At 40.6% G+C, this 288,358-nt stretch overlaps 1 protein-coding gene across 1 annotated transcript; it reads right to left on the bottom strand.

Annotated features, from left to right (window-relative positions):
• Nucleotides 1–64,003: 64,003 nt before the first annotated feature.
• FARS2 (phenylalanyl-tRNA synthetase 2, mitochondrial) lies at nucleotides 64,004–244,383 on the bottom strand (the record flags this gene model as incomplete). The annotated part of the gene is made up of 6 exons (XM_079534035.1): nucleotides 64,004–64,142; nucleotides 141,650–141,801; nucleotides 159,641–159,801; nucleotides 229,567–229,698; nucleotides 235,661–235,820; nucleotides 243,778–244,383. 6 exons carry the CDS (start codon nucleotides 244,381–244,383, stop codon nucleotides 64,004–64,006), a joined length of 1,350 nt encoding a protein of 449 aa, XP_079390161.1.
• Between the last annotated feature and the right edge of the window lie 43,975 nt (nucleotides 244,384–288,358).

The following is a 288,358-nucleotide window of genomic DNA, read 5'->3' as shown; positions in this document are numbered from 1 at the left end:
AGCATGAGAACGCTCTCACATTACCACTTTCAGCCAGCTGCAGGGGAGATCCACAGCAAGCCCCATGGATCACCTAGAAGTATGAACAATGCCCACAGCCACTTGAATTGTGGTGAGAGTAGGGTGTTTTTCCACTCTTCCTTACAAATTATAGACCAGAGACCTCATTTCCTCATGCTTTTCCTTAATAAGATAGTCATTATTTTTCAAAGGCTTTTGCCATAGGTTAAGAGAATGAAAAATGCAGAGGAAAATCAAATTCTGAGTTTCCCAGTTCTTTTTTTCTCCAGGGGTATCGTGCTCGAGGACATCCAGGGAGTGCCTGGTGCTCGACTGCACAAAGCGGGCAAGCACGAGTCCAAAGAAGTGAACTTCTGTGCCAATCAAGTGTGAGGTGATGAAATGATAGATCCTCCCAGATGGCTTGTCAAGCATTGCTACTGAGCAGCGACAATTGCAGAATAAGTGCATCATCACTCAATAAAATTTGCCAAAGTTGAAGACAGGAAGAGAACATTTGTAACCCACTAAATGTTCTTTGTAGCTTTGTTGCCTAACAACGTCTTGGTTGAGCAGCAATACTGTTGCCAGTCACAGTCTCCCATGGACAAGTCGTGTCTAGCTCTGGGCTTTCATTTGCAGCTGGAACATTTTGTCAAATGCCTTTTCATTTGCTTGACTGCTCACCAGGCAAAAACACCGGCCTTTATTCTCAGCCAGCCTTTGGCAAAGCAGGTGGTTCAGCTAATATTAATGGTCTAAGGTAATGGCTGCTTACCTATTGCAAATCATGGTACAGATTTCAACATGTACAGTATTGATTGAGATCATCCATAGGAGCTTGCCTGAAATGCTCTCCCACTGTTGGCAAAGGCAGCTGGAGAGGTTTCAGCTAGTAGGGCTGATTTACCTATGTCACATCTCCTTGCCAAGTTGTTTCCAATCATCTATTCCTGATTAACACCCCATGTGGATGGTGTTATTGCAAAATCAGAGTGCATTGTTCCTGCTTAACTCGACCCTTAAGCTGCTCCTAAGAAACAGCAATGGCACTTTATATTTGTGCCTTACCTTAATCAGTGAGAACTTTCAAGTGCAGGCAAGTCCTGGTGTACATGATTCATTATCCTAGAGCAGTGAGAGCAATGCAGTGAGCAAGCTGAGCAGTCCTAAGGGAGAATCAACTATCCAGTCATCTCATAGAGGGGATATGAAATGAATTGTACCTTGGAGCCTTTTGGGAAAGAGAAATGGTGGTGTTTTTTCTCTTTATCATTTTTAGAAAACAATGGAAGGAAACCAAAGAAAGTCAAACTAATGTTTTGATGGGATACACTGTTTGCTTGGGCCTGAAGAATGAGTTGGAAAAAACACCTTTGCATTTTCTTGAATAAATTGTCTCCTACAGATGTTGCTAACCACAGAGTGCTGCCTGTTTTGGTGGCATGTAAGTCTATGGCATTTTGCAGGGGTTATATTCCCTCTGTGCCTTGTTTTGTTTTCAAAAGGAGCTGTGAGCCCTCACAACCACCCAAAAGAACTGCTTGTTCCTCTTGCTTCTTGGAAACTTGTGAGTACCCATTTTTATGGCTGGACTTGTTTTTGGGAGCTGACTCACATGTAGACTGTTTTCCGATCCATGTGGGACTCTCCATGGCCGATGCCATGCTCCCAGATGGCTGTTGTCCTTGTGTCCTTCCTAGATGGCTCGTGTCCCTAAGTCCTCCCACTGATGTGGCAGTGGGCTCTTCCCACTACCAAACAGTCTCATAGTGTAGCACATTTCTCCTCTGGATGTCACTGTACTGCTTGTGTAGCCAATAAACTTGAATGGACAACTCTAGTCCTCATGCTCTGTGTCCTAACTTATTTGCCATAGCTCATTTGTCAGTCCATTAAAAATCAGCCAACCAGCCTGCAAGGTGAGTCTGGAAGGCACAGGAACAGAAAGGTCCTTGGTCTGTGCTCAGTCAGCACATCCCAAATGTTGGTCTGTGAGAGAAGTTCAGGAGAAAGCCATAGACTCAGTAGGTCAAGCTGTAGAAAACGAATTGACCTTGTCTCTTTTTCCTGTTTGCGAATTACCCAGGAAAGCACTTGCTGTTTCCAAAGTGTTGTTTAGCCAGTTCTAACTGAAGTTTGTGCTTCTTGGCTTTGCTGTTTTTCAAGCCTAGAGAGAAGAAAGTATGCAGCGAGAATAACAAAGCACCATGACCATGAACACCATAGTATGCTCTAGTGAAGAATCATGGCAAAAGACACAGCAAAGGTCAATCATGCTTTATTGTTCATGCTTTGTTTTGTCGTTTTAAATTATCTTTGTTTTTATAGTGGTCCTCTAGGAAAAAAGAAAGAAAAAAAAAAACGAAACAACAACAACAAAATACTGGTGGCACAGTGGGCTCAAAAACTCTGTCACTGGTCATTCTTATTTGCCAGAAAGTTAATGAAGGTTGTCACTGCAAAACAGATCACTGTGGACTGTGGGTTGGTCTAGGGCAGGCAGGGGTGGCAACACCAGCACAACACATTGCCAAATCTTGGCACCCATCTTGTGTGCAGGGTGGTTACACAGGGTCTTTGGGTTGATGGCATGCCAGCTTTGAAGGTGCAATGTCACTACTCTGATCTGTGGCACAGAACTGTCTACCAAAGTGTTTTTTCAGCACAAGCAACGAGCTGGACATGAGTACACAACGGTGGGAATGTGCCTGGTTTGGTACTATTTTGTGGGGCAACATGGCACCAAGTCACAGCTTTAGCCACAGGGATTTTTTCTCACAGATGAACCCACAACTCCATTTCATAGGTACTCCTCCATGAGATATGCAATCTTCTACCTCCACCAAAGGATTTTCCCTCATGCATATTCATACATATTACAGTAACATAGGATGGACTTCCTGGTCATCTACTGCCACCAGCTTTGGGTTGCCATGTTGTGATCAGCAGTTAACAGAAGACACTGCAAAGTGGAAATGTTCAACTAGCAGGAACAAGAAGATGATTTGTGATGTCAGAAACAAACACTGATCTTTTTAGTAAGATATCCTGAATCCAGATATGACATCTTTAATCTAACAGATGTCAGCTCTTTGACGTATGTTAAAATTTAGTTCAGCCATGCTAGCAAGTTGATGTGAAGTAAAATTAATTCTTGTTATTTAATAGTATGATGATGAAATATGGGTTACCCCACACTCAACTCTGTGTCCTAGATAGTAACACATGAATTTTTAATAGGGTACACTTTCCTTATATACAGAATCAGTCATGAGAGAGATAAATGAGGCTAATAATAAACAAACCTTGCGAAGACCTCTGGGATCTCATAGAAATGAGGTTCAGATGGCTGCACAGTGATGGAGATTCCCCATTGATCACATAGAGGAATGACTGCCAAGTGTTAGCAGTCGCATAGCGGCTTCTCCCAGAGGGCATTTCTCCACAATGGCAAAACAACATCAGCTGAGGGAAAGGTATGCCACATCCAGGTTAGGAAGTCCCAGAGCTTCTCATTGCTTCATATTAATATGTTCTTTTGTGAGAAAAATTACTCGACACATGCCTGATGTTTATATTTTCTCTCTCTGTGACACTGTAATAGGCAGTAGCAGAAAACAGGCTACAGCGTCTATTAGCCAGATCAGTCACTGCTGCAGCAGCTACCAGATGAAACAGGGGAGGCTGAATAGCAGTCTTTTCATTTTTAAAGTAATTAGCGATGGAGAAGTTTTATGGTCACCGTGTTTATGGTCTATTTGATTTCTTCAACAAACAAATGATGGAAACAAATATAGGGCTTCTTAAGATCTCTTAAAAATGGTTGAATGCAAAGAGATCTGCTTACCCAGCAGAGTCATGCAGGGAAGCATCTCTCCAGCTCAGGCCAGTGGCTCCAGTCCCTTTAGGCTCTGTCTTGACAAAGTATAATGTATAGAAACAGAGGGCAGAGGTCTCCTTCCATGGAATTTTACATGTCCCTTCTTACCAATCCCCAGGGCTAAGATGAGGGGAGCATCACAGGAAGCTCATTTGGCAGCTGGTGCATGCTTATGAGGAAGAAATGATGCTTTGGAGCCAGGCATTATGCAGTCTGGGATTTAAAAATGTAAGAGGGTTATTGCAGGAAGTTCAAAGCCACATGTCATATACAGTGTGGAGAAGCCATTGCAAGATTATTAATGAGGCTAGGTCATTAACCAAAGGTGACATGTATTTTGGTGAATGATTGCCATCTGAGATGGCCATCTGTGTCAAATCAAATTGAACTGGCTATCAGTACACTTGTCAACTGAAAAAAAAAAAAAGGAAGAAAGACTTTATTTTCTAAACTGCTTGTCCAGTTCTACAGCCTTCAAAATCATCAATGAAATGGTGAGCAAGCACTTAGTTCAGAGCACTCGGGCCCTCTCTATGAGGTTAGGAGTGCTAGTAGTGTGCTAAAATTTCAGAATAAAGTGAAGATGTCTTTGTTGGCAGTATGCTTGACACTTGGAGGGCACATACTGTTTATTTTTAATATCTAAGGCAAGTCTATGTATTAACACAGTGGTTTAACTTCACTGAAAATTGCTACTGCAAACAATAGAAATATTCTTCTCCTAATTTTCTAATGGAAAAATAGTACTGCTCTCAATGCCAAGTACTGTAATCCATTTAAAACATAACAAAACTGAACAAGCTAACTAGTCTTTCAGCAAAAGAAAAGTCTGATTGAAGGAGGACGGCTTTATTCTTCATGGAATATCATTCTTGGATTATTCTTCATGGAATAACACATCTCACAGCTTATTATTTGACTGAAGTTATTTCTGTCAACTGTATTTGAAAACATCTTTTTCTGTGAGGAATGAAACTGGAGCATGAGGTGTAATTTCCTATGCCAGCCCAGTCCCTTGAGTCTTACAGTGTTTATTGCTTTGGATAAACAGGGGTGCTATGGAGGGGAAAAACTGCACATTTTCCCATCTAAAAGGCAGGACACCCCCTACTGTCGCTTAGCCCAAGGAGCCATGTGTGGTGTTCTCTTTTGTCTCATGCAGCAAGGACTCCCCATCCTATTTCAGCTGACTGAAATCATCACTTTTTCCTACAGTTCTAGAATTAGCTTAATGAGTTTATATACATCAGCTAGACTTCCTTCACTGGCATTTAAACTAACGTAATTTATCTCACAGTTGCTGTGGACCATGCATATGACCAGCTCATGTTGCTCACCTTATGCGTAGTAATAGGCTTGAAGTTGCTGTCACAGGATGCTATGTCTGAGCCCTCAAGCCCTGGGGAGGCAGCAGGCTGGCTACTATGCTGAATCAGCTTTGTTGTCCACCTTGTCTGTAATTATCTTGCCAAGGATGGGATGATCAGGTTGGAAAAAAAACAAAAACAAACAAACAAAAACAATAATATTAAAAAAAAAAAGAAAAAGAACCCCAAACCTTAGGTATCCCCATGGATATCATTCTACCGAAGTTTAAATCCTGAAACTTGTGATTATCTTCTTTCCAGACTTCCTCTTCCATTTTCTAGCATTACATTTTCTCAGTCCAGATATCCTACTTCATCCTACCTAGCAATATCCACTCCTTTTTGACCTACTCCATTAATATCTTCAACCAAAGGAGAAGATACATTACACCCCTGAGAAATGCAAGCCATCTGTTATTGTCCACAAGCTAAGCCACTGTTTGACTTTCCACAGGATTCACAGGGGTTTACTCATGTCTCCAGTTGGAGCTTAGCCCAAAGTTTCAAAGAAGGGTGCACCAACAAGTATAAACAGAAACTCCGCTAAACAAGGTCACACAAATCCTGATGTCCTCACTCACTCCTATCCTATCCTGGGTGAGTATATTTATTGGCCTCCTTTGACTCTCCTAACTTTTCAGGTCTATTGTTTTGATGGCCTGTGTGAGGAGCTGATGTCCTAGTTACACAAACCCCATCACAGGAGATTTCAGTGGAGTTGCATCACCCTGCAGCAAGGGCAATCCTGGTCAACAACCAGCTTCCTTCACTCATAAATACATGCTTACATCAGAAGTGAAAAAATTCAGCCACATGCTGAAACATGTGCATAGTTTGGAATGCACACGTAAAATTCCCACAAATATCCAACTGCAATATTCAATTTGCACCAGTTCTGAGGATGAAAGCCTCCCTTCTGTAGAAATGTAGTATTCTATAACAGCAGTATGCCTCAACCCAGAAGGATTCAGGGAGCATGAGAAGGATGAGATTTATTCGCTATAAATACTCAGAAATACACTTTTGGGAAAGTACACCAAAACATATTTTCAGATAATACACACAAACATTTGCTGAAACTGAAGTTTGAGTTGACCATCATGAAAAACTGGACAACATACCTAGTTCTTAATGCAGATCCTATCATTGAACACAAATGTCACATTCAACTAGTGTTGGTCCATGCAGTTCAAAGTACAAAATACTTAAATTGTTGCAAAGCTGTTAGCAGAAAAATACTTCTGAGCTTGATGGGAGAAGATCATTTTCAATAAATCATATGCACAGTAAATAATTTGTTAAAAATTTGTCTGCACTGTCCAATCACAAGGTGTTTCTTTTTAGGCAGTTGAGAAAAAATAAGAAGGGGAATAATTCTTTCTACAGTTATAAAAAGAAAGAAAACTTGGAATGGTGATGCACTGAAAAACTTTACATGTTTCTTTATGGCAAAAATCAGTCTCACCTTTTCCTGCTGCTCTTACATAATTTAAAACTCACTTGCTTTTAAAAGCTCAAGCCTGTCGTGTAGCTAATCCTCACTGAGAGCTAGCATGGATGACATGTTTGAAAATAATTGGGCTTAGGAATACAAACATTATGAGTGCTGGAATTCCATGCCTTCTTTTTGTGGTATGCAACTAGATCAAGTGAAATACATCTCAAAATCATTGAGTTTGACTAAAAAAAAAAAAAAAAAAGAGCTCTTTTCTACTGTTGGCTGTTATTACCTACCACCATCCAAAAATTCAGTTGTCTTTGTAGCACAGCAATACTGACAAAAGCTTCCTTTGACTTCCAATTCTTCAACTCACCTCAGCATTACCAGTCAAACACCTTTCCATGCTAAGGGAACCATAAGACTGAAAAACACATGAACTCAAAGTTATGGAAAAGTTAGAAATGGAATATATCAAAATACAGACTTTAATTATGTGGTGATAAACTTTTTTTTTTTTTTTTAATGTGTTGTCTAAATACAACATTATTCAATATTTATTTGAAGGAAATTAAAATGCACATTAAAATATGACAAAAATCCCACGAAACAGAAGTTTGCTTAATTTTCTCCTGCATGCTTATAAGTTACTCTCACCTTAATACCTGAGAAGAGCTAAAACAATGACATTTATTTCCACAGGATTGCTGTAGAAAAGTGATAGAGGCAGTAAATCCTTGCTTGTGAATTAAGTCAACCTCAGCATTCAAATATTGTGTTCAAATTACTGTTTCCATCTTAGAAACACAGGCCTGTATGGGATACCTTATCATACAGTCCAGGGTCCTACACTTGCAGGCAGTGACCTTGTAGACTACCTTTCATTAGTCGCTCAAGCTTCCTCTTAAAGCCAATCAGGTTATTTTGGCCTCACGATACCTTATGGAAACCCATGTGAGGACCTCTTTTCTTTGATGGTAGGAAGTGCTTCTCTTTTCCAGTCCAGGTTGACTCACAGGCATTGTAAAGCCATTTGCTATTAAGCAAAACTGCATTGCTTTTTTAGGAAAAATCTTTTTTGTATTGTATGTATTCGTAGATTTTGTATTGTATTGTATTGTATTGTGTAGATATTGTATTGATGCATTTGCAGATAGTAATTCTAGATTGTGCCAGCATTTTTGTTGTTTTTTATTGCATTAGGCCAAAGAAGAGGAAAGGAATTCAGTCCTATCTCATCAGACAGCAGTCCACTCCTTCTGTTCTCCGTGGTGTCCCTGCCCTATTTCTGATCCAGTTCTCCTAAAATGGAGATATCATGTCCCGACCTGTGAGCCCATATTCCAAGAACTACAAAAGTTCAGGCTGCATTAAAAAGAGCTAGAAACAGGAATTCAGGGAGGCACACTATCAGTTCAAGACCAAGGACAGCCTGAGTCTCTGTTTGTGGTGAAACAGGGTTACTGATCAGAGATTCAGAGATAACCAGTAACTCAAGGAGCCAAATTCTGACCCCAGATGAAGGGAATGGATGAAATCTCCACTTACTCCTTCACGCTGTTGGCATTGTTGAGTAAAGTCAATGGGTCTGTGGGGTGAGGGAGCTGCTGAAGCTTGAGGGTTTTTTCTGTTGACTGCATAGATTTACTGACACAGAAGACAGACAGGATGAAATATTGTATGGCACAGGAGATGAAAAAAAAAACAGTTGGAGGGAAAAAAAGCATTTCTAGATGTTATAACTCTCTGGCCAGTCTGCCTTCTCTTTAGGGTCATGCACTCTTGAGTCAGTTCTCCAAGCAAGTAAATACTTTATTCTCCTCAAATGTGTTTCTTTCCCTTTCCACACTACTACCATAATTTTGTCAAAAAAAGCAATGAATCTTTGGGGATGTTGCGAAAGCAGGGTAACACAGACATAGATGCATCTGCTGCCTCTATCTCTGTGAGGCCCCAGAAGCTTTTACAGCTGAGACAATTATCACAAGTTTGGCTGTTGCCAAAGCTTCTCTTTACATCATTCTCAGTATTTCAAGTGAGAAATGTATCCAAGCAAACATAATAACCTCCAGGATATAGACAGGCAATAATCAGAAATCAGTGACTTATGGGCAGCCAGGACAGCAAACCTTTATAAAGATTCTTCTATGCAGAAGAACACATAAACTTAGTTCAAGTGTCTGATGTAAAAATTTCCAGGAAAAAGTCCCAGGCACCAATGCAATTGCTACGGCCAAATCCCTTCTGGGAACGCCTATTCATAAAAGTAGGTCCCAGCTGCATGAATCATTGCCCCAGGAAGTGAAAGATGCATTGCAGAGGTTTTGATCTAGAAAGGCTGTTTATCATACTCTCAGCATCATTCAGAGTGGTTAAAAACGCCCTACTCCATCCTGGAGGTAGTGGATGAAAGAAATCATGTGGCCATCAGTTACAGTTGGTGTTACAGGTGAAACGATTATCATGGTGAAAATGGGAAAAGAAACAAGCAGGGAAGGAAGGCTCACCTGTACCTGAAGATGTAAGTTTGCAGGAAAGACTCCATTGAGTCCATTGGGGTCTAGGAGAGGTGCAGCCAGGTTCCACCCCTTCCAGTCACACAGCTGAATTGCCTTCACCAGTGCTCCCATGGCTGATTCAGTTGTTCAGGCCGTGACTCAACAGTTCCCATACACCATAATTTCCACATTATCTGCTTATGGCTTGGAAACATACAGAGGCTCATTGTGTGTGCATGCTATAAAGTTACAGATGTCTATAGGTACTTGTATGTATTTATGGATGTATATACACATAGGATAGGTATGGATATGAGGAAAGGTTTTTCTAAAAGTTATACGCAACTACTAACAGAGGAACTACAGAAGTCTAAGTAATGCCAAAAAAAACACAAACCCATAGGCAATGCCAGTGTTGACAGGTTGGCAAAAGTAAAAGTTTCTCAGCCACTTAAATAAAATTCCAAGTATTTTTCCATCCATAGATCGATCGATCGATCTATCTATCTATCTATCTATCTATCCATCCATCCATTTATCTAGATATGCACAAACAAGTTATCTGTAAATATTAACAGGAATCATAGAATTATAGAATCATAGAATCATAGAATCACAGAATGGGTTGGGTTGGAAGGGACATCAAATCCCACCCAACCTCAGTTCAGGCTGCCCAAGGTCCCATCCAACCTGGCCCTGAGAACCTCCAAGAGTGGGGCACCCACAGCTTCTCTGGGTAGTTGTGCCACTGCCTCTGAATAAAGAATTTCCTCCTAACAGTGAATCTAATTTTCCCATCTTTTATCATATCATAAACATCTTCCTCACAGGAGTGTAGATCTCTCTTTCCAATCTGTGATTCTTCTTCATTTTGGTAGGCAGTCATGTAGCAAAGTGCCCCAACTGCGGGAGAATTGGATAAATAGTACAGATTTAGTTGCTTGTAAAAATCACAGTGCTATGACTCCGGTGCACATTTCAAACAAAGGCAGCTGTCCTTGGAGCGACCTGCTGTCTGTAGCTGTCGCAACATCTCATAGCCCTGTTTTGAGTATTGCCTGCTCCTGTCTTTACTGACGGACATTACAAGACCCAAACATTTTGGGGAGCAGGCCTGCCGGAGAAAATGCACTACTTTTTGACATTCTGCTCAGAATGTTTAGGAATACCTTTAAGCGCTATCATGAATAGAAGATATGCTCTAGACTTGGACCATAACCCCTTTCTATCAGAGCAGTCCCAGTATCCATAGTTGGTGAGAGACAGGGCACCTGCAGGTGGTTGCATGAGTTACGACGACACAGCAAACTATTCAGAGATATGCACAGCAGGTTTTATTTTCCCATCTGTGAGCTGCACATTGGGCTCCACGTTCCTGTAAAAGAAAGCATTATAGACATTTGCTATCTGTGGAAAAGTGCTGAACGGCAGCATGGGGAAAAGGGAGTTTCTTGTTCACAGGGCTGTCTTCTAAATGAGATCTAGCTCCAGTCAGTGTTACCTGTGCTAAACAAGAGTGGACTCATGACTATGTATGTGTTTGCACCCCCATGGTGTTGTGGGCCCTGGTGCAAGGGAAAAAAATGGGATTCCCCTGTCTGGCTGTTCACTGCTAGCTTCCACTTTCAGCCCAGCACCTGAGCCCATGTGTCCCTGGGACTTGTGCAGATGAGTATCTCACACCTGAAAGACACTCACCGTTGTGTATACACTATGGAAATCTGGCAAAATTAAGCATCATACCAAATAATGGGAATGCTTGAGCATTTCGCTTTCCAGCCATCTGCAAGTACCACCACGATATGTTAGGGCAGCTCCTCGAGGGCCTAGTTTTTTCAGAAAAAGGAAGGCAGAGAGTGCAAAGCCTTGTAGTGCCAAATTATATGAACTCATGTTATATGAATGAGTCCTCTGATAAAAACAGACCCTGATCCCTCAGACATTCAAATAAAATTGGTATTCTCATGGAACTCCTGATAGACTTAATTGTTTCAGGTGAGGCAGCATCTACATGCATAACAACATGTGTAGAGCAGCTATTTTGCACAGGCATACGTGTATACACACAGTGAGTGCATACATCCATGTGTTTGGATGCTGTTGATATGTGCATTAGCTGCATGCAGTCTGATAGCTACACAAGCAATTTTTAGTGCGTAGATGCAGGTATGGAGAGCATTTGAGCTCCTCTCCTACAGGCATTTGTAAGTGTGTCTCTCCTGGTAGGATGCACAGCATTCTGTATCTGCATAAAATAGCTAGGAGACAAAATCAGCAGTGCTTTGCTCCTCCTGAAGGAAGAGCTGATGTGTTTAATAGCTTCAACAGGAGCAGAAGCGGGCAGCTTGTCCCAGCAGTATACTGTGGTTTCCTAGGTAACTGAACTTGAAATAAGGTGATGTCTGGAACCAGGTTTTATCAAATCAATTTGCTGAAGGTGCATAAATGAGGAAAAAAAGCCAACGACATAGGACCCTACTCACGTTAAAAGCCAACAATATACCACTTATTTATTTTGGTAATTGAAGAGTTTGTTGCCTTTTAATGATCAGCAATGACATTTTCCCGTTGAAGCCATCTGTGCGGGCAAGGAAGTGTAGAAAATACGACTGTGCATGTTATGCATTATTTACACAAGGCCGCAGCTATGTGCTTTGCAGACAAATGAAGAAAAGACAGACCTCTGCCCTGAGGAGGCTGCAGGAGGAGCCCAGATCCCATCTCATTGTCCATGTGCACAACCCAGCTAATATGGCTGAAGTAACACAGACTAGACTTCTTCCTCTGCCACTGGCTTCCCATGCGATGGTGGGTCATACATTTGGGGCAGGATCTACAACAATACTTGTGTGCTTACTTACAGTGTTTGCTTGAGTCTGAGATAAGTGGGAAGGAAGTACTGCAGGAAAATGAGCCATAGCTTCTTCATCTACACCTCTATCCAAAATAACTCTTGCCTCTACTGTTAAATCGTGTCTGTCATGCTTTCGGTTTGTGCCTGGTAGCACTTAACCGAGCAGTTACTAAGAGCATGGCCCAGGTCAGGTAATGTAGGGAGCAACATAGAGCGCACCACTTCAGTATCCTGCATTGTTTTCCTGCACTGTTTTCCAGAAATATCCCAGCAGAATTTCTCCTTGTGCAGCTCTCTTGCTCAAATCAAATGCCAGTCCTCAAATCACCCCAAACTCAGCACCATCCCATTAAAACCCACTAGTACAAAGCTGCTTTGTGTACTTTGCCATTTTTTCACTAGACAGTTGTGCTTGGTCACAGCAGCATCATGGGAGGGATCAACATAGCTATTCCTACTGCAACCTAACAGGGACTGAGTCAAACACGAGTGGCGGAGCAATTGAAGCAAACCTAGGTGTGGTTTCCAGAGGCCATTAGCACAAATTAGTGACAAAATAACCTATCTAGATGTTGTGTACGTGCAAGTGTCAAGCCAGGACCACCTTTTCAACACTAATGACACCAAACTGTACCAGCTTTGTGAGAGAGGGACTGCTACCAACCCCAAGACCAAGATCATAAGATCATATGCATCCCGGTGTTGTAATCCTTGTGAGGAACTGGAGCCCTCTGGCCTCTGATATGGATACAGAAGATGCTGGAAATGTGCCAACATTTCCTCAGCTTACAGTCTTCCACAGCAGTTGCATTACACAAAACAGCATGTCTACCCACCAAACTACTGGCTCACCAAGATGGAAACCACCTCCCACTGATGTCCAAGATGTACATGGGATGTCTTTTCCTGGCTGGACACTGGGGACAGTTTTGTCATTCCCTCTCCGTGTCTCCTCTACCCTGGGAAGCTTGGTTGAACGGAGCCTTAGAAGGCAAACTTCTCCTCATTATATCTTGATTCTTTTCCTCTTTCACCCAACCTGTGTGCCCTCTTCTTCAATGGAAAATTTGCTTTGTCTCCTCCTCCACTGCGAGTATTCTTTTTTTTTTTTTTTTTTTCCCATGTAATGAAATCTCAAGACTATTAAATGGGAAGAGGAAGAAAACTGAGAGCCTCACTATGGGCCTGAGTCTGAGGCAACTGTGGCATGAGAAGGAGAGTTCCCATTCCATGCTCATTTCATAGCCCCTTATCAAAGGAGGAGGTTGTCTCTTTCCTCTTGGGGATATAGCAAAATCATCAAAGACATCATCTCTGATGGGCTGCAAAAGCAGATGCAGAAATCACTTAACCAGAATCTGAGCTTATTTACAGAGCCTGAGCATGCTGCTTCATGGATGGAACTGGGGGGAGGGGTCTGACAGAGGTGCAGAAGGGACTTTCAGCCCTGTGGGACACAGTCCACGCTGCAGTCTGCATGTGATAACATGCAGTCTTTGCAGGGGTGACCCTGGTAGCTGTCAGAGCCCGCATGGTGCTTGTGGCTTCAGGGGCACCAGCCAGCTCAGGCAATGTTTGTTGCTATTATTAACACAGACATGGTGTCTGTGCCAGTCTGCAGCACTTCCCTCCCCTCACCGGGTGCTGTGAGGACAAGTACCTTAGCAGACTGAGTCAAACGGGGCATTGGAGTAATGGAGAGGATAAGAGGACTGGTTAGACAGCAAAAAATAATGGCATACCAGCATCTACCCTACCATCACGTTTTGTTTAGCTTGATGTTTCTAATAACCATGATGGACTTGTGCTAAGGACAGAAGCCCCCCAGAAGGCTGGTGCAGCCACACCAGCATTGCTTCGTGCTGTTGTTGCTGCTGCATTCAAGGGGAAATGCACACAGCTTTTCCAAGGAAAGCAGTAATCTGAAGACATCACTTTGGTCTGGACACGCTGTGTGTTGAGCCTCTGCTTTTCCTGTAGCATGCCTGGCAGTGGTTTGGGTGCAGCACAGGTGCTGCAGCTTGGCCTTTGGCAGCTGCAGGTGCACTGCTCAGCAACAGCTCAGCAACAGAGCACCCTGCAGCACGACACAACCCACATCCCATGCATAGTGTGACCTATAACCCCCCAGTAGTGCAGTTCCACGTGTCAGCAGGCAAATGCTCTGGCTTGCTCTGCTATGGGGCTGCCAGGTGCTCTGGGGTCCTGCCCATCATGCCTGTGGTTTCAGTGCCTAGACAGCTTTTCAGTCTGGCATTAAGGACAGATGGCCTCAGGGCTTCCTTTAGCTTGCAGCATCCTCCAAAGCTTCTTGACAGCACAAGGCCTGAGAAGGCTCTGAAGGACAGGACACTATGTGAGTATATCCTGTGGTAGGGCAGACTGGAGCAGCTCAGCAATCTGCAGTGCCCATTAACAGAAAGACACTGTGATTTCCAAGGATGCCTCCCTGTTCCAACAGCTTCTTCCAAACTAAATTAGCTTTGGGATGTATGATTGCAAAACCACAGCAATTAGCAGATGGCTAAGGATGAAGTCTGGGACTTGATGTGGCTGCAATCAAATGGGGAGGACCACTTCAGCTTCCAGTTTGGTACAGTGTCATCTTAATGCAAGTGGGGTTTTTGTTTTGCTTTTAACCAGTACTTAAACCAAAAAAGGAGATATCTATTTTTATTTAGCAAGATATGCAGAAACGCTAGCAGCAAAAATACTGCCTGCAATGTAGAAATGTTACATTTCATTTCAAGCAAATGCTGCTAGGGCTGCCTGGGATGTGACAAACCATCTGACTGATTGTTCTCCAAGTACTTCTCTGTAGCCCTCAGAAAATCAACACATTAAGTTTTCACTATAGGCAAGCAATTAGGCACAGAACCATTCAAATTAAATCAAAATCAAATCTGGAGAGAAACTGCAGAACATTTGCTTGTTGTTTTACCTCAGGAAGTTACATTACCATGTTACTCAACACCAGCATGATTGGCCTTGGAACAGAGCATCTGCAGGTAGGGTCCACAGTTCAGGGCAGAAGTCCCAGAGAGGGTTCAGAGACGAGTCTGAAAAAATATTGGCAGGTTGCTGATTGTATGCTGGGGTTGTATATTCTCTGCATGCACCTTCCTTGGGCATGCCTTCTGCAGTATGTCATAGGACCTTCATCCCCTCTTCATTCTCCTCACAGAGGCAGGTGAAGAGGCTCTGACCAGTTCATCTGGACCTGGACCTCCTGGTGAAGCAGCAGAGCACAGAGAGGTGGCAGAGGGAGGCTGTGCATGCCTCAATAGGAAATCAGGTCATGGCCCAGGCACGTGCCCAAAATCAAGAGAGAGTGCTCATGGGTCTCCCAGTTAACCCATGGCTTCAGGGCTCAGTGAGATTAGTTATCTTACTAAATGAAAATGTATGTGGTGCCTTTAGTGACACTGAGTCCTAAGCCCAGGGATCAGAGTTAGGATGACTATGTGCCCTTCCAGATAGCATACCAACATGAAGTGAGACTGACTGTCAGGAGTCAAATCAAGACAAATAAGAAAAAGAAATAAGAAATGAATATTTAACAGAGAAGGAACAACTTCCTGAGGCTGTGGTGAAATCTCTGCTTACATTCTCCCTCTAATATCAAGTTGGGCAATTTCTCTTGAAATATGTGCCCTAGTCTGATCACAGCTCTTGCTCTGAAGTGAGAATTAGTTTATTGAAGTCCTGAGATTTGCACAGGGGAGAAGTCTGGATTGCCATAACAGTCCCTTCTTGACTAAAAAGTGGGTGGATCACTACTCTGTCCTTTCCATTTCATCCAGCCCTGTATTTCATTTTTGTTTCTTTTCAAGTCATTTTATAGCACTCACATGAAATATCTGAATATCTCAGAAACTATGAATCACTTCTGATTCACACTGCCATGATGGAGGGAAAATGCCACCGTACTTTCCTCTCATCTGCAGAACCAAAGTCCCAAAGAATGTCCAAGTCCCATCTTGCACCAAAACTCTGGGTCACAGTTGAGGAAAGAACCACAGCCTGTGCTGCCTACTCCTGGACTACCACCACTCCTGTGCGTCCTGATTATCTCTCCTTCTAAGAGGAAACTACATGACAAACTGAACAAAGTTTGTCTGTATTTTTTGATGGAGTGGTGTCTCTTCCTGCCTCTTTTCACAAGCTGTTGGCCCAAAGACTTCCCGCATGGCCACTGTGAGGGGAAAACATGTTGGCTTTGCATGAACAGGGTATATTGCTAAGTGGGCAGTTGTTGGTTTGGGCAGCCACACTGACAGTAGAAAGTTCCAAGTAACAAGGAAATGAATTGAGAAAAGCAATGGTTGTTCAAAACCACAAGATAAGGCATGTCTGGAAAAGGAGAAGGAGAGCTAGGGGAAAAAAAGATTTATAGATACTTAGAAAAATAACCTTTATAGATTCTTAGAAATAAGTGGATTGTGAACATGTAGTACTCAGCCAATGAGGAGCCAGAGAAGGGAACTAGCATTGGACAGTAGGGAATAAAAGATAAGATACTGATCTGCGAGTGCACTTCTGCTTGTAGGACGCCTACCATTGCAATCATGAATAAACTGACTTCACATGAGACCTTGCCTCAGAAAATTATTGAGATATTTCTTATAGCCATGTTACCTCAGACTGGAATCAAAGGGAAAAGGCAGTTCTGCATTCTGAGTATCTCATTCATGAACCTGGACGAAGGTTTACAGGAAAGAGAGGGTGAGCCCACTGTTGAGTTGTGAGATATATGCATGATTTCTCCTACTGGTTCAAGAGAACCAGTTGGACATCCATGTTTGCCTTCATTGCATTTAGCTTTGGGTTTGTTTGTACTCACCTTATCAGCTGCAATAGTACTCCTAGAGAGAGGGTTTTTCTTGGTTAGCCTTCAGCTAACCAAGTTCTACTTTAGCTCATTCTTAGGGATAAATACATACAGTTGGCGGTTTTGAGAATCCTATTAAGGATCAAAGAAAATAAGGCTGGGTAGGATCTTACTGGGTTATCTATTCCATTTGCTATGCCCTCACAAAATCTTCCCCATGCTTCACTGTAACTCTCGTTTTTTTGTTGTTGTTTTTATCTAAAATAAGCATTCCCTGCTGTAATTTATGCCTATGACTTCTTGTCCAATCCACTACAGAGGTAATAAATAAATTAAACGGCAAAGAACTGATGAAGTGCTACTTTGAGAGTGGACAGAGATGAACTGAAGAGTGGCTGAACTGCTGGGCTCAGAGGACTGTAGTTAGCTGTAGAAAGTACAGCTGGAGGCCACTCACTTATGGTGACTCCCAAGTGTGAATGCAAGAGAGTAGGTTGTTTAACATCTTCATTATTCATCTGGACACAGGGACAGAGTGTACCATCAGCAAGTGTGCAGATACAACACTGGAGAGTGGTGGATACACCACTGATTATGTTACCATCTGGAAGAACCTCAACAGGCTGGAGAAAAGGGTCACTAGAAACCTCATGGAGTTCAACTAAAGGGAAATACAAACCCTGCCATGGTAAGGAAAAGCTGCTGTAAAGCAGCTTTTCTGAAAATAACATGGGGATCCTGACAAGCAGACACTAAGCTGTGCTTGAACCAGAAATCTGCCTTTGTACCCAAAAGCCACAAAGCTTGTGATCCACAACAGGAAAAGTATTTTCAGCAGATTGAGGGAAGTGATCCTTCTCTGCTCAGCCTAGGTAAGATGCATTTGGAGTGCAGGGTCCAGATCTGGGCTTCTTAGTAAAAGGGAGATTTGGACATATTGGAGCAAGCACAGTGAAGGGCCTCAAAAGTAACTAAGGGATGGGGCCATAGAATCATAGAATCATAGAATCACCAAGGTTGGAAAAGACCTAAGAGATCATCCAGTCCAACCGTTCACCTATTCCCAATAGCTCCCACTAAACCATGTCCCTCAACACAACATCCAGCCTTTGCTTGAACACCCCCAGGCTCGGTGACTCCACCACCTCCCTGGGCAGTCCATTCCAGTGCCTGACCACCCTTTCTGAAAAGTAATACTTCCTAATGTCCAGCCTGAATCTCTGGCATACAGTGGCAGGCTGAGAGAGAGGGCTTTTCTCCACATGTGTAAATACCTGATAGGTGTCACTAAACAAGATGATGTTCAATGACAGGATGAGAAGAAACAGTCTCAAATTGAAATACAGGAAATTGCATTTATATTTAAGAAGAAAATCTTTCTAAGAGTGATTGAACATTGGCACAATTTGCACAAAAATGTTGTGATTTGTCCAACCCTGGAAATATTCAGTACCCAACAGTGTGCTGTCCTGAGCACTTGCTCTAGCTGACCTTGCTCATAACAGGAACTTAGACTATATAACCTTCAGAGGTCTTTTTCAATCTCAGTAATTTGAGTCTCTGTAATTGTATTTTCTTCCCCTCATAGTGGTATTTTACATTCTTCAATGTAATTATCATATGTCCCCCCCAGGTTCAATTAGCTCCATCTTTTTTCAGAAGACGTATCTCACTGTTGGCTCCTGGACTTTTTTAGTCAGTGTTGGCTTTTTTTGAAGGTTAGTGGCTCACACTGGACAGAGTGCTCTAGCAAGACCTGAATGGCAGCAGTAAGGTTCAGAGTTAACAGAAAGAATCAGGTAAGCAGGCAGATCTGAAAGAGATGGCAGAAAAAGCCAACAAGCAAACTACATCTGATATTTACTCACTGAATGCCAGTGTACAGTTTAAAAATATTCTGGTCCAAGTATAATAGCTGAGATATCTTCAGAAATTTTCCAGAAACATTCTATTATACTCATTTGAGAAAGAATTGTTTGGGTTTGTATTTTTTCCCCACTTTAAGTTCTTTAATTGCTTGTTTGTTGCTTAATAATAATAATAATAATAATAATAATTTGAATCAGCCTTCCATATACACTTTTTGCAATTTTCCACCTTGACACCAACACAGGGAGCTGGGAACCCTGCCACATCACCCAAGGCTCAGTTCCCCCCTGTGCCCAGCCGAGGAGTAGCTTTTTGGAAGGCAGAGGATGCTGGTAAGCTCTCCTGGTCTGCACCTCTTAGCTTGGCAGGGGTGACTCTTCCCTGTACTGCAGAAGTCAGGCTGGAATCCAACAACCAGGAGCAAGAGCAGCCAAAACAATCAACTTCAGTGTGCTGTACTCAAAAAAAATATGAGCATGTGTCAAAGCAGGTATGTTCAAGGCTATCTTGGGCTACTGGTTTATAGTTTCACTCTTCACCCCTGCCTCCTTCCTCCTTGTCCCTGTTGCCAAATGCAGGTACATGGTCCATTTTGGAATACAGTAGAAACTAAAGAAAGAGAAATCATACGTACAGATATGCATCTCTCCCTCACAAAAAAAAAGACCACCTTCTCAGTACTGTGTCAGCCTATTACGCACTGGCAGTTTTCATCCCTGCAGAGTACGCACCAGATGTGTAAAGGAGGAAAGAAGTGGTGTTTTTCCTTGGCTAATAGCTTAATCCTGGAAATGTAAAGAGGGTGTTTTGAGCTGCTTGATAGTATCTGACACTGTGTTACTAAAGGAAAGGAACAGCGAAAAGTGTGTGAGGCTACTGTCTTCAAAATGGAGTTGTAAAGTGGGAGAAAGCAAGAGACAGTGCTATTGGCAAAAGATAGCAGAACCAGTGACCCCCACGCACTCCAAGGAATTTACCTGCAAACACACCTCTGCCATTTCACTGTAGTCCAAAGTCCTTTTACTAGTCTCATAGTCTTACACAGTTGGCTTTAAATTAACTAAGAAGCAGTAACTCATAGGAACCCAGGTGAAAGGATACGTAACAGTAAACCTTGGGCAATGTCCCTTCAAATCAAAGGAGCCGTTCCCTGAGTGTAGCTGTGATCAAGCAACTACTTTTCCTCACAAAGAGATTTAAAAAACAAACAAACAAACAAAAAAAAAAACAACTTCAGTTCTTCAGTTGTTTAGAAACCATTTAGCTGTATCTTTGCAAACAGACTTGCTGAAGTCTTCTATATGTTTCATAGCTGGTTTTAGCTGCAATTTTTTTTGGTGTGGATTTATTCCAAATGTAAATATCTGGATGTACTACCAATGCGTATTTGTGCATTAGGAAAGTATAATATCTAAGCACAAGGTGAATGTAGGAATCAAGAAGAAATATCATTAGTTTGGGTGTAGCATAATAACAAAATCAGAATTTAACCCCTATGTTCTTGACCAAGAATGAAATCATTAAAGCTTTTCCACCCCCTTCCTGGCTTTGCATTAGTGAGCAAGAAGGCATCTGCTGGGCTTTCCTCTTAGCTTCTCGCCTGCTTGGCTGATGAGCACTTTATGGAAGGACAGGTTGGCAACACTCACTACTGTAGGGACCAAGAAGCCCCTACCATTTCCTCTGAGGTGTGTCCTGCAGAATAGCCAGTAATATAAACCCTATTTTTTGATGTGGTAACAGATATACGGACATTTACTTCTGGTTCAGGCTTTAGTGGAAATTTATGTATATTCACGGACATTCAGCTCCTAGTTCAAGCTTCCATCACACTCCACAAAGTAGAAGATTATACCAATCAACTCTGGTCTTTGGAGGGACTCAGGGTGTCATGCTGCAAGAGTATTCATCATGACTGGATCCCTTTACCTGCAGCATAGGACAGGAATACTTCATTGGCTTCTCCTCCACTGATCAAAATACACAGATAGGTGAGGACCTGAGCCTTCAATTTCCCCTGGAGCATAGCTGCAGCTATTTTTCTTCTACTAAACTTTTCCAGCTCTATTGAGACCCAGACTCTGAGAGATAGTGATAAACATAATTTATCATGTCCTCACTTTCTTTCCATTTTTGTAGATTGCATGCTAGGTACTCTTGAATTAAGATATCCATTTCCGGAATAGCAACAACAAGTATCAATCTCTGATGTGTTTAATGAGAAATTATAAATTAATAGTCCTTCTTCACAGAAGATCTATGCTAATTCCATGCGGGATCCTTAAGAATGACATAGTCAAAATAATTGGCTGGCTGTACAGCCTGTAATAAACAGAATTTAATCTAGGAATATCAAGATGGTCTAAATTTTTTTAAAAGCACTAAAACCACATGGCAAAAGAGCTTAACATGCCCTCAACAGACCTGGAAATGCCAAATTTAATTAAGGAGTTCTATTTGTGTCAATAAATTATCATCCAAGGTAAAATAAAAGTCAATTTGTTAAAATTCAATTTTATTTAGATGCACAATTAGTGGGTTTATCCTATCGCAGAATAATTCAGCCAAGAAATCAATTTTAGCACCAACCGAGTACAACAGAGTCTATAAACAGTCTTTAGATACTAACTGGATACGGCTAAAGACAGGATGTTTCATGTAAATGGCATATTTCTCTTTCACATATACACACATATACATAGATATCTCTGAAACCATTTCCTAAAAATCATTAGCTGAATGCTATTGTAATGCTAGCAAAACTAATAACACTATTTTCTTGCAGAAATTGCTGAAGGCAGCTTAAGGAATGAGACAAACTGAAAAAAAAAAAAAAGTTTATTATCTTGTCTATCTGCATCTCTGTTTTAATTTTTTTTGAAGCTCTGCATTAGACTTACATTTGTTCTACACTGTTTTCCATTAAAATATGAAGTTTGACCAAGAAAATGGTACCAAGAACAAGTCTAGAGGGCTCTTGCAAGAAAGCTTTCCACCATCATATTGCTGTAGTAAAGATAGAAAATATTTCCAATACTGTCAAGTATGACCCTATTGGTAAGAGAAGGCTGGTTGTGGAGGATGGGCAGGGTGTGCTCATGCATATTTTATCTGGAAGGCCATGATAAACTCACCAAAAAGTGAATTGCAGCCTGGAATGCTAATTGCCATCTCTGGAAAATTGTCACATCACCTAAACTGAGACACTCGGTAGATAATTCAGGTAGTAGCTGCCTAATGTACTGGCTTTGGCAAATTGGGTCACTCCTTGTTTCGTCCAACTCCACTGATTTCACGTAGTATATGCATGAGGCTCCTTTTGGGGCTGAACATCCAGGAGGAAGCTCCCTGAGAGGACAGTATCTCCCAGGGTCTGCAGTGAGGGCATTTGGAAAGCCAGAAACTTTATATCTTCTAGAGGAGACATCCCTTCAGTTCAGTGCCAGTAGCTTTCACAGTACAGGGATTGTTAGAGCTCTTCTTTGAAGGCTGGAAGCAAATATTTGTCATTAATATACGCATTTTGAACAGTGAAAACACTACACATATGTATGTGAGTATGCACATTTTAGTGTTTTGGCTGCTATGCAAGGAAGCCATGGTCAGTCCTTTCCAGAGCTTGCCAGTCCCAAGCAGTCAGGAATCAACCTCTCCACACCCATCTGCCTCAGGATCTCTGCCTGATGCCATCCAGAAGAACAGTACAACTAGCAATAGCTATAAAAGGCTGGTATTAGTAGAGAAAATTACTGCTTCTGGATGTGAATGATGTTAGGATTTTTGTTGGGATTATAGCTACAGCTTGGAGAATATAACATGTCAGAAGTATAACTACTTTTGGCAATACACAAGGTTTCCACACACAGAGGATTTGTGCTGAGAAGAAGAAATTCTTTGCAAGCTCTCTTACAACACAGATTGGTCCACTGAGTTATAAAGTCATCAGGGTTGGAAAAGTATGTAAACCATCACGAGCCCAACATACTGCTGAATGCTATAGCATTTGTACAAATACAGAGATGACAAAGGCTGGCAAGGGTCACTTTTCCTTTACATGCTCTTTTAACACAGGGATAGGTGTTCTGACATCAGAGTTAGGAGTGAGGATAGGGTTTGCAAAGGTAATCCACAAGTGTATTATATGCTAATACTCCCTGTATTAGCAGTGTCTACTGCACAGAAACAGAAAGCAGCTGGTTTCATCCATTCCCTTTTAGCACAGGAGAAAGTGTAAAATTGAAGTGTGAATGGACAGGCTTGTTCCCACATGTGGGAATGAGTTGAAAAAGAGAAATACGCTGGTATTGGCATGACCAGGCAGTGGCAGGGCCATTAGCTTACAGTCTCTTGCTCTGCTGGGACTGATCACTTGTGGCTGCAGTTGCATGAGAAACTGCATTTTTTAGGTGTCTTATGTGTATCTTGTACATGCAATCACAGTAAGAGTAGAGACCAACGCTTTCTTTTACTGTGGGGATAGCTGTCCGGGGTGTAATTAAGGTCAAGACTGGAGCTGGGATGATCTTTTTTCTCTCCCCAGCCTGTTTCTGCCACCTTCTGCAGTGCCTTTGTGGCAGTTCATTCTTTCTGGACTAAATCAATCACTCCTCTCCCAGAGGAAATCAGAGCACAAGTGATGGAGAAACAGGGCATACAGTCACTGTGGTTGCAGTTGCCACCAGCAATGTTCTAAGCAGGTCTTGCAGCCTCCTGCCTTGTCCCAGGGCGCAGATCACATGCCCTTTGGTGCAGGCACCAAGCCCTGCACTTGATGCTCAGTCAGGTGCTATAAATGTACCAATGCAATTCTTCCTACAACACTTCATTCCTTCACACAGTTCAAATTCTGTACTTTGGTCCACAGGTAGCTTTGCTGCATGGCAATGCAAACCTATAAGACAATCTATGTAATGGTAGAATAACCTGATTCAATAAAAAAGAGAGGTAAATATCAGCTCCCCCTTCGCCACGAAAGGAGAGGAAAAGGCCCAACATCATGGCCTTATACTTGTAATCATTTTCAAGATGAAACAAACAACACAAAAATTTCTGTGCACCAAAACAGTCTTTGTCTCTATTGTAATTTCTGCCCCAAATCTCCTGCACGTTTATCATACCTGAAATATATCAACTCTTCGTATCACTTCATCTGTAACACAAGGTGACCCAAAACTACTAATATTAAGTATTTGTATAATTTTCCCCAAATGAGCAATACCTTTTAACTCATCAGCAGCATGCACACATAAGCAAGATCATAAGATGCCTTGGGGTGAAATTCCAGCCATGGGTCAGTGTCTCTTAATGACTGTAATGGTCTCAGGATTTCACCTCATACCGCAGACACAAAGCCACAGTGCAGTAAACAATTCTGAATCCAGCAGACATGAAGGAGTTTGGGATCTGATAAGATCAAGAAATGAGGTTAACTACTAAAGCCCATGAATCATTGACTCATAGAATGATTTGGATTGGAAGGGATCTTTAAGATCATCTAGTTCCATTCATCTAGGGACACCTCCCTCTAGGCCAGGTGGCTCAAAGCTCCATCCAGTCTGGCTTTAAATGCCTCCAGCGATGGGGCATCCACAAGCCTTCTGAGCAGTCCTGTTCCAGCGTCTCACCATCCTGACAGTTAAGAATTTCTTCCTAATACCCAGTTTAATTCTATCCTCTTCCAGTTTAAAGCCATTTTCCACTGTCTTGTAGCTACATGCCTGTATAAGAAGTTGCTCTCCAAGGGAAGGAAGCTCATGGCAGATCCGAATATAAGTGATGTGCTTCTGAAGTTTCTTTTCTGTGGTTCCAGCTCCAGAGTCATCCTTCCTATCACTCATGGGGAGCTATTTTCAGCTGCACGTCAAATGATGGAGGAATTTGTGTTTATCCTGGTTGTAAAACGGTTCAGTCTTCCATGGCTTTAGTGACACTTGTGAAGAGAAATTGCCTTCGAACACTGAGGTAGCTTAGTGCATGCAAATATTCTCAGTTATTGTCACTGGGGAGGGTGAGAGAAGAGTGCAGCCTTGCAAGTTCATTCAAATTTTAATGAGATATCTTGCCACTCTACAATGTAACAAAATCAGGAAAAGACACAACATATACTAAGCTTTACACTCACCTAGCATCCAGTGAAATAGGCTGCTCTGGTCTTACAGACCTTGCACATCTCTCTTGAGTGGTGCTAGGCAAGAGAGATGACAGTAATAATCCAGCAATGGGTGCAGTTGAGGCAAGAGCTCTTTGTCTGTTGGTTGTCATAGACAAAAGTTTCTTACATATGCGGGGAAGTTGCATCAGTCTCATATTCAGTTGCATTCAAAATCCTTTAACAAAGAAACTGTCATCAAAGACCACGGTTGGTTGGTGACAGAGGGATATTTCTGGTCACATACACAGCACAGAAATATTTTTTATTTCTCTTTTAAACACCGATTACCAGGAAGCAGAAGTGTTTTCAAATACCCAGGTTCCAGTGTTCTGAGGTTTTTAATGGAGAGTGAAAACGATTAAGGTCACATATTAATATTTTATTGACTACAGTCAAAACAGGCTGGCTGGCAAATGTTTTATGCCTTCCACCTGTGCAGAATTACCATTGCCCTCCATTAAGGACCTGATTCCCATTAGCTCCATGCGACTGATGGGGTAAGGGGAGCACATGTGCAGTGCTGGAATAAGGAATGAGATGCTTCAACCTTCCATTTAAAAAAGAAATCCTCGGGGGTCTATGAATGGCAAGTTACACCAGTGATCTCCCAGAGCCATTCAGACCTAGTGCCACAATGACACCAATGCTAACCTTTCCTCACCAGCTTCCCCCTCTGTCACAGATTGACATTGTTGATTTCAGAAAGCAATGATTGCTTATCCCTTGGAGTACTCTGTTGTGGGAAAGGCCGGCCAGAAATCACTGTTTACTCTTTTGACTGAAGGGATCATGACTCTGGATATTTTTCTCTAAAGGCACTCTTTAGGATACTGCATATCTGGAGCTGACCATGGAAAATTCTCATCTGGGCAGACTGTTTGCTAGCAAAGACTGATGGTTTACTTCAGTATAGGAAATTAAATTAAGATAAGATATGAATCTAAACAGTCTGAGTTGAGATGTATTTGTGTTTCTAAAGGACTCCTGAAGAAACTGCTTGATAGTATTTGATCTAATTTGATCCTAACAAATAAACAAAACATACATACACACAAAATGCAGGATAAAACATTCTTTATGGACTTCTCTTCCAATTCGGAGAACAAATAACAGCCAAAAAATTATGCTGATTTTTGTCCTAGAAAGCAACACATGGTATTTTTATTTTTAAATAGATTAGTAATTTGGTGGAAGAATGAAGAAGGTGACTTCTTCTCCAACCTCTCTAGGGCTAGAAAATGAGGGAAATACCCAGGAATGAATTCACCTAACTGTCAGGGAAACAGAAGTAGTGAAAAATAATCTACAAAATCTTCATTTATATTGTTTTCATGACCTCATTTCCAGTAGTCTTCCCATTACCTGCTCTGTTCAAAGAATCATTCTGCCATTCCTTGAGACATTTTTTGCCATGTTAATTTGCATCATATATTTTTATTAAATCAGTTACCATGTAATTTACATCATATTGCTTAATTAAGGGGAAATTGTTTTGCTGAGGAACCTGTTGGAGGATAAATGGAATCAATCAACTCTAATATAAGACTAGCCTCTTCATAAAGGCATTCATTTCCAAGTGAAGTCCTTGGGAAACAATAAATGGAATGCTATTATACTGCCTGGAAAGTATGACACTAGGTTACATCTTAAATGCTTATGACAAGTCCACTGCACTAAGCTAAAGCATCTATAGATATTTATATATAAGTCAGGTAAAAAAATAAAATAAAAGGGTCTATTTTAACAAGCACTCAGGTGCTAATAGGTGGCAATTCATTGTCCACAGATGATTAAGGGAAAAATAAAGCAGAAGGAAAACTGTCCAGGCTAATACTTCTATCCAGAGCACCAAGATTTCAAACCCTAGTAGGAGTTAGAAGAATGTATCAGTGAAATAAAAAGATATTTTACTATTTTCCCTCCACTAAGATGTCAGCTCTACCATCCTCACTGCAGTACAGCAGTCACACTGTAAAACTAGTAATCGTATTTCTACCAGTCCTCAGTACTTTGCAAGTACAAAGTATAATTTGTTTCTGTGGCATCATGCAATGCTAGACACTTGCAGATAAATGTACAGAGTGCTGCAGTCCTAATGTGCTTGTTATCTGAACTCTGGGGAATCCCAGTGATGACTGCTACCAGAAGAGGCATCAGGAGAATTTATGCAGCTGGGGCTGGGACTCTGTCTCAGGAGCAGGCTTTGTCATCGTCCTTTACATCACAGTTTTGTCTTATTTTATAAAACTTCTTCCGTAGATTGCTCTTATTTTTTCTTTCCTTCTGTTTTTCCACTCTCTCACCTTCAAAGCAATTACTTGCTGGCGTAGAGTGCTCACTTAATGTGTATATATATACATATATATTAGCCTAATGACAAATAGTAATTGCTATGGTCAGCTTGGTCTTCATTTCAAAGGCAATATAGAAAAAAGAAAAGAAGAAAAAGGTGAGTGAAGCCTCAGTAGCCACTAATACCTCAGACATGTTTTCCTTTGATAAACGAGCTTCAATAGGCACTTGACTAAAACAGCCTGCAATCTTATTTTGCTGGTGCCTGGTGCCTTAACTAAGTGATGACAGTGGAACAAAGCACTGAAAACTGACTGAAAACAGATACTACAGAATTATGCTCAGATGAGTATTCATAGAAGCAGCACACCATAAGTAACGTGGGGTTTGGTTTTATTTCCTGTTCCTTCAATGGAGCAATCTCCCTGGGCCTTTATTGCTGAAGAGAAGACATTCCTGTTTTTGAATTGTTTGTGTACTACGCACTGTTCTTTTTTTTTCTTTTTTCTTTTTATTTTTTATTTTGCAGAGACAAAGTGGGAGTACTCAAGAAGTTTTCTTGCCTTAATTAAATATCTTGATTTCAGATCTTGAAACTGAATCTGGACACATTTTTTAATATTTATGAATCATACAGGAGTAGTTCTAGTTATCATGAACTCCTGTGTATAAAATCTATGCTCATTATGTCTGCTTGCAGGACAAGAAAAAAGAAAAGTATTTTCCTAGAGCATCTTGTCTCCTTTTTGCCCACAGTTCCATTTGTCAGCACATAGTAGCTGAAGAGAAACTCCAGGACAGACTGTAGTGTCACCCTATGTACTGTATTTTGAGGAGGTCTATGAGTGCTCTGCTTTACACTTTGTGCTTTGGTGGGGAAGAGAATAGCAATAATAGCTCATCTAATACCCAGCAAAGGGTTACTTTTTAAAAGCCTGCATTTTTCCCACCAGATTGCTTAGAGATGCTGGAGCCAACAATAATTTGATATGATTAGGTCATGACCCAAAATAGGAGGAATGGTGTTTCTTGCCACCAGAGAATTTAAGCACAGCCAATGAAGAGATTAGACTATGGGTTTTAGAAAACAAAGAGAAGAAAATGACTTTCCACGTAGGATAAGAATCACTCATGGATCTCATTGCCAGGGCAAACTGGGTTCAGATGGTGACTAGACAAGCTTGCAAGACCACAGGACTGAGTGGCTCCAGTGATAATGAGCGTGGAACAAGGCCATCATCTACTACTGGTCAACAGAATCAGCCTTGCATGCTCCTGGATGGCAGGCTGAGTATGCAGTATTTCACGATTGTGATTGCTCGCCTGACTGCTGTAAAAAGCATACACAGAATAGGGAGAGTCGCATGCACTGCAAAAACTACATTGCTCTGATTTTCTGAGTATTGCAGTTTGGGGAAGCTACCTTGAGCCTACCTGTGCCTATGTATGATGCTTCTTGAGCTATTGCTTGAGCTGAGAATAGCATTCATCTCCCCTGGCTGACCTGCCAGGTGTTGTTTGATCAGACAGATCAGGTAGTGAAGTGTTCTCTTTTAAGTTCTTGTAATCATCCTGCAACAAAGTGACTCCATGTTTTTGATGAGTATGATGGTGATGTATGAATTCACAAGGAAAACAAAGGCTCTGCCCTCTGTGGGAATTTTCAAGTGTGCTGTTGCAGCATACCATGAAGCACTGAACCTAGAGGTCATCTGTCCCAAGCCAACACTGCACTGAGTCAGGGCAGTTGCTTCAACTTGCTCCTGCAGCAAGTACGTATTTTTTAATGGCTCCTTTTCTGTACAACAGGTTCACAGGCAGGGAAGAGGAGGGAGAGAATAAGAGAGAAAAAAAGTGCTAGAGGACACTGGAGTCATTTGTGTGAAAGGAAAATGTTTCAATGAAGGCATCACATCATATGTGGGCAGTGAGACAGCATGAGGAAACAAAATCAAATGCTTCCAGTGGAAGTGGGCAATGTTCTTCGTATGCTTATAGGGGAGGGGTAGAGATTAGAAGGACTCTTTCACTACATGGGGAAGTGGGGAGGTGTAACTGGGTCATGGGCAACTGTCTAAACTTTCATCCCTGGGCATGAAATTCCTTCCCCTTACTTTTACCATGCTGGTGATATTCCAGGGGGATGGAGTCACCTTCCTTCACTTTGTTTAACCTGCGCAGGATAGGCAAGGCATAAATTTGAACACCTGTGATAGGTTTGAAAATCCGTATGAGGAAAATATTGAGGAGTCAGACTTCGGGTCAGCTACAGTCATCTTCTATCATCATAAAGTGCTGGAACATTGGGCTATTGTGTCAATGAGTATTTAGATATTGGTCCTGTGATACTGTGATTTAAAACAGAGCAGGCTTAGTGCAGGCTAAATCTGCTGCTGCAGACTGTTCTCATCCACATAATCTAATTAGGATGTGAATTTAGATAGGCTTATGTATAAAACAGTATAATCATACAGTGACTCAGAAAAGGATCTCTGGTTGTAATCTGTCCCTACTCCCCTGCTCAAAACGCAGCCTGTTTTATAGTTAGGTCACACAAACTATTTAGGGCTTCAGCAAGCTGAGCTTTGAATATCTCCAAGGATGAAGATCCTGCAGTGCCCCTGTGCATCTTTCTCAGTATTTGACCAACCTTGTTGTGAAGTTTTTTCCCTTAAGATCTGACTGGAATTACCCAAAGTCCCACCTTGTGTCTTGCAGTCTTCCTGTCCTGTCACTGTCCACCTCTGGGAAGAGCTTGGCTCCATCTTCTCTGTACTTTCCCATCAGGTAGCTGCAAACAGAATTGACATTGTTTGTCTTTTCTTCTTAACTATGAATAGATCCCTCAGATTCTTCTTGGACGTGACATGCTCCAGTCCTTGACAGTCTTTGTAGGCCTCAATGGAATTTATTCAGCATGCCAATGTGTTTCCTGTGGTAAAAGTCTGAAAGATGACTCTGCACTGCAGGCATGAACTTTGAAGTGCCAAACAGAGGTGAAGATTCATTTCCCTCAACCTGCTGGCCATGCTCCTGACATTATGGGATGTAGTTGGCCCTCTTTGTGAAACAACACATAAATGATTCACATTCAGTTTGATGTCCATTGTGATCTCCAGCTCTGTTTTTGCAAAGACTCTGAACAGTATTGGCCCCTGCGTGGAACTCTTGAGAATACTACTAATAGCCAGTCCCTTGTAGGTTAGTGAACCACAATATGAAGTAGCCTTGCAGTGGCATGATCCAGTTTATTCAGAACCCTCAAATGCATCCCACCTAGACTCACGGGCATGTGTATGGCACACTTGCTTAAATAGTTCAAACAGACATATCTGTAGAGGGCTCAGAAAATGTTTTCTAAAGTAAGATTGCAACCTCCTCAGAAGAATACTGAGACACCCAACCAAGTGGAGTCCTCCCTCTAAAGGCCAGCCTAGAGTTAAGGATAAGATAAAAGACAAAGCCCAGGTGATCCTTACCTTTTCCTTAGCACTTGTGAGTCCATACCTGGAGAACTGTGTCCATTCTGGGTTTCCCAGTATGAAACAGGCACAGACATACCGTGCCTGTGAGCCCAGCAAAGGGTCGCAGAGATGAATGAGGGACTAGAGTCTCTCTCATACAAGGAAGTACAGAAAGCTGGGTCTATTCAGGCTGCAGAAGAAAAGGCTCAGGAGGATCTTATCAATGTCTACAAGTACCTGGAGGGAGGGTGTGAAGAGGACAGAGCCTCTGTATGTGAGAGCAGAATCCACGTCTGAGGACTACTGAATATCTGGACAGCATGGCCCCGTCTTGTGGATTATTAGGGTTGAGAGAGAAGAGAAAGCTAAGAGCTATATTTGGTGCGGCACTGGGCTAAATGAACTACGAGCAGCAGAGATGGTCATCCCTGAGGAGATTCTATCTGTGAAGAGGATGGGGTGCCTACAGTGAGTCCCAGAGTGGGGTCAACATAAGAGCTGAGAGAAAAGAAAACTTCAGGTGGGACTGGAAAACTATTCTCAGAGTGAAACAGGAAGCTGATGTTAAATTTCTATTCTCATTGAATTTAAGTTGTGATTTACCACAGGCATCTTTGCTGTGCGTGTGAGCTCCTAGTCAATGTAATTTTGCTTAATTTTTCTTGCAGAAAATCTAGGATATTCCTGCCTCTAATGTCCAGCAAGACACAGTCTCTCAAGTCACCTACTGTTGCAGGGAGGGCTGTGTACAGGTGACACTGGGACCTTCCCATATTCCTTGTCTCTGCAGCAGGCTCCCGGCTGTACTGCTTAACACACAGAATGAAAAGAAAACAACAAGGAATCAAAACACTTTAAAACATCCCCTACAGGCAGTGGTGCAGCATTTATGTAATAATGTCTTAAGTCAGAACAAAATATTAAAATAAATTTTAGGGGTGGGAATGGGAAGCTGAAACCATATTTTCCTCCTGGTGCACGCAGCGGCTGCTGCTGTCACAGCCATGTGCCTGGGGCACAGCTCCCTGCCACAGTGAAACAGAGAGGCCTCAGTGACCAGGGAAGCATCAGCCCAGGAGGTGACAGACAATTTAAAGAGGTTTCATAAAGTTATTTCCTGACATTTTGTAGTGTGGATTGTTCCACTGAGCACCTGAGTCACACTGGATGCTTGATCCTGTGAGCACTTGCACACAAGAGCAGCTTTGTGCATGCGAGTAGGTTCACCAGACTCAGCAGGAATGCTCCCCAGGGTGTTCAGACCAGCTGGCCATTGCAGCAGGGCTGTGCTGACACCAGAGCTCAGTTGTTTGGTAGTGCTCTGGGGGCCCTCTTGTCTGAGAAGTGGCTGTGGCTGAGGAGGTTGAAGGCCTGAGCATTTTCTGGTAACCCAGATCATTTCAGTGACCTGGTTTCCAACCCAGATGGCTAGAAGTGATGGGGCAGCAAAGGCTGGGAGGAAATACCCTGCAGTGCTTTTTCCTTCCAGGGAAATCTACAATGCCACCACAAACTGAGCCTTGATCTCTTTCACCGTAGAATTTTTTCCTTACCTTACCCTCCCCTTCTTTTTCAAGCTTTTTGGTTGTTGACCTGTGACCAAGGGAATTATGGTGACTTACTCCATCATTTAACTCCAGTGACTCCCAGATATGAGTGAAGTCATGAGGATGGGGAAATTCACATGTAGTACTAATAACTAATACAGATTTCCTCAGTATTTGTGAGCTGTGACATACTGTCAGGTAGATACACCTCATTAATTAGTCTGCTGCCTTCGGGGTGAAAATAAGAGTGATGCCTCAGCAGGGAGCTACCCCATCCCATCAATTCCAGCATTTGTTCCCCAGAGGACCACTGTCATTCCTCCTTCAGGCTCAACACCCTCTGATCAATAAGGACTCAGGGCCAGATCAGCGCTCTGCCAGTCACAGTAACATACAAGATATGTATTTTCTCCCTGAAGTGCCATGAGAGTTCCCTTAGTTCTGTGTTCCCCCTGTCTGGCAGACTGGCTGCATTCTACTGTCCCTGATCCCAGCTACGACAGTGGCACACAGGTCCTACGTCAGCAGTGCAATTGCACTGGGATGACACCACTGGAACACAAATCTTGGCAGGGTCATGGTGAGTTTCTAGTCCCTTCATCCTGTTAGCAGTGGTGTGCAAGTTCAGTTAACGCAAAGGAGTTGGCAAAAGAGCAGCAGTGGCCACAGGGAGAAGGAAAACGTGGCTGTCCTTTCCACAGCACTGGTTGATATGGTTAAGTTAACTGTGCCAGCAAATGGGGCGCTGATTCACATAAAGGTTTCTGAAAATCCCCATCATTCCTTTTTTTTTTTTTAAATAATCAAGTTATTTTAACTGATCATTTGTTTATCAGCTCAAATTCCTCTTTACAACAGTCAAATCCAGTCTCAGAGGAAGAGAAGAAAAAGATTGCCTTGAAAACCCACAGCAGGTTTTTATGGATCTGGACTAGGAGGCTGTGCTTCAAGAAATGTGGGGGAAAGCCAAGTTGCCATTGATGCCAATTAATATTTTCAAGGTTCCATTTTATATCATTTTAATTAATATCTATTAATTGTGGATGTTCATTTTCCAAATGAAAATACTTTCAGTAGAACATTTATCAAGTACCCCTGCTGTACTGCCATTGAAGACTGCTAATGGGGGAGGATTCCAGCTTGGCTGCCTTTCTCAAACTCTTTTTGATTTCCTGCTCCTGGATTAATGCATGGCAATGCATCTCCTTGGAGTACCTTTTTCAGCTGGAGCCATAAACCCTTGGAGGTGGGGTAACAGTGGATTCATACCACACTGGGCAGAACAGGATGGTGAAGTCATGCCGTGCGGAAGATCCTATTAATATTCTTCAGAAATGGCTGCAGGAGAATGCAAGGCAAATTCAATTCCCATTGCACTGCGAGAGACTGTTGACCTCTAAGACTGCCAAGTTCATCTCCAGTAACAAAATAGGAAGTTTCTTGAGATCTAGATGTTCCTCAAAGCTCCAAAGATGGTACTAAAATGACTGACATTTTCTCATATTCTCTGTCATACATTTGACAAAGGCAGCATAATGCAATCACCTTTACCTGGTATCAGGAGACAAGGAATATCCTGTGCAATAAGACAATAAAGAAATATTGAAGGACTTTCAGAGGACATCAGTGAATTCTGAAGATAAGATAGGGTCCATTATCAGTATGTCAAGAAGCTCTTGAGACAAAGGGGACACAATACAAATGCTATTGGGAACTATTGAATCCAAATCTCTAACTCACCAGTGACTTAAAACACCTTATAAGAGTTGGAGAGGTTGTGTCTTTCTTTACATTTTGATTTGCAAGAGGAGATTGTGGGTTGCAGAGGTAGTGGATGCCCCAGTCCTGAAGCTTGGCTAGGGACCTGGGAAGCCTGAGCTGGTGGGGGGAAGTCCTAGAAAATTCACGTCCCCTCTGCTTGGCTGTGTGAATTCATCTGAAGGAACATGGCTTCAGACTGCAAAGATCCCATTCAGGCACGAACAACAAAAAAATGCTAAACTCTCCCTCTGTGCCTCTGCAGATAGGCTGTGGATCAGGTTATCTAAAGATACATCTTGCAGATTAATTTTACCATCCAGGCCTTGCTTTTTTCCACTGTATGATACTGCCTGAATGAAACTGAGACACTGACCCTTTGCCAATGTGCAAAGGGTCTATCTACCTGCTTACTTTCAGAGAAATTCCAGTATATCTCATTGCTAATTGCCTCATGCCATCCTAAATTAAATTAAATTAGATTATAATAATTCATCCAGGCTGCAAACTTGTAAAGACTAACTAAAAATATCAATTCTGGATATTTTACCTACAAAACAGTCATTTTTTGCTTTATGTCTGAGGAATTCCTATTGGACTCAGATCCCAAATCTGCCATGACTGAAGTCAGTGGGAGTTGTCACCTAGGGAGTTCTGTCATCTAGAGACCCTTTAATTACTCTTCCATTCCACGGAACTTCCCTGTAAGCATAAGGAGGTTAATTACTTCCTGAGTTGTATTGGCTTTATATTATTATTAATTATTTAGCAATTAATGATGAGGCATTGTCTCCCAGGGATGTGTGTGAGCTAAAGTAGGCACCAATAAAGATAGCCTCTGTCCCAAGGAATTTCCAAACTCCTCTTTTTATTTGTATGACCAACTAGATGTGGCTTCATTTATAAAGGAGCTTGCCCAAGACAAATGGAAAAAAGTCCATCCAAGATCGAGGGACCAGAGGTTTATAGGATGGGCAATGTAGCTATGTGACACATCAAGAGCAGGGAAAAAAGTGCAACTATTCAGTCCCAAATGGCTTCTCTTTGAGAAACACACATCTGGCATTTGCTCACCAAATCTGCCCCCAAGGTTGTGCCCGAGTGGGAATGTCCATTGGGCACAGGTGGAAATGAAGACAGGGATGGAAAAACAGAACTTTTCCTACACTGAGACTGAAACATGCTTGTGGAAAAGGATGCTGCCCATCCAACACCCCTGCTGCAGCCCAAGATGTGAGCTCTGGCTGCTGGAAGGCTGTTAAAAATACACGTCCTTCAGAGCAGACACAGCAGAAATAGCTTCTCATCATCCTCCAGCCCCTGCCAACCAGCTCTCCAGTCACAGGGTGAGCTGTCATGCTGGGGCTGTGCTCCATGGCCTGCACCCTGATGAAGGCAGAGGGTAAGCAGCCTTCTTGCAAGTAGACAACACCCTGAACTGCAGAGAAGAGCCATCCCAAGGGCTGTTCTGCCTCTGGAAGTGGCAGCGAGGAGAAAGGAGTTCAAATGTAGCAGAGCAAGGCAGCGTGCAGCAGACTGTCAGACTTGACACCAGCAAGGGATTTCTCTGTTTAAATCCTAACTTCACATTCAATCTGTGTGGCAACAGGCTGGAAATGAAGCAGCAGGCAGCTTCTTCCAGTACTTCCAGAGCCCAGGTACCCAGCTGTGACACCCACTTGCTGGTCTTCCCTATTTTTTTTTTCTTCTGTGCAGCAAACATTGAAAACGGTGTCACAGTTTAAAAGCCTCTGTGTATAAACAAATCTGCTCTTCCGAATTTGCTAAATCCAAGTCACACCACCATGAGCCTTTTGCCTTTTCAGAGGGTCTGGTGATGCCGCTCCTGGGTTCAGAGCCCCTGTGAAGCTGAGGCTTCTCCTTGGCATCACAGCATATGCAAAGCAGCAAGCAGCCTCCTGTGCAAGCACAAGGCTGCCCTACTTTCTGCAGACGACTGCCCTCAGCCATCTTCACCACACAGTCTGATTATATTTCTCGTATTGCAACACAGCTGTTCATAACTTGTCATCTGCACTGAGAACTCTGGCCAAGTACTCCAGCTGTAGAATAGTTTTTTATTGTTGACTGAAGAGTCTCAGTACAAATGACTCCCTTATATCCTTGGAAATCACACAAACATTGCAACAAAGCAGAGAGTGATGCATTTAGAACCACCTCTGCAAAGTGCCACAACAATGTTTAAATGAGGACTGTCTTCCTCCAAATGCTGAGCAGCTCCAGTTTGCCAGAACTCCTTTTGCTGAGAAGATACGTGAGAAATGCTGTCAATGCATCATTGCTAGGCACATGTCTGGATTTGGAAGACACAGCTTTCCTGATTGGGAACCCATGACAAAAAGCAAGCTATTTTGTGATGACTTGATGCTTTTACTTCCGGAATCAGCAATGCTAGATACAAGGAGATCGGTGGGAAAACAGAAAATAAAAAGGAAATTCATCAAGGAAAGGAAAGGATCAGTGAGAATCATCACTTCCAGGATAAGAAGTAGGGAACATTGGGCAGTGATGAGAGGTAGCAGGCAGTTCAAAATAAACAGGAGAGAACAGTTTTCACCCAGCATCTAACAAGGCTGTGGAATTCGTTGGCATGGGATGTTGTGGATGCTAAATATTTACATGGCTAAGAAAGGACTGGGTGGATAGTTGGAAGAAGAGTCTGCTGAAGATTGTTAAAGACAACATCATTGCACCTGACTTAAGAAATGTCTGACTTGCAGTTCTTTGGAGTATGCTCCAGGTTTGAACGCCTGCCCATTTTCTGTGCTCTGATGCCATTTGCTGACCTCCTGGCACCATCCCACTGCCAGTGCTGTGATTATGTCCGTCACCGGGGCTGATTTCCTCAGCTCTCAGAAGAGCCTGCTTTGCAATTCTGCTCTGTGAAAATCATAGCTATGGAAATACAAGTGCTCGCCCAGAAACATCTGCAATGCAATCGCCTGGTCTTTTCTCAGAAATCCCCTTAGGACTGCAACAGCCTCAGCAACATGCCAGAGGGCTGCTTGGGCACAGCAATTTCAGCCATCAAAGACATTCTTACAAAGATGCTTTATGTAGCTTACAAGGGCTCTGCAAAATGCATTGTTGCACTTTTTTCTTGTTGCTGGCATGCCAAGCTGGGATGGAAGGAACTAAGATCTGCTCCACTTCAGTCTTCTCCTCAAGCACCACTCACCACTGAAAGCTGAAAGCTTACTCCTCTTGTCAGGGTGGGATAAGAATATGCTTTTATCTGGCACACTAAGACACTGTGTGGCAAAAAACTAAGGTATTGTGTGTTCCACCATTTACACAGTCTGAGAAAGCCAAAAAGTACATTATTCCTAATGATGGAACAAGGTACCGTAATGAATCTCATATGTTTGTGCTCCTTCCATAGCCAGTCCCTCCACAGTCACTTCTGAAGCTGTGGTTGGGTTTTGATCACAACTGACACAGAGGGAAGTATTTCAAAAACCTGAAGTCTCTATGTAATTAACAAATAGAAGTCTTCGAATAGTGAAAACAATCATTAATCACTTCACTGAGGGAAAAACAGCACCGCCAATACAGCCTTTATTAGACAGCAGAGTTCAGCCTTTAGAGAGGTACTTAGAAAATGACATCTCATTGCTTCTGCTGCTGATGGACACACTTCTTATGAGTTGAAGATAGTGCATTTCATTGCCTGCAGTCCAAATTAAAAAGACCCCACCAGGTCCTGATTAATATTCCCTGCTGATTGTACGATGAAATGAGAAAGTATCAGTAAAGCTAGATCAGAGAATAAGGAGGGAGAAGGGTTCTCGCTGCTATAAAGAAGCACAAAATGACTTTGTCCTGTAAAGCATAATAATGCCTTCAGTGAAACACTGGAGGACATCTAATAAGGGAGAAATATGACAGGAGTGATTGGAAAAGTTAATTTAACCTGAGTGGGTAGGACAAGTGGGGTAAGAAAATTAATGATAATTCTACCAATTGTATTGTAGGCCTAAACAGAACTGCGCTGTTGGAAACTGGTCTCAACTGTGACCTCAGTTTGCATGACCTGGTCTGCTTTACAGGAGTTTATCTGGAACATGATGTGTCCTGTTGCTTTGGCTCTAATACAGATCATGACATGTAGCATCCTCTCCAGCTCTGCATCACTGCTTATCTACAAGCCCTGTGCTTTTGCTCCTTCAGCCTGCAGGCCCCTCTTTAGCTGACAGTCGCTGCACAGAGATACTTGAGCACTGGTGGGTGACAGAAGAAATGGAGCTTCCATCACCCACAGTGCTACTTCTTGCCACTCTGTCTGGGCACCTTTCTGGAATAGGTGTCTGACAACAAAAATAGGCCACCAGCCATGCAAAAGTTTTCAAACGACATAAAAGATAAACTTCCTCACGATGAAAGTAACCAGACTGTCAGCACTTGGCTAGTTTAACTCCTTGAATAGGAATGATCCCATTCCTGATTATAGTGGTGTAACATCTGAACACGGTTCAAAGATTTTCTCCCCATATAATTCAGTGCTACAAATTGAACACATTTCAGTCCCTCAATTGCACAGTATGGTGTAGTCTAGAGAATTCCTAGGCGACTGTCCTTTGGAGCCAGCCACAACCCCAAATTAATTATAACCCCAGTTAATAAGATTTGCCTCTCTGAAGAGTTAATTCAGTCCTGGCTGCCTTGACCACATTATTTTCAGTTCCTGAGGTACCTTGAGGAGCTTTGCCTTTCACTCTGCTGCCTCTGAGGGCTTTGCTGGCTATGCAAGTTTTCCCAAGCAATTCGAGGAAAGCTATGCATTTATGGATGGATGTTTCAAAGATTAAGTCATCCAGATATGAGAGGGGAAAAATGAAGCTAAAACTCAGAAGAATTCCTTGGCAGACGCAAATGATGGATGAGAGGAGAAAAGGGAATATCCAGGCCCATATCTGCTGGGGAGCAGAACTGACAAACAAGGCTGAAGTCATGAAAAAAAATATTTTGCAAGTCAGCCAACAGGATCTTTGGAAAAGGTGGCCCTGTCAGAGGAAAACAGAAGACTTCATGTGCAGGCAAACCTATTTGCAAAGAATACGTGAGTTCTAACACTCAGTCAAGCTTAGAAAAGGTGGCATAAAGCCAACAGAGAGCCTTCTCAAACCCAAATGTGTTTCTCTGCTTTCCCTAGACTCCTGTGTTTCTGCACATACATTTATTACCTTTATCTGGCAAATATTTCCTCCTAGCCCCCTGCCACGTTTGTATCTGCAGTCTTCTCCTGACTTCTTTTTCCCCTTTCTGCATCATGAAAAATTTCATTTTCATGGTCCCTGGCAACCTCGTTTATGATGAAATTGGACCCTTTGCACAGAAGATGGTGTTCAGCCCCCTCTGTGTTTTTAGTGCTAAGCTTTAAGTGTTTGGCATAATGTCATTTGTAAAAGGACAATAACAGGCATGATGAATTCTAATGTTCTCTGTGCTTAGATAGCTCATGGATAACTGCATCACCAGTATTTCACAAAGCAACAGTAACTGTCTTTAAAAAAAGATATCCTCACAAAAACAACACTATATCATAATATTCGTGGACAGATACAAAAAAATCAATGGCTGAGGATCTGCATCTATCACAACTTGCAGAAAATCCTCTGCTAATATCAGGTCAAGGGAAGCTGCTCTAATTGTCTGGATTCCTATGTCAGTTCATATTCACCTGACACTATTCAGTGGCATTAAAATGGATTTTCAGCCTTCTGCTTCATGCATCATAGGCAGCACAGAAAATAAATCAGCTTTTTTGGAGATAGCACTCAGAACAGTGAAGCCGATGCCATGGAGAGGTTCCCTCATTAGCACCATCCCTCTGGCACGAGCACCATTTCAAGCCTGGGATTGCAGTGATCCCAGAAGGACCATGACAACCTGGGATCAACTCTCTTCCCAGCAGTACTGACATCCCAGTATTCCTGCCAGGAAAAGGGTCGTGTCATAGAATCATATCATGGAGTCACAGAATGGCCTGGGTTGAAAAGAACCACAATGATCATCTGGTTTCAACTCCCTACTATGTTGCCAACCAGCAGACCAGGCTGCCCAGAGCCACATCCAGCCTGGCCTTGAATGCCTCCAGGGATGGGGCATCCACAACCTCCTTGGGCAACCTGTTCCAGTGCTTCACCACCCTCTGTGTGAAAAACCTCCTCCTAATATCTAACCTAAACCTCTCCTGTCTTAATTTAAAACCATTCCCCCTTGTTCTATCACTGTCCACCCTTGTAAACAGCCATTCCCCCTCCTGTTTATACACTCTCTTCAAGTACTGGAAGGCCACAATGAGGTCTCCCTGGAGCATTCTATTCTCTAAGCTAAATAGTCCCAGTTTCCTCAGCCTTGCAAGGTTTTGAGATACTGAACAGACCTGGAGGAGACTATTTGCCAGCAGGTGTGAGCCAACATCAGCACAGTGGAGTCACCAAGTATCACTTGAAAAACAAGCATAAATCAGGAAATTATGTATGAAATGCAAGCTTTATTATAATTAAATCACAGTAGCAAATATAAAGCAATAATGCATTAGTTATCACAATAATTTTATATAATAAAATAACAGTGTAACAAAGTAGAGGCCACTCTCTCTGCAGTGAGTGGCCTGCCAGGCATAGCAGCCAGTGAGAAGGAAAGGCCTCGCTTGTTCCAGAGTGCATCATACCTCAGGCACATGAAGAATCCAGTAATTAGTAGTGCTGGTAATAATTTCTGCCAGTAAAATGCAGATTGTAAGTCCAAATAAAAAGGGACAGACCTTGGAGGAAGAGCAGTTTTGCAGATAGTGGCAGCTGCTTTCCCTGCTGCAAAGACGTGTTTACTAGCCTGGGTTCCTACCTGCCATGGGGCAGTTTGCCTTTGGTTTATGTGCTCTAAGGGGACTGCGCTGTGACAATGACAGGGTGAACCCATGAGGAACCACTCTGTATTAGATCAGACATCCATCCACCCACGTCTCTCTGGTGATGACATCTACAGGATCTGAGGGAACAGCATGGGGTTGCATCAGGGGAGGGTAAAGTTGGAGGTTAGAAAGGGTTCTTCACCAGACAGTGGTCAGGCATGGAACAGGCTGCCCAGGGCAGTGGTCACAACCCCAAGTGCTGGAGTTCAAGGAGTGTTTTGGACAGCACACTGAGACATATGGTCTGATTTTCGGATGGCACTGTGTGGGGCCAGGAATTTGACTCAGTGATCCTTATGGGTCCCTTCCAAATCAAGATATTCTGTGATCGTTATAATTCTAAGTCTCTCTCTTCCAGTAACTCAAACCCAGTGCTTATCTTGTCCCTGCTGTGGTGGTCAGCTGTCAGGGTGTGGAGCCAGCACAATCCTTTAGGAAAGAAAATGGAGAGGGATTGGGGAAACACTCTAGTAATGGGCTGATGCACAGGCAGTCAGGGACCAGCTCCTGTTGAATGCAAAGAGCTGAACAAAGAGCACAGCAAACACAGCTGTCATCCTTCGAGAAGGACATGGCAGAAAAATCCCCATCTGAATTTGAAAGAAAGTGCAAGGAGGCTGATGAAGCAGAATTAAAAAGTGCATTAGGGCTCTTCAGCGTGTCTCCACAACTGCTCTGCTGACAAGTACTGTCACGCTCCACTCAAACAATGCTGTAGGGAAGCCGGGACACACTTCTGAGGAAGTTCATGAGAGCCCTACGAGACCCCTCCATGTAATAAACGACAAGGAATGGTAATGACCAGGCATTCACAGCAAATGGCAATATCCACTTCAGTGCAAGGCGTCCTGTGGAAACAGAGAGAACCCTTTGTCTCCCCAGCTGTGTCAGCTGGCTCCTGCTTTGTTCCTGCCCCCGTGACACCTCATATCGCAGAAGGTGCTGCTGGAAGACAGTGCTCGTTTCAGTAGTTGCAGAAAGGCAATTCCTCGCAAAATAGCTCATTTGCCTATTAAAAAGCAGTGAAGCTCTAACCTCGGGTGGTTTCATGCCTGCAATCTGACAGCTAATTTTAACCTACAAAGATTTTTTATTTTAATTCCCAGAAAATTTAGGCTCCTGTTTCTGTCTGAAGGATCTCTTTGCTTAGTAAATAGCTCTTTGCAGAAATGCTTAACATCTCAGCACACACTGTGGGGGAAGACTGTTTTAGCAGTGGAATGAGGCAATAATGTACCAGCAGCATCAAAACAGCTGCCCCCAAAATATAATTCATTTGCCTGATCTCCCCTAATAGATATTCTATTAAGCAGGAAGGACTTTATGGAGGACTTTATGGGGGAGAAAGGACAGAAATTCCAAAAATTCCGCCATAAGCCAGGGAGATGCCCACAAATGCACATGTGCAGAGTCAATGGTACACAAAGCGCTGCAATCCCAGCCACTTCTCAGCCTTCTTCAAGCTGTTACTGCAGCCCAGCCCACTTTCGTGCCAAATCTTCCAGGTTGTTAAGTCACCATCAGACCTGTCTATGTGCTGGTGTATTCTGGGGCTTGCAGTCTGCTGTTGGCCTGTAGCCGCAGCTTCCTTTATCCTCACAGCATCAAGAACTAATCATAAGCGTGACAAGCTGAGTGAAGACCCTGTTCAGTGGGGCCTGGTGTTGGAGCGTTGCCTGGAGTGGATCCTGAAGCTGCTGCAGTGAAACCTTGACGGATGGTACCAAAGGGCTCTGTGAGTGCTGCTGAGTGGTGTGGTGCTCCCTGCTCATGAATCAGAGGATCGTAGAGGACGTGGCTGCTGAGCCCTTGCCTGACGGCTGGCAGCCGCTCCTGCTTAGCGGGCTGAGATCCAGGAGCGGGGCTCCCATCACTCACCCGCAGCCATCTGCCTGGACACACATTGCTCAGCCTGGCTGCCGAAGCTTAAACGAAGCCCATAATCATTAAGAGAAGTCTGATATCTCTCATCTGCATCTTTGCTTGTCAGTCTGGAGTTCTCCCTATATCCTGAGCTCATCTCTGAATCATAGAATCATTCAGGTTGGAAAAGACCTCTAAGATCATCTACTCCAACCACCAACCCAACCCCAATATGCCCACCATGTCTCTTGGTGCCACATCTACACATTTCTTGGACACCTTCAGCAATGGTGGCTCCATCACTTCCCTGGGCAGCCTGTGCCACTGCCTCACCACTTATTCTGAAAAGAGATTTTTCCTAATATCCAACACAAACCTGCCCTGGTGCAACTTGAGGCCGTTCCCCTCTCATCCTATCACCAGTTAGCTGGGAGGAGAAGCCAACCACCACCGTGCATACAGACATGCTCTGCCTGGCAGCTGTAATAAGGTGTGGAGAGCCGCAGAAATGCAAAGAGGCTGATGGTGAGCTGAGGAAAGAGTATCTAGGGTACCAAAAGTACCAAGGCTATCCTTGGTAGTCAGAATGACCTTACGTACAGCAGCTTTCCAGCACATTTTGGCATGAATATACAGCCTCCTCCAATGTCTCACCTCTGGCTGTCACTGCAGAGCCAAACCCAAGCACATGTTGTAGCTCTGCATTCACCTTCTGTACCTTGGTAGAGGAGGATGTGCAGTGAACAGGCTGGTATAAAACCCTCTGTGGGCTGGCGAGCATAAATCCCTCCCTCTCAGCAACTCACAGCCAACAAGGAGCAGTATGAAGACTGCATGATCGAGGACTTCTAGAGCTCAGACCTTAAAGAGTATTATTTGCACTTCAGGACAAGTCAGCAAGAAGCATATGAAACATTGCAGGCAGAGAAAAATAGATGCTCTGGAAAATGCCTGCAGTTCTCAAGGATTCCTGTTACTATTGACTGAATCCATATATTTTTGCCCCTGAATACTGTACTCCCAGTTCCCTTGTGCCTCTTTGTGCTCTCTGTGGGGGCCAGGCAGGGCTGCACTGGGAAGTGCACATCAAACATCCAGATCTCAAACAGAGGATCCCCCAGCTACCAAAGGGGGTTTGTCTGCTGGCTTTTGGTGTACAGATTGGGCTCCTGCTGCAGCGCTGGTTGGCTGTATGCAACATGGACATGGGGATGGGGAGAAATGCCTCTCGTGCAGCCTATGTTCACATCAGAGAGGAAAGGCTTTTTTCCTCTCTTGCGAGGGAAGGAAGCCTCTGCTCAGCCTGATACTGCTATTCATCATTTATAAAGTGATGTGTGGATGTATTTTTCCCCCAGCAGCCCAGGGGCTGTCAGAAGCAGAAGCAGTCAGAAGTGCTCTCCCTTTCCAGTTCCTCCTCTAGCTGCTCCATCTCCACCTGCCCCTTCCTAGCACCCTTTTGAGGCCACCTGTGCCAAAGTGGTAACAAGGCTCTTGCTCCAGCAGCTAGAAATGTCTGCAAACTCTGGTCTGTGCTCTTTCTGCTCTTTCATTTCTTTCAAATGTTTGTTATACAGTTATCTGACATTTATTTTAGACTGAGCCCAGAGTTTGGTACAAATAATTGCAGTGCAATGGCTTTCAACTCTGTCCTCCCAGAGACGAAGAGCATGACTTCTGACATGAGTTGACTCGCAGGTTAATTCCTGAGTAGACAAGGTAATTTATACTATGGCCAGCAACACTGGCAACCCAAAGGGCCTGCAATGCTTTCCTCAGCTGCAGGATGCATTCTACGGACACAGCTTCTTTTCCACATGAAAGTCTACAAATTCATTAACAGCATCTTACACCTGAGAGGAGACAAACACACATGCATATTCTCAAGCTTTACTGCTCAGAGACTGCGAACTAAATGTAGAAGAGGAGGAAGGGACAGCCCCAGCTGTTCCCAGCAGAAGCCCACGGGCATCACCAAACACAGGGAGGTACAAGCCTCTGGGTAGTGAAGGGAATTATTAGTGACACTATTTCCTTGACACGAAGGTTTACTTGTGATTAACAGTTCTCTTGCAACATAGCTGTCCTCTGCCCAAGATGGCTCTGAATGCCTGGAGATAGGTTCCTCTGAGGCCAAACAGTACACCTCACTGAGAGAAATCCTGTTGCAACAAGAGGCAGTGACCAGAATGCTGTGGACATTGGGCAGAGCTGCAGTAGATGTTCAGCCGTCCCCATCTGACCTGCTTCCAGCAGACCCTTTGACACTGTTTTTGAGGAACACTACCATGTTTCCCCCATGCTCTCAACTACCTTGCTTCTCTGTCATGTTTCTGAAACTGTTAACCCAGTATGACACGTTCCTTGTTCCTACACCTGCCATGCCTTTCCTTCCTCCCTGTGTCAGTGACTTGTAGACTGAGCTATTTATTGGATGCCTCGGAGTCAACAAGAGGGAAGCTCACATTCCTATCGGTCCTTTGGGGCAGTTCTCATCATAGCGAAAACAGAGCCCTTGCTTCCCTGTTGGCTTAGCGCAGCCATTCATCAGGCAGTGGGATGATGGATTATGTTACTGCATTGTTTATTGCTTATAGATTCACATCATTCTCACTGTGCTGTTTGGTTTATTTGTTTACTACTATTATTATTATTACTATTTTAAAGTAAAAGAAAGAACAGGCTACTAAAGGCCACGGAGGACTCAAAGCCTGGTTCAGCCTGACCTCGAATGTCCCCATCCCTAAAGACACTCAAGGTCAGGCTGGATGGGGCTCTGAGCAACCTGATGTAGCTGTAGGTGTCCCTGTTAATTACAGGGGTGTTGGACTAGGTGATCTTAAGGGGTTCCTTCCAACACTGTGTCTTTTGGCTTTGGTCTTGACCCAAGTCAGGGTTGATGGTGTCTGCACTAGATAAGCAATAAGGTAGTTGAGCAAAAAGGAGCTGAGGGCTCTGAACTGAGAGCAGGGGAAGAAAGGGAAGGCTGTAGTAATTAAAAAATGAATAGAAGTGTTTCTCATCCAAATACATTCAGTAAGATTATCATTAATAAGAACAGGCAAAACCCTTTCTCCCTAAGCCAAAGCTCATCATAATGTGAATTATGTTGTATTCTGTGCATGTAAAACATACGTTTATAAGTGTGTGCATGTGCATATGCATGTACCTACACCCATGCATAAGGAATTACACCTTTCATGGCATCTCCTATAAAGTGGTGATAGAGAAATTCTGTATTACACATTTCATGTCTTCTTCCTACAGTCAGATTTTGCATTCCGACAGATGCAGAGGGCTGCAATGCCTACTACTGGCATGTTTCACCATGTAAGGAAATGTTTATCAGAAGAGATTGAATCTAACTCCTTGCAAGAAATCAGCCATACAGCAAATTCCCAACAATTTTTCTTTCCTACATTTGCAACACATTCTCTCCTAAAGGAACAGAGTACCAGGAACTCACTGCACACCACAAAGAAGGTCTTGAAGCTGGAAATAGGACATTACTGTTACTAATTTCTTGTGTCACCTGAAGCAAGTCATTTAACAGCTCTGCAGCCCACTTTTCCTACCTGGAAAGTAGCTACAGTAAAAAAGCGTACAGCTCTTTGATAATGATGAAATGCACCACTCAGCCTAAAAATAAGAAGATAAAAAATTTAAGAAATGTCTGGCCCTCAGCAATGGTCCATGCAGACCAGCCCTCTGCCTCTCACAGTGGCAGTAGGAGATGCTGTGTAGTGACAATAAGCTCCCCTGGGCCAGTCTCTTTAGCCCATTATCCCTACCCAGCATCTACAGACATCAGACTACAGGTTTTGCAGGGCACCTCCCTGCCCATTCCTTTTGATAGCTATTTATATCGCTGTTATCCACAAATTTGGGCCATGGGGAAAGCGGGGAGAGCTTCCCTGGCAGGATGCGCTGCCACAGACTGGAGTCATGCTCTGTGTAGCATCCTTCTTCCCCACCACACTCTGAGTCTTGATCACCCCAAGCAGAGGAGGGGACAGAAATCTGCAGCATAGCCCTAGGGCTTTGCGTGGAGAACTCACAGAGAGTCACGGGTTTAGGAAAGCAAACAAGTAGTAATTAAAAATAAGTGGGCAGAGGCTGTACATTCCCTTGCCCCATCTGGAAATGCAGAGGTGGATTTTGCGTGCCAATACTGACATTTTAATTAATCATTGTTTCTAAAATGCTTTGCAGTAGAAAGCATAACACAGTTGAAATGATTATTAATAGTACTTCTAGTAACATTTCGCTTTTTATTATTACATTATCATACATTAATATTATATAAGATTATTAACAATGAGAGTAGCATCTCCTTAGATATCAGAAGGGGTTTCTTAAGCTCTTTGCAGAATAAAAACACCACTACTACTTATGAAAGGCTTTCCCTATATTTTAACCAATAAACACTTTATAATTTTGTCTTCAAAATTAACCACGTAGTCACAAGCTGGGACGGTCACTATTACCAACAGAAAAGAAATACAATGTGCTCCAGTAAATAGAAGCAGCCCTCCCTCCCTCAAAATGGTGCAAAATGCATAGGGGACCCTGTTGTCATAGTAACTGGCATTACAGCTCGCTTTCGATAATTAATGGAGGGCTTTGCTATTACAGTATTCTTGAAATTTCACTTTCCCCTGTGCTGCACTGCAGAATGCAGTATCATTTCCCCATTCATAAATATTTCATTACCACAGTCTGCTGTGTTTCATCATCACTGATAACGCTCAGCCTAATCCACCCATCGCGGGATTCATGTAGCCCTGTCGGTACGGCAACTTTCATTTCCTCCTTCTACTCCTGCAGGCTTCGTTCTTCTTGCTTGGTGTCCTCTTGCTGCAAAACGGTCATTGTAGGCTAAGTGCTGAGATCTTTATTTTCCTTACTCTGAAAAATAAACATGAGCTTTGCCCAAGGAAATAATGTACAGACATGCATACGACTCGATGTGGCATCACAAATGTAAGTGGTGTGCATCACCACAGATGTTTAGATCAGCAATGGAGAGAAGAATTGCAGTATGGTATGCAGAAGGAAACCTGGAATCTGATTCAGCAAAATCCAGGGGTACATCTGGACACATGCACTCTGATAACAGCTGTAAGCAACAGGAATGATGTTCTCATCCACAGGTGGGTTGAAGCAGAATAAATTTTGTAAATAACTTACCAGTAGCAAATACCCAAAGGCAGTGGCAGCAATGCAAATGGCAAAGGGAGAAGAAATAGCTTTAATTATTTTCCTTAGTATCAAAATGCTCAATCATATCAACTCCAAGGTGATTACATACGTAGCTTCTAATCACACCCACACAAGGAGCATGTGTTTCCCTGTTGAGCCTCACTTGATGTATTCCTCTCCTTTTTTATGCTTTCCTCTTTTATTTTGCTACCCTTTTAAAACTAGCCACAAGCTAAAGGCTGAGAAAACTTACGGAGTTAGTGCTGGCGTCATCAGTGGCAATTGCAAGATCTCTCTCCTGCAACTTCATGATATATGTACCTCAGAATGCCTTTACAGTGGAGATGAGGGAGGCCAAATGAAAGGAAAATGCCACGTGTAACTTACTAAAATTGCACAGAAAATTGCACAGAATCTGGGCCGTCCCTTAATAAATATCATCGATGAGATGTACTCTACCTCTGAAGGGGGCTAAATTCTGGGTGAGAAACCTTGGTGCCAATGAGATCTAACGGAGATAACAGCATGTATTGCCTGATGGGCACTATACAAATGTACAAAGAAAATTTGTTCCATCTATTCTGCATGTAGCAGCAACATCTTCATAAGAAAACTGCACAGCCCATGCAATAAATAGCAGTTAGTGACTATGCCATGCAATCTGCAAGACTTGCTAGGCTGTCGTTTATGTTCACACATTTAAAAAGAGAAGCTCTGTGAATCCATTTTCTTCCAAGCACCATAAAAAAAAACTTACTTTATTTCCCCCAAATATTTTCAATTCAGACTCAGTAGTTTCATGAGGGAACCTTGAGCATTACTTTGCCTTTCGCATAAGAATAAAATAAAATAATTAAAATCAATAAAGTGAAAATCTTCTAACTCAAACTCCATTCCCTTCCAGGAGTTCTAATAATCTTTTCTTGTACACAATACACTCCTGACTTTCAGCCATTAATGAATGCACAGAAAAGAATCCTGTGATGTTACTCCTTTCTGCATGGGACATAGATGTGATAGAAAATCTTCACTTTTAGATGAACTGGTGTTATTTCCATCCAAGTGAGTAGGGAGCTGAGTAAATACCAGTCAAAGCCAGAGTCAAAGTCAGTGCCAGTACGCAGTGGGAATGTCTGCAGTATTGACTATAGACATAGCCCCAGTTTGCCTGTCTTCTGCCGAGTGACTCTTCAGGCCTATGTTGAGAGATCATCTCAAGGGATGGGGTGTCCAAGCATGCTTAGTGTGAGGCCAAGCTTTTGCTCACGTAATCTTGGAAAGATTTTGGAGGACAGCAGAGGTGCCTGAAGACTGGAGGACAGCCAATGTTACACCAGTTTTCAAAAAGGGCAAGAAGGAGAAGCCAGCCAGCCTTACTTCTGTCCCTGGGGTGCATTAAAAAAAACATGGCCAGAATGTTGAGGGAGGTGATCCTCCCCATCTACTCTGCTCTGGTGAAGGCACGTCTGGAGTACTGTGTCCAGCTTTGGGTTCTTCAGTTTAAGAAAGACAGGGGAATTCTAGAGACAGTTTAGTGGACTGTGACAAAGATGATAAGGAGCCTGGAGCATTTCCTGTATGAGAAGAGACTGAGAGACCAGGGGCTGTTCAGCCTGGAGAAGTCTGAGGAGGGATCTCATAGCTGTTTTTAATTGTTTGTAAATAATTAAATTGCAGGAGTCAAGTCAGTGGGGGCAGACTCTTTTCAGTGGCAAGCAGCAATAGAACTAGGGGCAATGGACACAAACTGAATGCAGGAAGTTCCATACTAACACAAGGAAGAACTTATTTACTGTGAGAGTGAAAGTGCTCTGGAACAAACTGCCCAGAGACGTTGTGGAGTCTCCTTCTCTGGAGATATTCAAGACCTATATGGATGCTTTCCAGTGTGACCTGCTGTAGGGAATCTGCTTTAGTAGGGGAGCTGGATTCAAAGATCTCTAGAGGCCCTTTCCAAGCCCTGCAACTCTATAATCCTGTGATTCTTTACAGAGCGTCTGGTAGCCCAATCTCCCCACATGCAGACGCCTCAAGTTCAGCCATTCTAAGCAGAGCGTTAACACTATTGCCAGCAGTGCAGAAAGATGGCACAAGTTTAAAACCAACTGTCAGCCACCACTCTTCACCCCACTGTGTAAAATTGCTGTGCAGCCTGTACAGCCAAAATACATCAGATCTGCATTGAATCTTACCTCCAAGCAAGAGCAGCCAGCAGGTTATTTTTAGCCATGATCCTTGCAGGCTAAACATAAGGGGCTGGAAACCTCCAGCTGATGAATGTGTAGCAGGGCCACAGGCAGGTTACCTGACATCCAGAGGAAAAAGGCCATCCTTGTGAGTAACGTGAGCCCTCGTTCCTCACACAATCATCCTGCTGTCTCACGTTGCATTACTAGCATACAAATTGTTGTGTTCAGCCTCCATCCATCCAAGAGCTGTCAGCATCTAGCTCTTCAACTCAGCAGTTCACAGGGGCTTTTTTTGCTTTGCTTTGTTCAGGTTTAGAAAATAAAAAAAAGCATGTGGATGAGCTTTGTGCAGTGTATCCATCTGCTCTGAAAATTTGCTGGTAGTGACACGTGAAGAGAAATTACTCATGACAATAAAGGCTCTAATGTATTTTCCCTTTTATTTTGGACCAAAAGATGTATGTTCTTGAGTGCGTGGGTGTTAGAGAGAAAGCAAGAGAGAGTGCATACATGGGCTTATATACAATTGCCATTTTATTCTGTTTCTCTTTTAAATTTCTCTATGCTTTCCCCAGTTTTTAAAGAGATTTCTTAGACCCCCATCTTCTTCTTCTCATCTCCAGAAGCTCAGCCTTACTGCCAGCACCAAGTGTGGCTACCAGCCACTTTCCACCAACTTCTCTGTAAAATCTATGGCCCCCATCCTGTAACCACTTTCATTAGCATGAGCATGGAAGAGCAGAAAGATCTCAGTTTTTCCTTCCAACTATAAAACGAAAACAGCAGAGAGCAAGGGCATTGATGCCACTTGAATTGATGTCTTCCTCAAACCTTTAACCTCTCCCTATCTCCAAAGGGTCTTTCTTTACGTCTTTTAGCTTTCCTCAAAGGAATTTTTAGCACCTGCTTCTTACCAGATCCGTTGGCACCAACTGGCCATTTAGTGCAAGTCCTTAGAGATCCCCACTGCACACCTGAGCCACTAAGGAGAAGAACACTTGATACAGCACTGAATGACCTTCTATTGAATGACCTGAAGTATTGCTGCTGTTGAGAACACACTCCTAGCAACAGTCTGCAGACAATCCACATACCAGCAGAAATTGCCCAAGAACAAGCTCATGTATAAGCTAATGACACACTATGGGTGAGGGATGGCACAGTGGAGACACACAGTCGACAGTGCTGTGGTGGCACAAAGGATTCCCTGTGGCTGCCCAATGGTGAATGGGCAGGTTGTGGATGACCCATTTTCCAATGAACGTAATGTTCATACTGCAGTGCCTCAGCCTGTGTACCAACTGTGTACTGAGCCCTGTGGAGAGGTGAAGTTGGTTTTGATATGGAGTCTCCTTGGTTGCTGCTGCATGTTTGAAAAGGCTGAGGTACCAATCTTCTCACTCTCCCTTGGCATGGAGGCATCTGGTTTCGGCTCTGTACTGCCCAAACTATCTGTGGGAGATTGGTTAAAGGTAATAAGATGCTGAACAAACACAGCAAATGGTGTTAATCATCTCTCAAGACCAACTCCTCGCAGAAGGGATGCAGAATCCCCTCCTGCCAACCATACCAACTAGAAAGCTGATAGAAATCTTCCCTGTTCTCTCACCATCATGAGTTTTCATTTTTTGTCCCATATTTGTTCATCACAGGTGATCTGGAGAAGAGAATTCAGGAAGAAGAAATCTTCAACAATGAGTTCAACAATGTGTCCTTCAAGGACAGATCCAGACAACAAGAGATAGTTCAACATGCAGCTATGATGCCATAAGCACTCCCTAGAACAATGTATTTCTTTTCTCTTTTCTTACAGTGCTAAGCTATTTGTTCTCCATGGCAAACAGCCAAAGTTCAGGGACCCGTTTCCTGAGTAGCCCTTCTCACCATCCTGCTCCAGACATGGTGCTGGTCCCTGCACGACTTGGACATGCCATGATGCAAATGCAAGCATTGTCTCATGAAAACTCCATGCTAACAAACCAGTTTTTATGCAGCAAGTTACTTCTGGAGGTCTCAAAATACGTGACACAGGTAAATGGGCATCATCATTGCCACGTTACAGACCGACAAACTGAGGGTAACTTCCTCATGATCTCACTGGCTGATATCACAGCACAAAGCACAAAGCAGAGCTCCCAGCTCCTGTTTCAGTAGGTCACATCATTAATTACGATACTTTGACCTTGACTAGTCAGGTTATGTCTTGTACCTGGATTTTGGAACTGCATCCCTTTTTACCTAATGTAATGTAATGTAATGTAATACTTTAACAGAAAACTATGATCTCTGACTGATATGTTCTGCTAGATTCCAGATGAGGCCCCTTTCTAATCCTTTCCAGTCTTCTCATTCCAGCAGTCAACAAACAAACAGAGGCAAGGGACCTACAGCCTCCTGCCAGAGGAGGCCTTTCTCCCAAAACAAGACAGTACAGCCAGACTAAATGTTATACTGTGTAACAGCAGATGATGAAAAACAGTCTGAGAGAGTTTTGATAATGTTGTTAAGAACTGTAAGGCTGCAAAGATGCATAACTGAAGAAGGAAAAGGAAAGGAAAGGAAAAAGGTGAAGTCCTATTTACAAAAAAAGAAGTCTAGGAACATGTGTCCAATTTCAAGTCAAAAACTAACCTACAGTCTAAGTCCTAGGACTAGCTGAAAGTTTTTGGACAGAGAATTTTTCCGTAAGATGGTCCAGAAAAAAAAAAAAAAGCCATTTGTGTTCAATATGAAGGTTCTCACTCAGCTCGTCTCCTTCCTTTTTCAGGTCAAATGATTTCTCAAGGCTGTCTTCCACGAAAGTCTTGATTTCATGCAGGATACACAAAGAAGGACTTTGGTAACATCTGTATTCTGGTCACTTTCTAACTCTAAAAGGACCATTAACTCTGATTTATGACTGCTTAGTTAAAAATAAAAGAGAAGAAAAAAGGAAAAACGTTGATCTTTGCAGGAATGACAAGGAACACATTTTGCAAATAATAGCTTTTCACTTTTTCAAATTGCCTTTTTTAGTTCTACATACAGATGTTCTTTATGTTTTCAGACTTTTCCAGCAGGGCTTCCTAGTTGCCTTTGCTACACTAAATGAGAATCCTCTTGTCCTTCAGCAGTTCAGAGGTGAAGTCAGGGCTCACAAGACCTGAGATAAAAACAACATGAAGATGCAGCCTTTGCTTACGGCAGCCTAATCCAGGCACAAGGCCCACAGAAAGATGTCAGGACATGAACTGAATACATAGAGCCAACAGCCTGAGATATACAGCTTCTGTAAGAAATGCTCTTTGCAAAGCCACCAAGAGCTGAGAGTGTGAGGGCACTGTGGGCCAAGAGAACCAGCAATTACACATTTGCCACTAAGACTGTTCTGGTCCAGTGGTCACTACATTTCAGTGTCAGCTGAAGCAATGTGAATGCACATGTGCAGACACCCAACCTGAAACACGCTTTTGGATCCTCCTGCATGACAGTACTACCAAAATAAATCATTACCATAATCGTTAGCCATGTAACAACTTTTCCTTCCCCATTTGCAATGCTATTTATGAATAGCACCACTGGCCTAAAGAAAGCTCAAGCTGTCACTTTTCATGACTATTAAAAAAACCTGTTTTTTTCTTAGTTCTTATCATTAATCTTTTCTTTCAGTTCTACCACCCATTTGTCCTCTGAGTTTAAAATAGTCAAAACTCACAACACCAAGGAGCTAGATGTGGAAGGAGCCTATTACATCACTGGTTCTTCCTGCCAATGGAAGACTGTTCTCTAGAGCACCTTTTCTAATGCTTTGTCCAGTCTGGTTTTAAAAAGGACCAAGCTCCCGCCCTTTCCCTTGGGAGACTGCTCCACAGCAAAATATATTTCACTGCCAGGATATTTTACCTAACATTCTGCCTGACTGTCACACCATTAGCCCTTGTTATATCCCTGTGTGTCAGGCCAAAAATTCCTCATAGCGCTTGGAAGAGTGGGAGGGTGTTCGTACTCACCAAAGAGCAGCGTGTCTCACAAACCACACATTTGTTAGTCATGCCTTATCTAAGCTGTGCATCATTTTTAATTTGAGCTCGTCTACCTGTACCTCCACCTCTTCCAATCAGTTCTGTCATTCTGCTCCAAAAATCTCCCAGATTTGTCATTTCTTCTCTGGTTATCAAGGGCCTAGGGTTGACTGTACAGGTTATTTTGGGATCTGGGACACCAGGCAAAGCTAGATGGCAGCTTCAAACCAATCCCAAGCATGCTTTCTTTTTAACACAACTTAGTTAAACTGAGCTTCTTCTTCCAGGATGTGAATGACAGAAGTTTACATGGGGAAATGATATAAGTTAATAGAAGGAAAATAATCAATTGAAAGTTCCTAAATACATGACCTTGCATTCAAGTGCCTAGACTGTCCAGATAAGATTATCATACCAACACAAGAACAAAATTAGATAACCTGATGAGTGCTTTTAAGCATGCTTGACAGCATGCTTAAAAAGAAGTGTGCTTCAGTCATCACGAGTCTTAGCTGTCACGGAACCTTCTAAAAATGAGTTTAAGTTGCTCTGATATAAGCATTGGCGGTGAGCACTCGCCTGGGTGCAGGGAAGGACATGAGTGAATAGAACAAGTTTGGTTCTCTGTGCTTTCATGTCTGCAGTGATGCCCTTACATCCTGGAGTGGGAACTATTACAGATCTGGTGACTTTCTTTGTCTTCCAGTTTCCCTCGTTCATCCTTAGCCACTCAATCACTGTTCAACTTCTGGTTTGATTTTGCAAATTCAGGTGAAGAAAACATCTAAAGTAATTTATGAGAAGCTGTTGCAATGCAGAGGAGCAGAGTAGTAAAGAGAGGTCTAAACCTTCCCAGTGCTGCAAGGATAAGACAAAGCACTAAGGTCCCTTCTTCTTGCATTGCTGAAGGCACACAGCACATGCAGAAAACAACTCTTGTTCTGGATCAAAGGTGATTCTGGGACACTTAGATTTAGGGCTTAATCTGTGGCAAGAAAAACAAACCCTCAGCCTCTCCCATCTTTATGTCTGATAAACATGTATGGCTTGATCCTCAGTTGAAAAATGATTCAAGATGTTGCAATAAAGCACAGAGTGATTCTCTCTATTTAGAAAAAAGTCTTATATTTATGCTCAGATTGGCCCTTCTTTCTTAGATCTATCACTAAGTGAGAGGGCTTCATAATAAGCCTACCCTACCTATTGGAAAGGCCATTGGGAGATCATCAGGGCCTAACGTAGACTTCACAGTCTATACAATAAGGTCACAGAACCCTTCTCTCTTGACTTTTCCCAAACCAGAAAGACTGCAAAGAAGCTCTTTATTGGCTCAACATCAGTCTGCCTGGAAGATGTGGTCTCCAGGTGGAGATGGCCATGCATGATGCCACCTAACTACATCGGACAAGTCGCCTCTTCCATAGTGGCATGCAACAGCTGCCATCTGAATGCAAGGCAGAGCTTCTTATGTGGACTAGCTCACATCTGTTCACCATAGGAAAACCAGTATTTTTCTTCCTGCTCTTCTTGTCTCCATTGAAATATCACTGTTAGGAGATACACCACTGTGCCTGGGTATCCTCTTATCCACCTGGCCTACCTTATATGACAGTGAAAGTGACAGCAATCAACAGGTCCTGCACGATAAAAGCCACTGTCCTATCTGTTGCTCTGTCCTCTGCAGAGCCTTTTCTGTTGGGTAGGTAAAAAGGTTCCTTTCAAAGATGTGACTGACACATTTTATAGCAGATCTCCTGAGGCTCACATGAACACAAGGTACAAATTTCTCCTCCCTGTCCCAACCACTTATTGTCATTCTTAGACGTGAAATGGTCAAGGTCCATGTGCAACCAACTCATTATCCAGGCAGAAATGCACTCACAGGCATACTTGTTCCTGCCCAGCTTGGCAAACTCATGCTTGTACACAGGAATCTTCCAGAAGTCCATACTGTTCCTGCAGAACAAGCCCCAAGCTGCAGAAGGCATGCCATCAGCTGATTCCCCTGATGCTATACTTCACAACTGCCCTAAGTATGCTTAACAACTCCAATATAATGAACAGTCGAGGAAGTCAATCTGTAACATAGAAGGTGTTACAGAGTAAGCTCAGAATGCACTGGCAAAGGCTCCAAGATCTGTGACCAACTAGAAAGGAAGCCAGAAAGCTACCAAGCAATTTTCCAGCATGAATGAAAGACCCTTCAGTGACAAAGTTGCCCTCTATTGGAGTCTCAGGTGCTGAACTGCTGCAGAAATGTTACCATTGCACAAGCCTGCCCTCTAGTAAAGATCAAATTCTAGGAGACTAGGATTTTATTTATTTATTTTTAATTAGGGCAGAGCACTAACATAGTTCAAATTTATTTTATATATCTGGCCTTTCTATCATGCCATCCTTCCTCCTGCAAGGCAGAAAAAAAGATCTGAATTGTCACCAGCAGCAGATGTTGCAAAGCAGTCTAAAACAGATGCCAGAAAATCTTTCAGCTGAAAGGAAAGCGTCTCAGATGGGAAAGAGAGTTCTCTGCCTAAAAATTCGATTGCTTTGAAGGGAGAGTGCTCAGAAGACTGTTGGCTCTCTGACAGCAGGAGGGATCAAAAAGTATTGAATTTTTCTTGGAAAAAGGTGATTTTCTGTGTATCGGAGCAAAGCAGCAGGAAACAAAACTCACTAATCAGACAGAGTATGGGGAACAACAACTCTGCTTTTGTATCTACAGCAAAGAAATAACGCTCACATCACTCCTTCCAACCTATTTCATATGTGCGTATGTGTATATGTGTATACGTATATATGTGTACATGCAGTGTTTGAATGAGGTAATTGTGAAGGTGCTAAGGACCTCAGAAATGATGGACTGCTCTCCTTGCTTAAAAATAATAGATAAAGCTGCAAGATCAGGAGAAATAAGAAATTATCTCATTCTTAACCATTTCTTATTTTCTAGCAAGTGGAAATGAATGGAAAGTGATGCTGACTATGCAGCACAGTAACACAGCAGCTTGTAAACACACAGAAGGCTGCTGAAATTACTTAACAAAAACAGTTTGTAATCATTTACTGGAAGTATGTGCATGAGACCACATTAGGAACCGGATTCTTATTAATATCCTGTCCTCCTGCCTGAACTTTCATTTGTGATACACTTACTTATGCTACCAACCTTAATTACAACCATGCTATTTTTCTCTCTCATCTTCCTGCAAAAGTGAGGGTCTGCCCAGTAGTGACGGGCGTCCAACCTTCCACTGTCAGTGAACACCGTGCAGTCTTCATAGAATCACAGAATCATAGAATGGCCTGGGTTGAAAACGAACACAATGATCATCAGGTTTCAACCCCCTGCTATGTGCAGGGTCACCAACCAGCAGACCAGGCTGCCCAGAGCCACATCCAGCCTGGCCTTGAATGCCTCCAGGGATGGGGCATCCACAACCTCCTTGGGCAACCTGTTCCAGTGCATCACCACCCTCTGTGTGAAAAACTTCCTCCCAGTATCTAACCTAAATCTCCCATCTCAGTTTAAGACCATTTCCCCTTGTCCTATCATTATCTACGGATAATGATCTCAGTCACATGGGACTTCAAGGTGAGGGTCTCCAAGGCCAAAGGATGTTCTGGTAACCTCAGTGATAAACAGCAGCTGTGCTGAGTACAGAGACCCAAATATGAAGTTTCCAGAGAAATGTTAGGCCACATGCAAAGATTTGCCCCATGACAGCAGAATGGAGAAGACCTGAGCAAGAGTCCAGTGAAGCACCTGACGCTGAGCAGAGCACCATGGTAGAAAGGGGGAAGAACTGAGCTTTCTGGTCATGGGAGGGAGCTTAAAAGGAATTTGCGAAGCTGTGGAAGCAAGGAAGCATTTCAGGGAAGGGCACAAGGAAGGAGATCTCACAGTACTGTGGGCAAAGGTCAGAAATTTGTAGACAATTGGCTCTGCCAAGTGTCCCTGTGCAATGCAGCGCTTGTGCCTGGCAGGCGAGGCAAGGGTTTTTGGACACAGGACACTGGGGAGATGGTTCTGGAGAGCTGTTTGGTGATGGTCCCTTTCCTCCTGAAAGCACCCACCAAACTGCTGGTCACCTGCCAACAATGGTCTCAGAGAGGTTATACAACGTTACACTTTTCTCCGAGTAAAACTTGAGTTTAAGGTACCTGCTTTAGCAGGGAGGTTGGACTTGATGATCACATGTGTTCCCTTTCAACCCCTGCAATTCTGTGATTCTGCAAACTTTGGTCAATTTAAATGTCTGCATGATCTGGAAGGCACAAACCAACCTACAGGTCACATGGAAACACATCCATTCCTGTGCTGACTTACTCAATTCTTACTCTGAAATCTGTCAATAAAGACCTTGTGAATGACTATTAGTTTCCCTAGCACCAATGAGTACGATTTGGTATGGGAATCAATAACCCCTTAAATTAATCATTGGTTACAATAACAGATGACCAAAGAGCTTGGCTATGCATGCTAATTATTTACTACGTGCTATGGGAAGGCAGGCAGCCAAACACACATCCTTGCTTCCTGGAAGCTCTGTGGGAGAGAGGGAGGATGATTTGGTGCCTTAAGCCCAGGACAGCTCTGTTGCTCAGCTACTGCGTGACCTCTTGCCTAAACCTGCTCCCCTCTCCCAAAATGACACTAATGTCACTATGATCACTGAGTGCCAGGTTTCAAAACATTTTGAGTGATTAAACATTTGGAAAGATGACCAGGGGGCTTTCAGATCTGGACAGACATCGACAAAATCCCACAGGCAGTTATCTGTATCTGTTGGGGTCTCAAAATCATTTAAGCCCGACCCTTCGTCTCAGTGGGTTTTGATACCTGTGGATGAATAACCTCTCACAAGCATGCGGCGATTCCACTGAAAAATGACTGCACAGGCAACAAGTCTTGTATTCGACAGTAAGATGAGATGCATCCAATTGATGTTTAGCCGCTGCAAATACCAGTACAGTGCTTCCGGCTGTGTCACACTGTGATACATGTGAAGCTGCAGCCACTAAAATAAAAAGAGAACAACCTACTGCCCATTTAAGTGGCAGCTGCTCTGGATGACTGCGGTGCTGCCCAGCAAATTACTGAGCAGGCAGAGGCACAATTCCCTGGGCCGTGTGTTAATCACCTGCAGCTAGAGGGTGAGCACAGAGAGACTCTGCAGTAATGCGATGTGGGAACACAGGCTCTAGGCTGTGGTATAATACATCTACTGCCTAACAGTCCTTCTCCACCAAAGTTAGACCAAACTTTCATAGGGAGGACTGTAAGAGAAGATAAGCAAAACCAAAGGGCCAAATGATTTTGAAACAGTTTTCCAGGTGTGAAAGGCAAACTCAGATTCTACTTAGTTAACAGTGAGCATAAAAAGAATAACAGAGGCCACCTGACAAAAACACTGAAGTGCAAAACTTGCCAACCATGTGACTGCATCAGATGTGAATGATGATCAAACCTTATACAACAGACTCTACAGAAGTCAGAGTTTTCCCTCAGGCATACGTGTTGAAGTACAATCTTATCTTCTGAGGTACTGAGCTTAAAATTCAGCTGTAATTGCAGCTGTGTTTAAAAGCAGATAATAAAGATCAGTGATTGGTTTCCTGCATGTCCTATAGATTTGTTCAATATTGCTTCAGTTCTGGTGGCCATTCAGAGGCAACACTCTGATGGGTTGATATATGAACTAGGTGATCGTAATGGTCTCTTCCAACCTTAATGATTCTATGATTCTGTGAACACTCACAACCTTAAAATTTGATCAGGATGTTTGTAATCAGTCAGTATGGCCTGGTCTGTACAGAAAGCAAATCCTTTTTACATAAAGAGCCTTCTCATAGCAGAGATGCACAGCAGACGACATCTCAATAGCGCTCTAAGCTTGTGAAATACAGCTACTGATTTCAGCGTTGAAGTACAAAGTCATTTACTCTCTCAGATTTTAACAATTCTGATGGTGATGGTTCAGCTGGCAGGCCTATCACTGACCAGCCAGCACAGCATTTCATATGCTCACGCTGAATTCAACAGAACTTCTGCATCTTTCTGCGTGCAGAGGGGAAATAGCACAGAGTGCTTTCTAACTGTGGCACTAAGGAGCACTGGCCAAGCTTCAGTTTACCCAACAGTGGAGACAGGGCTCTTCAGCTTTACTCAAACATGAACTGAACACATTTGACTAAATCTTGCTTTTTGGGGTGAGACTCCCTGCGTTTGCTTTGTTGGACCACCAAAGAGTCCTGGCTTGACCATGAGTGTTTACCTTAAAACAAAAAGCTTACGTGAACTTCCAATAGGGCTGAGTACAGTTTGTCAGTGCTTGCAATAATCAGCACATCTGCACTCAGTAAGAAGCTGATAAATTCAGTGCTAAAGTATGGCCACCAATGTCCAGAAGGGAAAGAAGTGACGTTCTAAATGGAGGGCAAAATATCACCATTATATTTTTACATATCTACTCTGGATCTTCAGGAAAAAAAAAAGCTGATTTCAAATTAGAGCAGCTGTTCGACCGTGTCTGGCAATACTAGTTTATTGATGGCAGAGGTCACTGAAGTCTCAAGGGTAAAAACACAGCAATTTACTGGCTATCTCACTCACAACACTTCTCCATTGCAGCACCTTTAACAAGAACATCAAAAACAAATAAGTGTCACTGCACTGTAAATCTGCAGCCTAGGAATATCCCAAACTGGGGACTAAAGCAAAATCCTAAGCCTTCTAGAAATCACAGGTAACTTGAAAACTCATGGTGACTATGAACAAAATCAGCACCCAGAACATTTTAACAGTACATACCGCTCAGTCAAAGAACTCCCCAGCCAGTTTTCTTGGGGACATGTCGCTGCTTTTGCTAGAATTGATTTTTTCTTTCCTCTTTTATTAAAGGCTGCTGAAATAAAACCCAGCAACACACAAAACCAAATGCAGAGAGTTGATAAAAACAAGCAGCAGGGCAATGTGCCTTCCAGTATGCTAGTCAGTCAGCACGTACGCTACTTGCTCAAATGCTGCTGGCATGGTATTGCTTTGACATTTAGGAACCTGTCCACCTTTACTAGACGTGTAGCTCACCCAGTTACAACAGTTGTTTGCAATGCTAATCTGTGAAAGATTAAGAGATTTTCATGAGGTAGACTGTAGGGAAGCAGAGACAAGCAGGAAAACTACCCTGGCACCTACGTTGTTCCTGGCCTTCATACTAGTTTACATGCCTTCATGCTTCATGTCTTAAGAAAAGTCAGAGACAGGTCAGGGTAGCCCTTTCTTTTAAAGAGCTGGTCAGGGACTGTGCCAAAGGTCTTCCTCAGTCAGGCTTCTATAATCCCACCAGAGGTCTGACCAGTCACTGACATACTGGCAGCATCATCTGTCTCTGACCAGCAGTAAAATAAATCACGGTCATTACATGCTCAGATTCCCATGGGCTCTCTGTTGGTGTCCACAAGGGGCCATTTGGTTTCAAATTATTCACTTTAGAGTCCACTAGTGCCCACAGCAAATTTCCCCAATAAAATTAAGGCCAGGAAATGAAGGAAAAGTCATATTTTCCAAAGGACAGCAGCAGAAAAATGCAACACTCACGCCTTCTAATCTGAAGTCTGCTTTGCTAGTAGTGATGAATATCTGCTGAAAAAAACAGGCTTTTAGATTAGATTAATCCTAGAATATATATGACAAAAGCTTACCTAATCCAAACATACTCAAATATTCCTATTATGCTCACAGCCAGCCCATCTGATTTTATAGACCTTAGAATCCTCCATATAATTAAATTGAGCTTGCTCCTGAAAAAGCTGTTTGTTGTTGCTGTTTTTTTAATCTTAATGGTTTGCATTTTTGTCTGAAAGTTCCTGCTATTTAAACACTACTTGCAGAAGATGATCCCATGGTTTCAGGTCAACCTCACAGAAAGCTCTGCTGCAGTGATGTCCATGGCTGCGACAGTGAGGAAGGTTCACTGTCCATTTTTCTCCTCCTTGCTTTCCCCACATTTCTATGCCCCCAAAATTATCCAATCAGAACAAGGGAACTGAAGGATACGGGGAGCAGAAAATGGACTTCATCAATCAGTACATACAAAGGAGAATCTTGCAACCTACTCTACCATAGACAGTCTCTTGTTTTCCCAAGAGATTATTATCCTTGCTATAGCAGGCAGATTCTAGTACACTTGCCATGTGCAATACCATCAATTAATATCCACATAATTGGTGCCCAATGTGGTAGTGTGGATTGGGCCTTATCTTGGATCAACGACTGCACAGTGCAACATTCCTCTTCAGTGATTCTCACTGAGAATCCAAAAAGGTGAAGGATGAAGGAGACAGAGCAAGATCAAATGTGCTAGACTGTATTTAGTGATCTTAGTAGATCTTACTTTAAAAATAACCAAGTAGGTTCATATGTTGCATAAATGGCACCCATTCTGTTGTCTTGCAGAAAGCCTAGCATATTGTTTTCATAATCAAGTTATTTGGATGACACAACAGCAATTTAGATTAGGATTTGTTTACACAGCTAAATATGTTGAGTAATGAAATTAAAATAAGCTTTCTGCTTCTGTCACATCTGCAATAGTAACTGGCTTCTTATGGTTGAATACAAGCCCGCTGCACAGATGTTTCTTGATAAGGTATAAATCAGTGTTAGATGCTGTTTATTGCAGAGCTTTTACTGCTTTCTTCCCTGAAGGAGGGAATGTTCCCGACACAGCAACCAGATGTGACCTGCAAGACTGCATGAAATACCATTACAAGGAAAAACAGATCCCTTATTCAATATCAGCATGTGCAACGGCTCATCAAGTAATTATCAGACCATTTGAACATCTCTGTAGGACCTAACATCATTACTGCCAGGACTTAGTTATTGTAACCTGAAAAAGCTGAGCATCTCATAAATTGACTGGTGTCTGAAGTAGGAAATCCCATTTTAGTCAGGTTTCAATCCCGAACAGTCAAATTTCTGAGCAGACACTGCTCCTAGAAAGTGAGATAGTGTGAGAGATCAAGGCAGGTGCACTTCAGGGCACTGTAAGGAAGAGCTCTCTTCTGCCATCCTGCCCCATGTGACATCACTGCTGACGATGACAGGGAACACACTTATATTGCAGTGGTCACTGTGTCAGGAAAACTGAGATAAGAAATCTTCTCACTTGGAGAAAGTGCACATCTCTGAAAACCTCAGTATGTGGTTCCCTTAACTTCTGTGATAGCAGGGACATCCAACAGGAAAGACTCACCAATAGCCTAGCATTTGAAGGCATCCAAAGTCCAGTCCTAGAGCATGTCTGGCTCCTTCTATGTAGCAAATGAAAGCGATGCCCAAGGACTCTGATTGCAAAAGAGCCAAACTTCACAAGGTTTGCCTCTTGGAAGGTTTCATGAAGGAAAACCCGCCATTTCTTACTAAAAGAGAGGGAGAGGTAGAAGAACAAAATAGTCTCTGTTCTGCTTCACTCGTTACATGGACAGAAGATCCTGTCAACGTAGAAACAATACCAAGTATTTACTGGAATTTAATGGAACCCAGGGACCAATTAACACAGAAAACCACCAGACAGTGTATTTCTTGTTGTAACAAGAGGGAAATCTCACATCACTGCTGCTCCCCACTTTCTTAAAATAAAGCGCCTATGTTTTGTCAATTATTTCTTAATAGAAATGTTTATTATTTGGTAATTTCACCATTGCCCACTTGTCATTTGTTTCATATGCTACGTTCAGTCACAGAATTCCTCTTCGCTTGTATCCCACATTCCAAAAAAAAGAAAAAAAAAGAAAAACAGAAAAAAGGGGAAAAAAATGAGAAGACAACTTTCATTAGGGCATCAGACCAGCAATGTTAGAACCTGCCCTCAACCCCAAGTTCTCGAACTGCTGATTCTTCAATAGCTTGATGGATACGATGCACCTCATTCTGTGTTAAAGTCCTCTCCGGGTGACGGTAAATGATACGGTAGCAATGGCTGACCTTCTTTGTCCTACAAAACACAAACCAAAAGAAGACTCATAAATACACGTGCCTACAAATGCAAATACTTGAGGCCAAACACTTACCCTCTGGACCATTTTTTATTTGCTGCCTAATTTTGTTCCTGTTGCTTGAAAATCATCTTAATGCTAAAGTACACAGTCTGGAGAGGCAGGACTGAGCTGAATTTTAATTTTGCGGCAGAAGACTTTGCTGAAGTCCACCTTATACATCTACTCAGTTTTCCTGCAGGTCTCTCATTTTGGTGCTGTCTCCAGGGAGCACTGTGCACACACAGCCCCCTCAAACTGGTGGGGCTGGTGACAGATATATGGAAAACACCACTCAAACTCCACATGCTGGGAAACAGCACTGTTAGATAATGTAACGCATCTCAGGCCTCACCATTCTCCAGCATGGAGGAAGAGTCTCAACACAGCCACAAAAGCAACATTCATTTTTCAAATGAGGTGATACAGGATGTTGTCCTCCATCTTCACGGTCAAATTGACATACGTACTCTTCCCATGTACCATGATGGGAAGAAACTGGTCTCCCAGCAGTTGCTGTGTGGTGAGGCAGAGGCCTCCAGTCCTCACAGAGCTGCTTGGGATGACTTGCTTGTGAAAGTGGCCACAAAGGGAACTGCCATCCTCACCCACCAACCCTGTGGCAAAGCAGGGACAGCCCAGCAAACTCAGAAGAACACAGCATGACCTGATAGCAGGAGCAAATGTCAAAATTTCTTACCCTTTGCTGTGGAAAGAAAAGACAAAAGCGACCAAGGGAAAGAGACATGGTTAGTGAGCATAATGGATTAACAGTTGGACAAGATGATCTTAGTGGTCTTTTCCAACCTTAATGATTCTATGATTTTTTAAAATTTTAATGAAAATTAAAAAAAAAAAGAATAAAAAGAACATTTAACAGTTGCTGAGTTAAGCAAAGGCAAGTGAATGCAAAACTAGAAGCAAAACAATAGGCTGAGTAAGAGAGCAAAAAAAATCTTTACGAGAAAGAATGCAATCCATGTTTCACTCTCCATCAAAACCAGGATAGAGTGCAGAGCTCTTGCAAGAAAGGGGAATCTCTACAACTGCAGTGCATGTATTACTGAATTTACATGGCAAATCAAGCTTCAGGTCATCTTTCTTCTGAAAACTGTTGAATGTCAGATACCATGTTTATTATGACTTTGTGATTGAAACTATAAGGCTATACGTGCACATACACAAGGATAACTCTTAAGATACTCATTTCAACATCAGATCCTTCTAGAAATAGGCACAGGCAGTTTTCGACCTCAGAACAGCTATACCAACTTTGTCCCACCCAACTGTGGTGGGAAGCTTGCCCTGCTCCCACTGGCAGTTTAAAAACAAAAACAAAGATTAAAGCATTCCTCCATTTTTCTTTGAAGACGAAGCAAGTGAAATCTGACTCGTATAAGAAATGGCACACTATGTTTCATAAGGTGCTAGCTGACTGCAGTAACTGCTAAAAAACAGCCAAGAGCATCCCCAGGGTGCAGGATAAATGTAGAAAAGTGATTTTCAAGAGAAAAGAGGGAAATGTAACTGCAGAGAAGGTGTTGCTCTGCTCTGCTCCACCACTGCAAAGCAGATGGGAAGAGAGAACTAGGAGAAACAAGGAAATGGAATAAGAAGGGTTCGGACATGCTACACACAGAAACTTGATTAAGAGGGAGGGATAATTAATCGGGGCTCAACAGAAACAATTTTCAAAAAAGACTACCAAGTACCATTACAGCTTGTAACACTTTGACTTTTAACAGCATAACAATCCACCTGGACAAAAACATTTCCCAATTGCTCTGGCTGAAAATCTCTTCAGCAGCTGTACAGACATATGCCTGATCCTGAAACTCTACTATATACTGGGAATATATTGCAGAAAGGAAAGCTATTGCTACCATCTGATGTGAAGTAAGCACATGTTTGCTTAACATAGTTAAGCTGTGGTAGGGGTAGCTACAGCATAATTCCTTCACTGGTCATGGTTAAGTGAAGGTAACAATTTCTCTTGTCCGGTGTGTTCATATATTTCCCTCCCTCCACCCTAGTGAGCAGTTCATTAATGGGCAAATTAAATAGGTCACAATATGATGCTTTAGTTTCCTGTGGGAGTTCAGGAGAACAGCATCTTCAGGAGGCATCTAAATTAGGAAAGGCCAGATGTCTCAGAGAGTAGCATTGGACTGCAGTTCAGACAGCTGCAACTGCAGTTAGGCATTGGTATGGGAGATAAAACAGGGATTGCATTAAATGCAATTAATGTAAATGTAATTATACTTGAACAATGACATAAATACTGACACACATGGCTGGCTATGCATCACTCATGTGGTTGGAATGTTACATTCTTCTTTTAGCTAGGATTATTTGCATATTTATTACTAATTAGAAAGAAGTATAATTGTTATTTTATAATAATTATTATTATCTCAAAAAAAGACAAACTCTTACGTTTCAGAAAACTGAAGCATTGCTATCAAGGCACTACCAGCTAACTTTTCAAGGCAGATGAGGAAGAGTACTTCTTGGTCTTTTCCCCTTAATACCTATCCTATCCCCAAATAAAATACTAACACTACGTGATTAATCACTATCATCAGCTGCAACTGGAAACAATTATTGTCAGCAAATAATGCATTTGCTGATTTTCTTTCCTGCTTTGTACGTTTGCATGTTCTGTGAGGACGCACAGTCACAGCCTATCGTAAAGACAGTTCTGCTGCTGCATAATGAACTCTCTCCTGCATGTCATGCTGCAGAATACAGATAGAGAAACAGCAGCTCTCTACCCTGACCAACAGAAAAACTGAGGCTAAAACCAAGAACAGCAGCTTCACCAGGTAAAAAATATACAAAAATAATAGTAATATAAAAAAAAGAAAATAAAAATAGGAGCTTGAGTGCATGAGGCTTTATTTACCTAAGCTGCAGGTTGCAGTCACGTGGACGCCTTCCCTCCCATTAGGCTTTAGCTGATCTCAATGTCACAAGTCTCCTCTGCGCCAGCCTGCGGCTCTCAGGTAATGAAACGCAGTGAATACAGTGAAGCACTGCTCAAAGTGAAAAGGAAGACAGGGATGTATTCTGAGGCCACAGGAAGAAACAAGAACACAGTCAGTGAAAAAACACTGAAGTGAAACAATGTCTCATGTCCTTTCACGCATTTTTTGGAGGAAACAGTTTTGCCTTGTGATTTTAAGGAACTGGCATGCAGCCACATCCACGTGCTAGAGAAATGCTCACTGCCAGGTCAGATTCCCTGCATGAGGCCATCCTGAAGGTCAGTGTCTATGTTTCGCTATTTCAGCCTGTATCTTTGCACAGCTAGAAATTAAGGAACCTCAGTCTCCCAGCTGTCTAGTAAAATGATCATGAAAGTGAGCTGACACTGGAACTATGGCTAGAATGAAAGGCAATAAAAAACAATACCTATGTGTTAGCTTCCCCAGCATAGAAATCCACTGACGGATGCTTTCAATACAAATTGTCTATACAGCTGATCCTAGAAGCTACCAACAGCCACACAACTGGATCTGCAGCCACTGGGGAAGCTGCCTCTGTGGTTAGTTAAAAGGAAGACACCAGGTCTTTCGGTAACCAAAACATTACTTAAGGAATAAATGTCAGGTGTTGGCTTTGTCTTATTGACATGCAGTACTGTAACAAGAATTCCCCACCATGCTTTTGTAGAAGGAGCTTTAAAGGGCAGCACTGAGCTGGAGGAAAAAAAATCCCAAGCACTTTTAACTGTGTTCTACTTTCTGTCTTAAGACAGAGACTTCTGTATGGAGGTTAGCCCTGCTCTTAGGTGGGTGAGGACAAAGGAGAATCGGGCATTTTTCTAGAAAGCAGGATTTGCTTTGAGGAATACAAGACCAGAGATGACAATCTCCCACAGCATCTAGGGGTGAAACTAGGAGTCTCTTCTGTATGCCAAGCAATGCACTAAGCAGTACTACTCACCACCACTTCTGTATTGGACCTCTTCCTATACACATGACAACACCACTATTTAAGATTCTTTTCTCTATATTAACTGAGTTGTGTGAATGAGGTTCTTGGAGGCTCTCCTGATTCTGCAACAGCAATTTGCATCCTATATTCCAAAGAAAGTCTTGTTTGTGAAGGACTGTCCTATGAGGGATGACGTGGAAGTATTTTCTCTTGCTAACATCATAGTTGCTGGAGCCATGCAGAGAGCACAGCTTTGACTTTGCCTTCTGGCTCAAACAATTCTAGAATGGCCCATGTGGAAATTATTTAACTGCAGAAATGCCAAACATGTAGACAGGTATTCTCAACTTATACTTCTCCAGATATGCAGTCTGACTTCCTTTGGAACCAGAAAAACACCTTAAGTTTACAGCAGGTAAAACTCCCCTATACTGAACGCTCCAGCCTACAAATACGATGTTAAACCCTTAGTGCTGGTGACACCACAAAAATCCCTACCAACATCCCAGAAAACTACTTTAAGGAAAGCCAATAGAAGCTGTATCTGTCTATGGTCCCATTTAGTTTGCAACGAGGCTAATGAGTGAGATACACTTGGATACACAATTCAGATACAGCCACCTACATTTGTTGTCTGAAATCTATGGGAAGGAAGGCCTCCACAACTGGTAGATTTTGGCCACAGTTCCTGCAGAAAACACATTTAAGAGCTATAACCTCTCTTTGAGAGAGGTTATATCCAGCCAAAGCTTTTTGGTTATCCAGCCAAAGCTTTTCTCTCCAATTTAACTGAAGCCTACTTCTCCACTTTCCTGTGTTAAAAAGACACCAAAAACTTCAGCATCCAACAGCACACAGAAGACGCAATTACCTTTTCCTTTTTGTTTCATGCTTCCAGACCACATCCACCACTATTATAGTAAGCGCAACTGCTAAATGTCATACTATAAATTTTAAATTGACAAATTGCACTCTTTGCTAGGAACCACATCATGGAAAATGGCAAAAGGCTTGTGCTATATACCTTACTGTCAAGGCCAAACAATTCAATTACCATGGTGATATGCATGTAGAATATAGCTGTAATTCTCTGAACAAAGGCCTTTCCCAGAGATGCATTCTTATCTGTCCTTTCAAATGCTAATACTCCATTTCTCTGGAAGAGTGTATTGTATATAAGAGCATATTTTTTTAAATGGACACGTTTTTGTTTAAACTGATTTTCATGCTAGGGAAAGGCACTAGATCACCTCCAGAAGAAAGAATTGTTTTAAACCCACAGAAAGCAGGGAATGGCCATTTCTGTTGAACAGCTGATACCTGGCAGAAGCATGTTCAGTTTCAAAGACAGTTCAGCTCAACATAATCATTCTGAGATCCTCAACATTACTTGACCACTGCGTTGGTTGTTATTTTCTTTGTGGTTTTGATTGTAAAAGAGATGTGTGCTCATTGAGAGAGAATGGGAGATAGCTATTCTATTTCAAAAACTTGAGACCATAATGGACTTTTTGCTATCTTTTATTTGGACATGGTGAAATCTGCACCTGAATACAGAACCTTGAACCTGCTTGTCTTTTTCACTCTTCTTTTCTTTAATATTAATTCATTTTTAAGCTCATCTCTTACTCTTGAAAAAAAAAAAAAAGGTAAAAATTCTGTTAATAAGGTTACTGAGAGAAAAAAGAACTGAATGGGATGTAGTGGCAAAGCACATAAACAACATCTGCTAGTGAAGTTAATGAAAGCTAGACAAAAAATGCAAGCACTGAAACTTGTTCACCTTCTAAGTCCCTGAGATGCTCTTAAGTATCAATAAATAGGATTTAAACAGTTTTCAAGTATCTGAATACTTGGTATATATAACGATTCTCCTCTCCTACCTAAATCTGTCACCTAATTTCTTACATGTCAGAAGAAACAGAGATCATAGAATCATTAAGGTTGGAAAAGACAACTAAGATATCTAGTCCAATTGTCAGCCCATCACCACCATGCCCGTTAACCATGTTGCCCAGTGCCATATCCACATGGCTCTCGAACACCTCCAGGGATGGTGACACCACCACCTCCATGGGCAGCCTGTGCCAGTGCTTCACCTCTCTTTCTGTGAAGAAATTTTTCCTAATATCCAACCTAAACCTTGCGTGGCGCAACTTGAGGCCATTATCTCTTGCCCTATAACAAGTTATCTTGAAGAAGAGGCTGACTCTCAGCTCACCACAACTTCCTTTTAGGTAGTCATAGAGGGCAGTAAGGTCTATTCTGAGCTTCCTCTTCTCCAGACTAAACAATCTCAGTTCCCTCAGCCAATCCTCATCAGATTCGTGATCCCACATCAGCTTCGTTGCCCTTCTCGGGACATGCACCAGGGCCTTGATGTCTTTCCTATAGTGAGGGGCCCAATACTGAATGCAGTACTTGTGGTGTGGCCTCAGCAGAGCTAAGCACAGGGAAACAATCACCTTCCTGCTTCTGCTGGCTACGTTATTTCTGACACAAGACAGGCTGCCATTGGGCTTCTTGACCACCTGGGCACACTGTTGGCTTGAGTTCAGTCAGATATCAACTAACACTCCCAAATACTTTTCTTCTGCACTGCTTTCCAGCCACTCTGCCCCAAGTTTGTAGAGATGGGCTTGTTGTGGCCAAAGTGCAGGACTCAGCACTTGCTTTTGTTAAAGCTTGTACAATTGGCCTCAGCCCAGTGATCCAGCCTATCCAAACCCCTCTGCAGGAACCTCCTACCCTCATGCAGATCAACACTATTCCCAAATCAGTGCAATCTGCAAAGTTACTGAGGGTGCATTCAGTCCCCTCATCCAGATCATCAATAAAAATATCAGAGTTTGTCCCTATATTTACCCCTGGAAAGCACCTCTGGTGACTGTTTGCCAGCTGGATTTAACTCAATTCATCACCACTATGAGGTGAATGGCCCTCCAGCCAGTCTTTTACCCAGAGAAGAGTACACATGTCCAAGCCATGGGCTGCCAGCTTCTACAGGAAGGGACAAAAAAAAAGTGGGAATTACAGTCAAAGACTTTACTAAAGTCTAGGTAGATTACATTCACAGTCTTTCCCTCATCCACAAGGCAAGCCACACGGTCATAAAAGATCAAATAGGTCAAGCATGACCTGCCTTTCATGAACCTAAACCCAGTTATATAATGAAAGAATGTTTCACAAGTATCATCCAAAATAGGAAGCCTCTTGAGTATTAGATGCATTCACTAAAAGCTCAGTGAAACTATTCAGTTATTTATCGTTTGGCCCAGCATTTTGGTCCCTATCTACTTTTTTTCATTTCAACACACCATCTTAGTTTGCTGATGAATGCCAGCAAAAGAAGAACCAACATGAGGGTGGTGTGAGGCTCTTCCCTCTCACAGCTCCCAGCACAAGGGAATCTTGCAAATAGAACAAGTTACACAATAAAACCTGAAAAGATATTTCCCTGGTGCACTGTTACAGGTGTCTCAGTAATAGAATATTGTCAACCCACCTCAGATCCAAGCACTTCCCGTTAAAGAGTTTTAAGGCCTCAAAGCGCCAAAAGAAATGGAATCTCATTCAAGGAACAATGAAACATCATAGTTGTGACGTATAGGAAGAAAAATGTCATTCTCCATTATACCAAAAGAATATCCAAAGTCTCCATAGGATAACAAGATAACTGGTGACACAAAATTTTGCTGCCATGGAAAGCCAGAAAAATATTGTAAAGCCATAGGCTTCAAGATTGTGGTTAGGCTTTTTATTAGTTTTGTTTTTAAAGCAGTTCATTGATTCTTTGAAGAAAGTAATGCTCAGTGGTTGTACATCAGGTATGAACAAGTTTGGTATGAAACCAGGATAGACTCCAGGTATACACCAGGATAGCACCGGTGCAAACTGCTTGTCCTTCTCCAATCCCTCTCTCTTTGGGAAAACCATGTATCAAGCACAGGTATTAAGGAGTTGATTCCACAGGGATTTAAATATGGAACTGTCAGAGATGTCCCTTTTCAAAAGACAAACTTTGCTCTCTCCAATCACATGGGGCCTCTTCAGTTTCTAAGGGTTCACCACTCCATCCAGTGAGTTCAAAAGCCTGCTCTAAATCCAGGGAGATAGGCTAAAGTCTGAGTATCTTCAAGAGTTGCTGACAGCACAGCAACCTTGGAGCGCTCACCATGCCAGAGAGAAGCAACTTCATGCACTTTTAATGGAATGATTTTCTCAACTTACCAAGGCTGAGGCTCTCAGGAATAAAAGGAAGCCCTGCAGTGGGCATCCACATAAAGATCAGAATGTCTGCAAGCTGATGTGGCTCAGAATATGGTTAAAAAACAAACTTCTTCATGGTTACCACTATACACGGACTACACAAGTGGAATAATGATAGGAAAAAGCAAATATTCTGATACAAATACAAACAAAACGATCCAGTGAAACAATTGCTACTCACTGCAGTGGAAAACAAGAGAAGGTAAAATATTTGGGACATTTAATTATGTGCTAAACATAGAAAAATAATTGGATACTGAAAGCATGAGAGAAAAAGTGATAGTCTCAGCATCGCACAAGACACAACACCTGTTGTGTGTACAGCACAGAGTTTAATTTATCTTTGCTTTACCTGGATTTAATTGTAAAGGTTCAGTGACAAATGCTTTTCAGTGTCTGATCGGGTTTTCACCAAAACAAAATGCAAAGGGCAATACTTTTTGTTGGTTTTGTTTAAAATTTGATTAATAGAGACTAAAACATTTGCCAACCCAGCAACCAAAAGAACAAAGTAACTTCATTTGGATACTGTGCCTCATAGGAATTGCTGCCTTGCCTTTTCTCCCTGGGTAGTTCAGAAGCCACAGCAAAACTACATTTCCCGTGAGAGGCCAAGGCCAAAAATTCCCATCATGAATTACACCCTTTTCTACAAAAGAAATTTGGTTAACATAGTTGATAAAGAATGAGAGCATACTGAGGAGAACAGAAGCATACATTCTGCATACAACACTGAAAGTCCTTGCAGCACTGGCAGTTAAAGTGTTCTGACTGCTAGCCAGCAAATAATACCAAATTCTCACAGAAAAATTTAGATTTTCAGTGAGTAAAACACAACAAATCAACGTATTTTCTGTCACTGCTGGCTCTGATGCTTTTTTCACATTTCTGTTGGCCTCCTTCACAAATGATTTAAACAGAGAATAAGGCAGCTTTGGCAACGATAGGCTCTGTGGATCTGGAAGAAGTTAATGACTTAGAAAATACAGTGCATTGCCTTCCAGGACAACTGGCTGGTACTGAAGCAGGTCAGGGACTCAACCAGCTTGCAAAAAAAAAAAGAAAAAGACTTTAGGTAATATTGTTGCAGAATTGTTGTGCTTCTTGTGAAAAGATATATTTACATCCCCCTGAAACAAGGTAAAATGAAGAAAGGGGGTCCGGTCCTGCATCTGCCAAAAAGCAGTATTAGTTCCATCACTGGTCATTAGTCACAACAGCATCACTGAAAAGTTTCCAACCACTGGCAACCAAAATGCCATCTGGAAGCACTTAAGAGTGACAACGTATCTCAATAATTTGAACAAACCCAACGTGAGAGGAGAATGTGGACTCTTTCAAACGCTACCTAAAATATTTATAGTAAAAATGTTAAGTGTGATACCTTTTCAGTTCTTCTGAGTGAAAGATCAAAGAAGAGAAGTATAAATATTCAGCAGTTTTTTTCCCCCAACTACATGTTAATACTAAAGGCTACAAAAAGTATTACTAAAAATAACACTGCTGCCAAATTCAAACATATTTCATAATCGAGAAAAAAGGGAATTTATATGAGAATTTAAAACAATTCATTCTCCTAAGAAATGAAGATGGATAGGAGTGACAGCATCTCCATTGAGCACTAGCAGAAATCATGGTCTACAAATTTAGGTGGCAGACAACTGCACGGTAAGGACTGAATGTTGGTTCAGGTATTTATGTAGCTTTCTGATCAGTGGGTTTGTCCTTACCACATCCAGTTCCTTTTACATTTAATTATAGGCGAGGTAAAGAGGGACATGGCTCTGGATGCAGATCGGGAACCTGTAGCATTTTTCCAAAGTCACACAGCAAATCAGTGACAGAGGAGGGGCATGAATGAGTGCAGGCACAGGCCCTCTGAGTTACCTTTCTTTCAAGTTACTCTTCCCGCACATGCACACTTCCAGTTACTTGTCTTTTCTACAAACTGGATAGCAGCCTTGGTAATAAAATGGGCTAAGGCAGGAAAAAGCAACTCATCCCATATACAATGGACAGGATAACCAACGGTGTTGTGTTTGGCAGGTGACAAACTAAACTTAAATACAGAGAAAACAGGTGAAGGAGAGGATGGAAGAGAAGATTTAACAGGAGGATACAAGGGACTTCAAGATCAAGAGTGGAAGTGGAAAGAAATCATTTGTCCTTTTTGTGTAAAAGCAACAAATTAAAAGCAGGCTGCAGCACTTGAAGGCAACTCAAAAACATCTGTACATCTGTGTGTGCAAATACAGGGAGTTTCTCAATGGGCTTGCTTACACAGTACCTGTAAAAACTAGTGCAAATTCTTCAGCTTTTCACACAGTTAAGTGTTCTTTATTACTTCCTTCCACTCCATATACGATTTTTCCTTCAGAATTGTCAGATTCTATGAGCCTTAATCTGGGTAGCTGGTTTTGTTTTGAAGATACAGAAATTCCCCACTTTCCTTCCCTGAGGGTGGTTTAGTTTCACACAGACAGTCACAAGAAACCTGTTTTTATTGCTTTTCTGACAGTTGCTGCCTTGGGAAGACAACTAAGAAAAAATCCTCCAAGTGAGGATGACTATTGGCCAGCACACTGAACTATTATTAACACACAGGAAAACTATCTGGCTGTTAAATAGGTTAAAAAAAAACACCACCAAAACAATAAAAAGAAATGAAAAAACTCAAACCCTCTTGCTGGGTCCCATCAGCGTGGACAATACACTCACACCATCATGTAAGACAAAAATCCTTTGTCTTATCAATGAGGCCTGCCTGGTTATTTTGAATAGAAGGATGGTGGGGAATGTTAGTTGTACTGAAAGCAGCCAAATGATGACAATATGTAGCAACCAGGTGCACTGGACAGAACTTCTACAGCTGTCAAAATGAGCTTTAGTTTGGAAAGTTCCAACTGCTGCTTGGCATCTATATCATTAATATTATGCCTACTCTGTAAAAAGACAAAAGAAAGGAAATGTGAGTATGATACCGTGCTTGCACAGTGAATGCCTCCTATGAGAAGATGACATGAGCATCTCTTGATGAAATACAATGTGGACATGAAGACCAATAGGTTAGGGGACAAAATGAAATGATTCATTAGTAAAATCTATGAAATCATTGGTCTGCTACTCAGGAAAGGAAGACATTGATACATTACCTTAGAAAGACCAACACACCATTTTTGCTAAGACTTCTTTAAAGGCCAACTGATCCTCTAACAACTGGGAAATAATATCAGCAAAGAAGGGATAAGATTTCAGCCCAGGATGGGGAATACGCAGTGAGCACTAGGCTAAATCTAATGCTCTTAAATCACCCAAGTCTGATGAACTTTGCTGTAAGATATTTAGAAACAAGTGGAAGATATCCCACAGCTGTTATCAGTTGTCTTTGAGGTCACTTTGAGGTTACTTGGAAGGTAAGTAAGATACCAAATGTTTGGAAGATATCACAGTGCTTATTTCTGAAAACGAAAAAACAACAACTACCTAAAAAACCAGGGGAGCTCTAGATCAGTTGTTTTTACTTCAAATACCTGGAAAGACTCTGGTGCAGATAATCAATGAAATTGAAAGCAAATCAAGGATATGGTGGTTGACGCCCCGTCCTTGGAGACTTTCAAGGTGAGGCTGAATCAAGCCTTGGGCAACTTGATCTAGCTGTGCATGTCCCTGTTCATTGAAGGGGAGTTGGTCTAGATGACCTTCAGAAGTCCCTTACAACTCTAAGGATTTCTATGATTCTGCAATTCTACGGATATAAAAAAAGACAAAAAATAGAATACGTGCAGGTATCAAGCAAATTTAGCCAAGACAATATAATTTCCCACATTTTTAGGCTAGTTAATAAATAAAAGTATAAATTGCAGCAAGTAGCAAACATGACGCACATGTAGGGATGTGTACACAACTTAAGAGTCTGCTACACCAGATAAGAAAAAACAGTCTACAGAAAACAAAAATTTTAAGAAGTTGCAGGTCATGTCAAAAAATTGTCAGGAAAGATATTTAAAATTATAATGAGTTATATAGAAAATGTAAAAAAGGGAAAAAAAGAAAAACACTAGATCCATTGATAAGATTAGGTAGTACAAAATACGTCTTCATCACCTGTTTCATCTTGGAGGGGGCTGCATAAAGGCAGATGAGCAAACCAATGATCTACGTGATTGCTACTAGAAGGTGAAACAGCTGGAGTAGCTGACAATAATTTGTTGCTTCTGGAAGCAGTCATTCACAGTTCGTAACCAAATCTGAAGGATTCTTCTTGTAGGGTTCTTCATCTTGGCTTTTGTATGATGGAAAATTTTCATTAATGGAATAGGTGATGCAGAAGCAGTGTTTGTTAACCAGCAAATTACATTAAACTGGTTGAAACAGAAAGCACATCTGAGGACAGGAATAGAACAATCTTGACAAACTGGAAAAGCTGAAGGACAGAATTCAATCAGAACAAGTGCAAGCTTCTCTATTTTGCCCGGAACAACCAGCTGCACACACTAAGAAGGGGAAACAACTGGGTATATAGCAGTCCTGCATAGACGACATAAGGACCACAAGGAATGACAAGCTGAAGGTGAATCGGTGACATTGTGCTTTCACCTAAGCAAACATCACTCTGGGATGAAGTGCAGGAAGGCAGCCAGATTGACATTCTTCTACTCTACTCAATGCTGCTGCTGGTTCAGCTGAAGTACCCTCAAGAAAGATGTGAGACAACTGGTGGCAGATCTTCAGGGAGCAATGAGAATGAGCAGATGTCTGTACAACATGAATTATGAGGAAAGATTGAGGGAATGCTGATTGCTCAGCATAAAGAAGAAGAAGCATATAAACACCCTTCAAATACATAAAATACACAGCTAGGTAATAATCTGTTCATCAGCATTTATAGGAGGCAGGAGAAGAAAATAATGGGCTCAATTGCAGAAATGTTCTGCTTGTAAACTTGCTTGGAAAGGCAGCAGGGTCATTCACTGCTGGAAAATTTTAAGGACTGGTTATACAAGTGTCTGTCAGAAATGCTATAAGTAGTGCTGATCCTGCTTTGGAGTGGGAGGATGAACTAGGTGGCAATACTCTCCAATTCTGTAGCATAAAATTTAACAGCCTTTGAAGTGCAGCAAGTTACTTGATTAGCAAAGACAGCTCCAATCAAAAACATATCATGTGTTTGCTTATCCCATTGTATTAAAAGGACATGGGGAAAAAAAGTCTGGTTCAGGAAGCCAAGCAAGTAGGAAATGCAAATCAGGGTTGCTGTATGTGGCAAAAGAGATCTGTTTTACCAGCATTATATTCCCTGGAAATAAAGCAAACATGGAAAAGCTTCTGGAGGGAACAGAAGAAAGAGACAGACAGAGAGGGAAAAAGAAATCACCTGAAAATGATGAAACCTCTCTAGGCCAGCAACCTTTTCATTAGTGTAGCCGTTGCTGAAATATGGCAGATAGGAAAGCAACATGCTACTGAGTTACCTTTCAGTGACTAAAGCCAACGGAAAAATAAAACCAGCAGAAGAGAGAAGTCCACTCCTTAAGACAGTAACCCAAAGGGAGAATGTCACTCATCTGCCTGTCCCTTTGCTTCAGGGCTGAAATGCCTCAGGAAAGCTCCAAGGAACAGTCAGACAAGATGCTGCCTATCCTTGATATGCTGAACTGAAACTTTCTTTTGCATGCTTTTCTGATTTTGTATCAAGAACTTAACCCTTTGCTTTTGGCTATCTGCATTCACTTTGAAGTCCAGGCAGTTTAGAATGAGAAGAATAAAGTCATGCTTCCAAAAAACAATGTTGCCAACAAGTCTGTAGGGAATCTGCAACCAGATACCAGTCTTGTATGAAGACCCCAATGGGGACAACTATTCTGAGGATGATGACCTCCCTATACAGAAGGTGATTAACTTCATATGTTGTTGCAGGTAGAGAGACTGAAAGATAGAGAAGAAATTACATGTGCAAAGACATAGTACAGATCAGCTAATTTCAGAATAGAAATACATGGAAATGCAATAGAAATCTCAGCTTATGGAATCTCTGTGTAATGCTCTCAGCAATCATCCGTGTTTTCCTTGTATTTGTACACATTATTCTGTTTCCCCATTCCCTCTCACTCCCGCTGTTCCGTATCACTTACTGTACCCCTTTCCCACATACACAATAGATGCAAGGAAAGAGCTGTCTTTTCCTTTACCCATGCTGCCTTTTGCAGAAGGGAATGAGAGGCCATGACTCTGCTACAAACAAAAACAATTCCATGTACCTCTACAGGAATACACATATGTAAGTGCATATATGCATTCACAGCCATTGCTCCAAAGTCTTTCACTTAACCTCTGCAATTTTGTTTGGACTGGTAAGACCACTGGTTTCACAGTAACCTTGATGTTTACTAAAACTTTTTCAGAGATTAAATGTTGATCTCATAAAAGTTCCACTGTAGACGTGTTCTTTTGTTCCTACATGCAATATGAAGTTGCCAGGGAACAAATAAACTATTTATGACTTATGCCTGTACAGTAACGAAGAATGGCTTAATGGGGGCATGTACCACTTTGAAACTACCGCAGTCTGTTGTTCCCTGCACTGGAGGCTCTTACACAGTGTTTGGAAGTATACTCTCTTTTCTCCTCAAAATAAGATCAAATTCTTGGCACAATTGTCTAAATCATAGCAGAAATATTTATACATGACGCAGACTCCTACACGCAGTCCCACATGTCTGCTTTACTTGTAGGTAAATCACTGTAGGTTGCAGACTGCTGCACCCAGACTGCATCAGCTCCAGCTAAATGACTGAAATTAACTCAGTTACTCTTACATTAAGAACTTTAGAGTTACTTAGGAGGACACTGATATCTATTATACATAAGATGCAGCAATTTGGTGGCTTGACCTCAAACTCCATCATCTCTGCTAGTACATCTTCCTTGTGTGAATCATGGTAACAAATAGAGGAGGAGACTGTCCATCTGCAGGTAGCCAGCTGCCCGAACAGTCACCTTGACAGCTGTCACCACACTTAAAATCAGCAGCTTGCTTTCTACTTTGCCTAATACTTGTGATATCCAGACAGGATGGCTAGCGTTCAAACACAGCAGTAGCACTGTGTTTTGAAAAGCAGTACCAAAGAATATGAAAATCATTAGGTGTGGATACTGCTGAGATTGTTGCTCAAGTTCCCCTCTGAACCACCTCCAACTACTATGTCTCTGCACTGCACTCACATGCATGCACAAATTCTTCTCCCCAGCCCATGACACCTCTCTCTGCAGAAATGGCTGGACAAACACTGGTGCTGGACGTGTAGAGTCAATGAGAATACAGCAGCTTAAAATGAAAGAGATGACAGAGGAAACTCTGTAGCTGTTAAAAGACAGAAGATGGAGACCAGAATACCCCTGTGATCTTTTTGCACTGTCATCTCTATCTGCAGTGAAGAGCCAGAGAGACAGTTTGGACAACCCAGTAAGATTGTATCAGCTGAGGAACATCAAGTAAATAAAGGTGCACAGATACTGCAGATCCCTCTCCTCAAACCCAAGTGCTTTTCATCCACAAGATTTAATCAGCATCATAATACTTGATGCTACCATGATTTTGCATTAGCATCCATAGGAAGAAATGTTATCTCCCCTTTCTCTTGGATAAATCTACAAGAGGAATCAGAGTATCAGTACAAAGGACAAGAACAGTTACACAACAGTCAAAACACCTACAAGCATTTCCAAGATGGAGCAGAGTTTACCTATACTGCTAGCACACCTGCACAGACAGGGACAAGCTACCTTCTGGGTCTCTCAGATCCCAAGAGAGACTGGTTCTGATTTTATATACTCAACAACACATCCCACAAACTCCACAGGAACTAATGGAGTGAAGAAGCAATGAAAAAATCTGAATCAGTCTCTGCATTCATCTACAAAGCTCGCTCTTACTCCCACTGTGTTGGATCAATCTTCATTATTTATTTATTTATTTATTTATTATTATTATTATTATTTTAAGCTTGAACCTGTATCTATTTTCTTTTCCCCGAATATTGGGCGACCATTTCACTAGCACATGGGTGAGTCAACAAAACTGAGGTTTCATATTCATCAGCAGGTCTGCTTGCACAAATCTTGCTGCCCTGCTTCTCAGATTTGCCCTACTGCTCTCAGCCTCTGTTTGAGTGGCTGCATGGGAGCTGACGTGGCTGAAAAAAGAACGGGTAGTAAAAAGAAAAGAAAGACATAGATTCCCAATCTGGTTCACTGAATAGCCACACCAGTCATTGTAGCTGCACAGTGCAGGGGGTGAGAACTGCATAATCCTTATGCTGCTAAGAGAAATGCACGTGGAAAAAGTTGGCAATTCCATATAATCACTGAAGTACATTCATGTACGAAGTTCGTGTAAAAATAGTATGTCCAAAATGGGACTCATACAAGAAAAAGGAAAAAAACTGGCTGTCCCCAAACGCTGCTAAGTGCAGTATCCTGGCCTATTCCCATTGAAGGCAATGGAATGACATCTCCATTATGCCAACTGAGGATTTAGCTGACATTTTATAAAACAAGAGGGATGGGTCCCTGGATAGCAGTGTTTTTAAAACTGATGAGCAGAATCAGTTAGTCTGATGCTCTTCTTAAAACTGATGATACACCAGTTTGGTTAGGAAGTAAGTAAACATGTTCGAGACTGCATGAGCAGAGGTAAGCAAATACAGCTATGCCAGCTGAACTTTGCAACAGTGTGAATTCTTTTGTCATCATTTAAGATTGAGGTCAATAGTTTAAGCAGACCTTACAAAGAAGGAGCCTTCCTAGGGCTCCTGCTTGAGCACAAGTTTGATTCTATGTAGGCAAAATTCTCCTTTCTGGTTAATGTAATACAAGTCCTGAAAAGACAGATTTCTACTTGTAAGCTCTATTTTTTGGTACATCATAAAATACAGCAGCATTGTTTAAGAGATCGCTTTCATTAAAGATTAATCTGTTCACAATCACTGCCTATACCTGTTTCTCTGTATTGTGAGACATCACCCCAGGCTGACTGCATGGCTTTCACAAATTAAGAAGTGGAGCTGGACAGAAGTAGGTGTTGGGATTGAGAGAAATAACCGTGGACCACTCATTTGCTGACTGAAGGCAAAGTTGCCTTTAATGAATAGTTACATGGAGGATATGAGATAGTAAGTGGGACTGTTATGAAACTTAACCATGAGATACTTTGAGTAATGATCTACAAAGCTGTTAACTGGATTCAGAATGTTTTTGAGTCATTACCATATAGGACTGGGTTGCTCTGAATGGTATATGAAATCCATATGGCTAGAGACATTAAATGACTTACTTTTGGTTAGAGAAGAAGATGGAAATGAGCACACATTTACATGGATCTTCAAAAATAAGAAATGAATAATAAAAAAGAAATCAGCTGTAGTTACATACCATCCGGACCAACAGTACTTTATCACTGAACTTTTAATTACAGATGTCCTGTGACTGAGAACTAGTAGGCACGAAACTAGCATGAATTTTCAGTGTTTGAGGAAAAAATACAGCAAGTTCACTGGACTGATGTATCTGTTATGACATCAACTCAAAATAAAATGAGGACCAGCTAAAAGGATGCCGAGTATAAATATAAATCACTGATCTTTCACTTCTTTGAGCGTTTTCACGTTCAAACTCAGATGCTAAATGAGCTGAGCACTTAACACAAAAAAGAGCAAGTTACAAACCTACCACAATGGCTATAATTCATTCAGGAGTAATTACTCCAGCAAGACCAGGGCTGAGCTAGTCAGACAACTCTATTATCTTTCACCTGAAGAAATTGTGATTCGTGGAGAAAATGTCACATTTATACTTAAAAACTGTTTCAAAGATGACGTGTATCGTTTGGCACAGCCCAGTCATCTTAAAAATACTGTGAGAGGCAGAGATAGCAAAGAGAACTCTTTTTTTATGATTTCTCACCCTTGCGTTCAGCCACTGAGTTTAGCCCGAATATTCAGTATCTCAGCACTTGGCACACCTCAAGCATCAGCACTGAACTGCTCTCAGCTGATCCTCAGGGATGCGGCACTGGCTCTCCTAGAGATGAAGGCTCCCTGCACAGAGTCTGTGCAGCACAGAGCAGCAGGGCAAAGAAGAACTGTGTCTTCTTCATTCCCTGGAAACGCTGCACAAATCATAGAAACATAGGACAGACCTGATGAGGATTCACAATTCTGCCTCTCTGCTGAGTCTGCACTTGGCACTTCTCCTTCAGCATCATATCAAATTTGATGTGGCGTCTACTTTTTTCTCCAGACCTTTTAAGAACCCTTCATAAAGAGTACATCTTTTCCCCCATTATAAATCTGAAATAGAGCACCACAAAACACTGACTTGATCTAGATGACCTTCATAGGACTGGTGCTGAAATTCTGATAGCAAATGATCACAACAGCTACACGTGGCTTAAAAAACCACCTGCATCACCGTGTAGTGACATCCCAGCTCCAAGTGTTGCATGGCATGCAAAGGTCACAACTAAAAGCATGACTGGACCAGGCTGAAATCATTTTTATTTTGTTTCAATCAAGAAATGAAACAAACAAACATTTTCCGTTTTTGAAAACTTCCCATCTAGTGTTATAAACCTGAATATACACATGTGGTATCTGTGATGTTCACTAGCTTGACACTTTCCATTCAGGATAAGCACACCTACATTATTTTGCTTTCTACAGTGAGCAGAGGCTGGAAAAACTTGGTTGTAAGTATTGAAAAGCAGCAATGAAAGCAGGTTTAAGGAAGCAGTGTACAGACAGAAAGAACTACCTGCCTTTTGCTTGAAAGCAAGAGTAATAACTGAAAGTTACAGACAATGCTAAATTGAAATTTAGGTGTACTCACAGACTGTGACACTTGAATTACAAATACAGTGAATCACCTTTGAGGTATTTGAAGAGAGCAATAAGGTCTCCCCTCAGCCTCCTCTTCCCCAGACTAAACAGCCCCAGTTCCTTCAGTCTCTCCTCACAGGACACATTCTCCAAGCCCTTCACAAGCCTTGCTGCCCTTCTTTGGACCTGCTCCAGCACCTCAGTGTCCTTTCTGTATGGAGATGCCCGAAACTGAACACAGTACTTGAGGTGAAGCCTCACCAGTGCTGAGTACAGGAGCAGGATGACTTCCCTAGTCCTCCTCACCACACCACCTCTGATCCAACCCAGCATGCCATTGACCTTCTTGGCCATGTGGGCACACTGCTGGCTCGTATTTAGCTGACTGTCCATCAGTACACCAAGGTCCCTTTCCCTCAGGCAGCTTTTCCAGCCACCTTTCCCCAAGCCTGTAGGGTTGCCTGGGGTTGTTGTGACCAAAATGCAGGATCGGACACTTGGCCCTATTGAAACTCAGACAGTTTCATCTCACAACATATCCATTTTGTAAGCCCATATTTTTATGTTCCTCACAGAAGCAGAGATTCATGGAGAGAAAGTAGAAGCTTGAGGGGTTTTGGAAGTTTGTCTGGTTGAAGGCATAAGGTACGTTGATTAATTTGTGTTTCCTTTCAGAAATGCAGTAGCCATCAAATGATCATAAAATAGAGCCATGAGTAAGCAAGTGCTTGGAGGTGAGTGTAGAGTTGCCCACACACTACCCAGCTTCCAGAGAAAGCCTGCAGCTCACTCCAAGTTCTGTGCTGCTGTGTTAGACTGCTCCCTGTCCTCACCCTAGCTCATGTACAGACTTTCCAAAAGCTGGGCAAGCCTTTGATTTATATTTTCCCATTTACATTTAGAAGACTTTCACAGACACAACTGAGATTTTCCAAAGCCACGTTCTCTCATATTTATAAGAGCACAAAGAATCCATGTAAGCACTGGAAACGAATTTGAGAAAAACAAATACATATCTCAGTTAAACTTTAATATACATGGATCTCTCTACTGTAAAGCAAAGTATGTTTAATTGGAAAGGTGGAAATACAGTTGTAACTGTGTTATTTAGTACATAAGCTCTAAATACATCTACATATTGTTATATTCAACAGCACAGCACTCAAATAAGAGTTCAGAAATGAAAGTACTTCCAATATTTTTGTGTTAGCTGAAAATTGCCAATAATTTTTGTTGCAAAAACATTTTCCATGCACTCCGAGTATTCCTCTGAGACAAAAATACTTTGGCTATGAAAATTATCCATTTTACAAGTGTCAAACTATTTTTAAACCCTACTCTTCCTTGTGCTCATCTGTGTTTAGAAGAGCAGAAATTTATTTGTGAAATTCCCTGAAGAGGGGAATTTGGAAAGGAAAGGTAGCTGGGAAGCAAAAAAAAAAGCCCAATATGTATTCTCTAGAGGAGAAGGTTATTAAGCATCCAATTCTGACACTTCACACAAAACGAGCATCACCTTACTTCAGAATGGTTTTGCTGAAGTCTATGAGATGCTCAATACTAGCACGAAAAGCAGGACCAAAATCTGATGCTGACATCCAGAATGTGGAGGGGAACAGGAGACCTAGGCAAATTCATCTGTCCCTTTACATAACACACTGCATGATCACAGAGGAAATACATAGAAGGTATAAGTAGGAGTGCATATTCACGGACTTCATCTTAGAGAAAAAGGAGCTGTTCCACAGCACTTGAAGGTGGAGCTGGGTAAAGGGAGTTGTGGGATGGAATGAAAAGATGTTGCCTGAAGCACTCCCTGAAGCTGGTAAACAACATGTGTTCAAGTCTTTATTCGGAAGCAGATCCAAGATCTTGGACCAACGTTCTTCCCTACTCAACAAAACAGCATTGGGCACTACTACTAAAAGCCTCTCTTTGCTGTCAATGGAGGGACTGCTGACAGATTTCAAAAGCTGCAAGCCCACCAGGCTTCACTACTTCCACGAACCTTTCTCTTTTTGGTGCATCGAGAGAGCAGACAGCCTTACAGCATTCCTCTTCCTTCTTTATAGTGGGATAGTGCTGCAGGCAGTATCCTTTGTAATGAGGAATTAAACGTTTGAAAGGTGCAAAAACTACTACAGGATCAATTCCTTAAAGAAAACTAAGACATCTTCTTCCTATCATCCTAAGGAACTTTTATTTTGTTAATGGGAGACTTCTGTAGCTGTGACACTACATCTGGATATAAAACAAGCAAGGTGCACTTCAAAACATTTGAATGACTCCAGCTACACCTATTATAGGCACACACGTCAAATGTGGGTACTGTGGGACACATTAAGAATTTCTGCCTGCATAATGTGTTTCCTGCAGCCCAGAAGGAAAATATTCTTTAGCACAATACAAGCCCAAGTTCATGTTTAAAGCAGGAACTGTTGATCCCAATTGGAAAAAGCATAAGATTTTCATTACATGGAGGAAAGAGGAAGGAACTGCTTGTCAGATGTGTCTCTGGAAAATCTGCTTACAGGAACATGTTTGTGTGTATAGAGCAAGGGCCTATTTTTGGGAAAAAGGCGTCCCCATGAAGGTTTCATACATCTGTTTTGATTAACTGCCCTGGAGATTTTCGGAATTGGTTTTTCTGAAGAGGAATCTGCACAAAGCACTGCAGAGCTTTCCATTCTGCACAGTCTGTTAACTCTACTGGAAGAAGGCAAGCACTGAATGAACATTTTAATGTTACTCAAGACACAGTTGAGATTACGGCAGTAAGGAAGGCACAGAGGCAGACATTTCAGAGAGCCCACAGCTCCCTTTTCAAAGGTATAAAGCAAAATGAAAAATGGAAGAGCCACTCCTGCTGAGTTCTACTGTAACATGAACTGCAGCTCTTCTGCCAGTGCCTAACCAGGCATGGAAGCACAGATGAAAGCAAACAGTGTCAAAAGACAGAAGAAAACTTCTTGCATGGTGACTTGGCCAGCCCTCAGACTGTAATAAGACTTAACTGTCTTCCTTCTACCTGCAAAACTGTCAAAATCCCTAGGCAGGATTTAAGCTCCGGCCTTCTAGGAATAAGCCCAGGGTCCCTGAACCCCATGGTGCCACAGGAACATCTGCAGAAGCCCAGTCTCAAGACAGGAGTAAAGGCATCTTACAGTCATGTCTTCTTTACAGGAGATTCCTTCAGCCAAGCAGCCACCACCCTCCCATTCAACACAGGAAGAGTTAAAATGCTCACAGACTGATTTCCATTTTCTGTGTCCTTCCTGCAACTAGCTCTCTAACAGGCTGTTCCACAATGTTCGCTTTGCCAAGACTGTGTTTGTTCATTTTAAAAATCACCAGGAAGGCCCCTCCTCTCAGTTGTATAGACAGAGGGAAAATGGACTGTCAACAGAACGTAAATCTGGGCACAACCTTCCACTCTTCAGTTCTTTCACTTCAGCCTGTATGCATGGGAACTTATTTAATGGATGTGCAGCACTTGCACACTGTTCCTTTTGCCTGCCATCTATTCTGATGCTGTTTTATGGGCTCTAGTGACAAAACCTTCCTCCTTTGCCATGCAAGGAAACACAGGGGCTATGAAAACAACCTTAACTGCTGGCCAGGATTCTTCTGCTAATTCATACAGTTTTTAATTCCATGCCTTTAGGACTATAATAAATATTACCCCCAATAAGTTGGAGCAAGAATTAAGCTAATATTGAAGGAATCTGTCAGACGACTTATTTATTGTTCTAATTTTATGACTCCTCGATGCAAATCCTATCAGACATTGGCTGGATCTAAACAGAAATCACTAAATCATCCAATGCACTAATTCAATAGAAAAGCACAAAAAGTACTATATTAAGTATGCTACAAATTAAGCTGTTAAATCATTCATTACTCGCCAGTTTTGAAATGCTTTTTGTTGAGTAACTAATAATTTTTTTTTTTAAATCTACTATTACAACATATATTTTCCAGGACATTTACTGTGTCACATGTTGGGTTTACCTTCTGCACAGGTATTCATCTATCAGCATTTACAAGTATTTTAGAGCTTAACCCTGCCTGTGCTTCATCTTTGTGAAACATTCGGCTGATGAGATACAATTTACATTCATATTCAAGAAAGACTTACTTTGAGTAAGTGTGAAATTTACTTTCCCTGGGGACAGTCTGCATTAGAATCTGGTCTGTTCCTTGTGATCACTTTTATCTCCATCTAGATTCACGAAGAGGTGAATGTATGCAGTCACTCACAGGATCAGATCCAAAGCTAGACCTGGTAACCTGTTAGGCAGTTTCACTTAAATGTGATTTAATTCAGTAAAAGACTCTAAAGTTTTCATTTGTAAATCAGAAATACCACTCACCTAGGGGAAAGTTTCTTTGCAAAGATGCAAATTGTGCCAATTCAAACATGTTTATTGAATTCAATTAGAGATGATATTTCTGATTAGCCTGGTCATTATCTGATGAACCCTACAAGGAGCAAAGGGGTAAAGAAGGAACAGAGACAAGGCTGCAGGCCATATTTTTAATGCTGAGGTGCTAAAGCCATTGATATTAAGAATGCCCTTTTGATGAGGTCAGAGTCTATGAAAACTCTGCAGTCACAATTATATGCTAGTCAATGCTGAACTGCATCAGTATTATTTAATCTCTGGGGGAAAAGTCTTTTCTGTTGATCATTTTCATGACTCTGAAAAAACACCATATTAATACACATCAGAAAGAAAGATTTAAAAAATTCAAAATGCTAGAAGTTCTTTCATAAGTCTCTTTTTGATGCATGACATAGAAACAGTGGCAAATCCTTGTTCCAGCTGGACCAAGGAGAACCCGCAACAGGAGATTCAACTTTCATCTTTAAAGAAGGGGAAAAAAAAAGGGGGGGGAAAAGGCACCTAGAAACTTTATCTTTGTAATCAAATGAGGAAAACTGTTTTGTGATCTATTAATACCTTTGTCCTCCTGGAGAGAGGATAAAAAAAGTTTTTGAAGATATTTCAAAACTTCTCTTTTTTTGGTTGCACTGGGGATCATGCTTTCCAACTTCACTGGCAGTCCCTTCAGGGAAAAAAGGAAAGCTCAACTTATCATGTCCTTGATGGCATGCTGCTCTCAGAAGGAAAGGACAGTGAGGAATTCTTGTCTAAAAATACAGACCCAGATTTGGGTTGCCAACCACTTCATCAGGCCTAGATCAGGATGCCCAGGGCCCCATCCAACTGGGCCTTGAACACCTCCAGGGATGGGGTATCCTTTTGAACAAGGGGCCTTCTAATTGCATTGGATGTTCTTGCTACCTCCGCAAATCAGTAAGTATGAGCACACAGCCAGCCTTCTCTGCATTATTCATTATTTTCACGTTCCTTATCATGCCACCTGTCATCTGTTTCCTCCCCAACCTAAGCAGTTCTAATACACTTGATTCATCCTTACATCTTGTACATTTTCACATCTCAGACAACTTGTACTGCCTGGGTATTTTTTCCTGATGTTTTTCAAGATGCAAGAGCGAGATTTGAACACATCATAGAGGGGACACATCCACAATACAATAGAATCACAATATTTACAGCCATAAACAACCATGTTTCATGCCAACTCAATACTTCATTTCATTCAACGAGAAAAAGGAACAATCAAATGGATAGGAAATTAAATCCAAGTGCAGGATGTATGACTTCATCTTCAGCTGAGCAACAGTCCTCCTTAAAGACTACCATTTAGTTGAAAAGACTGCTCTCTCCTGCAAGAGAGAGCAGTTCTTCAGAAGTACCTAAAACATGCAAGTTTTATGTAGCACCCATTTTTATGCTAAAGCCATAAATTAGACCAATCCTAGTTCCCAGGTCATCAACAACAATTTGTTCCTGGAGTTAATAAGTACATTTAGAATTCATCAGTATCTGTGAGAATCATGAAATATTCCTTTCTGATATGCATCATAACACTTTAGTCATGTTCCCCCAAATATTTTATTGTTGCCAATGTTCTTCTCTGCAATGAGTTTAGCTCCTTCTAGAATCAGGTTTAAGGACTTGCAGATTGCAGTGGGGTTGAATTTCACAAGGGATTATATTTTCTCATTTTCAGCATATCCACTTTATTCATCCTGAAACTCCTTCAAAAATCCTGGCAATTTGCTGCAATTTGGAGGCTCATATTGCTCCTACATCTTTCCTTCTCAAACATGTTTAAGTTTTATTACTCCTCCTAGAGCCACTATTTGTATGCAGGTGTCCTTCTGAGAGATGGTATATCCACACTACAGACAGTGGGATAATGCAGAGATTACTGCACCAGCATTATTTGACTGGCTTAGAACAGAAGTAATCCAACTGCAACAGCACAGTGTTCAGTTTAAGACAATTTACTAGTTCTTCATAGGTAGAACAACCTACACATACCACAGTCTTTGGTGGCTAGGCTAGAACAAAGGACTCATTTAAAACTGGCTGAGATGAATCTCCCATGAACAAATCAGTTAGCTCTTCTCAAATAGCCAAGAAATCCTTAATGACTCCCTGTTTGATGGATTAACAAAATTCAGTGGGTTTCTGTACTTTCTACAGTCTTACTAGCACTGCTTGTATGCATTCATTTGTTCAAGGCCCCTGTCACACTCTCCATTCCGCCAGCAGAGACCATGGGTGAAACATCAATGCGAGGCAGGGAAAGTGTTCACACTCATGTTGGTACTGCCTCTCTCACAGCTCTCCTCATGATTAATGGGGTGTACGAAGACATGGGCATCAAAGACACCTCCGGAGGGCCCTGCAACCGGCTGATACCAAAGATGGAACCAGAAACCTGATTATTTCCAGTCCCACAGCCTGGCGCCCTCTGCAGCATGGCTATTTGCAGTTGGGTTGCCCTGCAGCAACAGACTACCTCAATCAGGTGATTGCCAAGAATCCTCAGAGCCCATGAGCAACAAGACAGTTACAGGGAGAGGCAATGTTCATTAATGCAGAAGTTACGATTTCCATTGGGCCCGAGGAAATTTAGCCTTGCAATATTTTATTCTATTTGTAGGAGCCAGCGTGACTCAGCCTCTTCTATAAAAGCAAGAGGGACTGTGCTTTTGAAGACAATACATGACATCTCTTCAGGTAAATTTTAAAAATGGACCAAGCTGGCACCTGCAGGCCAAATTCTGCAGTTTCTTCGAAATTCAGGAATACTAAAGTATGTCACACACAGCTGCTGTAATTCCCCAGGCTGGCACTTAGTCATCAGTCAAAGCTACTCTCACAGCACAGAAGTAGATTTCTTTCTTTCCCCTTCCTTGCTCTTTAATGTTATTGAAATAAAAATAGATGGAACTGTGATTTTTCACATCTGATGTTGTGTCCTTGTCTAAGCACTAAACTTTGGCTTCCCTCAGTTTAGAAGATGTGCCTTCTATAAAAACATACTACATCTGTGCTGGAGCTTTCTTTCCAGTGCCTGAAGGCAGCTTATCAACAGGAAGGGGACTGACTTTTTACACAATCTGATAGTGATAGACAAGGGGGAATGGTTTTAAACTAAAAGAGGGCAGATCTAGGTGGGATGTTAGGAGGAAATTGTTCACTGTGAGCGTGGTGAGGCAGTGGCACAGCTGCCCAAAGAAGCTGTGGGTGCATCTTTAGGCTCAAGGCCAGGTTAGATGGGGCCCTGGGCAGCCTGAGCTGCTGGAGGCAGCCCTGCCCACAGCATGGGGTTGGAGCTGGGTGGACTTTGAGGTTTCTCCCAGCCCAAACCTTTCTATGATTCTATTATTCTTTCTTTCTAATTCAAGCTGAAGTTAGCAATTCTTATGGCCTGCTCACCACGCACTGACCTATTTCATGTCACCGCAGCAGAAGCTTCATTCACACTAGGTATTTGTTTTATCAAACAGCTTCAAATTGTTTTGCCAATAATTATTTTGAGCAAGTCACCTGTTTTTCCACAGTCACACACTTCAGCTTAACAAATTATCCTGCTGCCAAAACTTTTACAGTGCCCGGCAGACACTAAGGGACACAGCTGCCTGCAATTCTCTTGTCTGTTTTCCAAGGTATGCAGCTTTATTACAGATAACATGGAATGTGATAGGTTTTGTTGGAAAAATCCATGTAACACTGCCTAATGATGAAGACGGATACAGCTTTCAGGAGCACAGCTGAGAGCTTCAGAACACCGGGTCTGCTATCTAGGCCCAGCTGCACCGAAATATGTGAGTGCCTCTGGCTGAGCTCAGAAACACAAATATCATCACTGATCTAAGCTAAGGGTAAAGTCACTTCAAAAAACTTTACTGAAAATCTCAAATGTCGTCATTCCTTGACTGCATCATTGGCTTCTAAGCAAGTAAGACATGCAGTTCAGCTACCTGCAATGAATCTGCTCAAAACAAGTACATCAAACAGGAAAATCCCTTAGCTCAGATGCTGTTTACTAACTCAAAATCTGGATCAATTCTGTAGTGACAAAAAAGACTTTGGGCAACTTTTTAATAAATTAATGTAACTTTTTGAGAAAATGTGGTGTTTATGATCATTTGGAAATCATAAAACCAAAATAAATAAATATTTAAATAAAGCTATGGCTTATATATAAATAAATTTAAATCAGGAGTAATATTTAGAGATCACAAATACATAAATAAATAAAGACTGAATACTGAGAGTCCAGTAGAAATTCGTTGTCATCTTTTTCAGGTTTCCTTCTTTGCATAAGACCCAGGAGATGTGGACCCATGTGAATGGGAACAAGCTTTACATGACTCCCCATGATCTGAAAACACCATGTTTTATTCAGCTGTAATAAACACTGGCAATATTAATGTTTTGCCTGGTAAGAGACTTTTACAATTCTACAAGGATTTTGTGAGATCGTATCACTTTCGCCTAACCAGTGATGCTGAACATTCTATCTCAAAAATGCATCACTTTGGATTTCTTGAGCTTCCTTCATGGCCAGTGAGTTTCTGCTTTTCTTTGTTGCCGGCTTAAACCATGAATTTAAGTGGGCTAGGTACTACACTGACACACTCCATTCTAACATTACAGGTATGTGAGTAACTAGTACTTTTTGAGGTACTTTGTGACAGGGGAGGGAAGCCCAATTCAGCTGAAGAGCCATCCAAAAACATGCAAACAAATACTTGGTAAAAGCTGTGCAGAATGAATACATGATGGCCAACTGCATGATGTGAAGCCTTGTTCATGCGGGGCTAGTACACAGAGCCTGAGCCTAGTGTGTTCCCACAGGAACATGTGGAGAACATTCAACTCCCTGAGAATGAATAGCTCAACAAATGAGTTATTAAGAACTTAACTAAACAAGTCCCAAGAGAAACCCACTGCAGCCTTTTAAAAATGGATTTGGAATTGCTCCTTTAAATGGAAAATACACTAATTACCAATACTGCAGGACCTGCCCGAATTAAGAGAACATAATTGAAAGTCACTGGAAAGTTTGTATTCCAAGAAGCCTGAGACAGCACCACTGAAAGAAGAATCCAGCCTGCCTTCAGGGGAAAGTGTCAGACTTTGACCAGCCCCAGTGAAACAATCCACCAAAATCAGCCAAGTTCCACTTGGTTCATACTGAGCCTATAAAAATCAGCATTTTGACCACAGCAGCTCAAGCAGCTCAGGAGCCATATTAATTTCCCTTGTTCTGGAAAAGGTGCTCCTTGGCCAAGCCAACCCACTTACTGCTGGGTATCAGCCTTGGGAGACGCTGAACATTTCAGGCCTGAGAGTTCATGATGCCATATGCACGCTGGTCCCTGGCATATCACTTGAAACACAGACATTCCCATGGCTGTACGGTATGCAAAAACCAGGCACACTTCTACGAAGATGGCTTTTCTGTAGAAATAGAATGAAACACCTGTGCTATACAATACCACTCCTCTCCAGTTACAGTTTCCGGGTAGAAGACATCACTCACATAAAAGCACTGCATTTATTTTTCTATCTACTTTCTCTTTTACTTCAAAGCAGGTCTGCTTGAAAATGATCTGATCACAGGAATACCTAATTACATTCTGCCACTACAGTGGAGACCAAGAAAAACAATCATGTTCTCTGTTGCTGCTGGTAATGCCTTTCTCTCCTGGACAATCTACTTCTGGGACTCAAGGATTATCTGGAGAGATTGCTTATGGAATGGCTGTGGCTGCTATAAACTTCTGTATTCTTCAGCAGTTTTCCTAACAAGACACTTCGGTCCCACAGAAACATTATTTCTGTGGCTATTTCAAATAATGCACAATGAAGATTGCAGTATACTCTAAGTGTAGTTTTCAGGAGCAGTTTGCAGACATTTCTAGCAAGTGATCATAATGGAAGTTCTTCAGCAAGTTTCAGGAAAGTGCAGGGGAACAATGCGGAACAGTGGAGCAGAACTTCAAGTCCTACACACAGAAGCCCTGACAGATGAACTAGAAGGGCTTCCTTTTTCCCTGTAGGGTACACACACATGAACTGTCAGTTCCAAACCTGTATCTACCAGTGACAATGGTAAGACGCACTGAAATTCAAATAAAACTCATAGAAAATGACTGCAATACACACAGCAAATCATGAGCCAAAGAAGTTTAAGTACAGATGAATCTTAGAGAAAAACACAAGTAGAATGGGACAGAGCAAAGGACAGAGGAGTTAAAATTGTGAAGTGATCACAAGATAGGAAGTAGAAAAAAGTGAAACATCTTCCAGAGCAGATTTTAAGACAAGCTGCTAAACAAAAGATATGCTATTCATTTATTTACTAAGTTCATATTGATTTGGAAAAATAGCAAAAATATTGCAAAATAAAAGCAGAATTAGAAAAGCCTATCTGTTGATGAGCTTGTGCTTCCATTATTCGCAGAAGTGCATTGACATTATCTGTGATGGGACTCAATAAACAGAATTAATATAACATGGCTATCACTCAACATTTCCATAATGTTTTATGTCTTCACGCTGCTTTGCAATATAAACTTAATAAATTAATCTCTATAAGGTAGGAAAATCTGATTAGCCTTATTTCACAGATGAATTAACTGAGATTTGGCAGAAGTTCTGTCACCCAAAGTAGTGGAACAGAATTGAGGGAAAAGAGTAGCAATTAGTATAGCAATTTGAGGCCACAGAGACTTTGCCGTTCCTTCTGGCTGATGACTGTGCACAACTTTCTCATTCATACTGCAGTGTAAAATTTAGACATCTGCCCATCTGTCAGAATTTCCAACATCCTTCAAAGCATTATCAATAAACAAACAATCTGACCGAAGAAACTGGATTCTGCTGTACAAACTCACATCATATCCTGCAACCCTCTAGTTTAGTTTGCCAAATGAACACAGGAACAGAGGAAGAGATCTTCTGGCTTGCAATAGCCCATGGAAACCAGGCAGTCCCAAAGAAACACACAAAAATTAATCCTTATAGGAGAAGAGAAATGGTATCAGCTGCAAGCCAAATCCTGCAAAACTTCCATCAGAAATTGGAATGAAAGCAGACATTTTGCATGTGTTCCCCTCTCATTATTCAACTTTCCCATTGAAAAATGTGTTTGAAACAGTGACAGCTGCTTTGCTGATCTTCTACACAACCTCTATGGAGCTACCACTTTCTGGATTCAAGATGTTTCAGCTTCCCCTGGAAGATTTACTTTGCCATTGGCATTCATTTAGATTGAGTATCATGCCACACTGATTCAATGGAAAGGGGACATGGATTTCTCTTGGCAATGGCATTTTCTGTCAGGCTAGAACAGCTGTCAAGGGGAGAATACATCCAAAGGTAAAAAAGAAGTTCTTTCTGACAGGCATTTGAGTAGTCATCTAGAGTGACTATCCCCTAAATGAGTAGGAACACCTACATCATTTGTAACATAGAGTGACTACCCCCCATCCAAATATACATGCCCTGATTCTTTTTCTACAGGAACTAAAATTCTCTACAAGCCTTCAGGTTAAAAAAAAATCTGTGACTATCATATTAGTCCAAAAATATGACAGAAGTGTCACAACAACAGAAAGGCAAATAATAGGGCTTGTCAACAAGCATCACATAGACAAATATAACCTCGGTGCATCTTGTAAAACTGACTTATCTACTGGCTGTATAACACAAACGATAGCATGCAGGGAGTTAAATAAGCACATAAATAACTGGAGTACCATCATTCAGGAAATTACAACGTGGTCCTGAATTTTGGTTTCCCACCCACTTTTCCCCTGCTAAAATTTACTGCATCAGGTTATAGCAGCACCTCTTCCAACTACTACACTGGAGGGATAGAAAACTTGTGTTGCACACTTGTGCACTAAGGGTGACTTCTAGAACACTAGAACACTCGTTCTGCCTCAATTTTCCTTTACTTGTGTCCTAGATGATCTATTTTTGGGACATTTTAAGGGTAGTTTCACGAGTTTGAAGCTATGTCTATATCCTAGAGGAAGAAGATGGAAAGAAGTAGTTCCAAAGTCTTTCTTCATTTGCAAGATCCCTACCTTAGGTAAAGATTTACTGGATAGCTGATAGAACCCGTGGACACAGGACTGGAGTATTTGCACATGCAACAGAGACAAAATACCACTGTAAAGCCTAAGTTTACTTTCACACAATCCTTTCTGTCTTTAAATCTGACTGCTGACAATAGCAGAATACTCTTCTCTGTATAACAGAAGATAATGTCTTTGGCCATGAAAACTGTCTGGAGTGGTCTTAAATGGAGACAAAAAATGGAATGCTGTTGGAGAAATGCCAGTGGAATGCTACAAGTGCTGACGCACTTAATGCATACATCCAGACAAGTATATGTTATCCCAGGGCAGACAACAGCCACTGCAATTTCTTGAACATATTAAAAGGGGTATTAAAATTTGAACATATTAAAATTAGGGGTATCCTGAATTCACGTTAAACAATTTGTGTTAAAACCACAGAACCACAGAATATCCCAAGTTGTAAGGGACCCACAAAAGGACCATCAAGTCCAACTCCTGGCTCTACACAGAACCACCCAAACTCCAAATCCTATGTTTGACAGCGTTGTCCAAAGGTTTCTTGAACTCTGGCAGCTCAGGGTTGTGACCACTGCCCTGGGGAGTCTGTTCCAGAGCCTGACCATCCTCTGATGCAGACCCTTTCCCTGACCCCAGCTGCCCTCCCCTGACGCAGCTCCATGCCGTTCCCTCAGCCCTGTCGCTGTCACACAGAGCAGAGCTCAGCGCTGCCCTCCGCTCCCTGTGAGGAGCTGCAGCCTCCATCAGGCTTCCCCCTGGCTTCTGTGCTCTGGGCTGAACAGGCCAAGGGACCTCAGCCACTCATCATACACCCTGCCTTCCCCATTTTCACAGCACTCCTTTGGATGCTTTCCAATAGTCCTGCGACCTTCTTATAGATGTGGCACCCAACCCTGCCCCCAGAGCTGGAGGCGCAGCTGCACAGCATGGAGCACAGTGGGACAACCTCTCCCCTCACCCAGTGGTAGTGCTGCGCTTGGTGCACCCCAGGGTATGGTCGGTCCTTTGAGCTGCCACTGCACACTGCTGGCCCACATACAACCTGCTCTCCACCAGAAGCCCAAATCCCTTTCTTTGGGGCTGCTCTCCAGCCTCTCATCCCCCCATCTGTACACATAACCGCAGTTGTCCCTTCCCAGATGTAGAATCCAGCACTTGTTCTCGTGCAGCTTCATGTGGTTGGTGATTACCCAGCCCTCTGTAAGGCTTCTCTACCCCTGAAGGACTCAGCAGCTCCTCCAATTTAGTGGAGTCCTCAAACTTAGCATACATTTGAATCCTGCATTCAGACATCTCCAGATCAAGCCCTTTCCTCACGGCTGAACCATGTGATCCTGTAGAGAGGAGGGCAGTTTAAAATGCCTAAAGAACATCATTGATTTTGTTAGCTTGCTTTCTAAATTTCTATTTAGATAAATTTCTATTTAATATTAAAAAAAAAAAAGAAAAAAGGATAGGAACCAAAGAGGAGCTGCACATTTCCTGTCTACACTATCAGGAAAATAGACTTAGATGTCATTTTCTAGTTGGACTTACAGAGTAGCATCTGGGAGACTACAGACATTGCAGAGCATCACCTGGGTACACAGCTACTCCCTTGCAGAAGACACTGACATCACAGAACATTTGCAAGAAATGGCTACAAACTGGGAACAGACTGCTATCTTCTTTTTGGTTAACATTACCTGGAAAACTGATTTCTCTTCCCTCTGCCCTCTGCCCTCCCCCCCCCCCCTCCCCCTAGTCTGGACAATCAGAGAGACACCAAGGAGGTCAGAAGGAAGCTATTCAGGGGACCACACAGAGAAAAGAAAGCAATGTCTAGGTGAGGAGTGATCCCCTTTAAATACAGTTTGGTTTGCTTCTTGACTCATGTTAGAACACCCTATGCAGGACCAGTAACAAGTGCTGGCCAGCAACATCTGCTGTGGCTTCTTCAGACAGCCAGGCATTCCTTGGACACCACACGACAATGCCACAGTGATGACACATGGGCATCATGGTGACACTTAAGCATCTCTTAGTGGAACCCCCAACAGTTTCATTGGATTTCACTTGCTGACTGGCAGGGTGAAGACTGGCACATCGCAGAAATGCCTCTATGTGAAAACACACATCAAACTGAGACAGGAGAAGCTGAAAGTGAACCACCTGAATCAGAAACATCTTCTGTATCTGATCCAGAGCAGCTGGTTGAGTTTTCAGGCTCCACTTCTGCTGATTGAGGATTAGTTTGTGATGCTGCTCTAGGATGGACAAAGGAAGAAAAGGATTCACTAATTTTTTCTGATGAAGAGGAAATCAAATGCTTACCTCATTTTTTCATCTGAGGAGAGCAAAGCCAGTGTCTCCTCAGCTCTCAGATTTCCACAGAAACTCTGCCTACTAGTTGAAAGCGACCAATTTAAGGTGATATGGTGGGACCACAGTGGCAAGTGTATTGGAATAGATAAATGTTCTAAGGTTGAAGTACTGGGAAGCAAAGGACCTTTGAGAGTTTTTCGGACTGAAAATATGAAAAGTTTCCTTTGTCAACTTAATCTGTATGGATTCAACAAAATACACCATGACTGCATAAGGCCTCCCCCAGTTGCTGCTCATGGAAAGGTATGTCAGTTACTCCACATATAAACCAACTCTCACAATACTCTGGTGGGAGGGATGGAGGTTCCAATAAAATAAGCCTTGGTAATAGAGGAGATGAAGATGACAGTAAATGTTCTGATCTTCATTTCTTTTTCTCGTCTGTTTCCAGGTATTTTAGAGGTAGCGTTGCTGAGTAGTAGAAATATGAATATCATAGATTTGGGTACTAGATGAGTTTGAACCCATGGAATGGAAAGATAAACAAATCAGGATATGGTGAATCTATTTATTTCAATATATTTATAACATACCTTGTTTTAGTCAGCCTGAGCTTGCAGGATTAATCTGTTAGACTTTTTTAATACCCAATTTAGTTTTAGCTATTAAATGTCTTCTGGTATCTTGCTGTCTTTCAGTCCCAAATTGATAGTAACTAACTCTTCTCTTTTGTATTTCTCTTCTGCTATCTCCCATGCTTCAAGGGACATGATGCTTAATACAGGTGAAGAGTTGTCCTTAAGAGACAAGAGGTGGTGATCCACCAGAGGAGCAGATGGGTGGGAGCCACGCAGGGAGTGGCTGCTAAGCAAGACAGCAGCCTGATGGCAGTGCAAAAGGAAGGCAGAAAGACAGTGGCACCCATCACTCAAGCACCCTAAGAAAGCCACCACCCAAGCAGGCACTGCTCTAACCCTGCCAGACCCTTCTGCATCAGGGAAATGTGCCAGTCTCTGGCCCCCTCTCTGCCGCCACCAAGCAGAAGCATGACTGCTTTTCAAAATGCTAGGAAAAGATAGTTTAGGTATCAAGAAGTTTTTAATTTTACCTGTTACAGGAAGTTTTTCCCAGGGAGCTTATGGAATTAAGAACAGCATTTCATACTTGTACTCAAAAGCTGCAGTAATTTTTATCATGTTCAAAATCAATTTATCACTTAAGGCTATGGCAAGAAAAAAAAGGCTTGAGAGAAAACATCTCTCCTAGTCCTAAAATAAACTTATTATAGCACAGGCAAGCTGCTACAAGATGAATTAAAAAGAAAACAAACTCTAAGAAGTGCTCAGCACTTTTTGGAATCTTTTGATGTAGACCTTACCTGACATGAGACACATTTTACATGTTCAAAGTGCAGTGCAAACTATGTTATTATTCCTCACAATGTGAGACAGGTCAGTAGTATTACATTAAGATGGACAGGTTAACATTAAAACTCTGAATTACCTCAGTGCTTCAAATGGCATCCTGGGTCCTTGTGGCCACATCTTAAAGGCTTCAGAATCAAAGCTCTCCATTTTAAAAGTGATAAGACTATTTGATTTTTTTGTTTGCTTTATTTTAAAAGCAGTTCTAGAATCTCAGAGTGAGCTTTGAAAGAGAGGGGACTGCTTTCTTCTTGTACATCCCTACTAGTAATTGAAAGTATGAAACTCCTATTTGCCTTGCTACTTTGTTTTCACATTATATTCTCAACTCAACTTGACCTGCACAACTTTTGGCACTTGACAGTTTTGAACACCAGGCCACTTCACATACAAAACTGAACTTAGCACGCTCATTTTCTAAAGCCTGAAAATCGTGACAGTTTATTGTAGAACAGAACACTGTGTCAGGCAATTACAGGATGAACGTTTCTTCTTTTAATTTGCAATGTTGTGGGGCTTTTTTCACTCCCTTCAGGCAAAGTGTTAAAGTGCTGCTCTGCTCCTACCGCCAACTCTGAAGTGACACTGCAGGATTCCAGTTTTGATTCCATCATTGATTAATTTGTCAGTTTTCAAGGAAAGACATTTTGCTAAATGCCAGACTTCTCCAGAGCCTCTAACATCTGTGTTGTCTTTTCACACATCTTTCCCAACAACCCTGCCTCTAGAAGATGGTACTACTGACAGTGTACAAAGAAGCAGACTGCAGCTTGTCCTCTCACAGCTGTGCCACCACTACACATCTAAACTAAATTCAGTGGATCATCAAGTATAGGTCAACCCACTGGTGAGGCAAATGTAGTTATCAGCTCATGAATACCAACCCAGGCCAAAGGAATGAGACACAGAAGTGTTTGAGGGAGTGCATTCTGCTCTCTAAGAGGAAGTATAAAATTGGCCACTTCTAAAGCAGTAACTGTGCTAAGACCAACGTGATACTTCTGGACAGATATTCTGTCAGTGAGTCAATCCAGTAGAAACGACCACACAAGATATTAAACAAAGGTCTTTGGGAATTCAGAAATCTTTCTATAGCTGTAGTTGGACCACCTCAGTCTGAACTTGTTGGCTTCTGTGCTCCTTCACTCTGTGTTCTCTTCACCTCAACTTCCCTCCTCCTCAGAGCACTTCAAAGTCATTTCAGTGTCTGTCTTCTTCTCAGGCGCTTGGTCTTTAGAAAGGTTTTTCAGGCACACTTCATTTTTACCATAACTTCTGTCATAAATGGACCTTATTCTTGGCTTCTCTTCAGGCACTGCTGTGTAATGCGTTATTGCTCATCAACATGGGTAATGATAACACTAATTTTACAAATGGATTCACAATTGTTAAGCACACAAATCACAGGGTAAATTTAAAGACAGTGAATGTTACATACTAAAGACAGTCTCATGTCAGCCAGCTCATTGCTAGGGTGTTCCTGGACTGCATTTCTTCAAGCTACTGTTTGTGCAACCATGTGCAATCTGAAATGAAAGGGAACATCATATGCTGGGATGCCTTGGAGAGGCAGCACTGCACTCACTACCTGGTTGTCTACTTGAGAGAACTGTACACTCAATTTCACTACGGTTGACAGCAGAGACCTTTTCTTTCATCCTACTTCTTGCAGTAGGTTAAAAAACTTTTAGCAAACATACCTGCTCAGATTCCATCACCATAATGCAGAGTGAGGGAAGGGGTCATGCCAAATATACAAAAGTCACTTTTTCAAGCTTTGATCATACTCTAGCAATAGGAAAAGATGGCTCTGTCAGGAGATTGACAGTGGGCCATCTGGAGTACTGCGTTCTGATCTGGGGCCCCAGCACAGGAAGGGTGCAGACTCGCTGGAACAGGTCCAGAAGAGGTCTACAAAGATGATCAGAAGGCTACAGTACCTCTCATAAGAAGATTGAGGGAGCTGGGCACATTCAACTTGGAGAAGAAAAGACTCCAGGGAGACATCAATGCAGCCTTCTAGTACTTGAAGGGAGATTCTAAGCAGGAGGGGGAGCTATTACCAACCATCATTTTCAATAGAGTCCAACAAATCTTTGAAGCTATTCATTCAGAAGACACATTCATGGGCACATTTTACCTGTCCGCTTTTCAGCCTCTTTATTGGTCTAAAATGACATTTCTCTTTTAAAAAAATACAATACAAAAATTATTCTTAATAGGTTGTATTACAGGACCTAAATTTCCAGCTAAATTGGACGTCTTCATTTTATTTCAAGAACTTTCCACATGGCACAAAATTGAGCCAAATTGTTCAATACATACAGTGTTTGTGCCACATTAATTCCAATTTAAACTTGGCTAACATAAAATGACCAGAAAGATTTATGTGGATCTGTCTATGTAGACAAATGCATATTATTGTCTTTGGCCTCCGGACTCTCACATGCAGTATTTGCTCTAGGATTTAATGAATCATTGCTTTCCATATCCTGTGAAAGCAAAGCTGTGATTTGTAACCTCTGATACGATGCTTAGTGAAACTTTTTCCAAGGTTATATATTCATCTTTTTCACACTATAGCTATGCAAAAATTTTCCTTAACTAATTAGACAAACATGCTCATTTGCTTAGTTCTTGTAATTTACACCTTTTTAAGTACCCGTTTCTCTTAGGATGTATCACTTAAACAGTGCTATCACCTGACCTAGTGATGATTCAGTTCTATCTTAAATTCCTACTTATGAACTGCAGACCTTCCTGCTAACTGTATCGGTCACAATCATCTCTGATACTACCAGTCTCCACATGCTATTACCCTGTCTGGCAGCATCAGTACATCAAACAACACAAAATCCTTATGAGAATGATGCAACAGGTTGAGAGGACAGTAAAGAGGCTGCTAACCATCTTCGGGGCCTCTCCTGTGTACAGGTAAAACACTGCACTGGGGATATTAATCCAACATACATAAATAAAATGTACATAAAATATATATTTTTATATAATAACAACTAATTAAAAAAATAGGGTTGAAAACCACAGAACAACAGAGAATGTATTCTGAATGTGAGTGATTTTCTGCTTTACAGAAATCCCAAGAAATCTCTGGTTTTAATATCCATGCATGTGCTAAAACAGTGACTTCAAACAATTGCTACAAATTCCTTATCTGATGGCACACTTGGTTTTCAAATCTGCGCAATGCCAGCGTGTGGTTCACTCTTCAATAGATAATGAGAAGAGTGGGATTTTATCAGCAAAAGCAACATTGTCCCACAGTGCTGGAGCTAGGCACATGCTGCTAACTGAAGACAGGGTATTGACAGGAAACTGCTGTGACAAATTTGTTTCCCCAAGCAGATATGACAACAAGGTGATGATATCAAGCCCTGCCTGATGCAAGGGAGTAAGGAAAACAAGGGAAGGAAGAAAAAAAAACAGCACAGGAACAAGCCCAAAGAACTGAGAAGTGTTCGCAGGCAATCTCGGCTCTTATATTTTAGGCATATGGGTTTTATTGTTATTATTTTAATTTGCTTTTATTCCTCAAAATGCTTTGCAGACAGCAAAGACTGCTTTACTCAGCACTCAACTTCACCTTCTTTTATCTGGGGGGTGAAAAATCCTGCACCAAATGCATTGAAGTATTTTATGCAGCCTCTCCCATCACTGCTTCAAACTCTTTTAAAATGCCAGTTTGTAGCTTTTGCTGAGATCTTCTGCTAACTGCAGATCAGTGGAATTGGCCTTCCCACTGTTGACATAGTAAAGCAGTTTTTGATGCTGGGATTCCCTCTTCCACTCAGGATCCTTCTCATCTTCGCAGCCCTCAACAGCTCCAGCCTGAGGGAGTTGGAAGGATTCTCCTCAGCCACAGGGAGCAAAAACCAGCATTTCTAAATAGGTAAAATAAGTTAGTTACAAAAGGCAGTCAAGTACTGGCCTTTTGTTCATGAAACAAGATTGTGACCCTCGAGAGCAATTAATCAGGACTCCAGAAAATGCCTGTGCTGGGTCATACAGACAAACATGGTATTCAGCATTTTCCTGAATCCAAGAGCTGAGAGGGCAGATGGTATGGCTGTAGTTGGGAGATCCCAAGAAGAAGTAGGGTTGCAAGTTAATCATGCCACAGGTGGCGAGACACCAGAGCTGGCCTCATGTCAGCAGCTCAGGCCCTGCCAGACTTCTTTGCTCACAAACAAAACCGCTGAATGAGACTTTGCTGCTTGCAGGGCCAGCTCAGCCACTCGCAGGCAGCCCTGGGTGTGAGCCTCTGTGCAGAGCCATCTGTGCAGGCAGCCTGGCAGCCCTTGGCAGGTCTAGGCATTGCCTCTACCACCTCCATGGCGATCTGAATATTTGTGCTGTTTGGGGTGCTTCTGTCTCCACAGCCACCAGTTACAGAGCTGGTTCCATACTCAGTTTGCTGCATTGATCCAGCCCCAGAACAATGTGACTGGGGAAAAGAAATGCTCCTGTCCACAATGTGATACTGTCCCATTCCCAAAAGTTCTTTAAATATGTTTTTAAAATATCATTTTCAAATAAAAAATATACACAGCAATATAATTTTTGAAAGGGTCAATACTCAACTACTAGCACTCCTACTGCGCTCCATGCTTTGGAAGGAAAGCAATAACGTCAAAAGAAACACACCGGTGCTGAGCCTTTGGCAAACAAGCAACCGGGATGAGCACAAATACTAAACAGCTAAGCCTAAACCCTCTTGCTCTTAACCTTTTTTGAAGACCTCCCATAGTACAGGTCCAAGGGTGAAACAGCCCAGCTGTCTGTGCAGATGAAATGCCATCTGTGCCATGAAACTAAGCCCTTTGTGCCTGAGGCTCTTTAGCTCGAGTGGTAATAGTTAAGCAGAGCAGAAGAGGCTCCTGCCTAGAAATTTTATGCTTACTGTAACGTGGAGCCTGCCTGCCCTCCTCATCCACATGATTTATATTCCACCTTGGAGAAGGGAGGTCTTGGTCCTTCCTGAGAACTACCTATGCCTTTCTAGACCTTTGACAGACTTGCATTAATCACACAGCTTAGGGTTTTCCAACAGTTAACATATGGAAAAATAATTATGTGCCCACAGGCCAGGTGAAAATGAAAGGAATTAATGAGCTGACACCTGGGCTACGTATTTACTTAGAATTTAACCATTCCAAGTTTACTTCCCAGTTCAACTTCACTATGGCTCAGCCTTAAAGACTTCAAGCAGCAACAGCTCTCAGACTGCAACAGCTTGTCTTAATTGAAAACAAAGCTTGTCACCCCTGGAGAAAATAGATCACTCCTTTCTGTGCCTTTGGACCTTGAGGCTCAAAATAAAGTCTCTCTTCCCCTGCTCCAAATAGCAAAATGCGTGTTACTAAATGAAAAGAAAAACATTTTGAAAATTAGAGTAGATGAAATCTGCCAAGGGACAAATCTATTTTGCACTCTGGCAATTTTCCTGAGGTTTTACTTTAATGTTTATTGTTTAACTTCATAAAATTGAGTAACTAGCGTAACAGCACCTCAACTGCCAGACACAAAAAGTCCATTAAAATATGATGCATCTTGTTAATATAACACACTCGTTAGAATCAAAAAATCATTAAGGCTGGAAAATACTAAGATCTTCTAGTCCAGCCACCAGCCCATCACCACCATGCCTACTAAACCACGTCCCTCAGTACCACGTCTGCATATTTGTTAACGCCTCCAGGGATGGCGATTCCACCATCTCCCCAGGCAGCCTGTGTCACTGCCTTCTCTTTCAGAGAAGAAATGTATCTTAGTATCTAACCCGAACCTCCCGTGGCACAACCTAAGGCCATTCCCTCTCATCCTATCACAAGTTACCTCATCAGAATGCATCACAATTCCCCATAAACTTTTGCAGTGTTAGGATGAGTAAACACTTCTAACAATCATCAGTAAACTCTGGTATTCTTAAATAGTTAATTATTAAATAAGTTCTCTCAGCAAAGGTTTTGATATCACAACTAAGCAATAAGACAAAAAGGAGAGATTCAAATATGGCCATGTTCTTTCATAACCTTCCAGGGGTTTGCAAAATGAGGAGGCTCAAGAAAATCCCAGTGATTCCACCACAGCATCTCACTAATGTTAGTTTCTCCTTATGTCACCCTGGAGGCACATGCAGAAGAGTTTCATCAAGCACAGGGCAGAACAGGAGAGAAGCAGTCTGTTCAAAACAAAACAAACACCTCGCATTTAGGTAATGTCGTGCTTGAGTTATTGGTGAATCTTTTTTGGGAATAGGGATCACATACACTAAAAAGTATGATTTATTTTTTCTCTGCTCCTCTATCTCCAGATCTGATGTGCAGAACCATTGAGATGAGAAAAAATTCTTACCCATACCATGTCTATAATCTGCCAAAGTGACACTAATGGCTGCAATTATATTCTTTTGCATTAGCAGCCTCATCTCAATTCACCATCACAGATTAATCCAGTGGACTTAAAGCCTTATTTTCATTGAGAACACACTACCTAATGTCTCATATTTGTTGCTATATAGCACCTGTTTTCTAAAGATCAGGATTTGATCACAATTCCCATTTAGAAGACAGCATCAGGCAGATGTCTTCTTTCCCACAGGCCTGCAAGGAAGAACAGTGCACAGGGCAACAGGAGAAGACGGAAAAATAAGTCACGCAGACTTCCTGCAAGTTCAAGATATCAGACCCAGAAAAGCAGAAATCTGCCCTCTTCAGCTGACCGAAGACAGAAGCTGAAATGTCTCTTAGCATCAAGACCCAAAGTTGAAGCATTTCATCACAAGACTGTCAGACTAATTAACAGATTCCCTCCATATCTTTGATTTGGATGTCAAAACTGACTTTTTTTTAAAGGTCTTAATTGTCAGAAATCTGCTGCTCTTTGGCCTTCTGGAGAAAAAAGAAACCAGTCTTTTTAGTGCCATCAGTATTTAACAAGTCAAGTTATGAGCTGGTTCCTGGGGCCTTCAGAAAACATGAGCCCTACTCATTATCGATCTCCCTGTAGAAAGTTATTTGTTTTGCTTCCTTCTGGTATCTTTTACATTGAGACTGATACAATTGCTTTCATCGTTCCTCCCAGAGTCGTTTCAGATTAACTCACTTCGCTGAATTCACTTGCCTAAATACAGCGCATACCTGAAGGTCTTCTGAGTTCAGGACGAACAAAGAAAACCTGGATGAAAAAGCAAAACTTCAGAAAGTTCTGGATTCAGAACAGGTTGTCTTAACAACAGTGTGACTGGTGTTTTTTCTGCAGATGGCATTGTGGAATCTAGAGTTAGTTATGCAACCTCACCTAAGCTTCCTGTTTGTTTTATGTCATCACTCAAATTTTTCTTCAATATTTTATTTCTCCACTGAAAATTATTTCTCAGCAAAAGGACCTTGATTTGAATTCTGAACTTCAAATTAAGAAAATGTTTATTTAAAGAACTCTCACATAAGAATGTGAATGGCCAGTAAGTTTCCCCACAGAAATCTAGGATTAAGGGTGTCGCAATTCCCCACAAATAATCTCTAACTCCGTACACATTCTCTACAATCCATTTGATTAAAACCATTTTTTTAATCCACTAAATTTGTTCAGGCGTTCAAGGTAATGTTTTGCCTTCATTTCTGACAAGTATTAAATGTGAAAATGAATGATACATTTAGGGACATATGACCTCCCACCTAGAATTCACCATAAAATTTGCCTAGGACTTCATATTTGAAGTTTTCAAGTGAATGTAAATCAGGTTCATGTGAGTATGATATTAAAACGAGGATTTAAAGACACTTCAAAGGCTAATTGAAAGCTGATTAATCTAAATTTTGTTTCATGTCTTTTTCCTTTGTACACTGAAAGCCATCACAGCTTCCTGCAGTTGCAGCTACAGGAGTGTTTTTCAAGAACATACTTCTCTTGGCTAAATTTTGCAATTAAAAAGAACATAATCACACAAGTAATATAGCTGTTGCAATTTTCTACTACCAAACGTATTTGCAGTTTATGAAGAGTGCATTATAAGACAGATGCACCAGTAACACCTCTCTATTGACCTCTGCAGCCCTCTTTCCATCTCTCACCTGATCTAAGATGCAAGGGGCTGTGTGCACACTCTGGCCATTCATAAGAGATGCTCAGTGCAGTACAGCCCCATTCCTTACCATGCCAGCTACGTTTCCTTGCTAGAAAAGTTGTTCTGATAATGTCAGGAGGCTTTAGAGCATTGTCCATCCTACAGTTGCTCCTAACGGTGTATTTCATAAGCCTGAAATACAGAAACATCGCTGTGGGTTCTTGTTTGATCCCCACCCACAGCACAGACAACAGAACTCACCCAGTGGTAGCCTGCTTTGAATCGCTGACCTGATGGGTTTTATCCAAACGTTATCTTTCAGAAAACATCCAGATTTGGGTAGCAGATTTTATCTCTCTGCTAAGCTTATTTTAAAACACTCTCCCTTTTCCTTTCCCCTTTTCCAGATAATTCAAACTGGATGCAGGAATCTTATCTGTTTGCTGCTGCTTGTACCAGCTTTTAAGATAAACTGTTTACACACAAGATCTGTTTTTTTTTTTTTTCTGATCTAATTAACAAAGAAAAAAAAAAAATTGTAGGCTTGCACTAGCTTTGGATTCTCTTTTCACAGAGCAAGACGTGATGCCCAGTATTTCAAGGACCACATCAAAATGAAACAGACTTGAGCAGATTTTCTGCCTCCTCTGTCACAGTTTCAGAAGCCTTTGCTGCTCCAGATGCCAGTCACAATCCCATACTGTACAGGTAGGTCTGCAAAGTGTAATTTTGTCATGTATCTTCTATTCACTCATTGATCCAAAAGCAAGTGGCGTGTTTGAGGAAAGCCATGAGAGCTCCCTGGGCAGCAGGGCTGAGAGTTCACTCAAAACTACACCATGCATGATGCCATCAAACATCGTGTCAGTTGTCCAATTCCTACAGATACTGCAGCTGAATACAAAAAAGGGAATCAAGTAATCATTTGTTTTTCATTTACACATACATATATATGTCTACACAAATAGGATATGCAGGCCAACAGTCAACAAATACATGCAGCCAGGCAACATGCAGAGCAGACCACAAGTTAAATTAAGCTCACTTACAATTCTTCCATACTTGAAAGGATATGAAAGAAACACAAATGTAAGACTTCATTAATGGGGTAAGTTCAACAGGAGGCTTTTTTTCTGTTCTTTCTTCTTTCATTACTAGTGCTGAAGCACCTAAGCACTTGGTCTGCTGCAGCACGCTTTTGACTGTTTGTGTTTCCCCAACACAGGCCACCTCTGGTTACCAATCCTCTGCCAGACCAGATGTGCATTGTCAGACTTCTTTTATTCCCTTGTTCCATGCCCCAATTTTTCTGCAAAGGTCATCTCAGCAGCTGAAAACATACACAGGTCTCTAACTACTGTTCAAATGACCACTGACTAGTTCCTGCAGTGCCGGGACAGGGAGTAGAGTAACACAGTACTCATTTGAAAATGAAAATTGCATTCACGTTTTGCCCCCTCTGCACAAGGTAATGGGAAACTCAGGGCTTTGCCTAGCAGGATCCTACAATGGAAGCAGGAGGCTGACTACACCAAACCACTGATCACCAAGGAGAGAATTTAGATGGGATTAGGCAGAACTAGCAAACAATTGCTCTTGAGAAAATATATATAAACTGAATTGTCACCTGTATTTCTGCATCTTACTACCCTCTGCAGATCAACAAAATCCACATAGTTAAAATGCATACAGAGTGCTTACGGAATACACATGGAATTTACAGCTCTGATCCACTTTGAAAAGTGTCTGTGAAAAATTATTTAAAACTTATTTAAAAAGAAGCTGCTTATTTCAGTAGCAGGACTTTGGTATGGAGCGCTGGATTTTATTTTCTTTTTGTGACAAACTACTATATTCCTCCACAGCAAATTACTTCAACTTATTTCAGTAGCGGCTATTTTGCAAATGCAAAGAATAAATGAATCCCAAAAGCATTACAAAACTTCCGCTGTAAAAATGTAAATGGATTATCCCTCCATTAATATCTCACTAAACAGCAACACTTTAGAAGCAATGATTCTTCTGTTGCTCACAACATAAAAGCCAAATGAAATTTTCCCCATAAATCATTCAGCCATTAGGAGATTACTGTACAAAGGGGCCGAGTCTAAGACAATAACATCTTTAGATCATCTTGCAAGTACATTTACAAACCCCACACTGGTGTTTTCAACTCTGTTATGATGGAAGTAAAGTATTCTGTTCCTATGACTGTTTTAGAGAAGAGTTAACCTCTACACTGAATTTGAGCAGCTTGTGTCTATATGTTTTTTATATAGTAGCAACTGAAAATAAAATGTATATCCATGCTGCATTGCCCAGAATTCATTTTGCTTATAGCGAAGGCAGTAATTCCTAAAAATACCAGCTGGTATGAGGATGTTTAAACATGCATCACTTCAATTACATTTCTGCATACGAAAATGGACACAAGTGTGTAGAAGTCTCAGATTCCACTAGGAACTGCTGCTTTTCTTCACTTCTCTAAGCTTTTGCAATCCTCAGACTTACCTTTCCATTCACTGATTAGACCAGGTAATGTATTTGGAAATCTAACTACTTGGAAAGAAGCCATAGGACGTACTATTCACATCAGCAACCAGATGAGGTCTGTGTGCGTTCTGTTTATCAGGTATCTAACCATATGATCACCTGGATTCCAGTACCATTAGTGTAGGTCCCCTGCTATACTTATATCACAATGGTTCATAGTCACCCCATTGAGGGAGGGGTCAACATTGGCACTTGGCCACCTGGGCATACATCCTGTCACAGCTTGATTCTGCTGGATTCTCTCTCAATATATGTTACAGCACTATGGATGCTTCTCTCACTTGCTCCAGCAGTCAGGAATCATCAGAACTAAGGAAATCCAAGCTGTGCTCTCTCCCCTTATTCATCTTCTTGGAATAGGCTACGGGAAGAGGGAAGTGTTCCAAAGACAACGGCAGAGGCTCTCCATTAGCAGGAGAGTTGCTCACATAAAGCACAATGCAGCAGCCTCCTAGGTGCTGATGATGCTGTAACAGATTTGATATTTGATTCTCGTATATCCCTAGTGGCACAGTTAAAAAACTCAGCACTTTAAGCTTCCAGTCTCTCTTGGTTAGAATTTCTGTAAAACCGGAGAAGTAGAGCGGCTCAATACTAAACAGTATCTTACTATTCAACATAAAACTGCTGATCCTATCTAGTTACTAGGTCAGGAAAACTAAGTCATTTCAGCTACAGTTCCAGTACCAAACCAGGCAAAGAACATCAGAACTGTATTTTTACCTGCTCCTATGCTAGGGCAATTCTGTCTAGAAAGGCAGGCCTGAACACCGAGACAGTATGTTCCAATATAAAATCTCTTCTCAGATTAGGATAAAACCTATCATTAGATAGTCAAGTACAGTCTGCCTCTGCCTGAACATACCTCAGTGCTCCCTTGAAACTTCAGATCTAATCCTAGACCACAGTACTTTAAATCACATTAGGTAGCCTAATTTCTCTTTAGAAAAAAGCAGTTTCTTAGTATGCAACAAAGAATTTATTAATTAAAGGTGTATGGCGCTCCATAGCAGGATAACCATTCTGCACTACTACTCTGGTCACTGTGTAAAGAGCCAACAATTTGCAAACTACTCTGCATAGTTTTTGGGAGACTACAACGTTCTAACACACCTCCTGGAGGTGGAAAGTACTTTTGCAGTCTGGACTGTAATACTGCCACTCACACTGAAATGTCCATGGAATCACAGCCGGAGTGTGGACCAGTATTCCACAGACTTAAGTTCATACTCTTAAGAAAGATAAGAGCAGTAAGAAAGCAGACATATTCTCCCAGATTTCCTCTAGCAATGATGACTCGCCACAAACTCAACTTGGCAACTGCATGTGCCAGCAATGGATTATTTATGTCCTGCTGAGGGCTGTTGTAACAAGTCAATTAGAAAATAACATCACGTTCCTTCTTCATTAGACTCAAATGGACTTTGAAGTGTACATTATCTTCATCCTACTCGGATGCCTGTTCTTCCATCCCCACACAAGCTCTATAACACACATTGCTGGTTTACTCCTTGCTCCGTTCTAGAAGCTGCGTTGATCCAACACCACCACAAATGGGTTTGGCTGTAAATGGGATCACAAGGGAATAGCAAACAGCAGTACACAAGTCTAGCATCTGGCAATGTACACACAAACCTGCATGAAATTAAACAGCAGACCTGATCTCTACCTCATGGCCCTGAGTAACCATTCTATTCCCTTTTTTCTCTCCAGAAACTACTTTGGATGTAAATGCAACATAGCTACGGACAGTGCCTCTTACACATTAGACAGATAAAACTCAATTTTGGATTCTTCTGAATACATGTCCACATGCATCTACCTCTATACTCCACTGCCATCATTTTTCATGTTATGGATTTTAACAGCAGCAGCCTGAAATGCACTTTTGGGACAGACCACTTTTTCATTCAAACAAGTAGTGTGATTGGGGTTTCATAACAGATAAATATCTATTTAAGGCGACTGATCTGCCTTAACACTTAGACCATATTTGGCCACCTGCAAGTCTGTCAAAGTCAACTGAAGGAAAACACAGATACATACGAATGCAGCACACAGAATATGCCAGTGTCAGTGTCCAAAGATTTGATTGTTCAGGCCAGCTGGATTATGCAATTTTTAATGGGATCTTTGGGTTAATAAGAGCTCCCCTCGTTAATGAAGACTAAATGCAGACTAAGTCAGATTAAGTGCTTTTAAAGAATTCAACAGACAATTTAGCAAAATAAGACTTTCACATCCAGAAGTGAAGTTCCAGCTAAGATATTTCTGTATGTCCTAAAATGCTTCCTGTAAAATGACGCGCGGAATCACCTGATGTATGGTAATCAGATTCCCAGCTTACACGTCATTCTGCTGCATGGGCCTATGCAAGAAAGATATTACTAGCTGTGGACCTTTGAGCTGCTTTATTTATAGGCTTCTCAAATCAGGGCAAATTATGAACGCTGTACTGTGAAACCACATGTGAAACATCATCTGTATGCTCAATTTTTGCAAAACTGGACTGCTTAACACCAATCTGTAAGAACACCCAAGAAAACACTCACAGCACTAGAGGCAAACAAGTGTAGAAGTCTACAGGCTGAAGCCACGGTATGTATTGAATTGTAGTGCGTGAGCCTACAGTCTTCTGCAGACACAAAGTTTTACACTTGCAGAGCTTGGTTTCAAGCAGGCATCACTCCTCACTCCTTTGGGACTCACAGATAGCAACTGGAAAGGAAACTGCAGCAATCCCAAGCAGAGGAGCACTGCAGCTTCTATCTCAGAGCCCTTCAGATAGTAACCACAAAGGAAGTGCTGCATGCATAAATCTCAGCTAGCTAAGGTGTAAGAAAGTTGGCTTAGGTGAGACTGTAAGAATGCCACTGCTTCATGCCTTGCTTTTTCTCAAAGCTTACATTATTTACAATTTTTAAGAGGTGATTTGGTAGAGAAAACAGATTGTAATTACCTGATGAGGCATTTCCAAGCCAGAAGCAGATATAAAATGGAAGGCTTATTATATACTGCTTGTCAAATGAAGACTCACATAATTCTTACTAGATTGTCTGCTGCAATTTTTGTTAAGAAACTCTTGAAACTAATTGGTATCACTTCCAAGCGGAAGTTAGATTTACCATATTGAAAGAGTCGAAGTTTAAAATAATGAAGAAAGGCATACATTTGGCACTTGCTGAAGTTACACATGCCATTAAGCAGCTGCAGAATAATGATCTTTGTTTTACAAAATGGGCAGGAGCGTGACAGGAAGAATCCAGTAATCAAAACACCTTCATCAACAAAGATTCTCTACAAGAACTGACGAATTTTTTTGCTGTCTGACATCTCAAGGGGAAAAAAAGGCTGAAGTTAGAAACTTCATATTCAGCTATTTTTATGGAACGCAAGTCAGACAAACATCAAGCCAAGTTTTTAGAAAATTGATTCTGAACTTCCACTCTTGGAATTCTGAAATTGACAAGACTCTTAAAAACACATGCTAAGTTTGGATGGTCACAGTAAAAGAACTCTGGAAAAGAAGATCTGTTGGTAAGACTGGCTGGCAACTTACGCCATACAGGAAATCTCTTGTGAAAGTGGAGATTGGACTTTCAGAGCAAAGAAATAACTTTCTCTGAGCACGATTTGATTTAAATTAATATCTAACATTGCCTGCAGAACAACAGGAAGTGACATGCCAGGGTTGGAGTCTCTCTGGTGCCCTACAAATGTGCAGCAGGTAGAAGCATCTTTGAACACATATTTGTGCAAGCAGAAAGAAAAAGCATGCAGGTAAAAGGTAAAGCAGCACCAACCCTTCTGAGTTCTCCAAACATTTTTAGTTAACCATACACAAAATCTATGATTGTAAAACAGGAAAATGGATTTGAAACCCAAGTACAGTATTTTCAAGCAGGTTGTCAGGACTGAGTCTTTCTGCCTGAGTGACTATGATCTATCTTAGGCCAAGAACTGGAGAACACCTCTCAAAAAAATATGGGAAACAAAGCTGGATGTTAACCATGATACTGAAGGAAGCCTCAGAGATCCAAACCCCTGCCGAAGATTGTAAGGAATACAGAACTTTTTTTGGTTTTCTTCGTGACTGGAAGACTCATTGCAAAGGAAATGTGGGGAACAACTCTATCTCCCTGGCCATCTGCCCACGAAAGGGAGGTGTTGCTGGGAAATTACAGTACTGGAAGTCCCATTCCTGGAAGTCTGCATTACAGATTCTTCCCAGCAGTGCAAGTCCTGAAGCAAACCAATTCCAAATTTATAATCTGCTCTGGAGAGAACTGGCTGCCGCTCTGCAATGGATTAACAATTAAATGACCCATACATCACTACTCAGCTACTAAAGCTACCCAAGTGACAAGAAAAAGAGATCTCTTACAAGTATTATAAAAAAGAACCAAAGTCTCATTAAAAGTAACATCAGTACTCACAGAATCATACTTGGAAGTGTAATTTGTCCCTAAATTCATGAAGTAAAGTTTTTTCTTTTCATTTAGCAGTTGTCTTTGTTAAATACCACTGCTTGCGATTAAAAGCACCAATAGAAAAAGAGCTTTAAAGCATGGATGTCCAACGTTTTGGCTTGCCTGAGCAGCACTGAGTGAAGAGGAATTGTCTCGGGCCATCTATAAAGTATATAATACAGAAACAAAATTTATTTTTTTCCCTATTTTTTATTAAAACATAAGAGGGAGCGATTAAAAGATAAAATGTAGAAGTAGGATATTTTAGCTTATTTTTGTGAAACTAATGCATCAGTCTGATTCAATGGCAGTGGCTGCAATTCTTAGTGACCTCTTGTAAGACTTATGTCTTACAAGACTTATGTCTTAAGTCTTATGAAAGTCTTGTAAAGAGACACGATCACATTTTTTGAATTAAATATCTGATTGCAATTTTACACATTCCATTTGCAAATTCACAGGTAATTTATTTATGTTGACTGAAAGTGGAGTCACAAATATTCAAGAAAATTGATAATTTCTTCAGAAATCCTCAAACTTGTTCTCAAATTCCTCAGTCAAAGTGGAAAACACGGCTGCATACTTTTCATTGTTCACAGGACTGTGTTAGCCAGTGTATCAAAATGCACACGATTATTTGCAATATTTTGAGCTTACCACAATTTAAGTTCATTTCATAATGCTGTTATGGTATGAAACATAGCACAGGTAAGTTGTTTTTTACCTTGAAGACACGCATTTAGCTCATTTAAATGAGCAGCTGAATCCACCAAAAATGCTAAATCTGTGACCCATTTTTCATCTTCGTGTTCTGGCACAAATTTCCATTTTGGTTCCATACATTACTAGATTTTATTCTGCATATCATAAAATCTTTTTAGCATTTTACTCCAAGTTACCCACTTTCCTTTAGAAAATGATGTCCCCATAATCAACATCCATAGTTTCAAGGAACTCCTGGAATGGGTGATGATTCATTCCTTTGGACTTAATGAAATTGACAGCTTTGATAAATATTTGCATGACAATACCTTTGTTTTAAAGCCTTCACATATACATTTTCTTGATGTACAATGCTGCCACCAATTGCATCATCCTCTGTTAATTTTATAAGTCACTCTTTTTTGCCAGTCATCGCTAGGGCACCATCAGCTATACCAGATGTGTTGACAGAAGTTAAGGAAAATCACTTTAATGTAGCTTTTACTGCTTCACACAAATCAAGAGATTTACTTGTGTCTTGTAAAGGCACCAGAGAAGCCATTTCTTTTGTAAGATTATATTTGTTATCAATACCTCTAATAAAAATGGCAAGTTGAGCTGTCTTTTATCTATGGCATCAGTTCTTTCATCTATCGCCAAAGCATAACATCTGAAATTAGCAGCTTTACTCTCCAAATTTGTTTTGATAGATTTTCCTATTGCTTCAGTTCATCTGGCTATAGTCTGGTGAGACAAAGTGATTGTAGAAAAATCCGCTTTTTGTGTTTCTTTTTTTATGAGGACACATGATATCGTCCACGCTTTCCATACACTGTGTGATACACTCACCACTAGTAAGTGGTTTTTATCTCTTTTGCAGTAAGACTTGCTACCACACAACTAGATTTTACAATAGAACGTGTTTGAGTTTTGAACTTTTTTTTTTTTTAATTGTGGATGACAGATTTTTTTTCAGTTCTGCTCTTTTGTCTTTACAAAACATTCCTTGATATGCATCAAATATCACAGCATGTTCCTGCATATAATGTATTTTCAAATTGTAAACTTTGAAAATTGACAGTTTCCTTACAAATTAAGCACAGTGCCATACTATTAGCCTTGACAAAAAAGTACTTATCTATCCATTTTTTGTTGCAAACTCCTTCTTATCCACAATTTTTCTTTTTGTAGGTTCTGTTTTCTTCTGAGATGACATAAGTTAAGTTGAAAAATTAACGGCAGTCACTATGTTTTACTCACCAAGAGGTGCAAGTGCATGTAATGTGCAATACACACAGGTTTTGATTTACCCAGAGTGTGTGGCAGGCATGAGAGGCAGTGTTAGTACTGCACTGTGTCCTCCCCTGCTTTCTGATGTGCATTAACAGCACATCGATGTTTGGTTTCTGCTGAACGATGGATACATGCCCGTGGCTGAGCCAGGCTGCTTGGCAGGGAAGAGCTGCTGCCATGATTGCATGCAGCAGGGTGCAGGCCACACTGCCAGCTGTCCTGGGCCATGTACAGCCCATGGGCAGTGGGTTGGACACACCTGCTTCAAGGTAAGGTCTGAAGATAAACAAACCCACCATAGGAGAGAGGAAGGGGAAGCCAGGATGAGAAATAAAAGCGTGAGCTGGTAGCAGAGTAGAGACACACTGTGCCAGCAAGATAGCAGAATGTGTGAAGAATTCTGAAGAGATTTTAATTCATCCTTTTCAAGCTATATCTGTTTGTTAGAAAGTGATTAAATAAGGCAATATATAATGGATAAGTTTATATTTCAATAGTCTGACAGGTTGCTTCATATGCAATATATCCATCAAGTATCTGAGCACTTTCAGTTTTGCTGCATGAATTAAGTCTATGTGGCTCACAGAAAAAAAGATACACCTAGGTAGATTCAGAATATATTAGATAAAAAAGGCATCACAGAAACTCCAGCATCATGGGAATCAAGTAAAATGCTCCCTTAAAATATGTTGAAGGCTCCCGCTTTGTCATGCTACTAAAGGACTTTCACAGACTCCCAAAAACACAGAATGTCTTGGTTTGGAAGGGATCTCAAGGATCATAAATCTCCAACCCCCCTGCCACAGGCAGGGCCCCAACCTTCCACAGTGCTTCTATATTGGAGCAGCTGAACTTCTTGCAAGATCAAGGCCTTTCAAATGAAGTCTGCCTGCATTAGTACTAATGCAATTATCATTAATTTTTGATAGAATAGCAAGCATATTTCAATCTTTTGCTATCTACACTGCCTACACAACCAAACTTTAGATTGGTCAGGCGTTGAGGTGCATCAAGAACAGCATTACTAGCTGACTGAGGGAAGTGACTGTCCCTTGTGGCCTCACCCTCAGTACTGTATGCAGTTTTGGGCACAAAAAGACATAGATCTATAAAGAGTATCCAAAGGAGGGCTACAAACATGGTGAAGGGTCTTGAGGAGGAGACATATGAGGAGTGGATGAGGTCCCTGTGTTTGTTCAGCCCAGAGCAGAGGAGCTGAGGGGATGCCTGATGGCGGCTGCAGCTCCTCACAGGGAGTGGAGGGGCAGCGCTGAGCTCTGCTCTCTGGTAACTAACAAACTAAAGGGAGAGGCTTGATATTGTGACAGAAGGGGGTCAGGATGGCTGGAAGGAAAAGGTACTACACCAGAGGGTGGTTGGGTCCTGGAACAGGCTCCTCAGGGAAGAGTAAGTTTGGTCATAAACCTGAGAGAAGAAAACTCGGACAAAGTCTGAACTGCAATCCGGAACTTCTGCTGTAGAGTTCCACTATAGTTGCCATCTCCCTTCCTCATGTGGGCAGACAGACACACAGACTCACACACACACTCTCTTCTTTCATGAAGCAATCTATTATATTGCCACATATGGGAAACAATGAGTACATTTTCAGCAAAACCAGAAAATATTAAAATCAGACTGAAAAGAAACATTTTCTGCTAAGGTAAAGCATACGAAATGGAATAGAAAACAAGGATGGGTTCCAGGACCCAATCTGATACAGGATTTAGAGTTAGAAACATGGTATTTCTAGCTCTCGTTGATCTCTCCATTTGAAATTCTCATTATTCTCATTTAAGGCACTATGAGGATTAGAGTAATATCAATACTTCTCTCTCACAGGATGTTGTGAGGACTGATTAGTACACCTACATTACTGTACAAATGCAAGGCAAGATAAATGTTATACATTATTAGCACTGGTAGAACACTATATGGTTTTCTATTAACTCTGCATTCCCCATGCAGATAGTAATTTACTACTTGAACGGTCTCTCCTCCTTCCAGCCTTCCTCCCAGGTTTCCCCTATCTCCCAAGCTGGTTACTGAACAAGCTGTAACGTCATTGTAAAAGACTAACAGGTTTCCCAAGGGAATAAATTTCTGAAGACAAAACATCACAAGCAAGCACTCCCATTAAAACACTTCTATGCACAGATAGTTGGGAAAGCTGAAATAAAATGACAGTAGAGGCAATTGCATTTCTGGTACAATCTCAATTGTGCTTAAAATAACTAGGAAATATAACACTTCACAACAAAAGAAGCCAGCTTTACAAGATCATTTCCTGACTGAATTCAAATATACATTCGTCTGCTAATGGGAATATACAAAATTGCAAAAATGATTTTTTTCTTGCACATACCATTTTCCTAGTAGAAAACACAAGAAATCAGGTGTCATTAAAATTATCACTTTGATAAGGAATTAGCTGATGCATCATAACCAGCAGGCTCACCTGTGTCATCAAAATTGGAATTGAAAAGAAAATTAATCTTATCATCTAGCCATAATTTAGCATTTCATGATTAAATTTATTGAGTCCTTTTTAACACTTGATTGGTATACTTTGATTTCACAATTAAAGAAAATTAAATTATTTGAAATGTTAAGACATTTTCTCCACACTGGCTGCATTGGCATTGTCACCTTGTGTGCTGTTATCCTGTTTCAGCTGCTAGAGATTTTCTTATGGATTTCCTGACTCATCTACATCCTTCTAGTCCCTGAAGAATCCTGCAACCTTACAAGTAAATCATTAAACAAATGTGCTTTCAGCTTTGTATGAAGCGTCAATCTCTCATTTTTAAGTCAGATGGACTCTTGTTTTGTTTTATTCACCCTCATGCCCTTCAGCTACGGTGAAACTAGGATGAAGTGAGCCAGTGGCCAAAGTAAATGAATTCTTCCAAAACCTGGATTGTGTTCTGATAGAGAATTTCATTCACATTTCATTAAACTAATACACACTTAGGTTTTCATTCAGTGCTCCTTCTCGATATGAAGGTGCCACTGTGCAGGTGCAGCTTGTGGTCCAGTTCAACTTGCTGGGTATAGTTAGTCACTATTTGGAAAAACATAAATCTCTGATTGTGCTGTGTGCCAGGAATGGGTTACTCCAAAACCCTCAGGTAGCTGGACACATATCTTAGCATAAAAAGCAAAAAGTAGAACTAAAAACAAAATGGATAGCCATGGAAAGGCAACGATGGCGCTTGAATGCAGTCTGGAGCAGAGGTCTGCTCAGTGAGGACGGGCTGTAGTAGGGCAAGAGAGAGACCAAACTTTGGGAGACCAAACAGCTGCCTTCCAGTATCTACAAGGTGGTTATCAAAAAGACAGCCTCTTCACAGCAGCACGTGTCAGGGTGCTGACTGGCAATATTGTCACGACTAAGTGAGGGGCAGACTGGATATAAACAAAAGGTTTTTTCACTGAAAGAAAGGTCAAGGAGTGGAACAGATTGCTTGACAAGCTGTGCAGTCTCCATCCCTAGAGATTTCCAAACCCTAGGAATCCGGTCTGAAGTCAGTGTCTGCCCTGCTTCTGCTGGAAAGTTGGGCTACAGATCCCTAATGTCCCTTCCACCTGAGTCTGTGTGTTTAAGGAGTTAAGCCATTCCTTTGGCTGGCACAACCAGTTTCTCATAGTAAGGGAAATGGATTCATTCAGCAGACTCTGCATCACCAAAACGTTTTCTTCTAAAGACATAAGGCAGCACTCTGATGCCCCAGCTGAATGCCACCTTTGCCACTAAGCCTTAGCTTTGGCTACCTGTAAAGTGTGGATCACATCACTTAAGAACCAAAATTGAGCTAGTTTGTAGCCTGAGGGCAACAGAAAGGATGGCAGGGGCACCAGCAGGTGCCTCGTGCAGCAACACACCCTCTAAAAGAGGGATTTTATTTAGGTTTGAAGGAGTTAGAAGAGAGGCAACTTGCATAATCAGTTTGAATAGTTTAAACAACTTACTGTAACGGCAATACAAGGCAATGCAATTCTAAGCACTAAGAAATAATCTCGTATTCTTTGGAATTTTATTAGGTACAAAAATAATCAAGTTTTAGAAATGCATCAGCGTTTGAAGATAATCACGTTAAAGAGTCCACAATTTAATAAAAAAAATGTAATACAAAAGTTTACTCTAAAATTTAAAGTCACCATTTACAAGCCTGTTTTTTTGCTGTGCAAGTTCTACTTGAAAAGGTTATTTACTCCAAACAATTTTACAGGAACTGTACAGAAAAGTCTCCCTCAGACATGTTTTCTTTTAGGTCCATGAGTGGATGATTTGCACTCACACAATATTATGTGTTTTCAAAAACATATCCCCCAGCTTTTCCAGGCATCAAAAGGAGCTCTTTGGTATCCTATGTGGACCACTGCAGAAAGAAGAGTATGGCACAGATGTTGGGGTACCTTTCTAGGATAAAAAGCCCAGCAGGGTCTCAAACATAGCTCATCTTCCAGTGTAAAAAGAGGCAATACCATTCTAAAAATACCTTCTGAATTCAGAAAGTGGTAGATTTACCACTTGAAGAAGCCCGTAGGCTTTCTCTTGCAGTCTATTTTTTTCAAAGTACTACAATCTCCAGTTCCTTGGGAACACTGGGACATGAACAATTAACATTTTATGGAAAAAAAGGAGGAATTCTGCTACATTAAAACAGAAGGAAAAAAACAGTGCTTCACTCATTTTATTGGTTCAAGAAAGTCTACTCGGATGTTTAGAAGAAAACTGAAATGGAAAGCGATCCTTTTAAAAATAGTACAGATTTCCAGTCGTGTTTAAAATACAATCTATGCCATTTCATCTTTTTTTCATAGGTGCTACTGCATCACTGAGCAACAGGAGTGCAACGGGGAGTTAAGTGGCAGGGAGGAAAAGGGGACAGCATAGGGACAACCGCTCGCTATTATGACAGTTATTGATCTTGAGGACACAGGCATGACAGCTGTACATGGTATTTTTGGGGCTGTGCAGTTCATCCATCATTTACCCCTCCATCTAATCTCCAAACATACTGCCATTACGCAGTTCCCATCAAGCTGTGCTAAATGATTCTTTCCACAGACGCTCACAGGGCATGACCTGCTCCTCCTCTGCAGGCATCACAGACACGTCTGTCTGCTTGTCACCCCGATGGCTTTCTGTGGCCATCCTGAGCATTCTTTCAAGGGAATTTTTTTTTCTGCCTCCTCTGCAATTGCAGGACAGGCAGACAACAGCAAAGTGGGAAAATGCTAATTGCAAATTAGCTGTGCTGCAGGTCTTCCCTGCCTCACTTTTATCTCACCACTACCTTCTAACCCCTGATTTTCTGGTCTCAGTGTGCTGTCTCTTGATTGAATACACAAAAATACTTGGAACCATTATCACGGTGACAGACAAGCAGCAACCATGTTCTTGGCTTGAACAATTTCAAGGCTCTGTGTCCCAGGCATTTCTCAATTAAAGGAGCACAAAGTGGGTTTAAGCACTCCCTTTACAGCATCAGATTTGAATGCAACCAGATTTCAGGAGATCCGGTTAAAAAACTGATTTCAAATATGGAGATGGGGGGAAAATGGCAATACCTAGAATGATTGGTTGCAGAAAAAATGCCCAGACTTCAAAGCCCTGAAAAAATAATCTCAAATTAGTGAGTAAGATCTCGTATGTGTTCATATGAGAACACAAACAACTGTTTGGAGCCACACCAAGGATCTAAACAGGCCTGTTTGGTCCACAGCAAAAAATATCCACTCACCCACAAACACAGACACAATTAAACAGCCCTAGTAAGTGGATACTTATCAAATTACAAAAATGAGTCAATGTGTGCATACAGCAGCACAAGCCTCTAACACTCTCCTGGGCTCCATCCCACTTTCAACACAAACATTCGTAAGATGAATGTCACTTCTATGCTTTTTTTTTTTTTAATGTTTCAGTATATATCTCTCCTTTATTTCATCCAGCCTCCCCATACAAACTTTTGGCACAGGTACCACGCTCCTGCAAGCAGCTCCAAGATGACTGGATCTCATCCTGCTTGCCGTGAAGCTGGTTCCCAGTAATTCCACTTGAGGTTGTGCTGCCTTCTGTACTAGAAGCAGCACCGATACAACCTTCTTCGTCCGCCCTCTCTAACTTGCCCACAATTTTCTAGCCCTCCATTATATCCCTTCACTAAATAATCTCTACCAGACGCAGCTCTCTCAGCCATTCCCTTGCTCTGATTATCCTTGTCGTGTTCCTCTGAACTTCCTGCACAACGCCTGCTGAAACGCTGATTGTGCAGCACTCAGCCTGCACTCAAAAGGGAGCAGGAAAGCCCCTGACCTCAGTCAGGGCTGCCATCCGTGCAGTGGGAAAGTGGCAGTAGCACACTGGATCCATGACTTCCTGTTCCACTGCACATTCACATCAAGAAGAGCACAGAGCAAACAATCCCACTGACACAGGGGCCCAGTGGGGATTCAGTGGGGCTGCCCTCCAATTCGAACCTGCCTGAGGCAGGAGAAATGCCATGCATGCTTTGCAAATTAATGCATCTCTGTTCAGAAGTCAGTATGCACGAATCTCTCTCTGACTATGCATCCAGATCTGCCCATAGATCAGGAATCATGTTTATTTATTTCAAATGTGAATTCCAATTATAGCACCAAATTATTCTGAGGGGGTAACAACAAAGATGCTGCTTTCGATCCAACATGGATTTATTTCAAAGCATTTCCAACATGCTGCTAAGCAGCAGAAGTTGTAGAATTGTACAACACAAGGCAGGCTGCCAACACCAAGCTCTGCTGCAGCTGAGCAGGCAGAAGTTCAACATAAACAAAAATAATTGAGAATGAAAACTGGGGTAGAGAGAGGGAAGGGGGCTAGACAGACAAACAGCCAAATGCCAGTGCTGAGAAAGAAAATCTAAAAATCACAGACATTCACAGCAAGAACAGCCATACGTTGTCAGAAGGCAGGAGCTGAACTATCAGTGTGGCTGAAAGTGAAGCCCTCCAGAAAGCAGGAGCAGATTTAATAGCATGTTTTCACATCACTCATTAGAAGAAGAGCACTTAGCTTGCAGAGCTAACTGCTTTAAAAGTAAGATAAACTGTTTACTCACCTCTGCATATTTGACTCTGGCCTCTTAGTCGCCTTTGTCACTCACTGGGTAAGGCTGTGAAACAGCAGTTTCAGGAAGGCCTCGGAATTATAAACTTGTGGGATTCATGTCCATAAACTGGCAAACTGAGGTTGACCAGTTGTAATTTTACAGGCAATATACTTGCTTTATTCGCCTTGACCAGGGAAAGATGGAAGTGGATTCTGCTTTTCAGAAATGCCAAAGAAGTGCTTGCTGGAGACTGCTATGCATGGATTTTGCAACTGCAGCCCAGGCAGCAGGGCCAGAGGTTGGATGAGGCTCTAGGCAACCTAATCTAGTATTTGATCTAGCACCTGGCAGCCCTCCTGCTGCAAGGGGATTGGAACTTGACCATCCTTGAAGTCCCTTCCAACCCAAGCCATTCTCTGATTCTATGTTTCCATGAAACCCTGTTGTGAAAGATGGGAATTGCTGAAAGAGATGGACTCCTCAGACCAACAGAGGGACCCAGGACAGAGCTCTAGTGAGGGTTGACAAACTACTGAGCTCTTTTCAATGGTCCCAGGCCAGAATAATTTGTTTTGGTACATTACAGGCAGCTTTTACTGAACTGTCACCATTTTGTGGTGTTAAAATATTGCTCCTCAGCAGACGCACACAGAATGGAATTTCAAGGAAAAGATACCTGAGAAGGCATCACTGCAATCAAGGGGCCAGGCTGAACTCAGAGAGTGCTTGAATAAGTCTCAGGTTTCCTTAGTGAGACAGCAAGAGTTTCTCATCAAAAAACTTCAGGTTAATATATTTTCTTACAGCTTTGCTACCAGCATCATGTACTGGTGTTCAGAGACTTTCTCAGCCTGTTGCTCACATATCACTGAAACGAGCAGAAGGAAAACAATATGCATATTTACATATCTGTAGACAAAACGTGAGGGAAATAGCCTTCCCAATTCTACCCCCACCACAGCTGAGATTTCAAAGTATAGTATACATTTTTTTCATTTTATAAAGGAAAAAACAATTGAGGCAGCACTGGGCAAGATCTATAGTGGCTTTGTATTTTCTTTCCATTGTCGCATCCCAACATCTAGTCTATTTTTTCACTGAGAGTACACAAGAAATACTTGTAGGAAAAGTAGGGTAAATAACTGCAAAATCTACTGCTGGGCAGAAATAAAATCCAACAACATAATAGTTTGTTGTGGGAAAACCCATCACACCATCCCCCAAAAGATCAAGAAATGTGCTCAGCATGAATGGGGCAAACAAAAGCTAGAATCTTCCCAAAGGAACAAGAAAAAAGCGAGCACTTAAAATATTATAATGCTAACATAAAAATCAATGCCGTGTGCTCACTTTGGATACAGTTTGACTGACCTCCATAACTAAACAACATAGAAAAGTAATATAGGCTCCTGGAGACAAAGACGCACAACTGAATTAGGAATGACTGACCAGATGGGAGATGCTTATTTGAAACATGACAAGAGGATGGAATAAACATCGATATACAATATAGAAAAAGTTAAGTAGGAAATATTTTTTACTTTCTAGCACAAAGTCAAACAGAACTTAACCACCTTCCCAATTGAAACTCAGCTTTACAAAACAATGAATGGATAATTTGTGAAACTAATTGTCTTGAAATACTATTGATGCCAATAAACAACTAGATTAAGACACAAGTGTTTAGGTACATTAATCATTCCCACAGTTCAACTAAAAGCAGTGATTAACAAATGAAGATTAAGAAGGCATTCTGTAATGGAGAGATCATTTCTTGAAAGCTTATGAAATACATGTCCCTCTGCAGCACCCTAAACTTGTTAATGTTGACAAGGTAACACAACTAGATGAGACCTTCATAGGGTTACTTCAGCACTTGTTTCTAGGCCTGTTACAGTATGAGAACTATCTCATGGAAACACACAGTAGGTGACTGTCATATTTTACATCTGGAAGGACGTGCAGTTTATCCTTCAAGGACTGTTTGTGCTCTTATCAGCTATCCTGGATTGGAAATGCCAAACTTCTGTGGTTAAGGCAAACTCTTTGTAATTTCAGTTCTGGTTCCTAATGCTTAAGCAAACTAGTCCACACCTTTTGATTTTCTGAGAGTTTATTTTTCATTCTATCCTTACAACTTCAATTTCATGTAGAAGTTATAATCTTGTTATTTTTTGGAGATCCAGAAACAGACTGTAGATAACAACACAGACAAGTACAGTACACCTTGATCACGCTACATAAGCACATACATTCATTTTGAAGACAGTCTCCAAAAAGTATTAGGATTATTTGTAAAGAGGGTACCCTTCAATAATGGAAATGTTGATAGCCCTGACAGCACACACAAATGCCTGAGAAAGGTAGGCAATAAACCAAACAACAACTGAAGTAATCCCCTTCTTAGCCAAACTGCGCATGATTGCAATAGGAACTGAAAGTTCAACTTTGCAGGGTTAAAGCAGTGGCTATTTATTATCTCCTTTCTGTCCCAGCTGCATGCTTGCAAGACTTGACAGCATCATGACTGCAAACACAGCTAAGCAAAACACATTTTTAGTTATAAACTTATTTGTTCTTTCATGTTCCATTGTTGGCTGGTCTGATGCTTCAAAAGGAGAAAATGTGATAGTTGAATCTGCATTTTTATTTGCCCTTAAAGTTGGCAATGGCTGATTTTTCAGTAAGAGATGATCAGTTTTCACAATGAGTAGAAATGTGGGTGCACATGTAGCACAATGTTTATGTGCCTTCTGAAGTTCCAAAATACCAGAATACCAGAAGGACTTTTGAATGCAACTGTAATGCAAATCTCTTTATTAACTACCACTTTACCCTACTGAACAAATATCATCATGTCCCTCCTGAATAACAAATGTATTTCTAACAGCAGCGATCGTATTTCTCAGTGGAGAACTGAATTCACTGGCAATAAGGGCCAAGTTCCTGGAAAAGAAATGACTGTGTTATCTGAACACAGATTGGATTTTAATGAGCAAAGGAAACACACAGGACCCAAACCTAATACCACTGAAGTCAATGGGATGTTTTCTACTGATTCCAGTGGGTTGAAGTCCTATTTTGTATTTGTCAACCTTCCAGTTTCAGTGAGACTCAAAGAACAGCTTTCTTCAACAACTGATATTGTGACTTTCTACAACATGAGAATCGCTCCTTTCTTACAAGTAGGAAAAAAATCAATTACTGACATTTTCAGACTGCATTTTCAAAACAACTTTTTGGGATGACACTCAGTAAGCTCACCTTGTGCCAAACATCCTTGTGAAGAAAATGCAGTTAAGTGCTACAGAGAAATTACAGACCTCTCCACTGATCACTTAGAAGTGTCTTGCTGACAGCATATTTTATTTTCAAGTTTACTTACTGTAGTAATCATGTGTTACAGCACCGGAATCTGTAACTGGTGGAAGGTGTTGGGACAAATCAATGTATTGGAACAGAGATGTAGCACAGATGATGATTAAGACTTTTTCATTTACTTTAAAAGAGCTTACTCCCTATCTATATGATATTTTTCTCTTTACTATTGAGCTTTGAAAGCCTTTACTTAAGTATATGCGTGACCTGATTATCAAGGAAGTTTGCTAATGAAATTAATAAAGTACATGTAAGCTTTGAGTTGAGGACACAGTTTTTCAGTTAAAACTGCCATCAGTCATGATGGTAGCATCTCTCTAAGGTGCTGCTGCACTCCACTGGCAATCTGCTATGCAAACACATCAACAAACAAGTGTTCTTCAGAACCATTTAACAGCATTTCCTTCATCTGATATCCCAAGCAATCATGAATTTTAGCTTTTATTCAATCAAACTTTCCACTGCTTTGGCTACTTGGTTATCATAGAATAGGTGCTTACATAACCTTTTGTTGACGATGCTTCTTTTCATTCGGTAATTACAATAAGGAAAAGCAAACAGTAAAAATTCTCCATAGCAAGACTAAAAAGTTAGTCCAATTAGTTTGAATCTGCAAGTCAAAGCAGATCTATTTTTATTTTAGAAAGAGAATCCCTGCCAAAAATTATCATTAAATGAAAGGGGAATCAGAAACAAACACATGTTAATTTGAAGCTGCTATAATCTCCAGACACAGCAACTTTCAGGTTTCTGGAGTAAAGCACTGTCACACCAAAATCCGTCACAGAACTCTTGATTTAAGGACCAAGATTTATATCCTTACATTCTTGATGTCCAACACGCTGCTTGATGAGACTGCTCACCAGCTGCAGGTCCCTCCATCGGAGAGGGAAATGGTGCTAGGGAATACCTGGGTAGGCACCTCCCCTTCAGGGAAAGTGTTGGCACTCTGAACGCATTTGAAAATCTAACTACAGTAGCAAAATAGCATGCAGGAGTTGTGGTTGCACCTGTTTCTCTTATGCACTTTTTTAAATCTCTCAGAGAAGGTTGAAAAATAAAGTGTTTAGTGAATTCTTTTTCGGTCTAAGTTTCAGAAATATGAAACAGGTCTTATTTGCAGAAGTGCTAAACACAAACTTCTGAGAATTGTGGCCCTTTATAGCCTCTTAATTCAGTTTTCCAGAAATGCTGGTAGTCATCTATGAAGATATCAGCCTGTTTTAATTATGGTGCTTTTTCCTTGTCTACACTTTTCACCTTTGCTTTCCTGACTTTTCCACGCCTTTCACTGGCCAGAACCAGTGCTCCATGTAAAATTCAACTGTGGCAGAACTGTGTTTTTTAGTCAAGAAATTTCACCCTGTGAGCACAATGACAAACTCAGAAACATAACTGTAAGTTCAAAGACTTGAAAAGTCTTGAAAGAAGCGCTATGATATTCTGAATCATTCTGAGTCTTCAGCTAGCTTATGTGGATAAGGTCACTTGGACTTTTGGATCTTTACAAGTAGAACATCACTAGAAACAGGAGAACCTGTTTGCTTCAACTTCTTCCACATATGAACTTCTTTGCTTCAGCTAGAAATTAACCATCATGCATCCTGCAACTCTGTGAGCTGCTAGAATGACTGCAAATGAGAAAAATAAAAATGAGAAAGAGAACAGACACTGAAACCGAACGTAGAAAAAAAATCGAGTGAGGAAAGAAATACTAATTACCCAGAAAAAAACCTTTAAAATAGATACTGTTCTGATGTTTTGTATTGATTTTCCATTCAGTATTTGCCTAGGTTGATATTTCTGCATCTAGTACACAGAAATGTTCTTTTCTCCAGAGAGAGTACATTGCATATAACTGAATTGCATTAGATGTGGATGATAACTGTAGATGTAATAGATAACTGATGTGCATTAGAAGGAAGATTAAATAGCAAATAAACCCAGGTTCCAGGCATATTTCAAAGACAGGAGACTGAAAACTGCATATATTTATAAGAGTTGGATAATTATGCAACAGTGAAGTAGCTAATCTACTTGTACCGAATCAGATTAGAAACTTATCCCTAAAATCATAGAATCATAGAATCACTCAGGTTGGAAAAGGCCTTAAAGATCATTGAGTCCAACCAAAAATGTTCTCCACCGAGCTGAAACTGGATTTACCTGAAAATCATCACGAAGAACTGGGTTAGCAATCACAAAAGACCTTAAATTTGTAATGTTAAACATCTCCCACTTCAGAACTGCATAAACGCACGTTGACTTTGCAGCCCCAAATGGCTACTACAGAGATCTGCCAGGTTAACATTCACCCTCACAACTGTAATTCATATTCAGGAAATGGACTATAAGAGCCCAGAAGGATCTACTGAGGTCTAGAGAGGAAACAGCTGTTTAAAAAGCAAAGTTTAGAAATGTGCAGATATTGTACACATTTAAACATACGTGAAATAGATATTGCCATACTAAGGTATTATGAAGACACCATTTAATCCAGTATCCTGCTGATAGAATTGTCTACTAACAGATGTTTCAGAGCTCTATGAAATACAACAGTGACTTTTATAAATACTGCAGGTTCATAATGCATACTGGGATTTCATCACGACCCGAAGCAGATGTCACTTATGTTTTAAAGCATGAGAATTGACAGCCTTTGCAATTTCTGTGTAACCACAGAGGTTTATTTGTCTGAAAGACACCCAGTACTGCAAACATTTCACATCATGCTGCACATTCTAGTTAGCTTTTAGAATATTTCCTCTTGGACTGATAGAATGGAGAAAGTTGGTCCCACTGGTTTGTTTCATCACTTTCATTTTTTAAACATCTCTCATTAAAACTTCATTATTTTTTTTTTCAAATGAAATTACTTTCTGTTCAATGACTTTTTTCTCTGTGATTCAGAGCATCATCTTCCTCCAAAGGCTGTGCACTGAAATACTCATGACCTAACTCTTCAAACACTCTGATGAGGAGAATTAGTATTACGATCTAAAACAACTTACAAAACACAAACTCTGAAAGTTGATTTTTCAAAGTGTCCCTTTAATTTCCAAAAAATTCCTGGCTTCTATGAATGATAGCAAGGGCATCATTTTGAACGGTTTGGACCACACAGTGGGAACTACTAATACTCAGAAGCTCTAAAAAGTGAGGACTCATAAAACCAAACCCACAAACATCTGCATTAGGAAACACTAAGAAAAATGTCTGCCTAACTGATACAGCTCACAGTTGGCTTTGAGAAATTGAGTCTAGCCATTAATTTAATTCAAGAACAACTTGAATATTCTGCGACATCCTCGCTGGTTTTCACTTGCTCAGTGTACATCCCACCTATTCAACACAACTGACAGTAACACCATGACCCAAACTGATGGATTTCCTGTGTGCCACCCCACTGTGACTTCAGACACACCGCACAGTTCTTTGGCTCCTGGTTTACCAGTCTGCGAGATGAGAAAGCCAGTGTCTCTGATGAGAACCATGAGGCCATATATAGTTATGAAAAAAGACACAGAGCTCCATTAAATCTATCTCCCTTCTGGTGTTCGTTCACAAAGTATGAAAACAAAGTATTGAAATATTACCAGGTATGAACAGTCACTCATTTCCTTACTACCCATCCATTCGTCCCGCACATGCACTAATGGACACAAAAATACTAAACAAATCTTTTATTCATCCTCAGAATATTTTTTAAAAGGTACCTTTCCCTTGCATTTCTGTCTGATGCCTGATAAATAATAGATAATTTGCATGGTGTTAGTGTTAATGTTAGCAGACAGCATTTGAGAGAAGAAGGACAGAAACCTGAATTCTGGAGGTATTTAGAGCACCAGCAGCCACCATCAAGATGTACATTCTGCAGCCCAGGTGCATCTCCATCAATATGCGACTTAGAGACTCCACAGTGACATGATTTCTGTTCGTTTTACCCAGATAAGTGGATGATCAGCTCTTAATAGAACTTGGCAACAATTTTCTTCAGCTATTTAAAGTTAGCTCGTAGGTTAAAATACTAAACAATGTGAAGACATTGTGATCTACTCCACGAATGATGACATTTATTTGTTCTGAAATTAAAGCACATCTCGTTTCTTCAGCTTAAATGCTGACATTTTCCAGCAAGAAGACAACTAACCTGTGAGCTGCTTAATACTTTGACTCAACTTTAAGAAATCTTCTCTAGCTATAACATGTCGTCTGGGTTTTTTCCCACAAAAAACGTGTTCTGGATCCATAAAATAAGAACAGCAGGATTTATTGCTATATCTACCTCTCCTTCCAGAGCAACACTGCATAGTGAAGAGGGGCTTAAAAATACTTTTCCTCTCGTCTCTCATTATGTTAGCATTACAGATTTTATGTTTGCTGAATGAATGAATGAATGAAACAATTACAGATTTGGCCATCCTATTATCAGCCTTTACACAGTTTTTGATGCTCCATTCAGGAGAGGAGAACAAACATCTGTATTTCCAACAGGCACCACGTGTGCAGTTCTCAACATGCAGAGGACAGTGGTGTCCTTCATAAGCCTGAGAAATGCCTGATGGCTGTCTATCTCAGTACTTTGACAACCTCCTGTGACTCAAATGATTCTTGCAAGACGTAAGCCCATGGTACTAGTTCTACTTTCCCAAACAGATTTCCATGAAGAATTCAAGAGAACTTGAGAAAAAACTCAGAATTAGTTACAAAAGCATTCTTCACAGTGCTGGCATGCTACAATAAATAAACTTATAACATTTCCATACTAAACATAATTTAAAAACTGACTAAGGAGAAATGGTGCAAAACCTATAGGAAGGTTATGTCCATTTGCTGAAGTGAAACTAGTTTCAGGCACAGATTGAAGACCTTGCCAAAACACGTAGCCTTCCCCAACCACATTCTCATCTAGCAACTCCAACGTGCAGGACAGGCAACCATTGGCAGTGGCTTTGACAAGACTCACTCTCCTTAACTTCCCAGTCTGTTGAGGAGGGATGACCAACTAAGATGTTAATCAGGGAAAATGGATAGGGTAGAGCTCAACAAAAGCAGAGGGATATTGCATCCTACTGTCAAGGCAGAGAGCAGAACCGAGTGAAGAACACGTAGGCAAAGGCAGATGGAAACAGCAATGGATAAGGTGGAGGAAATTCTTTCCAGGAGTGATACAAAGAAATGGTCAAAGCACTAGGTGAAAAAAAGGTCTGTCTCATAACACGCAAATTTTGCTTCCACTCATGCTGCTGAGTAGAGCACTTTCAAAAGGCACTGTTAGAATAAACTGATTTCAAGCTCCTCAGAGAATGCCATATTTAACATCAAACAAATGTGATTACAAAAGCTTTCACTCTATCTCTGATGTATTCCGAGCCATTGTAATGCTTCTCAAGCTCTAATATGCTCACAATTATGCACCGCAAAAACAGTTTTGCACAGTAGTAGTCTTAACCTCTTTGTCTACAAGGACAGTGAATCACTAAGTCTTACCTGAACTTCCCAGTACCCACAAGCCTATTCCTAACCTCTCTGCATCCTCTGGCAGCTGACTCGTTTAGCCATTTTTCACCGGCCCACTGCTTGTCAATAAATCACTGTGCTAACTCTGCGATGCCTCCTGTGAAGTGCTTTGGGAACTGTATCACAGATTTCTGAGCAGCGTCTGAGAGCTGGTGCTGAACGGCTGACTCCAGGTTGACATGATGAAAAAAGGTTAAGCTCTTCAGCCGAGCAGCATCTTAGAAAGATTCATTGTGACTCCAGCTATCCCTTTTCTATAGCAAAGCTATCCTCTGTATCTGCCTGAATACATAAGGGAGTTGACATTTGTCTTCCGTGTGGCTCATGTACTTAAGTTTTCCTCTCTTCTCATTACCCATGAAGGGTGATTACATTTCTTACGGAATATCACTGGTGATACATCACACTTCAGGACTGTGTTCCCCCTGCTCTAATGGAAACCTGTGGTTACCTCATCTTTCTCCTTTCTTCAATACCAGTCCTCCCACAAGTCTGCATGCTAGCCACCAGCATCCTACCAAAGAAGAATAATGGGACTCCCACTAAAGCTCATTAATAGTAAATTATTTTCAGTTAGTGAAGGCAATTTTCTCAGTGAAGTCTCCAAAGAGGCAGGACTGCACAGCAAACACTGTCTGCCCCACAACTGATTTGAATGTAGTGGTCTGAAGGAAACCTCAGACTTCAATAGAGAGCCATTAATGGCTATTTGTATGGTGCTGGTCTGAACACTGAGAAAAGGAGGAAAGGTACATTCTTTCTTTTATGATTGGTTGATTATTCTTTTTTTTTTCTTCAGACAAACACTGGAAGGTCTGAATGAGCAGTCACAAGTGGTGGAAAAAGCCCTAAGTCCAATAACTCCCACTTAATCGCATAAAGCAAGATTTCATTTAGTTTTTCCTTCTTGGTAAAACAAAAGAGAAGGCATTTACTGGTATTTTTGAAGTCTGTCTTACTGGCAGATGAAACAAGAGATGCGCCCAGAATAAGCAGATGATGAACAGTTCAAGGACATGCTGTTTCTAAAGGACAGGCACTGTCCCTTTCTGACTGCTCTGATAGCTCATTATTACAATTCCAGATTTAGGCAGGGAACAGTTATTTTCGGGACTTCTGAAGCAACCTGAGGAAATTAGGCAAATGAATCCACAGTGGAATTCAAAAGCTCTAGGCCAAGCATTTAAAAACCTTTGAAGAAGATGCTTAACAAAAATTTGCAGACAGATTCCAAGTCTACACATGTACACACATTAAACACAGCACTGAAAAAGTATACTTCCATATCAAACAATATGTTCTGGCTCGTGCTGTAACACGATGTATGCTCACATTTCCTATCTCTGACCTCACCCAGGAGATACTATAAAGAAAAGGAACAGAAATGGTCGAAATTCAGAATGTCTACAACATTAAAGAATTAAAATCTTTTCAGTTCAAATTTCTCAAAAACAAAACCAAGCAGATGGCTGGCCTGTGCTCAGTGATTGCTCCCACTACTGCACAGGATACTTGGAACAACCGAACTCAGAAACAGTCCTGGCAGAGGGCAGCAAGGCATCGAGACTGCTATAATATAAGTCCCAGATACCCCAGGGCCGTTTAGCAACCAGCACAGCCCAGACACCTTGTATTTAAAGACATGAGCAGGAGACTGAGCTCCTTTATACATCTAGGGAAGTAGGATGAAAACCTCACCACCTCATCATGTAGGTGGCAGATTGTCTGGACTCTGGCAGGACATGACCAGAACTCATTTGTCTTCAAAAAGTAACTCTGTCAGGGCAGACCAGCGTTCCCTCTGAACAAATTTGGTCAGAAAGTCACTGGTCACCCCTAAGCAGGAGCTGCTATGAGCGTGGAACTGCTGTTTCTATACAGCTGTTTTTGAAGAAGAAAAAACAGGGATGAGAAGGAAGTGGTTTGAGCCGCTCTGAATGTGGCTGGGATTCCTTCTGAATGCAAATCAAGCAAACACCACTGGCTATCCATCAGGTTGGCTTGGGGCACTGGGGAATGCCTGACACACACAGATCAGGATTGAAATGCTCTCAAAAGCATGCAGCCTCCATCATAGGCATGTTTTCTAAGTTTCTTTTGTTGTAAGGCAAAAGAAATTTGATCAAAGTTCTCTTTCACAGGTAACATTTTTCCAGGTTATGACAAGAAAAAAAGAAGAGGGACTGAGGGGCACTAATGTAATGAGGCTTTAACTAGCCACAATATGTTCATGATCTCCCGTGACAGTTGAAGAAAAGGTAAGAAGTCAATCCATGACCAGAAACAGTCTCCCAAAAATTGACTTCATGACTTTCACTCATTTCATCAAATGAAAAAATTCCAGAACTGGAGAACACAGTTCATTAACAGCAAACCAGTCCTCTGACAGCTATTGTCGAAAGCAGCTTCTGTGTTTATTTTGTACAGAAGCTGCTGCTGGGACTTTGTCAGTTCAGCAGATAAAGGTAATCTTGAATCCCACAGCAAATTGTAAAGTGCTCAGGCTGAAGAATAACCAGGCGTTCTGGGACTGAAGTGATTGTTTTAATTTGTGTAATATCAGCAGCAAGCAGCACTTTAGAATAATTCTGCCTAATTCATCTGCGCCAGGAGAAAGACAAAACCATGATAGAAAAGAGTCTTCAAGAGATGGGCCCACAAGAACCTAGTAAGATTTAACAAGTGCAAGGTGTCACACTTGTGTTGGGACAATCCCAGATAAGAGTATAGACTGGGAGAAGAACTCCTTCAGGGCAGCCCCGTGGAGAAGAACATGGGAGCTCTGCTGGACAAAAAATCTGGATGTGAGCCAGCAGTGTGCACTTGGAGCCCGGAAAGTCAGCAGTATCCTGGGCTGCAGCAAAAGAGGGGTGGCTTACAGGGATAGAGAGGTGTGGATGAGAGAAGCAGCTGTGGTGCCCCATCACTGGAGGTGCTCAAGGCCAGGTTGGATGGGGCTCTGGGGAGCCTGAGCTGGTGGGTGGCTCTGCCTACAGCAGGGGGTTGGAATTGGGCAAGCTTTGAGGTTCCTTCAAGCCCAACCCATCCTGTGATTCCATGAAATTAAGCAGATCTCGAAGTATTTGATTTCATGTATGTTTTGATAAGGGAAGGTGCAAGAAATCCAGTGATAAAAAGGAAAATAATGTTATTACATAGATTCAATGATTCTATGCTTTGACAGAACAGTCAGCAGGATCTGACTTTTCCCTGTCAGATCTGTTCTTTTTATTATTTGGGAAAGAACGGGTTGCCAGAGTCCTCATAAAGTTTCCAAGTATGAGGCAACAGTTCACCTGCCTAACAGCATTCCAGCAGTCAACGCACTTCCCCTTACTTCATTTAACAGACTGTTACAAATGTGCAGATCTCACTGCAGAAGTGTGCAAGTAACTCACTCAAAAGCAAGAATAAATGTTTCCTTACCTATTCTGCACTTATATTTTTAACAACGAAGATGTCAAAATGCAGCAAATCAATTCCACCCACCTCTTACTGTCTCCCACACTGTTTTTCTGTGTATTTTCAGTTTTTCTGATTAAAAATTTACCCCTCCAGTACCAGTGAGGACACACTGCATTTCTTGATTACAGTTTTGTATACTTTTTTTCAGCCAACCCCCAGATCTCCCTTACAAAGAAAACTGTGGAGGCATACCCTTCCTTCCTTTCCTTCTCTTTCTACAGAAAAAGACACATTAGAATGAAATTTTAAAGAATCAGGTCCCAGACTGGTAGGAAATCCACCTCTCTGTGCAGAACTCAAAAAACACTTCTTCAGAATAGGGATGTGAGCCTGTCACACTTGACGAGATTATACAAGGTATCAAGGAGAAAGAGATGCAGCATGCTGAGCAGGACTGCTCTCCAGCCTCTCATCCCCTGGTCTGAACACACAGCCAGGGCTGCCCCATCCCAAGTGCAGAATCTGGCACCTACCCTTGCTAAACCTCAAGTGTCTGGCAATTGCCCAGCTCTCTCATTTGTCAAGATCTCTTTGCAAAGCCTCTCTGCCCTACAGGGAGTCAACAGCCCTTCCCAATGTACTGTCATCCACAAACTCACTTAATGTGAATTCAAGTCCTCTATCCAAATCATTTGTAAGAACACTTTAGAGAACTGATCCTAAAATGGAGCCCTGGGGTACCTCACTAGTGACTGGTCACCAGCCTGATGTAACTCCCTTTACTATCTTTTTTCTTTACTACTCCTGCAATTTCATGTGTGTGTGACTGCAATGCTAAATTTCATGTCTCAGAAACACAAAACAGTGCTTGTGCTGGAATTCTCTTGATGTCAGCTGTTTTGCTTACTAAAGGCAGAGACTCTTCTATCCTTTGATTACCGTCCAGCCAGTCTTCTATTTCTCCGTAGTGAAGACTATTTCCTTTCTGAAAGTCTTGACCACTGTGAAGGGGACTATTTTCTGACTTAACTTCTGAAGGACATTCAGACTGATTAGAAATAAGTGATAAACAGAAGATCTGCCATTGCAAAAAAAGTGAAAATAAGGGAAAAAATGACTGATTCTTCTCCTTTTAGTATCAAAGGATTCTCTTTGTTTTTGCAAATGTTTGTTCACCAGAATGTTCCAAAGTGAAAAATGTCAGTAGCAAAACCTTATTCATTGTGTATTTGCACAGTAATGCCTAAAGGTCCCGGAAGATCTCTGAGGATTTGAAAGAAACAAATTCAGCCAGGTAGCAGAAACAGTGCCGTTACCTTCCGGTGGCTGGTCACACACGGGTCCCACAGCACTCAGGAAATGACAACTCAAAGCAAATCAAAGTGAGCTGATTTTACAAAACATGCATAGACAGTAACATTTCACTGATTGAATACATGAAAATCTCAGTGTTTGCAGCTATTGTTTCAAGTAAAGGAGATCTTAAATTTGCAAGGTGAACATTGGAAAATATTTTGCTGACTGCTATTGGACATTTCTTCTTGATTCAGCATGTCATACAGATACTCCAATACTGTTCCTGCCATAATTTCACTCCATTTCCTGGGTATTTCAGCAAAGCCACAACTAGCTCTTCATATCCATTAATTTATTCTTCATATCGCCTGGATATCAGGTGTGATGCAGCCATACTGTGCATTATTCACACTGAGTGAAAATACATCAACTGTAGTCTCAGCCTGGTATGGCACTGATTCCACAAATACCTTAAAAATCAGGTGACAGTGGATCTTACTTTCTCATACACATTGGGTCACGCTGCTCCATGATGGTCTTTTACGCAAGGAGAGATGAGAAGGTATCAACATCAGATGGGATTGTCTTCTGATCTGACCAGTCTCGTGTATAACTCACTCCCTTTCTCAGATTCATGCTCTGTATGCACGAGCCACACCTCATATGTGCTGCTCCTCCCCTACTTACGTAAGCCCTATTCCCAGATTTCCCATACGGATGGAAGGTCAGTCGATCCCCTGACCAGTTCCCTGGAATCCCAAAGATTCTTTAGCTGCTGGGATCCATAGGGCCGTCTCCTCTTTTGTGATACCTCATGAACACATTTGTACCGAGTAGGGAATATGGGATTGCAGACACCTGAGAGGTCCATGTTCTCCTTTCAGTTCCAAAACTTTTCAATCAAAAGGAACATATGTGGTTGGAATAGCTGAGACGAAACTGAAGGGTTCTGCGAATCACAGGACTCTTGCTGAGCATCCCGACAGTTATCTTAGTTTTCAGAATGACTTCACCTACCTCCATTCAGTTAAATTCAGTTCTCTGCTTGGAACAGAGACCTTGGATTACTTTGCTTTGTCTGCTTGCTGACATGGAATACAGAGGAACAACAAAATTCAAGAGAGGTAAACACAGAAATGTCTACACCTCCTACCTAATGCTAGTATTTTACTTTCTAATAGGGAAAACTTGTTTTTCCACCTCAAAGTGAAATGAATTTCTGCTTGTAACATTTTACAATTAATCTAGCCTTACCAGGCTGGCATCTATCACAATTAGTTTCAGCTGTCAAGGAAAACAAAAACAAAAATATCTGCAGTCTAAACCGAACCAAAAGTTTATTTTCTGGAAAGCCTTACTCACATATCTCACAATACTCAGTTTGCCTTAATGCCGTGTCTTGTTTAGTTAAGTTTATCTAAGAGGCACTTAGGCTGGAACATTTCTTTATTAACCTACCACAGCAACACGGCTTTCTCCTCAATTTGTGCCTTCCATCAGGGAGAATACTTCCTGCTGGATCTTTAATTGCCTGTGCTTTCCTGGAAGATAGCTGAACGTCATCACCTTATAAAAGTGGATAATCAAGAAATGTATATATTTATACATCTTTTCCCAGCCGTGTATTCCTTGTTTAAATAATTACTTGTCTCACACTTTTTTCCCTTTTTAGGCTTCTGAACCACAGAAAAGTCTGTAGATAACTACAGACTATCACAGAGACCGCCTCTATGAAGGATCTTAATTAAAAGATATTTTTAATGTTCTAAGTTAGTTTTATTTGTATAGCATTTTCTTTGCGGTCCTATAACTAAGAAAGGTAGTTTAGGAAGGAAAATAACACTACTAGATGTCCTAATTCATCTCCCCTTTGCTTCTATTTGCACAAAACTGGTACATTTAAAGGATGTGAAGTCTGAATTTTAATTTCCAGTAATGATTAATTATATACATGAACATACCATGCTGCTTATAAGTAACTAACATTCGAGACAGTAGCACTGCTGGCTTCTCTATCTTAAACACTTTTCTCCCATCCTCCATATCAGAATCACTACAAATTCAAGATCATGATTACATGTATCTAGATCCATAACATTCAGATCCATAGCAACACTGAGTATCTCTTTTATGTTAATTTCTCTGCCCAGAGGCTTTTCTGCAAAACCAAATTAAAGAAGCCGCTGTACAGTTCCTGTAACAAGGCAATTATCTTGGAATTAAGACTAAGCAGAACACACTTCTTTTCAAAGAGTCAGTCTTCCAAAGGCTTTGGAAAGCAGACAAAATGCTGTCATTACAATGCCATCAATTGCAAAAGTTTCATATTTGCACACACCCTGTTCTAAGAAAAAAGGGCATAACCATTATGGCTGAGGTACTCTTCATCTGCAATTTTTTTTTCCTTTTTAATGAGGTAGATAATCTCCTTAGACTGCTGTTGTTGTTGCTTTTATAATGGAGTGATTTAGAAGATTTTTTTTACTGTTACTGCGTTTGAATCAATTGAAGGGGCTGCATCACTTACCAACAATCCCTTAGTGACACCTGCTTCAGACCTGAAGATGATAAATGCTTTCACCCCATAGTATCAATGCATATTTGGACATCCGCTGAGTAAGGGCTTAATTGCTTTAGGGACAATACTAGGAAAGTCCCAAATTTGTGTGAAAATTCTCAGTGAGGAGTCCATTTCCTTCCCCACCATTTGCATAAGTTGCAGAGGAAAGCAGAGATACGTTCCTTGCAGAGGAATAAAAGATGTTGCACTGATGAACCGTCCTCCCTGGTATGTATTCAGGTATATGTCTGAATAGTATAGTATAGTATATAGTATACTATAGTATACTATATACTATAAGATATATAAGATACATAAGATATATACTATAGAAAGTATATCAGAAAAGAGAACACATACACAAGAAATTCAGAGCACTGAATCCTGTTCCCAGTTCACCACTCTACTAAAATGGGAGATACTATTCTAATTAAAGGAGCACAACCCATGAGCTGAGTGGTGACTGATGCAGCTTTGCCGCTGAGACTTCCCTTGCATAAGCAGATTCCTGAAACCAGCTGCAGGACTAAGCGCAGAATAACACTGTCTCTATGAGAGGCCACAGAGAATAAGATTTTACCAAATCTTTATCCTTGGCAGAGGTGCCCATGCTACATACAAGCTTTTCCCCCAGGAGAAGACGTAACAACAAAGATCATCACATTGAGTATCACCAGAAAGAGTGTAGACTGAATGTGGAACAGAGGTGTTGTACATACAATAAATATTCAGCACAAGCAAGCTGAAAGGATAAGAACCAAAAATGGGTCCAATATCCCAAATTCTGCAGATCATTTTGATGTTAATTATACCGTATCAGAACTGTCAACATATCAAATTCATAAGAATAGGTCAAATTCCTGAATGTAGGAAGTAATAATCCATAAGTGTTGGAGCACAACACAAACCATTTCCCATCACCTTCAAGCAGTGTTCTAGTTAGATTTGCTACCTGCCTTTCTAGAGCCAAAAAAAAACCAACAAAAAAACAAAACCCACAACCAACCAACCAAAAAAAACCAAAACCAACCCACTCTCAAAGAGGAGAAATTATTTTAAAACCCAATTGAGTAGCCAGCAGTGTATTTACTTCTTGGTTTCGGAAAGAACAAATTGAAAAACAGTACACATGGAATTTCTGATGTTTGTCAATTTTTGACACAACTGATACTATCTGTAGGACGAGCACCCTGCACACCCAGAACAGTTGTGCCAGTACTGTTAGATAAACAAAAAGGTGTTTTCAAGCCTGAGAGACTGTTCAACAGCACAAATAAGCATCAGAATAAGGAATAAAATGTATTTTTTCTGCCCATTGAACACCAACAATAGTTTTCTGCAACAAATCATTATTATCCCTGATACTTATAGTAAAGGTCGACTAGTGCATCTGTACTGGAACAAAAAAGGAAGAGAACAGGGAGACCAACCCTAGCCATTATGCAAAAAGCATGAGTGGGATATCAGACATATTACAGATCAGAGTGCAGTGCATTGGCAGATGTAGTGAGGAGGGCTCACTAGTGTTCACTACTGTTGTATACTCAGGGGTAACACACTGCAATTGCAGACTGAATACCACAATACAGTAATAATACAGCAATAATGCAAAAGTGAAATTCAAAGACAATGTTTATAAATGAAAGCATTTTTTTGCTGAAAGTGTTGTAAGAATGTTTTGGAAGTAAAAAACAAAATGCATAGACACTGTAAGAATCAACAATTTCTTGTTGTAGAGAATTAAAATATTCCTATTCTGACAACAGGAAAAATATGTTCAAAGTTTCACTTACTTTGGATGGGTATATTCATCCAGTAGGACAACTTTTTCTATCAGGTCTCCACCAACACTTCGGGCCAAGTCATAGAAATCATTCTTAGAATACGTCTCAGTAGGCAGCCAAAAGGAGATGTCATTGATCAAAGGTGGGTATCTGCTGAGCGGCTAGAAAAATTACAAAAACATACTTTTTTAAGTGCTTGGCCTCGGCAGGAATCCCTGCGACTCTGTTTTGATCTGATATAATACACACAGCATAAATTTTGAAAGCCTTCTGAAATATTTTTCGAAGAGCACACTGTTCACATGAACAACTGAGATGCAAGATTTTGTACTAGGAAATGCCTTCTGGAGATCACACAACCACTTTGATTCATTCAGAGGAACATGACTTCTAGCTGCCATTTCCTATTCTGTTTAATCACCCTCATTACTAGCCAACATCACGCAGGCAGACAACAAAGGTGACATCTTTGGTCCTTCTTCTCAACTTCATTTTTTTTTTAAAACACAGTTGAACTTACAAGGGTGCTCAAGTAAAAACGAAGATTTGCAGACAGGAAAAGCATTATTTCTGCAAACCATGAGCAAGGGTCAAGTTTGGTCCTTTTTGTTGTTGTTCTTGTTGTTGTTCCTAGATGTTTTGGCTCTGAGATTTTAAAAGGAAGGAATGAAATAAAAATCTTGCTTTGATCCTGAACACGCTTCCAGATTAGAGCTGCTTAAAAGGAGGAGTTCATTTCAACATGTTTACTCTTCAGGTAAAATTGCACTTTTAAAAAGCACTTTTCAGGCTTTTCAAAAATTTTCATGTGTAAAATGTCTACATATTTTATATAATTGTTAAATAGCCTATCGTTATCATTTGTCCAATTTCATGCTAAAAGAAGTCTTACAAAGAGGTGCCTGCTCATCAAAAGGTTACAGTCAGAAACATATTTTGGCTTAAAAAGAAGTATCAGTTCATTTTCCAGTGAGTTTTATAGACAACCAAATATCTATAGCAGAAAGAAGTACTGCTACTAGCATAACTATTAATTCCACAAATACCACAACAGTCTATTAAACACAATGGCGAAACCATAGCATCTTTAATCTAGACAGAAAGGCCTCATCTTGTGGTTAAGGCAGTGTAATTTTTTATTTGTACAAGTAGGAAGGTTAAGAAAACAAGACAATTCACAGTTTTTATGTAACTTTCTTGAAGTCAGCATATTTCAGCTTTGCTTTTGCTGAAACGTTTTCTCCTTTAAGGAAAAAGCAAATGGTAACGCTCTTCTTTCCTGCCCTACAGGTCATGAAATACCTTAGTTCTGCCTTTCATTAATGCACTAAATTCAAATGAACTACTTTTGCAAAACTTTTGGGGGCCTGCAAGAGTTGAAAATAGCATTTCTTATTTTGTTTATATGTTTATGACAGCTGATGTGTAGACTTCGGTCCACTCAAAAATGTATTTCATACCTGGGAATGTCTTATGACAGAACAGTGAAATCCTAATACCTACTGAAGCAATAAACCTCTTAAAAAGGCAAACTTACAGCATGCTGATCTACACAAATCCTGTTCTGTACTGTGTAAACCAGTCAACACATATGATAAAGAATATAGTGCAATTTTTAAATTAATAGCCCCTCCTGTGAATTAAGTTGTGAATCACAAATGATTATTCAACTTATTAAAGGAATTAAGTTATCAAATGAACTCATTTCCTGTACATCAAATAAATAAGGAACTCCCAGCATAAAGCCATCATTCAAGAGCTCTCGATGAAATACCAGAAGCTAATAAAATGTAAACACCTCTTCTGCTACACCAAAGTCATGGCTATAAATGCTGAAGAAGCTTCTCAGTCAATGACCTGCTATGTGTCTTAATGTAGATGAAGTTATGATCCTGCAGATACCTCTATTCTGATCTCATCCCAGTCTACCACAACATTTACCGCTGCTGTATTTCAGCAACCTACCGTGCACACTGCAGAACTTGCAGGGACTGAAAACTCCCAGCTTGCCAGCATTAAGTTATTTAAACAGAAACTGTGGCTCACAGGCCTAAGCATGACTGAGCACTCACTGCATTGGGGTAGGTGATTTCTTTCACTCCCACAGATTCAAAGACGCTATAGAAAAATAATTAAATGTTCAAGTCAGTCAGTAATACTCTAAAACTCATATCACCAATTCACAGTGAGCGAGTGGTAGGAATCAATTTCAAAAGCAGCAGGCTTATGTCAGATGCATGAAAACAGCACTCTTAGTTCTACTCAAAATGTGGCGCGCACAGGGATCCAGTGTGGCCAAATCTGGTAAAGTTACCTGAAGTCTGATTAGACTAACAGTGTAATCAAATTCAAAATGAGCAAAGTTACAGAGAGATGTAATAATCTGCAGGATCTGGCCCACCTTCTAAATAATGAAATCTGTAGGAAAACTGTTTCATTGAGTTGATCCACTGAGTTACTAACTTTGAGACAGAACTGTGGGTAGTCACCCCTTGGGTGGTTTTGTTGGTTCTTTTTCTGTGTATGTTTTAAAAGACTATCAAGTGACCCAATAAAGGTTCAGAAAGCAGACCTGATCCCACCTGCATGAAGCTGCTGCTAGGTCCCAGTCAGCCCTAGTGGACAGTACTGCTGATGCACAGAAATAAGGATATAATCTATACAGAATTTTAATGCAATGTAATATTCTCATTGAAATGAAAGCTACATTCTTGTAATAACTAAACCTCTCTTAATGCATTCCAGGCTGAACCAACGTTCCGGGTTATCTCAGGAAATCTAAACACGCAGCAGGCATGAAATTTGAAGTTGCAAATTTACAGCTGCAACTTAGCCCCCTCACATAATGAAGTTTTTTGTATTAGTGTGTAAGCTCATAGATTTACACTTCTGTATTTATTACCAGCGTAGACAAATTAGAGTTGCTGCAGGAAACATAATTTTGAATTTCTTGGCTGTCATGGCTTAAAATTTGCAGTCACGGTGTTCCCATAGGATAAGCATTCTCCCTTTTCCTTCACCCAATTAATTTTTTTCCTTAGCTATGTATAGTAAGTTCTGTATACTCATACATGTGTACACCCACACACATATGCATATATTCATGTATATACCGGAGCTCACACACACACACATCCAAAGGAGAAAACAGAGAAGTTTCACCAGAGAGCTTTTACAAATGCAGATAAGCAGATATGTTGTGGGATTGAATTTTTAAAAGCAGTGTGAATGGATGGGTTTGGAAGTGATGCACTGCTCTGTCCTCCTGTGGGGAGCTGCAGAACAGTGATGCTTCTCAGTGCACAGGGGCAGCGACTGCACAGTAGGATCTGTCCTCCTCGGACAGTGGTCTGCTCCCCAGACTGTTTGTCTCTGCAAGCTCACATGAAGGTATCTGTTGAAGGTATCCACATGAAGCGTCCATTGGAAAATCCCCTTTTCTCTTGATTTCAGGCACTCTGCTTGTATGCAGGGACCATTTTTTGAGTGGAAGTGGCTTCCTTCGCAAATAGATGATAATGCTCTGTCCTTGGTTTGAAGATCATGCGGGTGCTTCAACTGCCCCAAGTAACTTCCCATCATGAATTTATTCAGTGTTGAAACTGATTGCTTCTACTTCTCACGGAAGCAAGAGAGAAAGAAGAGAATGCAAAGAAGGCATCAGCTTTTAAGTGAACAAAAGGGTGCACTTTTCTCACCCTGTTGAAACTAAACACCTGTTACAGGAGAGCAAGGGAAAAACTGAAAAGGAACTAAAATTCATGGTGGACAGATCCTCTAGTAACTATGAAACAGTGATCCAACTGAATTTTTGATTCAGCAATTCTCTCATCACTGTAAACCAGATCAGTGAAATTAAAGAAGGATCACACTGTTTCCATGCTTGCTCTGCTGTTTGCCAGCACAGCAGACAGTATACTTGAGCCAGATGGTTAGATACAGGGTATCAGATCTTCTGTCTTCAAGGAAATTGCTTCTTTCACAGCATTCTGCTAACTATAACATTATTAAACCAAATATCCTTTATTTCCTTACATTAGTTATTTTTCATTTTAAAGAATTATTAAGGACAGCATAAAGAAGTTGAGCTATTAAACAGAACCATGTGTATACCAGATTACGGTCATCTCTGGCATGGCACAGTCAAGTCTTCTAGAGTCTCTGGAGCAAGGGGAAAGGAAGGATTTCCCCAACATTCCCACAGCGGTCCCCATTTTCCTTTCTGCTCACTTTCTAACCAGGTTGGTTCCTTCTCATTCCTGAAGGTTTTAATTGGCGGTAGGTGACTGAAATATTTAGTTTCTAAGATGTGTTCAGGAGCCTCAGTTCAGACCCTGCTCTTTCCTTTCAGAAGAGAGCCCAAGTGAAAGCCACATATGACACAAGGAGCATTTGCCTTCCAGTACTGCAGCTGACTAGACTTGCCACCCACAGCCACAGCTCAAATCAATTAAACAGTATCCCAGTTCTCTACTCTGGCTACTGTAGTTCACATTCCTTCATGGAAGCAAAGAAAGGGGGATGGATGTCACACTCTGCTCTAGAGATCAATACCTTGGGAAAAAAGTTGTGTCCGGAAGAAAGGCTCACTTGTTTGTCAGCAGCAGCCTCCACCATAAAACAGCACAGAGTTACAAACACCTGTGCTGCCTCACCATGGCAAAACACTGTCCTGACTTCTCTCACTCCTGAGGGAAAAAGTGACAGAATTACAGAAATAAAGGAAAAATCTTAGGGGGGGGAAATAGGAAGGTGCCATGGAGCACAGACTGTTGTTTTTTTTTAGCTAAGTCTCAGCAGCCTTCAATCAGGGAGGAATCCATTTCTCTGTGATTTGGAGGTAAGGATGTGGTGAGCGACCAAAACATCCTACTTTAAAAAGGCAAGTTTCTCTAGTCACTGCGCCAAAGAAGGGCTCGTCCGGGATTTGAACCCGGGACCTCTCGCACCCGAAGCGAGAATCATACCCCTAGACCAACGAGCCGACGCACTACGTGGCGCCCCGCCCATGTTTTACTCCCAGCGCCCTGACGTTGCTGCTACACCTGCAAGCACGAGGATGAGCAGTGATGCTGTAGCAAAACGAAAACCTGGAAAGCTTTTAAGTTAAGAAGCCCACCCAGAATTACTGCTGCTTATTACACCTCTGTGTGCCACTGGAAAGGGACGGTGCTTTCTTAAACACGACACTGTTTTATGCTGCAAGCATTTCATTTTAAAGTCAAGCTCATTTAATTTTGTCATGGGCAAGGCTTCCAGTTTAAAGCTGTAATACGATTCTGAGTGCAAATATATACTTTAAGTAGACCTTGCAGTCAAAAAACTGAGAAGAAATGCATGTCTTTTGTGATGTTATCCAAGTACGAAAGAGTTACCTCTATTGTCACAGAATAGGCTATTTTTATATGACAGTGAGGAACTGAAGAAGTACAAGAAGGACATAAAAAACAGAATTGACCTCACCCTATGAAAAGCAGGGTTATCACAGTCTTACAGTGCATACAGTGCAAAGATATTTCAAGATACGCATGCACTTGGGTATAGGGATATGCCTTTTCACTTGCAATCTGATTATGAAAAACTCCAAAAAGATAAATACAGATGATTCCTCAGTACTGATGATAGATGATCTGCTCTGTGCTTGAGTGGTCAGAAGTATTTTCTCATTCCCATAGAAGAGGTAAGATTCGCAGGCAGAAGTACCACAAGGGAATGTCTCAGTGTCTCTCTACTACTCACTCTCACATCTTCTCAATTTCTTACAAACCCATCTGAAAACAGCAGGGCAAAGAAGAGATCAGTCTTACATATTCCTATAGCAGCAGCTCTAGGTCTACTGTGCAAAGATACAGTCTGCTCATGCTTCTTCCCTCAGGCTATTGGTTCCCAGTCGATGGCCCACTGAGCAAACTAGCTTCATGGTGCTAAACTTCTCCCATTTCAAACACACGTACATCACAGCAAGGCAATCAAAAGCAAATTAAAACTGTTTATGGAATCTCTTTTTCATCTGAGCAGTTGCTATCAGAGAATTGTTCTGACACAAAGAGGAGCAGATGGGACAACCCACGTTGTGGTGTTCTTTACAGAAAATGAGCAAGGTTGTGTTGTGGGGAAGGAATTCAGTAGATTTGGAATTCTCAAAATGGTAAACAGTATTAACTCTTTGTGGTCCTAGTCTCTGTCAAGAAAAATGGATGGAGATGTATTTGTTTCCATAGTCCTGAAAATAACCTCTTATGAACAGAACTTGGTGACAGCTGCTGAGCCAGCATTAATGAAGGTCTCAAAATTGACAGCTACAACTGCCCTATCCGTCTGTCCATATTCGATCTGCCCTTCTACACAAATCTCCAACCACAGAGGCAGAATCACTCTGTCAGGCTTTTCTTTTTCTTTTTCTTTCTTTTTTTTTTTTTTTTTTTTTTGTAGCAGGTATAAAAAGGGGAGAGAAGACACAGACCACAGAAAACAAGTTGACAATGAATGAAGATTTCATGTCCCAATCTTGTACTTTTATAAGAACGATCTACCATGCCTGCAAGGAACAGACAATAAAGTGGTGTAAGTCTGTAGAAACTCAGCTTCTCAGCAGATACTAAAAATGCATTCCTTGGCTGTGCTGTGCACCTGTGACTCCTGCAAAAGGCATTGGCTGCAGCTGGCATTCAGTATTTCCCATGCTCAGAAGTCAGGTTTCCTCCTATCTGTTGGTTTGGTTTATACGGTTTTTATCATAATGCTTAATAACAGTGCTTAGATAAATAGCACAGTGAGGTAAAATACAGCACACATCAACGGTTCATGTAAAAGATTTCTATCTAAATAAAAAATACAAGTATTCAGAAAGAGACTGCGGTAATATGAAGATGTATTTCTTCCAACTACACAGTGTAACAATAGAAACAAATTGGACCCAACATTTTATTACAGCTTAGACGAGAAAGCTCATAAAACATGTCACTGATTGTATTTTCTTTTCTTCTCATTAAATTCCCAGCTCTGGAAAGTTATTGTTTAAATGGTAGAATCTCCAGAACACCTGAATATGGCTTGCAACCAAAATAAACATGTAGCCCAAATCTCAGAGGCACATGCAACACCTTTGCAAGATCTCTTTGTCCTGCCTAACAAGCTGTAATTTTTTTCTCTTCCTCCTATAAAGCAGAGACTTCCAGAAGTGATGCTGATGCCTCATACTTTTTCCCCACAAAATTCCCCCAAAGTAAAAAACCAGCAACAAAACACAAGGGTAGTGCAGGAAGCTTGAAACAATATCCAACTGTAAAGAACAGCAGGTAAACTAGAGAGAAACTGAAATGAAAGGCTCTACTTTCTTGTCCAAAGAGAGAGAAAAGTGTTATTTTATTATTTTTTCAGGCGAACCCTGAGTCCTTCCAAACAGAAAGCTACAAAGATGCTACAGCAGACCCAGACGACACCAAGACAAAAAAGGACAAGAGCTATGCAAAGCATTTAAATATGCAATTACAAAACATAAAGAACACTTACAGTGTCAAGTGCACATCCAAACTCCTATGTGCAGAAGGCTATTTTGTAACACTTCTCCTTGTTTTACAAGAAGCAGAAAATGGATTCATTACTCCTGATTTAGGAGAAGGGGTTATAAATGGAATAGTTATGCAACATGCATTTAATGCATCCACAGGAGGATGTGGATCCCCAACAGAGGTCATTTATCTTCATTATTTAATTTTTTGAAAAATTGCAAAAGCAAGACTAATCCTCTGCAGCAAATGCACACCAAAGCATTACTTATTTTTCACTTTCTGTTGCAGGTGGTCACTACTATGGCTTATGCAGATGAATGCAGTTCAGGACAAGCATAATAAAAACAATAGCCTTTTCCAACCATGCCTTGTGTTGTTTGGCTGTTCGCTGTAGCTTAATTCATATGCTGATCAGAGAAGTAGTAGCTGAAATTCAGGGTTTTTATTAACACTGTGTACTTCTAAATGGTGCTCTTGTTCATGCATACACATACATGCACCCAGACACGTTCTCCCCAGCCCTCAATTCCTAGTGAGGCTCTACGGTTCAGCTGCAATGGCTAATCATGATGCAGACAATGGCTGTAAGGGTTTAAGCATGGTTTTAGAGACCACTTTACCAAAAGCCCTTTCCAGGATGCATCTTTCATGCACAACGTTTGCACAAATGTTAGAACAGCTATAAAGTTTGTCACCTTCGACAAAACCCAACTTCTTATACAAAACTGGAAAAAGAGTTCCAGCGCATGGTTTCCTACTGATACCAAGATACACATACATATTTTGAACATTTATTTGGTAGTGTACGATTACCAGAAAAGACCTCTGAATTTCCAAAGCCACGCACTTACACAGTACAAGTGCTTAGGTACACATTAAAACAGGAGCTTTTCTTTCATTAAATGATAATGTACACTTGCAAAGGTATATTTAACTTTGCTGCAGGCAGTTTTTGTGATAATTATCGAGGGCTGATAGCATTCCATTAGGTAGGCAGAGCACAAAACTACTGCCTCAGTCCTGAAGAGCCTTCTGAGCTAGAGAAACCATTCTGAGGCAGGAGGTATATGGTAACTGCAGGACAACAGTAAGCAGCAGGGAAAACAGAACTATTGAGTAGGGAAATTGATTTAATTCTCAGGTCAGGGCCAAAGACTAAAGTGAAGATAGTTCCTGTGCTATTCTTCTAGAAAGAATTCTATTCACTGCACTGTAATTAAACTTACATTAGAAAAACATTGGCAAGAGCATGTGAATTACCCTCCCTATTACCTACACACTTCTGTAGGCAGTAAGACTGAAAGCACTTAACATCTGTGGATTCCTGCTGTAACCAACAGCAGCTGGTTGTCATAACTTGACATAACCAATCCAAATTCTGCTGTTATTTCAGATTTCCAGGCTTACTCCTTCTTCACCTAATATTAATTTAATGTGGGGTTTCAGCATATATATCATGTCTGGAAACAGTTTCATGTCTTATTTGATCACTCCTTCTACCCATTATACTTCATCATTTGGGATGCAATAAAGATTGTTTGATATATTCAGTAGAAGAATTACTCATTTGTGAGCCATTTGTTTTAAAGAGCCTAAACCAGCCAAACAGCAAATAGATGAGGTTTAGAGATCAGAGGGAACCACAATAACACATGCTTCTGGCAGCTTAGCACATTTTGCTAAGCAATCATTTAAATAGTATCAGGTGGACCTTATAGTGGGTTGCACTGGCTTTTGCCTGTAGCAACATGATTCTACTGACTACACTGCAGCAATACTGGGAATTGGAAATTCATTTCTCCTTTACTTCATACTGGAAGGGTACAGTTGCTCCTTTTTGTTTTTAAATCTTTTTTTTATTTTTCCAATTGGAAGGAAATCCCTGATGGTTTGTTCCCAGCTACTGGGAGTCTTCAGTTTGTACTGACAACATCCCTGTTACAATTGCCATATTTTCTAAGCGTTCAGCGAGCATCCTCTTAACAAATGAAATGTTCTACATTCACTGACACGTGAAATGGGCATTCTTGAAACACTGTTCTTCCTTCTGTTTGTGCCAAAGCTTTTTACTGGATATGCTGTGGATGTTATCCAAAAAGAATTGAGAGGCTGGGTTTCTCCCATTTCATTTCAGCTTTCAGGAGCAAAGAGAAGCTGAAAAATTGTGACCTTGACTCTTTTATTTGTTGTTTTAAACAGGTTATGCTCCTTCTTTTACGTGACAGTATTTTTACATTAATTGTTCAGAAGGACAATGGAAAACACCTGGTTTGGGAAGACAGAGACACACAGGACATGTTTACAAACTCTGTGGCCTTTGGATCTCATGGTTATTGCACAGTTGTGTCTCACTTAGGATGCCACCACTGGAACCTAAATAACAAAAAAACCCTCAAGAACAGCTGCATGAGTTCCAAGTTATTCTGTCCTTTCTTCACCAGTCCTTGACGTTCCTTTCAATTACTTCTAGAATTCATTCTTTCCTCCAGGAATGCAGTTTTGGATGTCTGAGCCAGCAGTGTGTGCCTGTGGCCAAGAAGGCCAACAGTCTCCTGGGGTGCATTAACAAAAGTGCGGCCAGCAGGTTGAGGGAGGTGACCATCCCCCTCTATTCTGCCCTGGTGAGGCCACATTTAGGCTGATGTCTCCAGTCCTGGGCTCCCCAGCTCAAAAAAGACAGGGATCTCCTAGCAGGAGTTCAGTAGAGGGCCACAAAGAGGGCCTGGAGCATCTCCCATATGAGGAAAGGCTGAATAACCTAGGTCTGTTCAGCCTGGGGAAAAGAAGACTGAGAGGGGATCTAATAAATGTTTATGAACATCTAAAGAGAGGTGGGAGGCAAATGGATGAGGCCAGGTTCTTCCCAGTGGTGCAGAGATGTGACAAGAAGTAATGTAGTAAAAACTGAACCAGAAGTTCTGTACTAACATGCAGAAGAACTTTATGATAAGGGTGATGGAGCACTGAACAGGCTGCTCAGAGGGGTTGTGGAGTCTCCTTCAACAGAGATATTCAAGTCCTGGCAGGACACCTGTCTGTGTGACCTGCTGCATGGAACCTGCTTTGTAGGGGTTGGATTCAGTGATCTCTTGAGGTCCCTTCCAACCCCTGGGATTCTGTGATTCTGTGTGAAAAGGTAGAAGACTCCCATGTAGAAGAAACTCTTCTTTCTATCCTCATCTGTGACATTTCTCTTGCAGGCTACAATGCTGTGGCACACTGCTTTGTGGCATAGCCACCTTAATTCTTTTTTCTCCACTTTTCTGAAGTCAATTTTTGTTTATCCTGCCTCTAAAAACAAAGGTGCTGTCTCCTCAGTTGTGGGGATGGGGCAGAACTGTGAAGTGGATCTGGGGACTGATAAGGCTTTCAGGAAGCATAGAGATAAAAAGGTCCCTGATCTACTGCTTCTCAGTGTAGTTACATACATAGCTGCTGCAGTGCAACTGGAAGAGCAAAGCAGAAAAGCACACAGGAAAGAACAAAATATTATGCCTCTTATCCTGTAGTGAGAGAACCAAGGCTCTGGGAACAGGCAGTAGATAACAATCACAAAAGCATCAAAATCTTTGAAATGTAGAGGAGTTTAAATTGCTGTGTCTGACTGGAACTACGGTCAAAAGAAAGGACATCTTCCAAGTGGGAATAGGAGTATTTCACATTTCAAGCTTCCGAAACCTCCATGGCACTCTCTACATTTATTATAAGGCCCTGTACTTCCCACATAGTTGAGAATTTGAAGAAATAAAGAAATAAATTCAACTTTTAAAATAATCTGCCATGTCATAAAAACTGTACTGGTGTACTCCACAGGTCAGACTGAGCAAAGCTTAAAGCCAGGTGGATCAAAAGTTTGAGTCTAGTGCATTGATGTGCATTCACCAGAGGGGAATTATTACCTATGAAAGGTTATGGAGATCATGAGAGATCCCCAATGACAAGAGACACGCAATAGTGCCAGACTTCAGAAAAGCCAGGTGGCAAGCCAGTGAACCAAAGGCTGGTAAGCTTCACCTTTGTCATGGAAAACCATGCAGTGGGTCATCTTGAAACACATTTCTGCACACACGGAGGAAAAGGAAGGGACTGGAACTAGTCAACATGGATTTACCAAAGCTGAATCAAGCCTGACCAACCTGAATGCTTCCTCTGATGAGATTTCTAACCCAGTAAAGGGAGAGAACAGCAGCTATAATTTACCTTTTTTGATGATTAATGTTTTTAGAAAGGTTTTTGGCATTGTCTCTTAAAGAATTCTTGTGCCCGAGTTAGGACATTTTTGTCTGGAAGGCTGAATAAAGAGATATGTGAAAAATGCCTGTTGTATGGATAGACTCAGCACTGGTTAATGAGTTCTTAATGGCTTTCCTGCAGAGTATAAGTAGAGTATTGCAGGTGTCTGTCTATACTGGTACCTGTACAGTTTCACATCTTTCTCAGTGACCTGGGAGTGGTGATCCAGTGCTTGCTCACAAAATCTGAAGAATGACACCAAACAGTGGGAGCTGACACACTCAGTAACCAGACTGTCATACAGAGGGATCTAAGCAGCCTGGAGGAATGAGACAACTGTAACCTTACAAGATTTGAACAAGGATAAATGCCATGTTCTGTACCTGAAGGAAGAGCCCCAAAGCTGTAGCAAGAAGACAGACTGAAGACTGACTGGTACACTGAACTCCAAATGCCTCCAACAGCCATTTTGAAAGTTTTCTCAACTTCAACCCTACAAGGCACTGATCACTCTTGGATCCTAGTAAGTAAGAGAACTCTGACCCAAACCTACAAAAGCGTTTAGGATATACTTGACTTTGAGAACAGGAACTAACTCATTGATTTAAATGGGATTACTCACAAGTGAAAAGCTCAGCATATGCTTCAGTACTTTGCCTGTCTGAGGCCAGAGGACTCAGGTTCCTGGAGCACTGGCTATAAATTATACAATACCCTGATGAGAGAAGACTTGGTCAAGCAATTTCTAATCCAATCATGCAGTTCAGTACATGGCCTCCCAGAAAAGAAGGTATTTTTGCCTTCTTTCTTTGCTTATCCAAAATAAAAAAACAAATTTCACAATGTTCTGCAGAGCTTACAGACAAGCCCAAGATGCTACATGGCACTGTAAAGGTTTTACTGACATTCATTTAGTATGATCTACAGAAGTCACACACAGGAAAATTCAACTTTCCCAAAGTCATGCCAATAAAATATTTATGCTATTCCATCACCTATTCTGTTGTACCTCCACGTGTGTATACACACACACTTTATACATCTTCAATTACAGTAAAACTAATTAGACAATAAATCACAGTTGAGGCTGTACCTCATTTGTTCAGACATCCAAGTTGAATTTACATACTAATGGCTGTGCATTTGCCTTTAATAGATGCACTATTAGAAAGTAAGCATAATAAATGAATAACCATTTAAGTTTGGAGTTACCTAATCTTGATGAAAAATATCTGAAAATGTAGCACCTAGTGAATCCATTTATTTTTTTATTGGAAAATAAAGCTAATCACAGAATAAGAAGATAAATATAAATTATATAGTATAGCATACTAATGATGGATTAGAAAGACTCATTTTTTGCTCTGAACGCAGTAAGATTAAATTGGTTGAAATAGTTGGCTTACAGGTGAAATGATCTGTTTTCCAAAGCCTGGAAAAAAGAACATAGATTAAAAAGGTTTAATTTATAAAACATTTCCCATGGACCTGCAAGTGAATTTTATATTCATAATCTACTAAGGCTTCAGGACAAGCTACCTTGTCTCTCAGGAACAATCAGTTATGTGCACAAGAAAGATGCACAGGGATGATGACTGCCTCAGTAAACTGAAAAGTGCACAGTAACAACAACATAAAGATGCTCTGTGTAGGGGTCTAATTCATATGGCACACTGAACGAAGGCAAATGGAAGTGAGGCAACCTCTGTTACTTTCCATAGGAGAATGACAGAATCACAGAATTTTAGGAGTAGGAAGGGTCCTCTAGAGATCACTGAGGCCAGGACCATACTAAAGCAGGTTCCCTACAGGAGGTCTCACAGGAAATCATCCGGATAGGTCTTGAATATCTCCATAGGAGGAGACTCCACCACCTCTCTGGGCAGCCTGTTCCAGGGCACCATCTCTCTCCCAGTGAAGTTCTTCCTTGTGTTAGTCTGGAGCTGCCTGTGTTTCAGTTTGTGCCCATTGCCCCTTCTTCCATTGTTGCTCGCTACTGAAAAGAATCCCCCCCAATGGACCTGACTCTCGTACTTTAAATATTTATAAATAGTGACAAGATCCCCTCTCAGTCCTCTCTTCTCTGGGCTGAACAGCCCCAGGTTACTCGGCCTTTCCTCATAAGGGAGATGCTCCAGGCCCTTGATCACCTTTGTTGCCCTCCACTGGACTCTTTCTAGGAGATCTCTGTCTTTTTTGAACTTGGGAGCCCAGAGCTGGACACAGCATTCCAGACGTAGCCTCACCAGGGCAGAGTAGAGGGGAGGATCACCTCCCTCAACCTGCTGGCTGTGCTCTTTTAAACGCACCCCAGGAGACCATTGGCCTTCTTGGCCCCAAGGAGCACACTGTTGGCTCATAGCCAATCTGCTGTCCACCAAGATAAGCTCACTTTGTGTAATGAATCATTTATTTCTATACAACATCAGCTTTCTGAAGCATCATCCCTTTTCTGAGCATCATCCCTGCTAACCTTGACTGGACACTTCTCAAAGCAGAAACAGGCTCCTAATTTAGGACTACATACATCATTTTGGCTACAGCTGTGTGGGAGGTGAACAGTGAACAGTACAAGCTACTCAGCTCTCCTCACTCCCAGCAGAGATGCTCTAGGAGCTCCATGCATCCAGTCTCTATTAAAATGATCATGGTTTGAAAGTCTACTGTTACAAGTAGAAGCTAGCACTGTTTGGAAGAAACAGTTTGGAGAGACTGCGCATGCCAGCAGATACAAGGAAGTAGCAGCCCCTTCAGGTGATGAAAAGGGGTGCTGAGATGTAGGTGGTGCGAGGGCTATTGTAGATATTACAGAATAATATAGATACTGCAGAAATGAGGAAAACAAGAAGAAAGCAACCCTTATAATCCCACCTAGGAAGTCTGCATTTAGCTAGGAATCAGATAGCGCTTCCCTCAAAACAACATAAACATACTTCTGTCTGACCTGAGACCAGGCTACAAGACTCATCTGCAATCAAAATACTCATTTAAAAGAACAGCAGCAGCAGTAGCCACCGCCAGCATCAGCCCAAAGTGATTTTGTGAGGCAAGAGTAGTCAGTGGGCACAACGTGCAGCTTGCTCAGTCTGGCAGCGCAGTGATGGAGGCTCTGGGAGCTGCCCTGTCTCCGGAGTCCATTCATCTTAATCAACACCTCTGGGCACACTGCACTTCACCTCAACTGTGAGAGTCTTCCTTCCCTAAATGTCATTTCATTTTTGTACCTTTTCTTGTAAGTTGTCAGCCCACAGACATATCTTCTTCTTTTAAGAATGCAGGTTCAACATGGGCCAAAAAGTGATTACACGCAACTCTGCTCAGAACTGTGATGAGCAGAGAGATAACAGTGTAGTAGATCGGATCCAGGCCATTTGTTTTACTACGTTACGCCTTGCAGGTGCTTAGTCTTTCCTGCCCTGTCCACCCTCAGCTCTTCATTTCACAGCCTGAACAGAAGCCCTACACATAAGTGACTGAAGGCAGGTAACTAGCCCCATGCTGCTGTGACTTCTGTCAAATCATAGCTGCAGCGATTTAGGTAATCCAAATCAACACAAGCTGATCTGTGGGGAGCAGCACTCTAGCACTGCTGTGCTGAGTGACCCCAATGGTACAAGCACTGTCAGCTTTCCCAGCAGCTTTCTGACCTGCTGAAGCCTACATGCATCAATTCAGCAACTGATGACGTAGGAAAAAACTTGACACATTCAGGCTGCTAAAAGGCACAAAACATATATTTATGTCCCAGGAAAAAACTCAAATTAAATTCCATTCAGAACAAGAATACATTTAGCCAAGCTATTATTAAATGTTACTGCTGTTCACCATGGTCTTAATCTGTTTGAAGAACATTTTAATGAACAGAAAGAAAAATACTTCAGTTGGTGGATAATACCCAGATTATAAGAAGGGACAGGGGAGTATCCAAAGGTTGAGAAGTCTATCACAGTTAAGCACATTAGGATGGACATTTACCCAGGCCTTGTGAGGCTGTAGCATTAAATTCGAGCAGCGAAAGGCTCTCAGAAAGCGTAGTCCATACTGCTTCAGTTCAGCCAGGCTAAAAATACTGCACTGCCTTGTGTACAGAAAATCTATCACCTTTCTAATATCCTTCAAGATTTCTTAAACATCAACAGTGCAAGACAGACCAAAATTTCTCTTTCAAATAAGATATGAATAAACCCCAGGATAAATTAATTACATCTCTTTAGAAAGACAGGTGCAGAAGGTCTGCTAACCTGGCTATACAGCATAGCTGAAACCAATTCTCATCAATAAAGACCCAATGGTAGCACCAGAGATTATTTACAACATTCTCATTCAAAGAGTCATTACCCTTAAAATGCAATGTCAGTATATATGGGTAGAAAGTACTGAGCTCAAAAGGTTCAGTATATGAAGGCTGAATATAGGCTACATTTTGAACAAAAAAAGTCAAGCCAGACACTAGCAGTCTTGAGAGACAGCACTGAAAATTATAAACTAAGGGTTAGAATGATTTTTTTTAAGAAGTTTTTGACACCAGAGGAAAAAAAAAGCAAGCTTTCTGAAACATTGGACAGACTATTGCTGTAGAACAGTGAAAAGAATTTAAGTAACCCATCTTTCTATCTTCTCTGCTCCTATCTCACACTTTATTCTCCCAGGCTTTCAACATTTTCACTGGACTGTTTGCTGGGGTACAGCAACTGCCAACACATTATTGCAATACAGCAGTAATTAATGGTCAGGTAATATTACTGCAGTCATTCTCTGTGGTTTAAGACAGAGCACAGTGGCAGCTGATTGTTCCTTTACCTTGAAGACAGCCACTATTACACCGCATCTCATGATTCATGTTACCACTTCAAAATGTCTTTAAATCAATAAAGCTCAATTTTGTGACTATCTCTACAAAAACAAAGGACCAGATTTGCTATAAGAGATACAGAAAACCAGATCCACTTTAGGAAAAGTGGCAAAACTGTCTTCTTTCTGTAAGCAGTAACTACTATCTGACTGCCCCAGTGATAGTGCTAGAGAAGCAAAAGATAAAAAAAAGCCTATCCAAACGTTGTTTTGACTCCATCAGACAAGATCACCAAATCACAGAATCACAGGGTTTGGAAGGGACCTCAAGTCCCAGTCATCAAGTCCATCCCCCTACTAAAGCAGTACCCTACAATGGGTTGCACAAGTAGACATGCAGATGGATCTTGAACATCTCCATTGAAGGAGACGTCACCACTTCTCTGGGCAGCCTGTCCCAGTGCTCTGCCACTCTTACTGTAAAGTTCTTTTGCATGTTTGTACGCAACTTCTTATTTTTAAGATGTGCCACAACTGCCATGAACTCAAAAATGGATGCAGCTCTGGTTGGACATGATGACTGCCTCAGCATTATCACTGTTGATTTTCCCTTTAAATTTTTCACTTCTAAAAAAGGTTAATAAAGCTGTTCACAAACAAACCAAGGAAAATGGTAAAAGGCAGCAGCAATAAGCACTTTCATGCTCTACTAATTCAGAATTTGTCAGACATCTACGCAGCTGTCAGCTCAACTCCCCCATAGACCAGTGATCCCAGCTGATTTAAGCCTTCCTGCACTGATACTGGAGAATATTATGGAAGTAGCATTTCCACTCAATCCATTTATGCTTGACTACTTTGCTACTACAAGTAGTAAGACAAGTTGCCAACTACAAAATCATGTGAAGTCTCACCAGAGGAATTTCAAAAGGAAAAGTTGAGACTACGCTCCCACCATCACCACCAGTTGGAGAAAATAGCCAATGTATTGAAGATAGTGGTACAGGTTCAGAAAGCATTTTATCAATGTTAAACAATGCAACTCATGCTGAATTCAATGAATTTAGAGTAAAAACAAAGGAGAAAATTAGAAACATATTACAATAGTTGAAGTGTCAGTATCAAACAGGTTTTTATGAAAATAATTCAAGAACACAATCAATTCAGACACACATCTTATTCTGGACAGATTTAAAAGTTAAATACGTGTTTAAGTATTATTCAAAAGAGAGATATTCATGGAGTATCAGCAGCAACTCAGAACATTATCTGGCTGAAAACATGTTATTATCAACAGCCAGATTTTGTTGTTGCGTATCAAAGAACCATGATAGTATGAAAGCTTATGTTTAAAAATCTGACCCATTAATGATCCAGAATTTTAATTATACTTAATTATACTATATTCTTTAGGCCTACACACACTTCTTACTGACAGAAAATTATTGCATACATATTACTTTACCTGGAATTTTATTTTTTGGGAAATATGAGGCACAATAAATTGCTTCAAGAAGCGTTCATCTTCACTCCAGAACAGTCTGATGTCAGGGATATCATACAGGATCATGGCCAGCCTCTCTAAGCCCAAGCCAAAAGCCCAGCCAATTTTATCCTGAGCACCAGCTGCAACACACAAACAAGATAAAAATTCAAGAGATTAAGTTCACAAAATCAAAAGTTAATAATAAAATGTTCACCTATTTCCTAAGAAAAGAAAAAAATGTAAAGTGCCAAGACAGAAATGCCTACAAGTAATCAGCAAATGAAAGATATACAGGCCACTGACATATCCCTCTTCAACCAAAATGGGCAGATCACTGGGTCCAGGAACTAAAATAGGTAATGAAGCTGCACTCTGTGCTCTCTGTTCCAAAGTTTCAGACAGATTTTGAGAAAGGCTGCAGAACGCTACAAACACGTTTCCCTCGTTATTCTTCAAGCTTAGCATTTCATGTGCAACTTGACTGTGTTTTACAAAATATGCAAAATGTGAATTTCCTATTCAAGATATTTTAAGTGGACTGACATACCAGCCAAGTCCATGCGGCATTAACATCATTGTCAGCATTTGAGGATCAAAATTGCCTCCGTTGAGGCACCTGGGAAAAGCAGGGCAGTGTGCTGCTAGGCCCTGTCACATTGGCATCACACCTCCAGCAGGTTACTCCTGGGATCACAGAATCACAGAATTGTAGGGGTTGGAAGGGACCTCCAGAGATCATCGAGTCCAACCCCCCTGCCAAAGCAGGTTCCCTACAGCAGTCGCACAGGTAGGCATCCAGGCAGGTCTTGAACATCTCCAGAGAAGGAGACTCCACCACCTCCCTGGGCAGCCTGTTCCAGTGCTCTGTCACCCTCACTGTAAAGAAGTTCTTGCGCATGTTTGTGCGGAACTTCCTATGCTGCAGTTTCCGGCCGTTTCCCCTTGTTCTGTCTCCACTCACCACTGAAAACAGTCTGGCCTCGCCATTCTGCCCCCCACACCTTAGATATTTATAGACCTGGATCAGGTCCCCTCTCAGTCTTCTCAAGGCTGAACAGACCCAGTTCACTCAGCCTTTCCTCATAGGAGAGATGCTCCAGGCCCTTCACCATCTTCGTGGCCCTCCGCTGGACTCTTTCCAAGAGATCCTTGTCTTTTTTGTACTGGGGAGCCCAGAACTGGACACAGTACTCCAGATGAGGCCTCACCAGGGCAGAGTAGAGGGGGAGGATCACCTCCCTCGACCTGCTGGACACGCTCTTTTTAATGCACCCCAGTAAGCCATTGGCCTTTTTGGCTACGAGGGCACACTGCTGGCTCATGGCCAACCTGTCATCCACCAGGACACCCAGGTCCCTTTCCGCAGAGCTCCCCTCCAGCAGCTCATCCCCCAACCTGTACTGGATGCTTCCCCTGGAGAAAGCTGCTGCCCCCATATACACAAGTCTCTTTTATGCAGCTCTAAACATAAAAAGACAAGAATACTTAATCCACAAGAGCGTTACAGATATTAATGATGCAACACTTCTGTCAGGAAATATTCATACCTTTTTCATTTACAGGGCAAGAGCGCTGAATTATTAAATTAATTTTTTTCCCATGTCACGAACCATACCCATGTTTACTCATCATTCCAGCAATTTTGAACTAAGTTGAGAGCCCAGCAGCTCCACAAAGGCTCACAGCTTTTTCAAATTTAAACAAATTCCTAAACAAACACTTAGGCTAAAAGGATGTGTACATGTGTGACAGGCTTGGACTCTTCCGCATCAGCATTAGCAGTGTGCATCCAAGTCATACATTACCATGCATCTCATGGCTGCCATAGAATCACTTCAGAATTACAGAAACATTAAGGTTGGAAAAGACCTCTAAGAGCATCTGGTCCAACTGTCAGCCCATCACCAGCACGCCCACTAGCCACGTCCCTCAGTGCCACATCCACACGGTTCTTGAACATCTCCAGAGACGGTGACTCCACCACCCCAGCCTGTGCCACTGCCTCACTGCTCTTTCTGAGAAGAGATTTCCCCTAATATCCAACCTGAACCTTCCCTGGCACAAGTAAAGGCCATTGCCTCTCATCCTATTGCAAGTTTCCTAGGAAAACAGGCAGACCCTCACCTCACCACAACCTCCTTTCGAGGAGCTGCAAAGAGCAGTAAGATCTTCCCTGAGCTTCCTCTTCTCCAGACTGAACAATCCCAGTTTCCTCAGCCACCCCTTGTAAGACCTGTGCTCCACATCTTTCAGCAGCTTCACTGCAATTATCTGGAAATGCTCCAGAGCCCCAACATCTTTCTCATAGTGAAGGGCCCAAAACTGAACACATTACCCACCAGAGCCAAGATCCTCCCTGAACATCTCTCTGCTCCTGCTGGCAACACTATTTCTGATACAAGCCAGGATGCCACTGGCCTTTTTGGCCACCTGAGAATACTGCTGGCTCATGTTCTGCCGGCTGTCAACTAACATTCCCAGATCTTTTTCCACCCCACAGTTTTCCAGCCACTCTGCCCCAAGCCTGTAGCACTGCACAAGGTTTTTGTGACCAGAGTGCAGGACCTCTCACTTGGTGTTGCTGAACCTCATATAATTGGCCTCAGCTCATAACTCCAGCCTATCCAGAGCCATCTGTAGATCCTTACTGCCATCAGACAGATCAACAATTCCCCCCAACCTGGTGTCATCTGCAAACTTACTAAGTTTTTTACTTACTCAATCCCTTTGTCCAGATCACCAATAAACATATTCAACAGGACAGGCCCCAGGGCTGACCTCTGGTCATTATTAGTGATTGGTCATCAGCTGGATTTAACTCCATCCACCACCACTCTCTTGGCCCAGCCATCAAGCCAGTTCTTCACCCAGCAAAGACTCTATCTGTCCAAGCCATGGGCCACCAGCTTCTCCAGGAAAATGCTGTGGGAGACTGTGTCAAAGGCTTTACACTAAAGTCTATGCAGACTATGTCCACAGGCTTTCCTTGACCCACTACGTGGGTCACCTAGTCACAGAAGGAGATGAGTTTGGTCAGACGGTACCTGCCTTTCATGAACCCATGCTGGCTAGGCCTGACCTCCTGACTGTGCTGCACATGCTGTGTGATCATGCTTAAGACGATATGCTCCACAACCCTCCCCAGTACTGAGGTCAGGCTGACAGGCCTGTAGTTCCCCAGATCCTCCTTCCAAAGTTTGTTATAGATGGGAGTCACACCGGCAAGACTCCAGTCATCTGGAAGCTCCCCTGTTGTCCAGAACTGCTGACAAATGACAGAAAGTGTCTTGGCAAGCACTTCATCAGCTCCCTCAGTACCCTCAGGTCAATCCTGTCTAGCCCCATGGACTTGTGACAGCCTGGTGGAGCAGCAGGTCACTGTTTCCTCCTGAAGGAATGGAGGGATTATTCTGCTCCCTATCCCTGTCTTCTAGCTCAGAGGGCTGAGTACCTTGAGGATAACTGATTAATTAGAAAAAGAAATAGAAAAAGACAGAAGTAAAGAAGGCACAGTGTACTTCAGCTTTTTCCTCATCCAGTAAAGGATGGTGATTCTCCTTGGCACTCATGTTGTTAATGTATTTCTAAAAACACCTTCTGTTATCTTTTACAATGGTAGCCGAATTAAGTTCTAGCTGGGCTTTTGTCTTTCTTATTTTCTCTCTACTTATACTAGCAATATCCTTGTACTCTCCCTGACTTGCCTGCCCCTTCTACATGAAGCAAACTCCTTTTTGCCAGGAGTCTCAGCAAAAGCTCCCTGTTCACTCAGGCTGGTCTTTCTGCACATCAGCTTGTCTTAGGGCACTTGAGGATGGCTGTTCCTGTTCCTTTAATATTTCCTTCTTGAGAAACATCCAGCCTTCTTGGATCCCTTTGCCTTTCAGGACTGACTCCTAAGGGACTCTCCCAATCAATCTTCTAAACAGCTCAAAGTCTGCTCTGCAAGGTAGCAATTCTGCTGACCTTCCTCTCAGATTGACCAAATCAATAACTATCATTTTGTAGTTGCTATCCCCAAGATGGCTTCCGACCACCACATCTCCCACCAGTACTTCTCTGTTCATAAAAAATAGCATCTAGCAGGGCATCTCCCCTGGTAGGCTCTCTTATCAGCTGCATCAGGAAGTTATCTTCTACTTACTCCAGGAAACTTCTAGGTTGTTTCCTTTCTGTTATATTGTATTTCCAGCAAAAACCTGATAAAGTTGAATCCCCATGAGAACAAGGACTAGCAATTGCATGACTTTTGGCAGCTGCTCACAGAATACTTCATCTGCCTCTTCATCCTGGTGGGGTGATCTACAACAGGCTCTCAGTAGGACATCACTTTGCTGGCCTTTCTCTGATCTCTACCCATGAGAACTTAACCTTACCATTACCAGCACTGAGCTCTGCAATACCAAAACACTCCCTAACATACAGATCCCATTAGATCAACACTGTTCTTGCACCCTTACGTATTAATTTAAATTACTTTTTTTCATCTTTGGACTCAGAAACTTCCCCACCATCACACAGGAGGCTGGGGGCAGAAATCTATTTAGTGACAACTATCTTTTATCAGAAAGAAGACAGAGTGCACTTATTTGGGTTTTGGTGGTTGCATTCAGTGATGAGGCAAAACAGTCCAGACTCTTTTTTAAATAATGGCAGGCATAACAAGTTTGGGAAAAGAGACACAGTCATCACTTTTCATTCTTTTAATTAACATGAATCTGCTTATTTACACAGAATACATAATTGATTTGCAATGCATTTTATTTCTGCAAAAAATGTTTAGATTTCATATCAGCAACTTCTTGGGAGGACTACATCACACTGCTTTGCACTATCAAACAAAAAACTACTTGTCTATGTACCTACAAACTCAAAGCATTGTCATCTGAGCTATGAATAAAAAGCCATCTGTTGGATGATCCTTATGCAATTATCAGAACACAAAATGCTTCAGTTCCAGAATTCAAAACCGTATCAGTGAATTCCTTTCTATTCAGAAAGAAAAAATAAAAGGGTGGACAACCGGAATTTCTCCTCAAAACAGCAATAACAAATTTCCGATACATCCCACATCTTCATTTATTTTAACTATGATCTCTTCTCCAACTACCTTTTTGTAAACCTCCTAGCCAATGGAGCATAAAATATGTGATCAGAAAAACTGAAGAACAGTCCTGAACATATTTCTGTTTGGAAATTAGAAGTTAACCTTTCTGGTGAGTGAGGCCACTCCAAAACTTCATTGTGAACATATTCTATATACACTGAATTTTGATAATTAGGACATACAGAAGGTACATCTGTAGAATGTGCAAATGGATAAAAAGGAAAGTGAAGATGATGGAAAAGAACAAATGACTGATGTGCCAATTGGAGAGAAGGCTTACGTGTTGCCAGTTTGAACTGGCAATGTGAATCAACATGAAAGAATGAACAAACCCAAATAACTTAAAGCATTCTGTTTAAGAGATGTAGCCAAAGCAGCAGATTCCAGGGACCTGGTGAGGCAATCACAGCGTCACTGCTTGAAATAACGCAGCCCAATGGATAAAGCATTCCTGACAATCAAGCTTTACCCAAATAGCCCGCAAAGGTTTGTACAGTGCCAGGTTCCTGCTGCCTGACATGAAAACCTTGACCAGAAAACCAGAAAAAAAAAAAATGCTGGAAGGTTTGCATGTCAGGTGGCCAACGAGAGAAAAGGAAAGGATAAAACTATCTGACTGGCTTGCCACATTAGAAGCTGATTCAGTCCAATCTCACTAAAAGAAAAGGTTGCATTGTTGCAACTGTGTTTTACAAGAGACCCTGAGCCCTTATCTTCAAGAAGTCATACCTAAGTGCCTTGCTCTCAAGCTTCCAGACCAGATGAATACATGGATCTACTTAAATATTGACCAACTGAGCCATTCTCTAAAAATAATTGTTAACTAAAAGCTAAATTTCATAAAGCATTTTTCATTCACAATTGAAATAAATAAATAAATAAAAAGTAGTTCAACATTTATTTGCTAATGTAAAACCAATCTTTAAAATAGAGTTTGAACTGCAAGAGCATGTCCTTGCATTAGAATCAACCACTATATAGCTTTCTGTGTCTTATAATACTATTTCTAGCTTAAACTACATCAAGCAAGATGGGAAGCTTTGCAATTCCTCTGTGAGACATACATAACAGTCTAGAAAAACTCCTGGATTATATCCATGGAATCCTCAGAAATACCCACAGACAGAAACGTTCAACTTCCCAAGGAGAATAAGGCAAGATGCTACAATGCACGAGACTCTAAAAGCATATTTTGCCATGTAGTATTAGGAACAAGTTGACAAAACTTTTTTCGTTATACACTTCACCCACACTTATTTTTGTATCTATGCTGGCTTTTATTTAACAATTTTTGAGACTCCTGTAAAGCTGCCAATAAAGAAATCTTGCCTTCAATACAGTCTAAATTGGGTCTTCAAACTGTTATGCTCAGCAGTTACTGAAAGAAATTAGATTTTGATCTTGGATCGAGGCAAAGTCTGGAGCATCCAACAGCCCTGCATATAAGGTGTTATTCTCAAAATGCTCAGAAATGAATATATCCAAAGGGGATGAGGTCCCAAAGCTGGGATGAGGTCCAGAAGCAAAGACTCAAATTTCTTCTCCTGCTTTCAGTATAAGTCATGGCTATTATTGAAACAGATTCACAGTGGGCACAGGAGTGAACAAATTTCAAGGATACACACACTACACATCATGTTTTAGCAGACAAATCAGTGTTTTAAACTGTGTAGAACATAATTCATGTACATAATGAACCCAGGCAGTCTTGTACAAAGTCTCAACAGCTGCACTGAATAAAGTACTCCACAGAGTACAGCCTAACAGTATACTGCCTTGATTCACCAGTGCAAAACAGAAGACAAGAAAAACCAAAGCTAAAGGATATAGACTTCCTCCTGTGCACAAATCAGAGAGAACAAAGGAAACAAAACCTCGGCCACAGCGGCTACCCAGCAATGTACAGCACCTCAAAATGGGAAGTGTGCTTCACGAGCTTCAGTCTCAACCACATGTTCTCATAGTCTCCTCAGACATTCTTTTCTGTTTACCTTCCAGTTCACACTGGCAACACGTAAGCCTTCTCTCCAAGTGGCACATCAGTCATTTGTTCTTTTCCATCATCTTCACCTTCCTTTTTATCCATTTGCACATTCTACAGATGTACCTCAACAGATCACCAAAGAGCTCTTCACCTGATAATCAGATTTAACTGTGAGTTGACACAAAACTTCAGAAACTCTAGAAACAAAGACCTATGCTCATATTTGAGATTAACGGGCAGCTTATAATGAAGGGTTTGAAAATAGCTTCTGCATCATTAAGATTTGCTTATAAGTTAAGAATGCACATCTTGCACCACAGCAATGATGTAAACTGTGCTTACCTGTGTTAGAAATAAAACATTTTAAATGGCTTCCTACTTTAGATAAAACCCCCATATACTGAGAGTCCAAGATTTTACATGGCAAAAAACCCAACCCACTAAGGTATCAGTATAACACAGAAGAGCTTACGGAACTGCGAGGTCAGGTGGCATGTTACTAAGCAACTGAGGTCAAAAATCTTACAGAAGTTTCTTTCCTAACTGCTCTCTTCAGCAGAAGCAAAAATCAAAACTGTCACATTATTCTCTAACTCCGTTAAATTGATGCATTCAGGCTCCAATGTGCAATCCAGTCTAAATTAACTCCTAAAGTAAGGACTTGGCTTTCAGACTATGCATGCTAAGTAAGCCACTCCTCAAGAACTTGAGAGAAGAAGTAAACATTCAATTATGCCTATTCTTGTTGAAAAAGAACTTATCTTTCTAAATCTCAAATGTGGAATAATTTTCTAACAGTAATAGTCACTTTGAGACCACAGCTTTGTCTCATGGGTCAGACAGATCTGTTCTGCTTGCTTCACTTGAAAACTAAGCAAAAGAACTTTAAAGGCTTTGATTGAGTTTTTAATATTTATGTTTATTTTTGTTCCATAACCAAAATAGTCTCGTACATACATATTAAAGGAACAGTCTGTTAAAAAAAAATTTAGCAAGGGAAGCCATCCACTAGATTCAATTTTCTTCTAATACATAACTAACACACATTCTACCATCTTTTTCCAATATTTCATCAAGCCAAATAGCTGGGAGGAAAACCCTTCTGGTCAGGAGAAGGTGAGGTCAGGAAAAGTGGGTGAGGAGGAAAGAACAAATCAACCAGAAGGAACTTTATTTTTCACCTCAGCCTGTCTTTATTTTCCAGTAATTTTATCTTTCAACTTCCAAAGTAATGAATTCTTCAGTCCATCTCCCCTGCTTGTTTCCATCTACCTCCCTATGCCCGAATCCACTTCTCCTGCACCCACAAACACACTTCTAAGTACTTACAACAGACTCAGTGACAAAACTACCATTAAACCAAACGTTACCTAAAACTACAGTTACTTTTTCAAGGTTCACAACCACAATGCAGTAAAATTTATCCTTTGAAACGGTGAAAGGTGAAGTGACTGCTTAACTTCCAAGTACAATATGAGATATTATATTAACTACAAACACTTTTATGGTATATGGTCTTTCCTCTTCCTTGTACTTCAGTCCACAGATATGAATAAATGACTTGCTTAGTTTTCTTTTTTTTGTCTTCTTCCTTTATAGAGGAATATGTTAAGATTGAACATCTTCCAAGGAGGGCAGTGCAGTTTGCTTTCTTAATTTATGTCACGGAGCACGAAACAAGCTGACATTTGACAGGTTTATTTCTCCTGACTGCCTGTGGGTTTTAGTACTGCTCTTTTTGTTCTGTGTATGAAAAAGCAAATGCCATTTGCTTTGATAATGTTTTGTTCATTTGGGAAAACATTGGATTTTTGAGTTGTTGGGTCTTTAATATTTTTAAGTAATGTTAATCTCCCTAGACAATGTGGCCACGCAGGCCTGAAAAAACAGAAGTTACGGAAACTACACGAGGGGCTGCCATTTCTTGGAAAGACTATGTCTACAGTATTGTTCAAAAATTCAATTACAAATCTCATTTTTCAAGCGTGTAAAAACAGCTGGACAAAATTCACTCCATATATACTCATTGTCCCCAGATGAAAGCTTCTTGGCAAAATTTCCCCAATACCTACGTTGACTATTTAGCATCTTATGAAATGGTCTTTTCTTCAAGAACAAGCAGAGCAAGGAACAAGAACATGATGACCATCACAGTGTGATATAATCTTCAAGAGATTAAGACACTTCCAAAATGTACAGAGATAGAAGTTTATGGGCATCACAGCACTGGATGCTATTTTTCTTTTGTTTGATATTCCTATTCAAAAACCAGACCAGACAGAGCACTTGTACATTTCAAAAGGTTAATAACTGTGTTCAGCTACTAGCAGCACAGCATCAGGTTAGTCTGATAATGCACAGGGAAAATTCAACTTCTACAGGGAAGAACTGATATTGCGTTCTGTGTTTGTACAGCACCTACCATAATGAAGCCTTGAGGTCATAAATGGGTCTCCTTCACTCTATAGTATCTAAATCAACACAGAAATACGGTTTATGATTTAACATCTACACTCTTCTGCCATAGATTACACACACAGGAACCACCTGCCCTGTAACTAAGATTGAGTTCTGTCGAGGTTCCAGGTGCACACATTTAATTCCAAAATTGCAACGGGAAAGATCTAGGTGTAGCTAAATGTATGTATCATCAGAATGCATAGGCCAAGAAATCTTTGCTCAGAAACACCAGCCTCGACCTCTTCTGTTCTTATAGCAAAAAATTACTCCACTGGAATACTCTTCTTGCATTCTACAAAGTGTCTATAGGCACTCTTCAAAAATTTTATAACTTATGTCACCAACTTATCTCATTCACAGTAGTACTGCAGACCTTCATGCTCTTCTTGCCTCCTAGCTATAGTATATTTAGCTATAGACTATTTCTATAATTAACCCATAATATCCATACAAAGCAAGCAACGATAAAGTAATGAACTGAAGAGGAAGTAATTGTTGTTTCTTGGATGTTATAATCAACACATTTTTTCTCTACTTTCTAATTCATATGGAGTTTCTGAGCTATAGCATTTATTCCTGAAAAATAACGTTTTCTAAACAGCAGCACTAATTGTATTACACTGGCATAGTGTTTGAAGGAGTTTCACACAATACAGTATTAGCAGCTTCTGTACTGCTACAGTTGGAAGAAGGGTAACATTGTGATGTCCCATGCTAATATATTAAAAACTATAAGAAAAGTTGAAAAAAATAATAAAAGCACGAAAAGAGGTTTTGCTTGAAGCCCTTGAAATAATTTGTGAAAGCATCTTAGTTGCACACTTCGCACAGGCTTCTTGCCCACTCTTGTAGTGCCGTTGACACAGCATGTAAAGGATGACAGAAACAGAAGCAGAAGCAATAAAACATACAAGTGAAGCAGATTATGCTCTGCAATTGTTGCGAGCAAAGAAGCATGACTACAACAACCTTATAATAAATGAAATAAATAGAAGAGAATCCTACAAGAGCTTGTTTTTCCCTCAGGGACTAATATCTTGCCAAGACTCCACTGTTGTTATAACTTCAAAATGAAGTTCATATGTAGTCTTTCAATGTCCAATTCTAAATCCCTCTTTTATCTCTAATAGCATTTCTTGGTAAGGTGTATCAATCGCAAATTGCCCCATTTCACATGCAGGGCAGTTTTCCTAGGGATGACAGGCAGCTGAGTAAATACATGCTTTTGCTGAAATAAAAACTAAAATCTTGCTGTATCAGATCCCAACAATCCCAAAACACGGCCTTTAGACAACAGCAACGTTTCCCCAACAGAGTGAACTCATATAACTTGTTTTTCTTTGGAAAGCTCGATGAGATTTTTCTTGACAATGCACCTTCTCAACAGCAAAAGCACATCTACAACAGCACAACTTCAGCAGCAGCAAGTTGGTTCTGCTGGAATGAAGTGCATCAATGCACACCTACTACACCAGCACACTCCTCCTAGGCAGGGCTGGACAGTGATCAACGTACTGGCTGTGACCTCCACTATGCTATGTGTATGCTGAATTTCTGATACATTTATGATGTTTATGTAAGCACAGCAGTATCCCACAGCCAAGGTCCTGATGAGTTACTGCAGTTATAGCTGATGAGTGGAGATGCCTGGCTAACCAGCAGCCAGGAATGAAGGGAGGGCTCACTGCAAACCAATGTGCTGCAGGATAACCCCATAATTATCCTCTTCCAAGGCATATGTATTGTACAGTACGTTACATTGAGACCAACAGCACAAACCAAAACAGTCTTTGCTTTTGAAGGAGAAGGGATTTCCTGAGAAAATACATTCAAAGAAGGCGAAGACTGCAGCATAGCTCCCTCCAATGAGCAGTCAAAACTGCGAATAAGATGGGCTTGAGAAGAAATCAGGCTTTACTGGAAGTGGACTCAAAACTATGGGTGCATATCAAGAGCTCACCTGAAGCCTAATGAAAACAACAGGGGGCAGGGAGGAGGGGAACAAACCAAAGCACACGGACTTCAGTAAGGCATGGAGAGATGCCTGCCTTACAGCCCACCACCCCACTCAGTGCACTGGGCAGATGCACAGAGTCAGAATCCTGGCCTGTTTGGGGAGAGGTGCGTAAGCCTGTGAGTATCACTGCACCTAAACGTGAGAGAGCCAAGAATTACTTTGAGTTTTATATCTTCCACATAAACTGTTTTCTTGGAAATGTTCTGCTTGCACGTACAATGTAAGCAAAAGGTTACTGCTTTACTATTTTACTTCGTTGCTAAAATATTTAAATGAATTAACAGAGAAGGCTACTCATCTGCTTGTCTTTCTGGAGGAATGAGTATATTAATAAAAATCTTGCTCAGTTGAAAAATTGCAATTTAAACTCCCTTTACAAAGAGATTCCTTTCTCAAGATAAAGCCCACCAGTTCTCTAATGTTCCTTTTTCATCACTGGTAACTAATTTGTCGTCACGAACTGAACTCAGTTTTGGGGAGGAAACGTGACTGACACAGAATAAATGTTACTCTCCCTAATTCCATAATTACTATGTAATAACAATTAATGAAGTACTACTTTGCTAGGTGAAGGGGCTCCTCTGCTTTTAAGATTTACTCTCATGATCAACTGTATCCCTTATAGCTATTGGAAATAAAATTAAAAGATTTTTCCTAAAAAATAAACCTGCACATAGCTCTTAATTACATCTTGCTTCTTTTGAAGATTGAAATTTGGCAGTAATTGCTGCAGAAGCTCATAGCCTCGCTAATATCTGCTCTGCACTCCTTTAGAGAAGTCCATGCTGAATCTCAGTCCCACTCGTCGACACAGAAGAATTTGAAAAACATCAGCATTAGTTTTAGTGGACAGATACTAATTGGGTTGTTATTTTGTCACTGTGTAAATTCTCAGTGACCTTTCCAAAAAGAACTAACAAGTCAATAGAAACTGCTTCTTCTTGACTTTCTCCACATCCTTGTTTTTTGTGGTTTTTTAATTTTTTTTTTTATTTTTTTATTTTTATTTTTAAACAGCCATCATGATTCTTCATCTCTTTTCAGCTGCATTTTTTTTTCCACTTTTCTTAAGGTAGAAAGGATAAGTAAGTTGGTTTCTTGTTCATTTCCTTACTTCACATTTTATGTTAATGGACATTTTCTCGGTTGCTAACTCAAGTAACCCACTCAGCACTGAAGGCAAAAAACATCAGATTTCCAGCACCAACTACGTTAAGAGCTCAGTCCACTCCTCAAATATGAAAACATAACAAAAATGCATACAGAAGGGCCAGTTTTCAGCAGCTGATATACATTTGTGTATCTTGTAAAGAGATGACATCTCAACAAACATAATCTGTTTATGTCTGCATACCCACTGAATTTACCAAATACTTATTCGTAACTACAGGTTACATCAGCACAGTTACAGACATAGATTGAACCAGCTCTGCACTCGAGTACTTCCTCTGGTGGGCAATGGGTCTTGCTAACACTGCAGACAATGGAAACCCAAACCCAAAGTTACTGTTAAGAAAGAAAAAGACGGCACGGAGAGCTCTGCTCTTGGAACACTATCTATCTCCTGAAAGCAAATGTTTGTACACACTGGGGAACCGTGGGGAACAAACAGGAAAAATGAGAACTCTAAGAACAGTTTCAGAACTGTGGCCTGACCAGGATGACAGCATTACAGCCATGGCGGAAGAGCTGGCTTGACAGCAGTGCTGGAGGAATGAATGGATGCAGGCTTCTTTGACAGACTGAAAACTGGGTTGAACAAAGCTCAGTACAACCTCTTTTGCCTGGACACACTTTAATCATACAATCACAGAATCACTAGGGTTGAAAAAGACCATCTAAAGGATCATCTAATTCATGATATGGACTACTGGCCTCCAGTGGCTCCCTTCCAACCCAAAAGAAGTTTTGTTTGTTGGCTTTTGCTCTTGTTTTTTAAAAGAAAACACTCAATTGCTTGCATTCACTTGTTAAAGAAGAATGTTGCAAGTGAGATGCTTACAGGGAACAAAATACAAACACGAGATAAGTTTTCACAGGTTACTGAAAATACAATATATTCACCCACACAAGATACTAAATTTTGCGTAGTATGCAGTGCAAACTGCAGAAGTTCACTTTGTATAAAATCCATACAATCCTTGCCAATCATGTTACACAGTGTTCTTTGCTTCTTTCCTAAGATCCTTATTCAATTTCTATGTTAATATTTTGGGAAGCAGAATACTGTCAGGCATACAATACTTCACATCATAATTCTGAAATAAATTATCATGCGTTCAAATTAAACATATTCCAGTGGAAAAAACTATCCAGATCCTCTCACTTGTTCAGCAAAAAATTCCCTGATTTCAGCTCCACAATTCCATTAATGTTCTGTTTGGGAACATCTCACATTACTGACAGCATCCTGATTTGCACACTGAAAAAGTGAGTTTGAAAGTATGTGTCCTAATATATTAAAAAGCAAACTGGAGATCTTCGGAAGATGCCTTACCAAAAAGGACAAACCAACAGAAACTTTTCTGGCTGAACTCCCTTGAAATTTTAATATCTCGTTGTCTCAGTCTGTGAGGAAAAAAAATAAAAAGCTTATAAAAGTACCAAATGCCAATTAGCAATGCCTCATTCATACATTTGTTTGCTAACTGGAAACTGGACGTTTTTATACTGTGCAGTATAAAAAGTGTATGGATTTCAGTTAAATAAGAGAAATAGTAGCAGTCATCAAATGAACACACAGGTACGCAAAGCCATTTAGACCCAAGGGGATTACACACCGCAACTCCTTCATTACTAATACAGGATTGGAAAATTGATAATAGCAAGCAGAAAACTCCCTTGCAGGGAGATCTCACCATCTGGCTTATCTGAAACCCACAGGGAGTAAAACAATAAAGGCCAATAATTTTCCATCAGCGATGCAGCAGCACAGAGCGGAGGACAAGAACCAGACAAACCCCAGAGAGATCCGTATTTTGAAGCATTTTTTTTGCTGGATTCTTTATGTTTTCTTGCAAACGTTAACCCTTAGGGAGACACTATGAAAAAAGGTGATGATTAACCTTACCATAGGAATCATGAAACTTGAAGCATATCAGTAATTTCCTCACTGAAATCATATAATTACTAATTGAGTAATACAGCTCAGAATCATTGATTTCTAGAACTGATGCCCGAATCATGAAAATACACTTCAACAAGTTTGCGCACTCTAACTTTCTGAAGCTTTTGAGCTTCCAAATGTAGTAAATCCTACATCACAATGCCCACATTAAGATAATTAGATACTTTTAAATAACTAATTTAAATCTAACCAATTCCCTGCTCATCCTGTTTATGAGGAATTTGTCACACACTGAAAAAATAGGAATCCGCGATGTGTGCTTTAATGTCTTAAACAGCACGTTTTATCAAAAACCACAGACTATAAGACTTCCTTATTCAATACCCCGTTAGTCATACAGGAACAAGTTTCACTTGTCAGACAATAAAAACACGTGATTGCAGGCATGCTGTATATTATACAAGTGGGATAATAAGCAACATCAAATTTACCCTTGTCAGCTAACTGCTAAGTGTTGGCAGCTAGAAATAATGCTAGAACCAAATACATACAATATTTGTCTATCCCATTTATCTACCGCAGATTTTTCCACACATATTTATCTGATAAAAATATACGTGGTCATGAGGCAAAAGAGCGAAATGGATCACTGCTCAGCTCTGACACAGAACTTGCTAACTTTCATCATTTTTTTTTCATTTTTATACTCCAAAAATACACGTATCTCTAAAAACACAAACTACTAAAAATCACAATAGTTGCATGGGCGTGACTTGGCATTAGAATAGTACAAACTCAACAGAATCACCACATTTTCATTCTCCTTGTCAGTTCCCGGGATGTATTGTGCACGAGTGGCACATAATTACAAGATGTTTTTAGCTTCTAAGCACCATTATCATCATGGTTGCCTGCTTTCCTGAACAATTTAAGACGTTACCAACCATTAAAATACAAGCAGATTAATCAAGGTGTCCTCAGATAATTACCATGAGAAGTTTGCAGATACGTTCAGCATAAGCTTTCATTCTACAAAATGCACAAAATTCCCTTAAGCAAGGTAAAACAGCACCACCATATAGTAGAGCAGATCCTCTTGTAAATGTAAATCCTCTCCTCTTTTTGTGCCACGATAGAAACAAAAGTTCTTCTAACAAACTCTATAAAAGATAGACATCAACAGCAGAATTCAGTAGGTATCACTGTGAGTCCTCCAAAATGGCTTGAGAGAAGTCCTGAGGAGAAGGATTTTGGGGTGCTGGCTGATGAAAGATTCAATGTGAGCTGGCAGTGTGCACTTGCAGCCCAGAAAGTCAACAGTACCATGGGTCGCAGTGGGATGAGCAGGTCGAAGGAGGTGATTCTGCCTCTCTACTCTGCTCTCATGAGACCCCACCTGGAGTACTGCATCTAGTTCTGGAGCCCTCAACAGAGAAGGACACTGAGATACTGGAGGTCCAGAGGAGGGCCATGAAGATGATCAGAGTGCTGGAGCACCTCCCCTACAAGGACAGGCTGAGAGAGCGGGGATCTGCAGCCTGGAGAAGAGAAGGCGGCTCCAAGGAGATCTTACAGCAGCCCTCCAGTACCTGAAGGGGCCGACAGGAAAGCTGGGGAGGGACTTTTTGTAAGGGCATGTAGCAATAGGACGGAGGGAAATGGCTTTAAACTGGAAGATGGTAGATTTAAAGTAGATATAAGGAAGAAATGATTTCCTGCGAGGGCTGAGATGTGTCTGTTGAAGCACTCGTAGGGCACCCAGGTCCTTCTCTGCGGAGCTCTTCCCAGCAGGTCCGCCTCTCACCTGTACCCACACGCTCTTCTCCCTCCCACACCTGCACAGCCCTGCACTTGCACTTGTGCCACCTCAGCCCCTGCCTTTCTGACCAAAACAAGGGCTCGTCCGGGATTTGAACCCGGGACCTCTCGCACCCTAAGCGAGAATCATACCCCTAGACCAACGAGCCAACTTCTGAAAACACCCCCATCCAGTCGCTCACTCCAACTCCTCACTCCACGCTGCACCGCCCAAAACTCTCCTTACACCTCTCACAGTGCTGACCGTGCTCTTCTGCAACTGTGCACCTTCAGGCTCTGCCCTGCACAACGCTCCTGGAAGGACGTCGCAGCCTCACACACTGCATCACGCCTCATCGTACCACCAACGTTGCTACTTAGCTATGCCGCCCAATTTCATGACACGTCTCTCTCCATCGTGGCATCTCTCTGCAGCCACCTTTCCTAACTTCAGACTCCAATGCAGCTTTATACACTTCATACGCACTAAACGAAAACAAAAGCAATCAAACGTATCTCAAATATGGCCAGACGTCCATCTGTCACGTTACTCTCACTACGTCACGTTACTCTCACAACAGCTTTAAAATCCTATCAAAATCAACCCGAGCGGGTCCAGAGGGCCATGGAGATCATCAGAGGGCTGCAACACCTCCCCTGCAAGGACAGGCTGAGAGAGCTGGGGCTCTGCAACCTGCAGAAGAGAAGGCTCTAGGGGCACCTTATGGCGGCATCCCAGTACCTGAAGGGGCCTACAGGAAAAATGGCAAGGCACTTTTTATAAGGGCGTGCAGAGACGGGATGAGGGAAATGGCTTTAAAACTGGAGAATGGTAGACTTTGACTAGATCTTAGGAAGAAATCCTTTACTGTGAGGATGGTGAGAAGCTGGAACAGGTTGCCCAGAGAGGTTATGAATGCTCCCTCCCTGGAAGCATTCAAGGCCAGGCTGGATGGGGCTTTGAGCAACCTGGTCTAGCAGGAGATGTCCCTGCCTGTAGTGGGGGGGGTGAAACAAGGTGATGTTGAAGGTCCCTTCCAGCCCAAAACATTCTGTGATTCTATGAAAATCTAGTGAACAAGAGCTTACTTGCACAGACATATATTGCACAATTAAAACTAATTTGAAGGAAGAAAAACTAAGCAAAATGACTGATCTTCATTTTGCATTCATAATAAATTCTCTCAATACCTATGTAAAGGTACCTAGAATCAGATATGAATAAGCTTTTGGATTCATATAAAGAAGCCCTGTTCTGAAACAGCCCTGTACTTTATGTACAGTCAATGGGCCAGCACTGGAGTTTGCTCATGAGTGGCAGAATAAAAAAAAACACCGAGCACACTAGTGCAAGATGGAAAACAGAAGGAGAGAAAGAAAGAAGGAGAACAGAAGGAGATAAGGAAGAAAAAAACACAACAAAAAAACACTTGCACAGACTGGTTTGCTGAACATGTTCAGCTGGTGTGAATTAGTATAAAAGCTATTCCAACATCCGTGAACCTGTGCCAATTCAGACCAGATGAGATCAAGGCTGTTGTTAGCCAAATGGCAAAAGAAAAAAAACAGGCCCAGCTATTTATTTATTCTAATTTCTATGCACGTGCATATAAAAGATGTAACCGCCGTTACTTGTTTCTCAATTTGTAAGTATTGGGATCAGAAGTTTTGTGTTTCCATGGGTTTGCTCGCATTTATTGAATGCGCAACTGCTTGATCTATGTAACAAAATTTCAGGTAAGATTCACCTTAATTCAGATTTCATAAAAAAACACAACAAAGAGTTGGGCCAGGCAAGGCAGGAGGATGCCTGCCAAGCTGTATGTTTTATTAGAAGCCACGTGATTGGCTTTGGAAAACATTCTTAAAGAAGTCAAGAAAATTCAAGCATCGAAAACACAAAAAGAAACCTACGAAAAGCAGACTCAGGACAATTCCAATCCCTCCTCAACACAAGAAGAAGGTTTAGACAATACCTGGAGTGTACAGTCATCATGCTGCTGTGTGCGGCTGATACTCATCTAATGGCAGCACAGTGAGGAAATGAGTTCAGTCAAACTGCTAGTCATATTGTTCACTCTTGGCTTTAGATTTAATCATTTACTTAGCCATATGTTTAGACAAGTTTTTTAGGCATGCAAAATAACCCTTTCCTGTCTCTCTTTTGCAACCACAGTAACTGCAATGATGTCTATGCAACCCACGAAGGCTTGAAGGTTCATGGGCTGCTTCTTAACCCAGCTCAGCCAGAGGCCAATTCCAGTCCAGTCAGGCCAACAAGAAGCTCCAGGAAGAAAAACTTACCCCTCTTCTTTCTAGCCAAGGTGAATGCATTAGCCAGCTGTGCCACAGTTAGTCCGCTTGTGGCAGACATACCTTGAGGCTTGTTTGAGATTTACCCTCATTAACCAAGATTGCAGAACGCTCCCATTCTCTCACTAACCCAAAAGCCAGTTATTCTCAATTTTCTGTACCTACCCCTAATCTCATTATAAATTCATAATTACTTCAGTTTTATTAGACCAGCTTAAACTAGCAAATCTGCCAGCTATTACCACAGAATCACAACGGAGTCCTGACCCTCCCCAATTTTTGACCTTAAAATTCACAGCCACACAAATATGCTATGTAAAGGAAATTGCAGACTGCCTGTATCGATCTTTTCTGTCCTTGAATCCACACAGTTCAAGAAAGAAAGGCAGATAAATTTGCACAACTACAATTCAAGCACTGCACAGATAATTATGTATGTATGTACGTATGTATGTATAAGAAGTACTGTTCTCTGCCCTTAAACTGCTCTGTTTCCAAAGGCCATGAAGATAGCAAAACCAAACCAAACCAAAACCCCAAAAGCTACCAGAATAAAATCTTACTTACAAAAACACTTCCAGGAGATGACATACAATATTTTCTATTCCTCTCAACCACCACTGAAAAGAGAAAGTTTTGTGTCTCATAAATACTGTAAAACTGCTCTGCTTGCCCTATGTGCCAAAATGGAACACAGCATTAGAACACAATTTGAGCGAAAAAAAAATATATATACGTTGTGGGTACAGTGCTGATGATACCAGGTTTGATACTGTTTGACTAAGCCAAGAAACATACATTGTGATCATCAACATCACTGTGGAGCTCTTCTGTGTATTTGCCATGGTTGATGAGCATGATCAATAAAGATTTAGAAGTATCCCAAGAGCTTAGAAGCTTACAGAGGTCTTTTAAGTTCACACGAGCATAGGTTTCTCAGGTGAAATAAAGGCACAAGGCTATCACTCAGGCTGTTAAATGGTGCCTGTCAAAAAAAGAGGCAGGCCTGATTACTTCAACTATAGCAGCTAAATCCATCTGGTGCTCAGTGACCATCTCAGCAAGCACTTATAAACTTCAGAGGACTGAGTTACTATGACATGTCTTCAAGATCTATGCAAAAAAATCATTACTAACAAGCTTTTATTTCTTAAGCCTTCCACCTTAATGCTTAACTGGGTGACAACAATGGTCTGTTACTGAATTGAGAGCAAAATGGGAGTAGGCTGGTACTTCCGAAGCCAATGTTAAACACTCTGCACCCAAAGTCATCCTATCTCTAATGCTGTGAGATTTGATTTCGCTGTTCAAAGAAGTGTCTTCTAACAGCTATGCACTGGAGAGGCACAACAAAAAACAAGCTGCATGTTGCAGCAGCTCCGGTTTCAAAAACTCCATGATTTCAAACCTCAGAATGTCTACTTTAGGTCACCACCTCAGCCACAGTCTTGCAATTCAAAGCAGCCAGTAACTGGCAATCACTGACACTGATGATACTCTAAGGCAGGGAGCTGTGGGGACCTTGTAGGAATGGGACCACAACCGTTCAATTATCAAGCATAGCAGCAGAACTGATCACAGTGAAACACACAATGATCAAAGCACTAAAACATAATTCTCTTAAGAACCTCTGTGCAACACACAGAATTGCAGAGGGACCTCTGGAGATCATCAGACCCAATCTCTTCCTCAGGCAGAGCCACCTAGAGCCACATGCCCAGGTCTGGGACTAACTGAGTTGTATCTCTACAGACAGTGACACAGAACAGTAATTTGCTATTGAACTGACTAGGATACACTGACTTTCTTTTTTTTTTTTTTTTTTTAAAGAAACAGTCAATAAGTCAAAATACTCAAAACCTAGAAAAAGACAAGATTCTGTACGCCCATTAAAAATCCTAAGCCTCACAGTGCAATCCCTGCCTCCCAGCTAAAAAAATGAGCAGGGAAAACATATCCATGCAAGCCACTGGATTGTAACAAACACAACAGAAAAGCCATCTGAAAATAATGAATGGCAGTGCAGAAAACAAGAATGTATCACACTGCTAGAGAAAGCCTCAAAACTTTTCCAAGGACCTTCACCTGGTTTGGATTCCAGATGGACAACACAAAGTGTTCACACCTCTCCATGCATTTTGTCTGACATCTTAAGATTTCCATCTTTCAGAATGGATCCGTTAAGCGATAAAAAGTCTATAATAACTTTATTTAAGGACTACCAGAAACATTCCAATAAGAAGGCAAAAGAAAAATTTTCATCCTTATGAAAGGCCTCAATAACAGCCAAAAAACAAAGTATTATTCTATATGACTCCCAGCTGATCTTCTCAATCAGCAGAAAAGAAAAGAATTATTTTTAATCTGTCCTTCCTTGCAGAAAATGCACAAGGTAATGTTTCAAAAGGACAAACATCTGCTCTGGGTGGGGTACATAAAAAAAGAAATCTTAAGCCACTCTGCAAAAAAAAAACCCTAAGTGCATGGATTTAGAAGAGACCATGATAAATGCATGTTGATTATTTGCTTAATACATTTGGAATATATTTTCTCATTTATTTAATAGGTTTATTCTTTCCACAAAGAAAGATCTTCCACTGGGACTCATAAAGGCAGTAATATTCTGGTAAGTTACTATTACACTAAGAATAGTAGAGATTGTCTCGCATTTTCTTGTTCACAGCTTTATAATTAACAAAGCAGAAATGTAGGCTGTTATGTTTGAAGGAAGTTTCCCCAGAGAGATCAAATAATCCAAAGCAGCAACAGCTTTCTACAGTTCTGAATATAATTAGAAGAGTCGATTTCTTTTTATGGTATAAACAGTCAGAGTTAAGTAGATGTGCCTTGGTTGTAGTCGCTTCATTCTTAAGGGCACCTGTAAGAAAGTCAAGATGCTCTGTGCCACATCTGTAAAGTATTATTGTTAATTCATACTAACAAATGCATTTTCATAGGTAGGAGCACTCTGTCACCTACACTGCAATGCTGAATCCGGAGTCAGTACTGCAAACAGAAGGGCAGATCATCAGCACAAGGATTGAACCAAGCCTCTCCACAGAAACACAGTTCTCCTAAACTCTGGCTCTGTTGTTAAAAGAAACATATCTCTACTATGCTTAGTGGAGCCGAATATTACAAGTGCGATCACATCTACAGAACAAGGAGCATTTGTATATTTACATATAGAAATGTATATATCCCATAAAGACACACCATGGTTCTGAGCTAGTATTTTCAGGGTTACTAAGAAAAAGCTCTTTTTAAGCTCAAAGTAAGAGCTAAGTGTGCGGACAGAACACAGGGCTTTCACTCGAGAGTAAAGCTTAGCAGAGATATCACAGAAGACAACAGTGCAGGACAGCACAACATTGGAAGAGCAGCCTGCAGTATAGTGCCAAGGCAGGAACAACAAGCAGCTTCCCTCTCCTCCTGGTGGCCTAACAGAATGTCACACTGGATGGTGCCACAGGCCTTTGGGGTGTAAAATGTGACTGCAAACAAAGCAAGAGTAGTGCCAGCATTTCTCTATGAGTGCTCAGGAATGCATACTCCTACAACACACAGCACCAACATCAAAAGCGCCCAATATCTGCTGTGGCTGTGGATCCCACAGAAGTTCTCAGTCTGCAGCTCCTTAACAAGGTCATATGTTCTACCTTAGCCACATACAGCTAAAAAGATCTCTTTTCCCACCACTGCATCTACCTCTCACAGAGAAAAATACTCCTACAGACATCATTTCCGTGCTCTGGACACCTTTCCGCCTCATCACCACCTGGCTGCCTGCTGACTCCTGCCCTTTCTCCCTCAGGATCCACCTCAGATGAAAACAACCTCTGGAGAGATTGGAGAGAGGAGCTGACTGGCAGCAGCATGAGTTAGAATCATGAGAGCAATACATCAACACTTCTCATTTTGAGTGATCCTTTTGCTCTTTGTATATCAGGTACAACAACGAAATTAGGGATGAATTGTCAACTTCATTCTGTTTGATGACGCAGCATGGCGGCTATCGAGGCTGCTATGATTTTCAAATATGCACAGATCTTTCTTCACCACTCCATTATATATTATCCCCACAAGTGTGCATATAGCTCAGCACTATGCTTTTCAAAATGTATTACAAGAGATTACAAAAAATATAAACACCTCTTGTTCAAATTGCTTTATAAGGGCTGCACGCCCTTATAAAAAGTGCCTTGCCATTTTTCCTGTAGGCCCCTTCAGGTACTGGGATGCCGCCATAAGGTGCCCCTAGAGCCTTCTCTTCTGCAGGTTGCAGAGCCCCAGCTCTCTCAGCCTGTCCTTGCAGGGGAGGTGTTGCAGCCCTCTGATGATCTCCATGGCCCTCTGGACCCGCTCGGGTTGATTTTGATAGGATTTTAAAGCTGTTGTGAGAGTAACGTGACGTAGTGAGAGTAACGTGACAGATGGACGTCTGGCCATATTTGAGATACGTTTGATTGCTTTTGTTTTCGTTTAGTGCGTATGAAGTGTATAAAGCTGCATTGGAGTCTGAAGTTAGGAAAGGTGGCTGCAGAGAGATGCCACGATGGAGAGAGACGTGTCATGAAATTGGGCGGCATAGCTAAGTAGCAACGTTGGTGGTACGATGAGGCGTGATGCAGTGTGTGAGGCTGCGACGTCCTTCCAGGAGCGTTGTGCAGGGCAGAGCCTGAAGGTGCACAGTTGCAGAAGAGCACGGTCAGCATTGTGAGAGGTGTAAGGAGAGTTTTGGGCGGTGCAGCGTGGAGTGAGGAGTTGGAGTGAGCGACTGGATGGGGGTGTTTTCAGAAGTTGGCTCGTTGGTCTAGGGGTATGATTCTCGCTTAGGGTGCGAGAGGTCCCGGGTTCAAATCCCGGACGAGCCCTTGTTTTGGTCAGAAAGGCAGGGGCTGAGGTGGCACAAGTGCAAGTGCAGGGCTGTGCAGGTGTGGGAGGGAGAAGAGCCTGTGGGTACAGGTGAGAGGCGGACCTGCTGGGAAGAGCTCCGCAGAGAAGGACCTGGGTGCCCTGGCTGAAGGACAGGCTGGCCATGAGCCATCAGGGTGCTCCTGGGCCAAGCAGACAGAGGATCTCCTGCGGTGCATTAAAAAGAGAGGGAGGTCACCTCTGCCCTTGTCAGGCCACATCTGGGGTTCTGGATTTCCCAGTTCACGGAAAAGAGGGAATTTCAGTAGAGTCCAGCTGGAGAGCTGTGAGGATGATGAGGGGATTGGAGCATCTGCTTCATGAGGAAAAGCTGAGACGGGATCCGGGACTCTTCAGCCTGGAGCAGGCTAAGTGGGGATGACATGGCTGTTTACAAGTATCTAAAAATGCAGGCATTCAGCTGATGGATGCAGTCTGTTTTCAGTGCTCAGTGCCATGCAGCAATAGAACAAGGGTCAGCGGACACAAACTGGAACGCAGGACGTCCTGTTCATTCTGGACAGGAGGAAGAATTTATTTCCTGTGAGAGTGACAGAGCCCTGGAAGAGGATGCCCAGAGAGGTTCTGGAGTGTCCTTCTATGCAGATGTTCAAGACCCACCTGTGCTCCCTACTCTAGTGAACCTGCTTTAGCAGCGGGTTGGACTCGATGATCTCCTCAGGTCCCTGCCAACCCCTACAATTCTGCGATTCTGTAAAACAAGGTAATCAGAGTCTGCCTTGATCCCACTCTTTCGACCAGATGTCATGGGAAAGGAAAACAAAGGGTCTCATAAGCAGTCTCATAAGCATCAGCTCACACACACACTTCTTCTGTCACACGATAGCCTTGCTGTCTCTGAGAGTCTCTGGCCACAGAGGAAGGTGCAGGTATCTGGCAAGAAATAACTGTGTTTGCAAACAGTCTCTTGTGCATCCCAAGGATCACACATTCTAAGGTCTCTTTTTCTCCAGCCAACAAGAAATACACTGAAGTTTCAGACAGTGTCTTGTTCTGATAAAGAATATACTTCTGGAGAGAAAAAGCAACTAAGGTAAGTAACCATCACGTTTGCCTTTTAATATTTAATACGGAATATCCGTGAGCAAAACTTTTGATTGTGGGACAATGTGCTTGCATCATCAGTGAATATGTCACTGCATGCAATTAAGCTTCTGAGAGAGCATGAATAAGTAACACAGGAGGAGAATGGAATATTCAGCAAAGACCTAAGGAGACCAGAGACCATCACATTAAATTCTGATTCATCTGCAAAGGAACTATGTTACACTGAAAAGCATAATTATGCATTTTGTCTTAATTAAATATGCTCTTAATAGTGTAACAAAGCTTCTACGTTCTGTTCTTGGCAGTGGATGAGCACAGAGCTTAGAACTAGCATGCCCTACCTGCCAAGTATAAAGTCCAGTACATTTGGTTTTTTTATTAACTCATTAATTACAGTTATGCTGCTTTTGAAGCATTTACTATGTAATAAACGTGACAACAAATGCAATGGGTGAAAAGTATACAGAACCAGTGGTCACTCATACAAGCAAGTCATCCAACAATTTGAGCATCTTAGGTAGACAATATGAACATGCTTGCATGATTAATGAGAACATACACCACAAGCTTTCAACATAAATAATTGCTAAGAAGGTGAATGAAATCCTTCTGAAAGCCTCAGGGTATTTTCCATTTCCTCCTGGGACTACAATGCACCCCATTTATTACAAGCTTTTTAACAAATATTTGCTTGAAAAAGTGACAAATGCTATTTCAGATGGATTCAAAAATGATTTTACTATTCCAGCATCATATAAAACTGTCATACTAATTCTGTACATTGGCTGTGTCAAAATTTTGCACCACCTCTTTGTTCTGACTGGTTAGTGCTAGTGGATTCTACAGAAAAAGGTTATTCAGGTCAGATTTCAAAGATGACCAGCTCTTCAGACAATCTGAAACTTCAAGCAGTGCAGAACAAAGACTGTGAAAGAGAGTAACCTGAAAAATAAAATCTTTTGTTGAGAATTCAAAGCCTTCTTTTAGTAGGAAAAAATACAAGAGGATGCATTCTTTAAATATACATCATTTAGCCTCATGGCCTTAATCCACGAAACTGTGTTTCATCACAAAGAGTAGAGCCAATAGCTGGCTGTTATAGGATGAATTTCCTCATGCCATTTTATTTTTGAACTTAGAAGGATACTAAAATGCCAAGTACCACTTCATGTAGTGTTTCATTACTGGAAAGTAAATACTAAACCTAGTCTGAACAAGAATTATGTAACAGGGAATAAAAGTAAGGGGAAATAATACTAAACAACAACAACAACAACAACAAAACACCAAACAACGACAACAACAACAAACCAGATTTGTAAACTTTGAGCAATGACTGAGAATTAGTACAGCAGATCCATCAATGACACGTGAAGCGAACTGCCCAAAGAAAAGCATTCAAAGCAGAATCAAGAGGAAAACTGTTTTGTAATTAAGCATAAGCATAAGCATACGCAGCCCTCCGGATGCATCTTGTCAGAGCTGAGCAGGGGAGAAGGATCACCTCCCTCAGCCTGCTGACCAAACTACTAATACAACCCAAGGTGCTGTGAGATTATTGCTGGCTCACAGTTTGCATGTTATGCATCACTCTATGGAAAACAAACAGGTGTTCCAAGATACTTTTTTCTATCCCTCCTGGAACTATCTCATTATTTCTCACAAAAACTTTAAGTGCAGTTCAGACAAAGCAAACTGTTGTGTTTCCCTAAGAAAAAAAATTTCTTCACATGGAGCTGGATGGCCATATTTATTCCTTCCTGAATAAATATAACCTGTAATATTCCTGTTTTTTTGGCGTGTAATATTTAATTTCATCAGCTGGGATTTGGCAGAGCGCTCACTATGCAAGAAGACTGAGCCAGCAATGATACAGAATCAAAATATGGCCCCAGACATATTTGTGATGGTTCTTCAGTCCAATTTTTCACATATTTTTGAAACTCAAAACCTGGAATGTAACTTCTTTCTTCATAATATGCATATACAGTCAACACAGCAAATGCAAGATAGCATACAAAGAAGAAAGATAAAATTTGACACCACCTGTGACAAGCATGAAATATTCAAAAACAGAAGCTGTCTTCTTCCAGTGTGAATCTTGAGAAAGAGGTCCCCGATTACCACATGCTAGTGGAGCTTTCTTTTCCCACAAAAGTGGCATCACATACTTACATCCCAAAATGCCTTCAGCAATTTGGCTTAAAGTATGCTTACCAGTTCTCAAAACCACCGCAACTTGGACTGGATCAAAGAGGCATCCCCTAAGCATGCGAGCACACTGTGACAAATAAACTTTTTTTCTTTCTTGAAGTATGGAATTGTTTCTTCAACTCAGATCAAAATCCTCTAGAATAAGTAAGGAGAAAACTCTATGGTCTCTAAGTAAACATAAAAACAATGGAATAGAAAGAGGAAATTCAAACAGGTGAAATATGAACACAAGTTCAATTCTACCTAGAAACCCAACTTCATTCTTTGGTGTCAGAGCAACATTTATGTTGTACTCGTTAAAGTCAAGGGCTCATTCTGGCAAGAATTCTTACTGGCAGAACGTTGCTTCACAAAACCATGCTTTGTTCTGCTATTGCGAAGAATCTGTGCCTTTATCACAGGAATTACGGAAAACAAACAGAAGATCAAAGGAGATCTTTGACATCTTTATGATTGTCTTTGGAGTTTTAGAGCAAGTCTCCATTAATTCTCTACTAACTTTGGGAAACTCTTAATGTAATGATTTTGCTGATAGCAGCACATGTGAGACTATACTAAGCTTGAAAACACATCTCTTTGATGAATGAAAGGAGACCCAGAAGTGCTAATTCTTCCAGCATTCTTCTCATTTTCCATTCTTCAACAAGTTAACCAGAGAGTGGCTGGAAAAACGGTGTTGTATCATTCCATGATTTACCTTCAGAAAAATGTTGGGGAACAACAGTTCATTTTCAGTCTTTTGGTGGTTTTCTTGACAGAAGGCATACATATAAACATGCATATTCTATTTGTTCTATTAATACAAGCTTTTTAAAAATTAAGTATGGTCATTAGAACTCAAAGTTTTCCCTTTCCACATTTAATGAACTTAGTTACAAAACATAATAGCGTATGTGGGTATTAGAGTACTCCTCTGCCAGTTGAAAGATAACTTCTTTTGCTTGAGGCAACCCTTTACAAGTACACCATCTGGAAAAGTGAAAATTGCACATACAACTTTATATTGTTATTACACTCTGGTGTTCCGGAATGCAGAAAGACCAGGACTGCTCAGAAGAATTACAAAAATCAGTGAAGAGCGCGGTGTCAGTCACTTATTACCTGGACATAATCTAATCTAGCACAGCAAGACTCAAACAGTAGCTCCTCTGCATCCTGTCTTTGAGAAATAAAGAAGACACTTTCAATCTCCTCTGCTCAGCAGCTAAATAAACCTATGTCACTAGAGAGGTAAGATGATCCCTTTTTATACTTTGTTGTTTTGGCTCTCTTCAATAAAGGAAAAAAGAAAACCCCAAAACAGGCAGATTCGACCCAGGAAATCTCAGTTCCTTTGTTTCTGTGGAGAGGGAGAAAGAATGGGAAGAATAAAAAAGTGAAATAATCTGAGAAGACACCAATCATTCCAAATGAGAAAGCACCCAGTGAGCAAGAAATTCATCACAACTTAATTGCTCCAACTGTCCACCTAGAGCTGGTGCCTTCTCCTTTTAATCACAAAGCCATAAAGGGCCTGCTTGGTCCTCTTGGCAACACAGTCCTCGTCCTCTTTGTTATAGTCATAGCCCCGAATGATAATTTCAAGTGCAGGACTCATCATAGAACACAGCTTGCAGAACACACATGCAGCTGCACGTATATGGGCAGGGCTTTGTTCTTTTGCCTCTTACTTTCCCAGGGAACTCACTTTGCTTAGAAGCAAAGGATCTGGGAAATGTTTCCCAAATCCAGAAACACTTCAGCAGCACAAGGACTAAGCTGTTTCAAATCTTTCATCAAGAAGAAAAAGAAAATGGCTTTCTGCGTTGCTGGCTCACCTTTCCATATTTCGCAGACTTGTTTGTTTTTCGCCCAAATTCTGACATGAGTGTAAAGATTTCACAAGTTTAAAAAGTAATGTTTTACTCTTGTGGCTGTGTAAAAATATAGCTTAGGAGTAGAACCAAAGAAAGCCAAACCCACAATCTGTATTTTTAAAATGCTGGGCATTGGCTATGATGTTTTTGACCAGAACTAACATTCCTTCCAGCGTGAGCTGGGCTGCAGCCAGGCACTAAGCTTCACTTGGCAAGTTTCCTGCAAATGCTAAAAATTCAAAAGAAAACTAAGAATTATTTGCCTTCTCTATCATCAGTATCATGTTGCAGGAGTGAGCAAATTCAGGAATATTTGACATAGGTTGAAAAAAGGTAGAAGTGAAATTTATCATCAAATTCACAGCTTTTTAGGTTTTCAAATACAGAGCCAGCAGTGCCACAGAGCATTCCGTGCAGAGCTGAGTTTTTGAAGACATTATAGATGGCTAAACTGCATGCTTGGCTAATGGAAAGGGGAACAAAGAGCAAAGCTAAGTCAGATCATGTCACAGACATCACTTCAATGCAGTGGCTGAAATAGCAGCTAATTGCAAAGGCCTGTCACTGAGATATTTTCCCAAGACGTAGGACCTTAAGCACACATAGGTAACAATGCAACTCAGTTACTTGTGGTAGCTCTCAAGAAAACGCAAAATGGCTCTCATATGAGCCCAGACATTAGCCTCCCATCTGTTCCACCAGACCATACAAAGTAAATTACACATATGTCTCAATAAAAGCAGTTGAAGAAAATCCAGATATCACAGGCAGTTCTTTATAGTCTTTACTACTGTGACAGCCCAGTTCAAACAGATGTCCTACCTGGGACTACAGCTCTGACTTCCTGAGCCTTCCATAAGCAAATAGTAGTGCTCCAAGGAGGTTACATCTTAAATACACAAGGGGAAAGAAGCATTCTTAATCCCAGTCTTCAGATGATTGAGTTATAAAGAAATATAACATACTCCACAGTCAGGCTCATTCTATGTGCCTGTGTGCTGCTGGACAGTCTAAAAAGAATCATCATTCTCAAACTACTAAAGAACACCTAGGAACTAAACTGTAAACCTCCCTTTACATAACTGAACTGACTTCCACAGCTCCAGGAGACCAAGTCCATTAGGCACAGAGTGTCACAACACTCAAACACCTCACAAGAACTCACCCTAAATGACCTGGACATAGTCACTTACCAAGTCAACACAAGATCCTTGACCTTCTGATTCTTTACCCACAACAGTACTAAGATTTTGTGCAATTTTGTGGGTAAGGCTTTTGATTCTCACTATATATGTTAAAAATGATCCAGCAAACTGAAAAGGGACACAGGATATTGAAGATACCCATCTTCAATAGATGAGAGCTCTCTGTGTCCTTTAAAAGATGGTGCATTACAAAAAAGGTCAGGATAGCATAAATCAAATTTCACTTCTGCAGCATTACCTTCTGCTGTGTTCTGTCTTTCTGCAGTTGTCACACCGTTGATGTGCCCTGTCAAACAGCTACAACACTGCTAGAACATAGCCACAATGAGCAATCAAATTAAAAACCCCTGTATTCAGAGCATTTTAAGATCTGGAAAGATTATACAAACACGACTTTGCTTATTTCTATACCTTTGCACTGATTTTTCCCTGCATAGGAAGGTAGAAATGATTCTAAAATATCTTAAAAACACGAGAAACCAAAAAGTCAAAACAGTTTTTTCCTTTCAGCCTGTTATTTTGGAGCTGCTCTCATTGATGGCTAAACTCCATAAACTTCAGTAGAATTACTGCTGATATGCATGCACATAAATCAAATAGGTACATTCAAGATTTTCTCTGATGCCTTTATTTACATGACTATCGGCTTAATTAAGGACAAGAATTTCTAGTTGCCATTTTGATAGTAGTTTAACTGTCCATAAATAAAACTAATTTTATTCCAAATGTAGCAAAGTGAAATAAATCACTTGGTGGACAGATCTCCGTATACTGCAGTAACATGTTTATTAATTTGCTATTCTTGGGAAATAATCGCAAAAAGAAGAAAATGAAGTTTTACTTATTTTCTGAAAGTATATGATATGGTTCCTTTGATTGAAAACTTAGGATCAGGACATTATGCTGAACATTTAAGAGATACTAAGGGAAATAAAAGAATTTTCAATGATACCAGTGACATTCATTGTCAATGTTAATAACCTATTTACTGTGATAGCAGCTTAATAGGCTTTTAAATGGCAGAAATGAAATTACACTTCAATATGGCATTACTATTAATATTATGAAGAAAAATCCACAGTTCCTTGTTCTCATCCTGCAGCTACTTTAATTCTATATTTCAGGGGCATCATTAGGACAGATTTTCCCTCCTCTTTCCACTGCAGAGGAAAATTCCAAACAGTAAAGTCTTAAAATCTGCTTGGCCAGCATAACAGGCACAGCTCCTGATCTTTACAAATCTAAATTCCAGGCTGGCCTTTCCTGCCCTTCTTTCACACTGGATGAAAGTACAAGTACCAAATAGCAATGCAGCAGCTTACCATCTGCGATGTTGAACTTGTATAAAAGAACCAGTCTGGTAGTCTCCACCGGAACTGGAAAGCTCAATCCTTTCAAGGTGAGAAGACCTTCCCACCTTTAAAATCCTGATCTATGTAGCGCAGTTTGATCCTGTCTCCAGTTGTCTTGCGCAATTTGTTCTTACTGTCTTAAAAATGTTGTTGAAAATGTGAGACCACGTGTAATCTTTGTGAGCACCACCACTGTCTATTTGCTAACATGGACAGAAGGCTCCCATTCACTGTAGGAAACCTGGCATCGTCATCAACTAAAGAATCCCTGCCACATAAGAAAACCAAGAACTCTCTGTAGAAAACGCTCTGTGAATTGCTTCCTTTTTTCATGTGATCAAAAATAACGTTTTCCTTTTCTGGCATAGTAGGTACAACTAAGTACAGATACGAAGCAGCGAATGCCTGAAATGTTGTGTGCCAAACACTTCTTTAAACTGAATAAAACATATTTTTTCTTGTCCTTTAAGCACAACCATTCCATTTCACAAGCATTTTGGAAAGTGCTTCAGGAGAGAATAAACATGGGCACATCCAAACTTACATTTCAGAAACCATATCTTAAAGTGAAAAATATCAATCCAGACATCTTTAAAATGTCTGTTCATTAAAATTCTGTATACTCTACCCAGCTGCGCATGATACACTTTTGAATTAGAGTATTTACAATCTTCTTTCCTTGAAGTTTTTGAGCACGTTAAAAAGTAAGGACACAATGAAAGGGTTACCTGCTTGGAAGAGCCTGATATGGAACATTTTCTAATTGCTCTGAACCAAAGACCTTTTCTGGACATTTTTTAAATGGACCAGTGTTACTAATCAAAGGCACTTGGCTGACCAACTCTCTTGACCAAGACCACCTGCACATCCAGAGGGCCTGGGGATCACAGAAGACCTCATCCAGCTTCCCCCATCATTCTTAATCACCTTCACTCTGTTATCGAGGGAAAGCTTCTACAAGAAAGGCCTTAACTTGGTGTTGGTTTCTCTGAAGAAAACACCAAAGGTTTTGATTACTGCCAGTTGCTCATAGGTGACTGCTGACAGACTGGCAACCTGAAGGTGAAAGGCTCTAAAGCCACTTACTGATCCCCTGAACCATGGACATCCCCTAGCTGCTTATTTCTTATAACCTGATATTGATCAGAAAATGGAGAAGCATCAGTACAACAAATAGTAAAAGTGTTGCTATTTCCAATTCCACTTTTAATTACAACAAACAAACAAACAAACCAGCAAGGTTTCAAGTCCTTTTGCACCATAACACACTGTTACTCCTCTAGTTCTTGAGTTCACACTGAGAAAAGAGAACAAATACAATCAATTCTGTACCTTTTGATTACACAGAAAATGAAAAAGACAAATCTCACAGCGCATAAGACTGGATGCTATAGCTTTGTACCCCGTGCTAGTACATTGCACTGCATCAAAAGTAGTAATGGAAACTCTCTGGAGCACTACAGCATGCACAATAAGCCTTCACTCTTACTGTCTATTCCACTCCTTGTCCAATCAGATGTCAGGTTTTCCCAGTTTCCAGGTGAAAGCCGGTCTACAGTACATTTTGCAGTCACCTACACTAGTCTGCCAACTTAGAGCTCTATAAAATTCTGCAAGCTATCATCAAGGATATCAAAAGCATAGAACAGAGTAATAGAATGGCCTGGCTTGAAAAGGATCTCAAAGATCACCTAGTTTCAACCCTCCTGGGCAGGGCTGCCAACCACCAGACCAGGCTGCCCAGAGCCACGTCCAGCCTGGCCTTGAATGCCTCCAGGGATGGGGCATCCACAACCTCCTTGGGCAACCTGTTCCAGTGTGTCATCACGCTGTGTGTGAAAAACTTCCTTCTAATATCTAGCTAAACCTCCCCTGTCTTAGTTTAAAACCATTCCACCTTGTCCTATCACTGTCCACCCATGCTGGACTTCAGCTGAGCTGCAATTTAAATCCTTCCTTTCAGCAATACACTAACATGTGACTCAAACAGTCCCATGAAGATGCACGCTATGTACCTGTGACAAGATTGGTACAACTGCCACAAAACCATTACTACAGATGTAGGAACAAAAAGAACAGGCTGAGGAAAAGTATGCCATCACATTTCTAGGACTACATTTTAGCAAGTCGTCACTCTGGAGACAAAGAACTTCTGAGTTGCCTCACAGTGAACCAGCAAAAACTTTAGGTCTTTTAGCCCAAGAGGACCTGAAGTGACTTCTGACAAGACTTCCAGCCCTTGCTTCTCCTTTTTGGCACAGGAAACCTTCCTCCCGTACCACAGGAAAGCAATTCTATTTCATAGCAGCAATGAATGATAAAGGAAAAAAATGCAGCAGGAAGTGAAAGAGATGGCACAGAAAGGGAATGAGGAAAGTAACACAGCACCTGAGACAAGCCTAATTAGCAACAATACGAAAGCACAGACATGAAAAGGTACCGTAAGAGAAACTGGCACAGCAGCAGGCAATGATGCAAATTAACAGAGCGAGACAATCAGTGGATGCCCAATTGGATTGTCACCCTCCTATCCAAAAGATAAGATATGTCATACTAAGCCCTAAACATTAAATGTTTAAAACATTAAAATATAAAACAGATCTAGTAGACAGACATGCCAGCTTTAGTCACTAGATAAAAAATAAAAAGATTTCACTGCTAACCAAATTACATAAGAGCAAGGTTGCAAAAAAAAAAAGAAAAAGAAGAAGAAAAAGAAAAGTATTGACATAAATTGGTTAGCTGTGCAAGATTTATCAAGTTAGAATAAAGTATGTTTTCGGGCTACGTTAATTCGAGCTTCAATTATACTGAGAAAGGCACTGAAATAATCAAATTATGAAGCCCCAAAAGCATTTAATAATCACAAAAACGAAGCAGATGCACTAATAAAATTAACACCAATAAACTAGGTCAGGACTGAGAGAAGGAAAAGAGGGATGAAGGAGGAAAAAAGCTCCACCCCAAGATCTCAGCATGGCCCCTTGTGCCGCTGTGGTGCTGCACACCGGGCTCAGTGCTGCCCCGACTGCAGATGATGCAGCTCTTTGACCTCTTTAACACAGACACTGCTCACACCATCTCTGTAGGATCCCTGCTTGCTACAGCCAGCATCTAAACGACTACTTAGTATAGAAACCTGGCAGGAAATGCTCCCTCTACCAGAAGTTTGTTAATCTTCAGATTAGGAAAGAAGGCCTTTCAGCATTGCAGGTGTATCTGCAGTGCAGCGGAGCCTGGAGAGATGAGCAGAGGACAGTCAGGAGCTCCTAGGCTCTCGAGTCACCCTGTGATTTTTGGGCTCAAGAAAGTAATTTTGTCACTGGGTCTCAGCTTGCTTCCTCCTGAGGAAGTGTAACATCTACCAGCTCACTTTCCCTAAAGTGTTTAGAGACAGGAGCTAGGATCCAGCTGTGCTGCCCCTTCCTAAAGCTGAGCAACTCCTCAGAAATCAAATGAACACAAAGTAGTTCTCAAATCTGCCGGATTCCGGCTCTGCGTTTCAGCACGTAAGATACAGCTCACAATCTGGACTGCGGAGTGATGCTGAGCGGTAGCCAAGCTCAGAGGAGAATCAGAACTGCTCCATCTCAGAATATGACCTTCCCGTTATAAAACAGATGCATAAACGATTACAGCGATTATGCAGAGGAGTGAGATTATGCAAGTGCTAAACACTGCTGTTGTAATACAGATACACAAACAAGTATGAAGGGGTCTAGGGATGTGACATTTTTTTCTAGCTTTTTTAGGAAGAAAGAGAAGGAATGAGAAAGAGGGGGTTGGTTCAGTGCAAAGGTAATTATTTAGGCAGGACAGAAATGCTGTCTTTCTGTCAGGCGCTCCCTTGCTCACAGAGGGAAAGCTCTAGAGCAGCAGAAAAACAGCAGAGGGAGAAACACAGAAACGAGGAACTAAACTGTTCATTAAAACTCAAGACTGGAAAGAGCTGACAAGCATTACAGTGCCGCAGAAGATCATTCTTCTCAATTTCTTGGCACAAAAAGTCGGGAACAACTGCCAGTAAAACAAACAAACAAAAAAAGAACAGAACCATCAAGGACACAGGAACAAAGTCACAGGGCAATTCTGAAGAGTGGAGAATGGTAGCAGAGATGAACAAGATCTGTTCATTTAAGCATGGCAAATTCTGGAAGCTTTTTTTTTTAAAAAAAAAGAAAGCTCAACTGCAAATGCTACAAATGCTGATATTAAAACATCCACTTTTACATCCCCTTCATCAACAGTAGGTTCATACAATACTGTAAAGATTCTGAGACATTTTATGATGTAAAAACAGAGCATGTACACGCACTGGAACAGGTTGCCCAAGGAGGTTGTGGATGCCCCATCTCTGGAGGCATTCACGGCCAGGCTGGATGTGGCTCTGGGCAGCCTGGTCTGCTGGTTGGTGACCCTGCATGAAGCAGGGGAGTTGAAACTAGATCATCATTGTGGTCCTTTTCAACCCAGGCCATTCTATGATTCTATGTAGTGATGTGTACAGAGGACAAACAGGTAACTCCAGAAACTGTCTACAGGCAAGTCTGTCATTTCATACTAGTGTGTGTGTGTTAGTCTATAGAAAAAAAAGTCAGGACAATAATGCAATAACTGCAAAAAGAACATATAAAAAATGAAGATCATTCAACTACAGCTAGTTGTGAGATCGGTTATCAAAAACTTCATGCATGCAAACCTTCAGCCTCAGGAAGCAGAGTAGGTCAGCAGTAGCCCTTCATCAGAATCATAGAAGCCATTCCCACTGTCTTCTCCCCATTCTGTGCCCAAAGCCTTTACAAGGATGCCTCTGGCTTGTGTAATCTTTCTATTCTGTGGCTGTGGTCAAGGTAGACATGGAGATTTTCAGGTTACGGTCCATCAATGACCCATCACTTAGTCCCCCTCCATGTCCCTCAAGCACAGACTATGAACACAGCTCCACAAGGATGGCCCACATATACCAGCCAGGCTAGGGACCAGCTCTGCATAGGGACTCAAAGGGAAGAAAATCCCTAGCAAGAGAAGGAAACAAACTGCTGAGGTCAGGAATCATTTCAGATTGCACAGCTCCAGCTCAGAAGAGGACTTTTGACCTTAAGAAGGCTGAAAAATCCTTGAAACTCCCAGGGTCAGGGGCCAACTCAATTCTGTGCCTTGGCACATGTGGAGTCCAGCAATCATACAGATCTTTTCGTAATATTAGAAGATCCTTCTCCTTTCTCTCTTTTCATTACTAGGATCAGCAGGTTTTAGGAGGAAAAAAATCAGTAGAACACTACCTAAAGATTGCTCAGTATTTACTGAATCACAGTTCCTTGTCTCAAAAGGAGGTGATCCTACTCAGGTAACATAACAGAAGATCAAGAAGACATATTTTAATCCATAGCCAATAATTTCAGTGCTGCTATTTCTGAAAGCATGCACTCTTTGCACCTTATTGACTGCATGTCTAGGTCCAATATGACATTACTAGAAATCCACTTTTTCATATTATTACTATATTATTATTTTACTAAAGTCAATGAGTGATTTTAAATCATACTCCAAATGCCACATATTTAATACCACACTGTATGGAAAGTCCAACAATGACATACACACAACTTCAGTGAGTTACAAAAAAAAAACTTTCCTTTCCTATGAGAATTGCAAGAATCCCTAAATACTTTCTACCTTGAATCCTCCCCACTGTAGCATGATGTGACCCATCTACCACTGTGACAAAAACCCCTCATCTGTAGACAGTTTCTCTATTAAGTGAAAAACGTGTAACTAACTGGTGACAGAACAGAGGGAATGGCTTCAAGCTGTGCCAGGGGAGATTTAGGCTGGACGTTAGGAAATACTGCTTTTCTGAAAGAGTGGTCAGGCACTGGAATGGGCTGCCCAAGGAGGTGGTGGAGTCACTGACCCTGGAGGTGTTGAAGGAACGTTTGGATTTTGTGTTGAGGGACATGGTTTAGTGAGAACTATTGGTGATAGGTGGATGGTTGGACTGGATGATCTTGAAGGTCTTTTCCAACCTTGGTGATTCTGTGATTCTCTGATTCTGTGTGGTGGCACATTTAACGCTTACAGGAATGGTTTTCAACCAGCTTTTTGAAATTTCCTTCCTATTTCTCAACTTGCCAAACCAACTAAAAGGTTTGAAAAATCACATGACTAAAGAGTCTGCTTAGCTTTTGCTGACTACCAAAAACAACGCTTGATAAGAAGTATAGGTATATTGAAAGACTACTTTGGGCAGCTTTTCTTATGGCCAGTAAGGTATATCTCAGTTTACTGGTCATATAATTCCTGCTTTTTTCTTATAACAAAGCCTTACATGCCTTAGCTCCAAAAGCTGATGAGTACATATTCTTAAAATGTATAAGCACACTTATAAGTCACTAACAGCTGATTTTCCAGGAATTTTTAGAGGATGGCATCCTGTTAGTAGATGGCTCATATCTATTTTTATACTGGAAGGTCTTCAGAGAGTCTGATTGTCATTTGAGACTGTGTGGTAAGCGCCTAACAAGGAGTGGGTAGCACCATAAATTTCCTCAGTGTCATTATGCATCACTGTCAGTATTTATTGCCCTTATTTTTGAAAGTTGAAATAACATCTTGTGTGTAGGACAATGCATTTAGTTCAATTAAAAATCACTAAATCTTTATTAAGTTTTCAACTACCAGCAGTATCAGTGTATTTATTTTAGAACACCCACTCCTTTTACAAGGACATCTCAAGGATGAACCTAGAAAGGATACACCAACTTTCCGCCACAGGAAAGGTCCAGAATAAACTTCTCATATTCCTTCTCCAGGGTAAAAAAAAAAAAAAAGAAAAAAAAAAAAAAAAGAAAAAAAAAGAATATTCTCTCTCAGATAATTATACATTTTACAAATATTTTTGGTCCAAAGGGGAGCAAACGGATTGGCAAAGCAGTATACTTGACAGATTACTCAAAAAGAGTTTTACTGGTTTGAATGTTCAATGGTTTAAGCATATATACCAGGGTATTTTTCACTAATATTATCATCTCAATATAAGATGTTGTTTTTTCCAGCTCCTTGAGAGAAAAAAAGTCTCAAACTTAGAAGCTTGGAACCTGAACAATTTGAAATTACACAGGCCAACAGTGAAAATAAAAGCATCAAACAGGCTTTTTAAAACGGAGGTAAAAACAGAAACTAAATCATGTTTTCTGTGTGCTGAAACAGTGAGCAGGAGAAAATCCTAGGGCAATTCCCATGTATATTATTCTATGGCACAATCAATGGGAAAACCAGTCACAACACTGGACAGCACTGCTGTATTTTATCAGTGGACAGGACAGCTTAGGTAAATTAATCAAATTAGGATACACTAGATGCAAAGACTAAAACACACACTTGATATATCAATTTGCTGATCTGAAAATAGCAATTCTTATATTCCACTATTTTGAAGCTGCTATTCTTTTCCATTTTTGAAGAAATCAAGTATCGCTCTTTCAATTCATTGACATCTTATAAAGGGCTCAGCTGCAAACTCACATCTCCTTTAATACCTGCATTTCATCTCTTTTGTCTAGGAACTTCAGCCCCTAAGCAGGAGGATGGGAATCTTCCCAAAGTCATTAACATCCCTTGTCATTCAAGTTTGACAGCATTTTTCCATTTGCTACGCAGCTCTTTTGTTTGCTTATGCATTGAAGTGTCAGGTGCATCGGCGTAACAAGGCAGTACACTTTGTCAGATCACAGTATTTTATGAAAACTCCTTGAGCCTGTCCCAGTAAGAGCCAAGAACGTGTACGAGGGGGAAAGAAAAACACCCTGCCCTCATTCACTCACATATAGGCTGCTGAAATCACAGACAGAGGTCATCTCCTCTCACCACATAAACAGACACATTACAGTTTCTCGTGTGCTGCTCCTCCAAACCATAGCATAAAATCTGTCCCCCAGTTTACAGTGAAGATAGAACTCTTTTTTTTCAGAGTGTTTCAGACATAACGTACAGGAAGTGTGATACTTTACCTTTCAGTACAGCTCACAACAAAAAAGAAATCAAAACATCTCATGTCACAAAGCATCAAAATGGATAGAAGTGGACATTTACAGAGCAATGTATCATGACAATTCTCTCAGAAATGACTCAAGTCCTTTCTACAGGTATCAATTTAGAATAAAAATATGTTTTTCAGCTCAAAACACCAACAGCTTAATGAGAGAATTCCTTGCCAGTTCTATACACCATCCTGTGAACTAGTGTTTTCACACAGTGGAAGCAAGGAATGTCCATCTGCTTCCGCTCACACTTAGCAGAAGCAGAGTCCTTTGGGGGCCACTTATTCTCCTGTACTTGGGCTCCCAGCATCATTCTCTCTGCCAATCCAAAACTCAAAGTGGATCCTGGCTGACTAGCAATCAAGAGCACACAAGGCAAAGAGTAATCAATACAGCTCCGATTGTAAAAAAAAAAAATATGACCTAAGGTAAAACACTAATTTACTCAAGAATTCAGGCCACAGGCTATTCCCCCTCATGATCTGACCTTTTTTTGCTTATGCCTGCCTGGTCTCCGTAGGCTGAACAAATATTTGAAACTGATAACTCAATACATTATTACAGAGCAAGTGATGCTGTAACAGCCACCTGAATATGATGTTAAGAAGGATGAGAGACGTAACCGACAGCCCCGTGATCTTCAAAGCAGTTCTACATGGGAGCAAACTAAAGCACCCAGACCACTCATGACTTGTCAGCTAATAATGTACTCACTTCTTATTCTAATACCATGCTGTACTACAACCCAATCATTTACTCTGTGAGTCTTCCAGCAGAACTGCATAAAACAACAATAACCCTCCTCCAAACATGACATTTTTATTTCTCGCTGTACGTGAATTAATTGAAATTGAAATTCAAATGCTTTGTGTGTGCACAGTTGGAAGCTTTTCCTGTCTCTTAGTTAAGTGTGCTTTCTAACTACCAAATACGACCATGCTAAATTGTCAAATAAGCTGGGAAACAATTTCCAAATAAATTATTTTCAAGGCACTATCTTTATTTTAAGCAAGAAATAAGTATTTATGCACTCAGCCAGTCTTTCTTATGAAAGCAGAACTCATTCCAACACATACTACCATTACTTCTAAATGGGCAAAAGCCAAAAATAAAAACGTTTTTTGCTTGAAGCTGCTTAAAGGCCATAAAATACATGGACTGTAGTGTGAAGTTACCATTAAGCTGAGCCAAAAGTTAATCTCTACATAATCCACCTGTCTCTACTCTAAATGTCAGCAAAGATGGAGAGGAAGTCAGTGGTTGCCAATGGAGGTACATCTGTTCCAGCAGTGAAGGGAAAGATGAGCTGGGGCTGGTGGAGGAGGTCCACATGCCTGCTGGTGAGCTCAAAGTGCAGAGATGGATGGGGAAAAAAGAGACACGTAAGCTCAATTCGTCTTTTCTGCATCTCAAGTACAAATCAGGGCTAGAAGAAACAATCACGATGAGGAGAGAGAGTTGCAAACCTAAGCTTCCTTCATTTGATGGGAACGTACACCACACTTACTATTACTAACGGGGATGAGATAGTCACCTTCCCTCCATCTTCCCCTCCTTCCTATAAGTCTATCCTGAAAGCATCTAAACCTGCCAATCAGTTCTCATCAACCTGCAGTAAGCACACAGACCAGAGAGAGGAAATACACTACTTCTCATCTAAAAAGAGTAAAATACTTACAAAACAGCAGTTGGTAAATTATTATGATAGCTTTCTGATTGATGACCACCTTAGAGGATATCATTGTGCTTCACACTACGGTAAAATCACTTTATTTGAGAGGATGTTTCCCAAAATTAAGAAGTCATATAAAACAGATAGGAACATCATCTCCTATTTAATGTTGCGATCATTTTGGTCCTTTGCCTGAAAGGCATGGTGTAAATGGAAACTACTGAGAAAGTGTGCATGGATGATGAACCTAGAGATTGCACAGGCTGGGTTACTCAGAGAGGAAAAAAGAACTGAAGGACCACAGACAAACTGGTCACTCTCAGAAGAAAAATAACTCACTCCAAGAGGAAAATTAAGACTGTATAATTAGCTTGTGCATTTCCAGCAAGTTCACTTACAACAGCTTCCCTGTGGAAGTATGTTTAAAACACCACATTATGCATAAAACTCTTGCCTTCCCTGCAAAAAAAACTGCAAAATGCCGTCGGCACTTCCGTCATGAGAGGTGGGAATGGCAGTAGTACTGTTGTATATATCCCATATTCCACCATAACAGAGAAATGCAACTATCTTGCTCAGTTAACCGGTGATAGCGTCAAACAGGGCGTGCGTGCCTCTATGTTGCACTGAGCTGAGAGGTGAATGAAATAAAAGGCAGTTTGTGCAACATCTCAGCTGGGTTCATGACAATCTGCACCAACTGAAGATCTCTCTCCACACATTCATTCATCCTTGAAACATTTGCCTTGTGCAACACACAATGACAGAGGAGATGAATGACACCTGCATCTTCTTATCAGGTATGACAGGTTGCGACACTGAAGTCTGGAAAGTGCTCACAGATTAGAGATGAAGTATTAGCTCTCAGTAACACAACCTTGAGGGGAAATCCTACGAGGGAAAACAGAAACAAAGAAGCAGCAAACAAACAAACAAAGAAGAAAATACCAAAACCCACAACAAAAACAAACGCTTTCATATGGCAGCTTTATATGAGAGAAAGAAGTTAGCTAGCTAGCTTATGGGGTAAGTGATGCAAACAAAGTTTCAGTAGAGATGGAACTAAGTGGTAGAACATACATTATACCCTTGCAGTTACAGTATATGTGTTTTTACATATATGTAAAACAGTATGTATTATATGTTAACATGTATTTTTGCCCATGGCTTTACCATTCATTGTTTCTGCATGCAGCTCTACCCATTAGTCTTACTGACACATCTACACAATGTCTGTACACAGAGACATAACCCTCACTTTATCATGAAATTCAGAACCAGTGACTTGAAACATGCTCCCAGAGAGGAATGTGTGCCCCACAGTCAATCTCAAAGCATACAGAAAACTACCAGTTTCTACTCCACTATCTATAAAGGATGATCATCATAGGTATCAAAACCAAGTTCATTCACTGGCTTCTTACACGTTATCAGCCTGAGAGCAGAATGATTTTTCCCTACATTAAACAGAAGAAAAAAAAAAAAAGAAACATTTAAGACGTAATATGATTTTTAGCAGATGATAACTATCTCAGCTTTGGTCCTTTCTGGGATATTTTTTCCTTTGTAGAGAAGAAAGCGATCTAGTAATTACAACATGAAGCTCCAAGTCCAATTAACAATCAGCAACATGCCCCACTTCTTTATCCTCCACTGGTAATGCTACAGGCAGCATTAACTGTCTAATAAATAGGTGAGCGCTGCTTAACACTCTGTAAGGTTTCAGCATTTCCCTTCACCCCTGGCATCAATTCTCTCTTTCCCCTGGCTATTAGCAGATCAGTCTGGCAGTATGCAGATGCTGTTCTGTGGTGTGCTCCAAGACACATTGCCTGTGGGCTCCCCTGGGCTCTGGAAGGCAGGTGGCATATTCACGTTCTGACAGCAAAGCTTCACTAATGACCTCGCAAAGGTCTCCATGAGATTTTTTTTCTAGCTAATCAACTGGACAAAGGATTTCCTTCTGCTTAGAGAGGGTAATGTTTGCAAGCCAGCTTCGAGTGGTAAAGGGCAAATGTTAGAAGTATTTTTAATATACTTCTATTTACTGAGAGCTACATAGATCTGTGTGCAGTGCAATATGCTGTGCAGAAACATCCTAAGTGCACGCACAGTGTCAGACTGTTTAGGACAAGTGCACGAGCACTGGTCCTGTAAAAGTGTCTCAAACAGATGAGCAATTTTAATTTGTTAAATTAAAATTTCTATTCCTGTTAAGTTAACATTTGCCATTTCTGTCTGGCATCTTTTTCAAGGCTGCAGTATTCAGGCTCTTTCTAAGTATTTACTGACTTTTACAGTGTGTGCTCCTAGATAATTTAATAATTGCACTTTGTAGTAACATCATATCTAAATAAGTAAGGCTTTCAATCAAACATGCTAGTAGGTTATACACACTAAAGCAAGCAAGCAATAAGACAGCTTTCAATAAATCATTTCTCTGTCCTCCCTACATCTTTACTGATTTAGATTCTACATAAGAGATTTAAGAAAGGCCAGGGCTAACACATCATAATCTGTGTTTTACCTGTAGACATTTCTGCTACTTCAGAAACATTTGGAAGAGTGTATGTATGCATGTGTGTGTACCCAAATATACAAAGAAAGATGCACTTACATAATTATACATTCGTGTACTCTATTAACATACGTTTTAATATTTTGTGTCTTTTTTAACAATTGGTTCATGCAAATGCTCTGAATTAACTTCACCCTCAGCTTTCCAGAGTAGCATCAAGGTTGAAAGAAAGATTGGGTTTTGAATGTCTTGTCTAGAATCTGCTCTCCTTTTATGCTGGCTAAGCAAAAGAGAACTTCATGAAAGTCGGTAGCTGAGAGCATCATCTTGCAGCTTCTTTGTTGGCCTACTATATCCTGAAAGAATCATGAGTGGACCATGAAACCATGGACTAAAATATGACATTCTGCCTTTTCAATCACTCCATTTCCACCCTTACAAATATTGTACTGCCCACAAATCATGAAATCTGTCCAGGTAATGGTTCAAATTCTTACAAAAAAAAAACCTTAAGATCATATTAAATTGTTTTGCACTACCCCAAGGAATAGCAATGTCATTCCTTAAGTCTTCATTCCACATGGCAAAAACCTGCTTTAATTACTACCGACTTGTTGAGCAAAGAGAGACAAAAAACCAACATTCTCCAAAACAGAGAAACCTCCTCTGTCTCCTACTTCTTCCCCAGCTCTCTCCCCAATTCGTAACATCCCTCCAGCAAATCAAAATCCAGAAGGACCTTCTTGGCAGAGGCACAGCCAAACACACATGTCTTAGTAGCTTCCAGTCTGGACTTGTCTGGCAGATACCAGTGAGTGCACAGCCAAAGCCAACACACCAGTGTCAAATACGAGCATGGTATTTGGGCCAACATACACCCTTTCCATTATTTTTTATAGGCTGGCCAAGCCAGAGGTACATTCAAGATGCAAAACAGTCTTTTGAACTCTTACACACATATACTGCATAGAGGAACTATTAATGCTGCACCTTCAAAAGCATGGGGTTTTCCCACACATGCAACCTAGCACTTACTCTTCTTGTTTTACTTTCACTTGACCTTCTGAGAAGAGTATTAAATACTCATGTGGGAACCTCAGATTTTCTGTAAACAACAAAGATAATGAACAAAATAGGAAAATTTCAGGTTAAGATGGGGAAAAAAAAAAAAAAAGCAGAAAGTGAATGCTGTATCAATAGGTTTAGTTCCAAAATCCCTGGGCCTTTTTCCTCTTGTACTGCTTCCCTTCACGCTGCTTCCAAAGGCAATCCTAACAAGGATTAACACACAGTCTTTGAAACTGAAGCACCCTAAGTAATTCGATTCTCAGAGCCACAGTGAGAAAATTCTGACATTTGGGGTGCTGTGTTGCTCCCACCCAGTTCCCTGTAAGCAAAACATGATGAAAATCACGCACAGATAAAATAAGATATTCCTTACTGCAGACCATGGCTTGAATTTTGTCTAGAAAGGATGTATCCTCACTGGAAAGATCAAAAGAATCACCTCAAGTAGCTTAAGTTTAGATACCACAGAGTTCAGCGTAACACCCTCAACTTCTTTCTAGTCAAAATGTTTACTCTCCTACTGGCAGATCTCTTATCTTGTCCCTATTTCAAGCTTGCTTTTTCTGCCAGTGAGCAAACATATTCTGGATTCACACACATTGATCCAAGCAATCAACCTCTGCACACGCTCCATCCCACCCCCTGACCCCAAAAGCACCCCACACAAAATTCTTAATTACACTCTCGGTCACGGGTGTGACATGAGTAACAAGCACTGTCATATAGGGGGCATCCACTTGTAGTCTTAAGCATTCCTACAGCACTTACTGATGTTGTAACTGCACAATTAAGCCTAATTCTAACCAAATTGAAGCCAAGTCACTCTTACTCTGTTTATTATGTAGGCACAGCAAATCAGACTGATGAATATTAACTGAATTTAAACAGACTTTAAGCAGTGTAAAACGTGATGCATACTTGGCCAATGGATCACCCAATGTAAGAAGCCCCAAGCAATACCATATCAAGTACAGAGTAGAAATTAAAATCTTTCCTTTTATGAAATAATTTTCCCACCAAGTAATTAATCTTGTTTTGTTAATATTTTCAAAGACTGAAATTTTTGTGGAGTGGTTTAGAGAAGTTCAGGATATTAAAATACTTAATTGAACTTTCTGACTTTTGTCTGACAACATTTCCCCTATGAAAAGACATCAGTTTACAATAGAAAAAAAAAAAAAAAGGCAAAAGTATTTTTAATACATCATACTCATACATATGATTTAAAATCTCAGAGGAAATGAAACAAAGCTTAGTTAAAAATGCATCTCAAATCATCTCATACGACTTTCTTCCTACTAATGTGCTGAACTGTTACGTTAATAGTCTACGTAAATGGTCTCCTAATCACTCAATAGATTGCTTAATAAAGGAGTAACTTCCATGGCTGTCAGTTAGTTAAGTCATCAGCAGACATTTGCCATCCCTCAAACAGCAGCACCAAATCCAACAGCAAAAAATCAGACTACTTCAGGGGACTGAGGGAGCATGAAGGGGAAAAGAGAAGAAAATGAAATTCATACGGTTAGTACTTCGTATCACCTGTACAGACAGTATTTGATACTGATGTATAAGCTGGTTTCATACCAAGCTGGCTTTATCCCTCTGCTGCAAGTTTACAGTGCACTCAACTCCTCTTCTGAGCTGCCAGAAGAGGGTGAGAACCTGTAACAGATCTCACCATGAGACAAACAGATAAAAAATTGTCTATTTCAATGGATATTTTGGAATTACGTTATTTCCTTTTGAGAGGTGCAGATTTAAAGTCCATCCTGATAAAAAAAAAAATTCGTTACTACTTCTCTGAGGATCATGCAAACTGCAGATAAATAAATAAAAAAGAAAGAAAAAGTGACTACCTCCAACCAAATCCAGATGGATTCCAAATGCAGAAGTATCTAAGATGGGAGAAATGACTGAAAGAAGCAATCAAAGAAGCAGCTCTGACAGAAATTTGGCTTCATTTACTCTGTGACTTCCAATACTTCTACTGATGATGTGACTGACAGTGACTAGAACCTCCTGCAAGTTTTTTTACGTGCTATTAAGATCTGGGCCAGCTTCACTCAACCTTCCCTATGGATGCATGACTATCAGCAAATGCGATATCCACTCTGTCCACATCTCTTTCCAAGCAAATGGACACATCCTGTCCCCACACACCTTTTCCTTCTACTTGAACTACGTTTTGAAAGCTACATTGAAAACAACAAGACAAGGCTCCTTTGGGCACTGAATTACTTGCATAAGGGTCATTGACATCTTTGTTGCCCACTGACTTCACAGGACTTCTTCATTTCTATGTGCTTGAACCTGGAGCTCAAAGTACAAATCGTGTTCTCTGCCAACAAGAGGGCAAGAACCACTGTGTTAAAAGGTGGTTCAGTTGCACTTCAGGCATTGTCACGCTGTCAAATTAGCGATACACACAGGACTCATGATTGAATCTGGATAAAAATATTGACATTTTAAACAAGCAGGTATTTTACTACTGATTTCAGTGGAAACACATCTTTAAATCACCATGCTGTAACTTCAACACTTTCACTGGGATTTTTAAAATGAGAATGCATGTGACACACCAGCAATCTGAGGATCTGCAAAAATGTTAAGCATTGCAGATCATAGTAGTAATATACCAGATTAAAACTGAATCCTTATGGCAAGCCTAGGTGCACATCTTAAAAGCACCTTCTTTAGAGTCTATAAAAGGAAAACAAGAAACAAAGAGTGAGAAGGAAGAACTGTCTGCAGTAGCTATAGATGAAATTAAGCAGTGGCTATAACTCAATCCATCAAACTGTACTTGCCACTTTGTGAACAACAGACTTGTCAGGGAGCAGTATATCAACAGTGTAGTAAGCAGGTTACTTTTACTGGACTAGAAAGGGCACACAGCTGGATAATTTGGAACAGACTGTATGCTGATGCAAACCATTTCTCCTTCAAGACTTTGTCACTATCTGACAAGCACTGGTGCTTCTTTTCCTTTAAAAATCTTTTGCCAGATCATCTATACTTGCTCCCTCTGATACCTGCACCAGAGCTTTTTGCATCTCCACTCTGAATCTTCTTGCCAACACAAAATCTAAGTAGCAGAAAAGGATGACTTTTGGACCCCCAAAATAAAGTTACAAAACGCAGCCAGAATCATGACAAACAGACACCAGTTTTTTTACTAACTGCAACATAAACAGGCAATGAAAGCATTACTTGTGTGACTGCATGTCTGCCTCATCGGGCAGACAGAACTAAATCCTATGAAGTCTGAATATTGGGTGAGCAAATATTTATTGAGAGTTACTCAGCTGTGATACAGAAGGGGATTCATGGCATGGTGCATCTGGACTCCGCTCATTTTTTATGAGATAATTGAGCCACGGAATACCTCAAACGCGGCGTGACTGAAGGATTTGCCTTTTAAATTTAAAAACATGGAACGGATAGGAATTAAATCCGTCATGCCTCCATGTAGCACACAAAGGAAGAAGAATATAAATAAACAGGCAACCAGAATGGTGCAATAAGAACGGGATTAATCCAAGTGTGATTAATTCAATGTCAGATTAAAATTGATAGTGCCAGCTGTATCGGGTCCACTCTGCTGCATTATTCTCGCCTGTCATTTTTTTGTCCACCTACCTCCCATCCCCTTGGTGGATAAACCTGCAGGAGAGTTAATTGTCACATACATGGGTTTAATCACATTGTCCACAGCATTTGGGGGCCTTGCCTCCAGCGATCCATGACTAATTGTTGTGGTAATTTTTCAATCATTAACACCGTCACATATGCTGCAAACAAATCCCCCGGCACCCACTAAGGCCCCAGTGGCAAGAGGCACACGCTCCTCATGAAAGCTGTGTGCCCCGGCCCCTTCCCACTATCCCCATGGTGCAGCCATTAATACGCCATCCCTGCCTCGGAGAGCTAAATGGGAGGTAGCTCTGGGCTGCACAGCTCTCTGCTATTTCCTTTAAGGAAGGAGTGCTGTGAAAGGGGCGGGGGAGATGAAGGGAATCCAGACTCCATCTGGGACGGCTGCTGGCAGGTCCCATCTCCACACGGCTTGCTTGCCACTTGTTTTCTATTGAGCTCGCGTGCTTCAGCAAGGGCCCTTTCTTCAAGTTTTGGCAGGATGACCGATCTCCATGGCAACCGCTGGGGCTCATCTGCTGCACCATGCTGCAGCCGTGCTCCGCTCGATGTGCCCAGCGGGACCTGCGACTCCGCCGGTGGGACAGGAGCTGCCCCAGGGCCCCGTCAGCAAGCTGAGGCCCTGCTCCATCACCACACCGACAGTGGAGGCTGTGTGAGCGCACACTCTCTTCCAGGCTCTGAGAATTAATGATATACATACCAGGTGAAACAAAAGGGTAAAAGCTTCTCTGGAGCTTGACAGCCAGATACAAAAAAAGCACACAAGCAGGTAAATTGCTGCACCGACAGACAAGATTAGTACTGCAGGAGCTTGGAGGGAGCTGCTAGGATTATGTAAAAGCGCTGCGGCTGGTCCAAGCTAAATGAAGTAACCCCTGAGCTCAGCTGGCAAAAGGCCCGGGGAAGGAAAGGCCGCGTTCCTGTCACCTCTGTGCTTCCATGTCGTAGGCATGCCAGCCAGCCTGCTCTCAGGTATATGGCACCCACCTGCCAAGCATGCCTCTGAGCCTGGAAATCAGCACTCAGGCCAAGTGGCTCACTCGGGTCACCCCCTCACCACCTTGGTAACACATTAAGCCATTTTATGAGCCTGCTTATAGATGACAAGTACCAGCATCCCCAAAAGGTTTGAATGGGGAAGAGAAGAAAAAAAAAAAAAAGAAAGAAAAAGAAAAAAAAGATGCTATTTTGCAGCATCTCTGCTTTGAAGAGACCAATTTAGAACCAAGCGGCATTACAGCAGCATCCAGGTGCTTTAGAAAATGCTGATAAAACATTTAATTATTGAAAGCAGTAGTAGCAGCAGTTCTGAGCATGAAAATGTAAATGTAGGTAAAGGAGAAAAAAAGAAAGAACTATAAATGAAACAAGGCAGGATTAAACAAAAGCAAGAGCCCCCTGCTTGCTTGGAGTGAGGAAAGAAACCCTGGCTACTCTGAGGGGTAAACAACAACGTGTCAGGGTTGAGCTTCTGATGTGAGCCATTAAAAAAGCAGAGGGAGGGAGAAATTCCATCTTTCCTCTTTAGTTTTGATAGCCATGGCAGCAGCACTCTTATGCAACTGTTATGTAAGTTATGATGGGACCGACGCCACTACTTCTCCCCGCAGGGCCCTGAGAAGCCAGGCTCCCTGGCCTCCAGGTGGGGATATCAAGCTCTCTTCTGCTTGCTCCTGACCTGTAGATGAGGTGCCATACACAAATGCATGACAATCCTTTGCAGTTTTATTCATTTTGACAGCTCTCTCCCACCATCCGTGAACTAGTTTCTGTGATGGGGAACATTTAATGGCATACAACTGACTTAATCTTCCATGGGTTTGGTGGTTGTTTTCCCCTTCCTATCCCTGAGAATGCAGTTCCCTCAAAACAAAAGAAAGGCTGATAACAGGTAAATTGTTTCTTACCTAACTTCTGCATGTAGCAAAAGCACTGTCATTACCGTGCTGTATCAGGTCGGTGTCACTGACATTAAAACTGTACAAAGTTTATGGACCTGCCTGGAGCTTGCTACACATGACAAAAGCTCCCAGCAATGGCAGATGGCATGTGAATCACTGTAAAGGCAATTAGCAGCTAGCTGCCAGATTTTGACGTGCTGGGGAGGACAGAGGGGGTTTTCTCTGCTTGGAGCAGTTCTCACCAAAGGGGCTGGAAATAGGCATTAGTCTCACTTTGCCCCCACAGAGTACTTGCAAGTGGTGTTGCTGGTTTTGAGGCTGCTGTATCACTAGGTACCTATAAGCAGCCAGCAGAAAGATTTGCAGCAGCAATAAAAACGCTGTCTTTTTACCTTGATGGGCACAAGTCACAGCTGCTGCAAGCTGGGAGCATTCTAAGCAGAATAAAAAAACACCTATGCAGCAAAGAACCACAGCCACCAAGCCAAGTGCTATGAAAACATTACAGAACACTGTAAGCAGTGATTGAAAATGCATCAAAACCCTCAAATGCTTCTTAGCAACAATGATAAATGGATTCTGGAACTGTTCAAGTTGGATAACTTGCAAAATGAGTTTGCATGGTAGACGACGGTCCTAAATTTTGATCAGAAAGCTAAAGCAGAACTTTTCAACGTGAGCCTTGTCAGCGTATATCTTCATCTTGAAGTCAGTAATAATATGAAAATGTCCTAATAAAATAACAGCCAGCAACGTCTCGTTTGTGTGGCTGTGGTGCAGACCTTGGATAACCTTGAAGCAGAGGACATCATTCTGGGCAGCCTGATAGCACTGCAACCAGTAACACTCAGGAGCCTACTAGCTTACTTAGGAAGCCCAAGGTGACAGCTTTCATCAGTTTTTCCTACACCCATTAGGTTGTTCACTCATTACAGGCCAGATCAGTGCTAGTTTCTGTGAGTGCTCCAGTGAGGATTCTTCTGTAATTTTATTTGCATAGTGCATTCTCAATAACAATAATCCCTTTTTTGGGGCTCCTCAGCACTGATGCAATTAATAGCATTATCTACAAAACCTCAGAGCCCCACAGCACAGATGTTCGTCCTCCAGAAGCACAGCATCTGCTAACCGATGTAGAAGAAGAATCTCTATCAGCTCTCACTGGTGGCTGGAATAAGCAACATTAGCCAATTACAAAGGGCAGCATGCCTGTTCATATTTGATTTTCCCAAACCAAGCATGCTGGAATGTATTCAACATTGGCTAGGTGATGCTATCTTACAAAAGGACAAGAATCTATCCCTATCTATCCCACCTCTCATCAACAACCAGCTTCTCTATCAGACTGCTCAGTTTCAGATTTCCACAGGGTCAAAGGCTGTACCTCTCTCAGAAGCCCACAAGCCCAGTGCTATGGCAGCCCTGCTGTACACTGTTTGATATCTGCTTGCAAGTCAAAGAATCACTCAATTATAGGGGCTGGAAGGGACCCTGGACATCATCAAGTCCAACACCCTCCTAAAGCAGCTCCTTACAGTAAGTCACACGAGAATGTGTCCAGACAGGTCTTGAATAGAGAAGCAGACTCCACAACCTCTCTGGGCAGCCTGTTCCAGTGCTCTGTAATCCTCAAAGTAAGGTTTTTCCTCATGTTGGTATGGAACTTCCTGTTCCAATTTGTGCCGTGTTCTACCACGTGCTGCACTTCTTCACAACCAGACTACTTTGCACCTCCTGACTGACTTCCAGGTAGGTATGACAGTATTTTGTAAGTGCTAATCAAGTCTGAAACAACAGCAGAAAGTCAATATGCTGTTATCTTCATTTTGTACGTAGATAAATTGAAGAAAACTGTGAATGTGACAAAAATGTTAAGCTCCAGCAAATCCTATTGAATACATTTAACGTAGATACTGGTACTTCCATGCAGTTATGCAACTTTTGTGCAGAAAAAAACCCACAAAACCAAATAAAATCCATTGTTAGCAGTAAGCATGCCTGTGTTCTGCTCTTATTCAATGCAGTAACACTGCACATACTGTATATAATTACTTTACTGATCACTAGAGCAGAGACAAAATGAAATATCAGTGTATAAAATTACATACCATTCTGCACATAGAAAGTGGACTATTTTTCCAAAATAAAAAATCCACACACTGAAGAACCAAGTTGAAGTACTATTCGTTTTTATCATATATAGGAATCTTTTGTAATAGGATTGGTTTTACGGATCTATCTGCTTTGGTATTTTGGCAGCTACAGAAACCAGAAACTGTAATATAGTAATACAGGTGATGTTTCAGCATAGCAGCCATAACTCCAGTAGTCAGTGAAAATCTTGTCACATGCCACATCCCCAGTTTGGCAGCATCTATTACCTATAATGTGACAAGTGGAATCAGTGTACTGTGGAATTCTAGATGAATTGGTAACAAGAAATCTCAGTGGGTTTTCCAAACCTTTAGCAATGCATTAATCCAAGTACACCAATCACATGTTACATGAAAGGAAAGAACAGTCATTGAGGAAAGAAGATTTGTGGCTATTAGAAAAAACCCTGGGGATCTCAGGCAGTCTACTCCCTGATTAGACTTTACTCAGTGTTTGTTTTGCTTCTTCTGACTTGGAGCTTTTGAAGTAAAAAAGAACAACAAAAGACAAGCCCAGCACTAGCAAACTTTCTGAGTCAGAAGATTAAAACATTCAGAAAGTGACGTAGGAATGTAAATGAACACAGAAATACATAAAGCAAAAAGTTATGTTCCAAGAGGAAGGTGACAAGATAGCAGTAATACTGTCCTTACTGAGAACAAACTACCAAAGGGAGCTGAACTCTTCCAGAGTACATGTCAAGGTGGCACTGACACGCACTACAATTTCCCCTGCTGTAAAACAAGGCTAACAGTACAGCTTTTATTAAACAAACTAACAAACAAACAAAAAGCGACAGTTAAGGCAGGCCCATGAAAAATACCGTACAACAGCACTGTTCTTACTGTTAATCAATGGAGGGCATCTAAGCAGAACAAGGATTAGTCGCATTTCCATCACCGAGGACAGCCAGAAGCACTGCTTAAGAGATTAATTAATGGAATTATGTTATTCCCATATACCTACATCCACACTCCCCCCGGGTTCATCAACCAGAGGATTCAAATGATAGAAGCATTTCAGCAGCTGGAGAGGCTACAGTGTTAGCCTATCTGTACATTCACCTTTTTTCCAAGCTACAGAGTTTGTAAGAGATCATCCAAGTCTGGACTGGTGCCACAGCACCACGACACAAGGCAATTTACATGATGGCTAATGAATGGGGAGTGAGGAGTTTTTCAGTAAGGTAGGACTACGCCGCTGGGAGTTTCAAGTCTGTTAAGGGTAAGGAATAGTGAAAGAAGAATGCAAGGTCTCAGGAGAACATTGGTCTTCCATATATCCCTTTAAAGCCATCAGATTTCACATCCCACATTTAGTTTTTTGGTTGACATGTCTTTAGAAAAATGAAGTAAAAAACCCTCTGATTTCATATGAGAAACAAAGAAAAACAAAAACCAGGGGCTGACTCCTCAGATTTTTACTCTGCTCCACTTACAGCTGCTACAATGTCTAAATTTCAGCTGCCAAGGAAACACGAATCCATCTTCTTCACTCCCTGTTCTCACTGAGACTCAACTCCTTACACTAATTTGTAATACAGTACTTTACCCCAATCCCACACTGAGCCTCTTCATGCTTTTTCACTCTCCCAGAGAAAGACATCAGCTCCCACTTAACACCTTTGCAGACATGGCAAGTAAGTCCACACAGTGGATTATCCAAACAGAAACTGTCACTCTACCCAAAGAGACTGAGAGTTGAGCAAGAAAGTTAATAGATCAAGGCTCAGACCCTCAACAGAGGTGTTCAATCACCATCTCAAATGCTTTTACTATTCAAAGCCATGTGTCTGGAACCAGGAGAAAAGCAAGCCCTGGGACAGACTTAAGCCCATTGAATTCACAGATTTGTACAGGTCTTCTACAGGTAGCAGAGAACAGAGCTTATGAGCTCATGCAAGTATGTCCCCTGCTGTCACGCTTCCTTGACAATTTCCTCAGCTGTGGTTTGAAAATCATCTTGGGGCTGTCCTTCAGCTGCCAGCAGACTTGCCACAATTACTCCCTTCTGCTATGAAGCCTTTTGGGTGCCTCCAGAGAGCCTGGAAAGGCCCTGCCAGCTCTATCTTGCGCAAATGTGAAGAACAGATAAAAGAAATTACAGATTCAGTGCCCCTTAGTTCACCTTCCTTAAACTCTATCTATGAATTGTACAGCTGCAGAGTTTTGCCCTAACTTAAGGTGTATGCATTTTTATTCAAGCCCTGTGAAAAAAGATAATGAAAGGGAGGTGGGAGTAAAGAAGCAAAAGGGTCACTGCAGGGGAACTCCAGCTTTTTCATATTGGAGCCTTTCAAGGAAGGAGTTACTGATTTTCTCTTCCTGCTGAGTATCAAAAGGCAGCAAGGAGGTCATTGCAGGGGAACACAAATTTGAGCTTTTCAAGGGAAGAATTAATGATTTTCTCTTACTGCACAGAATCACATCTGCAGGTGTGGTGGAAAGTAACGAAGACAAGAGGCTGCCTGTTGAAAATGACTAAAGGATCCGTGCTTTTTTGGGTGACTGCAACTGGACTTTTCCATCTCCAGGAACAATTATGCTAACTCAGTCTAAGAAAACAATGCCAACCTCCTCTCGCAGTTGGGGCAGGTGTATCTGGTAGAAAACTCCAGGGCAATAAAGGTGATTGTGAATGGTTTGTTACATATTAAAGGGGCAGCGAACAGCCATATCTGTGTAAACACTATGTCCACTAATATAAAATAACATAACATTTCTATTCTCCTGCTCCTACTCCCCTGTTCTTAAGACTCTGTGCTTCAGTGAGAGCCCCAAAGATGACAAATACAGAACTACTAATGGAACACCACAAAAACCACTTCATCTTTTTTTCATTAAATTACTGTCTTATAATTACAGTCCTCACTAAATTACAGTCTTCCTTCTCTTTGTCCCAGCTTTCTGTACAGGTCTGCTTTTATTGAGAGTATTTTGTATCAATTAACAGTAGAAAAACAAAAAAATAGAAACACTTTTTTGAGCTAGAAGCAATTCTGGTCAGCTTCATGAGCTGTATAACCAAAGCAGCAGCTTGTTTCTTGTCCCAGCAGCACAGCAGCTCCTACGGTCACATTTAAAGAAAACAGAAACTCATCAGTGCATCCCCGTCATCAACTGGATACTATTAAAAAGCAAGAAAACCACATATATGGCAGAGAACAACTCAGAGGACTCTGCAAAGGGTGCTACAACGTTTGTCTAATGTTTGTTCACTCAGCCACATGCAGAACACGGCAAATGCTTATGCACAGACTGCTTGAGGTTACTATTGATATGTGAAAACTGACAGCAACACAAACAAAATACATAAATATTGTTTTAAATTATTGCATGATTAAGTGCACCTTTAGATGGATTACATGAATTCTAGCTTCCTGTAAATGCACTTTCTTAGTTCCTCCTGCTCATGGGCCTGTGATGCACTAGAGCTGCAATCTAGCTAAACTAATAAACCTCCTCTGAAAATGACTAGAACCTCAGATAAGTAACTTCAAGAGAGCAGACACAGGACAATCTGCCTCATGTGAGCAGATAACCCCTGGGAAAGTAGCCCTTCCTTTACCAGATGAACTTTGGCTTCTATTAAATAAACAAAAATAGCAGAAGCAAGGGCCAATACAGGAAGAATCTTCCTATTTAAGATCACCAGCTTTCATTCAATAAGAATAGGAAGTAATTTAGCACTTGTAAAGATGAGCAGCTCTACCCATCTTGTTTGTAATACAACAGCTTCTAGTACGGTAGCAGAGGGATTTTCGCAATTACTGTTTCTACCATAACACATGTGGCAGTATCAAGAACAAATCCTCTCAAAGATGAAAAAGGTTTGCAGTCAAGAATTTAACTGTCACTTTTGAAAGATGCTAAATAAGCCTGAACTGATAGGAGAAAAGGATTCCCCTCACTATACTTGTTTGTTGGAATAACTCATAACTTTTCAACCTCTACAGTTGAAGCTGAACTCCTAACTGGTGTCTCTTGCTTTATTAGAATCGCAGAATCGCAGGGGTTGGAAGGGACCTCCAGAGATCATCGAGTCCTATGAATAATGTCCTAAATGAATCCTATGAACTTTTCTTCTGTTACAGCCAGCACAGGTATTTCACATTCACCACTTTTTGAGAAGAAAACTCAGTAAACTCAAGTTAGTTATTGTTTTTAAGAGCAGAAAAAGTTCTAAGCCATAATTTCAGCAGTAACCTCTTGCTTCTACATAAAGACAACTGGTGCTGTTGAATGACCAGCTCAAACTTCAGAATAAGAAGGGCAGCAATTCTCAGGGTTAAAAGAACTATTATTCTTCCTGTCTTCTGTATTTTTCCTGTCCTTTCCTGTCCTCTCACAATTTTAAGAAAAAAAGGAGATAAAAATTATTGTGCATTGCAGGGGTAGGAGCTGACGAGGGACAAAGTTATAGCCACCAGCTTATGGCTCTTTCTCAGGAAATTTTTATTTTTTATTTTTTTTTTTTTACTTTTCTTGATAAGGCAAATTTTGACCCAGAGAATACAGAGCTGGCCAAGATTTTCAAACATTCAGCTAAGGTTTTTAAATAATCTAAATGGCAGTCAGAAGAAAGCAAAGCAACAAGCCTCCTCCCTGAACCTCTCCTCCAGCTTGGCCCCCAAACAAGATCAGTACTAGATTACCTATATGGCTACCTCTTAAATTCTACTTCTTGTTATATACGGAAGTTTAGTGGAATTATGACAGAATATTTAGGATCAAACTTATTACTGATGCTCACTACACAGTCATCAGACTACATAATTTATGGCATCTGTTCTGTTCAGGAAAAAGGAGACATTGCTGTAATATCCATTAGTAACCTGTCATGGTTATTTACATGGAGAGAAGTGTTAATACAGGCTGACATTTTTCCCTGATTTATTTCAGTTCAACAGCAAACTCTGCTTGTAACTAGTTGGTACACTACCTGGAAGAGCTGTCTGCAAGCTCTAGTCTGCACCACGGAAATGCTCCCGCAGAACAGAAGAGCCAAATCTGCTCCAGATCTTTCCTTCCCTCTGGAAATGTCATCACCCCTTACAAGATAATCACTTCCTTCTAACACTTTCATGTTCAAATGCTGTATGTTTTATCTTCTCTTCTGTTCATAGAGATTTCCCTGTTGTGAACAATGAACTGCAAAGCAAATCAGGCCAACTGCAGAAGAAATCAAGCAAAATTCGAGCTAAGTTATTCTTTATAATACAAGTCGCAAACAAAATCAGCAGAGCTGACTTACGTACTTCTGTGAAGTCTGAGTTTATGGCAACGTAAAAGGCCATTCTGCTGGCAGGAGTGGTAACCAAACTCTGGCTCTGGAGTTGTTCTGTATTTGCTTACACACCATTCAAACAAATTTCCCCAGCAATAGCTCACACGTGTGGTTAGCAGTGGATCATGAGGTGCTTGCACACAGTCAGCCAGGCAAGCCAATCCTGCCAGCCTCTGGCCCAAATGAGGCACATGAGCCTATGTCACTGCCTCAACCTACACACTGTCCACAGTGGCACGATCAGTGGGAAATCACCATTACATCTCTCAACGACAGGTTGCACGACAGTTCTGTTGAAAGAGATCTGGGTGTTTTGGTAGCAGCAAGTTTGCTGAGTCAGCAATGTTCCCTAGCAGCCCAAAGGGCCAATCTACTCTAGGGTGCATCAGGCCCAGCACTGCCACTGGGAACAGGAGGGGCTGTCCCCTCTGCTCTATGCAACTGCACCTCCAGCACTGGGGGCAGGTCTGGACACCTCCATAAAAGAAGGGCATAAAGCTATTAGAGAATGCACAAAGGAGAGCTATGAAGATGGAAGAGGGTCTGAAGGGCAAGTGTCTGAAGAGCAACTGAGGTCACTGAGTTTGCTGAGCCCTGGCAGAGGAGATGAGGGGCGGCCTGATGGCAGCTGCAGCTCCTCACAGGGAGCAGAGGGGCAGCGCTGAGCTCTGCTGTGTGTGACAGTGACAGGGCCCAGGGAACAGCATGGAGCTGCGTCAGGGGAGGGCAGCTGGGGTCAGGGAAAGGGTCTGCAGCAGAGGGCAGTGGGGATGTGCCCACCCAAGTGCCCAAGTGCTGGAGTTCAAGTGTTGGGATAACAGTGACAGACATGGTCTGATTTTTAGGTGGTCCTGCATGGATCCAGGAATTGGACTCAGTGGACCTTGTGGATCTCTTTCAACTCAGGCTATTCTGTGTCTCTATAAATTATATGACACACAAAGGCTCCTCTCCACCAGCAATTACCCCCTATAGACACGTGCCTCACAACTCAGTGACATGAAGATCTTGATGAATGGTACCTGTTGGAAAAGCCGATCATCCATATACTGTCAATAGTTTGTTATTTTCTTAAAATGTAAAAGAGTATTTAGCCTCCAACACTCACACAGGAGAACTGAATTCATTCATTCCATGCAGCAGCTAGAAATCTTAAAGACAAGAAGAGACGCACAACAGGAACATCCTAACCAAAATTTCTCCCTCCAGAAATAAGAAATTAAGTCCGTGTTTGCGATCCAGTAACGAGAAATACTTCCTAAAATGATTGATATAACCTCAGCTGAATTGAAACTGTCTCAGCTGAGTTTTGTGTAAGTCAGGTAGAGTTAGCAGCATGCCAGTAAAATCTCCTCCCCACGCTCAGTTGGGTAGTTCTGATAAATGTTCTGCGAATAGCAAAAACGAATATTGCAATGCAACAACAACAACAACAAAAACACCCATGGGGTATCCTAGTTTGATGAGAATATTAGGCTCATCGGACTAACTCCTAGCTGATTAAATCCAATCAGCATTCATCAAATAACAGTGTGGTAATTCAACAGTATTATTTGGCAGTATTTTCATTTGCATAAATAAAGGCAAGGGAAACACCTTCCCTGTGCTATAAATTGTTGCTCTTCAGGTTTCCAAGAGTAGCGCTTTCTTCTTCCTTGGAGTCCTTTAATAAAATAAGATAGCCTTCTCTTGTGTGTGGCAGTCAGTTCCTCCCTGCTGGATCCTATTCACATCACAGTGAATTACTAAACCTTTAATTTACTTTTGATTTAAAAAAAATTCAAGGGAAGGAGAGGCAATGCATACACATGGGCAGAGCGTTTTAAACGCAATACAAACATGTGAAGATGATACTATGCATTCTATGAGCTTATTTTTTCTTTTTTAGATTCCAAATAGACTAAAATCAGGTTCACATGCTAGAAAAAGCTTTCATTGCTAGATGGAAAGAAGTACCATGTGCCAGACAATCAAATAACCACTCTTGCTGGTTTCAAGATTGATGTTAGACTGAGTTAACACTTCTCCACAGATGTTTTTGGGCAGGAGAAAATGAAGCATGAAGACAAAGTAGTTTCCTAAATTGCAAAGATAAGGAACATAAATTTTATCTTAAAACGTGGTCTTGCACCATGAAAGTGAAATTATTCTCTAAATCTATTGACAGTACTACTCAGCTGGCAAAATCATATGAAGCCACAAACTCAAATGGCCATCCAAGTTCTATAATAACCACTCACTTCAAAATTCAATCCTCTACTTACTTCCCCACAAAATATCCCTGCAAATAAATAACACATTTCCCAGAAATAGGTGTAATAGAATTGTCATAAAATGGAATACTACATTTGTTCATTCTACACAAACACGCAGAGATTGAGAGTAAGCTTATACTAATTCTTCTGAAGAACACCAGCTCTAACATACATAATGAGTCTGTCAAGGGTAATAAAATCAGAGAAAGCAACATTTCAAAAATTTTATGGGTTCCTTCTGGATGAAAAACTTGATGAAAAAACAGTTTCAAAAATAGAGCTGTAAATTAAGGAGGAGACAACAGGCAAGTTTTTTTGATAAGAAAAAGGGAAGGGTGGAAGAAAGGTATTTTATTACACAGTACTCACATCAGACTTGGTGGTGTAGCCATGGGTAATGGGTTAAGAGAAAGAAGTAAGAAATAAAACAAGTACTTTGATCAACCACAGCATCAACTCTGCGCACCTCACCTCTACGTTCCTGTTTATCAAGGCAGGACCAAGACTTCCTCCAAGTCAGCTCAGAAGAAGCCAACACAATATCAAACTGAATTGGCAATCTTCAGACAAAAGAAGGAAACAAACTCCCCCTGATTTCTTCTTTCAGTGGAAAGAAAGGAGATAGAAGAAATAGATTTTCTGCGTAAGAGTCAATACAAGTTAAAAATACTCTTTAGGAACTCAAACCTTTATGCTCCCGAGAGTCTGGATCACATATGAGAGGCAAGAGGGCAGTGGGTACAAAATGCGCTGGGAAAATTCCAGTTTGATATAAGAGGAAAAATTTATACTGTGGGAATAATCAATCATTGGAATAACCCATCCAAGGATACAATGGATTCTCCGCACTTGAGATTTTTGAGATTTAGCTAGACAAAGTGTTAGACAATCTTGCCTAGGTCTTGGTTTCAACATGAAAGGTTAGACCAGGTGATCCCCAAGGTCCTTTCCAACCTGGGCTTTTCTATACATTCTATGTCTGCAAAAACTTTAAAAAAAAAAATGCTTAGGTGCAACTCAAAAAAATAAGGAACAGTGCTTTATCAATTCCCTTTCCTGGACTGCAACACAAGCAGAGGCTTAAGTTTGTGATCTTGAAGGAAGCTGTCACCAACTGTTATCACAAAGAGGTTCAAAAAGTGGCTGATATTTCTGATGCCCCTGCCTATGGGTGACTCTTTTCCAGTCAAGAGACGCGCAGTCAACTAAGGGCAGATAATTTCTCTCCCAACCCCAACAAACAGCTCAACTTACGTGCCAGGACCTTTACACAAGCCTCATAAAGCCACGGGGTGGCTTTACACTTTACAATCAGAGCTCCTCTCCTTGTACAGAAGGAGGCTGAATCACCACAAATTTTGGGGGGAACTCGGGTCCTCCATCCTATCACTTATTCCCTTTTAAACTTATCAGCAGTATTTTTGACATGCATTTTTCTGGATGTGCCATGACCACACAGCTGTGGGTATCTGTACAAAATGTTGTACAAACATTCAGTAATACCTTTTTCTAAAAACCCACAGCTCCACACCGGCTCTATATCTGATCAGCCAGAGCAAAATTTCAGTGGCTGCCAGTGGAGTATCTCTGGAATTAAGCAGCTCTGACAACCTGCTATTATGTTTACACTGGGCAGGGCAGACCACAACAAGAATGATAATAAGCCACATTTGTCTCATTTTCTATTTATTTGGTCACCCGTTTTTTGTCTCTGTGAGTATATCACATACATATAGGTAAATACGTGAATGTGCCAATGTAATCTCTAGAGTGAGACGAAGGTAACTCAGAAGTTGAGATATAAACCTTCAGCTTGGATTCAGCTCACATTTCTGTCACAGAGAGCAGTCACTCAAACCCATTTGCTTCCTCATTTCCCATTAATTTCATTTAATCTGAAACACTGACGGCTTTACCTTCAGTTACCTGCCTAAATCAGGAGAGGAGGCTCCCCCTGCAGCCAGTCACAGAAAGAGGCTGCCGGTAGCATGATCCAGAAACCCTGAGTCATGCCTTCAAAGTATGGTGGTAGACCTCCTGTCTCTGTGGCTATATAAGCACTGCAGGAAATCAGACTTTCTTGCTGAGGCAGCTAACGCCATTGTCTACAGTATGCATGCGTGTGTGTCAGTCTCCTGTGCTCTTCAGTTCCAGGCCATAAAACAGGGATGATGACACTTTCCTATCTCATAACCATCTTGGGAGAACAAGCACAGAAAAGACTGGGAGACATCCAGGTACTGCAGCAATGTGGTTGCATAGGAGACAGACAGTGACCTAAAAAGAACAGATTTCAAACACTGAAAGGTTTGTGATGGGGAACTGTGAAGCTTGCTCTGCAGACTTAAATCTCTTTGCTGTACGTACTATGTGGGAAGAACTGCAGCCCACCCAGCATCCCCCATGCTCGTTTTTATCCCATGTTCTTGGGAGGCTCCAGCTGTTCAAGACAGCAACAGACCTCTGCAACTTCAATTTCACCTTGAAGCATTGCAGAAATGTATTTTAAATGCATTATGTTTGCCCTTATACGCTCTATCCATATACACACATACAGTTCTAACTATTTCAAGGTCCCCACAGAGAGCTGTTAGCATAGACAGAACATGGGTCTGCATACTATTTAAGCCACATGCACCATCTGCTCCAAAATTTTAATGTAATTTACCAGGCAAAAGCCAAACAGGAAAAAAAAACCTGCTAGATGAACGATATTAAATTTCCCCTTCCCCAAAACACCTCCTGCTGATTGATATATGAAACCAATTCACCCTTAAATAAAATTGGATTTAAGAATATGTTCATTAAAAAAAAAAAAAAAATCAACCCCCCCTCTATGTCAGACAAGGTAACACTGACATAATTTTATTACTAATTAATTACTAATTTACTGCCCATGAAGACTGTCCAAACCCAATAACCCCTTTGCAAAAAAAAAAAAAAAAAAAAGAAAAAAGAAAAAAGAAAAAAGAAAAAAGGAGTGGGCAGAGTATGTCCTTAAATATGTACTTACAGTTGTTAATTCCCTTCGTACAGTTTTGAAGATCTTCAATAAATGATTAAAGAAATATTTATTTGCTGCAGCGTTACAGCCAAGCAAGTTGGACATGTCAAGACGTGGATTTGGCTGAAGGTGGCAGCCCTGGGCCAAGTACTGCTTAAATTTTGGAATAAAGTCCTGCTGCTGATCAATAGCAAGGCTTCCAAAAGCAAAACAAGCTTACGTGTCAAGAATCAGGTTTATCCAAGGAGTTCACTGATGACAAATAAGCTTCCACCTCTTAAAATAAAAGTAACGATATGCAAAAGCTGTGGTAAACTCCTTTCTTTCTGGTCAACAGTGTTCATTCACAGTGACATTTAGCCAAGGCTGACAATTTCCTCTCTTCATGGAAAGCATACACAAAATTGATAAGAAGTACAGCAGCAGGAAAGCTGCCTTTGTTATAAATTCAGGATATCACACACAATTTGAAGGCCAAGACTACACAACTGTTTTTAAAACTGCAACTGTATGCAAACCGCTGACATAAAGATCTCATCAGGGCCTTACTGAAGGCCCAGGACCTACTCATTTCCTCACTAAAGCCATGACCATCTCCTGCCCATACCAGGGAAAAAATGAATTAAAAAAAGGGAGGGAGCCGTTTCTTAAGATTGTAAACACCAATGTTACTTTCTGATGTGGAAGGAAAAGAAGTGTATATGTGCCACAAAAAGGTCTTTCCAGCTCTTCCTACCGATAGGTCAAATATGGCTGCCCTCACAATTTATAACCCTAGGAAACAAAACACCAACCTGAGCTCACACCCAGAACCAAACATCAGCGCTGCCGAACACCCAGCAGTGCCCAAAGGGTTCATCTCCCACAGTTCTCATACAAAGCCTTCCTTCGTTTTTCAATTTAAGGCTCATTAAAGGTAAGTAGTGCAAAAGGAATGCTAAGAACCCTCAAAAAAGGGAAAAAGAATGCAAACTTTTTATGCTGGTGTATAAAAAAAAACTGTATGCCCACAAACTGAACAGTAGATGTAGGCCTCCTATGATGAAATCCTGGAAAAGATGCAGGTAAGAGTGATCACAAACATATGGATCAGCTCCTACACAGGAGGTGCCTGTATGATAGCATCCTTTGGCCTGGGAAGAAATAACTAGCAAGAGTTACAAATCGCGAGTGGCATAAGCAGGGGAAAGAAATTATTACCCACGTCTCTTCTCATTGTAACTGGTAGATCACAAGGTCAAAAGAAGATGCTGTAGGTTTCCTGGGACTCAGAATAGCACTTAACAAATTAATGGAAGCAATAAAAACAAAGGTATTGTTTTCACCTCAGGAAGCTGAGAGCTGCGAGTGTGTATCAGAACATCCGTGTCCTATTTCACTCTTTAAGCATCTGCCTGTGATACCATACAAGACAGCATACCAGGACATGTCCAACTTAGGTTTGATCTGATATGCCATCCTGGGGTTATTTCCCTGAAGAACATCAGAAATTCAGAAACATAGGAAGAGAGCCTTACTAAAAATTATGGAATTATCCTGTCTCTTTTTCTTTTTGTTTTTTTCTTCAATTGGGAGATTTTTTGTTTCTTGGTTTGTAAGGTAAAATTGAGTTGTCAAATGTTCATGTTTCTGTCCCAAGCTAACATACTCTGCAACAGCGAGCACCAAGAACATTGCCATTGATTTCAATCAGCAAAGAACCACACCCTAACTGCTTCCAATTTCACAGGTACCTTTTTTCCTTCCACATCAGAAACACTGGTGTTTACAATCTTAAGAAACAGCTCCCTCCCTTTTTTTAATTCAAGCAACACCATGACCACAGCCTCTGAGTAAGCAGCATCCTGTATTCAAAAGTTTTAATCGTGTAATTCCACACAGATCTGGGAACTTCAGCACCCACCAATGAACACAATATTTGTGAATCCTGAATGGTAAACTCCTGCAGCACAGAAATAAATACCTTATGTGATGTTAACTGATATTCATTTCCTCATCTCCTCTTCACAAACCAAAAACTGAGAGTACTTGCTACTATACTGTGAAGTTTCTGTGTTTTTCTGCTGTTATCCAGAATAAAAATAACTTTGCTTTATATTAAAAAGTGTCTACAACATTCCTATCAAAGCCACATATGTAGGCACAGTTTAAGATGAAAAAAGAGCACATAAAAATGAAAAAATTACACAGTAAGTTAGATTTTATACATATCAAATACCAGATTACAATAGTGATCCCCCATGTTCATATTACCATATAACTGTTCAACTTTAGCACTGTCAGCCTTAGGGGAACATTAACATCAATCCCTACAATTCCATGCATCTTTGCAGTAAGTGCCTATTTTTTCAACAACACTATAAAACAGTCACAGGGTGCATGTGCTGCTACTTCTTTTAAGAATAGTAAATATCACCGTTAGAAATAGTAAATATCTCCATGTTCCCATTTGGCAAGAGGAGGCTTCCCTTACAGCAAACAAGATTATTTAGTAGCTGAATTGGCTTTACTGCAAATGCTAGTTATGCTGCCTAGCAGATTTTATTTGCCAGCGCACACAGTAAGGCAACTGAACCTTTACTCACTGTTAACACAAACTCAGGATGGTTTAGATGAACAGACCATCCCCACTATGCAGTGAACAACTAAGAAAGAGGCTTGCTACCCCTCACTGGGCAAATCCTAAATTCACTTAAAAAATTAGAAATATTAGTGAAACTTCAAAGTGGTGTAAAACACTGTGGAAGTTGCATATGACGTATGGTCAGGTTGTGGTTGGACTTGGTGGTCTTTAAGGTCTTCTCCAACCTGAGCAATACTACCACCAAAAAAAGGGCTACTTTGCTTTGCTGCCTCTCATATTTTGGTTCTTTATCACATCTACACTGTGCAGATCTATGTAGAAACTAGAAATGTAGTGTGTTAAGAAGCATACAGAGGGAGAAAAAAAAAAAAAGAGAAGCCTACAGAGTACCTTCACAGACCTCAAAAGGAAAGAGTACAGCAGGTCAACAGGTAAGGCAGAGTACTTGCAATACATTTAAACAGATTCACCAGTTTTTCCTTATCACAAATTCATTTCTATTTACATGTACTAAATGTCTTTATCACATTCTATTTAAAAGTAGCTAAAAGCAAACAAAGGTTCCTTCATACACTTACTAAAGCATCAGAAAATTTAACAAAGTACTATTATTTTCTGAAAATAACAAATTTAGCACCAACTCCATAGAGGCATTAGAGCAAGAATGGAATTCTACAATTAACACTAAAAATCTGACTAACAATCTGTCAATATCATCAAGATTTGCAGCATGGGGAGGGTAAGGGTCACCCCAAAGAACTACAGAGAAGATGAGGCAGGGAGATGTCACTGCAATAGGACTTTTGGTCAGCATAAAGAAACAGCTCCTCATGGTCCAACATCCCAGCCCCGACGCAGGACTTTGTCTTGTAATCCAACCACAAAGCTTCATCAGTCCTTTGTTATCATAGGTACCCAACTGAGACAGGGGAGGTTTAGTTAGATATTAGAAGGAAGTTTTTCACACACAGCGTGATGACACACTGGAACAGGTTGCCCAAGGAGGCTGTGGATGCCCCATCCCTGGAGGCATTCAAGGCCAGGCTGGATGTGGCTCTGGGCAGCCTGGTCTGCTGGTTGGCAATCCTGCATCTAGCAGGGGGTTGAAACTAGATGATCATTGTGGTCCTTTTCAACCCAGGCCATTCTATGATTCTGTGATCTAAGAAACAGAACAAAACTGGGAAATAAACAAGTAAACCAACTGTGCTGGCTGTTTAAATTACAGCCATCATCGATCAACAGGCACATGCACTTCTGCTCTGACTGATTGTTTCTGATTGCCTTACAAACCACTCTTATATCCACAAGCAGTAACAAAAAAAAAAAAAAAAAAGGGAAGTGAGGATTTTGAAGGCAAAAGCTATCTTCCTTTCCCTTATAAAAATATTTTCTCTTGGAATGAAAAGTCATGCTTGCTAGCAAATATATTACAGAAACGTATTTGAACAGTACATCAAGGAAAAAAACCATAAAACAAAAATCTTGAATGCCAAGATATGAAAAATATTATGGATGACATAAAAAAAATTAAGATTTCTGCAAAATCATCAGTTTATTTGCCAGTTTTTTATCACCAAGCTGTGCAGTACACCATAAAAAGATCTTTCTGTATTTACCTGGTGAACTGGCACACCACTGAAATATTCCTTCAGCACAAGGCTAGCCATCCAAAAATGAGTAATGTTTCTTTCATTCAGCCCCACGGAGGTGTTTTCCAGTGGAGTCCTTGAAGAGACTGAGATGCGAACAGGCAATCTGCAATGCCTGTCCTGGGCATCTGACAAAGGAGACATACAGAGCAGCAAGGCGTAGGCACCAGCATTTAGTCCCTCATAAAGGGAAATACATCTGTAGCATGAGCCACAGCACTGAGGACAGATGTTAGACAACGTGATACTTACCTGAGGTAAAGGAAGTTTGTTATTAGTGAACAATCTGTAGGAGAAGAAAACACTAGTGTTCCTCCATAAATAGATTACAGACTTACGTTACGTACTCCTGAGTAGCCCACCCTGCTTTCCTTTGTAAATATCCATTTATTCATCATAATGCTGCTTCTTATACAGGTGAACAGGCAGTATTTGGAATAAATGCTGCAAAGACAGAACTGTTTGGAAGCCACAGGCCTCCTTCCCAAGTTTGATATATCTCTTATTCCTTGTTGATCTGCACTGGTTCGAAACTGAAAGCTTTAAAATTAAAACTTTGGTCTTTCAAAGGCTTGAAGGCATGAGACCAAAGTAATAGTTAATACCCACTGATTGTGGAAGCTGGAAGTGCTAGGGATGTTCCAAACATAGCAGATAAGAAACTGTTCAAGCGTAAGACGGTTTTGAAGAACACCACAGTCCTGATAGCAAAAAAAGATGAAGGAGATAGGAAAGAATTTTCACCTTCCTCGTTTTCCACAGAAAATCCTCTTTCTGGATTTCTGCTTTTGGGCAAAGGCAACTTGCTGCCACAGCACACACACTCAAAAACCTACAAGTTAATAAGAGCAAACTTAGCTTCACCATAAGCAGGTGCAACTTAGCATGCCAGGAACCTACTGGGGTTTCAAACTGTTGTAAAAAAAGATAAAAGAAAAGAATGTTCCATGCAGCAGAAGACAAGGAAGACTTACACAATGGAAAATGTGAACTATCTTGTCCACATTGTCACTCTAAAACAAATTAGCTGTTAGCCAATACAAGTTATGACCACACTTCTTCCTCACTTTCAGCAAACAGATATCAGTGCTTCAATAAATGAGATTGATATGCATTAGACTCAGCTTTAGTAGCTGCCTATTTTCACAGAGTTACCAGAGGGAGTAGAAAAACAGAAGTGTAGTGGCAGAAAGTGCAACTCCTTTGAAAAATATCTTGCTAATAAAGGAACCTTTCCTTTTTCTGCTGCTGTTTCAATTAATAATACAGTCATTCAAAAGCTACAGTTGAGTTATTAAATTCATGTTTTCTTGGACAACTAGAATTATGATTAATATTTAGGAGAGTTTTGGTGCAGGAGACTAATTTTCAAGGCCATAATTCGGGGGGGGAAAAACTGCTGAGGCACATTAAATTGAAAACACTGCCTGCTGTAGAAACCTGCCTGCTGGCATTTCATGCACATTCATTCACATCCAAACATGTCCAAACACATTCAGTGGTGGTTTAGAGGCCACAGTTTAGCTCTCCACCCATACATCAAGGGAACCTAAACATAAGAAGGGAGCAACATAAAAGCTTTAAAATAAGAAAGCCTGGCCATTAGCATACTACATCTGATCAAAATAATATTACACAGTAGCCTTCCACTTCTGAAGCTGATCAGAACCTCTATTGTGTTTACCACCTCATGAACCTGAGAAAGATCATTAGCTTAAGGCATTAACACAATGGGGAGAAACTCTAGAGGTGGATTCATCTTTTTTAAAGGAAGATGATCGCATTAAATATATGCAAACTGATGAATATAAGCAGTGCCAAATAACTGGGGCGTTTATTGTTACTGTACTTGGACCAAGAGAAAGAATTCAGGACACGTTAAAATACAATAGATCTGCAAATTAACTGCAACAAAATCAAGGGAGTATACCATGACTATCTGAAAGTATGCTTGTAAGAATTACACAGATCATATTCCAGAATGCTCCCACACTCAATAAATAGTACTGAAAGACACTGAATGACAGATGCCCGAGTGCTGCCCTGTGCAGGACTACTGTCTGTCAGTCAGTAAAAAAACAAGTATGTTAGATTTTCACTGTGAAAATAATCAGAAAAACTTGTCAGTTTCCCCTCTCTTTCCTTTGTACTCATATATAAGTTTCAGAAAGCAAATCATCAGGTGACATTTCTTTGTAATAATTCCAATTAAAATAAATGATGCTGCTCTTACAGCAGTTTACAACCACTGCATTAGTAATGAATCTGAGGATAAAAAAATGAAAACTAAAAAGCACCCTACCTTTACCCAGCAACCAAATAGCAATATGAAAGAAGTCACTTTTCTCTTTCTACACATTAGAGATACAGGAGCACTCTCATATTCTAAATACTAGGGGATGTTATTTGATTATAAAACTAAAATCTTCACTGTGCATACACATGACTCCCCTTGGAAGAAGGAAAAATGCACACCCCAATTCATCAGTTTCTCTTTTAAAGCCAAGATCCATCTGTCTCCTTCTTGCACAAAGCAAAAGCCAAGCTCTCTGTTTGCAGGCTCGGGCTCACGCACTCAGAGGTAATGCTCAAATCACAGCATGCAAGCTCTGCGTTCCACCTGAGGACTATTTGTGGCAGCTGCTAACAGAGATGCCTGCACTCACCGGGAGAGAAGGGGGCATTTCAGGCTGTGAAACTGATTGCACTGGAAGTGTTTGCTAATAGAGATGTCAAGAAATTAAAGGAGTTTCAGTACCTGAGTTAACCAGCTGTTGTTCCATGACGCCACAGCCCAGGACCTCCAGCCATTCTCCTTGGAAGTTGATCTCCATCTCAAAGGAAGGGTGAGTAAATGGGAAGTAGCAGTCTACCCATCTGACTTGCAGTCCTGTAGCAGGTTTAAAAAAAATAAAAGGTGTATGCATAAAAGGCCATCCCTCCAATTACCCGTAAAACTCACGCTTCAACTAATGACACCAATTACAGCAATCCAGAGAAAAAAATTAGCAAACAAACGAATTTACAACACTTGTGCAAGGTGATAAAACTTGTGGGGAAAAAAATGACCACGTCTTTCCTAATATGAAAAACACTTTGTGCAATTCAAGCATCCTTTGAAACCAAATCAATCATTTGTCAAACTCTGGCAACCACCTGGCATAGAATGAAAATGAGCCAAAATCTTTGGAAAGTCAGTGATTTTGTTGTTCTCTGTACCAGCATGTAATTTTTTCTGTGAGGAGAAGGTGCTCAAGTCTTACATTGGCGAGGCAAGAAATTTTTTTCATCAGACACTACTTAAAATACATAGTTATTCTTTCTGCATATGTTTAAATACGAAAATTAAAAACAGATCAATGCACAGACACACATTTACAGTATTATTAAGGTATGCTCTATGCAAACACAGGCAGAGAACTCCAGACCTGAGGAGATCCCAGGAGCCTTAAACTTGGTGAAGTGCAGGAGCTCCCCATACATCTGAAGTCCCACTGAGCAGGGATGAGAATCACCTGATATCGCAGAGCAGTGGAGCCAGAAAAGGGCAATTCTGCCAAACACAGGGCTGTTGTCAAAGCTCTTATTATAACTGATGGGTTTTAGTTCTTATAATCGTTTATGGAGCATTCTTACCCTGAACAATTTTCTTTAGCCATTAAGTACAAGGAAAAACAGATCTCAGAAACAAGAGACAAAAAACTGGAAGATAACTGAACTGCTCATTTTCCAGGTAATGCCTTAACCCCAAGATCATCCCTCTCTTCAATTAAGCCAAATCCCAATCAGTGTAAGAGTTGTTGACAATTATACAGGCCACTCTTTAAAACAAGGGGCAGAGACGAGGTTCTTCGGGTGAAAGCAAATATTAGCACCACAGTTTGGTCTGAGGGGCTTTTTTTGGATCTGTTTCATATAAGGAACTTAAAACGTGCAATTGCATGATTTACTTAGAGAATTTTTCCAAATTAAAACATGTGCTGTAGCCTCAAGAATTAGATTTTCTTTGATCATTTCCAAAATGGTAAATTGGTCTACAGAAACAGTTACAAGAAAAGCAGGTATGTGCAGCCTAAAGTGACAGTCACAAAGTGTTTTTCTAGAGGTAATGAACTTCCAAATGGAGAGGCAGAACACATTTGGAAGAATAAATACAGTAAGACTTCCAAATTTTCTTTCCTGTCCTAAAAAACAACATCAGGATTCAGATTTATTTGAATCTTCTTTGATAATTTTACACGCAGAATTCAGAAAATTGAAAATATTAGCAATTGTACCATTCATAATTGCACTGTGACTTACAGCCACCACTTCACTGCTTTTTATGTCCGTGTAACAATGAAAACGTTGCACAGATGTAAACTGAAGCATATACAACCATATCATACATGGAAAACATGTTTTAAACTTTCCTAACTTTATACAAATGCTTGTAACCCTGGGACTGTAGAAGCCATCATTCACTGTAAAGCACCGGACACAAAATATTTCCATTTAATTCGCAAAATTTGCAACTGCAGCAAGAATTACATTGAATATTTAAATAGTTTGATATTCAGAAACAGCATTCGGAGTGCAGTTTTTTTTTTTTAAATCTAATTACTTCAAAATGAAGCTCAGGAGAAAAAAAAAAAAAGCATTTCTCTGCTCTTTATTTTTAATTAAAATTAATTTTAAACAAAAGTTTATTTTGAGTATTAAGGCAGATAAGTACTTTTCTTAAGGGACATTTGTTTTCAATGTAAGTAAGCAAAAAAGAAAAAACAAACTGAATATGGCAAAACAAATTCAAAGGAACAAACAGCTCTCACCTTCATTTTGCTCTCTAAATTAACAGTGAAGCCCCATATGATACAATAATTTTATCCATATATTAGCCAGGACAGCTGGTAATACCTCCTTTTTTTTTTTTTTTTTTTTTTTTCCTACAGTCTTCTTTGAGAGTCCTGGCTCTGGAAGACTTTCCTGAAGAGCAGAGGGCTCACCACTAACACTGAGCCTCTCCACAGAGCATCACAGAATAAATGGTTACATTTATTATTTAGACACAAAATATTGCCTTGCTGTTCAACATATTCCCAAGGAATACAGGACATTGCTTGCACTCAGCAAATTAAAACACTAAAAGCTTATAAAGGATTACAAAGATTAGGCTTTCTGTAGTACTAGATAATTTACTTGATAAGCCCTGATTTATTTCTTCATATAAAGATAATGGCTATCTTAGAAAAAATGATCTTTAGTAAACATTTTAGGAGGCCAGGAGATGCATATCTGACTTACAAACCCAGAGGGATATTTAAACAGGTACAATACGGAATCTAACCAGATTCCAATCACTAGATAAATACTCATCAGTTTAATCAGTTCAAAGATAGACCTACATTAACTTAGTTCACAGCCCCACGCTGTCCATGGGACTCCTTCCAGTGCGCACGTATCTGTTAGCAATCTAAGTGCTGCATCGCCAGTGAGGAAGGAAAAAATGAATAGTTACTGTAATTGATGAGTAGTAAGTAAAAAATTAGTCCTGGCTTGCACTTACAACTAATGGTTATTATTAAACTAAGAAAGTATCTGTTAGTGCTAGCCTAATTGAGTCTCCTAGTGAAAAAGTCTTAACCAAAGGCACTAAAAAAGAGAACAACCAACCCACAAAAGCAGGGTATTGCCACTGCATAGTGTAATATTTTCCCATAGCAAAGAGGAGCTGGCTGCTCACAAACTTATGTTAGCTCATGTTTTTCAAAAGTCATCAGCCAGACCATTACGTCATCAATAATTTCTTTTCACAACTCTTTGCATTCACAGATGTCAATGCAAGCTACAGAGATATCAGTGCAACAGAGTGCAAGAGACGAGCAGAGCATTAGACTTAAATGACATTTGGTGGCTGCTTCGTGAGAGCTAAAAATGACAGAACTGTTCATCAAAATATGACATTACTTATCCATTCAACCTTCTGTTACAGATACCTAGGAATTTGTTACATAAAGAAGAAAATAATAAACCACAGGAGAAAGAAAACTTCAGTGAGGAAAATCTAATAAAATACTACAAGACGATTTCAACATGTTTAGGGTCTATATGTTGGTTGAACACCCAGAAATCAGTATGATCAACTTTGAACTCAAATCACTTCACAACTGAACTTGGCCAGGCAACTGACCTTCACTACAGAAGGATCTGCTCTCCACAACCTCCACTTCTCAATTTGCCTTATCCCACCCAGCAGGATAAAAGCAACACTCATAAAGGCTGTTCTTTTCACAGAAATTGGATGGACATCTGAGAACCACTTATCAACTCCCTGGATTATTTTTGTTTGTTTCTTTGTTTAAATTTTAATGGGGATTTGCTCTCTCCTTATGACCGAACAATTTCTTGGAAACACAGAAACTTCCCTAATATGATAAAAATGAGAGCAACAGCTTGCTAGTTACACTTGTTCATTCCAATACACATGGAATTCACAGCAAACACTGAAAAGAATACCAAACTGCTAAAGAGCAAAAGTTTAAGCAAAAACAGCAAGAGAACTGGTTTGGAAATGGGTACTCAAAAACTAGTATACTTGAGGAATATAATAAGACACACCTTTAGTTAATAATTGGAACGGAACCTGGACCTTACTGCCTATAAATAAGGGAGGCTTATTTGGAGACACCATTGTCAAAAGCAGCCTTGACTACAGTGACAGTAAAATCACAAACTTTAAGATCTTAATGGTCAAGAAGAGATCAAGGAGCAAAAAAAGAATATAAAAATAAAAAATAAAAAAAGATGGTGAAATATTAAAACAGCTTGGTTAAACAGTAAGGTATATAGCGCATCCAAATGCAAAGAAGTAGTATATGAGAGATGGAAAAGAGAAGAGACTTCCAGAAAAGGTAAACCAATATTGCCTGGGAACACACAGATGCTGCTAGGAAGGCAAAAGCCCATCTGGAGCTCCAACTGGCTTGGGATGTCAAGAATAACAAGGAAGCATCTGTATTTCAGTCAATAACAAACAGAAATACAAGAAGAAAAGGCTGTGATACTCTACACTTTTTACTTTGGTCTTCACAGGTAAAGTTAGCCTCCAAACCTCTACACCAAGAAGCAGTTACAAAGAAACTGAAAAACTAAGGGGGTAGAGATAGGGCCCAGTCACACAAATTAAACATATATATGTTAATGGGACATTATGGGATGTATCAGAGAGCGATGAGGCAAAATTAAAAATATTCTGTAAAGTAAAAAAATGAAAATTTAAAGACAGCTATCAAAAGATAACTTTAATTATGTGTGTCTCAGGCCACTTGCACTGAACCTATCTTGTATGTCTTGTGCCTAGCATGAAGCTTGCTTCTTTGAGTATTACTGTCCTGTTCTTATTGATGGCTCAGAAAATCAAGAAAGTGAAGGAGAGAGAGCTTCACATGTACACAGATGAGGGGAAAAAAGAGACATAATCATATTTCAATCACTATCTATATGTCTTGCTTTTGTGTCTGCAGAAAACTATTGTGTGCATGAAGGCACCTACTTTCAGACTCTAAATCCACAATCATTTGTTTTTAATGTATTTCTAGCTATTATGTGGATGGTAGACAAATAAGTAATAACCAACAGACATAATGCTTAAAGTGCAGCATCTGTCAACAGCCAGAGCAGGATATCACTACAGTTTCAGATATCACTAATAAAACCTAAAAATTGCCACTTCAACAACATCTTCAGCATCTGAGGTTCATCTGAAAATACAGTTCTTCCTATTACTCACTTTAATCCTAATTTTGGTATGCATCAAAAGGCTGCTGCTAAGCAAAATATAACTACAAGGAAAACTGATCTTGGGAACCTAAAACAATTATGTGCAGGTGGGATTAAACAAAACTGGTAGAAGTCTCCCTTGCTGTAAGCTATACTTTAGGATATCAGAAGAATATTCAAAGAGTCATAGACAAGACTTGCTACCATCATCAATCTACTCTTGGAACTACTGCTCTAAATTCAGTGGGCATCTTAAAAGAGCTTTGAAAGCAGCCAGCGTTCTCCATGCATTCTAATACTATTCACTATTTCTTCAACAGAAAAATGAATCAGTTTAGAAGAGCAGCCTCTTTGCCAGGAAATAGCATTTGGGCAGCAATTTTAACTCATGCCATTCATAAATTCAGCAGCTACTGAAACCAAAAGCAGGTATTTCTGAGGAGAGGATATTTCATTCTTACACCCTGAAATTCATTACCCTTCCTCAGTCTATGCTTAGTACCGAACAATTATTTTTCAGCTGACAGCATTTCCATAACAAGGCAGCACGTACACATACATATGTCTCCTGTCAAGCTCCTTGCTGTCACGTGAGAGCTTGTAGATGGATCAGTTGTGTCCCTACCTGTTCTCACACTCGTTATGTTCTTGACTCACTGGCATAAGCAAAACTAACTAACTAAAACCTCTTCACTAACACTTGGCTCACAGTTTTGTGTGTGTCAGTCTTTAGGAAAGCTAAGAGATGGGTATGCATGGTCTGTTGGGCTGTGTTCAGTAGTTTTATAAGTTACACGTATAAAAGTACTGAAGTCCATGTAAAATACAGACTACAGCTGAAAGGCCAATCGATATCCAGATACTCAGACATTAAAACACTCATTGATGAAACTCTGATAAAACGTTAGATGAAAACATAAATATGAATGAAGCCTCATAAAATTACTACTGTGCTATCATTAAGACACATGGCTGTTTCAGAATGTCAACATCACCCCTAGGTCTCTTGTTTTCATTATACAGCAAAATCTCTATGGAAAGTATGGCCGTCTATAGATATCAGAAGAGCAGGAAAAAAAGTGCAAAGAACCTACCATCACCAAAGATGTGAGTCATGAGCTTTGTGAGCACTTGTTTCAGATTGAACTCCACCAGCCTCACTGCCTCCATGGTGTGACATTCTTGTTTGTGCGCAGTGCGATGCCCTTGCTCAAACAACTGGAAACTTTCACCATCTTTAATACTGGAGAATAACTAGAAAAAAACACAATAGAGTTTGGCATCAATGACCTCTCAAAACAAAAAGAGAAAATGAAGTTTTACTGATTTAAGGGGAATCTTACCTGCCAAGCCTGCACCATGGAAAACAAATGTAAAGAATGATTTTACACAAACTCTGTTCACTAAACACTCTGACACATAATTATCACAGGAACAGAAATATTCAAGTAAGATTTCTTTTATTGCAAGAATATGATTAGCTACAGAAAAAAAATAATTGATAAAGGAAATAGAAAAGTTATCATGCAAAACAAAGCATACTGTATAGTATATGTTAAATTTAACCCAGCAACTACAATATGCAATGGCATTAATCAGAACTTCCAACGTTTTTAAAAATTAAATTACTGACCTAAAATAAATACTTCCCTTCCTTTCAATCCCCCCCCCCCCCCCCAAAAAATCGTCTTTTATAGAAGTTGTAATCAAACTAACTTCCAAAAACATATTTATAGTTTAATGGGACCAGAAGCTGCCAATATTTGATTACCCTTCAGTACAGTTTATTTGTAGAAGGACTACCATCTTCCTGCATTTTCCCACATACGGCACCTGTCATGCAGGAATTTTGCTGACAGGGAACTGAAGGATTCGTGGTTTTGCTCTGAGGTTTCCAAATTACAAAGCACATGGGCAGGTGATCCTCCTTATTGGAGATGGACCAACTTGTCCTTCATGCAGAGGCTGCTCCCCACTACATCTGCTGCAAGATGAAGACTTCTGATTTCCTGTACAACTTCATACATTTCTGTACAGGAAGTCCCAGCCAGATACACACTGGTCATTCTAAATGCTCTCAAAGAGACCAGTAAAACACTCTCACTAAGTCACATCCTCAGACATTCTGTGTCTCATTGAGACAAGCAGACAGTTCTACATAGCAGAGGATTTTGTTGGAAATCCTTACAGCTACATAGCTCTTAATTCTGGAGAGTAGGGAAATCTAATTGTGAAAGTGCTTCCAGTGTCCTTTTCTACCCCTCCTCATCCACCTTCCACATTAAATCTATCACACATAGAAAGGAAAAAAAAATAACACAGAATACACATATTGATATTTTCTGCACATTGCACCTGCAAGCATAACTAGCTCTTATTCAAGAGTTGCCATGAACTGCATCTTAACAATCCATGGATGTGCACAGAAGTTTTAGTTGCAGCTTGACTTCTTCAGTGCATGAAATGCTTATAAAAAGTACAAACGAACCTCTAGTAGTTTACAAATGCTGGCCGCAATTAAATGACTAATTTACAGTACATTTTACACACACAACGCATGCAGAAGGAGCTTGAGCACAGTACAGAAACTAGCAGCCAAATGGATACAGGGATTAAAAAAAAAAAAAATAAACACAACCCATCAGCAGCATTTAGTTTTGTACTGCTAGTCAGGAGAATCGACTGGCAGATTGAGAAAACACTTTCAATTTAATCTCCTTAGCGCACTGCAGAAAAATGCAAATTATGAAGCAAACAGAGAAATACATACTGAAACAATTAGTCACCAGTCTAACAATAATGTCTTTACTAATCAAAAGGCCACAGCCTGACAAAACTAGGCATTAGGCTGTTAAATGGAACACTCTATTCAAGTGCTCACCTGAAAGATTAAGGCCTCTTCCTCCATACTGGCACTACTTCTACACAGTCTGGAAGATGCAAATGACACCTACCCTACAATTAAGTTACTATCAGCAAGGCAGACTGACCGTCAACCATCTGGCTTTGAACACCAGAAGTTATTCTCAAAAGTCTGTCATAGCCCCACAAATAAGTAATGGATTTGTCGTAAGCTTCTGTAGTAGCCAATGGAAAGAAACTGGCTCCCTTGTGGCCATTTGGCATGGTCATGTTGGGCTCCTGCTCTGAGCTGCAAACTATAGGCAGCTTTTTTCTTTTTTTCATATGAATTAAAGAGACTATCCTCAATAAACTCTGGAGAACAGAGGAAACTACGGGATGTTAGAAGTTGCAAAGTTAGCTCAATAATTAAATGCTGCATGGAGAGATGTCCTGGCGCATAGATAGGGGCAGGGGTACTTGGGGCACCAGTATCAAACCATGTCGGGTCCCACAGGCTATGGAAGCACAGCCCTTGTGGAGCTGGACACCTATGGGTTGCAGTAACAAAAGGCCACCTTCCAGCCAGGTGCCAGGCCTCACTGCAGCTGTCCATAAAGGCTCTATCAATTCCTCAAGTTGACAGAGTGATATTGAGGAAAGAAAGACACTTTATGGCTGTTTTACTATTTATTCCATTCACAGATATCACTACGTCAAGACACACAGTTTAAACCTGGTAGACCAGTTTCACCGTTATATCACACTCCTATGTTTCTATATGCATAAAGCCAGGAAGGTCAAAGTTTAAACAAATGATTATGTACAACTGCTCCTTTTGGATGGCAGTTCTTCCCAAGTTTTCCACAAATGGAAAAAAAAATCTATTAATATTGGGGGGAAAAAGAAAGGCACATTGAAGATTTCACTACTTCACATACATTTATTCCACAGGAAATACAGTATTCTACTGAATTCAATATGATCAGTTAATATCACTACCAGAAGAGAACTTTCATGTAAACATCCAGTAAGTACCTATGTTTCTTTCTGTCTATTGCAAGGACAAGTTCTTTCTTGCTCAAAAAATGAGTATTGTGTCTTCATGCAGAAGTAAAAAAAAAAAAAAAAAAAAAAAAGAGAAAAAAAAATAGTTAGCAGTATAATAGATATAGGATAATAATAGCATAGAATAATAACAGTTACCAGTAGTTTATCACCATATCTGACTGATGCTGCATTACAAAGAAGGCAGCACAAAAGAATCAAAGTGACCTTACCATCTGGCATGAACTTTGTTCTTACTCACGCCAGGACAGCTCATAATAAGAATAAAATAAAATTTAGTAACATGTAGAGCCTGGAACAAAGAAAAATGAAGCTATGCTCCTTTGTAAGTACTTTACTGTATTTCTCAGCATGGCATGGAGTACAGAAGTCACACGTATGATTTCAACAAAGACCCAAAGACCCAAAGCATTTCTCCAGTCACTCAGCAGCCTTCAAATCTCACACCACTTCACTATCTGTACATTTAGGGTTCAGGAAAAGAATAATTTCCTCCTTACAGGAAGCTGGCACTTACATTAGGTTTCAGATCCAGAAGGTTGGTGACTACACTTTGGCTTTAAACAATGAAGTTGTTTATTACTCCTACCAGCCATGCATGCTCCAGTATTAAGATAATGAATGCATCATGCTCACATACTTACCTCTATGAACAAAGCTGCATTGATGACATGAGGATCTGCATGTGGCAACAGTCCTCCTTGCCAAACCTAATAAAATATGACTCTCTGGTCCTGATGAATATCTCTACAAATAAGCAAATGGCTGCACTCTAAATCCACTTCAGAATAGCAAACCATTACCACAACATCTTTAATGTGCTGTAACATTCAGCTGAAGGATTAGGAACGATGAAGATGATGCCATCTGAAGATACTACATCAAAAAGAAAACTTATTGCCAGCTCCAATCAGTCTCCGATACGATGAAATGCATAAATCTGCACCCCAATCCAGATAGATAGCTTCCTGTGTCAAAGAGAGATACAGGCCACAGGTGCACAATAGGATACTCTTTGCAACAAACCAAGCACTGATTTGGGGAGAGAATACTGAAAAATCACTTCGAGCAACAAGCCTGCAGAGCGGCCTCCTTAATTTCAGGATCCTTCAGTTTTCAGTCCTCCAGTTATGTGATATGTTTCAGTGAGACTCCCAGCTCCATAAGCCGATGCATGCAACCCTCCCGAGTACCCACGTCTGGATGTGTTTAAGATATGGGGCCCAGCAACTGCTGGCACACAATACTTGCACCAGGAATTGTCACAAGCATGGATTCATGCAGGGACACACCTTGGAAATGCCCATCCTGACGTGAATTTTGTCACCTATTGAAGAGATGAATGGAACTCCACCTTATAACAGCATCATCTCAAAGAAGCCAGGAAATGTAAAATTCCCTCCGATTCACAAATTCTATTACACAATGGGAAGCAAATGGCCTTCCTCAAAGAGACTAACACACCAACCCAAGTCCCTGCCATGTGGCAATGGTTACCAACTCCTCACACAGTCCTTAGCCCTTGCCAGCTGATTCACTGAGAAGCACTGTCCAAATCTCTATGTACTGGATTGATCCCTGGAACACAGTAAATTTATTTGAATTCCTTTGCGTGTGAGGAGAAAAAAAAAAAAGGGCAGGTTTCATTTGATGAAACGCCACAGCAGAAACGCAGTGTCCAGAGCTGCAGTAACACTACAGAAAAGACAAACCAAAAGATACTGTCATGTCAGTCTTGTCAGTGAAAAGCAAAACCTGGCATGGCAAGCAGTGATTAAATAATGAACTAAACAAACAAACAAGCAAGCAAGCAAATAAAAGACAAAGAAAAAAGACAAAGTACATCTTGTCAAAAGATGTACTTTGATCAGCTATTCACACCTACTCCAAAGCATCTCTCTTTGTGGAGAATATTGTGAGCCTACAACATTGGTAAGCATGTTCCATTTATCATCTTCCGGTTGCAATGATCCTACTTAGCCTAACTTTCCTGGATATTTCTTAATTATAACATTTGTATGTTCACTGATTACACGCGCCTTAACAAAAAATGTTTTTGGAGGAAATAGCAAAATTTCAATAAAGAATAAATATATATCCACACTTCTTTTTCCTAGTTTCCCTACTGATAGTTTTCAGATGCTAGCATGATCAGAGAAACTAATGAGAACATTATTTTCCCATCTGAACAATCTGATATTGGCCTCCATTGGAATGAACTTAGTAAATTAGAATAGCAATTCTTAAGTTTTCACATCTGTTCCCATGAAAATTTATGTATAATTCAATACAGACTATAAAATACCTTATAAAGTCTCTTCCAACGTGTAAACAATACTTGTTCTCAGTTGCATGTTTTGTGGCTGCCATTGGGTTTATATTGGCTCCCTCTGGTGGTGAATATGCGTGAAGTGTAATTTAGTTGAGGTTTTTTCTTCCTTTCCATAAACTGTGTAAGTAAAGAATTGCACCTAAGACCACTGCACAGCACAGAAATCATTTCATTTCAGTTCCATGGAGGAAATTCCAACAAGTCAAATCTGCAGAAGTACCAATATTGTCAATCCAAAGGATTTTTAAAAACAAGTTGTATACCATCAAAGGAGAAAAATCTATGTGCCCTTCCAGAGGATAAATACAGACCTGGCCTTGGTGTTGATTTTCACTTCAATACCAATAAGAGTTATACCAGAAGTTTCAAAGGGCAGAAGTTTTTAACCCAATCCTGACTACAGAACTTGAAAAGAAGAGATGCTTCTACATCTTCCTTATCCTGCCTCAAATTTCAGCTGTTTAGGATGAACTGACCTTTTTTGTCATTCCCAATCTGAGATGAGATGGCAAATTCCTCTCAATTCAAACTCCTCAAAAATCATTCTAGATTTTGAGTTCTTTCACCACTTCTCTCTTTCCCATTCCTCCCCCATTCTGTGGTTGCTTCCATTGATGAAAAAACGAATGATACATGTATGCACATCAAAAGTACAAAGTAGAGCAGTAAACCAACCATAGCACGTAGAATGAAATTCACCTAGGGCTTACAGCTAGGAGCTAGCAGTTTTTTTCCTCTAGCTGCCTATCTTCTTATCCTCAGTACTGTGAAAATTTCCTCACTAGAGACTGCAAGTGTGGTTATGAATGAGAAGACTGAGATCAAGGAAGCAGGTCCTGACATTCACGTGTTTCTGTTCAGTACGTTATAATTCAAACATGAGTATAAATAACTGAATATAAAAATAGAATAATATTTCTCTCATGTAGTGTTACCCGCATTTAATCGTAGTTGGTTTGTTTTCCACTCAGACAGTTCCCTTTAGAATTATTTAAATTTTTGCATTATTTTGAACAGACAACAAGAATATAAAACACAGAACCAGTCTCCAGTGAAATTTCACAATTACACATTCATTTCTTTCCAGAAGGCTCTTGGGATGATGCCTGTAAGAAGTTTTACATATTGCAAAGCTCTACCACTATTCTGTCTGCAACTGGAGCAAAAGGGATGCTTTAGATCATCCTAGAGTTTAGAATTAATGCCTGTTGCCCAACAAACAAAAAATGTACACGTTGTGCTCCATGCCACACTTCTTTTTTTATTCTCAGAAAGTTGGCAGGAAGGACTTCCACTCTTGAGAGACAGACACATTCTCCACTTCTAACACACAGTTAACTTTGAATTCATCAACTACTAACATTCTCCAATAACATCTCAATCATTCTCTTGGGGAAAAAAAAAAAAAGAGGAGAAACAATCTATAATGCAATGAATCAGATAGTTATACATCCTGTATTACTAACTGACTAGGTAATGTCAGTGACTGTTTCTGTAAATTTCTTCCCACTTATTAAATCCTACTATTATTCCTGTTATTAAATTTGTGCAAGAAGCAGAAATATTCTTTCCTGAGGGCCAGAGTTTCTTAAGAAGCACATTGTTTCACAATAATCTCAATAATTATATCAACCATGTCAACATTTGTAGAAATTCCGAGTGTAGATGTTACAATTTTGCAACAGATAGAATCTGGATGTCTGAATTCCTACTGAAGTGAAAAACATAGCATGAACATAAAATATTTAAAACCCAGCATTTTCATATCCATTTTTCCATCATATATATCCTTGCAGGCCTATGAGAAAGAACAGCAAACAAATTTTGGATAAAACTGCAAAATGTCAATTTCCCAGTGACCAAAGAAGTGGTTACAAGCAGTTTTCAATATCATGCAGTGCCCAGGGCATCTCCAGATACAGGCAAGTTTTTCAAGGCGCAAAAGGAAGTGGTGGCATGGGGTGGGAAACACCAGTGAAGACAGCATGAACCTTTCCCACTAGCAAGAAAAGCAGTGCACTGTGATTTCCCTAGTTTTCCTTCAAGCATCCAAACCCATCAGGCCTCCCTGCCAAGCTCCTGTCACCCACTGGCAATCACGTTAAGAACAGTCAACATCTCAGTATTAGAATAAGCTGGTTTTAGCTATATAAATGAGAATTTGGCATTGCTACAAGCATACACAAACTATATGAATCAATTACTGTTTGGAAAACAAACTGGCTTATATACAGCACTCATCAATGATACCACAGAATGCTTAATGACATTCATGCATCTGCAGAACATGAAAGTTGTGCCAATAAAATGCACAAACTTAGAAGTCTTGGACATCTACCTAGCACTCTTTAGCTCATGTCTCTGGACTCCTTTAGTTTACTGTGTATGTACTGCAAACCTATAACTGCTGGCTGCAATAGATGAATTCTTCAAAACAGTTTTAGGATCAAATAAAGGACGGAACAATTCATTACAAAAAAGCAATTCATTTACAGAAGCTTGGAGCTATTAAAAGAAAAAAGAATAAGAATAAAGAAAAAGAATGAAGAATAAAAACTTCATTCTGGATATAGCTACAACAGCTCACATCCACAAGTCCTTCAAGTATTAATACGACAAAGTCTGAGATGAAATGACTTCACTGGAAGGGACTTTTGATAGAACGACAATTGAAATGTGCACATTGTTAGCTGAGCAAGCTTTCTGCTTTCAGATACTGTTTTATTTTGTTAGCTTTCAATAATATCATCCTGGCTTTCCATATTTTTCTGAGGAAGCTCACACAGTTGTTATCAAATTCCACTTTTTCACCTATATTTTTCCCAAATCAGAAGTATTACTACATGACCAATCACTTGATTCTTATCAACTGTGCTGTAACTTGTTTATGTGCATGCACTTTCCTCATAGCAAATACACGATCAGGCAACTTACCCCAAATCTCTTTCAGTTCAACTAAAGAACTCCTACCTCGTGACAGGAGAAGAGCCGAACTCCTTCCATCTGATGAAAGACTGGGTAGTGGGTGCTGTCAATTGTATCACGGCGATAAACATCTCCCACCGCCAGAAAGGCATCTAGACCAGAGTGTATCAAGTCCCACTGGTGAGCCGATGTGTGTGCTCTTAACATGTGACTGCGATTCAAGTAATAGTTATCCTCCTTTCTTCTGCTGACATGGTCCCGTGGGACAAGTAACTTATCAAAATTCTGCTGCACTGTAACCACTGGAGAAAGACCATCATAGACAGAAAAGAGTGGATTCCCACGGCGTCCTGTGTATTGCTTGTAAAAGTGGTCCTTCACCTGCTCCTTGATCAGCCACAAAGGGTGATGCTTTTTGTTATGCAAGTTCTTCCCCACTTTGGAAAGAATCTTCTCTGTGACATTGCTGTAGTCATCCTGAGGGTAAGATTTACCAAACAGTTCCACAGTATTTGAGCAGGGTACGCTGGCAGAAAAATCTGAAGGTACAGCCTGCCTTGAATGGGTGGGAATTCCTCTTACTTTTATTTTTGGTGGTAACGTCGTTTTAGAATACTTGGCTACTCTCATGAATTTCCAGAGCATTGCCATTGCAAACTCTCTTATAACCTAAAAGAGAAGAAAAAAAATCAGAACAAAATTAAAGTTCGTATCTCTAGTCGTTGCAGAAACTGCTAGCACCTCACAGATAAGTGAAATCCGAATGTCTGATTAATATGACGAAGTTCCCATTACAGACTACTGTTTTGACTTTGGAGGAGAAATAACCTTATGATGAAATTTCAGGTAGGATATCTTGTTCATTTATCAGTCTTTTGCACCACTGCATCAGCATTAATGACACTAGACCTAGTCTTAATCTCATTCCAAACACTACAACACTTTACAGATGAGGAAACATTGCATTAAAAAGTTTCTTTTTCATTCTGTTAAAATATTAGGCAATAACAGACTACCGAACATGAGAAGCTCAGAAATGTTGCAACGCTGTTCAGTAGATAGAGACACGCTTATGAAAAAAGCCCTGGCATTAACATATTGTATTGTTTTTATTGCTTACACCACTGTACTGGATGAAGGCTTGATAGTTATCAGGAAGGTCAATGAAATGATATAATACGTGTCTATCTACCAAAGTACCATCTTTCCACATCCACTCTGTTTAGAAACAGGCTCTCTTTACACTTCATGCATAAACAAGAATGGCTTCGCAGTGTTTGAAGAGATAATTCTGTAAACAAAGAGGATCGCAATGCCTTCAGGCACACAAAACGTGTAAGCCCATTCTGAGATGTAAAATCACTTGAAGATCAATAGTTGGGCTTCACAAATATTGGCAGAGATTCCAGTAAAATACTTAAGCATTACAAACTGCTTATTGCAAAATGGGAAAACAGAGGCATTAGAAGTGACAGGGGCAAGGCACCTGCTCCAAACAACAAATTAATCTGTTTCTCAGGGATTCCAGGGCCACAGGTTTCTGGGCCAAAGAATTTCCCGAGAAAGTTTTCTTAAAGAAACAGGGAAAGAAAGGACACAAGAATTGAATAAACAATGATAGTCAAGGGATAGCTTTTCATCTTTACAATAGCATTACAGAACACACAAGCTAAGACTGTTTTTTATGCTCTTAAGCTCCAAAAACATAGATTAGAACGGGAATGTTTTAGAATACACAGCCCGTCAAAATCAGGTAACAGCTCTGTTTATATCTAGTTTCCATTCCTCTGGTCTGTATGATCTCTACAGATTTATTTTCTGAAGCAATTGTAATTCACTACGTCCAAATAAAGACAAGCTAGACAGTCATGGCACGGTAAGATAACTCACTTCAGTTCTTGGCCACTTCTGTTAAGGTTCTCCCATGGATCAATTCACACGCACACACAACAGAAAGCCCTCTGACACAGACTAAGCGATGGACAGCATTATGTTTCGAAAAGAGAGGCTCCATTTTCCCCAAACATACGTTCTCCTTCATGGAAAGCGAGTTCTCATTTTCAAACAGCTGCTTGAAATATCCAGTTCTAGTCAGATAATGTATTCAGCTTCCCTTAAGTAAATATCACCATCTGCCCATACATTTATTTCTCTAAAAAATTCAATTCAAAACTTACACATAACTGTAATATAAGAACTCTCATGACTTCACCATGAATCTCGTGATGTTTGCTTCTTTCCTAAATGCCACTCCTTTGAGAATCACAAGTTTAACGTTCACATAAACAGATCTTCTCAGGATTACAGCATTATGGAAAAAAAACCAGAACATAACAAGTGCTTGAAAAAAAAATAATAAAAGGGGTATTTGTTTGTTGGTTTTTTTTTTTTTAGATGCATGACTTCTAAGGGAGACTCTCAACATTTTCATTTGCTATTCAGCCTCTGATAATTCTGAAGTGTTAATTTTTCAGATCATGTGATACATTCTTGTCACAATTATACATGGGGAGGAGAAGGGATTAGGTTACTTCAGAGTTATTATCCTAACATTATACTTATGCCTGAACTGCCTTACCGTCTGCCCTTGTCCTAACCTAAAGAAAATCTACAGTAAAAAAAAAAAAAAAAGACAAACTCAACATTTCTCAATGAGTTACAGAGTCATCCAGTGTCCAAGTACTGAAAACAACCAACAGTAAAGGAAAAACTGGTGCAGAATCACACAACAGTGCCACAAACACTGAAGTTCCTCACTGGCACACTCTTCTGCTTCCCTCTTTGACCACAGAAATGTACAAGTCATTTCCAGGATCAACGCACAAAAATAAGTACTGAACTTCTTTTAACTCAACTGATGACAAATTACATTTATGGGGAGAAACAAGTCACAAAGAAGGAAGGGAAAAAAGCAAGAAAATCTGACACCAACAAAATATTTAACAGGCTGAAGAGCCACAATAGAAAATAAAGGTCCCTTTTATTTTTCTAGTAAAAATAAATAACCGATGTTAAATTAAGTTAATTATTTCTGCTCATTATAATGAATAGACAATTATGTCTAGTAGACTTCAAACTGCAGGTGTGAAAAATATGTTCTTTTCTTTCTTCATTTCCACCACGTTTATTAGTCGGAAGTAACAAGGAAGTAATTTCTGTGCATGTTGACAAGTCCTGAATGCCACAACATAGACTGCTGGTCAGCTAAGCAGCAGCAGTACTGCAGCTGACAACAAATACAGAAATAGGAAATAAACACTGAACAACCACCACTGACATCTGTGACCTAAAGATGGCACGGTACTCCATCAGGATCACCAAAGGGGTCATGAGTTCAGGGTGTGACAGTGGCTTTTACACAGGTGGGAGACAAGGCACATTTCTGGAAAACAGCTCCTGGGGCTTCCTGAAGCACTGAAGTGGATGGACATGCAATGGATAGGCCCACCATCTCCTGTCCCTTGGTTCCTTACCTTGCCACTGCCACATTCCTGACTGTCTAACCAGCTCCTCTGAGGAGGGTGTGGTAAAGGCCACAGGCTTGTCCCTCTGTCTCTACCTCCATGCCAATAGGTCTCACACAGTGGCTGCAGCTAGGATTTTTCTATAGGTTAACACTGCATGCAGTGTTTTGTCAGTGCACTGAAAACATGCCCACGTGTGGGTACAGGTTTTTAATATCAGCTCTGAAGCAAACCAAGGAGCAGAAACTGGGAGCCATGCTACCCAGGGATGAAGGCCTCAGCACAACCCTGTCCATTCCGTGCATAGGCCAGGCACACGTGTAATGGTGCAGGGGCCAACAGCAGGCCTACTACAGCCCCATGCCATTTCTGAAGCGGTTATTAGCAGAGGGCTCCTTTATCTCTCACAGAAAGCCAACCATCTCTATGCAGGAGCAGAATGGCCTTTGCATAGCACAACTACACTGTAGTCAAGAGCTCAGCAGCACAGAAATGGCAGAACAAAGTACCAGTAAAAATCATGATTTTGGAGCACATTCAAAAGGCAGTAGGATTAGATGAGGAATCACACTGCTATAATGTAAACCACAGAATAGTTTGGGTTGAAAGGGATCTTAAAGAACATCCAGTTCCAATCTCTCTGCTGGGGGCAGGGCTTTTACCCATCAGATCAGGCTGCCCAGAGCCCCATCCAACTTGGCCTTGAACAGCTTCTCTGGGCAGGCTGTGCCAATGCCTCACCTCCCTCTGAGCTAAGAACTTTACTAACATCTCACCTAAAAGCTCCATTCTGTTAGTTAAGGCATGTCTTTTCATGTTTAAATCCAGGTTTCCGTGTCACAGTGCAGCAGGGATTAAGACAGCATTATCACAGATGTGCTGGAATTTGTCACAAGCGCCCCTCAACTCCACTGAGTTTTAGGGAAGAATCATATACTCGGCAAAAGTCCCCTGTCTTAAAAAAGGAGGAGAAAAGAGGGAAAGATTAGCATCTCATGATGCAAAGAAAAAGCCCTGTGGACCAGCACTGTTTTAATCAACCATATCTTCTAGGACAGTGAATGATATAAATGTTCTTTTTCATGCAAAGTATACCCCATCAAGGAACCAAACAAGCCTGGTTTCAGTGCCATTTGCTAGGTGTTTAGACCTGTAAACCAAGAGCATCCTCACTCTCACTGACCATTTCACTGTATGCCCTGCTGTGTTTTTTTTTTTACTGCTTATGGCTGGAGAAATACAGATGGGCTACAGCATACAGCAACTGAAGTATCTAACGGGTTTGAAACCAAAATTCTACAAAGAGTCTGTCTCCTATCCAGGAATAGCTAATTAATGCAAGAGTCTGAAGTGCCATGGAAAACGTTAGAAAGTTGGGCTGCCACCATTTTGTGATGTGACAGCTTTTATCTACCGTATGTGTGGGGAGGGGAGTTCAACCAACATAGCATATGTTAAGACAAAAATTATAAGCATATGCCAGGCTGCTAAAATTGGACATTTACCAGTCTACTTAGCAATTTAGCTAAGCACTGAATTTTAGTTTTGAAAACTATGTAGGCATACAGCAGCAAATATAATTGTATTGCCATGATCATATCTACATTGCACAGAATAGAGCAGAAATTATTTCATGTGCAATAGCAATAATGAACTCAGACTTTTTTAAAACTCATTTTAAAATTCAGCTATATTGTTGCACATTACAATGGACTTCCCCTCTTACTGAATATGCTGAATTCATATAACAAAGACCTCTGAAATAGCCTGGCAGACGATTTAGAATGAATTCATTTTAGAATATGACCTCCCAAGTGCAGAACGTTTTCAAATGTCACCAATGATAGCTGAACATTCAGCGAAACAAAACACTGCATACACTACAAATTACCAGGCAAGAAGCAAGATAATGTAGCCTGTAAGTATTTGGCTCTCACTTTTTTCATGTACTTAGTGTTCATACAGTTAATAATCCATTTGCAAGCTCCAAGAAACATGGAGGGTAATTCATTTTTTTGTTATTGTTCCTAACAGAAACAAAAATGTGTCACAGGCTGGCTTCCTGTCTGCTCTCTAACAGTGATCCATTAATCACAATGATGCCTTTGGCAACATCTTGAGGTTTGCAATATTGGGAGAAAACTGAAAACATTTTCTGGCATAAGAGAAGACCACGTTTTCTCTCAGTATTACATAATACTTCCTTAAATGTGAAATAAAAGGTATTATCAACCACATACTTTTTAAAACACCTGACCCAGAGGATGTCTATTGTCTTAAGAAATTACATGATTTTGTGATCAGTCCTACATGCAGAGGCAAGCATAGTAAACATGAAGCATACCTTCAACCAACTTTACCATTCCTTATGACTGCAGGATAGGATAAGATATTCATAGCAGGCAGCTATGGAGAGGGGAACATACTTCTACAAGAAACACTTGGGAAAGCAACAGTTATAAAACATCTCCAGTCGTCATCTTACATACATTCATCACTACATTTCAGGCTTGTGGAATCAATGAGAAAGGACTTCACATCACACTGCAACAAGTTTCAGTTCCCTGCTGCCTATCAAAGTTTGCTACAGATCCTACGTCTTCTCCTGACACAGTATTACCAAGCTGAACCTGATTGCTTATCTATAAATTTCCCACTTTCTAGTGAAGATTCAAGACAGGTAGCATGTGTCTCAATATATCTCCGTTGTGAACTTTATAGCTACACTGTGTAACTGGAATAAGACCGTTTCAAAGATACACGCAATGAAGTTTCAAGACATCTGGTAGTAATGGCTTATCCAAGAAGAGTAGAGTAACCATACACTGGAAATTGCAATCAGCAAGCTTATCAGTCACAAACAGCTTATGTAGGTCTTCAGCACAATTAGAATTGGAAGATTCAAGGCAAACAAATTCAAGTTTCTGGTTCTAGAAGATGAAAAGACGCCAAACTCTTAATATGTGAAATGTATGAGTTTAAGGTGAGTAGTCCAAACAAAAATAATTTGGTTGAATAGAAAGAAATACAAGGCCAGAGAAAAAAATAGCTATCAGTGTAAAAGAACAGTTATATATACATATATGAAAGCAGATTAAATTCAGGAAAACTCATGCCTGCTTAGACAAAGTATGCTTTCTTTTTTTCTGACTCATACCTTATTATTTTCTTTTCTCAATTTTCTTTTTCACAAACTAAAAGAGTTTGCTCTTTACTGAAGAAAAGCCAATTAATCTCTTTAGTGCAAAATTTCCATCACATGCAAAAACTGAGGGGCACAAAATCCTACTGAAAGTTAAGCAGTCTTAATCTGAGCTCCTACTGACAGACCTGTGTTCTTCTCTCCCTCCACAATAAGACAAAATTGTTAAAAGCAAACTCCATACTTTAAATGAAAATCCTCATTACACAAGCATATTTTCAATCCATTACAAATTAGATTGCAAGAAAAGCAATAAATCACTGTCAGATATTGTCAAATTTGTCTCCTGCTTTTAGATAAATCTATATTTTTTTGAGGGAAGCAATCTGAAAAAACCCACCGCCTTTGTCTGAGGGAATGTTCTCTTTTCAGTACCTTGAAGAAGTTGCCAGCAAGCTCTCTTGCTTGGAAGACATACTGTAAATGACTGCCAGGTCGAAGGGACAGAGACAATCAAATAACCGTAAAATTCTCACTTCAGTCAAGATTGCCAACATTTCTCCTCTGCCTTCTTTTTTCCCATCAACATCTGCTACTTATCTTTATTTTCCTATAGAAGAATATGTCCTGAAGGATTTTACTCCTACAGATTTTCTTCTGAGCCAAAATTAATTTGGTTAGAAATAAGATATTAGCAGTACTTATGTGCAGTGGCATCTTTTCTTTTTCCCCACTGATTAAATGCACCATTTGAACATAAAATCATAAAAACCTCATCCTGTCTTAGCAGGAAGAGGGAGTAATAATTTTTTTAAGTCAGTTATTAAATAACAAGAATGGGACATGCATAGACTTGTGCAAAGGACAGTGGAGGAAGAGCAAGTAATTCATTTTAAGCATTAGTGATTCCCTCATAGTAATTGAAAACTAGACTATAAAACAGCAGCTCTACAGTATGGAGCATGACAAACATAACACACACTGCACTCCTAAGACAGTAGAGCTTCCTGAACATCTGCATTGCACTGCACTTATTGGAAGTCACTTATGCATGTGTTGCCATTTATCAGTGACATTGGTGGGATGGAGACACACATTGCTATAAACTTCAGAAAAGCATAAAGCTACACAGCTTTATCTTTACAATGGAAGGCAGAACTCCTTAGCCACAGCCATGAGAATTGCTGGACCAGCTGATGGGCCAACTAGAAAGCAGCAGTTATTCCCATAGGAGAAGCATGCCCCTGGCAGCAGCAGCCCAGCCTTCTGCAGATGCTTGTGGCAGACAGAAGATACTGTTAAGTTCAAAAGGTATCATTCACTGATCAAATAATGACTGACAATGTCCTCCAAGTAGAAGGCAGAAATACGGCAATGTTTTACCTACCAGATTCAACACACATAATGGGTTACATTAACTTTCACCTGCAAAAAAATGCACTGCACCCAAATACACAGAGTACAGGCACTTCATATCTTACAGTGACGAAAGAAAACCAAAGAAGCAAACCCGACCTAGCCAATGCTAAGTAAACCAAACGACTTAGATGGGTCATGCCAGAGAAGTAGACTTAGCATGAATCACTGAACTGTTCCACATAGTAGGGGAAGTCTTTCTCTCTGCTTCAGCTGCTGCATCTCGGTATTACTCTGATTCCCTCCATCTCCTGTTACTGAGAACTGGCGAAATCCATGACTCACCATGCATCTCCAGATCCTCAACATGTTAATATTCTAGGTATGCTATAGTTTAAAAGAATGAACTTAGATATTAATAGCACCTAATAAATAAAATGAGTATTTTAGAACCGAGAGTTATTTCTTGGTTTCAATACACATATAATCAATTAGCCTTCTCTACCATCTTTCACCCCTAAGTGTTGGGGGAGGGTGAGGAGGAGTTATAAATTTTCTGTCATATCAACTTTCTGATTCACCAAGCTCTAAATAGATCAATTTCATGTATTTGCTGTCAGCTTGAGCAAAAACATCACAGTACCACCAGAAATACACATCTCAGCCTTAGCTGTGATGTGAACTTGATCTCAGCTCAAACTCCAACTCAGCAGCAGTATCGCTCCTTTGTCTGTCTCTATTAGAGAAATAATGAAACTCTGCAAACAGACAGAACACTTACCAGAACTATGTATATTTCAACAGCCAACCAAAAAAAGAAAGACAGAGACAAATTTCTCTATGGATTTTACTTCAAAATCAATAAGTCTCACAGACTTCAGTATGGATAAAGAAGAGAAAATGTAAATGTTCACAGCAGAGATTCCACTGTAGCACGATGCTTCCTCGTTAGTAAACGCATGACCACACGTGTACAAAGAAGTCACCTCTAGCTTGAACTGCACTGTCTTCATTTATCTGTCATGGGTTCTGACAAAGCGTTTAAGGAGAAGATTAGAAGGCTCCTAAGGAAGCAACTGTATTTCTGTGCCTGGGGCATACCACTTCCCTGAGCTTGGTAAGAACGGGGCTAAAATATTAATATGTAAGCCATTTGTCAAGGAAATTATGTAGAAAAGCTTGGCAACCACAGGGAGAGGGAAGCAATACGAGATTGTAGTGCCCTAGCTTGATGTAAGTAGTTAAAAGGAAAAAAGAACACTTTCACTTGCTTGCCCATGCTTACAAACTTTGAAGGAAAACAATAAATGGGTGAATGTGAGAAATTAGATATGAAAATTCATCATTTAGAATTAGTATTAACAAGTACTGACTTCTGCAAGGGACCATCACCCACTAAGATTTAGAATTCAAGTTTTCAACTCTTGATTTCTCCCAGAAATCTCTTTAGTGTAAGCAGATTAGAAAAGCAAGTAAAAAAGGCATCACAGATTAAAAAGACAAGTCATCTAAAACCGTTAGCAAAAAAAAAGGTGATGCTACTGGCAAACAAATGATTAATTTAATTAAATGATAATATGATTTACCAAAACGTAGCCCAACTCAGCTTAAGTTGTTCCAGACTTGAAACATTTCCAATAATACCAATAAAACCCATAGGTTTGATCTCTCTTGGCACAAGTTGGATGTACTGATAGATGCACAGAACAGCACTGTACAACAGCATTTAGGTTTTTATTAAGTAGCATTCCACTCTTACACCACATAACTCTACACAGGATCGCAAAGATCTTTTCAGCCTTTAGCCAATTAAGCCTTACAAGATTCCCACAGGAAAAGTATTGTATTATTTATACCTATTAGTGCAGCAGCTCCTGATTCAAGAGTACTGTACTTCCACATGTTGTTTTCACTTATTTTTTCTTTTCAAACAGTTTTATTTTCCTCTCTGTTCAGAATTTTTTTGTTGGCAATATTATTCTATAAACAATTTGACAACTACAGTGGCTATTGTGAAAAAAATCAAAATGATTTTAAAGTAGCTTGCCAAAATTACCTATTAGAAATCATACTAAACAGTTGAGAAATACTGAGCCATTATTGCTAAAATTAACTACTGGAATATGCAAATGTTAAGTCTTAAATCTAGATTCCTTGAGGAAGAAATACAGTCACTGTACTGTGTCACAAAAACTTCACGGGCCTTAAAGTTATTGCAATTGTAATTCTGCACTTATTATGATTCACAGATCAATCAGAGAAATAGAAGGATTTCACAGAATCACAGAATTGTAGGGGCTGGAAGTGACCTCTAGAGATCATCAGTTCCAACTCCCTGCAAAGCAGGCTCCCTACAGCAGTCTGCACAGGCAGGCGTCCAGGCAGGTATGGAATGTCTCCAGAGAAGGAGAATTCACAACCCCCCTGGGCAGCCTATTCCAGTGCTCCATCACCCTCACTGGAAAGAAGCTCCTTCACATATTGATGTGGAACTTCCTATGCTCCAGTTTATGGCCATTTCCCCTTGTCCTGTCCCCACAGACCACTGAAAAGAGGTTGGCCATGTCCTTTTGTCTCCCACCTCTGATCACCACGTTTACCAGAACCAAAGACATTGTTTACCTTAAGGAGATTTTTAGGGGCTTCGTCCTGGAAAGTTTTACCATCCGCTTAATTGCACTGCTGCTCTCACCTCAGGATATGGAGAATGAATTGCATCAGCCTGCCAATCCAACCATGAAAAACAAACCATTACATGGTGGGTAAGTTTTCCACCAGAGTAATTCCCCACCAGCACCTGACTGTCAGCTAAGATGGTCGAACTGCTTTTGACAGCAGCCTGCTGCCTCAGTGCAGCATAAAACACACCATGTTTAACCAGCAAGTGGCAGCTACCACAAAGCCAGCACGTGTGGCAACTGCTGAGGAAGGGCTGCTGATGTGCAGGTTTTCTTCTCCTCCAGCTCCCAAGGCACATCATCTCACACCCACCTCATTAGCTTATTGTAATCCATTCCTTGGGTGCAAAACCTTTCCTTCATCCTCCAGAGAGGATGAGGTTATTCAAAGCAATTGAATTTCAGCTAATGACAAGATTCTACACTGTTTAAAAATAGCTTAACTCAGCTTTACTTGCCCCGAATCAATTGTGAGAACTGCCAGAGTCATCTGAGATTCTAATGAATGCAAGACAAGGCAAGAAATGAAGTTAAGAATCTTGAAATCATTTTATCAGTGGAAACCCAACCAAAAGCATCAACATGCCATCAAGCCTAAGGACCTGGTTCTGCTGGGGAAAAGGAATCTGGGTCCCAGTCTGGCACAGCAGCTGACATCTGATGAAGCGTTTCACAGAACTGGGGCCCAAGTGCTCAGAGCTTACACAAAGCCCACAGTGATTTCAGCAGCAAAACAACAGAAAGCAAACCTAACCAATGCCCTGAAACAGCAGAGCCATGCATTTGCTCTGCCTCAAAAAATGGTAGGAGCTCCTGCCTAAGAATTTAAAGGTAACAACACCTAGAAAGGAGAAATGCAATGCATGGTGCAGCCAGCGCAGATAACTGGAAGAAGTGTGAGATCACCACTAAGAGATACCATTTACCATACCTAAATGAATTCTAAATGATAACCCTTTCTATGACCAGGGGCCAGAGTAGAAATAAATCCCTGCTGGGATTTAAAAGCATTAGAGGATGCTCTGAGCTAAAATCCTAATTGAATGGAGAGGCACAACATGCAAGTCCCCCAATGTGCAAAAAGGTAGGAAATGGTGAATTTCTAAGGCCAGTCAACTACATGGGATAGGAGAAGACTAAGGTGAGCAAACTGAGGTAGAAGGCATGGCCAGAATTTCTCTCCTTTAAACATGGAAAAACCATGTTTCATTTCTGTAATGAACTGCTTTGAAATGTGAGGGCAATCAGGTCTCACTTAGTAAAAGAAAACAGAAGTAGCATCTCCAGAGCATCAAACAGGGACAAACCATAGATTTATAACATGTACTAATTTTTATTTTTTTTATTATAAAACTCTGGTATTATATTCCAGGAGTTCCAGAGTCTACCATCCCGAGCACTTACATGAAGATCCTGGTTTAGAATTGCTATATCCTCTACACTTACTAATATCAATATTATAACTTCCCAGATATAGACTATCACATAACCAATATGGTGACTAAATTCAACTTTAACATTTCTGTAACCACTATTTATCATTACCTTACCAAGTTCTTTAAAAATGGATTAACTTCATTTTTGCACTACCAGTGTATGACTACATATGTTCAGGGAGCCAAAAGAATTACAGGAAATTTGTACAGCTTGCTGTTCAATACAACATCTGGTCTAGCTTGGCACATCACCTCATTTTCTAGACAACATTAAAATAAGAATACTGACTTCACTTTTGAGCCCAAGCAGACAAAACCATCTTCATTGTGTTTGATGAATCTGATCCAAATGTCCAAAAACAAACTGACAATTTGTTAAAAAAAAAAAACCTAAGTAAAACTGCAAAGATTTATATGCATGATTACAAACATCTAACTTCTGTAGAAATAAAATAATGTAGTAATTTCATATTTATAAATGACAGCCAAGCATTTCCAGTTGTTTACTTATTCCCTTCCACAATCCTCCCTGGTTGTTTTCTTGTTTATTACTAGAAGATTTCATTTATCATGCAAAACAGCTACTTTTTCTCTTTCTAAGCTTTCTTGAGCCTGAAGCAGTAGCAGACAACTCAGTAATCTATTCTTGAAAGATCACTGACAACTATTTTAATGAAAGGGTATTGTGTTTCTGTATTATGCCGCTAATAGTTTGAGGTTTCCAATATTTCATGGAATGCTAAATGACTATGCAAAGTGCTCCAGCAGAATAGGAAAAATAGAGTATTGAAAATAATTTCTACTGTTTATTAGAGTATGTTCAAGAAAACATTTTAGAATGCAGATCACAGAAAGCATAAGCTTACTCTCCATGGCTGTTAAATGTTAACAGTAACCCTAACAGTGAAAACAACATGTTGTTCACACACTTGGTTCAGAGTTCATAACAACACTGGCGGCACACCAGTGAAGCCCTCCAAGCACATTGCCTTGGCTATGGCTGGCTTTAGTTACAGTCACCAAGAGTACTGCTCAGTCCTTACCCCATAGCACCTGGAAGTCCAAATGTTTCTAATGCTCTGTTTTGGGGACTGTTCCCAGCTAAGCCAGACTGGACTTAGTACACATTTTTTAATAACAATGATTATTTTCTGTCATCTCACCAAAAGAAGTCGCATGCCCAACTGCTGCCTTTGTTATTTATTTAGACAAGGTAAAATTGAACAGTTCAACTTTGGTAGGAAATATTTCCATAAAATCCAACAGGTAACTGCAGCAAAGATGAAAAGTCTCAGAATGAAAGTTTTTGAATTCTTACAAGTCAAAACCACTATCCACGACTATTTTGGTCTTTCATGGCACCTAGTTTTCTGCCCTTTTATTAAACACATTGGCATCTGAGCTGAGAACTCTCCCATTCCTTCCATCATCTGCTGGGAGGCAGAGTAGAATAAATGGATTGGCTCAAGCAATTGCTAGTGGCTTTCAGTGTTTCATTCATTCATTGACACCACAGAGGGAAATTTGCTAAATAAGAATCAAAAGAATGAATAGGAATGTTTAAATTTTCTTCAATGAAGCTGAAGAGCAACACTGGGACAAATGGACGTTTTTTGAGGCACATCATTTGAATAAGATATTGGGTGAGTTTGCTGCACAGCAAGGTTTACAAACCTTGAATTTAAGCAAAAGAAACTGAAGTCTGTCTTTCTATTTTCATTTACTTCTTGCTATAGGGCTAGGCAGAAACACAGCTCAAAGGAGAAGAAAAACAAAGCAATCAAGAGATCGAGTTAATATTTCAACAACCACTAAAGAGCAGCTACATCATGATCGGGCCTTCAGTCACAGAGTAGTGCAAAATCACATATAAAAGATGTTAGAATCAGCAACTCTGTTCATAATTATAGGAAAAGATTACATATCATATACAGTCAAACAGAAAAAATAAAAATAAAAAATAAAAAAGAGCAAACTCTTGCTTCCAGGCTGATACTATTTAATTAAGAAAGAAGCAGGGGAAAGGTGGTTTCCAGCATTATTGCCAGTGCTGACCTGCTGTGGACATTCAGTCCTCTTTACCACTACATGGACTTAAAATAACTATGAAGACTCAATGAGACATTTCAGGTAGAGGACCTAAAAAATGAAAACCAGCTTCTTCTCACAAGAAATTCACAAACTAGGGAAAGCTCTTTATTGTTTCTTCTCTTTGATACTTTCAAATGACTGCTCTTCTCTAGTGTTTATTTTGATGCTATGCAGCATGAGTAACACAAATACTTCACCAGTGGGAAAAAAATCTGAATTTCAGTCCCCTTCAACTTTTTTGTTGTACTTTTTCTAAGTTTGCTTAAATAGAGAAATGAACAATAAAAATATCTCCAGGTGTATAATCAAGATGTTATAATCACAATATAATTGTGTATAATCAATAGATATCAAGATGTTATAATCACAATATAATCAAGAGAGTAAGGAAAAGCAGACAACGATAACAAAAAGAGAACAAGCGGAAGAGCTTACCCTTTGGCCGAGCTCACCAGAAAACACCAAGAAAGGTGATCTCCAGAAGAGATCCTTCCCCTCTGGTAGCCAGCTCTTAAATAGGGCTAGGAGGGCTGGAGCCAGGCTCCACCCCTTCCGGCAGCACAGCTGAATTGCCTTCACCTGTGCTCCTGTGGCTGACTCATGGCTCGCCTCAGGTGATCAATCAGAGGTTCAGGCCATGACTCAGCAGTTCCCATACACCAGGTAAAATGCAAATGATGTATGCTCACACTTAAGGCAGAAACACACTGCTTTGCAGAAGGGTAGCACTCAACTCGTCCCATGTATGCCTTGCAAAGACAGCCATAAAATCACTTACAGCCCTTCAATTCCACACTAGACATATTTCAAATGGTAGGCATCTATAGTTTAAGACCTGAACTCAAATCTGACTACTGAGAACTTCAGAACGTGACCCTCCAATATGCAAGGGACACATAAAAAGGTATTTTAAGTATCATCATATCCCTGTATGATAATCCTGCATTCAACTGTTCACGTAACTTGTGTTAATCTCCCTACTAATTGTGCCCATACTTCATTCAGTTTAAATTCCACCAGCATCAAATTCAGTACAACAGGACATCTGTCAACTTAACTTCTACCATTTCTTTCTCTCAAAAGTCCCAAGGCTGTTATTAGCAACCTGTGGGCAATTAGCAGAATTAACAGCAGATTTGGATTCATCCTCCTCAGTGTTTGTTCCAATTCCACGAACAAGCAAGACAACACCAGTGAAATATTGATAGGACTACTGAGGACTTCACGTCTATCTACATCGTGCAACCACAGTTGGCCCTCACCTCAAAATAAATACAGCGAATTCTATGCATTTTTCGGCATGTCATTGTTTTCATAACATATGATTGAGCTCATGTTTCCTTCTATAAATACAAATGTTGAATAATTTTAAGAGTACACTGCATAATGACAAAGCATTATACTACGTTGCAATAAGGCCTGCACAAATGCCTCCCCCAGAACTCAGCTTTCTCTGAGCACTTTTACAGGTATTCAACCTCAGAAAGCACAGCTTTGATAACCAAAGCTATTAAAACAGCCTCAGAATACCTGGATTTCATCACCCAGCTACCAGCAAATATGGAATTACTAAGGTGCAAACAAGCACCTCCACATTATCTTCTCATTCTGTACTGTAAGTTCCACTTTGCACCGAGGAATAATTATTTCCATTTCTTATAGTTCAATTTCATTAAAACATTCACATTTTCTTCTATCCCACTGAGAATGCAGTGGGGAGAAGACAGCAAAGGCACATGGAACTAGGAGACTCATTTCCCTTCTGTGCTTGCATTATAAAAGAAAAGGCAGGTAATCTGCTCTATCTCATATTACTATAGAGGCAAAATTTGTTGATTTAAGGACTCCCCACCCAAAACTGTCACTAGCTCTCTATCAAAAATAAAGAGGGTACTGAGTGGGTTTTTGCTTTTTGCAAGGACCAGAATTAGTTTCAGGCAGTATTTTCACGAGCAACCTACCTACCTGAACAGAGAACATGCTTAAGTCTGCAGATCATCAAGAGCTGACACTGCAGCTATGCTGGCTAACAGGCTGAAATTCAAAATTATTCTGTCAACCTAGACAAGTGGACAGTAAAATAACAGAAAGATTCAGCAGGGGCAAGTGCAAGTTTTTGTACTTTGGCAGATAATCAACTGCACAGCAAGTGGCTAGATGGCAGGTGCTTCAGATGAAGACACGGGGTTATAATAGACCACAAGCTGAAAACAAGTTCAAAATGTGATTTAAGAAGGAAATAAAGCCATCCTCATACAGGAATATAAAACAGAAGTATACACTCCATAACAGAGGAAGCAGTCCTGTCCGTCCATTTAACAGCAGTAAGAACACAGAATCAAACAGTCACGTGAAGAAACTGGAAAGATTCTTCATATAGCAACAGAAATTGTCACATCTCAAAAAGAACAAACTGTGTGGAAAGAAGGAACACATTGGGACTGTTTGGACTAAAGAAGAAAGAAATTGAGGCATTTTCATCCTCATCAAGTCAGATGGAAAACTGCACAGTATAGGGAATAATTTAACCTTGCTGTACGCTAGTTAGGAAAAGTATCAATGTACCTAAACTGAAGTCAGAAGAAATCATGAAAGTTATTAGCAGTCTTCCTACAAATGGAGTGAACTACTGCAAGAAAGGGCTCGTGCACACCCCACTGTTTCATTTTTTCATACAGATTTATGGAAACCTGCACATAAAGATAGGTATAAAATTCAGCCAACTTTTGGGACCAAAGAACTGACTAAATTGTATCTCGAAGGCGTTCCAGTCTTACTTTGGTTTGTTGTTTTGTAATGTCTGTGATCATCATTATTATTATTATTTAATGAAAGACGTAACAGAGGCTTACCCTTTACAGGTCTAGGCAAGCCTTTCTTTCAGTAGCAATTTTAATGGTGCTGATGGCTGTATGCTGTTTGTATTGCCAAAACTTTAGCAGGTGATGTATTTGCTTAGTCACTGTCATACTTTATCCATCTCAGCATTTATTCAGCAAGTGATTTAACACTGCAGAGTATGGCAGGTGTTACATAAAACACAGCACTGTTTTCCATATTTTATTCCACTCACTGACATTCCTACTCTTAAATTAACTGGCAAGAGTACAAATACTCACAATCTTCACAAAAATGTCACAAACAGCTGTGTAATACCAGGAAACAGAACACACAATATTCTCTTCCTATTACAACACAATCTCTCAGTGATGTTTTGTACAAAAGGAAATAAAACTGCATACAAACTGCAGTGGTCACTCAGACACTGCTTGCTAATTGAATGCTGCACCAGCAATATTTCATTTACTTAAAACATATTATGGTTGCACTTCCACTAGACCCTTGGGCTTTATCCATGGTATAGGACAGGCAGAAAAATCAGTTTGGAGTAGGTTTCTCCATAATTCATCCCATTTGTCTTAAAGTTTTGTAGGTGGTCCAGACACAAATTCCCACCAAAATGAATGCAAAGTCACCAGAAATGTCAGTGTATATCACATTAGGCTGACAAATACTACTTACGCTCCACTTTTCAAGCTGCAGCTGGACTTACTACAAATACCTTTTTTTTTTTTTTTAAGTAATCTCTCATACAGAAGTCAGGATTTTTTTCATTTGCACTCTTAAGCAACGTACTCTGCTTTCTTTTTAATCTCTTTTCTAAGAATAAGAGGACTTAAATACGACATTCAAGATCCAACATTTCAATGGATTATCACTCTCGCTGTTGTCTCTTTCTTACAGGTCAGCACTTCCCTGCTCTTTACTAACACTCCACCTTGGCTAATTCTTGACTAAAGCAAGATTAAGCATGAACCACAATGTCAGTCTGTAAGTGTCTGTGACTTTATTGCTAGAAGGAACTGAAAACACAGTATTTCTCTTCTCAAAGCAACGATTTTTTAATCTGTGTTTTGTTACTTCAACATCTTAAGCAGGTTCAAACATAAATTGCAGGAAACAAGTTTGAATTCACTAGTCTTTCACTTTTTTCCCACAGCTATAAATACGAACAACAGTGGCCCCTAACTAGCAACAGCTGACGTGCACATTCCACTGATACGGAAGAAATGTTTTACTGTCACTACTGCTTTATTTCATGGTTAAAGAAAGTTAATGCAGGTGAACACTGGCAAAAGCAGAGGAGATAAAATTTTCTCTATCCTGTGCCACTTTGCAAATATGTGTATATATATGTACACATTTTCATATTCTAAAGTTTGTCATGAGTTAACAGCTGCTTCTTGTAGCAAAATGCTCATAACCACGGAAAAGACATGCAAGAAGTCACACACACAGCCTATGTTGGTGTTTTTAATGTTTTTATGTATTTTATGTATTTCCAAGACATTCAAATTCATGTGAAGGCCAACTTTAAACAAGAAAACTGAAAAAACTAAAAATGCGATTCCAAAATTGGAATTCTTCTTACTGCATTATATACCATAGACTGCTCCCAGTGAAGAATTTTCACGATGCCCTTCTATATAATCACAGAATCTGCTGCATTATGAGCAAAGCTACTAATTTAATGACTTAGCAGTAAGACTGGAAAGGATCAGAGAATCAGAGAATCGCCAAGGCTGAAAAAGACCTCCAAGATCATCCAGTCCAATGGTAAAGGCAAACTAAAAGAGAATATATTGTTTCCCTGATACACTGTGTCACACAGGTAGACAGTATCATCACAAAAAAAGGTTTAGTAACCTCTGCTACTTAGCAAAACAGAAAAGTGCTGTCTGCAACATTCTGATGGTCAGATACGGCTGTCCACCTAGAGTAATAAAGGAAAATCACATCTGCGTTTCATCCTACTCTTCCTGAACTAATGGCAGTCCTTCAGCACTGAGATGCAGTCTCACCAGGCCATACCTCCATAGTGTCTGCCCCTAAGCAAAGTGGCTACCCACAGGAATTCAACTTCTAGACCTTTAAAAGGAGACACTGAGCAGGAATCAGGCAATCCTTCTGGGACATCCTCACAGATCACGTAGACTACAACTTTTGGAAACCAATTAAACCTACCATACTTCCAAATCCTCTTAAATGTTTAAGTTACTTCAAATGAACTTCATCCCTTGCAGGTATAAATAAAAGAATCATATTACTGACCAAATAGCCGTTCCCAGTTTTCATGTTTTTACACAAAAATTAACACTTTTCTCTTGAAGAACAATTCTGACTTTTGGAACAGGACAGGCAACCATACCTTATAAATCATGAACCTGTTTTAAAGACCTATCTCATGAACGCACAAAAACTTACATATTTTTTGTATGGGTGAAAGTAGAATCACAGAATCATAAAATACCCCAAGTTGGAAGGGATCCACAAAGATCTTACTGACATGATCTTAAGATTAGCACTTGTAACTTACAAATAACGCCACTCTCACTAATGCAAACTAGCAATGTTAAAACTTTTATACCTTATAACATAACCACCGCTGTTCTGTTGGCTTAAATCTCAAACAACTTATTTTGATTGATGCTGCAATCCAAAAAAAAAAGGAAAAAGAAGCATAGAAACAGGTAGGGTATATTTGCCCTATTTGCACTAAAAATGTTAGACTGCATTGCTCCACACACACAATGCTGGGGCATTTGTTCACAGGTCAGTTGGGGTCTCAACTCTCCTTGAATTTCCACTTGTTAACCAAGAATTCCTTTCTTCCCCTGCCAAGTCTTTCTTGGCATCAGCTGAGACTGCTTGATTTTTCATTCTCCTTTAAAATCGTAAACCAGTTCAACTCTGCTCAGCATTTCACTGCACAAGACCCTTCTCTGAGCTCACAGAGGATACCAGCATAAGGTAAAATAAAGTTATTTTGTAACTGAGAAAAATGAAGCTTCAGCAGTACAGTTTGCAGGCATACTGAAACCACGGAGAGCTTCAGTTCTGCTCCAGAGTTATCTCACACAATTTAGGACTTTTGACTAGGCTCTCCTGCACGATTCCACTGGAATTTGAGCATAAGCTCAAACACAAAGCTCTCCAAGTGCTGCCTGCACCACCACGCCTCTCTGAATCTTTTATGGAGCTAAACGTATGAGCATAGCCCAGGGAAAATTAACAGTCATTCACATGCTCAAATGTCATGTTGCATGACAATTTAAGCTGTGCAGTGTGGCTGCAAAGTGAGAGTTTCATTGGAGTAGCAAAGGGGGACACCAATGTTAATTTAAAATAGATTTTTTCTCTGTTTTAAGAATAACTGAAACCCTTAATTTTCTCTGCACATTATGAAGATAACAATTTGCAAAATCATTGTCCGTGCTTGAAGTACCTAAAAGTGGGTATGCATAAAATGGGAAAACTTGTTTTCTTCTCTGACCACCAATCCGTGACTGCAGCAGAGTGAAAGGAAAAATACTTCTAGTTGATTTCTATATGCTAAACAAAAAAAAAAAAAGGAAAATAGAACATGACTGTCTTCTCAACCACTTTGCCTTTTGAAGTAGCTCAAAGTACTCTTTGTCTCCTTTGCAACATAAGCAATGGATACTCCCAAATAAAATATGTCACCACAGAAATGACCTGATGATGCAAAGAGATACGATAGTTTCTTTTTTGTCTTATGTGATGTGGAGTCTTCATTCGAGAGCACTGCCTGGTGTATTCCCGTAAAAATAGCCTAACTCAACTCAGTAGTTTGATGAAAATTCTTCTATTGCCAATTCCACAATGTAAATTTCAGTACAAGAACATGAGCAACAAGAAGGGAAAGTGATCAGACTTCCTCCTCTCTCACTTCCTCCATTATTTGTGTACAGGAACTGAGCAGCACAGCCGTACTGACTTCAGCAGCACGACAGAGGTTGAAAAGATTTGGCCCTAGAAAGATGTACTGACAGATGATGAAGCAGCAGTTGTACTGCAGAATAACAATTTACAGTAAAAGCTGAATAACTACTTCAATAAAAACATTCATTTCCCTTTTCATGTACTTTTATAACAGTCTTCTACTGCAGAACAGGCTTTTACCATCTGAATGGCATCTGTTTGTTCAATTAGCACGTCAGATTTGGCTGTAGCAGTTACCATCAGTATTGAATGCGTGTTTAAGACATGAAGTTTTAAAGCATATCTATTAATGGCTTAATGAAAATACTCAGCAGAGCATAAACCTTCTGATCACAGAGGAATCAAAACAAACACAGGTCCTTCCTGTGGTAAGCCACCTTCAGAAAAACTCCTAAGAATCACACCAAAGCAAGTCCTTGTTCTCAAAATGAGTATTCATTCTCCTCAAAGCACCCCTCATGAATGCTGAAACATATATTCCTGTATAAATACATAAATATATATGTATAAATACACAGAGAGTCATTCTGAACTGAAGTTGCAATGTTAACAGTACGTAATTATGGAAAACATATTCATGGCAAGCCAGCTGAAAACACAACCAGCACTTCCAAGGTAACACAAAATTTCTACCTGCACATGTGCAACAGCTTTGCACAGAGCTGGAAGCCACTATGGCCACCACCATTGCAAGGCTGGGAAACACAGACCTAGGCATCCTAGATAAATCAGATTCCTTAAACACAAGCATACAATATGCACTGTCTTAGCAAGTGGTATTACATACTGCTATTAAAAATGATTTAAAGATTAAAGAGCTCCCACAGCAAAACCCAAATACTACATATTTTGGTTCTCCCTGTACCTTAATTTTCCTTGCTTGTTAATTTCACTAAAATATAGGAATCAGATTTTGTCAGTTAGCAAGGTAATGAAATCTGCAGGTACCTCTTTGAATCCACTTCAGTATACGAGCTGCCAGCACTTAAGTATTACATAATATTAACCTTTCAGACACTGCACACTGAGCGAGACTTATAGAGTAATATGTTTATACTTTATTCCATTATTCTTTATTTGTTCTTATGTATCTTAGGCTCAATTGATCACCAGAATACACCAGTAAAACAGCACTGAAGGCAATCACGTTGTAACAGTCACAGCAACCCTTTGCTTCGGTCATTACTGACTCTTCCCGATGGTCAGGTCATCTTGGGGTTTCACTGCATGCAACACACCCCAGGAAGGAGATGCAACAGCACACATCTGAATTTAAGGTGGTGTGAAATCTGAGGTACTCTTTGTTTTCTTCTGATGCAAAGAGAAGAGACAGTCCCTCAGCCTTTTTTGCTGGAATAAGCCCAAAGAAAATGGGAGGATGAGACCCTAAGAGAGGAGATATCTGACAGTTCATGAAAGGCCAAGAGCACTCAGCCCTATGCTAAATAGCTGCATCAGCAGCTTGTGAATACAGGGAAAGGGTAATTTTTTTCAGACCTTAAACCTTCCCACGTTAGAAGTCTTTACAGTGTATTTGGCCAAAGCAGAAGTTAAGTTATCTGAGACATGTTAAGAATTTCCTTACTTCACTTAGAGCTAATGATTAACAGAACGGAAAGACATCTGCACTGAAGCTTACCATTCTAAGCTCTGTACATACACACACAGTCCTCATCACAAGCGGCACTCAACCAAAGAGACAGGAGTGAAAACAGCAGAGACACTTCATAGCAAGTTTCTTCATACTTTTTCTTCTAATTTAGCAAAATTAGTATTTTGTGCACTAAATTCTTAAAATCCATCAAGAAAAGGACAAAGCTCAGGGATACTAAAGCACAGTAGAACAAGCATCCGCTTACATCAGGGAATACTTATTATCATCATAAAACATAGGTCACAAGAACTCTTAAAAAAAATTGGTCTTTTTTGCCACTTCTAAAATCATATGCCACTATATTCCATGCACAGCATAAGAAAGAAAGTCACAAAGGCAAAAACACATGTACTTTTCCTTTTCAGGGTGGAACTACTACTAGTTCATTAACTACATGGACTAGAAGGCCATAATACCCAGAAACAATCTGCTTTATTCACTAAAGATACTGCCTTTGCTTAGTCTACTTTATTAAAAACACATAATACACTTTGCATGAAAGTGTATATGGCATTAGGTTTCTGAGTTTTTAAACAAATTCACATTTCCATCTAAACACAACTGCATATGGCCTTACTCGACGTTAATCAGTAGCTGATAAACAACACGTTTGTCAATCATTATTTTAAAAAATAAAGATGTGTAAATATTAAGAAACTGATTAAATTTGTGTTAGGCTCTGTGATTGCTTGAAAGTGCATAAGGAGTTGCCCACGCTTATAGCAGGGGAGTTGGAACTAGGTGATCTTAGAGGTCCTTTCCAACCCAAATCATTCTGTGATTCTATGTAGAGCAAAACTGATGCTAACTTCAACATTAAAGACTACAGCAATTTAAAACAGCTTCTTTCAGGTTTTGCAAAACAGTGAGAGTCAGGTATTTTCAAGAAAATAATACTAGAAATACTCAAGATTGCCTACTTCTTTAAAGAACCTGTTTTAAAAATGACTTAAATCAATTCAGCTTGACTGGTGTCTTGGTTTGCATCCTCTTCCATGTCCAGAAAGAAAGTTAAGTTTCATACTGATGGGCAGCAAGCTGCTAGCTCACATGAATGATTTCTCATCAGCATCAAAGGAAGACCTTTATAAGTGCCTTCCCTAACAATCACCTCGTGATGCTCTGAGGAAAACTGATTTCTTTCTAAAGGTGATAGTCTGGAATAGAGTTCCAACTCTCAATTAACCTGGGCTGCTTCCAGCTAATGAAGTAGAAGGAAGGAGAAAAAATACAAGATAAATTACATTGCTTTCAGCATACTGATTTATTTATATTCAGTACGAATCTGTCCTGCTTCCAACTTTAAAGGTGAAAATTTCATCAACATATACGTAGGGGAACTGTTACGTCATGATGTGAACTGATGACTGAGCACATGGTGAAAGGCTTGGCTGGTCCAGGAAGCACAAGTGCAAACAATTCACCTGTGCTTCTCACCTGACCAGAAGGAGTGGTCCCAGGTCCACCTTCCCCAGGGCTCATTTAAAGGCTAGCCTACCCAGAGAGAATGTCTCCTGGGTGAAGGTTACTTCCAGAGAAGGGGGTGTTCTATAGCCAGTTAGATGTTGAATTTTTTCTGTATATGATTACTGATATTCCTTATAATGTTCTTCTTAGTATCACAAGGAACTCGTCAGAAACAGTTGCTCTGCTTCCAAGGACCAACAATATAGTTAAGCTAAACTCAATTAATTGCATAGTGGTGACTTAGCTAAGTGTCTTCAGAAAAATAAAAAGCAGGTTACATAAAGAAAAGAAAACTATAATATAAAGATCTTCTTGAAATACACTGTCTTCAGCTACACTTAATGAGAATGTAGCGCTTCTGGTCCCCAGCAATCCTTGCGACATAGAAGTAAAAGCAAACAGGAATTACCATTGTATCATTCACACCTAATGCCACCAACTAGTTCAGATCACATGGAAGAAGCTGTCATAAACTATATAACTGTTATGCATCTGATTGTTCAGCTCTGTGGCCCTAGAGATGTCAGTGTTGCATGCTTCCTCTGACAGCATGCTGCTTGGTAAACGGAGGATGTTGCTTTCTACTCAAGATTCACTGTCTGCCTCAGTGACAGCCAACGTACCATCTTACTGAGTAGTCACTGTCCTATGAAAACATGGATAATGATGCAATAATCAGGGTATAGCCTTTTTGTTGACATTTTTGGTTGACGTTTTTGTTGTTTCATTTCCTCTAGAATATTGTATGGTTAATGTTATACCTGCACAATTACAGCTTATTTAGTATACTGTACAGAACACAAAGCAGCATGTCCCCACCATACAGTAACGATTAAAGAGGCAAAGCAGCATGTTTTGTATCATTTCAAAATATTTTGGGATTTTCAAGGGAAGAGATGACTACTCAAAGGCTGCCCCTTCAGTATTTAAAAAAATATTTTAAGATTTTTGTTTACAAAGACAAGCAGAGGACAAATTGAGAATAACAAAACAGTAATGCTGATTTCCATCCTTATGTATTGCAAGTCAAAAACATTCTTGCAATGGCACTTTCCTCCCAGCTACTTACTGGCAGAAATAGGTGATTAGTTATTTTGTTGGTTCAAACAACAGACCAGGTGCAACTACTTGCACGATATAGAAAGAAATTATATGATTACATTATTCTTTTAAGGCATTTGTTTCACTGTACCACAGAGAAGATATAGTAACTTAGAGCTGCGCTAAGAAAAGGGAACTGTGGAGCTCTGGCACACTGCTTTTGAGAAACACAGGCATGTCACCCAAAAAAACCAGTGTCCAAAAACCTATGTAATCCCCCTCCAGAGATGTGTACCATGGAAATATTCTGTTATGTGCTCACAACTCCTTATCAAATAACATCCTATGATATATAATGTTTTAAATAAAGAGTAATGGACCACTTTCTTCATGACTGTATTTGATTCCCTCATCTGTTTAACTCTACACTGGTTCAAACACCACCTACAATTATGCCAACACTTTGTCAAAAATAACTTATAAAAAAACCATATCGGTGCAACTCGAGAGTTGAGAGAAACTCAACATGCCTGTATCCCCCATCACCATCTAGAGGGTGTTAGCAGACATTGCAGTGAGGTGTGAATAGGAAGGGATGGAGACCTTATTTGAAAAGGAGAGGAAAAGTCTTCACTTATTTTATATGCTGCAAGAATTCTGGGAGAAATACGTCCTGCTTTACCTCCTTTTTAACCTACTCTATCTCCTCTGTATGTTTATTACACTTTTTTTTTTAACTCCCCATTTAACTGCTTATTGTACTCTTTTTCTGCACTTTCAAAAAACTGCATTTAAAGTTCTTCAATGTCCTTATGTTTCATTGCTTCTATTCAATCTTTTAATCCAACTGGAGTATGCTACATACATGTGTTCCCTCTCAAGTAAAGACACTCATACAGCCATGATACACATACAAGCTCACACACACAATCTCAGTCCCCTCCTGCTGCTCTCTGTAAACATGCTACATTCTCTAGCCACAGCATTTCAGACTTTTGCCTTTATTTATAGTGTCTTTTCCTACTCCTCTAATCTAGCTCCCCTCCCCTAGCTTCTAGTTGCCCATCTGCAAGTTGCTGTTTGACCTGTCAGCACCCCAAAAAGCATTCATACTTTCCAATGGTTGCATAGTGCTTTAAACTAAACACTTTTTTCTATTAGCTTCAGCAGAATAGACAGCATCCTGAAAAACAGAAGTTCTCCTTCTATACTCTATGTTGGTTTTCCTTTTGTTACACAAAATTAGGAGGAAGCTTCTACCTGCCTGGGGGTAGGAAGACCCCACAGAGAGATATGGGGAGCTGGACTGAGGCCAAGGGGATGAAGTGCTGGGTCCCGTGTGTTGCTCACAACAACCCCAGGCAATGCTACAGGCCTGGGACATAGGGGCTGGAAGGCTGTGTGGAAGAAATGGACCTGGGGATGTTGATCAACATTTGGCTGAACATGAGCCAGCAGTTTGCCCAGGTGGCCGAAAAGGCCAATAGCATCCTGACTTGTACTAGAAATAGTGTCACCAGCGGGAGCAAAGAAGCGATCATCCTTCTGTACTCAGAAATGGCGAGGCCACATCTTAAGTACTGTGTTTGGTTTTGGGCCCCTCACTACAAGGAAGACATTGAGGTTCTGGAGTGTGTACAGAGAAGAACAGTGAAGCTGTGAGGGGTCTGGAGCACAAATCTTATGGGGAGCAGCTGAGGGAACTGGAATTGCTCCTTCTGGAGAAGGGGCTCAGAGGAGACCTCATAGCTCTATACAACTACCTGAAAGGAAGCTGTAGCAAGGTGTGGGTTGGCCTCTTCTCCAACATAACTACCAGCAGGATTAGAGGGAATGGCCTCACGTTACAGCAGGGGAGATTCAGGTTGGACGCAGTTTCTTCTGCAGAAAAATGGTTAGGTGCTGGAAGGGGCTGTCCAGGGAGGTGGTGGAGTCACTGTCCTTGGAGGTGTTCAAGAAAAGTTTAGATATTGTACTGTGGGACGTGGTTTAGTGTGGAAATAGGGGTAGATGGGTGGACTGTTGGATTGGATGATCTTGGAGATCTTTTCCAAACTTGGCGATTTTATGATTCTGAATGGATAACTTTTCCCCATGGGGAACTGGCTCTAACTCACTCCCTGGAGAAGCTTCTCCCTCTCACACAATGTACTGAACTCACCAAAGAAAAATGTCAGATAATGAAATACCAGAACAAAAACACAAGATTATCCTTGCCCTGCAATCCAATAGTATCCTCCCATTCTTTTGGTCTCAGATTAACCTGTAATGCATACCACATGCACGCCCAACTACAGTATATATTATTTTGGTACATCTATCTTCCAGTGCCATTATATTTTTCTCTACATGCAGCTCCTGTTAAATAATTATTCCCCTCTTTATTTAGAAGCCTATTAAGAATCCACAAGCAACCAGCAATTTCACTGCAGAAATATTAAGGAAACAGAATGACTTTTCCAGTTTAAACACTACCCCTATCTAATGAGCAAGCCACCATTTCTTCACCTCACACAAGGTAGGAACAATAGCTGCAATGCTTTCATCCTTCAAGTTAATTGAAAATCTCAGAAGCCTCTACCTACACATCACAAACTTCAATAGGAGTGTCTTCCATCACAATTCACAGGTTGATGGAGCTGTGCACATGTGTAACTTGTGCTAACTACTTCACAAAGTTTGTAGAGTTTTCGGAGACAACAACCACTAAAACACTGGAAGAAGACTGAATAACTGCAGAGATTAAAAAGAGAAAGTCAGATACATTTTAGTTGTTGATTTGTTTCTACTTAGGGAGGGGTACTGACTTAGTGCTTGGTTTTTTATCTGAAGGGAAAAAAGGAAGAAAAACACTTTTTTTCCACTGGAAGTATTTTCTCTTCTCTTAAAATAAAGTTATAAGTCAGGCATCTTAAAGTAAGCTCGTCCTCTGATTTTGAGACAGAAACACAGCAAAATTCACTCTCCTCCGAGTTTGAAAAGCAAACAAAAAAAAGTAAAGCAGAGGTCTCCATGCATTTCTGTCCTTTCATCATCAAATTTTTATCAAGCATCTCATAACCCATGGCATTCTGCTTAAAGTCTCCAGCTTTTGGAATGTGAGGATGAAAGCGGAGACTGAGCTTTAATTTTATTTTCATTCTGTAAGCATACATTCCTTATGAAAGAAACTTAGAAACATGGATTACTTATTTTTCAAGCACCGAAAAACAAACAAAATGTTCAAAATAATTCACTTGGAGACATTTTATCATTTCCAAACATTTGTAGGTTTGTAAGACTGCAACACTTTCTTCACACAGAGCCTTGAATATTGAACAAACATTAACAACAAAGGTGGCTGGGAACTGCAACCACCAACATTAAGACTTCCCTTCAGATACATGGAAAATAAACCATGGTTTGAAACTACCTGTGTGTAATTTAATTAGCATTACCACACATGAACTGAAGACCAAGCTCTGACAATAGGAAGCATAACTAAACTGTTTACATTTCTTGCAAATGAAGCATATACAGTTTGTGATCTTGGTTTGGATATATGGGAGTACACTGATCATTTTCAATATCCATTAGGAAAGGATAAAATACGTGAAAAGTTCAACACACAAACTGTGCAAATTGACATACCTGGGGAGGAAAAATAGTAGGCAAAGAGGCAAAGCTGGGGTAGGGAGCAAGGTCAAGAATAATCCCATAATTTATCAACACATATTGGTCTGAGATAGATACCACTTAGGAGATAACTTATTTTGCTGCAGAGTACAATCATGTCAATACTATTTGCACACGTGTACATATATCCATGTAAATACGTATATATACAAACATGTATACACACTAATTATATACCAGAGGCATTTCAATAATGTCCCCATTAACACTGTTTAACATTTGGCTAGCCCTGAAATACTCAGGCAGTTGGACTAGATGATCTAAATGGTCCCTTCGAACTCAACTACTTTATTCTGTACATTTGATTAAGAAGCACTACTTATTTACACTCTTCTCTAATGGATTAACTCCCCTATCCAATTTTTTTCTCTGAAATTATCTGGGAGCACGTGATATAGTTGCCATTAACCTAAGTCTGAGTGTCTCTCTGAAAGATGTTCCCTGTCCTGGCTGTAAGTTACTAGACAGAACAGACAAAATTCCTCTGACTGTCCTACTCATACTGTCAATCTAGACAATATAATGTTCCACCTTACTTTCACATCTGTAATGGTTGGTTGCTATGTGGCATGAAAAACAAAAACAAGAAGGAGAAAAACACATTTTGAGGAGCAAAGAGATGGTGATTAATGCACATTGTCTTCTATTTACCAACTCTCTAAATGGCCTTTCTTACACAGTCACTCAGGACTTTTTAAATTATTATTTTCATCTTTCCTTCTGAAAAAAACCCCATAAATTTAATTCAAAGACCTCCAACATTAGCATGCCATTCCCTCTCCACCATGCAGCACCTCTTCTGTAGATCATAATTTCAGTATCTCAGTTCTTTATGAGTGAAAGACAGAACACTGACCTATGGGTCAGATGTTCCATGTAGCAGCACTTGTTTAACTGACAGAAGGACTGAGCCCAACTGCTTATAAAGGCACTAAGTGGAAGACTGGCAGTAAAGAGGTACACTTTAAACATAAATAAAGATGTGTAACAGCAGCAAGGGAAATTTAAAACTGACAGATATTCTCTTTCAAATTTGCCTCAATTGAGGCAAAGGAGCAACTTTCACCAAATCAAAAAAAATTGTTTAAAATGCTGACTCAAAGCACTTTGGTAAATACCTCCTTTTTGACCATATTGTTTTATTACTCTCTTAAAACTCTGTTATTTCTATGTTATTCAATAAATGACTGCAGGAACACTTCAGTATCATTGGTTACACATCAGCCTTGATTCAAAGAAATAATTTATTAGATAGGCCTTACCTTCGATAATGGACCACTTATGCTGTCAGTTAAAATGGAAAGGATGTACCTGTTCTTGATCACTGCTTTGGGGTCTGCAAGGTCCTTCTTTCAAAAAATGGCCTATCTAAATCTGCCAGGCAGGTTTCTCCATGGGTTCAAGTTAGAATAGAAAATGAGCTGAGAAAAATGCAGTAAGATGAGGAACATGCATGGTCCTCAACTGTAAAACTTTTCATATGAAAAAAAAATTGCATAAAAATCTAAGCGTTATTTATTCATACTGTGACTAGACTGCTCCCTCATTTCTGAGGTCAGTGGAAAGCTACCTTCAGTATCATACACTAGACTTGAGATGAGCGTCTTAAATTAGTAAAAATTTAAAAAATAAAAAAATTTGGACTCCATTGATGAAAAAAATGCATAGGTTTTCACTCAATCAGTTCTGCCTGACACAGGTGTATTATTCACTCATCCAGATCATCAGCGTTAAGGTTGAGGTACTTGAGCTGACTCCTTTTTGTATGGAAATCTCTCCTGAAAACATCAAGATCTATTTTTGTACTTATATTTGGAGGGGACACAAATAATTGAGGTCAAACTAAATTCAAATGTGTCAAAGTGGTTCTCCATCATGAATGATGAAGTTTAAAACTTGCCAAAATGCAAACTCAAAAAGATTGAAAAATCAGTTCAAAGCCATGGATAAAACACATCATTCACTGGAGGCAAACTCATCTGTGAGAAAGTTGCAAGAACACATAAGGACTCTATAAAAAAATATGAACATATGTAAATAATTATACATTTCACTCTTGATTACCCAATAGCTGAAATACCATGGTTTAAATCAGCTCTCTGTGATCTCAAGCCATTGCTGACTGAATTGATCACAACAATCTGTAACAATTATCCTAGGATACCACACTGCCATTTGGAAAAATAAAATATAAAACCTCACACCAACTAAACAAACAAAAAGAAAATCTGCAACACTTCATTCATGGCCTCCTAAAGTCTATCATTTATCTGGATTCTTTCTGTATGACTGACAATGGCTATTTATTAAAACAGCAAGGCAAAAATAGGTCTACGGGTGGATAATAAAATAATCCAGTAAACACAGTGAGAACAATGAGGCCTTCACATGTTTCCTTGAGCAGAGAGGTGGTATACGCTGCACCACAGGGACTACAACTTGAATACTGCGCTCAGTTTAGGGCCTCTCACTGCAAGGAAGTTACAGAGTGTACAGAGAAGTGCAATAACGCTGGTGAACAAACAAGAAAACAAGACTTACGAGGTACAGCTGAAAGAAGTGGGGTTTGGTTTGGAGAAAAGGAGGACAGAGGGAGCGCTTACAGCTCTTACAACTTCCAGAAAGGAGGTTGCAGTGATGAGAGTTTCAGACTCTTTTCTCAGGTGACATGTGATAGGACATGAGCAAATGGCCTCAACAGGAGAGGTTTAGATGAAGATTAAGAATTTCTTCACAGAGAAGGTGATCAAACATTAGAATAGGCTGTCCAGCAAAATGGTGAAGTCCCCATCCACAGAGAAATTAAAGATGTGTGGATGTGGCACAAGGCTTATTTTTGGAACTTGGTAGGTAAGGTTGGCTGGAGTTGGTGATTTTCAAGGTCATCTTCAACATAAATGACCATGAGAACAAACACGCCTGAGAGTGGTTTCTCACTCATTCCTTATTCTTTTAGTATTACAGAGAAAATAAGAAAACTACAACATTATGAAAAAAAGTGGGAAAGTCCACAAAGAGAAGAATAATTTGATGTTCCATGCATTATACCCGTAAGGACTGGGGATGTACTTCTAAGTGACAGAGAAGGGCCAACAAACGCTCTCACTTTGGGAAACAGCAAGGGGAAACTGCGTATTTGACCAGAGGAATTTAGGAAGGCAATGAGGCTAATAGCCTCGCTGAAGTGATTCTACACCAATGCATGCAACATGGGAAATAAGCAGGAAGAGATGGAGACTGTGGTGCAACTATAAAACTATGATCTAATTGCTATCACAAGAAGCATGGGATGAATAACACAACTGGAAGTGGGCTCAGAAAAGGCGAAGTGCAGAGCGTTGGTAATCCCTGACACACAGAGAGACTGGGAGAACTCCTTGAGAGAAGCTCTGCCAAGAAGGACTTGGGTGTAATGGAGGTTGAAAACCTGAACATGAGCCAAAAAAAAAAGGATTAAATTAAAAGAGGAGACATTTAGGTTAGATGCTAAGAAGAAATTCTTTACTCAGAGGATGGTAAGGGAATGGGCTGCTGAAAGAAGCTGTGGGTGAAGATCACTCCAGCAGATCTTCTAGACCAGGTTGGTTGGAGCCCTGGGGAGCTTGATCTAGCGGGTGGCAGCCCTGCCCACAGCAGGGGGTTGGAACTGCGAGGTTTTTAAAGTCCTTTCCAACCATTCTATGATTGGCTGGTGAAAATTCAAGTCACAAGCTGACTAAAGAGAAGAAACTGAAAGATATAATTGATTCCAATTCAAAACATGCAAAGACTTCCTATCAGCTCTTAATGCGAGATTCCTTGGTGATTTTAGAATGCAGGAAAAAAAAACAAGCAAAAAAAACTCCAGCAGATGGCTCTAAATGAGGAGAGCAGAGATAGGTGACTAACTAGTCTGAGAGGAATAAAAATAAAATGGGAACAGTGCCACAGTCTTATTTTTTTGTTGAGCCACCTGGAGAGGTAGCAGACTTATCAATGAATGCCAAAAATGAGTAGTGCCCATCTGCTCACCCTGATAAATAACCCTCACTAGAAAAAAATATAAAAGAATACAATTCCCTCAGCACTACTCACATGCTTTCAGCAGACCTGTTTGTTTAAAATATTTATTTTTGTATTAGAGATTTACACCTGCTTGCCCTGAACATAGTAATTCTTTAAGATAACCCTTGGAAGCACATGGCAAGTCAGTAGCTTTAAGAATTCATGACGACAGAAAGCTCCAACAACTTCCTTCTAAATAAACAAAAGCTCTATAATTATTGCTGCCTTCAAATTGCCTGTGAAAAGATGTTGCTGGCCAACTAAATGAACTGATAACAATAGCTCCAAACAGGAGAGGCAGTTAAAAGTTTAAAAAGTTTGCATTCCTCTTCAGATAAGAGAAGTTGAAAGTACCTCCGTTCACAGAGAAGCCTAAGAGCAATGCTATAAGCTCAGTTTATCTCCTCTGCTGGCCACACTGAACAGTTACGGGTAAAATCCTTCAGCTGATACTAAATGTGAATTGAGAAAGAACATCAGAGCCAACAGAAAATGATACGGGCACTACTTGGGTCTCCCAAAGTATCACTGCAAAAAAAAAAAAAAAAAAGATGAAAACTAAAGCATAGCTGTTTGGTTCATGTGTTTGAAAGCAAAATGACTCTTTATTAGCACTACCTTGTACCAGCTGTCTGATTTTGCTTTTTATTCAAAGAATTGTGTAAGAGCTTGTAACAGAAATTCAAATGCTCCAGGATTGATTTTCTGTTTCAGAACTATGTACTTTTTTGCATATGACAAATGCAGCTAAAAAAAATCTACCACCTTTGTTTTGACACCATCAATTCTATGACATCAATAAAAGCAACTCTATCACCAAATTGTCCAGGTTTGTTCCAAAGGTGGTTGTGAATGTATAAGGTTATCATATCAGTACAGTTTCCTTTACACTAAGACTTGTACACAAATATTTGGTGATAACTTCAGCATTTCATATAACAAAAGAAATAAGATGGAAGCTTATAAACAGGAGTGAGACCTACTTTTTATATGGGCAGTGTATGATAAGGGGGAATGGTTTTAAGCTAAGAGAGGAGAGATGTTCATTACCTTCTAGGAGAAATTCCTTATGCAGTGAGGCAGTGGCACAGCTGCCCCAGAGAAGCTGTGGTGCCCCATCCCTGGAGACTCAAGGCCATTTCGGATGGAGCCCAGAGCAGCCTGAGCAGGTGGGGGGCAGCCCTGCCCACGGCACAGAGTTGCAGCTGGGTGAGCTTTAAGGTCCCTTCCAACCCAACTCGTTCTGTGATTCTATGAAAAACGTGACTGAATTAAACTTGAAACACACCTCATACACTGCATGTATGAAGAGAAAGGATTTAACAGAAATAATTTTTGAACCATTGTGGGTTAAGAGAGAGAATTGCCAGGTACGATGCCAACCATAGAATTCCCTTTAAATCCAGAATTCTTCTTAAACCTTGAATCCAAGTGAGAAAGACTTCCATCAAAGCCAGTGCACTCCTGAGATCACGTCACAGATTTTTAACCATACCATTATTCTCAAGGCATCCCCTTTCTAGTCCCATGGAAACAGAAGTTTGTTACTTTTCTTTGTTACATAGTTTTTCGAAACATATGGAACAAAGCCTGCACCACTAAAAATTTGTATGCCAAACAGGCATCCTAAATTCTTAATGCCTACTATAAAAACGCATCAGGAGGAAAGTTAAAGTTATTATAACGTTAATCACCCAATACATTTGTAGCAAAACATCCCTTCACTTCTTTAGTTGCCTGTATCTTACTTCTAGTAATTTGTGTTTCAGTATAGCATATGAGTATGCTGTGGGAGGCAGATTCTTGACCACACTAGAAACAAGAAAGACAAGACAGAAGTAGGCAGTATCCGGATCCAATCCATTTATTTCTAAATGGCTTTGGATAGGGATCTGCTGCTGAAGGCTTCCACCCATATCTTTGAGTATGAATCCTAACCAAAAATCAAAGATGCAACACATTTTCATTTTACAAAGCATTTAACAGTTTCACATTGTGAAAAGGAAAAAATTACATTTATAAATGGTATCACTGATCTGTGCTTACTTCTCACTGAGACCATTTAATATTGCATACAGCGAGCTTGTTGGGACAGGGTTTATCTTAGAGCAGAGCATCTTGCCTCTAGCGTGCATAACGCTATTTATTTAAGAAGGCATTGTAATTTTCCAAGTAGAAATATCCCTGAACTTTCATTTTCAAAAAGATTTCACTGTTTTTCCTCACTGCACACAGAATTATTCAATAGCTGTTTATTACAATGCAAAAAACTGAGTTTTTCCTTTCCATCCAGGCTACCAGATTCAATAACAGTTGGCACCAGCCTCCTTGAAAATAAAGAACTTACTAACTAGCCCAACCATAACATTAATACTTCTGGAAACCATCATTTACAGAAGCATAAACAGCAAAACAATCCATTCCAACTTAGAAGCATAGCCCGGAGGGCCAGTAATTTGAAATAGGCATTCTAGAATTAGGCAACTTATAGGTTGGAGAACGGCATGGAAAGCACAGAAACCCAGTTTTATATGAATTCTTTCAATAAGCTGATTTTGGTTCAATTCTTCTCTCAATCATAGGCGCTGTGTGAAAAATGGCTTTAAAAGTACAGCATTCAACTGATTTAAAAGTCTTCCTCCTAAGAGAGCAGACATCTGAAATGGGATGATTTTAGCCACCCCAGAAGAACAAATTAAATGCATTAATTCATTCCTGATGTTTGGACTGGTTATATTCCCATTCTAACATTCTCCTATAGCAGTAAAGAGCTTTGTCAGTTGAATCATCATTTTACACTGTTTTGTGCATCCACTCTAAGCATTTGAATCTATTTTAATTACTTAGCCATATCACAGTGTGCTAGAGTGATTTGTTTTTATTATTATTATTATTTTTTTCTACATTTAAGTATTTCTGCTAGACGTTCTGGCCAGCTTGGAAAATGAGGAAGCCTCCACAAGCAAAGCAAATAAATGAACAAACCAGATGCTCCTTATGTAGTAATGGTTCTTCATTCCTCTGTTGACCCAATCCTATCTTGAAGCACCCAGTTTTTCATTGAGAAAATATTCTTTTTCTTGCAAAAAAAAAAATAATCAAAAAGAGAGCAATGGAACAAGAAATATTCAGTTCCCAACCTAAGAATATCTGTTTCTACAACATCTAGTGAAACTGAGAACAGGAGGTTTTCAGGTTTTTATGTCACTTGCAAGACACCCTGTTGCTACCAAGGAATGACAGAGAACTGCACAAATACAATGGTCAGCTCAGTCTTTATTCCTGAGTATTTAGAATCACCCTTTAAAAATTATAATTATTTACTACTTCACATAAGTAGAAATGATGATAATGAATAGAAAACCAGAAGACCAATTGCACCACACAGCAGTCATCAGTGCTGGTGCAAATCCTCCAGTACAAAGTTTATTCATATCCAGGACTCTATGTAGTCTAGGATCAGAGAACATTACACTCTTCCCTCAATAATTATTATGAACAGCATTCTACAGAAAGAACACATCTCATGTTAATGTTGTGGTTCCCTATGAGTACATAAGCTAAAGAGCTCAGTTCCAAATGCAAATCAGAGTTTATAAACATCAAAACATGCTGGTCACTTCATTAGAAGAAAAGCCTATTAGCAACCATTAGTAAGAAATACCAGCATGGTTTTCCGCAAATTTTGAATTCACAGCCAGTGATTGATAAGATCATTATTAAATATCATCAGTCATGCTCTAAATAGGTATAGTTTGTAAGCTGCAAATCATGCACAGTACACAGTAGTGCATTTTGAGAGTGAAATAAAAATAAGACACCATTTCATAAGGTAAATATATTACCTAATACATGTTTGGCAGATCACCATCTTAAGGAGAGACAGTAGTAACATTACCTCCTAGTTTCTTTTTTTTATTATTATTTTTTTATTTTAATACAAAACCTCATACTTCAAGCAACGGAAAGTAATTCAGTTTTAAGTTACTAGCTTACTTTATTTTTTTAATCAAATTTTGAATATATCCAGTAACAGAACAAACTCACTTAAGTCCAAATTTTGGCTTGATCATTCATACTGAAAGCATGTCTCCAAAAGGCAGCCTATTCAGTTGCAACAGTGTATGTTCGTGTCTATGTGTGCATTTCCGTACACATCCATATGGGGAACAATGACTGGAAAATACATTATTCTTTGTCAAATTACTTCAAATTACATGGGAGACTTTTCCTTGATTGTTCACACAATCAATTTGGCATCAGCAAGTCCACAGCATATAAACTGTCCAAGCAAACATTGGGATATTGCTGCCACTTTAAACAAAGCAACAGAAAAAGAACACTGAAAACACTGAGAGCTACATTTCTCCTGCTTTTTGGAATCACAGCAACTTCCTCTGAAGTGGGAAAAAAATTAATGCATATGGTTCTCAAAATGGATAATCAGCTACTGTTGCTAATTATTTATTAATTACTGTGGCTTCCTCCCACTGGTGATGGGTACCACAAAGGAACAGCTTTCTCAGAACAAGTAGAAGATCAGAAAAATGGTGCTTTAAATGGATCCTTTCCAGATCTGCAGGGCTAAATGAGTAAGTAATGTAAGGAAAGGATGATTTGTTAAGCATACTTTCAAGATACATGAGCCACTCAAGATACATGAGTTTAAGTTCAAGCCACTTCAACTTAGTCCATTTCAGAAACAAGTCTGAGCTCCAATGCATGATCCAGATACAAAGTCCAATGGTTTAGAGCTGGAACTCTCCATGTCCCAGCTCTCAGCATGCTAATCCTTGTTTGAAATATCAGGTTCAAGTCCCCTATGGAATTACTGCATCAGTTATGATGAGGGTCTACCTCCCACATCCTAACTTCTCTCAATGGTTATAGTCTTCTGCAAAGCAAAGCTGTCCACCATGAGAGCCTAATGACAGCAAGATATGGACAGTCAGAGCTTGGGTTAGGGTGATGTGACAAGGGAAAATCAGAAGCAGTCTAGTCCAACACCCCATCCAAAACAGGTCCAGTTAGTGGAGGTTGCTCAGGGACTCATACAGTTAGGTTAGAAGTGATGGAGTTTTCACAGTTTCTCTGGGCAACATAATTTTATCTATTCAGAATTTGATGTTCTGCCCCATTGGTGTCCAGGAGGGCCAAGGACATCCTGGCCTGCATAAGAAACAGTGTTGCCAGCAGGAGCAGGGAGGTGATCATCCTCCTGTACTCAGCACTGGTGAGGCCACACCTCAAGTACAGCATTCAGTTTTGGGCCCCTCTCTACAAGAAAGACATTGAGGACCTGGATGTCCAGAGAAGGGCAACGAAACTGGTGAGAGGTCTGGAGCACAAGTGTTATGAGGAGGGGCTGAGGGAGCTGGGATTGTTCAGTCTGGAGAAGAGGAGGCTCAGGGGAGACATCACTGCACTCTACAACTTCCTGAAGGGAGGCTGTAATGAGGAGGGGTTTGGCCTCTTCTCCCAGGCAGCAAACAGGACCAGGGGAAATGGCTGCAAGTTGTGCCAGAGGAGGTTTAGGTTGGACATAAGGAACAACTTTTTCTCTCAGCGAGTGGTCAGGCACTGCAATGGCTGCCCAGCGAGGTGGTGGAGTCGCCATCCCTGGCAGTGTTCAAGAGGCATCTGGATGAGGAGCTGCGAGATATGGGTTAGTGCTTGAGGTAGCTGTGGTAATGGGAGGACAGTCGGACTAGATGATCTTGTAGGTCCTTTCCAACCTTGTGATTCTATGATAAGTTTGCTTGATAACATAAAAAAGCCTTATAGTCAACATTTTCCAAATGGGTGAATAGGCAGAGAAGTCTGGTTTCAATTGCATAACTTGGGAAATAATCAAAGCTACACAAATACCTTAAGTAACACAAAAAAAAATATCAAATTTACACATTTATTTCTCAGGCCTTAGAAAGCAGGTTTTACCATCTTCATTGTCTATGACTGATTTGAAGCGTGTGATAAACAAATGCCCAAATGTCTTTTGTTTCTGTCTAGTTACTAACATAAGATACTGATGGACTTTGCAACTCTGTATGAAGATGTCAGAATTCCCCCCACTCCTCCAAGAGCTGCTTATCCACAGCACTGAGAAAGAAAATGTATGTTTATGCTGGAAGAATACACTGATTTCTATAGTGAACCAAATAGCCAGAATTTTAAAGTAAATATGTAAGTGAATAAATAAGACTAATTCATTTCTTGGTCTACGACTTGCAAAATAGGTTCTTCATTTCAGGTTTTCTACTTCCGAACATCACACCACAAAGCAAGAATAGCTTCCATTAAAAAAATAATTCATTTAAGATTCTACATCACTAATGGAGATGTTCATTTGACAAAGAAGTTTGATACATTTATGACTATCTACTGCATGCTTCTCTGTATTATGGCAACGCGCTATCAGCTTCTGAAGAAGTGGACACATCACTGTGAAGTTGATTGTTTAAGCATTCTTCCCTCTGCAACAATCTAACAGCCTGCATATGTAGTTTCCCTGAAATCTCAACATGTTATAATGGTCTTCTATACCAGAGAAAAAAGTCTTCTGCTTCAATTCCTCCCCTGCAGACACATATTGTTCTTCAGAAATAGAAATCCATGTGTTGTCTTCCAGACTTTTGCACGAAGTGCCTATTCTCTGTTCTTTTAAAACACTTCAGAACAGTGCTATTTTCTTTTTCATTTATGTAAGACGTGGAAGCCAATGGAATACAATTCATCCTCAGTACCTTAGAGTAAGCTTTTCGTTGGCAACCAACAAAACGATTTCCTTTGTGTCTGGAAGCAAAGCTCGCTTGCAGATTCACTGATAAGGGACAAATTCACCCCATTAGCTCTGCTTCAGCTATTAACGCCTGTTAATAGGGACTCTCTCCTCTACTAAGCCTTTTTCTCTCAATTAGCCCATGTAACTTCCTGTCTTTTTGGGATCTGGACATCCCCTGAGAAATCTGACCAATGTAAGTGGAAAAAGAAGGACTAACAGCAGATGTTCAAAAACCATCTTGCAGACCTCACTTCCTTTCCAAATCAACATTTAAGAACTATAATTTGCAAGAATAACTTTAAACTCAACTGTGTCTGCAAAAAGTGACTGCAAAACAAAGTAACAGCTTAAGTGAGTGTACCATTCTGGTTCTCAGAAGTGACAAATTCTCCTCTCCGGTGAAGTTCATTGCTAAATAACTTACAGACAATCCGCTACCCTGGGAGCAGATTATGCTTATATATAATCTGTTCACTCCTTCAAAGACAGTTCATCAAGTATACCTACTGTTTCCACTGCACAGCAACACATTTAAGTGTGAGCAGATTGATCAACACCCAGAAATCTGAAACAAACTACCACTGCATTTCAGCTGAGACAAACAGAACTAGTAGAGACTCTGTAGAGTCAATCCAGACACGCACAGAGTGGTTGTGCTGCACCCAGACTGCACGTTTTTCCATGGGTGACCCTGGGCAGAGAGGTATGTCAGCCCCCATTTTCCAAATGGGGAATTTCCTCTCTTTTGAAAGGACTGGGAGGTCCAAGAGCAATGATGAGAAGTGTTTGAAACATTAGACTACATTAGACTGTATGGAAACAGTAGACTACATCATAGCCGGATAAGTAAAAAACTAATATATTCAAACACAAGAAGTCAAATCCTAAATTCTATTCAGCAGATAACCACACTCCAATTACATCCTCAAAAATCCTGTGGCTGTTACCAAACAGCAGCATTGTTTTCTTGGGTTTTTTTGTTTGTTTGTTTGTTTGTCTGCTTTGGTGTGTGCATACAATGATAACCTGATTATTTACCTGTGCTCTTACAAGACATATAACACGCAAGATTAGAAACCTTTTTTAGATACATACGACAGAAAAACGCTTTCCTGGGTGCCTTCTAAAATTGAAATGCAGAATTAGCAATGCAAGCTCAGCTATCAGCAGCTAGAGAGAAAAAAAGACCTCTTAGAACACCTGCTCCATTCCTTCTGCCGGGTCTGAATCACTCTAAAACATACACGGACATTTTGTAATACATGCAGCCCAAAATCATTGCAGATTGTGTACATACACTCAGAGTGGCCTGAGCATTTGTTGTACTTATTTAGGAGTAACATCTGCCTCAAAAATAGCGTGTTTTGTGCTACGCTGCTACCAGTATGGAAAATCTTCTCTCTGGTAAAGCAGTATAAAACCCATATAAACATATGTGTTGTATCAACTCTCAGCAGCTTCTTGGTATACTATTTAATGTTGCTTCAGTAGTTCTTAAGTGCTCCCATGAAAAAAAATTAGGCTCCTTTTAGTATCTTCTGACTGACACAGACCTCATTTTTGGGGTATTTTTTACTGACATGTATGCAACTGAAACATATGAAAATCCCTATTTCTTGGGCTGAGAACTGGGCGCAAACTATAGGAAATATATCCAAATGCTAGCGATGGACTCAAGGCCAGTTACACAGCTGCTAAACTGAGAAAGAATACAAGCTAACATTCCACTCCCTACTTTGCTATTTATACCTACTCTTCCTACTTACCCTATTAATGCTTAAGAAGCCTGAGCTTTCATAAACTCTTAGACTGTAAATCATTCAGCCTCACAATACCATCTGCCAATATTTGCAAAGCAAACATAGAACAGATCCACACGGAACCTCTGTGTTCAGTGCAAATACACACAGTTGGTCCCTTTCTTGCACTGCACAGTATCTTCACTTCATAAAGTGCTGCACAGCACTTAAAGCATAGAGACAGCTCAGCTCACGTAGTAAGGTGTGATGTAACACAGAATTATGATAGAAATCTTGTCGATGATGAAGGAAAACAGTGTTTAAAATGCTTAGATGAGACATTTGGCCACTGTGAACTATGACAGAGCAATGTTTTAGCCTACAAATCTGATGCAAACCTGGCTTAATACAAGTGGTTTCCACCTGCCTGACCTGGAAATTCACATAGAATGTAAAGGTACCTCCCAAGATTAAGCCATGCCACTTTATGTAATTTAAACAAACAGAAAGCATTACTGGGGATACTCTCAATACGATCCATTATGTAAACATAAATTATTGTATAATAAACATAATATAAACATCTGTCATCAAAAATCCTTGACGTTTATGCCTACTTTTCCTACTTACTCAACAAATACTTCAGAAGCCTGCTAGCTTCCATAAATTCTTAAACTGTAACTCATTCAGACTCATAACAGTATCCACTTTACTCTCTGGCAAATTCAATCTACAGCAGTAAAACAGCTTGCTTTTAAATGAAGGTCCAGCCACCATTAGGAAAACCAAGATCTATGGTATCTTTATCATAGACACACAAATGTGTTTGTTTATACAATTACCATTGCAGTTGGTAAGGCACTAAGAAGCCAACACACCAGCATTTCCCATGCTTGCTGCTAATTAGATCATATGCATGCAGGTTCAATCCAAGGATGATCAAAGCCAATGAAAAAAAATGCCCATTTAATTCAACATTCTGTGGATCAGTTCCAGACAGCTAGCTGCTCCTCTTCCTTCTTTATCAAAAGGACTCCAACAGTGTGATAGCGAAGAGGACTCCAAGAGTCTACAGATTTTGTATCTTCTCTTGGATCTGAATTCCAAGTGAATTATTTGACAGCTGACTACATGATACACAATTAAAGAATCTTTTTTCATAAAGCTGCTGTAGAGGATACTCCCAGTTTTGAAGGCAAATTGGCTACTACTGCTTCATGATTTCAACTGTTTCTTTCACAGACAGGTTTACCTTCATTATGAAGGCATTTATGTAGCACATTGTTCATTGCTGCAGCAATATACTGTAGAATCTGAACATGTGAAATGTCAATCCAGTGTACTTGAAACATAGCACTGAATTTAAAAGGCTTCCTAAAATTGAGACATCCAAAGTCAAAGAAAGTGAATGAATACTCAGATCAAATAATTGCCCATTTTTAATTGGATGTCAAATGCAATGCCACAACTGCTAGACAACTTCAGCCAACTGAACACTACATAGGAAATCAGATAAAAAATATTTGTCTCTATTCAAGAATCAACAGGTAAGTGAGAAACTGAAGCAGTTGGCTTCTGACAAGAAGACCAGTGTCAATGACTGAAATCTCATATTGCTTCAATATGGGGACAACAATTCTTAAATGAAAAATCTTTTCCAGAAAATTTCCATCAAATTTGTATATGCAATGCCAACTAGTTGTCCACTTTACATCTTTCCTGCCTTAAGACAGATATCAACTGTTTCCGAACGGACAAGCCATTGCCTGTGATCAAATTCATTGCCCTTTGCACCTCCTGCTCCATGTTAGAGACCTAACGTGAAAAAAAAAAAAGAGGATGGTGCAAGTATAGTCCTTATTACCAGACCTCAGATTTCCTTTGCTACAGCTGCTCAGTAGTCCCAGATGGCCATACTCCATTCCTGTGGAATAACCCAGCAGCAGCTCAGCATCACACAGCCATTCACTCATACCCTGCAAGTGTTACGGGGAAAAGAATTGAGAACAAAATAGAATTTGTGTTATGATAAAAACTGATCACCAAAACAGAAAAATAAAAGCAGAAATGCAGTAACGACACACATAGCTGCAATGCAGTTAATTGCCATCAACCAGCCACCACACAGCACCAACATGATGTTCATCAGCAACATGAGGTCCCACTCCCACTCACCAATGCTCAGCAACCCCAGAGCAGCAACCAGTCAACTGCCCCCAGCTTTACAATCTTCCTGTGTGGGGTCCAGATTATCTCTTGGCCTGATTGAGGCTCCTGTCCCACCTCCAGGCTGCCCCTGCCCCAAACCCATTACTCAGCAGCACCCAAACAGCAGGGTGCTGTCAGCAGTAATTCAGCTGAAATCCATTATAGATTAAGATATAAGTAAAAAATTTCTCCCTGTAAGTTCACCCAGACATTAATATTGTTCTTGAAAAACACTTGAGAGCCTTTGTTCTGCTCTAAAACACTGCTGTTGGTGCACTGTCAAAGGCCCATTATCTCTGAAACGTGTAAAGGGGTCCCATGATTTGTAGAGAGAAGTAAATTGCACTTACTCTGATGCTTTTTCTTTACATAATGCAAAAGCCTTTACTGTTTTGGCATAATTCCCCATTTCTGAAGCCCTTTTCTGTTGACTGAGTGAATCAGAAAATAAAGATGGGATTTGTTTATTTCTCTATTTAAGTGCAAGTGATTTAGGCTGCTGTGTTCTGGTCCTGCAGAAGACCCCTTCATTTTACAAGAACAATTTAACCCCAAGTCTCAGGCTAGAACTGCTGATAGAGACTACACTACAGAATCTGTTCAGAAACACTGTACCACAATTTACATCCCATCTCAAGTCACATGGGCTGTAGATATTAATAAGACAGGAAAGAAAAAACATGAAAAAAGCAACTGGCCTATAGAGTGCTACACAGAAAGGTGGAGGGAGTGGGGGGAAGCAACCTACCACGTGGATTTCCAAACACTAGTCACCCATTTCAATCCAAACCAGCACCACTACAAAATGCTGGACAAACATGAACAGCAGGATTCACAAACAAGACAAAGGGCTCCATCAGCAAATCTCATGCAGCCGCAGTTTTTGTCTCAGGACAACTGGCCTCACAGAAATACAAATTTCAGAGGGGAAAATAAAAAATAGACTGCAGCGCTGAGCATTCTCAGTTTTATTCCTTTACCCTGTTCTTCCTAGCAAATGTATTTACTCTCTATACATTTTTAACTACTCTGCTGTTATTTCCTTG

Source organism: Tetrao urogallus, assembly GCF_951394365.1.
Source record: "Tetrao urogallus genome assembly, chromosome: 3".
In the NCBI taxonomy this organism is placed as follows: domain Eukaryota; kingdom Metazoa; phylum Chordata; class Aves; order Galliformes; family Phasianidae; genus Tetrao; species Tetrao urogallus.
This window is presented reverse-complemented; position numbering and strand designations above follow the sequence as displayed.